This window comes from Paroedura picta, chromosome 1, assembly GCF_049243985.1.
Source record: "Paroedura picta isolate Pp20150507F chromosome 1, Ppicta_v3.0, whole genome shotgun sequence".
Taxonomy (NCBI): Eukaryota; Metazoa; Chordata; class Lepidosauria; order Squamata; family Gekkonidae; genus Paroedura; species Paroedura picta.
Genome location: NC_135369.1, coordinates 27,275,471 through 27,484,381, shown reverse-complemented (window position 1 = coordinate 27,484,381; position 208,911 = coordinate 27,275,471). Strand labels below are relative to the sequence as shown.

General features: G+C 46.1%; 2 protein-coding genes and 1 long non-coding RNA gene across 4 annotated transcripts; 2 read left to right on the top strand and 1 right to left on the bottom strand.

Annotated features, from left to right (window-relative positions):
* Positions 1-39,998: 39,998 nt before the first annotated feature.
* Positions 39,999-96,064, top strand: KIF3C (kinesin family member 3C). The gene is made up of 8 exons (XM_077330745.1): positions 39,999-42,046; positions 84,657-84,758; positions 85,047-85,169; positions 86,389-86,507; positions 88,966-89,085; positions 89,711-89,843; positions 90,689-90,864; positions 91,713-96,064. The coding sequence occupies exons 1-8, from the start codon at positions 40,634-40,636 to the stop codon at positions 91,804-91,806; spliced, it is 2,280 nt and encodes a 759-aa protein (XP_077186860.1). The 5' UTR covers positions 39,999-40,633; the 3' UTR covers positions 91,807-96,064.
* A 4,083-nt stretch (positions 96,065-100,147) lies between these two features.
* LOC143834128 (uncharacterized) lies at positions 100,148-109,627 on the bottom strand. The gene is made up of 2 exons (XR_013229732.1): positions 108,455-109,627; positions 100,148-103,048 (listed from the first exon to the last, which is right to left on the bottom strand). It is a non-coding gene; the product is annotated as an uncharacterized LOC143834128 (long non-coding RNA).
* A 3,791-nt stretch (positions 109,628-113,418) lies between these two features.
* ASXL2 (ASXL transcriptional regulator 2) lies at positions 113,419-195,226 on the top strand. Of its 2 annotated transcripts, XM_077330725.1 has the most exons (12): positions 113,419-113,703; positions 134,436-134,518; positions 143,775-143,883; positions 146,523-146,679; positions 174,184-174,299; positions 175,375-175,495; positions 177,842-177,982; positions 180,654-180,817; positions 181,598-181,694; positions 182,182-182,287; positions 184,122-184,761; positions 186,135-195,226. In XM_077330725.1, exons 1-12 carry the CDS (start codon positions 113,647-113,649, stop codon positions 188,457-188,459), a joined length of 4,116 nt encoding a protein of 1,371 aa, XP_077186840.1. In that variant the 5' UTR covers positions 113,419-113,646; the 3' UTR covers positions 188,460-195,226. The 2 variants fall into 2 exon arrangements, with proteins under 2 accessions (XP_077186840.1, XP_077186833.1); XM_077330718.1 differs by lacking the exons at positions 113,419-113,703; positions 134,436-134,518; positions 143,775-143,883; positions 146,523-146,679 and adding an exon at positions 163,521-163,662.
* Positions 195,227-208,911: the final 13,685 nt, after the last annotated feature.

Sequence of the window (208,911 nt, the reverse complement as noted above, 5' to 3'; positions counted from 1 at the left end):
TGTCCAGGCAGAAGCAATATTTTTCCCAGCTGTCCATCTTTTCGTTATCAGTCTGGACCTTTTTGGTTACAAAATTGGTATGAGTACATCAGCATTCCTGTTCATAGAGACTGAAAGAGCAAAACTATTTCTTTTCAACAGTCCACAATTCGACAAAGGGAGATCCTGTCTTCTAAAAAGCTTTACGTTGAATGTTCGTGGGCTTGACTTTTCTTCGTATGCAAACTCATGTTTTTAACATTCTTAATGAGAAAGGGAGGTTTGGGCTGTGTTGGTAAGAAGAAATACTGTGGCAGAGGTCGTGCTTTGCATGCTCTGGGTCTCGGTTTCAATCTCTGACCACTTTAAAAGGTCTCAGGCAGCAGCTGTTGGAAAAAGGTCTTTCTTGGACTGAGACCTGGGGTGGCTACTGCTAGTCAAAGCAGACAACAGTAGACTAGAGAGATAAGTAGTTTGCAAAGGCTACTTCATATGGCGATGGGTCATAATGGCTAGAGCAGTCATTCTCAGTCAGGGTTACTAGTAAACCCAGGGTTACTCTGTTTTGGGTGGGGATTTTGTGTGTGTGTATGCATATTTTATATATAAAAACTGGGAAGAGTCAGAAGGACAGAGCAGTTTTCTGTGGCTTTGTTGAATTCAAACATAATGGGAAGGAAGAGCTGAATCTGCTCCTCCCATTTCTCCCCTCTCAGAATTTCTTCTCAAAGCCCTGCCGGAAGAAAATGGCTGGAGGGAGGCTGCTGCAAGCAGAGTGATTCAGATATTCAAGCAGGAGAGCTGTGTCCAATGCTACAGAATCTATCCTCCAACGTAGCGATTTTCTCCAGTGAAACTAATCTCTGTAGCCTGGAGAGGAGCTGCAATTCCAGGGGATCCCTGGTTCCCACCTGAAGGCTAGCATCCCTAGCCAAGAGCTACTGCACAAGAAAATATATTCTCAGGTCTTGCTAGGGTTTCCAACTTCCTGGAGGTAGCTGGAGATCTCCCAAAGTTACAGGTGATCTCCAAATCCAGATCATTTCCCCTGAGAAGAATTGCTGCCTACCATGGTGGGCTTTATGACAGCTGAGAATGCTTCCTTTGCTCAGGCAAGACATTGCACACACAAAAACTAACTTTTTAATTAACAAGTATATATTTTACTAGCGCTGCTATGCACACTGTAAACGTTCCTTCTGAGGGCGTGGCAGGGAGGTGTGGCCATCTGGCATCACTTCTGGAATTACTTGAAGCCTGAATAATATTTCAGGGATTACTTCACAGTCAAAAGGTTGAGAAACTCTATGCTAGAGTGTCAGACTAGAATTTGGGAGATTCAGTTTGGAATTTCCATTGTGCCATGGAGGCTGGCTGGATGTCCTTAGGTCAGTCAAACATATTCAGTTACCTTGCCTCACATGGTTGTTGTAAGGATAAAATGGAGGAAAGAACAATGTGAACCACTTTGGGACCCCAGTGGAGAGAAAGGCAAGACATAACAAGTAAACAAAATTAAAATGTTATGTGCCACTTCAGACAGGTTCCAAAATTTGTATGATATGGGAGACCACACCTTGCCCTATGTCCTGCCCTGCAGGTTTGTTTTTTAAGCATAGAAAATAATACTCTATAAAGTAATAACTTTACTGCAGCATCTTTTGTTTTGCTTTGGGAAAAAAAATTAAGGTGTCTACAGCAAGCACAAACAAAGCTTGTTGCCATTATCCTTCTTTCTGTCTCTTATAGCTGGCACACAGCTAAAGGTTTTTGGGACAAGGGAGCCTTGAATCAAATTCCACTTTGTCCTAACATCCGAATGCAGGCACCTGGGTAATTGTTTCCTGCCCAGTTCAGAATTCCAGTTGGTAGAGAGGAAACAAACCCCAGTTTGGCCCGGCACTAGCATTCAGATGTCACAACCAACTGCAGTTTGAGTCAAACTCAGAAGCCTCAGGCCATCTAGTCCAACCCCCTGCTCAACACAGGATCAGCCCTAAGCATCCTAAAGCATCCAAGAAAAGTGTGCATCCAACCTTTGCTTGAAGACTGCCAGTGAGGGGGAGCTCACCACCTCCTTGAGCAGCCTATTCCACTGCTGAACTACTCTGTCTGTGAAAATGTTTTTCCTGATATCTAGCCTATATCGTTGTACTTGTAGTTGAAACCCATTACTGCGTGTCCTCTTCTCTGCATCCAATGGAAACAGCATCCTGCCCTCCTCCAAGTGACAACCTTTCAAATACTTAAAGAGGGCTATCATGTCCCCTCTCAACCTCCTTTTCTCCAGGCTGAACATTCCTAAGTCCCTCAACCTATCTTCTTAGGGCTTGGTCCCTTTGTATCTGCATACAAAGGGAGGGGAAAGGAGTTGAGGGTAGCTCAAGAATGCAGCAACAAGCAATATTCGTACTTCTGACATCAAGCAGGGACTTGGCTCTGTGAAGAACCAACTGTTCATTGCCTTCTACCAGAAACAAATGGGCTACCTCCATTGCTAAGAGGGTGTGTTTTTACTGATTGTTGTTGTTGGGCTCTTTCTTGAGCACCCTCTAGAACTAGGTGCTATACATAAAAAACCAATTATAGTACTCCTACCTCTTTTTTAATTCATGTATTTTCCCCCCAAGGCCCTTTAAAGTCAGCTTTCCCTTCACATGAGGTGGCCTCATTTTCTTTAAAAAGTGACATCAGCCATCTGTGAATGGAAAGAATGCTGAGCTGGAAACAAAAGAACAAGGAAATTAATTGCACATGCTAGGAAAGGGTCCTGCTGTCTCTGTGCCAGTGACAGCTTGAGAGATGATATCTTCACAGATGAGATTGGATTGAGTTAGACTGTTTCTGGCTATAATTGGTCAGTTCTGTTATTGTGGGAATCAGCAGTTTTATAGTCATGATACAAATTGAAAACCTTTCCCCTCCTGCCCTCACAACCCGGGTTTCTCAAGGAGGCAACTGCAACAGAATTGCATGTGAAGGATCTTTCTCAGCCATCAGTACTATGGCCACTGCTTGACCCCACTTCAAAATGGGGTTGATTTGGGCAACCAGTACCCTGGCCATGAATTCCCAGCTCTTGGTCCTCCACAGTCTTTCTCCGCCTAACCTGCTTCCCAGGGTTCTCGCTTGTCTCCAGCACCTGGAACACTGCCTCGGATCCTGGAAGCTCCATCTGAATTTGTCCCTCTTTAAAATGTCCATCTAAGCCGGGGTGGCCGAGCTGGCAGGGGCTCATGGTAATTGTAGTCCATCGATGCCTGGAGAGCCACAATTTGGTCACCTCTGATCTAATTTAACCATCGGCACATTTTGGGATAAGGTGTTGACTTTATCTGTATTAGTCTGATGAAATAGTAATTGGGAAAGTAATTAAGATGGCCCACAGAGCCTTTCCCTTCGTGTTCCCTACCAGAACCCACCTAATAGGGGGAAAGAGAAATAAGTTTTTAAAGGCAGTGGACTACTTGAACAAGTGGCCAGATATAACAAGAAGAAGAAGAGTTGGTTCTTATATGCTGCTTTTCCCTACCCGAAGGAGGCTCAAAGCGGCTTACAGTCGCCTTCCCATTCCTCTCCCCACAACAGACACCCTGTGGGGTGGGTGAGGCTGAGAGAGCCCTGATATCACTGCCCGGTCAGAACAGTTTTATCAGTGCCGTGGCGAGCCCAAGGTCACCCAGCTGGCTGCATGTGGGGGAGCGCAGAATCGAACCCGGCTCGCCAGATTAGAAGTCCGCACTCCTAACCACTACACCAAACTGGCTCTCAAAAGGCACAGAGCAAGCTGCAATGAAAGACACACAGAGTTTGAAGGAGAGAGGGGCACAGTGAAGTGTCATAGCTGAAGTATTCAGTAATCACAAGTTATCACAGGTAAAGAGAGAGGGGGGGGGTCTTGCAATAAACTAGAGTCCAGGAGCACCTTAGAGACAAATAAGATTATCATGGGATGGGTTTTGTGAGTCAAAGATCCCCTTGTCAGATTGATGTTGGATCTGTGGGTCAAGAAACATGGAGGCATGGAATCTTTCAGCTCTTTATTATGAGTTCAATTCATAGAACAAACTCCTGCAATATGCACAGAACAGAACAATAGAAACTTCCCACGGTTACATGCAGTTGGCTGCTTGTTAGTTTAAACCGAGTGGAATCCTCATGGATCCTGCTGTGAGCCGTCTAATCCAGGATGTGGCCACTCTTTTGAATCAACTGGCTCCTGCGGGGAAGTCAGCCAGGCATGAACCAATCAGTGACTAGGGGTTTCAATTCCGCCTCGGACCCCAAGTTTGGTCCTCAGCAGATCCACATACCCAACATGAAGAAAGCTTTGAGACTCAAAAGTTCATACCCTAAGGTCTCTAAGGTGCTTCTAGACCTGAATTGAGCTGTTCTATTGCAGACCAACATGGGTATCCTCTGAAATCATTGCCATAAAATGTGGCGGTGACATGAGTATCAATAATACAAAGACTATTTTTCTTCCCCACCCTTCCCACAAGGCTCAGGGCGGGTAACATCAATCATAAAATATTTAAATTTAAGGCCTGTAATTTACATTTAAAAAATTCCAGCTAACCCTCTCACTGCTCAAGAAATATAACCTATCAAGTGTTGTTGTTGTTGTTGTTGTTATGTGCGAAGTCGTGTCCGACCCATCGCGACCCCATGGACAATGATCCTCCAGGCCTTCCTGTCCTCTACCATTCCCCGGAGTCCATTTAAGTTTGCACCTACTGCTTCAATGACTCCATCCAGCCACCTCATTCTCTGTCGTCCCCTTCTTCTTTTGCCCTCAATCGCTCCCAGCATTAGGCTCTTCTCCAGGGAGTCCTTCCTTCTCATGAGGTGGCCAAAGTATTTGAGTTTCATCTTCAGGATCTGGCCTTCTAAAGAGCAGTCAGGGTTGATCTCCTCTAGGACTGACCGGTTTGTTCGCCTTGCAGTCCAAGGGACTCGCAAGAGTCTTCTCCAGCACCAGAGTTCAAAAGCCTCAATTCTTTGACGCTCGGCCTTCCTTATGGTCCAACTTTCGCAGCCATACATTGCAACTGGGAATACCATAGCCTTGACTAAACACATTTTTGTTGGCAGGGTGATGTCTCTGCTTTTTAGGATGCTGTCTAGATTTGCCATAGCTTTCCTCCCCAGGAGCAAGCGTCTTTTAATTTCTTTGCTGCAGTCCCCATCTGCAGTGATCTTGGAGCCCAGGAAAATAAAATCTGTCACTATCTCCATTTCTTCCCCATCTATTTGCCAGGAATTGAGAGGGCCGGATGCCATGATCTTAGTTTTCTTGATGTTGAGTTTCAAGCCAACTTTTGCACTCTCCTCCTTCACCCGCATCAACAGACTCTTTAGTTCCTCTTCACTTTCTGCCATTAGAGTGGTATCATCTGCATATCTGAGGTTGTTGATATTTCTCCCTGCAATCTTGATCCCAATTTGTGACTCCTCTAATCTCGCATTTCTCATGATGTGCTCTGCATACAAGTTAAATAGGCAAGGCGACAGTATACAGCCTTGCCGAACTCCTTTCTCAATTTTGAACCAGTCAGTGATTCCATGTTCAGTTCTCACTGTTGCTTCTTGACCTGCATATAAATTTCTCAAGAGACAAATAAGATGCTCTGGTATTCCCATCTCTTTAAGAACTTGCCACAATTTGTTGTGCTCCACACAATCAAAGGCTTTAGCATAGTCAATGAAGCAGAAGTAGACGTTCTTCTGGTACTCCCTAGCTTTCTCCATGATCCAGCGTATGTTGGCAATTTGATCTCTAGTTCCTCTGCCTCTTCGAAATCCTGCCTGTACTTCTGGAAGTTCTCGGTCCACATATTGCTGGAGCCTAGCTTGTAGGATTTTGAGCATAACTTTGCTAGCATGAGAAATTAGTGCAATGGTGCGGTAGTTTGAACATTCTTTGGCATTGCCCTTCTTTGGGATTGGAATGTAAACTGACCTTTTCCAATCCTGTGGCCATTGTTGAGTTTTCCAAATTTGCTGGCATATTGAGTGTAGCACTTTTACTGCATCGTCCTTTAAGATTTTGAATAGTTCAACTGGAATGCTGTCACCACCACTAGCTTTATTGTTGCTCAGACTTCCTAAGGCCCATTTGACTTCACATTCCAGGATGTCTGGCTCCAGGTCAGTAACTACCCCACTGTGGTCATCAGGGATGTTAAGCTCGCTCTTGTATAGTTCTTCTGTATAATTTTGCCACCTTTGTTTAATCTCTTCTGCTTCTGTGACGTCCCTACCATTTTGGTCCCTTATCATACCCAACTTTGCATGAAACGTTCTCTTCATATCTCCAATTTTCTTGAAAAGATCTCTGGTCCTCCCCATTCTATTGTTTTCTTCTATTTGTTTGCACTGTTCATTTAAGAAGACCTGGATCACTGTGATGTTGAATGGTTTGCCTTGGATTCGAACTGAGATCATTCTGTCATTTTGGGGATTGTATCCCAAGACTGCTTTTCCTACTCTCTTATTGATTATGAAGGCTACTCCATTTCTTCTGCGAGATTCTTGTCCACAGTAGTATACCTGATGGTCATCTGAATTAAATTCACCCATTCCTGTCCATTTTAGTTCACTGATTCCTAAAATGTCGATGTTCAGTCTTGTCATTTCTTGTTTAACCACGTCCAGCTTGCCTTGATTAACCTATCAAGTAGCAACATTATTGTCACTATTATTACTGGAGAGTATCCTTATTTGGGATATGCCTCTTCCCATGACGTTCTGATGGACTGTCGTTCCTCTAAGTTCTTCTGGGGAGGCCAGTTCTTGAGGGTGTTATCTTCCTGGCGTCTACCATAGGCCTGGTGGAATACCTCTGTCTTACAAGCCCTGCAGAACTGATCAAGGTCCTGCAAGGCCTTCCTCTCAGTTGGCAGAGCATTCCACCAGGCTGAGGTCAAAAACCCCTGGCCCTGCTTGAGGCCAGCCTCATCTTTCTGGGGCCAGGAACTCTTAGCAGATTTTGGTCCACAGACCGCAGCGTTGTGTTTTTTCTTTAGTTCAAAGATCCACCATAGAGCATATAAAGTAAAGACTTCTGAAGCCTACAGTATGGTCCAGCTTGCACTTCATTGTTGTTGTTGTTGGGTTTTTTTTCTTGAGCACCTTCTAGAACTAGGTGCTGTACATAAAACGACGATACACAGCGTCTTGTCTGGGAAGAAGGGTACTGCCTTCCCATGATGTCCTGCAGCCAGGACAACCGGAGAGCAGCAAAGAAGAACCCACACATACCAGCATAATGCTCCACAAAACATTCTGCTGCATGGCAGCTCAAGTTTTTAAAAAGAAAAAAAAGCATGGGACACGTAGTTCCTTCTCTCAGAAGGAGGGGCTGAAGTCCATGCCTAATGACATGACTGCCACCTGTCAGAGATACCTTTGAGGATGAGCAAGGCTTGTTTGGGTGCGGAGTGTGGGAAGAAGCATAAAGGCAGCTATTAGAATAACACACAGCTCTTGGGGTTCATTTAGCACTGGGAAGTCCATCAAGCTCTGTTTGATGTGACTGCTGGGTGGGGCCAGCCCTGATCCCAGCAAAACAAAAAAGGCACAATATGGTAGGTGGGGCAATTTGTTCCTATTGGAATGCACTGTAAACGTAGGTGTGCAAGTCTCTTGCACTGCTGGCACTATCTCTGCATTCACACACACCACAAGTGCTTTTGACAGGGCCAAGAGAAGCTCTTGGGGAGAATGAACATCTAAGAGCTACAAGGCTCTATCTCCCCTTTCCAGGGGACATGGGGGCTGTTTCCCCTGCATTACCACAGGCCTACAGGAGAAAGAAACACTTGCAGCAAAAAACTCAGCCTAAGCAGTATGGCACTCATTGTTGTCCATTGAAATCAACGGGTATGAAAGGCTATGAGTCCATCGGCTTGCACTGCTAGAAGACAGAGGAGAAGGGCTGAATCGTCACACATGTCTCGAGTTTTCCTGTGGCTACTGCGATGGAGAATCAGTAGCCTTGTCTCACGCTGCTGTCAAAGAGAATTCACCATACAGAGATTGTATAGAAACAGGGAGGGGTGCTGTAGTGATGCTTATACTTAAGCACCAGCAACTTTCACATCGGAGGGGACAACGCAGGAAACGGGCATCTCAGAGAAATGATCACTTAGGAAACAGCTCCTAAGTTCATAATTTGTCACGGCTGAATGTACTCCCTGCATATGAAACTGCCTCATATTTTATTAGACTATTGGTCTATCAAGGTGAGTGTTTCCTCTGAATGACAGCATCTCTCCAGCAACTCAAGTTGAGGCCTTCCAAGTTACCTCCCACTGAATCCTTTTAGTTGGAAATGTCAGGAACTGAGCCTGAGACCTTCTATTAGTAGTAGAAGAAGAAGAGTTGGTTCTTATATGCCGCTTTTCCCTACCCAAAGGAGGCTCAAAGTGGCTTACAGTCGCCTTCCCATTCCTCTCCCCACAACAGACACCCTGTGGGGTGGGTGAGGCTGAGAGAGCCCTGATATCACTGCTTGGTCAGAACAGTTTTATCAGTGCCATGGCGAGCCCAAGGTCACCCAGCTGATTGCATGTGGGGAAGCACAGAAACGAACCCAGCATGCCAGATTAGAAGTCCGCACTCCTAACCACTACACCAAACTGGCTCTCTACTACTATTACTACTACTACTAGTAGTAGTATTTTTTTATTTTTATTTTTATTTAATTTATTAACCGCCGCTCCCAAGTGGGTCATGGTGGTTTACAAAAGTCCGATTAAAAACCCATTAAAACCCCCGTTAAAATGGACTATCACAACATCCACCACAACAATCACAGCAGCAAGATGGCGGAACCCTCAACCCCCCCCCTTACCCTTCTACAAGAAGGAGGAGAAAGGAGAGACAAGTCAGAAATAGCATTCGTTGTTGACACCAGGGGGACCCCAATTGCTCCTCCTGCACTAACCCGGCCTCAACAATAGACCTGGCGGAAGAGCTCCGTTTTGCAGGCCCTGCGGAAGACGGAAAGGTCTGCATGCAAGGTAAGTGTTCTTTCATCTATACAGCCCCAACCATTTGTTTAGGAAGCTCATTGCTTCTCTGGGAAGGCTGGCATACAGCCCTCCTGTGCATTTCTGGCCCTGACCGTCATGTTCTGCTGACCTGCCTCCTGCCTCTGTACTTGAGTTCAGCCCATTGGACGTGTTTGTTCCAAGGCAAATGCATCTCTGCAGAGTTGCTGTGGAATGGCCCCCACCCATCAGGGAGAGGGGGGAACAGAACCAAATACTCTCATTTCACAATTGCATTGTTGTTGTTGGGTTGGTGTTTTTTTGTTTTTGCAGAACTGAAATTTCCTTTCCCTTGGCAGCCTGTTTGAAGGACTAACTCCACCCCTGCTTACCACTGAGCTTGGGAGCGTCCATCCTCCCTAGAGTGAGCCTGGACTCGCCAGAGGTTGAGCAAAGCTGCAATGTATTTTCCCTGGCATGCCTATAATTTCCCTGGCATGCCAGTAAACTTGCCAGTTTGTAGAAGCCACATTTGCCATTTTTACTGATAAAACCAACTGGAAATACTTACAACTTTGTCTCCTGTGTGCTGTGATTTTTTAAAAATGTAGCTTAAAAAAAGACATATATTTGCTTGATATACCTTAGAACAGGGATAGTCAAACTGCGGCCCTCCAGATGTCCATGGACTACAATTCCCAGGAGCACCCCTGCCAGCATTCGCTGGCAGGGGGCTCCTGGGAATTGTAGTCCATGGACATCTGGAGGGCCGCAGTTTGACTACCCCTGCCTTAGAACTCCATAGGTTTCAAATGAGGTTTTGACAGATAAGAATCACTAATGGAAACCGTTGTGTACGTGGATCTGCCAAGGACTGAGCTTGAGGTCCAAGGCAGAATCCAAGCAGACATGTAACTGACCAATAGTTTAACTCAATCGGTGCTAATCTAGCCAATCATTTTAAACCAATCAGTGCTAAACTGGCCAATGGCATGTGGCCACATCTGAGTCTATTGTGTTGTGTAAGTAAGAGGGGTTGTTCTGGGTGGGTTTTTAGTGTGGTCTTAGTACAACTTGTGTCATGTTCTGGCACCAATGAAGATCTGCAACGATTCCAGTGTCTGTGAGTCACTGACCCACAAGATCCACCACAGATCTAACAGAAACCTAGGGCTTGAACTTGGTTTCAGGCTCATAATCTGGAGTCAGTGGAGTTGATCATTGCTGAAGTAAACCTATTTGAGACTTGATGAAGAGGTTGAGACTTTTGCGGGACTTTGTCCTTCCTGTCGCATGACTTACTTGCTTGAGCCATCTTCAGTAGTGTGCAGCATCCTGTAGCCATTGGGAGTTGGCAGGCTTTCTGTGGAGGAATGAAAAGGGGAAAAAAATCAAGTGGGTGAGGCTTGGGTGGCGCCCAACAAACCACTGAAGGAACAGGCTCTCTCCAGGTTGGCTGCATGGTCCAAGGCGTGCCTGGGCATAAAATCCTCAAGTCCATTCAAAAAGCCAAACAGGGGATCAGATCAGATGTCTCACTGGATCAATTATTCAGCAGCTGTTTTGTTTCACTGCCGCTAATTTCTGCATTCCTAAAGAGAAGGGGAGGCTGCTGTGGCCAGCATTTTTAGCTGCTGCATCTCATAGCTGACCTTGGAATAACCTTCCTGCCACTGATATTCTTGACCCCCAGGTAAGGGTGGGGGCTTTTTGGCATAATGCATTTCAGTGGGTCACTTTCCAGTCTGTGCCCCTAAGCTTGGAAACAGAGAAAATGCACCAATTAAGCCCTTTCTGAAACGCTTCATCTCGTCTCTTTCCAACTTGCCCTTGATTTTCGGATCAATTTTCCAAAGGCCTATTATTACATTTCTGTTAATTCCCACTCCCCTGAGCTTCCTTTCCTACTCACAGATTTTTTAAATTTAAAAGCTGGTTACCACTGGTTCAATGCTACTGTTTATTGTATTTGTTATCTGCTTCATTTATACCCTGCCTGTTTCTCCAACTGGGACTTACAGTGGATTACATTGTTTTCCCCTGTGCTCACAACAACATCAACAACAACCCTGTGAGGTAGATTGTGCTGAGCATGCAGACCAAGGTCACCTACTAAGCCACCATGGCAGAGCAAGGATTTCCTAGATCCTAGTCTGACAGAGTCTAACCACTATGGCTGCAAGACTGAAGACGGAAGGAGGCTCTGCTAACAGGTGTCTATTAGCAGAATTATTACCCATGCAATGCCATGAAGTTGTCTTGTCATGAGAGAAACTGAAAAGGCAAATGATCTGAGGGAGCCCTCTGAAAGAAGACCGATTTTGCAGTCCCTGAAAAAATCCTTCTGCACATCCAGTGACAGCCCATTACAAAGAATTGGGGCTACTACCTCTCAGAGGGTGCAAGTCCACAGCTGCCATGGCTATGGGTGAAAATTAAAACAACATACCTTGCAAATGCATGGTAATTGACATAGTCACAATCTACCTGAATGTTTCCCTTGTGCCACCTTCTTTGAAATGCATGAACTTCCTCCCGTGCCATGAAAGAGAGGAAGGAATTAAATGCAGCAGATAAAAGGGAGTTGTGCTCTAGAACAGCTTATGTTCATTACAGCGTGGCTCACATAGCAGAATTTCTCAGTGGACTGTGCTATGACAATGAGATCTGTTTCCCAATCTGTCGCCCTTAATGGGGCCCAGAATCCACTGATGTCTCATGGCAGGGCTGCCCCTGGCTTGCTTCTTAGTCCCCCCCCCCCCGAAACAAAGACAGAAAACAGCTCTAGCAGACAAGTTACCAATGTTTCCATGGTTTAGTGCATTCCTTGTTAATACAGTCTGCATCTCAAAGACACAAATCCCTCTCTCTTGCACAGAGCAATCTGACCAATGGAGGTTTTGAGTTCAACTCTGTAAGACACTCTAATCTTCCCCAACCACCCCCCAGTACTATGCACCTGCACACTTCCTTCCCATGGTCCCTCATGCCCTTTGCTGCGTAACTGCAGCTATTTTAGTTTGTTCTCTTCTCCTCGGGAGCAGAATGGCAGCTTGAAAGGGGCCTTTGTGTTCAAGACAGCAAAGATGTCCTATTGTTTCTTCCCTCCACCACCAGTCCCATGCACAGGATCATACGTCAGCTGCCGAATGAAACATCAGCGCCGTTGATTTATGGCCTCTAGATCTGCGGGCAACCACAGAGATAGGGATTCAAGGCAAGAATGGGCCATTGGAGGATTCAGGAGAGAAGGAAAGAGGAGGCAGTGCCATGCTAGGCCAGGGAGTGATTCTTGTTGACAAAACTATTCTTATAGTCAAGGCTGAATTTCTCAGTTCACATCTCAGTGTAGTCAACATCTGCAGTTAGCATCATGGGAGGTGGGATCTCATGGACCTTGTTCCACTAATGGTGGTACTTCCTCCCAGCTCATGGTGCCTTTCCCTGATGGAAAAGGGAAAACTTCATGTGTTATGGGAAGGCAACATTGCTAGCACCAATAAATCTGTTTTGGCCATCAGGATTTAATCTGTACCCTCTATTTCTGCTTGTCAATGACTTCCATTCAGGGAACAAGCACTGAAGGATGACTGTCATGAAAACTTGTACATCTCATTTGGCCACCACAGGATTTTTGATTAGAAGTGTGCTTGGAGGTCATGCTCATTTTTTAGGCATATCGCGACCCAGTTGTCTCTTCCCAAACTGGTTTTCTACCCTGCAATGGCCCCAGTAGTTGCCCTGCTGGAGAAACTTATATGTAGCCATCAGTGTATGTGAGTTGACCCAATTTCAGATCAGGAAAAGAGTAAAGGGGATGCCTTCAGACCTCTCTCCTCTTTACTGGGCTACCAATCCAAAGTGGGCCTCCACACTCCTAAGAATTACATTCCAAGCATGAACTTCCCAGACCACATCTGTTCATAGTCTCCTGTGTGTCGGGAAGGAACTACATGGACAGGGTTCCTTGCAGCAGTGTTGATGGCAGATGTCAGTTTAGACTCAGTCCAAATCTCATGTCCTCCTCCAATTACATGAGACCTACCATCATGGAGCAAAACTATCTGTTAGTATAAACTGAATCTGTTGCTGATCTCAGGCATGCAGTATGATCACTGTGTACCAAACACAAGGGTGAGTGATCAAAATGTAAGGTGACCAGGCATCCGGAATCTGGCGGGATGGTCACGCCTTTAATCCAAATGTCCTGCATCCCACCACAGTCTTCAGAAGTCCCGCTCCCCCGACGGCACCCAGCTTCAATATGATGTTTTAGCGTGGCTCTGCAGCTGGAGCTGGAACTTTGTGCTGAGTTGGAGGCGGGGTGGAGGTGCGTGTGCCCCCTGGCGGCCGGGAGGGAGATGCTGGCCAGCCGGCTGGCCTTGGAGTCCTAGGACGGTGAACCCACCGCCCCTGGTGTCCTGCTTTACCTCCGGCAAAATCTGGTCACCTTATAAATGGCAAGAGACACCTAAGGACACGAGGATATAAGGGAGTGGTCTCACAAAGCCATGGACAGGTAGACTGATGGACACATTGGTTCCAGGGGCCTGTAGCTGTACTCAAGGAATGTGTCAGCTCCCACTTCGAAAAAAGCTCTGCCCATCAGGACCCATCCAGACCTCAAGGACTTACAGCCATCACCAAGTCCCTGTTACTGCAATGTTGGGTGTGCCCAGAATTGTTATGACTCACATCCTCAGCTCTGCCTTTGACTCTCATATTAGAAAGGAACACCAGAGTCAGCAGCCCTGGATCATTTCCTCATCAAGAAGCTGGTTTTAGCGATTGTTCAAGGGAAGCCCCAGCCCAGCTGAATTGGCCTACACTCTGGAGCAAGTAAGAAGCCTGTTCGGTGTTCAGCATCCCCACGCAGCTGTAAGTCTTTGCCTGTTCCCACTAAGGCTTGACAGGATAACTTTGCTGTGATAACTACAGAGCAGTTGAAGATCTGCATGGGTTGACAGGAAAAGGGCTTGTGCAGATTGTTAATGTTATTGATTGACTGTGTGACACAGAAAGAAAATGCAAAACAGGTAAGGTTGCATTTTCAGTGGTCTACCTTAGACTGGTAGGTGAGTATGCAAACGTTCGTATCCCAAAGGATTCTTCGTCTAGCGCTGATAAAGCTGCTCTGACCGAGCAGTAATATCAGGGCTCCCTCAGCCCCACCTACCTCACAGGGCAGGGGTAGTCAACCTGTGGTCCTCCAGATGTGCATGGACTACAATTCCCATGAGCCCCCTGCCAGCAAATGCTGGCAGGGGCTCATGGGAATTGTAGTCCATGGACATCTGGAGGACCACAGGCTGACTACCCCCGTCACAGGGTATCTGTTGTGGGGAGAGGAAAGGGAAGGCGACTGTAAGTCGCTTTGAGCCTCCTTCGGGTAGAGAAAAGCGGCATATAAGAATCAACTCTTCAATTTCTTCTTCTTCCGATAGAGTGATGGGCAGAGTAGGGATTGGAACCAGGGTCTCCCTCCGTGTGAAATTACTTCCATGTAGCAAAAGAGCAGAGCATCTTGTGGTGCAGGGTGGTAAGGCAGCAGAAATGCTGTCTGAAGCTGTCTGCCCATGAGGCTGGGAGTTCAATCCTAGCAGCCAGCTCAAGGTTGACTCAGCCTTCCATCCTCCCAAGGTCGGTGAAATGAGTACCCAGCTTGCTGGGGGGTAAATGGTAATGACTAGGGAAGGCACTGGCAAACCACCCCGTACTGAGTCTGCCATGAAAACGCTAGAGGGCGTCACCCCAAGGGTCAGACATAACCCGGTGCTTGCACAGGGGATACCTTTACCTTTACCTTTACCTTTAGCAAAAGAGCATACCAGGGAGAAAAGCCAGGACCTTGTGCCTGGTGTACTTGCTTTCTACATGCACCATGCCTCCCTTCTCATGGGGAAATGTTCACCCCCCCCCCCCCAGCAGCAGCTCCAAATGGTATAATCCAGGGAAAGCTTGACCGCTCCATCGATGCCTCAACTGGCCATACCGCTTGATGCTCTGCTCCATTCACTTGGGTGGGCAGCCCTTGTACCCGCTCCTGCGCTGCCTCCACCCGCGTTGCTCTCACTGCTTCCTCTGGAACACAAGGACCCATTGTCCTTCACAGCTGCCCATTCATACCCATCCTCCCTCTTTCATCAATGGGGCATTGCAGCAATTTGTCCTCCAGGAAGTGGCTTAACCCTTCATGCCCCAGCATGTCTTTCCCCATTCATGCTGATAAAGCCTGTCTCAACATAGGGAGGGAACCTACACGGATTCCTTACAAATGAGCTGACGGGCAGACTGCCAGCAATGGGCACTGGGGGAGAATGTGGAAGAACAGCCCCTAAGGAAGAAGAGGGTTTTTTTTTTGTACCCCACTTTTTACTACCCAAAGGAGTCTCAAAGTGGCATACAATCACCTGCCCTTTCATTCCCCACAACAGACACTCTGTGAGGTATCTTATGAACTTAGGCAGATTGTGAGTGGGTGGGCAGGAAGGGATGTGCCAGTGTTTGTCTCTTGTGGCCCTTCATTGCATACTCAGGGAATTGCTAATTGCCACTGTGGGATGGCAGGTGAATTTCCTCCAGGCCAGGCTGGATTCTAGATATTTTTGGTGGAGGGATCACTTGGGCATGAAATTGGGGTCACCGTGGATGGGCAGGTAGTTGTGAGTTCCTGCACTGTGCAGGGGGTTGGACTAGATGACCCTGGAGACCCCTTCCAACTCTATGATTCTAGGTAGGTGAGGCTGAGAGAGCTCTGACAGAACTGTGACTGAACCAAGGTCACCCAGCTAGCTGTATGTTGAGGAGTGGGAAGTCAAACCCTGCTTCTCCAGAGAGGCTGCTACTCTTAATCATCACATCAAGTTGACTCTCAAAGGGAGAAATGGGTAGAGAGACTCTGTACAGAGAGGACCCTTTTGGCTCCAATCTGCATGACACATGTTCCTGAGAGTGAGGACAGAAGAAAGCAAAGTCACCTTTGAGGAAAAGGGAGAAAAGCTGCACTTAGCTGACACACCTCTGACCTGCCACTCTAGCACTATCAGGCCCAGCTCTCAGGATGAATCAGCTGGCCCTGGAAGCTACACCCCACTTCTGTGTTGTTTTAACTCAGGGGCCACTCACCAATCTGACACTGGTGAACCCCAGGAAACTTGCTGCTAAGATCACAGGATTCCTCAATCAGCCTGTGTCTCCAGGAACAATCCCAGCTGTCTATCGGTTTGCCTTTATATTTAACTAAAACCTGAGTCAAATATCTAAGCCTTGTCACTCTTCTTGACATAGCCTAGCCGATCTTTGACTGGACAAGAAGAGCTGGTTTTTTATTCCTTCAAAGAAGTCTCAGAGGAACCAGCTTGGTGTAGTGGTTAGGAGTGCAGACTTCTAATCTGGTGAGCTGGGTTTGATTCCCCGCTCCTCCTCCACATACAGCCAGCTGGGTGACCTTGGGCTCACCACAGCACTGATAATGCTGTTCTGACCCAGCAGTAATATCAGGGCTCCCTCAGCCTAACCTCCCTAACATGGTGTCTGTTGTGGGAAGAAGAAAAGGAAGGCGATTGTAAGCCACCAAGACTCCTTTGGGTAGAGAAAAGTGGCTTTTAAGAACCAACTTTTCTTCTTCTAAGTGACTTACACTTGCCTTACTTTCTTCTCCCCACAACAGACATCCTGACTTTTTCCGCACTGGCAATTTGCTGCACCTTACCGCTCAAACGGTGGCGTGACAAATTCCCATTTCCACTTGACGTCAGCGGTGAGTCAAGGTCGTCTCATGCCCTCTGTTGCCCCACAGCAAAGGAATGCAAATTTATCCAGGTAGACAGCATACCTCTTGAGACAAGAATCTGGTCGACATACTCTGGCCTCCACCCCTCTCAGTAGGGAATCCCCCGTTACCAGCACCCACCTCTTCCCACATTGGGGAGCAGAAGAGCTAGTCCTTCCATCTGCAGGGCCCTGTGAAAAATCTTTTGAGCTTTAGGGTGGACTGGGGAAATAGTCTTTGCTCCTGTGTACCTGAATCAATATTTACCGGCAGATCCTGGAATCTACAACAGAACATAAAGAAGCAGCAGTCACCACTTCAGCAGCTCACCACCTGGCTCCTTCTCCTATCCTGGCCTAGCTGTTCAGTGGCTCTTTGGAAACTAAGCCAGTCCATTCTAAAATAACATACTGTGAGCTAATTTCAGCAGAAGCATGAAGTGCATGTCCATCAAGCCCAGTAATTCAAATTGAAGGCTGCAAATAACAGAAATAAAGATGGGAGCATTGCCTTCCTCCAGGTGGGGCCTTGGAGAGCTCCCAGAATATCAACTGATCTCCAGACTACAGAGATCAATTCCCTTGGAAAACATGGCATCCTTGGAAAGTGCGCTCTGTGACAGGGGTGGCCAAACTGTGGCACTCCAGATGTCCATGGACTACAATTGCCATGAACCCCTGCTTATCTTAGGCTGGGGTAGCCAAACTGTGGCACTCCTGGTGTCCATGGACTATGATTACCATGAACCCCTGCCAGCAGGGGCTCATGGATATTGTAGTCCATCGATGTCTGGAGTGTCACAGTTTGGCCACCCCTGCTCTATGACATTATACTCTGCTGAGGTCTCTGAACCCCACCCTCTCCAGCTTCCACCCCTGTATGTCCAGAACTTCCTGAGCAAGAGAAGCCAGTTAAAAATAAGAGCTAGGCAAAAAAGTCATCTCTTGATTTCATTCTATTTGTTCCAGCTCATTGCAGATTTTTTGAGTTCACATAGCCTATTGACATGTTTTGTTATAATCCTGCACTTCACTCCCAGCACTTCTTTCTGGAGAACATGAGTCATAAATCCATAAATAAAAAGCAATTTACTGACTGTGCATTTTTTTCTGCTGCTGTCATTCTTATCCAGAATGGCCTTGCTATTATTTAAAAAAAATGGCCAGACTGTGCTAAATGTGTGGTTGCCAGCTCTGGATTGGGAAATACCTGGAGACTTTGGGGATGGAACCAGGAGGGGGCTCAGTAGAATATATTACTATGGAGTCCACCTTCCAAAGAAGCCATTTCCTCCAGGTGAACCAATCTCTGTCACCTCAATATCAGTTGTAACAGCAGATATCCATCCACCACCTGGAAGTTGGCAACCCTATATGGATTGCTCTGCACAATATAGAGAAGAAAAAGCACATGCGTTTGTTGAAAACCGTAATTGTGGCAGCAAGATGGCTTTTAGCACAGTTCCCCACTCCCACCCCAAATTTTTTCCCACCAATTTTTTTTGAAGAAACATTTATATTATACAATAAATCACACAAAATATTTTTACGCTGGGCAGCTGGGAAAATCTTCGTTTTTAAATTGCAAAACATAAAAATACCCAGTGTTAACATTATTCTGAAGACTGCCTCTTCAAGTTTTTTTTTTAATAGCAATAAAGCAGTATTCCAATACTCCAGATTTGCCTGTGGCATTCACTGAAGGGGGCGAGGGACACACACTGATTTCTTCCCATTTGCTGCTATAGCCATTTCTGCAATAGGAAGTGAAACTAGCCCCACCCATGAAGAGTCAACATAACCTTTCCAACATTCTGATAAGACTATTTTGGCTCACGTGCATATTATTACATAACATTTCATTCACAAAGTAAATAGTAGATTTCCAAAAGAATTCAAGTTTAGGACAGAACCCATAATACATAAAACTTCTGCAGCACGTCCAGCATTTCTTCTGTATGAACCTATATATAACAGCCCAGTTCTGGAAGCAAAGGTCTGATGGTGACTTGTAGATTCATAAAGACCATTTATGCACTGGAGGTTTCGTGCCAGGCTGCAGGCTGGAGTTTTAGTCGTGGCAAGTTGCCCCACCTCTTCCTGCACCCACATGGGGGAGCATTTGGCCTGGTGCACCTCATCCGCCCCCAATCTGTGCTCCTGCACGGGAGCTGGGGCAATGAAGTTCCCAGTGCATAAACGGTCAAAGTGTGGCATCACATCAGCTCTGTTAATCTAAGTAAGGTCTTTGGAGGCTGCCAGCCTGCAAACAGATCAGATCGGCAGCTGCCAGCAACTGTACATTCTCTGTTGTGGCTCCCGTTTGGTTGCAGGGCCTGTCTGAAGACACCCGCCCAACAGTTATTCCATAGAATGCGCAAAAGGGAACTGTTTAGGAATATCCAGATTAGGAGCATGTGTAAGGAATATCATTTATAAGTTTGTATTCATTTGGTTTAAGATTGGAGGAAGGAATAGGAATATAAATAATCTTCGGTATGCTGATGACACTACCCTCCAGTCAGGGACTAAGGAAGGCCTAGAACAGCTGATTACGAAGGTTAATGAAGTTCTTAAAAACTTTGTTGTTGTTGTTAGGTGCGAAGTCGTGTCTGACCCATCGCGACCCCATGGACAATGATCCTCCAGGCCTTCCTGTCCTCTACCATTCCCCGGAGTCCATTTAAGCTCACACCGACTGCTTCAGTGACTCCATCCAGTCACCTCATTCTCTGTCGTCCCCTTCTTCTTTTGCCCTCGATCGCTCCCAGCATTAGGCTCTTCTTCAGGGAGTCCTTCCTTCTCATGAGGTGGCCAAAGTATTTGAGTTTCATCTTCAGGATCTGGCCTTCTAAGGAGCAGTCAGGGCTGATCTCCTCTAGGACTGACCGGTTTGTTCGCCTTGCAGTCCAAGGGACTCGCAAGAGTCTTCTCCAGCACCAGAGTTCAAAAGCCTCAATTCTTTGACGCTCGGCCTTCCTTATGGTTTAACTTTCACAGCCATACATTGCAACTGGGAAGACCATAGCCTTGATTAGACATGCTTTTGTTAGCAGGGTGATGTCTCTGCTTTTTAGGATGCTGTCTAGATTTGCCATAGCTTTCCTCCCCAGGGGCAAGCGTCTTTTAATTTCTTTGCTGCAGTCCCCATCTCCAGTGATCTTGGAGCTCAAGAAAATAAATCTGTCACTACCTCAATTTCTTCCCCATCTATTTGCCAGGAATTGAAAGGGCCAGATGCCATGATTTTAGTTTTCTTGATGTTGAGTTTCAAGCCAACTTTTGTATTCTCCTCCTTCAAGAGGCTCTTTAGTTTCTCTTTGCTTTCTGCCATTAGAGTGGTATCATCTGCATATCTGAGGTTGTTGATATTTCTCCCTGCAATCTTGATCCCAATTTGTGACTCCTCTAATCCCGCCTTTCTCATGATGTGCTCTGCATACAAGTTAAATAGGCAACGCGACAGTATACAGCCTTGCCGAACTCCTTTCTCAATTTTGAACCAATCAGTGATTCCATGCCCGGTTCCCACTTAAACACTAAAAAGGCAAAAATAACAATCACTGCAAAAAACAGACGTGTCACAATAACAATTAATGGTGAAGAGATCGAATGCATTCAAGAATTCATTTTTCTTGAATCACAAATTGATGGGAGTGGCGATTGCATTATGGAAATAAAGCATCAAATTGCTCTGGGTCGCTCAGCAATGAGGAGCTTGAACCAAACATGGCAAAGCAAGGACATAAGCCTGACTACCAAACGTAGCTTAGTTCAGTCTCTCACATTTCCAATAGGCACTTATGGCTGTGGAGGTTGGATGGTGAAAAAAATCGGACAAGAGAATAATCTATTCCTTTGAACTCTGGTGTTGGAGAAGGCTTCTGTGGGTTCCCTGGACAGCAAACTCACAAACAAGGAAATGCTACAACCCATTAAGTCTGATATATCATTGGTAGGCAAAATCACAAAACTTCGGCTCACTTACTTTGGTCGTGTCACGCGATCCAACTCAATGAAGAAAGCAATTATGCTAGGATTGGTCAGTGGAAAAAGGAAACCAGGCCGACAAAGGGCGTGGTGGTTGGATGCAGTCGAGATGGACACCGGTGAGAACACTGCACGGTTGAGGGAGACGGTGCAGGAATGGGGATCGTGGCAACAGCTGTGCCCTGGGATCATGAAGAGTCGGACACAACCGAATGGCTGGCAACAATAGCAACAACATTCATTTGGTTGAAAAACTGAAACTCATTTCGACCTGCATAATAGAATCACGAATGAAACTGGATTTCCTGTTAGTTTTTCAAAACAAACATTAAAAAAAAAAATTGAATTATCAGCAATTACAGATGTACATATTGCTCTCAAATCTTTTTTTAGTGCTCTTTCTAAAGGGGAATGCGAGAGCAGTTTGCATTGGGACACCATCAGCCGGGCCCAGCGGACTCAGGCTCTGGTTTGATATCTCTGGCTAAACCTTTATTTTGTATCTTCTAAGACAGGCAATTAATGCTCATCCCAACTTTACTTGAGCACAATGGTGTATTAGATGCATTTGTGTACTGAAAGGAGAAAGGCAGGTGCCTTGTGAGAATTATGACTGAACTTGGCCCAGGAATGGAGGAAAATTGGAATTACAGAAATTATTTAATACTAGCTGCAAAGCCCGTTCATATGAACAGGCTTTGAAAGCCCCCCCCCCAGGCGCCATGGCCACTTCCCTGAGGCCCGCCAAGCGCTCTCGCCGCCTCTGTGAGGCGGTGGGACCACTTGCTGGGCCCTAGGGAAGGGAACCTTCCCCCCTCCTTGCATCTTTCCTCGGGCCCCAGAGCGCTTGCTGGGTCCTAGGGAAGGGAACCCTCCCCCCCCTCCGCCGCTTCCCTGGGACCCGGAGTGCTTGCCAGGCCCTAGGGAAGGGAACCTTCCTCCCCTTCCCACCGCTTCCCTGGGGCCCAGAGTGTTTGTTGGGCCCTAGGGAAGGGAACCTTCCCCCTGCACCGTCGCCACGGTGGCTTCCTTGGTGCCCAGCAAGCACTCTCACCACTTCTGCGAGCGCTTTGCGGGTCACAGGGAAGGGAATTCCCCCCCTGCAAATGGACAAGGAGGGAGGATGGGAGGTGGAAAGGGAGGGCCAAACAAGGTACGGCCAGCTGATTGGCCCTAGAATCATAGAATCAAAGAGTTGGAAGGGTCCATACAGGCCATCTAGTCCAACCCCCTGCTCAACGCAGGATCAGCCCTAAGCATCCTAAAGCCCTATTCCATCTCGGATAGGACAGTCTCCACCCCCAGGTCTGTTTCACAAATATATAAGAGAACCGTGGAAATGGAAGCTGTGTAACTTCCCCGTTTTCCATTCAGGCGCTGCATCATCTCATGCGGTTGTACAATGAGGTCATTTTAAACTCTGGGTTTAATAGATTAATGGGCATGCCTCTTTGGACAATAATGTATAACTTCAAAGTGGGAAGCACAAAATGCAACCACCTTGTCATATCCCATGGTGTCTTGCTTGGCTCTGCCTGCTCTAGAGTGTCTCACCAGGGTATGTCTTGTGCAGCCTTTCTCAACTGTTTTACCTTTCGAAACCTGTGAAACATTTTTCAGGCTTCAAGAAACCCCAGAAGTGGCATGATCATGGCTGGGAAGCATAGTTGTGTACACGCCCACCAGGGAACCCTCCTCTTCCCACCCCCTCCAACCCATTGGCCATTTTGGGAAGGGGTTGGAGGTCAGCATGACCGTAGATGATCATATCACCCAATAAATGCTTAACAATTTTTTTAAAAATATAAAGAATTCACTCCCACCCAATCAGGAAACCTTTCCAGAGCCATCAGGAAACCCCAGAGAAGAACTCTGAGCTAGTGGTTGGCAAATAAGGTGACATTTGAACCTGGAACTTCGTCCTCACACATTTCTGACCACTGGACTCCTCCCAGCCCTGCTCAGAGCCTTACGTCTTTGACTGGATCCAGCAAATAGGATCCTGTATTTATCCTACAGTTACCAACCTCCAGATGGGGACCGGAGTTCTTCTGGAATTACAACTGACCGATAGAGATCAATTCCCCTGGAGGAAATGGCAGCTTCAGAGGGTGGATTCCCTGGCCTCACATCCCTGTTGGATTTCTTCCCTTCCCAAAATCCCCCCCCCCCCCCGAAGCTCTGCTGCCAAATCTGTCCTAACTGGCAAACCTAATTCTTCCACTCATAGGTCCCTCCACTCACTGCTCTGGGACAATCTCACCTCATTTTGTGGGCTGCAGTGCCATCTGCTGCTGGACATGGTTCATTGTGGCCAAGTGTCTGGGACAGGTTTGAAGTAGCCATTGCAGAGAGCAAATGCTCTCCTCCCCACAACCCACAAGATTATTTGGAACGAGCCTCAGCTCAGCAAGGTACCCAGGGAGCATAGCTTTGTCACAGAATTGCAGAAGCACCTGTGGCAATAATTTATCTCAAGAAACAGTGTTCCCTGTTCATTGCAGAGCGGTAGCCTAGGAATGCCAGCCTCTACCATTACAGTTCATTGCTAATCTACGGATATCAGTTCCCCTAGAGATAATAGATTGTTCGAAGGGTGGGCTCTAGGGCATTCTACCCCACGGACATCTCTGTCCTCCTCAGGCTCCATCCCCACATCTCCAGGAGCTTCCCAACCTGTTAGGCATGTTAGTCGGCCTGCCTGTCACGTTTGACCCCAGTCTTCCTCCAGGGGCATACTTCATTCTTCCCTCCTACATGTTCTGCACAATACCCCTGTGAGCCAGCTGAGGCTGAGAGCCAGCAAGAGAGTGATTGGCCCAAGGATATCCAGAGAGTACCATGGCAGAGTGAGGATCTGAGCCCAGGTCTCTCTGGTTGTAGTCTGGCTTTCTAACCCCAACACCACCCTAGTTGTCATCCTGTTGCTATTACTTCTCTGGCCTAGGCTGGCCTTCCTCTGTACTGGGGATTGTGCACCTCCTCATGCTTCTTGTACATATGGGGGATGGCCGAGGCCAAAGTGTCCTTCTCTCTCACTTCTGCTGTCCCTGGGCAACTGGCACATTCAGCAGCAGGTCTGGCCGGTCCATTAGGTGCACCTAGACAATTGTCTAGGGTGCCAGAGGTGGAGGAGCACCTTGTCTGCCTGCTGTTGCCACCTTGTCTGCCTGCTCCCAGCACTGGGGTCTGCTGGGACGAGCAGCAGCTCTGACAATGCCCCCAGTCTCAGTCAGTGGTTTGTGGTAGGCCTGTTCCTTCCCTCCTCCCTTCGATTGGCATGGGTGGGGCTCTTTCTTTTCTGCCTCCCTGTCTGTCCCTGTTAGAAGGTGTGACACTGCAACAAAATCACAGCCAGCACCCAGTAAGCTCAGTGTGGCAGAAATGGCTTCCCCGGAGTGGAGAAGTCATTAACCCAGGGTAAGGCTTCAAGTCCTCCACCAACAAATAGAGCCTCTTGTGGTGCAGGGTGGTAAGGCAGCAGACATACTGTCTGAAGCTCTGACCATGAGGCCGGGAGCTCGATCCCAGCAGCTGGCTCAAGGTTGACTCAGCCTTCCATCCTTCCGAGGTCGGTAAAAGGAGGAGCCAGCTTGCTGGGGAGTAAATGGTAATGACTGGGGAAGGCACTGGCAAACCACCCTGTATTGAGTCTGCCAAGAAAATGCTAGAGGGCGTCACCCCAAGGTTTAAACATGACTTGGTGTTTGCACAGGGGATACCTTTACATTTAAGGCTGCCAGCCCTCCACCAGCAAATGCCAGGGGGACAGTATTTAGGGAAGGTAGAATTTCAGAGGACGTGTCGTCACATGCTTCATGGTGCTTTAGGAATTTCCCAATTACCCTATGGTACACACCATAGTGACTGTAGGGATGCAGAGGTGACTTCACATTCTTCAGCTATCCACCTAGAAACAATGGCCCTTCCAGGTGACACTCTAGGAATCTATAGAATCAACAATCTCTATGTTTTTTAGCACAGCGATTGGGGGAAATTCTTAGGGTGCCCCCATCAGTGATATTCCGCACTCCATTTTTTCCTCCCGCTTGTCAAATCACTGAGGGTGTGGACTGGGGCTGAAGGTACAAATAGTAAGCCTTGGCTATGGCAGAAAAAATCCTTAGTTGTTCCTGTTAACCTTTAAAATTCAGTTGTCCACTTTGTCTTCATTACTGCAGTCGTTTTTGCAGCCTTGCTCTAAACACAGGTCTTTTAGTCCGTCCCATTTATTTACTTCTAAGTGAGTCCAGGCTGGACTACAATTTAACAAAGACACTATTAGTCCAACCCAAATAACATGTAATTGGATCTCTTGACACCATTACTTTCTACTGGGGAGCAGTTTGGTCAGAGTAGGCTAACTGAGGGAAGGGCTTCTGGTTGCCAACTGCCTGGAGAAGAAATGCCCTTAATGGGATAGTATTTCCCAAGCAATGTTATTTGCCTCCATGCCATCAAAATCTCCAGCTGCCCCTTTCTACATATTAAGCTTCTATTCAAGGGACAATTTTCTCCAGTCCTGCAGGCAGCCTTAGAAAGGGGGTGCTTAACCCTTTAATCTTTTACACCTTTAAAACAATTAATGGCCCCTCTTGTGATCTGAACAGCAATTATGGGGGTGGGATTTAGATCAGGAAAACAATGCAGGGGCTAGGGGTTAAAGCAATGTCTCCCCCAGGCTTCTACTCCTATGAAGCTGGCAGCTCCCCTCTCCCTCCCCACAGCTGCTGTGGTGCAAAAAAAAAAAAGGGAGTGCTGAGAAGCCTCAAGGAGTGTAGCTGCATAATGAGCATTTTGGGCATTTTGTCTCAATGGCTGACCTTAAGCTCTAGGGTTGAGAGCATCCTCCTCCTTCCCTAATCGTTTGATAAAACTCTTGTCTCTCCCCAGAGCCACAAGAGCTTCTGTGGGATTAGTCTGGTCCTCCTTCCTAAACCATTGTGGATTGTCTTTTTTCTTTTTCTTTCCCTCAGTAATCTGTGCCTCCTTTCTTCTCCTGGGCATCCTCTTGGATTCCACCCCCTTTCTTCCCCAAACGCTCATTTCCTTCCGCATAATCCTAGAATGCTAGAGCATTTGTCCTTTTTCTTTCCACTGACTCAGCAAGAACTTTGTAGCAGGTTCTTCCTTCGTACATCGAGGACTTGCAGGGTTTTATTATCTAGGCTTCCCGCCTCTATTTTAGGTCTGTGCTCGTGGCCTCCCTGCTCTCTTTCCCACAGCAGCATGGATGCGATTCCTCTGTTTATCTATCAGCTCTACAGCAGCCTCTTGGTGTAAAGAGCCAGAGTGGTGTTGTGTTTAAGAGCAGGGGGAGAGCCAGGTTTTACTCCCCTCTCCTCCACATGCAGCCAGCTGGGTGACCTTGGGCTATTCACAGTTCTCTCAGAGCTCTCTCAGTCTCACCTACCTCACAGGATGTCTATTGTGAGGAGAGGAAGGGTGGGCAATTTTAAGCCATTCTGAGACTCCTTCGGGTAGAGGAAAGCAGGGTACAAAAAAACAGCTCTTTGCTTCATCTTTGTCTCAGAGAGGCTCTATTGCTCCCCCAGCACACCCCACCCCGAAAACCAAGTTTTCCCACAGCTATCTTTTCCTGACAATCTCTTTAATTGCTTGTACTCTTGGTTCTTCCAGGGCCAGCCTTGCAGTCAACCTTTCTGCCCTACAGATTGTTGCTGTCAAAACAGCTCAGGGGCCACTTGGTTTAGAGACCTCCAGCTGCAGCGAGCACAAAGGTAGGCCTGTCCGTTGCCTTCTCTTCTACTGCCACCAGTTACAGCCACTGACCTGGATGACTGAGAGGGCTAATTGTCTCTGGAACTCTGTTCGAGTTACTCTTCAGCCCTCCCCGGACAATAGAACATGTCTCAAAAAGTGAAAGGGAGAATAAGGGTTATCCGAAGCAGTCTGGCCACCCTAAGCTAGGGTGCCAAAGCTGACTCCTCTGCAGGAAGGCACCGCCAACCCTCGTTGCCCCCCACCCCATGCTGGGCTGCAAGGAGGTGGGAAGACTGCTCCTAACCTTGGTGCTTTTCGCCAGCCACAGGGGGACACAGAGTTGCAGCTAGCTCTCCTTATCCTTGCTGCAGGTGGGCAGCTGGGGGGGGAGGGGGAGGAGAGACCAGCAAGGGCCAAGAGGAAGTCATGCTGGCTGGCTCTGATCCACCACTGGCACCTGAGGCTAATCTATCATAGAATCATAGAACCATAGAGTTGGAAGGGGCCAACAGGCCATCTAGTCCAACCCCCTGCTCAACGCAGGATCAGCCCTAAGTATCCTAAAGCATCCCATTTCTTCCCTCTTTCATTGCCTGTGTCCTTTCTGCTATGCTGTCTTTCCGGCCTGGCATTTGTTCTTCTATAAAAATCTCCCAGATCCCTCCTATGTTTCCTTTTTCCCCTTATTCTTCTGTGTCTCCCCTTTTTTACAATCTCAGGCTTGGTTGAGATTGCAAAATTTATTTATTTTAAAAATTCCATCAGGCCTGAAAAAAAAAAGGTTTTCTGCCAGGCCTGCAGACTTCTTTCAATTCACCCTTTCAAATTCATCTTTTCCACAGCCTCCATCCCCTGCCAACAAGGAGCTGAGATCCTGCAAATGGAACGAATGCAGGTTCTAGTCTACTCTGTTTATCCCCAGCACCCTTCCTTCCTTTTGTTGTCTTCCCAATGCCAAATGTAGGCTCCTCTGAGCAGGCACCAAGGCTCTGGTACTTTAATGAGCTGCTGCTGCTGCAAAAGAAGAGGAACAGCAGTCGCAGCAGCGATGGTAGCAGAATTTAGGCTTCTTGGCAGCAGAATTTGTGTTTTGAGCGGCACAAGAGTACAGGATTTATTCATGTGCATACTTCATTCAATTAATTAATTATATGCATATCTACTTCCAGTTAACAGAGCGCTTTGGCAGTTGGTTTCATGTATATACTAATCCAGTACTTTCACCATTATTCCTAATTTACAGGTGGGAAAATGAGGTTGAGAATGCATGGCTTCTCCAAGGTAACTTAAGAAGTTCATAGTGAGAGGATGTTGCCCCATGTTGTTAATACCTACTGGTTCAGCTCATCTACTGTTTACCAGCTGTGAACAGGGCGCCAATTTTTCAATGCACTGTTAATCTTGTCAACTTTTTTGTGTCTGTTCAGCAGGCTGCTCCAGCTATTTCTTCCACAGAGTACAGAGCACGACTGACCTATCTCCCATGAGTTTCACCCCACCCCACCCCAACTTTACTGTACCGCTGCCTTATTTGCTAGACAGTTGTTTATATAAACCATTAAATCTGTCACAAGTCATATAAATCAGTCATTAATCAATGTTCCTTTAAAAACAACATTGTTCAGAGTTTGGCTAAGTGGTTTTTAGCAGTGTTAATGTCTGCTAATGAGTTTGAATTAGCAGTGATCTTATGCATCTTTGGTTTTGCAAAACCTGACACCAACCTATTAGCCATGCATTCAAGTTGTTTGGCGTCAAACAGAATGAACCTTGTGACTGGCTCACATCAGATCAACACAGACAAACACAGTAAATTCAGACAATGAACATGTTTGCTGTGAAATATGCAACATGCATAACTCCAGGTTCCCCTCCCTTAGGGTTGCCAACTCTGTGTAGGGAAATACCTGGAGATTTTGGGGATGGAGCCTGAGAACTGGGGAGAGGAATGACTTTAATGGGGTAAAATGGCCTTCCACAGTGGCCTTTTTCTCCTGCTGAACTGACCTCCATCACATGGAGATCAGCTGTTATCACATGAGATCTCCAGCCATTACCCAGATGTTGGCAACCCTCCCCCATCCTACTTTGTATCCAAATTCAGAAGTCCCTAGGCAATCAGCCGCCACGCCACAATCTCCAGTGCCCTGTTAATCTGTGTAAAACTCCTTTCTCTTGCAAACCCACCAAGCCTTCCCTTTGCTGAAGCCACCCTCTATCTCAGTGGTTCTCAACCTGGGGGTCAGGACCCCTTTGGGGGTCAAACAACCCTTTTGCAGGGCTTGCAACAAGGCAAGCAGCTTGGCCAGGGTGGGGCACCACCAACACAACAGCCTTGTGGGGTAGATCAAGATAGAGCATTCATCTTTCTGGAGCAGCAGGAAAGAGCAAGATCGGCATGGTGGGACAAGAGCCAGAATTGAACTGAGAATCCCCCCAAAAACCCAATTTATATACAATCATGAACAATGGATCTTCACACCATTGGTCAGTTTTGGTTTAGTTTCTATGACGGAACACTTGCATCATTTTATGGTTGGGGGTCACCACAACATGAGGAACTGTATTAAAGGGTTGCGGCATTAGGAAGGTTGAGAACCACTGCTCTATCTAAACCAAACACAAGCACAACACAAGTGAGTTCTGAAGCTCTGCTGCACACCATGGTTAATTCGGCCAGGGCTCTCCTTGTGAGGTGGGAGGCTGAGCCGAGCATGTGGGTGCTCAGGAAATGTTTTGCTAAAATTAGGCTATGTAGAACTAGCCAGTCAGCCTGCAAAGTGCATCTGCTAAAAGTGTTTTTGGAAGGGATCCTGATGCTGGCTTGAAGCCACCCAAGTGAGAAGGCCACTGAAAGTGGAGCCAGGGATGGCAGAGATGGTTCCAAGGAATCGGGGGGGTGGGGTGAGCTGCCTTCAAGAAATGTGGATCTCCTAAAACTGTGAGAAGCTGGAAACTGGCCGGTCTGGTGTGGCTCCGTTGTAGCTTCTGACTTGACCAAAGCCTTTATTCCAGCATCAGCTTCTCTGGTGATAACCTACAATTTGGTTCAACTAGACATAGATCTCCTTCTGGAAGAGCCTGATTTCCATCATGGAGGACTCTGCCGATACGTTTGGGTAAGGTACTTTCAAAGAAACTTAGAACCAACCTGAACCTCGCCCATCTCCCAGCTATAGGGGGAGACAGGGATAAATAAGGTGTACCCTTTGCTTTCTGTCACATAATATAGCCATATTGATACTTTGGCTTGATGTGTCTTTAGAATATCTTTAAATATACCTTTTTTACAATCATCCGGCCTCAGTGAGTTTATTGGCTCTCTGAAGTAGGTAGGACCCACTGAGATTTGGAGGGGACCCCCCAAAAAACCTACCTTACATGGATAGATATAGATCAGGTATCCCATTTCAAGGAGGGGGCAACGAAGGGGCACTAGCTCCCTCAAGGCCATGGAGCTGAGAGAGATTCTGAATGCATCCCTAAAGTAGTGAGTACATGGGACCTGCTGTGATCCTGTAGCCCTTTTTTGAATGGGGATGGAGAACAAGGAGGGCTATGATATTATGCTATAGCTCCTTTCTTACAAGCAGTTGCACATGTGTACTCTAGGATTTATGTGACATGGAAACATGATGACTGACTCTCAACAAATAGTGTGGAGGTCCAGATACCAACAGGTATCCCACAGATAACACCAAGCTCTCCAAAACAAGTAACCTTCCAAATCTCTTCCCCTCCCATTGGCTTTTGCACTTTGCTTTACTGCTCAGAGTCTGCATTCCACTCTGATTATTATATTTCCTAACCATGTGGTGAGGAAATCATCATGAAGCCTGGCAGCTGGGACTGGGGCATCAGCGACTAATGGGAGAAGGGACCGGTCCTCAGGCCAGTGGTGTGACTTACTGGCATCCCTCACAGTGACCATGCAGGAAAAGTCATTTGCAAGGAGACAGGAGGATGAGCCCATTAATGTATCCTAAGGGTTGATGAGCAATATAAAATGCTGGCCTGTGTATTTCTCAAGCTGGCTTTGCCTGAAGACAGATGTCACATTTTGGCAGCAGAGGGGCCAATTTGGAAGCAAAATCACTGCCTTGAATCTAAATGTACAGTTATTTCCAGGGCCAAGCTCTGGGGGGAAGAATCAGGCTGGCAAATTTGTAGCAGAAGCTGTCTGGCACAGTACTGATTGGCCGATACTTGTGGCATCATCAGGAAATTTCCCTCCCTCATCTTTTCCTCCCCATTCCTATAGCTCTTTTAGAAAGGATAGGCAGTTTTTTTATGTCAACAAAGAAATGGATAATAAACGAATTAAAAAGTGAGATTCAAATGTGTAGCCATGATTGTCTGAAGCCCAGAGCAAAGTCTGAGTCCAGGAGCACCTTTAAGACCAACCAAGTTTTATTCAAGGTATGAGCTTACCTGTGCATGCACACTTTGTTCGATACAGTGAAACTAACCATCCTCAGCCATTACATTAAGGATGTTCTGTTTCACGTATCTGATAAAGAGTGCATGCACACGAAAGCTTATGCCTTAATTCAGGGGTAGTCAACCTGTGGTCCTCCAGATGTCCATGGACTACAATTCCCATGAGCCCCTGCCAGCAAATGCTGGCAGGGGCTCATGGGAATTGTAGTCCATGGACATCTGGAGGACCACAGGTTGAAAGTGAACACCAATTGTTGTGGGTTTTCCAGGCTGTGTGGAGGGTAGTTTTAGTCCAGGACATTTCATCAGTAACTGGCTGGCATCTTCAGAGGCAGGACATGTCAAGAAGTAGCACAGAGAGATTCCCATCTCACCATGTCCTACCTCTGAAGATGCCAGCCTCAGTTACCGGTGAAATGTCAGGAACTAAAACCACCAGACCACAGCTGCACAGACTGCAAAACCCACAAAAACCAGCTGACTTCAGCCATGAAAGCTTTTGACAAAATGTGAATAGTTTAGTGAAGGAAGTAAGCCTTGAGGACTCCGTAGTGGAGAACAGAGTCATTCAGGGCAGAGGAGGAAGAAAAGGTGAGCCAAACCCTCTTCCCCTTATCCTGAGGCTTGTGGAGCACCCAGGGTCAGGACTGGGCAGGACAAAGGTGGTATACTCCCCTGGGGCACATCAAAGCCATGACAGCTTACCTAATAGATGGGAGGAGGGAGGGACTGGGGTTATTTCAGTGTCTCCAGTCCCCACTGGACTGATTTCTTGGTGAGGTGTTATACCGCTGTGAATGAGAATAGGATCTTTCTGTAAGCAAGAAAAAGCCTGCTGCCCTGTCAATAAAAGACTTTATCATTTAGTGGCGTCCCCTTACATTTAACTAAATTAAAGAATTGAGAGATTTGTCCTAAGTTCACTCGGCTTGCGTCAAGATGGACAAAATGTCTTGGTAGCTATGCATAGTAATTCTGTTGGGGGCCATTTTCCATTCTTCTTCGTCTTTATCTGTGTTCCCAGAAATATTACTCACTCAGCACCACCGCCCAGGGCCTTAAATAGGATTTAGAAGTGCTTTGCTTTGGTTGGATCATGACCAATAACCAAGCTTGTTGACATATATGTTTCAGCAAACTATTACATAACTAATCGCCAAATGCCATGCTTTGGGCTTTGCTTTTGTTAGCCAAAAAAAAAAATCCATACATTTGGAATGTGGCAAAGAATAAAATAAAATTATTTATGTTTTGACTTTTATTCCGCCCCTTCTCAAAAAGACATCATGGATTACATTAAAATACATCAATACTAAAAATATACAAAAATACAATTTAAAATGAGTTTAAATGTAAAAGAACATGCATTCACGCTTTATATAGCCAAATCGAAGATATTGAAGAAGAAATAAAAGAGAAAATAGAGAAAACACAAATTCAATGTTGTGCCAGTGAAGACAAGTTACAGTAATTTCCTTGTGATTTTTCTCAGTAATATTAATTTTAGTGTATGGGGCATGCCTAGGGAAGCAAATCCAGTCAGCTCTCTGTCAATATAACCATTCAGTCAGATAGCATTGTTGCTGGTCCTAAAGCATCAGCCATTCCATCAAGGGATCATTCAGTCTGCTCCATCATACAAAATTATCTATGCTGTCACCTATCAATAATACCCTTCTGCCATCTACATAGGTAAAGAAAGGTTTCCCCTGTGCAAGCACCAAGTCACTTTTGACCCTTGGGGTGATGCCCTCTAGCATTTTCATGGCAGACTCAATTCGGGGTGGTTTGCCAGTGCCTTCCCCAGTCATTACCGTTTACATTTGATGTGGGAAAAAATTAAATCTTGAAGGGCAGGGGCTATCAGATGGCCCAACAGCATTGCCAAAGCAGATGAAAGGAAGCATCTGACATCCTGGTTTGCTACAGGCTGTTTTTCTGTCTGTCTGCAGTGTTTGTCCTCTTTGTGCCTTCTTATCATGAAAAGAAACAGGCTCACAGAACATCAGAGCAAACGTCCTTCGATTTAGGCCTCCTTCACATGTCACATGTTCTAAGTGTACAACTAGGTCTTTCCAAGTGCACCCGTAAAAATGCAGAGTGAGAACAGGACAGATATGTTCATCAACTAGGGAGCGCTCCCGTACCAAGCTCTCCCAATCCCTTTGCTGTTTGCTGAATTGCCGGGAGCAAAATTGTGGAGGGAGGCTGGCATCACACCAGCATAGAGCGATCTCCCCTTATGCATGGCTGAACTGCCAAAATTGAACTGGGCCTTCAGAATGAGCCATTATCTAGACTGGCTGTTGTGTTGAAAGGTAACAGTCAGTTCTGTAGCCAAGAGGGTGCCCAGCAGACAGCTTGGGAGGTGGAATTAACCTTCTTGTGATTAATCAACTCTCACCACCCAGCCTGCTTCCACAGAAGATGATATTATCTTGCTGCCAATTAATTGATTAATTAATTAATGAGGGAAGGTATTTACTTATTTGTTTCGGCTGTGGACTGAACTGGAAAGTTAAAAGGCAGTACAGCAGACGTGGTAACGACGATGTCCAGTTGCTGATGGGTAAAAACCACCCCTGTCTGGAGGAGAAAATGTATCCTGGAATGACCTTTCCTTCTGGGATCAGAGCCAAATGAGGGAATTAGAATAACAAGGCTATTAGGAAACCCAGCGGGCTAGGGCAGGGGTGTGGTCTACCTGAGTGTCAGTCAAATCCATGGATTTGTGGAGAGGGCTGGCATACCACTCAGGGTTGCCAAATCCAGCTTGGGAGATTTTGGGGCTGAGCTTGGGGAGGGTGGAGTTCGAGGAGAAGGTAGAGCTCAGCAAGGATTTTATTTATTTGTTTATTATATTTCTAGCCCACCCTTCCACAAAGGCTCAGGGTGGGTTACAACAATTAAAAACATACAAAATTAAATAGAAAAAAATCTTAAGTGTAAAAACTTTCATGCCCTGTATGCAAGCCTCCTGGGGCATCTGACTGGCCATTGCGGGAAACAGAATGCTGGACTAGATGGACCACTGAAGTCCGTTCACTCCCCAAACCCTACGTTTTGCGAGCTCTACCTTCAAGCTCTCCAGGTTTTCCCCAACCCGGAGATGGCAACCCTTGCAGGATTAGTCTTATGATCTTGTCAGGAGAAGGCTCTGGAGACGCTGGAGTTTTTGTAATACTATTTATTTCCAAGTTGAGCAGAGGGTAGCAGTTAAACATACAGACCAGCACTGCCAGCCTCTACTAACATCAGCTTCTCTTTATATTTATTCAGACTCCATTCGGAAATGGCTCCATTCCGAAATCCCTCTTGCTTCCTTCAGCCCACCTGAGCAGCAGCCAGCAGGCAGCAGCTATCAAAAGCCATTAGGAGACAACCTGAGAGAGGGCCTTCTCAGTCGTGGCATCCAAATGATGGAACCCCCGCCCAAGGGATATCAATTTGGCTCCTCCTGTCACTGTCTTCTGCCAGCCAGCAAGGACTATTTTGCTCCCTCTGGCATTGTGGATACGTTTTCACTGCTGTGAGCCACCCCGAGCCCATACAGGATGGGACGGTATAGAAGTTTAAATAATAGTAACAATCTTACTGATTCTTCATACCTGTCTTGTATTTTTAATTTGTTTTATATCTCTCGTTCTGCGTGTTTGTGTTTTAGCTCTGTTTTCTCATTGGTTTAATGACATAGCGATTAACATCGGTGGCTTGGAGAAGCAGTTAAGAGGGGCAGCATCTAATCTGGTGAGCCGGGTTTGATTCCCCTCTCCTCCACGTGCAGCCAGCTGGGTGACCTTGGGCTAGTCCTGTTAGAGCTGTTCTCACAGAGTCAGTCCTCTTAGAGCTCGCTCAACCTCACCTCAAATCCTCAGTGAAAGTAGAAAGTAAAAGAAGGAGCCTGACTTAAAAGGCTAAGGAGTGCTCAGGTGAAGTTCAGCATCACCAGCTCCTGCATGCATTTGCACTTACATTCCGCATATGCACACGCACACATGCAAATCCATCATGGTTTTATTTCTTTTTACTCCTCTTTCCTCCCCCATGGGGACCCAAAGCAGGTCATAATATTGTTCTGCCATATTTTATCCTCACAATAACCCTGTGATGTAGGTTAGGCAGAGAGAGCGACTGGTCAAAAGTTACCCAGAAAGCTTCCATGGCAGAATGGAAACTTGAACCTGGGTCTGCCAGACTGTAGTCTGAGCCTAACCACTTCAATCTGCTAGCTACTCCCCCCCCCCCCCAGCACTAAACATGTTAGAGTTTTTATGTAACTGGGATAGATATAAGTAGAGATACACAGATCTTGTATGTAACCTGGACCTGCATTGAAGTGTCAGCAGTCCTGTCTCTGCTCTGACTCAAAAGAAGCAAAAGGCTTCTGAGACCTTTTCCTTCCAACATAGTCTTCCTTCTCAGCTGCCTGTTCCCATTTGGTCTTGGCTTGTGTGCAGGAGGAAACGCCTGTTGTGCATGCTGGGTGATTGGGGGGGGAGCTTCTCCATTTATTGCTGTTCACACCTGGGAAGGGTGTATGTTAAAAGGTCTTTTGAGTAAGCTTGGAATAGTGCTTATGGGGAGGGGTAAGGGTGCCACATCCAGACATTCTTCCATTGCTGTCTCTTTAAGACCTCTGGATAGGCAGAAATGACAATGAAACCGCAGGCCATACTGGGATCTACAAGCTGACTGCCAGATGTTTTATTTAAGTTGCAAAAAAGCAACCCAGGAGGCAATATGGATCAGGACTTTGGTGCCAGAGAAGGGAGCTCCTCCCCAGCTTTCTTAAAAGTCCCAGGTGTGCAACCAACAGATACTTGAATCATACCACCTTCTGCAGGGTTGTGCACTCCGTCTATCAACCCCCATGGATACATTTCACAGTTCAGTTACATGTCTGGGCCACTGTTAGGCAGATTAGGCAGTTACTGACCTTGATAGACCTAGGCAGCTTCATGTGTTCAAAAGTTTTATCTGACCATGAATCTCCTTTAGAAACAGCCCATGTGGGTTTTCCCCCGCCAACCCTAAAGGGGGGAAGGGGAGGGCCCTTAACATCAAGGGCTGTGGTGGGGCTCAGATAGTAAGTCTGTGTGTGTGTGTGTGGGGGGGGGGGCAGGATTTGCTCTCTAGTCCATCAATCACCTCTCTTTCCTTAAACAGTAGGCAGCATTAAAGGAGGCTTACACAAATGCTCCGAGAACAAGGTGACCAAATTTTAACATTGATAAAGCGGGACACCACTGAGCGGGGGTGGGTTTTTTTCTCTTAATTAAAATTTGGTCTATATGGAGCAACAAAAATGTTCATAGAATGCATAGAACTCAAAAATAGTATTGTAATATATATTTTTTAATTTCAACATAAGTATAATTGCCAGGTGCCCCCAGAGGTCCCTCCGAAAGTGGGACAATCTGGTCACCTTTTCCTAGAACCTGTGTGCCACTTTCCTGTGTGAATGTTGGCCAGACAGAATCATAGAATCATAGAATCATAGAGTTGGAAGGGGCCATACAGGCCATCTAGTCCAACCCCCTGCTCAACGCAGGATCAGCCCAAAGCATCCTAAAGCATCCAAGAAAAGTGTGTATCCAACCTTTGCTTGAAGACTGACAGTGAGGGGGAGCTCACCACCTCCTTAGGCAGCCTATTCCACTGCTGAACTACTCTGACTGTGAACATTTTTTTCCTGATATCTAGCCTATATCGTTGTACTTGTAGTTTAAACCCATTACTGCGTGTCCTCTCCTCTGCAGCCAACGGGAACAGCATCCTGCCCTCCTCCAAGTGACAACCTTTCAAATACTTAAAGAGGGCTATCATGTCCCCTCTCAGAGGAGGGTTAGAAGCAGCAGGGAGTGGGAGCAAGTCATCCAACCCAGGGAGTGGGTGCCCAGCCAAGGCATGCATCATTCAGGACTCCCTAGTCTCTAGAAATAGCTGTTGTCTCATACCCATGGGAAGCTGACCGGCACTAGAGGCTTTGTACAACCCTCTGTCTTTTGTTCCGCTTAGCAAGGAGGTGGGGGCCACCACACCCTTGCTCCATTTCCCAAAGCGCTGACTCGGCTGGGAAAAATACTGCATCTCACTGGCTTAACTGAGCATGCCAAAGCTGCCAGGGCATTGTGGAAGGAGGAGGAGAGGGCGTCCTCCCACCATTCACGTCACCATCAGTAGCTCTGATTGGAATGCCTTTTTAGCACTATTTTGTAGTTTAATGTTATTGTCTGATTGCCCGTAAATAGGACTGCCTGCTCTCACAGTGGCGGCTAGCTTAGTGTAGTGGTTAAGATCAGCAGCCTCTAATCTGGAAAACTGGGTTTGATTCCCCACTCCTCCTGCTCTTCCACATGCAACCAGCTAGGTGACTTAGGGCCAGTTACAGTTCTCTCAGAACTCTCTCAGCCCCACCTACATCACAGGGTAGGTTGTGGAGAGGAAAGTGATTGTAAATTGTTTTGAGACTCCTTTGGGTAGAAACAAAACAGATTAAAAATCTTCTTCTTATGGACATGGAAACAGAGGAAATTTAATGTGCACAAATGCAAAAAGGTAGGGCTTTTTTCCTTTGACAATCAAATAGATGAGCTCCTGAAATTAGAGTCCATAAATCTTTCTATCATGGTTTTATTCTCTCTCTGTCTTCCAAAGAGCACAGGGTCACATACACAGTTCTTCATCATCACACCAGCCCTGCAAGGTAGGTCAGACTCAAAGAAACAAGCTGCCCAGGGTCACCCACTTGGCTTCATGGCCAAGGATTTGAATCCATGCCTCTGTAGTTCTATACTAACGCCTACACCACAGTGGTGCTACACTTCAGGAAGCAGGCAGGATTGAGTGGCTAAGGCTGAATGCCCTTGTCATTTGGGGGTTTTAGGAAAGACTTTTCTCTCAGCCACCTAAGCCCAATATCACAGAATCACAGTAGCCCAGTTACATATGCATCTTGACTCTAACTAACCCTTCCTGGCAACTTGCCCTCTCTTTACCTGCATGTAATGCTTGAAGAAGTTTTGTTTCACAGTAACTGAAGAAGTGTCCATGCACATGATAGCTTATAGCTTAAATAACACTCTGTTGGTCTTAAAGGTGCCACTGGACTCAAACGGTGTTCTGCTGCTTCAGACCAACATGGTTACCCCCGTGAATCTAAGCTCTCATGAGATTAGACTTGTGTGGCCTATTAGGGCTGCTAATCCATCCTCTGTTGGCAGATATAGATAAATAGACAGCCAAAGAATTTATTTTATTTATTTATTAGATTTTTATACAGCTCTATGATCAATCGAAGTGGTGGATGCATCCATGAAATCAAACGGCGAATAGCACTGGATCGGAATGCAATGTTAGGCATGAACTGAATATGAAAAATGATATCAGCCTTAATACAAAGTGCCGGCTAGTCACCGTCGTTGTCTTCCCCATAACAACCTATGGATGTGAAAGCTGGACCCTGAAGAAGGAAGACAGGAGGAGAATAGGTGCTTTTGAACTATGGTGTTGGAGACGAATGCTGCGAATACCATGGACAGCCAAAGTTACCAACAAGATAGTTTTAGAGAAGAGCAAACCAACTATGTCATTAGAAGGGAAGAGATTACAGCTAAAGCTCACTTACTTTTGACACATCATGCGATCCAACTCGCTAGAAAAATCATTAATGCTCGGCATGGTCAGTGGCAAAAGGAAACGTGGTCGCCAAAGGATCCGCTGGCTCAACACGATCAAAGCCGATACAGGGATGACCATGAACCAACTAAAAGAAGCAGTCAGAGACAGGGGCGCATGGCAAAGACTTCCCTATAGAATCGCCAAGGGTCGGACACTACTGAATGGATAACTTCATCATCTATACGGCTCAGTAAGCAAACTATGACAAAGAAATACTGTCTGTGACATTTTCCCTTTTAGCTCAAATGTACTCTGCATCCCTCCATACCTTTGCAACCACATGGTAATTCCAGGGATGGTGCAAAAACGGAAAATCCAAATGGCACCACCTTCCTTTATTTGTCTGTTGGGGGGCATGCCCAGGACGCTTCCCATCTGGACACCGACCAGACTTAGATCTATTTAGCTTCAGCCAGGTGCCTTCCCAACCTATCCTGCTTATCAATCCTTTCATCAACATGGGGCACAGTCCCTTGGAAAGTTGCTCTGCAGAAGCCCCACTGAAATGAGTCAGCCCCTGTCTTAGGCTCCAACTGCAAGACCAAAATCTTGGCTCAGTGCTCACCAGTGTGTCTGTACAATCCCCAGTGACAAGAGCAAAGACTTCCACACAGTGCTTGCCCTTTAAAATGGTGCACCAGGAAGAAATGAAGTGTCAGGGGTAGTCAAACTGCGGCCCTCCAGATGTCCATGGACTACAATTCCCATGAGCCCCTGCCAGAATTTGCTGGCAGGGGCTCATAGGAATTGTGGTCCATGGACATCTGGAGGGCCGCAGTTTGACTACCCCTGGTCCAAATTATGCTAAGAGTCCCTAATGTGACAGCCTGGAGTCACTCACATGCCTGTCACAAGGGCATAACAGAGAACCGCCCTGAGCCATGGGAGGGCGGTATAAAAATCTAATAGAAAGAAAGAAAGAAAGAAAGAAAGAAAGAAAGAAAGAAAGAAAGAAAGAAAGAAAGAAAGAAAGAAAGAAAGAAAGAAAGAAAGAAAGAAAGAAAGAAAACTGGGATGAGTGACGGGCTACTGGACACTGCCCCAGCAAGCCATTAAAGACAACCCAAAGGTCTGGACGTGCTTTGGCCTGTAGCAAAGGAGTTTAGGGTTGGGGTATTTTGCAGAAGACCCAATCCTAGCTTGGCTGCGGTGCCTCGTTATAGAAATCAAGTGACGGCTCCGTGTTCCTGAGCAGCTCTGGGTACCAGCTCCCTGTCCCTTTAAGAAGCACCGCCTCGGCTATCCCTCCTGCCATCCGGGAAACCCGGCAGCATCCTTTGGGTGTACGAAGGCTTCAACAAAGGCAGGACTACATCCCCCAGCATGCCTTGCATCCCATGGGCGTGGCGGCCGAGAGGGGTTTGATGTTCGCAGTCCGGTGGGCAGGGTCTGAGGACGAGAAGAGGCTTGCTTCGGCGCTTGGCTTCCCATTCCATGCCAGCAAACCAGGCACTCTGCAGCCCGCCCCTCCCGCCGCCGCCGCCGCATCAGATCAGCAGCAGCAGCAGCAGCATCCCCCAGGCGCTCGTTCCCTCCCTCCCTCTCCCCCTCCCGCTCCCTCTCCACTCCCCTTCTGTTTTCCTCCCTCATTCTCTCACATACACCGAGGGCAGCAGCTGCTGCTGAGCTGCAATGAATGAGCATCCAGCGCAGGAGCATGCTAGCCCTTCCCGGCACTATCGCCCGGAGCTGCCCATGGATCCACTAGGAAGACTCAAGAATTAGAGGGGACGGAAGGAAGGAAAGCTCCGCTGTTCGTCGCCAAGAAACCAGCCAGAAATCCGGGAAAGGGCATTGAAATCCAACAGCCTCCCCGTCCTCTCCCTCCGGGATGAGGCAGGATGGGTGGTCTGCGGTCCAGGGTGGGATGCCCCGAATGGCTCATGCCTAACTGCACCCATTGTGCAAAAGAGAAGATACAAATCACCGCAGCCTCCACTCTGTGAGCGCCGCTGCAGCAGCAAGGTTATCCTGGGAAGGAAGAAGCCCTCATGCCTGTCAAACCCACCACTCATACCTGATAGTCGAAGCTGGGCAGGAGCAACTGGTCCAAGATGGCGAATAGGCCCAAAATCAGCGAGGCGCTGAAGGTGGTGGTCCGCTGCCGCCCGATGAACAGGAAGGAGGAAGCTGCCGGCTACGAGAGAATTTTGGACATGGATGTGAAGCTGGGCCAAGTGACTATGCGGAACCCCAAAGCCACGCTGGGGGAGCTGGCAAAAACATTCACCTTCGATGCTGTTTATGACGCCAACTCCAAGCAGGCAGACCTCTATGACGAGACTGTCCGGCCCTTGATCGATTCAGTCCTACAAGGGTTCAACGGCACTATGTTTGCCTACGGTCAGACGGGCACTGGGAAGACCTACACTATGCAAGGGGTCTGGGCCGACCCTGAGAAGAGAGGGGTCATCCCCAACTCTTTCGAGCACATTTTCACCCATATCTCTCGCTCACAGAACCAGCAGTACTTGGTCAGAGCTTCCTACTTGGAGATCTATCAAGAGGAGATCAGAGATCTCTTGGCCAAGGACCAGAGTAAGAAGATGGAGCTCAAAGAAAACCCAGAGACTGGTGTTTACATCAAGGACCTTTCGTCATTTGTGACAAAAAACGTGAAAGAAATCGAACACGTCATGAACTTGGGAAACCAGAACCGGTCAGTGGGAAGCACCAACATGAATGAATACAGTTCTCGCTCCCATGCCATCTTTGTCATCACGGTGGAGTGCAGCGAGACTGGCCCAGATGGGGAAGACCATATTCGGGTAGGAAAGCTCAATCTGGTGGACTTGGCTGGGAGTGAACGGCAGAGCAAGATGGGGATACAGGGGGAAAGGCCGAAGGAAGCTTCCAAGATCAACCTCTCCCTCTCTGCTTTGGGCAATGTCATCTCAGCCCTGGTGGATGGCAAGAGCACCCATATCCCCTACAGGGACTCCAAGCTCACCCGCCTTCTTCAGGATTCTCTTGGTGGCAACGCCAAGACGATCATGGTGGCCACGCTCGGACCAGCCTCCCATAGTTATGACGAGAGCTTGTCTACCCTCCGATTTGCCAACAGAGCCAAAAATATCAAGAACAAGCCCCGTGTCAACGAGGACCCCAAAGATACCCTGCTGCGGGAGTTCCAGGAGGAAATCACACGCCTGAAGGCCCAGCTGGAGAAACGGGGAATGCTGAGCAAGAAGAGGAGGAGGAACAGCCGGAGGAAGAAGTCTTCAGAGGGGGAGGGGACCCCTGAGACTGAAGAAATGGAGGACAATGAGGATGGGGGTCTAGAGAAAAACATGAAAAATTACTTGAAGGAGCAAAAAGAGAGGTTGGAGGAGGAGAAAGCGGCGATCCAGGATGACCACAGCCTGGTGAACGAAGACAAACAAAAGCTATTGGAAGAGAAGGAGAAGATGATCGAGGAACTGAGGAAGGAGCAAGAGGCCACTGAACTACTAGCCACAAAGTACAAGGTAAGCTTAATTTGCAAGGCTGTTTCTTGATTGTTTTTTTGATGGTGTTTGACAAGCTCTTGTACGTTCCCACAACAGCCCTGTGAGGTGGGGCATTATAATCACACTGTACAGATGGGAAATTGAGGGAACATTATGCATAGCATTTCGTAGGCATATGTTCATTCTTTAGCCAAGTAGTCTAAAGAGTGGACTGCCCACTCACTCTGACCATGGTAAGAGAGGTTCTCATTCACACTATGGACTAAGAATCTCCAGATAGGAGATTGTGCATTTGTGCCAGGGGTCATGTTCTGTCTGCTGAACCATCCTACATCTTTGTGGCAGTCACAGGCCTTCTCTAGCCTTAGCCATTGGGCCTCCTGTCTGTGTTTATGCGCTGTCATGTGTTACATGGATTCCTTTGCACAGGCTGTCAGGCACTGTTCCCTTGGCCGTAGAGTGGGAGTGGCCAAACTCTAGGCCAACAGAGCTGGTGTGTGTGTGTGTGTGTGTGTATGCATCTGGTGTTCAATGGCAGCCACATAACAAAAGCAGCAAAGAAAATGTCATCTCCATCACTGCGTGGAGGTGACCTCCCACATACGCATTGGCCAGCAGAGCTGGGAGGCTGGCCAATCCAGTTTTGCTGTCACAATGGGGTTTCCTTTTGTCTCCGCAAGTGGGTGTTGCCAAGAGAGGCTGCCTGCCAGGCCAAAGTGCCTGCAGCATCCTGGGGGCTTTCAAGTTCCAGCCGAGGACTCCCCCCCCCCTGCACCGCCCCTTTAACATTTTATGTCTGTCCTCCTTGTGCCTAGAAGAGCCGGGAAGCTGCAGAGAGCATCGTCCAACTGCATCCCCTTGAATGAGGCTAAGTGGCCTCTCAGTTTGCCCACAACTATGGGAAAACAGTGCTGTGGGTGGTCCCACAGTGGGAGCAGGGAACATGGCAAGGTTGTGCCACCACCCCACAGAGCTGGGTGTGGTTGATTACTCGAAGTATGAGCCACTGTCTTTACCCCAGCCCCTTCTGAGGACTGCCATGCAGTTTTGTGAGGAACAGCCAGTGTGTTAGCCTAATGTTGCTCACAGGCCTGGAGAAAAAGGCCTTGCCTCTTTAACAGAAGCTTAATGTGTGGGAATGGGCAGCTGGCACTTTTCATGGCATGGGGCTTTCATGGTATGGAGCAGCTGGAACCTTTCATGGCATTTACCAACATCTCTTGGTAAATAACATGCCGTTAAGCCTCTATTAAAGGGACAGGACACATTGTTTTCTCCAGGGAGTTGGCAACTGTAGTCTCCCCACAAGCCCAAGGTCATGGAAGTTCCAGGGAGAACTCTGGAGTTCTACTACCCACTACTCCAGTCCCACAGGTCCTTGCTTTTTTCCGTCGGACCCCACCTGTCTCTGATCTCCTGTGAATTCAACTCAGATGGCCACCGTCTTTTTCATGCCAATGCCAGGGAATGCCGCTCCCAGCGCACTGCATACCCTTTTCTATGTCAGTTCACCAAGGAGAGTGGGGGTTCCAGTGCACACTTAACTTTGAAACACTTTGGCTGACCTTGGGGCAGATGCTTTCTCTCAGCCTAACCTGCCTCAGGAGGTTTGTTGGGACGATAAAATGAGGACAGAAAGGAGGCATGTATGAACTCCTTGGAGGGCATGCCGGATAACAAAGTAAGTCATTAAAATGGATCACACGCCTTCCCCAAAATCCTGCTTCCCCTTCCCCAGTCTGTTTCCCTCATACATTTAGCAAAGAACCAGGCCATCATTTGAGTATGTGTATTTGAGTATTTTTGAGCATGTTCACAGGACAGATGTGAAGGGCCAGAAAATAATGGAAAATGAAGGCAAAAACATCATCATCAGGGGGTGTGTGGTTTTCCTGTTCTCCCACCTCCACCCCCTCTTGTTTTGTTCAGAGTGCTTTCCTTCATCTCTGGAAATCCCACACACATCTGGGACTGGGAGAAGGGCAGAGAATGTGAGGCCTAGGCAGGCCTCAACACTTATTGTTGAAAAGTTAATCACTGAACAGAATTCCAGCTTCAGCTTTAGACTCAGTGGGGTAATTCTAGGGCCAAGGGCCATCCTGGCTGCTCCCAAGCAGGCTGGCCCATTTCATTTTGCTGTTTCAAGGGGTTCTGTGATGTTGCAAGGGTTTGTTGGGGGTGGAACTTCTCACAAGGCACCCACCTGTCCCATTGGGCCTTACACATTAATTTGTTGGGACAGGACGGGAATGGGGCCCTATTCTAAGGCTTAAACTGAACCAGAAATCATGAGGACTCAGTAACAGAACTCAAGCGTATTTGTAATCATGAGAAATGTGAGGCGGAAATATGCATCCAAGCATGTGAAGTGCACCTTTCTCTTTTTCCTCAGAAACCACAATGCACTTTTAATTATAAGCAATGGTTTCATGCCTCATAGAGTCAGAAACCATGTAAGTCAGCACATGGAGGGAAAGTAGTTTACATTGTTTTCCCCTCCTCTATTTTGTCCTCACAACCACCACCTTGTGAGGTAGATTAGGCTGAGAAAGAGTGAGTAGCCAATTCTATGGCAGAATACCCCCTGCAGGGCCTTACGCTCTGTGGGGGCTAACCTATTGGTCATTCCCGATCCCAAGGAAGTTCACCTAGCCTCGACTAGGGCCAGGGCCTTTTCGGTCCAGGCCCCAACCTGGTGGAATGAGCTCCCGGAAGAGCTGAGGGCCCTGCGGGAACTTCCAACATTCCGCAGGGCCTGCAAGACGGAGCTCTTCCGCCAGGGTTTGGGTTGAGGCTGGGCAGCGAGGAAGATCTGCCCCCCCTCACAAAATGGCGGTTGCATGTGTCACCAGCTCCCCTCCACCTCCCTTTTAGTTGGTTGCGGAGACTGGATTAGTCTAAGATTAATCTTTTCGCCAGTCTTGTTATAATTAATTCTGCTTTAAGGTGTTACTGTGGGTTACCATGTTTTTACTGTATTGGTTTTAGGGGATAGGTTTTATGTGACCCGCCTCGAGCCTCCAGGGGGAGGCGGGATATAAATAAAATGATGATGATGATGATGATGATGATAAAGAATCAGGATTCAAACCTGGCTGTCCCAAATCTTAGTCCTACAAGTCTAACCACTACATCGCCCTGGCTTTTTCCTTTTCCCTATCTCTACACAGTCATCACATCTGGGATTGCTAACCTCCAGATGGCTCCTGGAGTTCTCCCAGAATGGTGGCTGATTTCTAGATTAGGAGATCAGTTCAGGAGCAAATGGTGAATTTGGAGGGAGGATTCTAAAGCATAAGATCCGCAGTGAGTTCCATCCCCTCCCTAAATCCTGTTCGTCCAGGCTCTACCCTGAAAATCTCCTTTCTCAGAGCTGGCAACCATAGTACTCATTATTGTATGATAGTACATTACAGTTACATTCATGTGTTTGGTCACACATACTTTCTTGGGAAAAACCCATGTTGCTACGATAGAGCAGCTCTTCTGCATGCAGAAGACCCCACTTTCAATCCCTGGAAACATCCCCAGTGAAAAAGATCCCTGTGGCAGTGGGGTTGGGAAGGCCTCGCTCTGGAGATGCTTGGAGAGATGTCCTTGAGAAATGCACCATCTCATTCGTCTTCACTAGGGGAAAATATTGAGATTCAGTGATGAGAAGATGGCTCTGATTGAGGTGATAGACATGAGAGAAGAGGAAGATCATGTACAGGAAACCTTTGGGCAGGGGTTAGTCAGAGGTGATTTGGCTATCTAGGCATCTTGGTAGGTAACAGGCGTGTTTCCGTGATTTGAGGAGGGGGGAGTATTGGGGTATTGAAAAGGAAGCAGGTCTGTGTAGAACAAGAGGATGATGTTCCATGTTCTTGTGGGATCTGTCTTCTTCCCAACCAAAATGTTACCAAAATTACTGCACAGTCTCTAGACATCTTTTGCATCACGGAGGGTCAATTTGGAATGCATTTTGTCTAATCCTAGAAGTGGTTATTCAGTAGGGAGGAAAAGATGCTCGGCCTGTGCACAGAGGCATTCCTATCTTTGCCACTGTGGCACACTTTCTGGGAGTGAACCCCATAGGGAGTTGGCTGTGCACTTTGGTAACTTCATGCTTTATCCAGGCACTATCGGGAGCAGTTCCTCAGCTCCAAGAGGGTTGATTCAGCTCCTAGCAGTCCTCAGAGTAGTGGAAGGAGGCAGAGCAGAGCTGGGGCAGCAAGGGGACAGGGGGTGGTTGCATGAATGGAGCCCTCTGTCTGGCATAGCCGCCTTCTTATTGAATAAGCATAATGCTATTAGCAAAGTATCCCACCCCGTGCAGCCTGGGCCAGTGGAGGCCTTGAGAATAAAGGGTGCTGTTGTGCTCTGGAGAGAGGCAGCTCCACAGATGGATGGCTAGGAAAGAGGGGCACACAGGGGATTCCCCCACCCACCCCACACAAGCAGTAGGTCTGTCTTTTTAAAATATGGCCTTAAGGAGTGTGGCATTAGAAGCAAATTAAATGAGCAACAGAACTTAAGTCCTGGAAGCCTTTTCTCCCACACATGTGGGTCAGGGCAGTAGACTTTCTCTTCCCCTCCACACTTCTGCCTCAGTCACACAGTTGTTAAAATCCAAGGGCAAACAACAATCCACATAATACCTTTTATTAGGACTAGTAACCATGACACAAAACAGTACACAAGCTTTCCAGTTCACCAGAACTCTTCCTAAGGTTGAAGGTTACAAAATAAAAGGTTTTAATAAGAGGTGGGGGGGGGGAAGATGTTCCAGGTGTTCACTAGCAGCAGGTCATTCCCAAAACTACCCAAAAATGGCAGCTTTCAATCCAGACGGTGATGGTCTCCCTCACCTGAGGGTAGGCACACTCTTATTGAAATCCAAGCACAAGTAATACTTGCAAGTTATGCACTAGCATTTCATCATATTTTATACGTGGAGCAAAGTTCCTGGTTAATTTTGCTGTTGGACAAATGTTCCAGTTATCCTATCATAGCCCTTACTCCAGGCCCCAAAACAGTGGTTTACTCATACCCCCTCCAAATATACAACCTCCTTCCTCAGAGCTCTAAAGGATATCACCAGATTATTTGTGTCTCCCTCACTGGCTATTTTCTTTTACTCCTTCCTGTTTTCATGCTATTGTTCTTAAAGGATGTTCCTGGTGGGGGGAAGGTTTGAGTTTCCCTTCTTGCCTCTCTTCTTAACGATTTCCTTTCTTCTTGCCACCCCCCAATCCTAGAGAGTGCTAGTTTGCCTCCCGGAGCCAAACATTACTAAATGCATAACAGGAAGGAGAAACAGAGTAAGGGGGACAAGACCTGTTTTTGTACCATCATTTAATAACTACAGAAGATGTAGCTGCCCACTTCCATTTCCCCCACTTGAGGGAAATATGTAACTCTTAAGTGATTAAGAGCAGCTACGTTTAATCTGGAGAAGCAGGTTTGATTCCCCATCCTTCCACATACAGCTTGCTGGGTAAGTCACCATGAGCCAGTGACCATTCTCTCAGAGCTCTTTCAGTTTTACCTACTGAGCCAGCTTGGTGTAGTGGTTAGGAGCAAGGACTTCTAATCTGGTGAGCCAGGTTTGATTCCCTGCTCCTTCCCCACATGCAGCCAGCTGGGAGACCTTGGGCTCGCCACGGCACTGATAAAGCTGTTGTGACTGAGCAGTAATATCAGGGCTCTCTCCTAGTAGACTCCTAGTAGAGAAAAGCAGCATATAAGGACCAACTCTTCCTCTTCTTCTTCTTCTTCTACCTCACAGGGTGTTTGTTGTTTGATGAGGAAAGGGAAGGTCATTGTGAGGTGCTTTGAGACTCCTTTGGGGAGAGAAAAGCAGCATATAAGGACCAACTCTTCCTCTTCTTCTTCTACCTCACAGGGTGTTTGTTGTTGGGTGAGGAAAAAAAAGGTCATTGTGAGGTGCTTTGAGACTCCTTTGGGGAGAGAAAAGCGGCATATAAGGACCAACTCTTCCTCTTCTTCTACCTCACAGGGTTTTTTTGTGGGGTGAGGAAAGGGAAGGCGATTGTAAGTCGCTTTGAGACTCCTTGGTGTAATATAAAATGGGGTACAGAAAACAGCTCTTCTTCTACTACTTGGGAAATTCATTTGCAGCAGCTGCCATCTGACTGAGGGGAATGATGGAAGGGTTCCTCCAACTCGGCTCATTAAAGATGTAACATTTAGTTTGGCTCTGCGTGACAGCAGGGAAAGTCTGCAGACTTCAGTACTTGATGCTAAGCAGCCTCCCCAAGGGGAAACTGCTGCTCATCTTAAACATCTAGAGGGCATCTGAAGAACTGACTCAAATAGAAGGGACAAGAGAGAGGAAATTCTAGGGAAGATTGACAAACTAAAAATTAAGTGGGTCCATTTGTCAGTAGCACTTGTATTACCAGTAGCACCAGGGCTATTTCAAAATAACCAGTGTAGCAGGCTTTTGAGAAGGGAATGGATTAGCAGCCAGGAAATCCCATGCCTAAACTCTGTTTTGTGTAAAAAACTGATTAAAAGTGGTGGTGAGAGTAGAATTATTATTAAACACAGAACAACAAGCCTTGCTGAGGAAGAATCAGCATGGCTTCTGCAAGGGGAAGTCCTGTCTCACTGGCCTTTATTATTGTCATTTTAGTTATTAAAACATTTATATCCCCACCTTCCCCCAAATATAGATAAGGAGGATAAGGGTTTGTGGTTTAGGGATAGAGCATCAGCTTGGCATGCAATCAGGAAAAAAATACTACACCAATGTTCTGGTGTAGTATAAGGCAGTTTCATATGGGGAAGAGTCAGAGTTTTTCATGCTGTGTTTGTGAGGCCTTCCTGGGAACGAATGGGTGATCAGTGTTGGAATCGGGATGACTTGGGCAAACATTTGGTTGATCCTGCTGAGCCCTTTTTATGTTCTAACAAGGAGGTGAGTGACAGCTTGAAAGGCTAGGTTGTGTCCTGACAAATAGGGCAATATAATAAGGAAGCCTGCATCCCAGTAAGTCTGTTTGTGCAGCTTAATTTTGTGGGCAGTAACATGTTTTTGAAGCTATATGCATGGAACTCCCTGCATGTTGTCTGGTTTCGCCCTGAACATGCTCTTCTACTGATCCACTGCCTTTTAATTCAGAAGGCAGTTAGACCAAGCAAGGGCTTGAGAAATGGCAATGTGTCCTCTAAGCCTTTAGAATTACCGTGTTTTGGAAAGCAAAGAAGAGGACATATTTCCCAACTGACCACTTCAAACAAGTGATCACTATGACAAATCTCATTATTTTTAAATAAGTTATTTTTCACTAAAGATAGAAGAAAAAAAAAGAAATACAAGTTAACACGTTAGTATAAGTTGTACAGTTTACACCCTAGACATATTCTGTTAGAAACCCCCTCATGTCTTAATATATTTATCTTAGATAGTTCAAAGACTCCATTGTTCTTGGAAAACTTCTTCGTTTTTTCCGTTCACTCTTAGTGTCAAATTAGCCACCTTGGCAAGATCTGCCAGTTTAGTTAGCCATTCTTCTATTGAAGGTAGCTCTTGTGTTTTCCATTTTCTGGCCAGAACTAGTCTTGCTGGACAAATCTCATTTTAAATACTCCTACGATTTAAGCTGTGGTAATTGCTACAAAGTAGGAATATTCCTGTATGTTGAACCCCAAAAGAGGACAATTTCATCAGTTTTTTAGAAAAAAAGAGACCAAAAGAGAATGGACACAAAAACAAACACAACAGGACATGTCCTCTAAAAAGAGGACATCTGGTAACCCTGTGTTCAAAGAGTGGTATATTTTGTACCTTTGCATGATAATTCGTAAGATTTTTAGTATTGGTGTCTTCAGAAGGAAAACAAACCAAAGCACCTGCTGGTGCTGGAGGGCAGACAATGAATCTGCTTTTATTACTGTGTGTGAAAGCCTTGATTTTGAGCAGCAGTCTGTCTTAACACAATTGCAAGGGAAGACTGACCTAATTTTGATAGCAAATGAACAGCAAGTCATAGGGCTAAGAGGAATAAATGCAGCACAAGGCTGGGCTTCCTCTGGGAGTGTGTGTGTGTGTGAGTTTGAGGCTTCACAGATGTGATTCTTACTGGCAGAATGGTCTGTTAGAAAAGGCAGCAGCAGTCTGCTAATAATGGGATAGTGCTGGGTTAGCAAAAACGGGCTCCTCGTTTGTCACATTTATTACTGGAGAGCTTTCAAAGTGACCTCATAAATGGGACATCCCCATTGCACAACACCCTGTGCTGTGTGTGTGCTAGGATTCTGCAGAATGAAAGTCCCTCATGGGAGTGAAGGAGATACATGAAAAGTTAAGGCAGGGTTCATCAATGTTTTGAGCCTTCAAAAATGTTTGGAATTTTCACTGGGGGTGGAAGTCATTGGGTTAAGAAAGGAGGAACTCGGTTAAGGATTGCATTCTTGGTCACCTGGTCCAAAGCCTGAAAAAAGAAAGCTGGAGGCTTTCACTTTGGCATTCAAACTGGAACAGGTGTTCTTTCTGTATCATCCATCCAACCTCTTCCCTTTCTCAACTTTTTTAACCATTCAGAAACCCCTGAAACAATCTTTGGGATTTGAGAAACCCCAGAAGTGGTGCGATCATGTGGAATATAGTTGGGAAGCAGAGCTGTGGACACGCCCACCCAGGGCCCCTCCCCTTCCCACTCCCTGCAGGCCCATCATTGGCTTCCTTGGGTGGGTGGGAGGGAGGGAGGCAAGTTGATTGCCACATATGGTCATATCACCTGTTAAGTGTTTAACAAATTTTAAAAATATGAGATTAATTAACTCCGACCCATTCAGAAAACCCTTCCAGGGTGGTCAAGAAATCTCAGAGTTTCACAAAACCCTGGTTGAGAAATCCTGCCTTAACCTTTCACTTTCCAAACGTTCTCCCACTTTGCTATGATAGAGAGCCAGCTTGGTGTAGTGGTTAAGAGAGGTGGCTTCTAATGTGGGGAACCAGGTTTGATCCCCCACTCCTCCACATGCAGCCAGATCTTAGAGCTGTTCTTATAGAGCACCACTCTCAGTGCCACCTACCTCACAGGGTATCTGTAATGGGGAGGGGAAGGGAAGGCAATTGTAAGCCACTTTGAGACACCATTGGGTAGTAAAAAGCATTGTACAAAAACCCAGCTGTTCTTCTTGACCTTCCTGGCTTTGTAAGATCTTTCTTGATCTTCCCTAAACCTGACTTTGTAAGATCTTTCTGGAAAATACAGTCAAAATGCTGTTTCAATGGTGGTGGACTGGAGGGTGCATATTTTTGTAGGCCGCATCCAGATCACCACCATTTTTTCTTCCTGAATCCCCCAGAAACACCATTTCTCACCCTGCCCCAGACGGCATTTTCAGGGTTTAAAAAAAATCAGTGGGCATATCAGTGTAGCATAATATTATAATCCTCTATCTGCTGGTTCCTCTGAATCCCCATGTTTCATTTTCTGTTTTAAAAAGTCTCAGGCCTTTGTTGTTGTAGGAATGTACCTTTCTTGGGAAGGCATCCAAGAGAAAACTTAAAACAATAGAAAACAAACAGAGGACTGGAGTCAATATGTACATTGAGCAAGAAAAGTTAAGCATAGAGAGGACTTTCTCCTGACTGAGGCTTATCGTAGGCATATCTCCAGTGAGTCTCACATCAATTTCAGGGGAAATAATGGAGCAGATTTTAAAGGGGGTGATCTGCAAACATCTGAAGGATGTTTTGTTGATCTGGGGAAGTCAACACGGATTTGTCTTCAACAGGTCCTGACAGACTAACCTGGAAACTCAGCTGATGTGGTTTACCTGGATTTCAATAAGGCTTTTGACAAGGTTCCCCATGTTGTTTTAATAGGTAAACTGGAGGACTGCAGACTGGAATTTTGGATGGTTAGGTGGGTAGGGAACTGATTAGAAAACCACATCCAAAGGTTGTCAGTGGTATTTTATCAGAATGGATGGAGGTGCCACAGGGCTTGATACTTTTCAACCTTTTATCATGAGGGGGTGGAGGGACTTCTCATTAAATTTGCATGTGACACCAAATTGAGAGGAGTAGTGAAAACCCCGGAAAATAAAGATAATTTCAGTGAGATCTGAACATGCTGAAAAAGTGGACAATTGAGAACAAAATTCAATAAGGAGAAGTGCAGAGTGCATCTGGGCCACAAAAATGAGAAGCATGTATAGTGGATGGGAGAGACACTTCTGGGTAGCAGTGTGTGTGAACAAGATCTGGGGTACTTGTGGACTGTAAGTTAAATATGAGCAGACCTCACTTCAAAAAGGATATGAACAAAATTGAGAGGGTGCAAAGGGGAATGGTACTGGCTAGATATCAGGAAAAAGATTTTCACAGTCAGAATAGTTAAGCAGTGCAATCAGCTGCCCAAAGAGGTGGTAAGCTCCCACTCACTGGCAGTCTTTAAGCAGTGGCAGGACAGATACTTATCATGGATGCTTCAGGCTGATCTTGCACTGAGCAGCGTGTTGGACTAGATGACCTTTCTGGCCTCTTCCAGCTCTATGATTCTATCTGGAAACATGGGGTCTTTTGGAGGGCAGATGACTTCTGCTCAGAACTGGTTCCAGGTTTTGGTGGGCCGGGGCAGAGAATGCCCAGCCCCCCCCCCCATGCCCATTACTAGGTCCCTTTTCTTGCCCACCCACATGCCCCCACCTGCCTTTGTATCCTTCCTCTGCCCAAACTCTTCCACCACCCTCATTCCCAATTCCCCACACTGCCTACATGCCCTTTCCCTCGTGGTGCTGGGGAGTGGCAGCTAGAGATGCCACTGTCATGGCCACTAGAAAGGCTGATACTTTTAGCACCACCCACATACCCTTCAGTGCTAGGCAGCATATGCAGGTAGGGGCACAGGTGACCAAGCCCTCCCAAGCAGGCAGTGGAGATGCACACATAGGGAGTCAGCAGCAGTGGAATCAGGGAGCTGGCCCTGCCACCGCTGGTCACGTGGACCTGATTTGCATGGCTCTGGGATGAGTCTCTCATAGTCCGCCAATGTTGGTGAAGCAGAGGGGGCAGGAAGTTCCACTGCAGCCCTCTGGAGCTCCTTGTGACCTGTAGGCTTCCAACAGGCATTTGGTAAGGTGGACCAAACTACCGCTTCCAGTTGGCCTTCAAGGCCCCCCCCCCATGACTAACATTAATCAGTTGCCCACAGGGTCCAGTAAGAGTCGTATTGTTATTATCATGTTAAATTATTATTGTTATAATATTACTGCTGTTATTGTTATCTGTTACCATGTGTTAATTGCATCCTCCCTGTTTTATGCAAACCGCCCTGAGCCCTCGGGGAGGGCGGTATAAAAATATAATAAATAAATAAATAAATAAATAAATAAATAAATAAATAAATAAATAAATAAATAAATAAATAAATAAATAAATAAATAAATAAATAACAGCCCCACTCTGGGAAACAGTGTTAGCCCAAGGCAACAGCACTCCGGGATGAAGGTATTAAAATCAAGGAAGGAGAATCTTGAGGCTCGAAAACAAGGAAGGAAAACACAACACAGAAATAAGTGACTTTCCTATGGGAAAGGGTGGGAGGACCTGTTGCTGGGCAACCTACTCCGCTTAGCATCACAGGGAATTCTCCTCTCACAGCAAAGTGAGCAGAACATTCAGAAGCCGTCCTTCCACCCCCTTTCCATGGTGCTCTACCACCCGCATAGATTTCCCCCAGAAGTGTTTTCCCTCCAGAAATCTCCACTTGCTGGTTCAGAGGCCAGGTGATTTGGGTCCATCTAGGTTGCCAGCTACCTGGACACAAGAATTCCAGTCCCTTTAGCGGAGGCTTAATAGGATGTTATTTACCAGGGGGTATTATTTAGCTCCACCCCACAAAAAGCTTCATCTGCCCATACGTTAGTCCTCTTTTAAAGTGATGAAATATTTTTCTCCAGGCCTGTTGGCAAAGCTGGTTCCCCCCCTTTCCCTCCCTCCTCACCATTCCAAAACCTTTCTGACCACTTTTCTGGTTTTCCGTGCACTATTAGGGGGATTTTTGAAAAATCATTTTCTGTGATCACTCTGTTCTAGAATTATTTATTGCCTGTTATGATATATTTTATGCAAAGCATCCTGATGCCATTTGGTCTTAGGATCTATCTACGTTTAGAAATGCCAGTTCCCAGAAGCCCTAGCATATTTTACCAGTTATGTAGCTCTGGGCAAAGATCCTGAACTCTGTAATGTGGGGTAATTATTATCAGCATCATAATGTTGTTGTTATTATTCCATTACATTATGATGTGATCAAAGAGCAGAACACAGAAGACAGTTATATGGGCCACAGCAGACTTGGGGAGGGGGCCTGGCTCAGTGGTAGAGCATCTGCTTGGCATCCAGAAAGGCTCAGCTCTAATTCCTGGCATCTCCAGCTAAAAGGATCAGGTGATGTGAAAGATCTTACATCTTGGAGAGCTGCTGGCACTCAGAGTAGACAATACTCATTTTGAAGGAACAAAGGTGTGATTCCATAGCAGGCAAGATTGCATGACCATCTGTATGTGACCCTGTATTAGCATGGAATGGATTTAGCCCCACTGCAGGGAAGAATAAAGTTCCATTTTATAGGCCCCATCTGTGATTAGAGCCCCTACATCTTTGACACATGGCCGCTGAGACCCCATTGACAGAGATGCCCCAGAAGGTGGTAATGGGTCACTGGATCCAACGGCCCTCATGGGGACTTTGCAGCATAAAAATCTTTCCATTTGTAGGTAGATTAGTAGTGGGGGGAAAACACTTATTTTCACTGTATCTTTGGGGCTCAGGACAAAAACAAAAATGAGTCTCCTTCACTCTGGAGAATTATGTTCGAGAAAAAAATCAGAGTTTGGAGGGATACCAAGGGTCTTCTGGGGGGTGTGCTCACCAACAAACTTTGTCCAGAGACTTTTGAACTGCATATATACGTGTGTGTGTTTTTTTAATTGGAAGGAGGTATAACTGAAAACAGCCATGTTTCCACAAATGTACTTAGGTGCCTAGCTGCATATGTTCACAAGGAGAAAGCCTTTGGAAAATGAGTGGGGATGACCAGCCATGGCGCTCATACCGGTAGCACAAAATGCTTGTCCCTGTTTAATGAATTCGCACAAAGTGGAGTTCAGATGGGGACAGTGCCTGGGGTGTGGGGCTAGTGATATGCATTGCTTGCACAAAGCCCTGTGGCAAATCCTGCAAAAGAAAAAAAAACACCCAAAACTGCTGGGGCAAGCATACTGTCCCTAATCTGTAAACACCGAAGGCCATCCCTGGCAGAAGTCCCAGCTTGTGCTTTTTAGAATGAGCATCAAGCCTGGGTCAGGGCTATGGATGTCCTTCCCTAGTACTGCAACAAATATTAACCCAGTGTCAGAGTTGTATAGGATAAGCAAGCAGGGGTAGCTCAGATCTTAGAATACGGTTTAAATGCCTGTGATGCAGCAATCACAGTCCTTGACAACTGGTGTAGGTTTCAGAAAGAGGGGATTAAAAAATAGGAATTAAATTTATTTAAAATAGTAAGTCTGGCTCTGGTCAGTGTCTGGCTTGCAGAGCTCTTGGTGAGCAAAGTCAGAAATCAGACGGTGATGAAGAAGAAGAAGAAGAAGAAGAAGAGTTGGTTCTCATATGCCGCTTTTCGCTACCTGAAGGAGGCTCAAAGCGGCTTACAGTCGCCTTCTCATTCCTCTCCCCACAACAGACACCCTGTGAGGTGGGTGAGGCTGAGAGAGCCCTGATATCATTGCTCGGTCAGAACAGTTTTATCAGTGCCGTGGTGAGCCCAAGGTCACCCAGCTGGTTGCATGTGGGGGAGTGCAGAATCGAACCCGGCATGCCAGATTGGAAGTCCGCACTTCTAACCACTACACCAAACTGGCTCTCCAGGCTGAATCAGTTCAAAGATGAGTGTAGCAGCAGTTGGGTGGTACTTGGAAATGGGATAAGGAGGAGAGTTGGGGAAAATGGGGTGAGAAGGCCAGAAATTGCAGGCCGCAAAACAGGCTGAGTACCTGAAGACATAGACAAGGAGACTGACTGTGTTGCCCAGACAAGACTCCTGATAGCTAGACCTGGCCTGGCCAATCTGAAGAACTGATGAAAAAATCTCTGCTGCCTGGCATACCTAAGCTAGATTTCATCTTGACCCTTCAGCCCCTGCTTCTTCATCATTGCTGAAGTCCCTACTTTGATCCTTGGCAATGAATTGACTGGTCCAGTTAATTTTGACAGGTTGAGCTGATCTCCCAAAGCTCTGTCAGAGAAGGCTACGAACTCCAGCTCGAGAAATTCAAGGGGATTTGGGGGCAGGTGCCACAGAGTCTGTCCACCTTCCAAGCTGCCATTTTCTCCAGAGGAACTCATTTCTGGGGTCGGAGTGAGGTTGTAATTTTAAGGGGAACTCTGGGCCCTGAAGAGCCTCTTGTGGCGCAGAGTGGTAAGGCAGCCGCCTGAAAGCTTTGCCCATGAGATTGGGAGTTCAATCCCAGCAGCCGGCTCAAGGTTGACTCAGCCTTCCATCCTTCCGAGGTCGGTAAAATGAGTACCCAGCTTGCTGGGGGGTAAACGGTAATGACTGGGGAAGGCACTGGCAAACCACCCCGTATTGAGTCTGCCATGAAAACGCTAGAGGGCGTCACCCCAAGGGTCAGACATGACTCGGTGCTTGCACAGGGGATACCTTTACCTTTACCTTTACCTTTACCTGGGCCCTGACTTGATGCTGGTGATCCTACTCAGCTTGCCACATCTTGGTTAAAGCCCCTTTTCTGTCTTTGAAATCTATAGCACACCAGAAGCCTATCCCACTCTCCTGACTCCACCATGACAGCAGGGTTTGCCACGCCCACCACAGTAGCCGTGGTTTCCCTCTACTTTCTGTTTCCTAAATTCCTTCCTTCTGCCCACCCAACATATGATGTTTTCCACACTCTTTTCTCTGAATGCCCACTGGTTTGTTTGTGAATTTCTTCACACATTCTGGTGGGATCCCCTACTCTTACACCACCACCGCCATCATTGGGATCGTGGCCTCTAAGAGGGACCCACATTTTCACCCAGTCATCAGGTTTGTCCAGCATAGCTGCCTGGCACAAACTGGGATTGTTGGTGGGAGAGACACATGGAGGTAAATTCCAGACAGGCTGTTCAGGCCTAGGGGCCTCAACCACACCATTTTGGTGTAGTGGTTAGGAGTGCGGACTTCTAATCTGGCAAGCCGGGTTCGATTCTGCACTTCCCCACATGCAACCAGCTGGGTGACCTTGGGCTCCCCACGGCACTGATAGAGCTGTTCTAACCATGCAGGAATATCAGGGCTTTCTCAGCCTCACCTCCTTCACAGGGTGTCTGTTGTGGGGAGAGGAAAGGGATGGCAACTGTGAGCCGCTTTGAGCCTCCTTTGGGTAGAGAAAAGCAGCATGTAAAGAACCAACTCTTCTTCATACCTCATGCGGCCAATGTCCCTTCTCTCATGGCAGCTTTAAATGGCTTTACCTTCTTGAAGTTCATGACTCACCCTGAGCACTGAACTAGGCTTAGATATCTGTCGCACCCATGCCTCCAACCTTCTTCCAGGGCCCTTTCTTACCCTCAGCTTTGTGGGTTAAGCCCCCCCCCCCCCAAACTCCATTGCCTTAGTTGCCTGCCCACAGATCTACGGGGATTATGCTAGTGAAATGAGAGTTCAAGGAGCCTAAGCTGCAAAGAAATGTCATGAGCTGTTTGGTTTCTTGTCCTGGCAGCATAGCCATTGATTCATTTAAATCCGTGTGTGTGTGTGTTCATTTATGGCTGAATGCAGAGTGCCCCTTTAAAGAACGAAAGTAATTTTCCATAAGGTTATCAGCATGAAATGCATAAGGAATTGGCATAGTAGACTGTGGGCATACAGCTGTGGAGTGCTCCAATGGGCATCATGAGAGACCCATGAGTCGGGTAATATCTGGGAAATTGAATTTGTGCAGCGTATGGTGAAGAAATACTGACGTGGATGTGAGTGCGTGTGTTCCTGCTTCCTTTCAACAAAGGCATCCTAGCAATTGCCCTAACTATATGACAAGTGCATTCATGGAAGAAAGGTCAAATGAGTATACAGTTCCCTGATTTGGTGCAGGAGAAACAAACAGTTATGGGGAGGGGGGGGGCAATCTGGTGTGATGATGAGGAAGGATGGGATTAACTCTTCCCCTTCTCTGACCCATTTCTCCAATTGGAAAATGGTGTATTATAATTGACTCTTCCTCGGTCTTAAAACAGCTGGTGGGGGTAGAGTTGCCTGCCTCTAGGTGGAGGCTGGAGATTCCCTGGAATTACAATTGAGCTCTAGACCAGTGGTCCCCAACCCCCGGTCTGGGGACCAGTACCGGGCCGTGGATCAGTCGGTACCGGGTCGCGGCTCCTCGTCCTCCTTCCCGGCTGCTGCCTCGGATGCTGCCCTGACACTGCCACCGGCTCACCTTTGGTGCTCTCCAGAGGCTGCCATGGCTGGGGCTCCCCCTTGGTATGGCACTGTGCAGCTGCTGCTGGCAGCACCCCCCAGCAGGCAACAGGAAGTCAGGGGTGCTGGCGGGAAAGCAAGCGGAGCAGGGGCTCAGGCGGCGGCAACATCCCTCAGCAAAAGACTACCCCCCCCCCGGGCCTCAGTAAAATTGTCAAGCGTTGACCGGTCCTCGGTGATAAAAAGGTTGGGTACCACTGCTCTAAACGACCAAGATCAGTTCCCCTGGAGAAAATGGTTGCTTTGAAGGGTGGATTGTATTCCCTGTGATGCCTTCTTGTCTCAACCCTTCCCCTTAAGCTTCAGCCCCCAAATCGCAGGGACTTCCCAACCTGGAGTTGGAAACCTGAGGTGGGGAGCATTTCCAAGTGGAGAGTGTTGGACAAGCTAGCCCATCCCCTCCCCAGATCAGTTTCTCCCTTCTTCCTGCTGTTTCTGGGGGCTCCATTATGTGCCGGGAATTCCAGTTGGGGAACTTTAGCATCACAGGGTGGTTTGGTTCTCTCTTGTGCAGACTCCTTCCCTGTTGATTTTGGAAAACAATTGACTGGGGGAAAATATCTTAAAGATCAGTCTGTTTTTAGGTGCTCTTTCCTTCACAGTTCTATGATTCATTGTTTTTGTACGTGCCCTTTCCCCTTGCATGCAAACGGGTGGCTAGACGAAACGAGCATTCCAAGTTCAGCCTTTGGGAAAAGCAGCCTCTATGCCAGGCTGTCCTGGAGCCCTTTCTGTGGTGGACCTCTCTAGTTATGTGTTCTAAAACCCCGGCCAGGAAAATGCTTTGGGCCAGGAATCAGGGTTTTTGCTAAGTCTTTGCTAAGTGGGAACAAGGGAAGGTCCTATGGAGCCCTGACTGCTCACAGGCTTTACCTCCTAACAATGGGGGGGGGGGAGAAGAAATAACAGGCTCCTGCCACTTCTTCTTGCCTGTCCAGAGCTCAGCCTGTCCAAGCACAGAGACAGTCGCTCATGCTTGCTGCATTTGGTGCTCAGACAGCTGCCTTCCAACAGTGGCTCCTGCCTGACTCACACAGGATGAGGCCTGCCTCTTGCTTGGCCCTGCCAGGGGTGTCCTGCAGAGTGCCCAGCCCAGACCTTTGCCCAGCTGAAATTCAAGACATCATTGCCAGCAGAATCATTATGACCGTATCTGCTGGCAATGATGCCTTGAATTTCAGCTGAAATTGCCCGTGGGGTGGTATGCTTTTCCACTTAACAAGCCTAATACTTGACTGCTGTATTGTTGCAGCCTCGTCAAGCCAAAGGTCACTTTTGGGGATTCTGAGGATGGGTGGTAGGCACTACCGCAAAGTAGCTGCCATGGGAGGGTAGGGCTGAGGGTTGAGGACATGTAAATTGGTGATAGTACTTCTGGTGAAAATCTGGAAGTGGCCATTTCACTGAAGTCACATTCTAGGACTTCCCCCCAACTTTATAGTTTTACCATACAGTTTCAGTACACTCCTGGTATGTGACCTCATTTGAGATGATCTCCCTTCCGGGTTCATGTGAGAAGTGACTTCAGAATAATGGCAACCCCCCCCCCCATTTCCCCCCTGCTGCCCTATCAAACAGCGGCATGGAACAGGGGCGGGTGGAAGGTTTTCCATTGGAACAGGAGATTTGGCAGGCCTGTGCTGGGGCCAATCACAGACTGTTCCATGGTGGCAAGCGAAGCATTCTCCTAACATGGAGGTGAGCATTTTTGTATGGATGCTGCCTGCGGAAAGAAAAGCGACACTTTCTTCTAAAGCCAGGATTGGGACTTGGCTTTGGGGACGAGATGCTTTGTGGATGAAACAAGAGGGTGTCATTTGATAAAGCAAGTGGGAGGGTGTCTGGTGCCCACGGATGCCACGTTGCAGGGAAATCGCTGGTCTAAATAACAGCAGTGCAGATCATCCGGGAGAAGCTCTCCAAAACTGATCTTGTGGATGGATGGCTGCAATTTATCAAAAGGACTATCAAAAGGAAAGCCCTTCTCCACACAGCCTACGGAATTCGTCATGACAGGATGTTGTGATAGCCACTGGTATAAAGTGATTTTGAAAAAGAACCAGATGAATATATGGAGGAGGATCAGCCTGTCGGGGGTGACATGCCATGAAAGGCAAACATGCAGCTGCCGGAGTCAGAGACAGGATATGCCTCGGACTTCAGGATGCTGGAGAGAAGCCGGGCATGGCTGTCTTCCAACACTGCTTTGTTTGCAAACTTCCCAAGGGCATCAGGCTGATTTAATGACAGATTGCTGAGCTGGAATGGAGTATCTCAGTGTTCTTGTGATAAGGATGCTTTCAGCATATTCCGGGGGGGGGGGGGAGAGGGAGAGGGAGAGCGAGAGGACCAATATAAAGAACAAAAGATCACAGTTTATTGGCCCGAAAGCCTTTTTCAGTAATGGAAGACATCGTCACATCCCCAAAGGGAGACACTCCATCATCTCGGCATAGTTATCCACATGTTCACAGGGTGTGTTGCCTTTCATCAAAGGTGTATGAAATGCATTGTTTACACCCTCTGCCACACAAGCCTATCCCTGCATACTTGGAAATACATCTCCTGTGTTCAGCGATGCTCACTGCCACGTAAGCAGGCATAGGATTACAAGTCCAAACCTATGAAAGCAATATTGATCTATAAGCAACATTCAGATTGCTGCCAAAGTGTGTTTTAAAAAGATCAATTTCTCCACATTGTGCATATTTTTATAAACCTCTGTTCCAGCCTTTCTCAAATTTTTTACCACTGAGAAACCCCTGAAATATTCTCCAGGCTTCGAGGAACCCCAGAAGTGGTGCAATTGTGCAGAATATGGTTGGGAAGCAGAGCTGTGTACCCACCCACCCATGGCCCCTCCCTTTCCCACCCCCTCAAGGCCATTGTTGGCCATTGGTGGGGGGTGTCAACATGACCATATGAGGTCATTTCACCTGATAAATATGTAACAAATTTTAAAGTTCTGTAAACAATTAATTAGCTCCCAGCCACTTGGGAAACCCTTCCAGGGCTGTCAAGAAACCCCAGGGTTCCACGAACCCCTAGGTGAGAAAGACCTGTTCTATTCACTGCTGTCCGTTCGTCGTGATTAAAACCAGATTTTTCAGAGCTAAATTTGGATCCAGTATAATCTTAAAGACTGATAAGATTTCCAGGGCATAAGCTTTCAAAACTCCCTTTGTCGGATTTTTCCAGGGACTCCTTTTTGGCTTGCAAAAGTCTTTTCTCAGTTACGCCTTAGCTACATTTACAAGCTATAAAAGATACTGCCTTAGAGATTAAAAGGTGTCCTCGGATAATTCAGAAGTACATAATGGTAATTCCTTAGTCTCTTAATTGTCTTATTGTCCAGTTAGTGGGAGGGGAGAGTGGATATTTCTCTTCTAGTGCATGCTGATGGCTGACTAAAATAGCTGTGTGTATTGATTCTTGTGGATGAATTCGTATATAGACACCAGGATGGGGCCAGTGTACTGGACAAGAAGTGGCCCATACCTTTCATGCTTTATTACTCTGTGCAGAGGAGGAATGTGTGGAGGAAGGGAGACCAGGGGGATCTAAGAGGTGCTCAGTGACCCCTTAAGAGAAGGAGTGGTCTTGGCTGTTGCCATAGCACTACTAAACAAGCAGCTGCCCCTGGACTCAAAGGTTGTGTTAACTATTAGCGGGTTACAGAGCCCCCCTTGTCCATCAAGATGCATGAGTGGGTGTGGAGGATGAAGAAGAGTTGTTTATGGCATTCTGCTTTACTTTACCTGAAGGAGTTTCAAAACTGTTTCCCTTCCTCTCCCCACAACAAAATTTGGGTCCAGTGGCACCTTTAAGACCAACAAAGATTTATTCAAGGTGTGAGCTTTCATGTGCATGAATAAATCTCTGTTGGTCTTAAAGGTGCCACTGGACCCAAATTTTGTTCTGCTACTTCAGACCAACATGGCTGCCCACCTGAATCTCCCCACAACAGACACCCTGTGAGGCAGGTGGGGCTGAGAGAGCTCTGAGGGAACTGGGACTGGCCCAAGGTCACTCAGCAGGCTTCAGGTGGAAAAGTGGGGAATCAGATATGGTTCTGCTGCTCTTACCTCTGATAACAATGCTGCTGGTGCTTTAGATGCATTTCAGGGTGGTTTTTGTCTCAGCAGCACTGGAACTGCTTTTGCCATTCTGAAGTAGTAAAAATTCTGCATGGGAGAGGTTACAGATTCAAATACAGTCCAAGCAATGTACAGGTACTATAGACTGATGGGTCTTCTAATCAGGGAGATGATATTCAACCTGTTCTTGATGTGTTTGTATTTACCTTAAGAACATAAGAAGCACCTGGTTAGATCAGACCAAGGTCGTCCAGCATCCTGTCTCACCCAGGGGCCAAGCACTTCCTCTGGAGGGCCAGCAACAAGGCTGAGGTTTTCCCCTGATGTTGCCTCCTGGCTCTGGAATTCAGAGATGGACTGCCTCTGAATGTGGAGGTTCCCTTCCATCACCATGGCTAGTAGCCACTCAAAGACTTATCCTCTATTAATCTATCTAATCCTCTTTTTAAAGTTTATTCCTGTGACCATCACTACATCCTCTGGCAGTGGCAGCGAATTCCACATTTTGTGTAAATAAGTATTTCTTTTTGTCCATTCTGAACCTACTGCCCATCAGCTTCTTTGGTGTCCATTGAGTTCTAGTATTTTGGGAATGGGAGAAAAAATCTTTCTCAAGTCTCTCCAACCCCATGCATAATTTTATAAACCTGTATTTTGTCACTCCTTAGTGGTCTCTTTCCTAAACTGACTCTTCAGGCCTTTCCTCATAGGGAAGGTGCTCCAACCCCCTAATCATCTTGGTTGTCCTCCTCTGAACTTTCCCAGCCTTGCGACATCCTATTTGAGATGGGGCAACTAAAAATGTATACAGCATTCCCAATGAGGCAGCACCATAGATCTATGCAGGAGTATTATCATATTAGACCTTTTATGTTCAGTCTCTTTCTAATAGTCCCTAGCATTGAGTTTGCCTTTTTCACTGCTGGGTTGACACTTTAATTGAGCTATCCGCTATAATTCCAAGACCTTTTGGCCTCTCAGTCTCAGCAAATTCATTACCAACCTTAACTTCATTTGCCATAACATTGCCCGTACGCTCAATTTAACCAATAAACAGGGAAAGGAGAAAAATGGGAAGTTGGAACATTGGAACCAGCTCTCCTCTTTTTTGAGATAAGGTAGCTTAGGCTTCCCAACTTTCTCTTAGCATGCAGTTTGCAGTCCATAGCAAACCATGCAGGCGGACCAAGCATCAGCCCAGTATTTTCCATCTCATGTCTTAGCTTGTATGAGGAATGAGCAGTTGGGTTGTGTGTGTTGTTTGTATATTTCACATCGCAAGCCACTTTGAGCCTGCTGCAGGGGAAGCCCATTTAAATAAATAAATATTGATGTATCTTGCAGTTTTTCACCCAGCTTTGTAAGCCCTCTCAGGGTGGCAAAATCATTTGAAAGGTGCCAGGTGATTTAAATAAATAAAACAAACAAACACAAGGAGCGTTACTGTCTGGCACATAGACGATTGGCACTTGCGTGGAGCTGTGTATGGTGTGTGTCCCACAGAGAGTGTGATGGTATCCAAGATGTGCATGCATAATTTGCAGAGGTGTATTTATGGCCGGAGCGTGTGTATCTGTTTCCAATTTTGCTCTTTAATCCATTTAGTGGCTGTCGGATGAAAGGGCCTCCCTAGAGCCATATGTCGCAAAAGCTGAATGCGGGGTCGGGAAAAGAATCAAGCATTGAGGCTTTAAAGTCACCCTTTCCTCCCCCCAACATCACCCAGCAGCATTCGCCCTCCACCCACTAAGAAAGCCTGAAGCTAGAAAGGGAAGGCAGAGAGAGAGGTTACAATGTGCAGTGCGTGTGTGCGCACTCCCATGCACATAGTTACTGCCGTGCTAAGTGAAGCCCATCGGCTTCTTGCGGTGACCTATATAATATAATGTATGCAAGATATGTGGAGCAGTGGGCCCCCTACACCGAGCCATTAGGCAGGCAAAGATGGACAGAATGTCTCGGTGCTGGGGAGGAAGCCACAGTCCGTTCCTGCCTCCCCCTCTCCCTGCCACACAGAAATGAACGGTGGCTCACGGCCATCAGTCAGACCTTCCTGCCTGCTCCGTTGTCTTGCTTTCCACAGCCCTGCACACACAGGCCTTGTCACCTGTCATCTGCACCTGCTGAGCAGCCACGAAGCTGCCTGCCTTAGGAAATGGGATTTCACCATTTAGCCTGCACATACTGAATTTTGAAATGTGGAAGTGTATTTTGGGCTGCAAAAAATCGCACCTGTTAACCAAAATGGACGCATCTATGACACCAAACTGTGAAATGCCCACTTTCCAGGGGGTCCAGAAATGTTCTATTTGGCTGTGCTCGAAAAATTATTCGGTAAGGCAGGCAGTTTCCCCTGCTAGGAATCCCTTGCTTTTTCCATTCATAAAACAAGAAAGCATAATTGAGTGGATCCTACCAGCTTTTCTGCCAATGAAATAGGAGGAAGGGTCTTCTTTGAACACACACAATAAAGGTTATGGTGCAGATTATGGGTTTCGCATGGACAAGAGCCATGGGCTGCAGTAAAGAACAATAAAATTATTGTATGTCGTCTTCTTTATGTATTTAGAATGTTTTTGTGCTGCCTCTACAGAGTCCTGCTCAAGGTGCTTTACAATTAAAAACTGCAGTATAACACACGAGCCCAGCCCTTTTCAAACTTTTGACCATCGGGGAGCCCCTAAAATAATGTTTCATGCTTTGAGGAGACGCAGAAGTGATGTCAGCTGGCCACACCTCCCTGCTTTGCCCCCCAGAAGTTAGATGTCACCAGAAGTGACATCACCACCCATGTTAACAGGCAGGCTCAAAGAGGACTTGGGGAGGGAGGAGAGACAGGGGGTGGTTTAAGGTAGGAATAAGTGCACATGCTCTGCTCCCTTCCAGGCACAAAACCCAAAAGAGAACTCACTCTCAGGAGGGGAGGCGATAGGGAGCAATGGAAGCAGCTGGCTCCCTAATTTGTGGCTGTGTTCAGTAAGGTGCGCGGAAGGCCACAGATCTCTTCTGGAGCACCCACAGACTCCCAGAGGTCTCTGGACCACTGGTTGGAATCCCTGCACTTGCCGTTAAGCTGGGTAAGTAGAAAAGCTGGTTGGATCCACTCTCAATGTCTCCTCCCAAATATTGAAAGGAATGGAATAAGGAAGTTAAAATGACCCAGGAAAAAGCCTAGCTAGCATAGTGGCCATTTAATCCACACCCAAGATGAGCAGGCTCTGTAATGCTGCCAACTCAGCTCAAGTGGATCTTGGTTTATCCTCCAGGGCAGTGGCACAACAGGATCTTTCCTTGAAATTTAAAGGGCCAGCCTGCCAATGGCGGACCCCAAGTGGAAAACAGGGCTAGCCTTAAATACTTTCACACTGCAGTGAAGCAAAACCATTATAATTGACACTCACTCTGCACCCGCCGTCCTGCACAGAGGTCTAAATAACTCTTTTCACGGAGCAGGCAATGAAGATTCCCCTGGAATTTGCCTGTTGGTAAAGCTGGTCTCTCCTTCCGGTTTTCCTAGTCCAGCCTTGATCTGCCCTTGCCTTGCCGGATGACTACCAGATAGCTTCAGCACTCCCAACAAGGGCCATTACTCCAAATTAGGCAGTTTTCATAACCGTTTATTCTGCTGAGGAACTGCTCTTGCAGGAGTAGGATTTAAACAGGTATAATCCTATAGATTACTTCCAAGTACTTGGTTTAAGTGGATTGTGCAGCTGGACAACAGGAGGTTTCTCTGAATGAATAACCAGAGGAATAGATGAATCCCACCCACCCACCGCCGGCATCCTTCTGTTTGAAATCTCTCAATATGCCTCCATCATGTTCTTTGATCAAAGGGAAATGTGTTCCTTGTCTCCAAACACCAGAATTTAGGAACACCCAGAGAAACTGATGAGGTAGGTTTCAAAGAGGTGACCAAAGAAGGCAATTTCGCGCAATGCAAAGTTAGTGAATGGAATGTGTTCCCTTCTGGTGATGATCATGGAATCATAGAGTTGGAAGGGACCTCATGGGTCATGATCATTTCTGTTAAATTCATGGAAAGGAGGAGAAGCTGTGGCCTGGTGCAACATCTGCTTTACATGCAGAGTGTCCCAAGTTCCAGATCCTGCACTTCCAGTTAAAAGAATCAGATAGTGGTGGTGGAAAATGCTGCTAGGTCACCTCTGTAGGGTTTCCAAGGCTGGAATCTAACTGAAGTGGTTTGCCACTGTCTGCCTCTGCGTTGCAGCAGTATTGATGGTCACCCATTGGAGTACTAACTAGGTATGGCCCAGCTTCAGAGATCTGATCTTGCCTGGGCCATCCAGGTGGCATAAAAGACCTCTCCCTGAGACCCTGGAGAACTACTGCTGGTACACAGCGGTTTCGTGTCTATGTGAGTGGCCTAGTAGGTACAGTAGATAAATAAACGTAAATCCAGGTTCAGCAGCACTTATCCCTGAACAACAATTTATTATTTGTTGTATTTATTTTATTCAAGCATGCCCAACACATCTTACATCATTCTCTTCTCCTCTCCTCTGTTTTATCCACACAACAACCCTGTGAGGTAGGTTAGGCTGAGAGTGTGTGACTGAGCCCAAGGCTTCCTTGACACGAGTGGGGATTAGAACCTGGGTGCCCAAAGTATTCGTCCAACATTCTTCATCATGACACCAAGCCACAAGCACATGCAAGAATGGGGTTTTTTTTTCTGCATGCTTTGTTTGGAGACTTTCTGGCTGCTCATTGCCAGATAAAGCTGGGATGTTCTTATAACCTGTCCCTGCAGCCTAGAGATGACTGTCATGTTGTGTAGTCAGTACTGGGTTGGGAAATACCTGGAGCCTGGGGAAAGTGGGGTATGAGGAAGAGAAGAGTCCACCCTCCAAAGCAGCCATTTTCCCCGGGGGAACTGATCTTGGTTGCCTAGAGAGTAACTGTAATAGTGTGGGATCTCTAGGTGCCACCTGGAGGTTGGCAACTGTACTGCCTTGAGACAACAGGCCACTTCAGGATACTTGGCTTTTATTCCGGATTAAAGAGATTTGCCTTCTTGTTCTCTACCATCCATAGTGTAGCCAGCTTTGAGTTGAGGAATACCTGGAGATTCAGGAGGTAGAACATGGGGGAAGTCGGGTTTGGGGAGGGAAGAGACCTCAACAGGAAATCATGCCGTAGAATCCTTCCTCCAAAGCAGCTATTTCCTCTAGGGCGGGGGTGGCCAAACTGTGACTCTCCAGATGTCCATGGACTACAATTCCCATGGACTACAATTGTAGGTCTTGGATATCTGGAGAGCTGCAGCTTGGCCACCCCTGCTCTAGGAGAGCTAATCTTGGTTATCTGGAGTTCAGTTATAATAGTGGGAGATTTCCAAGTACAAACTGAAGGGTGGCAACCTCAGCCATCCTTGAGGTCTACCCTACATTCTTCCCCATTCTATGGTGGACAGAATCGGACAGAAGTAGCCACTCCTTTAAAAAGGCTCTTTCACTTTCCGAGCACGTTAGAAAAGATGCTCTGTTCGTTGTTACTTGAAAGGGCCTTTTATGTACAGATGTTGTATTCCACAAACCTAATGGCAGCTCATGTAAATAATACATACATGGTTGGCCTTTTGTGGAGAGGGGTGGCAAGAAGTAAAAGGTCAGGCTGCTTTCAAAATTTCAAAATGCTCTCCCTAGAGTGAAGAGGGCCTGACTACATATTCAGTCTTCCTCATGGCCTGTCCTGATATGCCCTGGTCCTGATGGTCAGAAATGGGCTGAGTGTTTCATGTTCAGAACTCAGTTTTCTGGTGTGGGGGAGCCTGATTCAGACTGGGACTATAGCAAGAAGGGAGACAGGGCTTAAGCCCCCAGCATGTTTTTCTGGATCTCACACGGAGGGCCCCCAGCAGTTGGAGTGGGCAGTATGGACTAATGGTCTGAGATACACTTCACACATGCAGGCCAGAGAAAGGCGGCAGAAGGAGGGACTGTACCACTTCAAACAGCAGGAGGAGAGTTCTCATTTTGAACATTTTTCACATGAAGAATTTCAATTAAAAAGAAAATGACCACAGCAGGGAGGAAAAGGTCTCATCTGCTTTCATTGCTGTGTGCTGGTTTTCTGTCTGCATGGAAATGTTGTCATAGGGGAATGTTTCAAAATATGAGCTCACCTGTCTTCTGAAGTGGTACGCTACCTTCTCCCACTTTATTACCACCCTCTTTCTCTTGCATTTATGAACTAGTCCTAAAGGCACCTATTATTGGCAGCTGGGGAAAGAAAAGCTGCTCATGGTGGTTCCCCTGCGGAATCAACCCAGCTGCCTCTTGCCTTCAAAATGCTTTTCTGCTTACTCTGCACTTCTCATGCCCTTCCTTTCTCAAAAGCTGTCTGCCTTTTTTTCTTTAAGTGCTGCTTGCAAAATTATCTAATTTAGAATCTGTTTGGCATCTGGAAACACCCCCCCCCACACACACACACACAGTTTTTGTTTAAAGTTGAAAAACTGCTCCCTGGGGGTGCTGAATAAAGTCCTCAGCCGGTCAGCACAGAGTATTATCAGCTAGGGTTGCCATGCTCCAGGTGATGCAAATGAAGAAATATCAAGCTGGTGATGGCGATAGAATAATAAAGTTTATTCTAAAAATATATAAGTACCTAGGTGTAAGAACAAGGTACAATCTGGTTTTAGTTTTTGATGTGGAACACATCTTCTAGTGCGCTCGGTGAAATGGAAGTTGAGCGTGCTAGAAGACCGTTGGAGGAGGCTGCAATGGAGGCAGCCAGCGGAGTTGGTGATGGCCAAGGAGGCTGGCCCAGACACAAGGAACCTACTACGGAGTCTTGGCTAGCGGCAAAAGCAGCCTGGCCCAACCTGGCCACATCAACGCCGCCGCAAGTCCCAGGGAGCGGTAGAGGCAACGAGTCCAGGCCATGCCCTGACAACGCTGCCTGGTGAGTCCTGGCCAGTGGTGGAGGCAGTGTGGCCCAACCCATCCCCGTGAATGCTGCCCGCGGGTCCCAGGGAGCAGAGGAGGCATCATGGGATCCCCACAGATAAGGAGGAGAAAGGCAGAGGGGGGAAGCTGCATGTGTCTGTGTGTGTGTGTGTGTAGGCATGTCAGATAGAGGGAGAGGGGGGAGGGACCCAGGAAAGGTAAGGGGTGAGAGGGCAGGGGGGAAAGGACCAGGAATGATTTGGGGGAAGCAAGATGTAAGGGAGTGGATCCAGGAAGGAGTGGGCAGGAAGGAATCTCCTTATCCATGTGTGTGTAGACTCATGTCTGCTCAGCACTCTCCGCCAGCCCCCTCCCCCCCTTAGGTGGATGTGGATAAAGGCGAGAATCCTTGTTGGGAGATTTATTGTTCTTCAATGACACTGTTTCGATGTTGTTATATCCTTCTAATTATTTCTCACCAACAGATTCTCATATAAGAATACCCTGAGAAAAGGAACCTGACTGTAAATGACAATCTTGTATTTTTCAATTCTCTCTCTATTCCTTTCTAAACCGGGTCTACAAATATCCATTACCATCATGGCATATTATTTCAAATATTTTTCTCAGTGACCTGGTTTATAATTTGAAGGATATAACAACATTGAAACAGTGTCATTGAAGAAGAAAAATTCTACGAGATTGTAGCTAGGAGCTCGTTCTGGCACTTAGGTACTTATATTTTAACAATAAACATTATTGTGTCGCCATCACCAGCTTGGTATTTCTTCATTTGCAGTTTACAGCTGACGGGTCTTCATATGCTCCAGGTGATGGCTGGAGATCTGCCACTGATACAGCGGATCTCCAGGCAACAGAGATTAGTTTACCTGGAGAAAATGGCTGCTGGGAAAGTGGACTCTATGGCAGTGGTCCCCAGCCTTTTTATCACCGAGGACCGGTCAACGCTTGACAATTTTACTGAGGCCCTGGGGGGGGGGTAGTCTTTTGCCGTGGGATGTCGCTGTCGCCGCCTAAGCCACTGCTCCACTTGCCTTCCCTCCGGTGCCCCTGACTTCTTGCCACCAGCTGGGGGTGCTACCAGCAGCAGCTGCAGCTGCCGAGGGGGAGCCCTAGATAGCTGGAGAGCACCAAAGGTGAGCCAGCGGCAGAGTGGCAGGGCAGCCCCCGAGGCAGAAGCCGGGGAGGAAGACGAGGAGGAGCTGCAGCCCGGTACCGACTGATCGACGGACCGGTCCCAGTTCGCGGACCGGGGGTTGGGGACCACCGCTCTATGGCATTTTATGTCACCAAAGTCCCTCCCTGGCCCAAAGCCCACCCTCCTTAGGCTCCACCCCGCAATTATCCAGGTATTTCCCAACCTGGAGCTGAGAATCCTACCATCAACCCCTCCCGCAAGCATGCAGAACCTCTCTTCCCCAAGCCTGATGCTGAGGAGAATTGCGAACCAAAAGGTGTCTGTGTTCTTCTACAGCAGCTCTGCTGCTTGAAAGTATTTTTATTTATTACTTTATCTATAGAGTTAGAGAAAGTCCAGACAGAAGAAAATATAATTATCAATACATGTAAACTTTGATTAAAGTTCATATGGTGAGGCGAAATGTAAGCACAAGCAGTCAGGGGCTAGAATGTGAAGTCTGACCAAATCATATAAATCGGACTTCAAGGAAAGCGTATCAGCATAACCACCATTCAAGTTTAGGCCCCGACGGCAGATGCAGGTGAGGAAGGAACTGAAAGCTTTTGTGCAAGCATCCGGGAAGAAATTGATCACACACCTAAATGAGACATGCTGGTAGGATGCTTAGGGCTGATCCTGCGTTGAGCAGGGGGTTGGACTAGATGGCCTGTATGGCCCCTTCCAACTCTATGGTTCTGTGATTCTATGATAATCACGGGCGACTGGAACACAAAAGTGGGAAACAAAGCAGAATCAAATCCTGTCAGAAATGTTGGGCTGGGAGCACGAAACAAAGCAGGAGAGCAACTCATAGAATTCTGTGAAGACAACGAGTCGGAAAAGAGGAAGACCCAGACTGTCTAAGGCCTGGAAGGTTGAACTAACACCTTCAACTGAGCCCAGAAGCAGATAGACGACCAATGCCGGTGTTCTAAGAGGGTGATAATACGCGGGAAGTGACAGGCAAAAGGCAGGCTGCTACATTCTGAATGAACTTAATTGTCTTCGGTAGGCCCACACAGAGCGTGCTGTGGTAGTCTAGTTTTGAGGTTACAGTGATATCCGCATGACTATGTCGACTGCCTCCACGTAGGGAATCAATTTACGTACCAGATGTAAATGAAAGAAGACGCTCTTCAAAAGAATATGAATCTGTCTCTCCACCAACAAAGACTTTTTTACATGATCTGCCACTGTCAGGGCTACCCTACCAATTGTTGGCAGAACTCCTCCTAGCCTGTCATTCTTCCCAGCTAGTGTCACCTCTGTCTCGCCTGGATTCAGTTTTAGCTTGTGTGCCCCCCCCCCACACACAGACACCTTAGTCACTTGATCCCATCACCCAGACAACGGCCTAGTCAGAGACAGTGGCTTAAAGAAATCCAGGGCTAGTTGTTATCGATGCATTCATGACGCCCTATCCCAAAGTTACAGGCAATCTCCTTGAAAGGCCTACCATCAATACTGAGTGGCACTGGTGTGAGGATTAGGCTGTGAGTTCCCAAGGGACCAATTTTAAGTGGCACAAAAGGACCAAAAGATCCATCATATCAAAAGTTACTGGAAAGCTGAATGGAAGCTTTGCTTTCCGTCCTCCTGATGGAGAAGATTGCCCGCCAGTGGCATGAATGATGTTGCTGTCCCAAAGAAGTCAGGCTGGACGCCAGATCAAAAGTCAAGTGCAGATCCAGGAAACCTCGTCATGCCACCACTCATTCAGTTACTTGCTTTAACTTAACGAGTAATTACATTGTTGAATTCACTGCCAGTGGATATAAAGATTGTCATGAGCATAAGTTGCTTTAAAGGAGGATTAGGCAAATTGATGGAAGAAGAAGGAAGAGGAAGACGAAGATGAGAAGACACAACAGACACCCTGTGAGGTGGGTGAGGCTGAGAGGGCCCTGATATCACTGCTTGGTCAGAACAATTTTATCAGCACCCTTGCGAACCCAAGGTCACCCATCTGGCTGCCTGTGGGGGAGAAGTGGGGAATCAAACCCGGCTTGCCATCAGCAACTACTGGCTATGTTGTATACAGAGGCCGCAAACCTGTGAAAATGAATGCTAGACAGCAGCATCAGGGAAGGCCTTGATCTCCATACTCCATTGATGGCATTCTATGGTCTCTTGCTATGAGACCACTGGCCTAATCTAGTGGCCTTCTAATGTTCTTATTCTAAACAGAAGACATTTGGCAAAGAGGACTTCTATGCCAAAGGGACAATTACTGCCTTTCTTCTTCAAGAAATGTATCCTCGTTCAGATTTACTATTTTAATCAACACCATCTCGGAACTATATACGTGTGGTGTCCTTTCCCAGAAGCAGCTTCATATGTCCTTAAAAAGCTGTGTGGAGTCAACAAGGTAATATATTTCCTTGGTACAGTTAGTTCCTATAGAAGAGGATTTTTTTTTTCATAGGCAAACCGGGATGACCACTGAGATGACACTGCCAACAAGGGGCCTCCACTCAATTAAGGATCAGCAATCTCTGATCCTTGACTGTGTCAAGGCCCCTTGTGGTCGGCAGTGTACCTTTTGGGTACAGGGGACATGGCTTGGCTCTGTTTTCTTCCACGTTGTTGCCAGCACTGCATTCTGAAACGTTAATGAGCGGATGGAGCAGGCAACGTCTGTGTGTATGGCGTGAGGCGCATGAGACCACGGAGAAGGGCAGCATAGAAATGGGAAAGATAAATGTTCCTCATGAGAAAATATTCAACTCTGATGAGTTTGCATATAGGGATTTCCTTGACCACTCTCCAAAGGGTATGTAAGGCGAGGCAAGACGATCATCGTATTGCTTTCTCTCTACGCAAATAGGCAGCGGAAAGGGGGAGGGGAGGTTTTCAAGCCCTTTAGGATCCCATCTGAAGGTCTCAGCCTATGAGTTAATCCAGAGACTGCCCATGGGCACTGTGGTGCCGGCCAAAACTTTCCTGATGTCCGCCAAGTGTTTTCAGAAAGTGGGAGGAACCAGGTGATGCTTTTGCCTAGCAGCACTTCTCATTGGCTGCTGGAGATCTGAATATCAGAATAAATAGCAGAGAGCCAGTTTGGTGTAGTGGTTAGGAGTGCGGACTTCTAATCTGGCATGCCGGGTTCGATTCTGTGCTCCCCCACATGCAGCCAGCTGGGTGACCTTGGGCTCCCCACAGCACTGATAAAGCTGTTCTGACTGAGCAGTGATATCAGGGCTCTCTCAGCCTCAGCTCCCTCACAGGGTGTCTGTTGTGGGGAGAGGAAAGGGAAAGCAAATGTGGAGAAAAGCGGCATAGAAGAACCAACTCTTCTTCTTCTAAAAAAAATGTGCCGTTTTGCCCCTTCAGCAGGCATTTTGCGCTTAACTTCTATGTGCCCACAAGCTGATAAAAGCTGGAGACCCCTGAGTTAGTCCACTATGAGCTAAGTTTTATGCCTGGTTCCTTTTTCTTATACCTTGGTCCCACCCTTTGAGTTCTACAACATAGTTGGAAAGAAAGGAGTTCCCTTGTTCCTGTGCAGAGTGCTTTTTTATCTTCACAGGGAAATCCTGTTATTTCTGAGATTATGTGCAAGGGTTTCCAGAATAGAAGGTGGGCATTTCAAGCAATGAATCTTAAATGCTGCCTCCCTTCTCTCCAAGTAGGGTAACCTGCAGGGCTTGAGAAACTGTTCCTGCTCTGTTTGGGAGTTGACCTTTCTCTGCAGAGTATTTTTCTTCTCTGGCCTTCCACGGCCTCTTGCGCTCAGGCAGTTAACGGCTGCCATTTGGACCTGCCTGTTGCTGCTGCTGCTGCCTTTGGAAGATTAATTTTAAAGCAGTGATTGCCGGAGTCTCCCGGAAGGGTCCTTTCCATGCTCAGCATTTATAATCCACCAAGGTTTGCTAGTGAGTTTAATTAGCCTCCAGCCTAGTCAGTTTTCTGGGCCCCCGTTATGTTTTAAGGCCAAGCAGACTGCTTTTTTAGAGGCTATGGCTCAGCCGTAGAGAATCTGTTTTGCATGCAGAAAATCCCTTGCTGTGTTTAGCATGCCTATTTCAAGCTGATTCACATGTTATGGAGTACTCAGGTTGGATCTGAGCTCCCCGCCCTGTGGAACAGCCAGGCATGGATCATGTGTTCTCAGTTCCCCTGTAAGCAGTGCTCAAGTTGATATGGGGGAACTTGAAGAAGGGGCTTCAGCCTTAACCAGCCCACACACTGTTTTACAGTCCAGGGCAGGGGTAGTCAAACTGCAGCCCTCCAGTTGTCCATGGACATGCTGGCAGGGGCTCATGGGAATTGTAGTCCATGGACATCTGGAGGGCCGCAGTTTGACTGCCCCTGGTCCGGGGCGAAGGTTTTTGGCTCAGTGTGGAAACCTGCTTGTTCTCTGGTGCCTTCTAATAGATTCTTGCTAGACAACATGTTTTGACCTCAGTAGAAGGCTTCTTCATGACCGTTTATGCACTGGGAACTTCACTGCCCCAGTTTCCATGCAGGAACACAAATCGGGGGTGGATGAGGTGCACCGGGCCAAATGCTCCCCCATGTGAGTGCAGGAAGAGGTGGGGCAACCTGCCACGACTAAAACTCCAGCCTGCAGCCCGGCATGAAACCTCCAGTGCATAAACGGTCCATATGATTCACTTCTGTTAGGGAGGGCCCCGTTTAAGTCCCAGCTAACTGCATTAAGGGCTGGGTTGCTCAGCAAGAGGAACCAGCCTGTTGCTGCTTTCTCCACTCTGCCTGGTGGAAATGGGAAATTCCCAAATGTGTAGGGTTGCTACCTCCAGGTTTGGGAAATTCCTGGTGATTTGAGGGTGGAGCTTGGGGAGGCTGGTTTAAGGAGAGGAGGAATATCCACAGAGCATCAATTCATGAAGCCCACCCTCCAAAGCAGCCTTTTCTCCAGGGGACCTGATTTTTGTAGGCTGGAGATCAGTTGTAATTCTGGAAGATCTCCAGGCCCCACCTAGAGGTTGGTGACCCTACAGATGTGTATTCCGAGAGACGGCTGATCTGGACACCAGGCCCCAGTCCTCTCATGTTCAGCCACATCTACTGATTCAGACCACAGGCCCATCCAGGTCAGTATTGTCTACTCAGAATGCCAGTGGCTTTCCAAGGTCTCTCACAGAGGGCTTTCACATCACTAACTGCTTGACCCTTTTTTCACTGGAGATGTCAGGGATTGAACCGGGGACCTTCCGTATGCCAAGCTGATGTCCTGCCATTGAGCCACAGCCCCTCTCCAGCTTGTCCTTCCTGGAATAGTGGTGAAGAGCAGCAGGCTCTAATCTGGAGACTTGGGTTTGACTCTCGACTCACCCACACGAAGCCTGATGGGTGACCTTGTGCTGGTTTCAGTACTCTCAGAACTCTCTCAGCCTCACCTACGTCTCAAGGAGTCTGCTGTGGCAAGAAGAATTGAAGGGAAGGTGATTGTAAGCCCCTTTGAGACTCCTTAGGGTAGAAAACAGCGGGTATCAAACCCAACTCTTCTTCTTCCCCTTCCTATTCTTTGTGTTGCTGCCTGTGCGGCTTTCCTTGGCCTTAATTGTTTTCTTTAAGTGCCAGAGCATTGTTCTGATCACTTTGCTGTGGGAGGGGGAATTGGGAGGAGGGAATTGGTTCATTAAGGGGAAATTTCATGCACGTGCAAAGAAATTGGATGAAGAGCACCAAACAAGCAATAGAGAATTGTGGCCTGTCCTCTCCAAGGAGGCCCTGGGGATAGTGGCAGAGGCAGATGCCTTGCTGTAACCCGGTTTCTCCCCCCTCCCCCTGTGTCTTTATGGCTTGTGTTCCCATCCACCCCAAGTTTTACACCTCTCTTGGGTACAGTCTCCAAGCTCCGCAGCAGGATGGGGAGAAGAAAGCCAGCTGGGCAAAGCAGCATCTTGCAGTCAGGCAGAGAGAAAAGGCAGATCCGCTCTCCTGCCCCATTCCTTGTTCATTTATTGCAGGGTGCAGAGCAAGAGGGGCTGCAGCTGAACCCTTTGGTGCAGGTGGAAAGTCTGGGGCACCTTCTCTCATTCTCCCTCCTCTACATGATCTCATGAGTGATGAAAGAACTATTTTGATTTTTAGGCTGTTAAGAAGAGCCCCCAATTGCATGATTGTGTTTCATTGGACCCAGAGTGGGGGCGCCAGGTGCAACACTATATAAGAAGAGCTCTTGCTGAATGCCTCGTCTCATCAAGACAATCCACCTCCCCTCTCAGGATCCAGGGTGGTGAATGAAACAGTGAAAATCAACACAGAAAGTCTTGTAAAAGTCTGGTAGCAAAGGAGTATGTATGTGATTCTTAGGAAGGAAAACATAGAACATTAAAAAACAAAGAAAACGTGGCTCCTGGATACCTCAGATTCGCAAGGATTCTCTCCTGGCTAAATCTCTGAGTTCGTGGGCTGAAGTCCGGAGGTTTCATAGAGGGCAAAGGTGCTGATAATTATCAGACGCTGAAAATTAGCTCCCTTCATGCTACCCTCCCATATAGTCAAGGTTTTCTCTGGGAATGAGGGGTTCACCTTTGAGCAATTAGAAAGTGGGGATTTATGCAAATCGTACCTCCAAAAAGGAATAGAGTGATTATTTCCCCAGTGTCACATGGGTTTCGCACAAAGCTTTTTCGGAGTGGCGTGGTATTATTATAAATAATAAATTATTATTATTATTTCAGAGTGGTGTGGTATTAATTTAAAGGTATTATTATTATTATTATTATTATTATTATTATTATTATTATTATTATTATTATTATTATTAGACTTTTAGACTGCCTCTCTCCCAAATAGGGCTCTAGGCAATTTACAACATAATAATTAAAATACATAAAAATATATACTTTATTAAATTTAGAATGAATCCTACCCTCTAACTAGCAACCAATTTAACTGTCTAACTACCCCACTGATCTCCCTTTATTTATTTGGTTAGTTGGTTAGACCCTGTTTTTCTCCCCCAGTGGACACCTAAGGCAATTGGCGTCATTCTCCTCTCTTCCCTTTTGTCATCACAACAATCCTGTGAGGTAGGTTAAGCTAAGAGAAAGTGACTGCGTCAAGGTCACCCAGTGAGTTCCACGGCAGAGGGGAGATTTGAACCTGGGTTTCCCATACCCTTTCTAGCCCAATCACTATACCATTCTGGCTCTCTTGTACTAGCTGCAAAGGGCCCTGGAGGAAGCAGATCCTGTAGTGGGATTTTTTGGGGGTGGGGGTGGGGGTTAACCCTGCTGATTAAGTACAGATGTATTGTCAACTTGAAGTGTACTTATGACAACCCCACAGAGGGGTTTTCAAGAGGAGTGAGAAGCAGAGGTGATTTGCCATTATCTTCCTCTGTAGGGTCTTCCTTGATGGTCTTCTACCCAAGAACTACCCCTGCTTAGCTTCCAAGATTTGACAAGATCGAGCTTTATGATGCTGCCTTCCCTCCTAACCCGGATAGTTAGGTCAATACTATTCCTATAGTTTCTGAGAGATGGTTTATACCACCCCAAGATGTCACAGTGAAGGGTTGCATATAAACCGAATAAATAAATGCCAACCAGGGCTGACCCTGCTTAGCTTCCTAGGAGATCAGGCTAGCCTGGACCATGAAGGTCGGAGCTAATGACGGTCGGAGCTACAGAGATAGAGAGTGACAATTGGGGAGAACCAATCACATCACTGTGAACTCAACTGTGGAGTGCCACAGGGAGCAATTCTCACCCCAGTAAAACCAGTAAAACACAATAAAATGTACATTAAACCACTTTTAACAATTGAAAACGGAACATAACAATAATTTCATTTCAGTATAGGCAACGGTAACATGACTTAAAACATGAGCGACTGTAGCAATTGAAAAAACAAGGAAACCCAGTGCATAGGCAGTGAGGCTGCCTGAGAGGGGTAAATCTAGGCTGCAGGATGTTTTAAGTTACACACCATTCAGGTTTGGGATGTGTGCTTCTTGTTCTGACCTTCCCCACCTAGCTGAAGGGCCCCCCATCTTTGAGGGGTTAAGCTTCATGTGGCTATGCTGAAACCATTCCTCTGCTGCTTCCAGGCATCTAGCCAGGAGTTAGCGGGATTGTCATCCTGACCATCCATTAGGAGATAGAGCTGGGTGTCGTCAACATACTGGTGACAGCTTAACCCATGGTTTGGGACCAGCTGGGTGAGAAGGCGAATGAAAACGTTAAATAATGTTGGGGTGAGGATTGCTCCCTGTGGAACTCCACAGTTGAGTTTACAGTGATGTGATTGGTTCTCCCCAATTGTCACTCTCTGTCTTCGACCTTGGAGGAAGCTGTTTTAGGTCTGCCCCCTGGATCCTCGCGTTAACAAGGCAGTGAGCAAGGAGCTTGTGGTCAATAATATCGAATGCTGCTGTTAGGTCTAGTAATATTAGAAATGCTGATCCGCCTTGGCTCCGCTGCCGTCGGAGGTCCATCAGGGTGATCAGCGCTGTCTCCACACTGTGGCCAGGTTGGAAGCTGGATTGGAACCGATCAGGGACTAAAACTTCATCTAGATATGCTAGTAATTGATTTGCAACTGCTCCACTACTTTCCCCAGAATTGCCATGTATGAGATAGGACGGTAGCTGGCTAAGTCCTATGGGTCTAGAGATGGTTTCTTCAGTAGGGGATGTACCAAGGAATTGCAGGGTTCCAGTGCAGAGGTAGGCAAACCACTTCTGAACATCTCCTGCCTTGAAAACCCTAAAAGGTTGCCATAAGTGGGCTGTGACTTGACAGCAAAAGAAAAAGAGAGACCATAGCACTAGAGGCACTGTAGCCAAGAACATCTCACTGTCCCTGGTGTGCATCAGTGTGCGAAGCAGATCTCTGAGACAAAGGTCAGAGAGAGAGATGAAGTCCCGGTCTGCCACCGTCAGCCCCTGGAGAGGTGCGTGATGTATTATGAGACAACCTGACAACCGTCTCCTGGGAGAGAAGACAGAGGGAGGAGAATGTTTCAAAAGAGAACTGGAAGGCAAAAGGCCCTGAGGGCACATCAGGCTGTCTTACAATGAGCCCTGTACTGTCCATTTTTTATCACAGGTCCATCCCTAGTTCAGGTGGAGGTGCGTTTCTTGCTCCAATGCCACCATTAAAGAGAGACCCCGGAGTTGAATCAGGTCCTCAGGAACCCAGTCAGCATTTGCATTTGAGGCTTCTGGAATGTTGATACGTTTTGTACAGAGGAAATGCTGATGCCTAAGATGGAAAAATTCTGCATACACACTCATTCAAATTGAGCACAACTGGGAAATTTTCTTGCCCAAGCTTTAGAGGCCTCAGGCTTTTGACCATCACTTCTTCTGCCTGACATATATGGGCTCAGTAGTGAGAGATGTGTACTAAAGGCACACCAAAGCTTTGTGGCAATCTAATGTCAGGGTAGGAGTGCTATTGTTATGCCACCTATGCTGGAAGAGGAGTGTGGTCCAGTGCAGGGGTGGCCAAATTGTGTCTCTCCAGATGTCCATGGACTACAATCCCCATGAGCCTATGTACATTCTTGCAGGGGCTCATGGGAATTGTAGTCCATGGGCATCTGGAGAGCCACAATTTGGCCGTCCCTGGTCTAGTGGTTATGGCGAGGATCTTTTTGCAAAAAAATATTTTTGTGCTTCTGTGCTCTTTCTGATCATTCTTGCACTAGTTATTAATTTATTTGTACATTATTTATATTCCATATTTCTCACTGCGATTCACAGTGCATTACATAGTATAAGTCAAATACAGTAAACAGGCTGGGACATCCAATGAACAGTGCTATAGAATTCAGACAGCAGAAAGCTGAAAACAAGCACACATCTAAAACAGAGCTGAAAACAAACTTAGAACAGAGCATAAGCATAGATCACGATGGTTAGCCATGTTAGTCTGCCTGTAGCAGCAGAAAGGTGTACAGAAGCACCTCAGAGACTACCAAAAGTTGTATTGGGGTATGGACTTTTGTGAGTCACTACTCACTTCTGCAGATGCAGCTAGGGTGTGAGTCCATCTGCCCCATATATTGAAAAATGGAGTGATTTCAGATGCCAAATGACTTTAGCAGGCAAATGACAACAGCAGGTGTGATTGAATCAGGTATGATATGCAGAGAGGGTAAAATATTCTCCCCATCGTTTTTTGAATGTTGTGGTTTCTGATGTCAGAGTTATGTCCAACAAAGTTTGAGTCTGATGACACCTTTATCTGGCCTGTTTATCCAAAGCAGAGGTGGAAGGGCATTGCTGAAACATGATCGCATGAATCCCATTAGAGGATGAGCAGGAGTATGAACCTGAGATGGTATGGCTGATGTTTCTGGGTCCAGTGTCAGTCCCAGGATCCTCTGTATTGGGCGTATTGTAACGTATCAGTGGAGATGTAGGACACAGGCGGCTACATGGCTTTTAACATAGGGGATCAGATGTCCTGTGCCACACACAGGAGCCGTTAGGTTCAGCCTAACATGGTTACCCATTGTGATCTATGCTTATGCTCTGTTTTAAATTTGTTTTCAGCTGTTTTAGATGTGTGATAACCACTGGACCAGAGGAGGCCAAATTGTGGCTCTCCAGATGTCCATGGGCTACAATTCCCACAAGTCCCTGCCAGAATATGCATGGGCTCATGAGGATCCCCCCCAAATACTCAAGCATGAGATCTGAGGCTTGTACCTCTGTTCTGCTGCAGAAAGGTGACAAACGCATGAATACGTGAAGCTGCTTTATACTCATTCTGACCCGTGGTCCATCAAAGTCTGTATTGTCTGCTCAGGCAGGCAGCTGCTCTCCAGGGTCCCAAACTTCCACATCACCTACTGCCATATCTTTGAACTGGAGATGCCGGTCGAATTTGAGGCCTTCTGTGTGCCAAGCAGATGTTCTGCCACTGGGCCATGGCTCCCTGTCCCCCTGTCCCTCATGCATGGAAAGACAATTCAAAAGCCAACAAGCAGCAAGCATGGGACAGAGTTCCTGTGCCTTTATAGCTCCCATCTGTGCCAACCCTGCTTTCATGCTTGAAAAATTAACTGCCCCCCCATCAGCTCATATAATGTCACATTTGCTTGAATAAATATTATAATGCTGTTGTTGTTTTTTAAAATGTAGAGCGCACAATATCAGGCAATAGTGAAATCTTACAGGTCTCTTTGCAGGTAGAAGAGACAAGTGGAAGTATTCCCTCCACCCACCAATTTCTTTCTCCCTAACAATGCAATCATAAGAATGCTTTCTTGGGAGTAAGCCCCACTGAATCAAGCTGAGTAGGATTCTGAGTAGGATTCTGCTTGGGGTCTCCAACCTCCACGGATTACCCACGTCCTTTCCAGGAAGGTGTTAGCAGGGAGGTGCTGTCTGTTTGCAAAGCTCGCAGGAAGGATGGTTTTGGAGCACGGAGTGCAGCTGTCCAGCATCCAGCAGCAGCTGTGGAGTCCAGCAGCTGTGCGGAAGGAAGTGGCCTTGGCGTTGCACCAGCGCGTCTGGGATGCATCAGCTGCGTGGCATGGGAGCATAGGCACAAGGGGACGTTGTCTGCCACACCTTCAGCATCAAAGGGTCCACAAACCAGCTGGGCATGCCCAAATCAGAGCATGGGGTTCTCCTGTTTTACGGATTCCTTTTTCACAGTACCGCTGCCAGGTGGAACCTGGCATTCACACAACAAACAGACACCATGAGACTAATCTATCTCCTGTCCTTAGGCAGGATATCCTAGCGGTTCTGACAGATGCCGGTCAAAGGCCTCCTTTGAAAAGCTCCAACCTCCCCTCCCTCTCCCTGTTCTGTGATTCCTATTTTCATGGGGTTTACCCAAAGGGCAGAAATGCATCGTAAGTGTCGTTTTTATTATTGTTTCCCCAGATGTTTCTTTTTTTAACAGATTGCAGCTGCAAGTGCTGTGGTTTAGCAGGAAGAGCGGGGAGGGGGCTTGTTTTTTCCTTATGCCTCTTTCCGGCAGAAAATTGGCTTTCATTCCCCCACCACCACCCCACTGAGAAGGACTCGTACGCTGTCCTGAGCAGCTGCAATCAGTATCACTCCCTCCCCCAAACATGATTACAGAATTACACATGATGTGCAGTCCCGCTTTGAGTGTGCTGTTTTTCCGTTCACAACTGTTGCTTCATCTGTTCCTGTAGCTCCTTGCCAGGGACTGTTGCATGGGTGGTTGAAATGGTGGAGTGACAATTCTGCCCCGGTTCCTTCCGATCACATTTTGCATGTCTGGCTCATTTTCTGAATCTTAGCTGCTTCCCCACCCCCCTTAAAACGCCCATGAGGCAGATTGCTTTCTTTTTCCAGATAGGATACTGAGGTGGAAAATAAGTCTATACAGGTTTCCTAGTCTAGTACCTGCACCACACTGGGTGTGTCCTTAATTATGTGAATGTTTCCAGATGAATTTATCCAACACCAAAGCATTTTGCAGATAAGAACCTTCAGAATATTTTCTTAAACACTGAAAAAGAGATTGGGGGTGGGGAAGTCTACTAGATGTTGATTTGCATATATTAACAAATGGCATGCATACCAGAAGTCACCTTACATACTCTGAGAAATTGGAGTTCAAATCAGACACATATTTTTAGCAGGAGCAAACCTACTTCCTACTGTTGTGCATATATAATGGGAGTGGGGGGGAGCACTGTAAAAATTGATTCCTTCCATAATATCATCTATGATTGGCTTAGAATGCTGATGAAGAAGAAGAAGAGTTGGTTCTTATATGCCGCTTTTCTCCACCAGAAGGAGTCTCAAAGCGGCTTACAATTGCCTTCCAGTTTGGTGTAGTGGTTAGGAGTGCGGACTTCGCATGCCAGGTTCAATTCTGCGCTCCCCCACATGCAACCAGCTGGGTGACCTTGGGCTCGCCACGGCACTGATAAAACTGTTCTGACTGAGCAGTGATATCAGTGCTCTCTCAGCCTCACCCACCCCACAGAGTGTCTGTTGTGGGGAAAGGAAAGGGAAGGCAACTGTAAGCCTCTTTGAGCCTACTTCGGGTAGGGAAAAGCGGCATATAAGAACCAACTCTTCTTCCTTCTTCCTTCTTCTTCTTCTTCCTCTTCTTCTTCTTCCCTTTCCTCTCCCCACAACAGACACCCTGTGAGGTAGAAGAAGAAGAGTTGGTTCTTATATGCTGCTTTTCTCTACCTGAAGGAGTCTCAAAGTGGCTTATATTTGGCTCGCCACGTTAGAAGTCCACACTCCTAATCACTGCACCAAGTGTAAGATCTCAGCTAATTGCTGTCAGCAGTTGATTATATATTTGCTCATGACTCTCCTATCTAGACTTATTTAGCCCAAGATGTTTCGCATGAACTTCAGACAAGTTTCCCCCAGTGTACTTTTCCAACCACTAACTATTGGGAACCAAGTTGACTCATGGGCTTTTTTTCTCAGCCCTTTTGGATAGGGCTGCTTCTGCATGTACTGACTCCATGGTGTCAAAATACTCAAGTGATAGTGTAAAGGCAGTTCTCACAGTGCGGACTGCGCACCACTACATGTTTTCAAGTATTTGCAAATGAGCATATAACCGCAACCTGCACTGAATTCTGCACACTGTGCTGGTATATGTTATGTTATGTTATTATATTCATTATTTATTATTTATTTATTATATTTATATCCATGCTACCTTCCTCAGTAGGGGGCAGTCAGGCCTGGAAACCAGCAAAAAGAACAGCTGCAGGGAGGGTTGTGGGAGGAGGTTCTTCACTGGTCAACACAGCCAGCGTTCATTATATGAGCTAGAGTTTCTGCAGCTCAGCCCTGAACAGGAGTTATGGCATGAATCACGCATTGGCCCTGTCATTTGACACTGGGGAAGAATCTTATTCATCCTTCGATTATTAAAAGTTGCCTAACTCTTAGGGGGAACATGGCCTTTGAAGACTGATAGGACTCTGAGCTATAACTGGCTACATTCTCTTTCCTTTCTGCAGGCAATGGAAAGCAAGTTGCTGATTGGCGGGAGGAACATCATGGACCACACAAACGAGCAACAGAAGATGCTGGAGCTGAAGAGGCAGGAGATTGCAGAACAGGTAAGGGCTGGACAGGAAGAGGGCCACCATCTTCTTCTTCTTGCTGCTCCGTACCCAGCCAGCTTGAAGGAGATACTCCCCTTGCTAATTCAACCCAGCTATAGCTGGTATCCCCTTGAAAATGCAGTTAACTATTCCCCCCCCTCCCCCAGTCTGCTTTTGGGACAGAGAAGCAGATTGTGAATGGCAAGCTAGCGTAGGCAACCTTAACTCTCTGGCTTGCCAGCAGTTGTTGGGTTGTACACGCTGCTGTCCACTGCTTAAGTGTGCTTTGCTCCTGTGGTGCAGAAGCGGCGAGAGCGGGAGATGCAGCAGGAAATGCTGCTGCGGGATGAGGAGACCATGGAGCTCCGGGAGACATTTACCTCCCTGCAGCAAGAAGTGGAGATCAAAACCAAGAAGCTGAAAAAGGTGAGGGAACTGCAGGAACACAGGGAGGGCAGAACGGGAAGACTCTGAGTGATCCCAACAAGAAGCCACAGCCCTCAGTTCGCAAGACTTGAGTGAGGCTGTTAATGATGGGATGTTTTGGAGAATGTTTGGCATTGGTGCATGAGTATCTTGGTGCCGAACATTTTGGTTCTCCCCCCCCCCCCGCATACTGCCCTCGCAGGGGCCTTCCTGTTTTAAGGAGGGCCAGGGGGGGGGGGGGTTGCCATCTGCCAAGATTTTTGTGTATTGTAGTAATTGGGCTTTTAATGGGGTTTTATTGTATGGTTTTTCCTTTTGTGTGATGAGTCGATTTTTGAGAGTGTGGGGCCATAAATCCAATGAATGAATGAATGAATGAATGAATGAATGAATGAATGAAATAACCGTAAGCTGGAAGCGCCTTGACTGCACTCAACATGCATCCAACATGAGAGAATTGCACCTGGTGTCCCCAGTCCTATCTGAAGTCGACACAGAGAGAGATCTATCCATCAAGACAATTTATAAGATTCAGATACTGGGAATGGAGAGTTATTACCAACCCAACAGGTACATATGCAGAGTTACATACTGCTAAGCCTTTGAGGGATTCAGCAGGGTGTCAGTCTGCGTAGGATTACTCTGAAAAGGAAATAAAGGATTTTCAGCAGATACTCCCTGCCTTCTCAGTGTCTCCATGCCACTGAATGATACTGAGTGACAGTTCAGGGCAAAGAGTTAGCAAACCTGTGGCAACATCTTAGGAGTCAACAAGCGTTGACCGCATGCCTTGTGCAATCGTTTGGGGTCAGGCCACAAGCTGGTCTGTTGAGCATCACTGTGCTCCCCAGACAAGGGTTCTCTTTGAGCCCCTCTCACGCCACTGAGATAAAACCCCAGTATCCTAGGAAAACAAATCACCTGTTTGGCTGTTTAGCATGCAGATGCTGAATTGCCATATGGGGGCACTATGATCTATGCACAAGAGTCCTTTTAAATCTGTCAAGTGCCTAGGAGAATCCAGCTCTCCCACCTGTTCGTGAGTGTGCAAGCACTTTGGAAAGATGGGAGAAAGAGAGAAGAGGGTGGAAGGGGGAAAGTAGTGGTAAGCTGCTAATGCATTTCTAAATGCCTTGTCTGACACACAGACACAGGCCCCCCATCTCCCCCTTTGTGTGGCTCTTTTTCTAATTCAAGCAATCTTTTCTTGCCATGGTAGCTCTACGCCAAGCTCCAGGCTGTGAAGGCAGAGATCCAGGACCAACATGATGAATACATCCGAGTGCGACAAGATCTTGAAGAGGCACAGAATGAGCAGACACGAGAGCTGAAGCTCAAGTAGGGACCTTGCGGTGATGGGGGGGTGACATGGTGGAATGGCTGCCCAATCAGAGGAAAGTCCACACAAAGGCTCAGCCTCCTGGCTTCTCTTGTTACTGGGTAGATGGGATGAGCGGTGCAAGAGCTATTCTTCCTGTATCTGGGTAAAAAACTGCCCAAAGTTAGAAACTTTATAGGAACAGGTGGAAACCTGTTGGTCTTTTGTGTCACCTGACCTCTTTTGAGCTAGTAATTGCAGTACCACATTCTGGCCATCTGTCGTGGTGCTAAAGTTCAGCAGAGAATAGACCAGCTATTCCCTTTGCCAAAAGCTACAGCCAGACAGAGAATACGGCTCCAGGATCCTGCTGTGAAAGTATCTGACCAAAGGCCTCCCCTCACAGGACTTTACAGGCACATGAGACTGATTCACAAGTTTGTTTTTTCTTAAGGCTACTGGGTTGGATTCTACCACCTTTCTACTGCCCCATGAGTCAGGAAGGTTGATCTTTCTCAGTTCCCCCCTTCTCTGCCACCCTATCCTATGGGTTTTTTTAAAAATCTGTGTGGGTTCCCAAATCCCTGGCATAGACTTTCTGGTAATGGTGGGTTGCTGAGTGAAAGGAAAGACATGGGGAAAAATCAACTTTTGCCAATGGAAAGCTAACAGGATCCAACCTGGTAAGCTGTTTTTAGTCCATGCAAACAAATAAAACCATATATTTTAAAATTATTTATATGCTGCACTCTCAGCCAGTGTTTGATCCTAAAGGCAGCTTGTTATGAAGTTATTTAAAATACAATTAAAAATAAACAATTATAACCACACTACTGAAAATTAATATGAAAATAAGATAACAAAACAATCCCATTTAAAACAGTTCAGAGACATTTATACTACACCTTTCTCCAGAGGGGACCCAAAGTGGTTTACATAGTTTTCGTCTCCATTTAATTCTCACAACAACCCTGTGAAGTAGGTTAGTCTTGGTGACTTAAGATCACACGGCAAGCTTCCATGGCAGAGTGGGGATTTGAACCTGGGTCTCGCAGATCCTAGTCCAACATTCTAGAAGAAGATGGTTTTTATACCTCACTTTTCATGGGCTGAAGGAGTCTCAAAGCAGCTTACAAAACAGCTTACTCCTTCCTCTCTAACCACCATATCACACAGATTTCCCAAAAAGAAGGATGTTATGCTTCCCCCTGATTTCTGATAGCTTTGGGCAACCATTCGGAGATCACTCCTTAGCACTGAGGTAATGACTGAAAGCCTAACTCTAACAGATGATAGGGGAATTTTGACCAGGGCATCCTTTGTTGCTCTGAGGGATAGTGACTATAAGGAATGATGTTCCCTCAGAGGTTATTTTTATCTCTTCAGTTTCACCATGGCAGTTGATTTGTACAAAGTCAAAGAGACTGTTGGTACTCAATTATTCTTCCTGATATCACAAGAAATATTTGTCACAAGAAACTGATGAGGTAAAACTGTCTCTGATGGCACCACCACGTCATTATGACAGTAGAACTATGGAAATCAAGCTATGGTTTATTTCCTTCTGCCTTAAGAAGTGAGCCCCCTCCTCCCACCCATCTGTAATTTATTCCCAAATTGTCTCTGTGCTGCCTACTTCGAACACTGCTGTTTTATCCCAGTGGTATTCTGCTCAAGGCACGTGCCAGGTTCTGTATAGAATCTGGAACTGGTAGATTTCCTGCCTTGAACTCATTAATGCACATCGAATAATTAAGGCAGAGATATAGGCATGACTGGACCGAGCTACTTTGGTACCTGAAGCAGAAAGTCCAAAGTGATGTTCTATAGCTCCTGCACAAGGGGGGTCTGTGCAGGTGAACTCCTAGTGAATTTTGACCCCTGGGCCACTCAGATCTTTGTTTCCTACATCTTTAACAAAAACCCAAATCCACTGCTCAAGGAGAATCTCCCCACTTTGCTTCATGGCAGGTTCTGGAGGGGGAAGGCTGATGTCAGAGTGTCACAGTGACAAGAGGTGAAGGGGAGAGAGAGGTGGCAATGAAGGGAGGAAATAAGGGCAGGAACGGGTGTCAGAGAAGTGGGTCCGTAAGAAGAACGGGGAAGAGGTGAGGGAGGCATCTTGATTAATAGAAAAGGAGAGGTTACTCCAGATAGTGGGGCAGGCACAGTGGACCCAACACTAGTCATGAGAGAGACAAGACACATAATCAACACATTTGAACTGAGCGCCACATTTACTTCACATTAAAACTGACCTGATAGCTTTGTATGGACCACTAAATGGCTTACACATTTCAGAATAAGAAAATAAACCAATGCCATTTCTTTGTCTTCATTCCCCCCCCCCAAGCTGTGCCTTCCATCCACCTTCCCTCCCCAGTCACGTGTGGGTCACACCTATTTAGGGTCCCAAATGGCATGCTTTGCCATGGTAGCCTTCCTCTACCTGACTCTTCCTTCCCCTTCCATGTTCAGGTACCTAATCATTGAAAACTTCATCCCCCCTGAGGAGAAGAACAAAATCATGAACCGCCTCTACTTTGACTGCGAGGAAGACCAGTGGAAGTTCCAACCCCTAGTGCTGACTGGAGGAGGGTGAGTCTTTGACTTAGGGCAGAACTACAGTTCCTCTGGTTCTTCACTTGGAAGACACAGAAACATACAGCTGGAAGGGACAACAAGGGCATCTAGTTCAACACCCTGCAGAGTGCAAGAAATTCACAGCTACCCCACCACACACACACGCATTCCCCCTGTGACCCCTGCTCTGTGCCCAGAGGAAAACACAAAAACCCTCCAGGATCCCAGGAGTCCTGGAGAAAAATTCTCTCATTATCCTGGACCTATAAGATAGGGTCACAAGAGCTAAACAGGTTTCAAACTGTTTTAAAATGACCACAATAGAAACCCTAAAAGTGGATGGGAAAACAAATTCTCAACACTCTTGGTTTGTGTGACTAAAAAAATGTGTGCCAATTACCTGCTGATGAGGTAATACAAAATCTTGGAGCAACAAAAGAAGAGGAGCAGAGTCCAAAGAAGGGCTAACTTCATAGGGACTGGGGTGCAAGCTAGAGGGAAATTACCTCCAGCTCAGAGACAGAATAGCAGGCAGAGATGTTTGACATGGAGCTATAGATCTTGCTTTTCCTGCTACTGATTTTACTAAATTACTAAACGTATTTCATTTTGGGGAAACCTAATCTGACCTCCACAACAGTGGCAGCGGCAGCAGCTGTGGCAACGGGAACACCCAGATGAAGAAGCGGCCAACCTCTGCAGTGGGTTACAAGAGGCCCATCAGCCAATACGCTCGCCTCGCCATGTCAGTGGGCTCCCATCCTCGGTACCGGGTGAGTCAAAGAGACTTGTGGGAGGAACTGGAGGAAAAGAATCTAATGGAGAGAAGGGGCTTCTAACAGAATCAACTTTGCACAGTGCAAGGCAAACCCTTTGCAAATACGCCTTCTCCCATTTTGAAGGACTCAAAGGCACAAGTCAGTACAGAAAGATCCGTCAGTATCAAATTTGCAGGTGGTTTTGTTTATTCGTATCCATGTTTAGGGTCACCCTATCCCAATGCACTAGGCAAATTAAATGTCTGTTCCACTTAATATTTCTGGTAAGGCCTAGGAGGAGGAGCGTGTCTCATGGCTTAAGTGCCACTCAGTGCTTAACATCCACTCAAAGTGGTTGTCCTGCCAGAGTCCTTCCTCCTCCAACTGGCTTGCCTGTCTGTCCAGCGGGCAGCCAATCGGCTTCTGTCCCCCACCCCTGACCACCCCCTCCTCCTTCCACTTCCTCAGAGGCTACAGATCCCTGCTGTGTGAGAGCTGCCCCTGCCAGTGAGTTCCCTTCCTGGGGACCTCCAGCCCGCAGCCTTTCCAGGTCCTGGGGGAGGGGGAGAGTTCTTCCACCCCCCAATCTAGCGCTCATCGTATTCCTGAATGCAACAGGCTTGGCCCCTAGCTTATAAATAATATACACAGAGATTTTTATGAATCCAGGGGGATCACAATCCAATTCATGGATAAGCTCAGTCTGCATCCCCCTAATTCTGAAGATATTTTTAGGAGCCAATTTCTTAATAGATGTTTGTGTACAATAACTGAATTATCTGCTCTAAGTCCAGGTCTAACTAACCTCTCATTCTTAACCGTGTCTTTCCGTCCTACCTTCTTCTTGCAACTTCACACAGGCCGAGAACATCATGTTCCTGGAACTAGATGTCTCCCCTCCTGCTGTATTTGAGTTTGAGATCACACAGGACCAAAGTGAACACGATCCACGAGCGCTGCACCTGGAGAGGCTCATGCGCCTGGATAGCCTCTTGGAGCGCCCTGCTGCATCCCGGGTGCGGAAGTCACGGTCTTGGTGAGTGGGCAAATGTATGTTTTGGGGGTGACGTGGAAGAACATGGGCTCTATTTGGTGCTCATCCAAATAGTCAGAAATTCAAGCAGATGGGGGGAGATTTTCTCATTCAGGTCCCAAGTCCTAGCACTGGTGTGATGTTTCCAAAATATGACAGGTATTGTAGGGCAGACCGCAGGGTGAAGGGTGAGATTGGGTGGTTGCAGTCACCAACAAAAGGACTTTGGACTTATCTAGTCGAGAAGGGTGGCACCATGTACTACATATATAAGTTGGTGCTCATGAGAAATCACAGGAGGGAATAACAATAATAATGCCCCCCCAAAAACCCATTTCTCCTCTTATAAACTGTCACAGAATTGGGAATGCTGATCTCCTCTCCCTCTGTTTTTCCTGTCTTAGTTCAGGCTCAGCACTATCCTGTCTGTGGGCAGCCTGGATAAACTGTTTTACCATGTAATGTACACAGAGTGGATTCAGTGGACTAAAAGGGGGGGGGCAAGCAGTGCTTAAGATTGTGAAGTTAGGATACAATGTGGGCCTTTGTCTGGGAGTAGGCCCCATTGAATAACATGGGACCTACTTCTGCGTAGAAAAGAACAAGAATTTTAATGCCATTAAAGGTAATCTGTATCTAACAAGAACGAATGGATGCTTCCCCCATATTCTGCCTCTGAAGCTCCCTGTGGCTTGTGGGGAGAAAGGCTAATGAGGCAATCCTGAATGGGATCGTTGGACTCTCCTGTAGCAATTCTAGTGTGGGGACAAAGTAGGCCTTTATTTGAGGGGGTGGAAGGGAAAGGGAAAACCGGAGGGCATCATTCTCATTCTCTCTCGTGCTCTTCCCAGGTGCCAGAGTCCTCGCTCTTTGCCATCCTCAGCCACCCACGTATCCCTTGCCTCCAGCTCACAGAAACCCTCCACAACACTGGCTCACAAGTAACACCCCTTCGCCCTTCCTTCGCACATGGAGGACTGCGCTCCTTCTCCCGCCACTGGCTGCCTCCAAGAACATGTGGCCCAGGGACGGGCTTCCCCTGCACTAACTCTTCTTTGTCTTTAGCTACTTCTTGTGTGTTTGCGTGTCTGTTAAGAGATGACGGCTTCCCTGGGGCCCACGTCCCCACCCTCTCTGGATCTGTCATTCTATTTATTTAACATATTTATTTATGGTGTGTCTTTTGTGACAAAGCGGGGTTTCCAGACCGAGCAGCATCTTCGGTTAGTGGGCGGCACAGCACCGATTGCTCCCCTGCCAGTGGAGTGGCTGCACAACGCACAATGTTCCTAGAAGAAGACTGTTACTTGCCCATCGCTCCATTGATGCTCCCTCAAGCCCCCCCCTGTGGCCAGTCGTTCATTAGTGAGGAGGAAGCCGAACAATCTGCACTTTGCTTCGGTGGCAGTGCAGAGCTCCCTCTGTGTTCTTCAGGATTCCAGGAGTCACGGTCGGCTTTGTTGTATCCACTGTGCAGTTGGGCATGAATTGGTGGCAGGAATATGATCACATCAACCATAGAAACTGCTTTTGTTCTTGCAAGAAGAGCATCAGTCGCATCTTTCTGTTCGCAGAGCTGGCTCCACTGTTGTGCAGAAACGGCATTATGCAAGCGGCGTTTTGAGGAAGGCAACCAAAACATCTTTATGACTCTACGACACCTTTCCATTTGCTCCAGCATCATACAGCAGCCTTTTTCATCCACCCAGTGACTTTAAAACCAACTCAGTCAAGGTCTTATGGATCTACTGTCTTGAAACAGAAATCCTCTATATTCTCATTGGGGAAGAGACAATCTGTAGATAAAAAATCCAACCAGGCATGTATGGAATTCCTGGTAGAATGGAAGGAAACATAAAACTCATGGATGGCCAGCAGCTGAGGATCAAACCAGATGAGATGCTGGGAATTCCATGAAGGGAACTCCTAGCATATCCCTCCCTTTTAAATAGCGGGCATGCAGGTTCCCAGCTTGTATGGGAGACCTCAGTACAGCAGGAAAATATTAAGCCTTTTCGCTTCCATCATTTTCCCTACCTGAAACAAGTTCACGGGATTGCAAACTGTCCCACTGGACAGCCATAACAGAATTTGATAAGCTCCCAGACTTGTTTTGGGAAGCAAAATGGTGAAGGGGATGCTTGAATAAATAAAGCTGCCTTATTCTGAACTCCATCAAGGTCATTATCGTCTGCTCAGGCTGGCAGCAGCTCTCCAGAATCTCAGGCAAGGACTTTCACATCACCTCTCTGGTCCTTTCAGCTGGAGATTTAGCCAGGGACTGAACCTGGGATCTTCTGCATGCCAAGCAAATGATCTGGCACTGTGCCACAGCACCTCCCAAGTCAAGGCTTAACACCTCATCCTGTCCTAATCTAAATTGGGGTCCCACATGCCAGCTATTTAAAAGGGGGGGGGAACCCACTGTAAACTTCTTACATGGAATCCCGAAAGCCCCATGTCATTTTCTTGAGATAAGCCAATTCCATTCAGTACTCTTGAGGACTTTTTGGGTCAAGCTGAGGTCAGCAAGGGAAAGTAGAGAAATTAGGGAGGTTGAGGTGGAATATTCTACTCTAAAACATCCTAAATTGCTCTGTGTAACCATGTGTGCATTCCCTTTGTACTTGAGCCTGTAAGCTGCTGTAGATTACTGCTGAGCCCGTAGGTTGCCATAGGTTACTGCTGAACATGGGCCATCTAGAGGAAATAATCGTAGTTATAGTCCATTTCCCATCTAACTCTCTCACTAGTTTAGGCTACATGTTAATTACAAGTCCATTTCTAGAGTCCAGCTGGGGGCAACAGCAGCACCTTCAATTCAGGCTGCAAGGTCCGGCTACATTATACGTTCAGTCCGTACAGCAGCTTGCATTGTTGAAGGGGCTTGTGTGCTCTCTGAGGCCATGAAGGAAAAGAGATATCTAGTGAAAACGGGACTTCTGACATTAAGTTGGACATACCCCAATGATAGCAGCTTGTCCGATCACAGACCCATGATGGGCAGGGTCCTCAAGTTTAGGTCTAGCTATCAGTCATTCTAAGCAAGCCTCAGTTTTCATTTTCCTGTGGCCTAGCCATTGCTGGTATATTCTTCCCCCCAGATTCTGTGGACATTTCATCTTGTGTTCACACTTAGTTTGTTGTACTCAAGACTGTTTAACATGGATTACTGCATTAGCTTTTCTTTAATTACCTTTCTGCCTAAGAGGGTGGCAGAACAATGCACCCTTGTCATTTTTACAGTGCATGCTTGTGGATGAATCAGGATTTGAATCCTTGTTTTGTGACAGTGGGAACCGAACTGAGAATGGTAGTTATTCCTGTTTTATTCATGTGGACTGGGGATGGGTGGGTGGGTGGGTTACCTATGTAGTATCTGCTTCTGAAAGCCATAAGCCACTGCAAGGTGGCTCAGAGAATGGGAAGGGAATGAGAGGTTGTCTTGTTTGGCAGCAAGGAAATGACAATAGCCTATTTCCTAGAGTGTTCTGGTCATGATGGAGACTGGGGAACCATGAATGCCCCCCACAATACAGTGTGATGTAGCTTCACTATACAATGTGGCAGTCTGTCCTTGAATGGCTCCCCAAGGGTTCTCATTCATCCTATGCACTTTGACGCTTTTTAGAGCTTAGTACTACACATGATGTAGAAATCATGGTGGCCAGGACTGGAATACCATCAGGCACCACAAGAAGCAGAGAATGTTGTGGGGACAATGATAGCGGAAGGGGAAGTAGAAGAGGCAGACAGTCTGAGTGGGTCCAACAGGTCCCTTACTGAAGAATAGCACAACTAATAGAGAAAAGTCTCTTTCCCATCCTCCACTTGACTGTCAGTAGCGTTTGAACTGACTCCCTCAATACTTCCTTGCCTTTGATTTCTAGAGTCTCTTAAACATGTGCATTGCCTTGGAACTGGGGTAAAGAATTTCCAGATGGATCTTCTGGGTTTACCATACAGCACAACTGCGACACACAGCAAGGGGGCTTGAGACTTTTCAGGTCTGACTGTCATATCTGCAAACCAATTGCTCATGGCCAACCCTACTGTCTTCTTGGACATGATATAACCGGGCAGCTTCTGCCCTTTGGATTTTGTTTCCCATGGGATATAAAAAAGATGTATCTGGAGACACGTAGCTGAGCAGACCAGCCAGGAGAAAAGACATTTATCCTTCCCAGTAGCAAAAGCTGGAGGCATCAGTTCCGTTTCATTCATTTGCTGTACCATTGCAGCACAGGCTGCTGCCATAAAAGATGCACTGGAAGATAATTCTTGACACGCAACCTGGATCTGAACTGGCTGTAAGTGGGTTGGGCCCAGATTGCATCTCCTGCCCTCTGGATTCCGACTTAAGGAATTTGCCACAGCTAGCTCTTCCCCAGTGGTGATGCCCTTGTGCACACAAGCGAGGGGCACTACTAGTTACTTCTGATGCCAAAGTGCCCCTTTGATACTCACACCACGTTTAGTGTCCGAAGATCTCTTGCATTTCGTTTCTCTGTCCACTGCTGTGCTGCCAATAACCTCAGATAACTTCCTAGCACAAAACTCAAGGACAACGATGAAGAAAGTCAAGAACAGCTCATTTAGCTGCAGCGTCCCTCCTGCCTCTGTCAAACAGGCCAGGGGGCTCCCAGGGCCTCACTGCATTGCTGTGACAACCTCAGATGTAAATTTCTGATGTTCTTTGTTCTTTGTATGTTGGCGAGTCTGTATTTACATATGAATGTGTGTGGTGGATGCGTATGTTGTGTGGGTGAGTGTGGGTGTCCACCTGGGAAAACTATGAAATTACTGTCTATGTGGGTGACTGGAGAGGGGACAAATTCCAGAGGGGGGGGGGTCACAAAGTGGGAGGGATTGGTTGATTGGGAAGATGAGGGCCTCAACTGGGACCAAAATCTTTGTGCCTGTTGCTGTGGTGGTTTATTTAGGAAGTCAAAAGTTGGTGTATAGTGGCCCACGCTTGTCGCTCTATACATATGAATATACAGGACATATTATGCATAGATATATTATACATAATTTACTGGCAGAGGTCGTTGTCCCACACCCCCTCTGGTTCTGGATGGTTAAGCTCTTCAGTGCTCTGTAATGTTGCTTCGGTTTAGTGCTGCCCCAAACAGTGCTCTGGCAGCACCATTCCAAAAATCTCAACCATGACAATAAAGGAATGAGCATTGTTGCGAGAAAAGTGTGCAGCGTCATTTATTTGCACCTCTCATCCTTTTGAAGAGAAGACCACTTGGCTCAATTGTAACCCTCAGTGATCTGATCTGGGAAGGCCAGATCTCAGACACTAAGCAGGGTTGGCCCTGGGTGGTCCACAGATGGGTAGACCACCAAGGAAATCCAGGCTACTACGCAGAGCCAGGCAATGGCAAGCCAACTCAGTTTGTCTTTTGCCTTAGAAACCCTGCAGGGACATGGCTGCAACATGATGGCACTTTTTATCACCGCACAGTGACGAAAATACACTTCTCCAATGGGTTCTTGCATGATGAGCTGTGGATTCCAGGCTGTAGGGTCACGGGTTCTGTCCTTAGTATCTCCTGTTAAAAGGTAGTCACTGATGCGATAAAACACTGGCAAACCACTGTTAAAGCAGACAGCACACTGACCTGGATAAACCAATGGTCTAACACAGTATAAGTCAACTTCTTGCATGCCATCACCAAGCACAGAAATAGCTCCATCCTGATATTATTTTCACATGCTGAAGCCATTGTGTGTTACTGGAGTTTTGGCATGGTGACGACCTGGTCTTGAGTCTGCTCGACAGACATCTGCTGCCACATCCTATTAACTGGTCCTTCATGCCTTCCCAATCTCTTTTTACAACAGTATCTTGGCAGGAGGGCCTTGATTAACGTCAGTTTAATATCTGCTGGAGGGGCGGCTTCAGCTGATGAATCTGTTTGAGGAATCTGATATGTCTAAATCTGCAGAACGAGTTATCATTTGTATACTGTGAGTAGTGGTGCAGTTCAGTAATTCTGTAGTTAATGCTTCCCCTCACTTTAGGTGGTAATACATATTTTACTGAGTACACAAGATGCTCTGGATTTCTGTTCTGAATTCTGGCCTTGAACATACCACTGACTGTGAGGAGTCTCATCTATTCTGAATGAAAATAGCAAGCCTCCATGTTGATGGTTCTGACTAAGAAGAGGCTGAATACTTGCAGGCAGCACTTTTAGAACACTCAAAGCATGTCTACCTAGAGCTTAATGTGGTGCCAATCTGTTGCTTTAGTGCTAGAAAAAATGAGAAGAAAACATTCTGATGTCTGTGGATTCATACACTGTACCTTCTTGTGGAGATCACTGAAGCAGCTCAGACCTTTATACTTGGAAGCCCTAACCTTAGCTCTGGCACAACTAAAACTGAGTCTAACCGCACCTTTAAGATGAACAAAGATTGATTCAAAACATGAGCTTTCCAGTGCACGCGCTCTTCCGCAGACTAAATGGAACAAGGATCGTAAGTGTACAGATCTAAGGCAAAAGTAAATTGTGGCAAATTAGTAAACTGTGTCATAGTAGCCAAATTAAGCCATATGATGCCATATGATAATTCTTTGCTAAAACAGCTAATCAAGTCCTTTAAGTTCAGCTGTAGTTCACAAAAACATTGGAGGAATAAAGCTGTCCATATTAGTAATTACTGGCAGATACTTTTCCAGTTGTGAAAAGAAATAATTAAAAGAGACGAGTTGCTTGTGCATGGAAGCATCCCTGCAAGTGACAAGTTGTGCTGGCAAGTCATCTTGTCCTGAGACCAGAGAGTTAAATCCAAAATTGCATTACATATTAATAACATCACATTACAGTCATGCACTCGAAAGCTCACACCTTGAATAAATCTTTGTTGGTCTTAAACAGAGGTAGTCAAACTGCGGCCCTCCAGATGTCCGTGGACTACAATTCCCAGGAGCCCCTGCCAGCATTCGCAATTGTAGTCCACGGACATCTGGAGGGCCGCAGTTTGACTACCCCTGGTCTTAAAGGTGCTGTTGGACTCAATTTTTGTTGTACTACTTCAGACCAACACGGCTACCCACTTGAATCTATCTTAGACCTGCAGTAACTCCGGTGCAAGGGAAAAGCATCCTGTACATGTTCAAGGGAACTTTTCTGTTATTACTTCACATTTCCTAATAGTGATTTTCCCTCCTGGCTTCAAAAACAACCACTACAATACATTACATTTGCTGCTGCTTTTCTCCTGCCACTCTTCAGAGGTGCTTTGTAATTATAGGGTCAGAGGCTCCTCTCCTTTTGTTGGTGCTATGGGGACATCTTGTGGTTGTCCTCTTGCACTGCAACAACTATCCTGCTCAGCCTCCACCTTGCTGGAATCTCTCAGAGAAAACAAAAAGAGTTCCAGACTACAGATACAAAAGGGTGGAGCATTCTTCAGCCCAACCTTCAATCTACTGGCCTTGGCTAGGAATGAATACAGTTGCTAAATGTTCAGACTGAAGTCAGGCCTGGTACTAATACTTGACTAGTGTTTAAAAAACAGCTTCTAGCCAATTCCTAGTTACCTCACTTTAAGCCGATTGCTATACTAGAGCGTATACTTGGGGGCTTTACGCACCGGGATCTTTGTTGCAAATTGGTCACTGAATGAAAAATCGCCATTTAAAATAGTGGAATTCGTCGTTATGCATACCTGCCTTTGTAGTGGTATCCAGTTGCGTTTTGTAGCGTTTCCCATAGGCTTCCGGTCTCGGCAGAAATCGCTAGAAAGGAAGCGCTATTGCCGAGCTCGTCCCGCCCCTGGCCGTCAAGCAGCCAATGGGCAGCCGTTAGCATGCTCCCAAACAGCCCCTTTCCCTTTAAGAAAGGTTTTTTTTTAAAAAAAAACACCCATTGTAACGAATCTGTGTAGATTCGTTGCAACGGAGAGACCCATCCAGCTGCCTAATGTGTTTGAGCTGTCGTTTGATCGTATGATCGTTGGCACGCTGCCTCGAGTGAAAAGAAAAAAATCCCCCCTCCCCCCCCTCTCACGGGCCCGATTTTCGGCTGAATGACTGTGTTAAATGTGTGTGCTTAGTGACTGAAGGGGAGGGATTGAAGCCAGGGAAGCCTCTGTTTGAGCTGTCATTTGATCGTGGCCACGCTGCCTCGGAGTGGAAAAAAAAAATCCCCCCCTCCCCCCTCTCACGGGCCAATTTTCGGCTGAATGACTGTGTTAAATGTGTGTGCTTAGTGACTGAAGGGGAGGGACTGAAGCCAGGGAAGCCTCTAAACTGAAAGAGGCTCGCTGGTGCGTTTATCCCCGCTCGCTCGGAGAAAAAAAAATGGCGATCGCTTCACCGGAAGTTTGGAGGACAGGCTCAGGAGGAGGGACTTTGAAGAAACCGCAACAATGTTAACGCACAGGTCTTTATCGCTAGTGTTACAGATTGTTTGCAAGAGTGTAGCGCTTTCCGGAGGGTGAATCCACTTTTTGGGATTCCCCTGAAAGCGCTACAACGAAGCGCTTTTTGCTGATCGGTTTCAGGAGTGTTGCAGATTGTCTACGACGTCGTGCGTTAAGGCAGATCAATAGCGTTTCCAATTAGCAACCATTGTGCGATTTTGAAGCCGTGCAAAAAGCCCCTTGGTTTAAAATTGTTCTTTTTCTGTATAGGAGGTGGCACAACTCAGATTAAACTGCATGATTTGAGAAAACATGCTTACAAGGCCAACTAATTAACCTATAGATCATTACTATGATCTGACTAGCTAAACCCGGGGTAGTCAAACTGCGGCCCTCCAGATGTCTATGGACTACAATTCCCATGAGCCCCTGCCAGCATTTGCCGGCAGGGGCTCATGGGAATTGTAGTCCACGGACATCTGGAGGGCCGCAGTTTGACTACCCCTGAGCTAAACCTTTATATATGCTTACTGGAAGCTAGATCCCTTCATGGGTTCACCCCCTCCCCTCAGGGACACCAATTCAGAAATCTGGAACATTTCCCAGTCTAGCCACCACATTCCTATACCCTAACAACCTTGGGAGCACAGAATATCTCCAAGCTCAGGAACTTAGACAAAACAGGCACTGAATCATTCTTGCCACCTGCTCCCTTCCTGGGAAAGGAGCACTACTTTAGGGTTAGTTTTCTAGCCAGAGCAAAGCACTCTGGGAGAGTGGACAAGACTTTGGCCAAGGTGAACCAGGCCACTCCACAGTCTGTATTTAATTCCAAGACCCACAGGAGCCCCTGTTGTGCCCTCTTTGTCTTCCCCAGTTCCCAATTAGGAAGAAAGGCAAGGTCTCAAAAGAAAAACAGCATAGTTTATTGGGCCAAGAACTATGTGGACGGGTTCCGTCTTTGCCAAGGGCTCAGATGGAATGCCGTACAGAGCATTTACCATGAGTTGTACTTATACAGAAAATCCATCCATTGTCCATCAGTCATAAACTTAACATAATCAACACATAGTCAAACGTGAGCCATGACATATACCAGGTCCCTTACCATCTTCTATTTTCCATTGACATTAGCATCTATCATCTACTGATACATATAACTATCTTATCTCATATACCCTTTTAACATACTATAGAGCATCATTAATTTTCCTATACCATGCAGTGGCATCAATCTACCTGCATTCCATTCTGGCATTTCGAGGGTCCTCTGTCTCTTATTTATAGTCTTTAATAAACTGGTGAGCTGTTAGCTTATCTATCTATTAGCTTCTATGTGAAGACTTCCAGGCCTGGTGTCTATATTGAACCCCTCACTAGGATAGTGACCCTTGGTTCACCTGCAGCCTCATATCTTAGAAAGAGAGAAAGAGGCCCTTTTGGGCTAGGAGCTGACCAGAACAAGAATGTGCTAACAGAGCATCTATTCCTATTAACAAAGCATTTCTAACTAGTGTTTGCAAAGGCTAGTATTTTAACATGTCTATAAGAGATTTATAAAAATAATATCTATTGGCAGTACATATTATAGTAATACAAAACGTTTCCCATCACTATCATGAATATGCAGGGTTCTCAAAAGCAGTTGTTTGATTCAATTCTTTTCCTTTTGGACCCTTCATTTCCTCCCTTTTTAACTTGTCACAGATTTCTTTCTGTGTGGGGTATAGTGGAATACAGTCAGCACATTCCTTAGGGATAACTTTTACTATCATTAACTTTGGGGCATTAATGGAGCTTGTTGAAGACCCCAGGTTTGATGGCGGTTTCATTGGATATGCGGTGAGTTGAGCTCCCTCTATCACACTAGTTATTAGACGCATAAAACAAGGAATACAACAGGGTAAAAACATGAGTCCCGCTAAGGCACAGGTCAAAAAGAATAACACCTTCTTCCACCAGGCTCCATTAAAAATACCTGTCCACCAACCATCATCCAAGAATCCTTTCCATCTCTGTATCGGAACATGAGCCAATTTTCTGATGTTCTTAGCTATTTCCATTACTGCTTCTCCATTATCATCTATTTTGAGACAACAATTGCTGAGATTAAATTTTTGACAAACCCCGCCCTCTTCGGCTAAAAGGTAGTCAAGGGCCATACGGTTTTGGTAAATTGCTGTGCGCATCTGGGTACTTTGAGCAGCAAGCAAGTCCAAAGCTGTAGCAGTCTGGTTTGTAATTAGTTCCAACACTGCCTGTAACCGAATTATACGGTTTAACATGTATATGGGTGTCCGGTACCCCCACATACCATCATCTCTCCAGGTTGCTGGACCATAGACATTAATGATTCTTTGAGGTGACCATTCTTCCCCGTCCCATTCCTGCGCACCCCCTATATCTGTTGTTATTGACCTCTTGCTTCTTGTGTCTGGAATGCTATTATCATCATATAGGGGAATACCTAACTGTTGTTCCATTTCTGAGCCTAATAAGAAGAAAAAGGGAGATATGACACCAGGATAGCACCTGCCAGTCCAGTTAGCGGGGAGAATTGTGTAGGCCTTGTCCCCACATATCCAATAGTGTCCTTTGAGAGCGGGATTCCTCTTACTGAGCCACAAGGGGTCGATTACATTCTCATGGTCAGCATAAGGAAAATATTTTGTAGTTAGTAATCCTAATGGTCCCGCTTCGCGTCTATCAGATATTTTACATCTCCACAATTGATTCAATGTTTTCCATTTACAAACAGCACCATATATTGTATCATTGGTTCGAGACCAATACGTTGAAAAACCAACAACTTGAGTCCCATTTGGATGATGCCACATCCATCGGTATACATAAGGAACTAACCCATCCTTTTTATAGTTATATTGCTGACAATAGAAAAGTGACCAATAATATCCAGAAGATAACTTTGCTCGAGGGACTTGAAGTTCACATGAATCATATGTAAACCCATTCTGGGGATGACTTGGAGTACAGCGTTTTGACCAACTCCCATTAGAGAATTGGAAATGGGTATTATTCCATTTACCAACCAATTTTGAACAATTTACAGGTGTGCAATCGTCTATTACACACTTTTGTGTCCATGTCAACGTCCAATTGCATCGGCTCCATCCCACCACAGGACCTTCCCCTTGGTTTTGTATACAGTAAGATGCCTCCTCGTTGTGTCTAAGTTCCCAGACCTCTTCTTGACCCCAATCCTCCCCGTTGTTATTGTTAACCACCACAAGGTCGCTTAGCAACCATTTGGGTGCCAGGGGAATCCCTCTCCATGGCCACTGGTCTCCTACTAAGGGCCCACCACATACCAAACAGTTTGTCAAATTCAATTCTCTTGCTATGGTTACCATAGTTTCTATATATCCATTCTTCCACGTGTCTTCTGTTATCTCCGTGATTAGTCGTCCCCATCCCCCAACACAAACACAAATTATCACCCACAATCCTCCTGAAATATTAAGAGTCATCATTTTTCTTTTTCCTTTCTGGTCGCTTTTACGGACAATCACTTTGTGCACAGTTTCTTCGAAATCTTTAGCTTCAAGGGCTCCAGTTGTTCAGCTTGCCACCACTCGTCTGGAGGAGGACACGCCTTTACACGGGAATAGTGTATCCACGCCTTAAGCCCTTCAACTTTTACAGCAGTAGGGGTAGACAGCAACACTTGCTTCGGTTCCGACCACTTAGGCTGTTCAGCTGTTGGGTCGAGCTCCTTCACAAGGACCCACGATCCCACTTCAGCAATGGGTTCCTTGGTAGGCTGAACCGGAAGGGCGTCACGTACCTGTTTGTGAATAACAGACAATACCTGCGCCAGTTTCTGTACGTACATTGTCACATTGACCTCCCCTGAATATTTGGACATGTGTCTATTTACGGTGAACGGGCGGCCATACACTATCTCAAAAGGAGACAGTCCTAACCTTGAGCTTGGGATGGCCCGGATGCGGGCCAAGGCAAGGGGCAAAACTTTTGGCCAAGGCAGCGATGTTTCCTGACACAGTTTCCCCAAATGAGTTTTTAGAGTTCGGTTCATTCTTTCGACCTTGGCAGAGGCCGTTGGTCGGTAATTTGAGTGTAAGGACCATTTTATGGCTAAGTAACTACTCACCCCTTGGGTGATCTGTGAAACAAAATGACTCCCATTGTCACTCTCAACCCCTTTTGGTACTGAAAATCGAGGAATAATATGCTCAATGAGGGCCTGCACCACTTCGCTTGCTTTCTGCGTTGCTGTTGGAAACGCTTCAGGCCAACCAGAGAACATGTCAACAAAGACTAAGAGGTGATGTTTTCGTCCTCGCTTAGGTAATTCAGTGAAGTCTACTTGCCATGCCTCTCCAGGGTAGGAAGCCCTTCGAAGGTGGCCTTTTGGGTGTTTCTGAGTAGATCCTTTAGGGTTGAATCGTAAACACTCAGGACAGGATTGGGCAACTTTTCTCACAATATTCTTTAGGCCTGGGTTACAATAAATGTCTCTTAGCCATCGGGTTAGGGCCTTAATTCCCATGTGAGTGGACTGGTGAGCCCGCTGAACGAGAGGAAAAACAATATTTCTCGGTAACTGTATTTTTCCCTTCACTGTCCACCATCCGTTTTCCCATTCTCCCCCTGGGATAAGCTCATCATTGGTTTCGTATAAGGCTGGCAGGTCAGCATCTGGTTCCACCATAACCAGGGGGCAAGTGATGCAGCTAGTGGGAGACTGTAGGGCAGCTTTCTTAGCCCAGTAATCTGCCGCTTGATTTCCCCGTGTAACCTGAGAATCATCGGATTGATGTCCCCGACAGTGTACTATGGCCAATTCTTTTGGGAGCCAGATAGCAGTCATAAGTTTTTCAAGAAGTTGCTTAGTTTTTAGGGGCTTCCCATCTGCACCTCGATATCCCCTTTCTTTCCATAAGGCCCCGTGCGTATGGGCTGCTAGAAAGGCAAACCGGCTGTCCAAATAAATTGTAGCTCTTAAGTCCTTAGTTAATTCACAGGCTTTAATGAGGGCTGTTAACTCTGCTATCTGAGCAGAGCAATGAGCTGGCAGGGCCTCTGTCCATACAGGCTGCAAATCTTCCCCTACCACAGCGTAACCTGTGTAACGATGCCCATAGTGGACGAAGGAAGACCCATCAGTCCAAAGCTGCAAATCATTTTCCTGCAATGGTGTAGATTTGATATCCTGTCTTCCCCCTGTGACCACTTCTAATACCTCTAAGCAGTTGTGGGGCTCTTCACTTCCTTCCAGGGGAACAGGGAACAAAGTAGCAGGATTTAGTTTTGTTGGGACTCCTAATTTCACATTTTCTTGTTCTAATAGTAAAGTGACAAACTCAGAGACTCTCTTGGAGGTAGCCCAGACTGGAATTTTTTGTTCCAACAATGTTTTGACAGCATGTGGGCAGAACACAGTCATTTCAGATCCCATAACAATCTTCTGTGATTCCTCGACTAAACTGGCTGTGGCTGCAACTGCACGGACGCATGGGGGCCATCCCTGGGCAACGGGATTGAGCCTTTTGGATAGGTATGCCACTGGCCGGGTTACAGGACCTAATGCCTGAGTGAGAACTCCCACTGCGCAACCAGTTCGTTCCATGACAAAAAGTTCAAACGGTCGAGTCTGGTCTGGAAGAGCGAGGGCCACCGCTTTAATCAGGCCATTTCGCAGTTCAGTCCAGGCCCGTCGATGTTCGCCTGTCCATTCCCAGATCTGTCCTTCCTGGGTAAGCACATATAAAGGTTTGGCAAGGATTGAATAATTGGGGATCCATAAACGCCCATAACCCGTGATTCCCAAGAAAGAACGTAACTGTTTCCTGTTTTGGGGTTCTGGTAAAGCCAAAACAGCTTGGACTCGGCTCTGGTGTAGCCTGCGAGTCCCTTCCTTGAGAACAAATCCCAGATACTGAACTTCCTTCTGTACCCATTGCACTTTCTCCTTGCTGACTTTGTAGCCGCAAAATGACAGGTGGTTAAGAGTCATTACGGATGCTGCATGGAGGGCTGCTTCACACTCAGATGCCAGTAATAAATCATCAACGTACTGCAGCAGGGTACATTGGGGTACCTCTAGGCCTCTCAGGTCTTTGCTTAAGGCAGCAGCAAAAACAGTGGGACTGTTTTTATATCCCTGAGGCAATCGGGTCCAAGTTAGCTGACCTTTCCATCCAGTTTGGGGGTCTGTCCATTCAAAAGCAAAGATGGCTCGGCTTTCCGGTGCTATTTCGACACAGAAAAACGCATCCTTAATATCAATAGCTGTGTAGTATTGTTGGGTGGATTTCAGGGTGCTAAGGAGAGTATAGGGGTTCGCCACCGTGGGGTGAAGACCTGTCACTCGGCGGTTTACTTCTCTTAAATCTTGCACAAACCGCCAGGTCCCATTTGGCTTGGGCACTGGAAAAATAGGGGTGGACCATGGAGACTGGGTTTCTTCGAGGAGTCCATTGTCTAGGAACAATTTAATAACTGGCTGGAGTCCCCATCTGGCCTCCGTCTTAATGGGATATTGCTTGATGGAGATAGGCTGTGCCTCAGAGAGTAAGTTGACTTGATGAGGGACTGCAAACTTAGCTTTTCCCGGGACTCCCTTATACCAAATTTCAGGATCGATTTCATTCCCATCTTTGCAGACCAGCTGTGGTGTGGGAATGTCATGGATGTAACACAGATAGGCTTTCCCTGGAGGGATTTTCAGTCGGACACCTTTAGGGGTGCACTGGACTGTAGCTTCCAGTTTTCCCAGCAGGTCCCGGCCCATTAAGTTGATGGGGCATTGAGGAACTAACAGGAATGAATGAATCAATCGTGGGCCTGAAGGAATTTGGACTTCTAGGGGAAGACTCTGATATACACTGTCCATTTTCCCCTCAACTCCAACAATTTGTTTAGTAAGCGTACCTAGTCTCGGGATAGACGGGGAATTCAGGACACTGTAGGTGGCGCCAGTGTCCACAAGAAATGTTTCTGTTCGTCCCCCTATTTTAAGTTCCACCAGAGGGTCAGGGGATGCTGATAATTCCCCTCCGCAACCCTGTCAATCCTCTCCTTGGAAAAATGTCCCATCCAAACCAGGCGTAGCCGGAAAAGCAGCTGGACGTTCTCCTGGTGGTGGAGTCATTCCCCGGCCCCGTGGTCCTCGGCCCCTTCCTCGAAAGCCTTGAGAGGGTAGGCCAAATTGGGGTGGCTTTGGGGGTTGCCAACTTTCAGAATTGCCAGGGCCTGCCCTTAGAGGGCATTCATTCTTCCAGTGACCCTCTTGCTTGCAGATAGCGCATTGATTCGGGCCCAACCGAGGGGTCCCACGTCCTCTTCCCATCCCATGGCCTCCCCTGCCCACAACATGGGTCTGAGCCTGTAAAGCAGCGGCAAGTAAGGTAGCCTGTCGCTTCATTTTCTTGTCCTCCTTTTTCTCCTCCTCCTGGTCTCGCTGAGCATAGACTTGGTAGGCCGTTTGAATAAGGACCTCCATGGATTGGGCAGAAGGGGCATCCAATTTTTGCAGTTTTCTTCTAATATCGGGTGCACTCTGGCCAATGAAGGCGGCTTTTAACATAGACTCATTACCTGGGGCCTCAGGATCTATATCTGTAAAGCGGCGATAGCCATCCTTAAGGCGAGCCAGAAAGTCTGTAGGTGATTCTTTGGATTCCTGTAATATCTGGCCCACTCGGTGGAAATTTACTGCCTTCGGGACACCCACTTTTAGACCATGGACCAGGCATTTACGAACCTCGACCAAAGCGTCTTCATCCCTATTGGGATCTATAGTGGTGTTGGGATCCGTGAAAACCCTCTCTGGCCAATTTCCATGTCCTCCCCGGACTCTCTGATATTCTGCCTCAGCAGCCAACAATACCTGGCGTTTATCTTCTCCTGACAGAAGAGCTGCCAGTAGTGCATGAAGATCAGCCACTGTGGGGCGATGGGTGGCAGCAATTCGCTGAACCAATTCAACATATGACTGGGGGGATTCTCGATAGGGTGGAAGGCTATTTCGCCAATTGAATAAGTCATTGGTTGTGAAGGGGGTGTGGATGTAAACCAACCCTTCATGTGATGGCACTTGGCGCAGGGGCATTGTTGTGGCTGCTCTAGTGTGGCTTGCAATGGGTGACATTGATGCAATGGTTTTCACAAGGCTTCCTATTGACTGGTCCAATTTTCGGGCCAACCCATGTAACTTTGTTTCCTCCCCCTCTTCTTCATCTGAACTTTCTTTACTTAAAGAGGGGCGGGTGCCTGAGGATACTCCTGAGCAGGGAGTTGATGCTGTTATTATAGAACTCTGAGGAGTGGATGATGCTGCAGCTTCCCCGGATCCCCCTGATCTGGGGGTTGAGGCAGCTGGGGAAGCCTGAGCTAGGGATTGCCGTTCACCTCGGAGTGAGGGATAGATCGGGTTGTAGGGTGGTGGGAAATCCTCTTCTTCCTCTGGGGGTGGAGGTGGTGGTGGGAAAGGTTCTTCGTCCTTTTTAGCAGCTAGCAATAACCAGGCAGCCTGGGGTTTTGGAGTGACTTCGAGACCACTTTGTTTGGCCAAATTAGGTTTTCCCCGTAGTTCCCAGAAGGGGAACAAATAAGGTTTTTCGCTATCCTTCCCTGCCTTAGCCATAAAAAGGTCCAGTTGATACAGGGCATTATAGTCAATAGACCCCTCTGGGGGCCATTCAGCTTTTCCTTCTAAGTCATATTGTGGCCATATGACCTGGCATAGAAATACCATTTTCTTTTTGGACAGGCCTCCCGTATCCAAAGATCCCCAGTTGTTCAAAATACATCCTAGTGGCCCTCCTGTGGTGCTTAGTGTTCCTCCCATCCTGGCGACTTGGGAGCGCTCGTCAGCGGGGCTGGTTGACTCTCTGTCCTAACCTAGCCTCTCTCCCTACCTGGCGCCGCCCCCCCTCCTACAGCAAGTTTTCCGTGGCTTTCAAACACTTCAACAAACAGACACAGAGGGAAACAGCCCTAGGGGACCAGGGTAAGGGGTCCCTGGGTCCCGACACAAGAAGGGTAAGACAAACAACTTTCGCTTCGTCCGTCTCTGGCCGGCAGCCTCGCGGCTGTTCGGAACCGCAAATCGGGACTCCGCACTCACTTCGCAGGCAATTCTGCGTCTCAGACACACACCATTCAATAGCCACGGACACACACTCCCCCAGCCCTCCCTTTTTAAAATGTCCCACAAAATGCTCACCCGTTGATGCTGAAGATCAGCCTCGTCCTCCCCTGTAGAGACCTTTTTGCGAGCGTTCAGTCCCGGCTTCCCGGAGTCTGCCGACGGAGCAGTGGCGAGGTCCCGCTGACGAAAAACAGGTCAGGTGCGCACTTCGGGAAACGTCGCTAGTCCCACGTCGATTTTCTCCGGAGCCGACCGCCGAAGGCTGGGCACCACTAAAAGCGTGCTGCCCCCCAAAGGGAATTGACTCCCCTTGACCTAACGACGGTCAAAGGGTCCCATCTGGGTCGCCAAAAATGTTGTGCCCTCTTTGTCTTCCCCAGTTCCCAATTAGGAAGAAAGGCAAGGTCTCAAAAGAAAAACAGCATAGTTTATTGGGCCAAGAACTATGTGGACGGGTTCCGTCTTTGCCAAGGGCTCAGATGGAATGCCGTACAGAGCATTTACCATGAGTTGTACTTATACAGAAAATCCATCCATTGTCCATCAGTCATAAACTTAACATAATCAACACATAGTCAAACGTGAGCCATGACATATACCAGGTCCCTTACCATCTTCTATTTTCCATTGACATTAGCATCTATCATCTACTGATACATATAACTATCTTATCTCATATACCCTTTTAACATACTATAGAGCATCATTAATTTTCCTATACCATGCAGTGGCATCAATCTACCTGCATTCCATTCTGGCATTTCGAGGGTCCTCTGTCTCTTATTTATAGTCTTTAATAAACTGGTGAGCTGTTAGCTTATCTATCTATTAGCTTCTATGTGAAGACTTCCAGGCCTGGTGTCTATATTGAACCCCTCACTAGGATAGTGACCCTTGGTTCACCTGCAGCCTCATATCTTAGAAAGAGAGAAAGAGGCCCTTTTGGGCTAGGAGCTGACCAGAACAAGAATGTGCTAACAGAGCATCTATTCCTATTAACAAAGCATTTCTAACTAGTGTTTGCAAAGGCTAGTATTTTAACATGTCTATAAGAGATTTATAAAAATAATATCTATTGGCAGTACATATTATAGTAATACAAAACGTTTCCCATCACTATCATGAATATGCAGGGTTCTCAAAAGCAGTTGTTTGATTCAATTCTTTTCCTTTTGGACCCTTCACCCCCAAGGCTACTGTAAAAATCAATCAAAATCCCAAACCAAAACAAGGCAAGATCAGAACTGATTCTGACAACCAGGTGTCTTGCTACCACCTGACCTACATGATTCATCCAGGATTGGTTGATTGCTACTATGGTTGTGTGCAGCAGCATCCGAATCAGCTGTTCCAGGCCGACGAAGCCAGCGGGGGGGAGGCGCACCGGTGCATCAGTTGGCGCACACACACAGGCACCTGCTTGTGTGTGCCACGTTGTGTGCCCATGCCTCCCTCCCTCCCTCCTCCCATGCGGTGTGGTGCTGGCTGCATCAGCCTGGAATAGCCAATTTGGATGCCGCTGCACACAACCCTAATTGCTACTGTTCAACAGCAGATACTCCATGAAAGTCAATATAGTGCAGTTGTTAGATATTTCATACCAGGATATGGAAGACCCAGGTTCATATCTCCCCTCTGCCAAGGAAATTAGCTGGGTGACATTGGGCCATCTACAAACTTGGAGCCTAACCTAGCTCACAAGGTTGTTGTGAGGATAAAATACAGGTCAGGGGAATGATGTAAGCTCCTCTAGGTCCCTATTGTGGAGAAATAAAGTAAATAATAAATATAGCGGGGAAATATTTATTTATTTAATTTATATTTATATACTGTTCCTTCCCGGAAGGCTCAGGGCGGTTTACAGGGAACAGGAAACAGGTACAGATAAAAGGTAGATTGGTTACTAGGTGGGAAGGCGGGAAAGTTGAGGATATGGGGGCTGCCAAGAGAAGGGAAAGAAAAAATCATGTGAAGAAAAGGATATACAGGGGAAAATATGGTGAGTGTCTCCCTCCCTCCCATAAGTCCTTGTAGGTTCCCCAATGTACGACATGGCCCAGCCCTGCTGGCATCACACAACTCAGTCAAAACTTTCCCACTGAACTGACTGGCAGGAGTAGAGAAGGAAGGAGAGTTGAAGAAGGGGGTAGATCAGTGTGAGCTGGCTCGTGGAGCCAAGGATGCAGAATAAGGGGAGAACACTTTTAGTAAAAGGAAAGAGGAAATGGTGGGGGCAGAGAAAATGAGATGTCACTCATAAATCCTTGCAAGTCCCTTACTCGGTAAAACTATTCTTCATTCTCCTCTCTTCCCAACCTAAATAACCCCCCAATGGCTATTTGTCACTTAACTCTCAGTTTTGTTTTTTACGGCCTTGGCCGAATTGCTTTCATGTTCCTGTTGCTACTAGGCTGATAATTTGCTAACGGGCCTTATAGTGTAAGGGTGGGAAAGCAGAGGCACTTAGCCTGCAACAACAGCAAAACAGGGGAAGCAGTAATTTGGCATCTTATCTACGCAGATCTTAAATTTTCTTGACTCACTGGAGTCATAAATTAAAGTTTCCCCACTGGGTCTGAATAACAAACTTGGCTTATCCTGTTATTTATAAGTTTTTACAGAAGCATTCTCGGCCTTACAGTGCTATAATTGCTTTCACCTTTAAGTTTTGTATCTCTCATTTACTGAGTAAAAGCCTTGTAAATGTAACAGGCTATGCTGCAGTTCGTATTTTGATGAATTTTCGGACTCCCATCTGATTTCTTTCTGGTAAGTTACCAATGTATATTTTGATAACAATAGTGTGAGTTTTGGTTGTATGTTAGTGCTTTAACTTGCATTTTGGTTACAGCCCATAGCTTATCAGCAGAAGACATTTTGCCAGATTGTTTACCACAGTGTCTCAAGCACAGAGTATCCCGAGTTGCACCAAGTTCACTCTGGAACTTCAAAGGAAAATATGTTTGTGTATATTGTATGCTTGGAGAAGTATAATTGAAACATGTGTTATTCAGAATTCATGTAGTATAAGTCCACATGCAGAGACATGAAAATTTTATCCACACATAGTAAGTTGTTGGGTACATAAATTTGTTCTAGCAAGGCAACCCAAAAATCCATTTTCCAAATTAGGGTCATACATAATCCAAGGCAGAGATAATTTATTTATTTTATTAATTGTATTTCTATACTGCACTCCCCAAAGGCTCAAGGCTGTTTACATAAAACAACGAAATAGTACAGGTAACATTATTCAAGGTGGTAACAACAACAATAACATTTACATAATAAATGTTTTCACCAGATTCTTTTAACTGAAGATGAAGGTGGTATATAGATATATTAGCCAATTCAGTTAGCCATCATTTTTCAATTTGAAAAGCAATTCTGTTTAGAACAGTATGGGAAGTTTTCTGGGAGAAATAAGATTATCTCTGAAAGGCCTCCAGTGTCTTTACTGGGCCAGAAATCAACCAATCCATAGTTTTTCCTGTCAGTGCAATACAGCCAGATAGATCTATCCACAGTACTGGATAGCACCAAGGTGGGCATCTCTGTTTTGTTTTACCATCATATTGCTTTTGGGTGGATTGTATTAGTTTGCCAGTCTTAGATATCTGCTCCCACAAACTCTGTTGTATAGGATTGCCAACCTCCCAGTGGCAACTGGAGATCTGCTATTACAACTGATCCCCAGGTGACAGAGATCAATTAACCTAGAGAAAATGACCACTTTGGAAGTCTGATTCCACTTATATACCATTAATTTTCTTTCCCGCCCAAGCCCCCTTTCTTAGGCTCCACCCCCCAAATCCCCAAGTATTTCCCAACCCAGATCTGACAACCTTACGGCTGTACCTTTATTTAGGCTGCTAAGTAGGATGTGGGTTGCAACTGAATGCATCAGTAAATATTTAGGGCAGTGTGTGGGGGAGGAATTAAAGCTCTGAAATGTTTCCCCTCCCTACAGGATATACTCTCTCTTAGAATTAACTCAAAACTATTTAAAATTCATGTTCCATTGCTTGATATGACAGCCATTGAAATTTGGGGAATATTTTCCTGTTTTTTAAGTCATTGATTCAACAATTCTGGGCTTTTTTAAACAGGTGACTTTTATACGTTTTATCATTGTTTCCAGAGGGTTTATTATTTCATTTATATATATTCTATTGCAAGCTGTCTTGAGTTTCACAAGGGAGAAAGGCAACTAACAAATGCTTCAGATTAATAAAAAAGGAGCAATTCATTTACCTCAAATATATACAATTTGCATGACTGAGATCTAAATTCTAGTACCAGCATGGTAAAGCCGTTAAGAGTGACAGACTTTAACCCATTCCACACACATAGGATAATGCACTTTCAATGTGCTTTGGCAGCTGAATTTTCCTATGCAGAACAGGAAAATCTACTTCTAAAGTTCATCATCTATTTTGTGCAAAAAAGGCCCTGGAAAACCAGTTTTAAGATGGTGACAACTCACAAGCGGGGTACCCAAAAACAGCTCTCCTAGTGAGATACTTAAACGTGGAGGCACTCCATGTTCAATAAAGCAGCGTATCATTTTTAACGTTCGAGTAGGTTGTTAAGTTTTGACTGATTCGACCGCCCTCAATTGGCCACTGAAATAAACCATGAAAACAGAGAATGTAACGGGGCGACGCTTTAAAGAACCCACTGAGGCGAATAATGGCGCATCCACTCCCGCGTCAGGAGAAGCTGCAAAATGACGTTGGGGCGGGCCCACCTGTAGCTCCCTAAGAAGCGCGCAGGTAGGCGCCGACAACGTGGAGTCGACGGGGGGGGGGGGAACTTGGGGCGCATGCGTAGCTAGCGATGGCTCGTCTAATAAACTTACAGCCAAGAATTGGTTGGGGAGGGTTACGCCTTCCGTAGCAAGGGCGCTTGCGCGTTGCACTCCTCTTCTCCCTTCGTCAAGGGCGGAGCCTCTTGACCGTTTGCCCCTTCCTTTTTCTGTTGGCCCCTCCCCCTCGCTTCCCTTCCCTTCCCAGTCGGTGGGCGGGGCCACACGGCCAGTTGGCAGGTAGGGCGAGGAAGAGTGAAGGAGGCGTCACGTGACCACTGTAGGATTCCCAACATGGCGGCAGGGGGAGCGGCGGGTGTCGTGAGCCTCAGGATTTAAAGCAGCGACTCTTCCCGCCGTCTTGAGCGACCCCGGGCCGGTTTCGGGCACGACTCTTTACCGTGTGGTCTCGTTCATTTTTTCCCCCTGCTTTGCTCTGCTCCCCCACTACCCGGCCGCCATGAGGGAAAAGGGCCGCAGGAAGAAGGGCAGGACCTGGGCAGAGGCCGCCAGGACGGTACGCCAAGGGCGGGGGGAGGGAGGGCGTGAGGGAAAGGGGTGGTGGCTGCTCGTCTGGATAAACTGGTATTCCCCCCCCTCTCACTTTGGACGTACGAAATCCTTCGCTTTCCTCGAAACTCAGTTCCTAGGGCAAGTTTCCGAAGCAGATTGCTCCCTCCTCCAAGGATCTGTCAAAGTCGCGGGGAAGCAAATAAGCTTCGTACAGAGCTCGCGGGAAGAAGGATGGGGTGCTTTCAAGTAAGGAATAGGCTAGGCGTCGATGGAGAAGTGAGTTTGATCTGCTAGCCGGGTTGCGCATTTGGCCACCTGCCTCTCCCATTCCCACTAGCTATGGTCTTGTGATAATTTGGAGTGGGTTATGATTCAGGCTTGCCCTGTAACTGAGGTGAAATGTAGACTTTTGGAGAAATTTATTTTCTCTATTCAAGGGAAATGATTGTTGACATTTTTGTTCTTATATGACCGATCCTTTTGGAATTGTCCCACTGAGTGGTACAAACCTGTGCAGGGGGAGGTGGGGAAGGCTAGCTTTTAAAGTGATGGTTTATCTTTCAAATATTAATGAGGAGATGCTGTGGAATTCCCCCACTTTCCTGGAGAGTCATGATTAGTACTCTTCGGGATAGTAGGCTTTTACATTGTTTCCCAGGCCACTAGGGTATTGAAGGTGTTCTGAGTTTTTCAGATGGAGGGTATAATAATTTGTAGTGTATGGGGTGTGTGTGTGTGGAAAGGGCTCCTGGTGGCCACAATATTCAAAGAAAACTGGCACATGAGATGACAGAATATTCTGAAAAAGTTTTCTCATTATATAACGGAACTTGGAAAAGAAGAATGTCCCTGGTGCTAAAAATGAACACACAAACAAGTCCAGTCAATTTTATTGGAATCTAATATGCCTTTCCTCTGAAGGAACTATCCTTACAATTTTGCCCTTGCATTGTTTTAATATGTAACTTCATATGAATCAGGCACTAAAATGGTTTTATTATCCCTTAACTGTTTGGCTATTGCTGTATAGGGCATATTATACATTTCTTTGTTCCCTCATTGGTAATGTGAGGATTTCACTAGGTGTATGAAATTGATCTTTGATAGGTGCTTTTGACAGCTTCCCCTAGGTCAGGGATGCCCAAACTGTGGCTCTCCAAATGTGCTGGCAGGGGTCATGGTAATTGTAGTCTATGGACATCTAGAGACCCACAGTTGGTCACCCTTGCTCTAGGCTCCGTCATTCTAGCAGTTGCTTCATCTGTCCCTTCCTATCCATTTCTTTAAGTGTTATGTGTGTCAGTGGAAGATGATGGTATTACCTATTCAAGCATAAGCTACTGCCCAAACTTCTGCATGAGGCAAATTTCTGTGACTTCAGTGCATTAATTTCTTAATAGCCTCATCCTGTTAAGCATGCTTAAACCCACTGAAGTCAAGTTTTCAGTGTGTCTGAGTCTGTGAGGGTTGTATCTTTAGTAAGGAGTACTTGAGTAAATGCAAGTTTAGACATACTAACATTTCTGATGTGAAGATAGTTATGTGTCTCTCTATTAATGAATGGGTACTTGAGAGAATTTCTGAACTTCAGCTGAGGATAGATAAGAAGAAAAAGGGGCCTCTGTGTTTCCTTTAACATGTGGCATAAAGAGATGGAGAGGGGGTGTGTGTTTCATCATGGTGCTCTGTTTCTTTATGTTAATATTGCTGAAAACTTGATCGTGGATTACGTCATCTGAACAGTTTTGTGATAAGGACTTTCTGCAGCTGTGTAACATATTGACTCTGTAAATAATTCTATGAGTCAAGCATTCTGTTTTGACATGCTACAAAGACAGTGGACATTTGGATTCTTGGCATGGGAGTTTTTTGAAAGCCCAAGTTATGATAACTTCTTTCATGTGCAAAAATGGTCTGTTTGTATCATGAGTCAGCCCTCATTAATCTCTCCTTGGGAACTCAGAAGGAATTCAGTTGGCTTTCCCTGTTATAAGAATTGTCTTTTAATCTACAAAATATAAATGTAACTTTTAACAGTATAGGGGCATGATTTCTAATCAAATATCATGAGAGCACTTTACTTGCATATTTGCCTGTGTGAAGTAGTAGCTGTTCTTGGTGAGCACCTGAGCGGCAATTGCTCCTCCCTCAAACAGGCAAGTCTGTAGAGTATTCATAGGTGCCATAGAATTTTTCTGTACTGCAGTAATGTGGCTGCACACAATAGTATTCAGCCACATTAGTGTCCTGACTGTCTTTTAAAGTATATTGCATCATGGTATCTTAAAAGCTCCTTGGGCACAGAACAAAGTGTCCGTTTACCCCAGGAGCCAAAGTGCGAGGAAGAGGTGAAGACAGTGACAGCATACAACCCAGCTAGAGGAGGCCAGGCTAACGAGGAATGGGAAAAGCAGCAGTGGTGGCCCTCAAATATGGACTGGTGGCAGCAACCTCCTGGACCTGAAAGTAGCCAGGGTTCCATCTCCAGCATGCTCCTGAAGAGGAAAGCCTTGGGCAGAGCAACAGACAGTCAGCAAGAGAGCCAGCCGTGCCATCCTATATAAGTCAGTGCAGGAGGCTGGGCTCATCCCAACCCTCTATCGCAGCTGGGCTGGGGACAGGTTTGCTGCAGACAGCCACGCCAGCCAGAAGCTTCTGAGTTTGAAAGGAATAGAATCCTACCCAAGGGAGGAGCAGGAGGATGGGGAGATCTGGAAACACAACTATTCTGCATGTGAGAAGACAAGTGCTAGCAGCAGAGGAGAAGGAATAGGGTAATTCAACCCCCTCCCCTCTTGTTCTGAGCCTTGAGGATCCTCAGCAAAGGTGCCAACTTGCTGAGAGGGCAGGCAAGGTGTGAAACCTGGATCAGTCAGAGTCTCGCCAGTGATAATGTACAGAGTTTTAAAAGGCCATTTTAAAAATTAATTTGTTTTCCCATTCTGTATTTGATGATATCTGATGGTTGAAGTGCAGTGTAGTGGTTAGAGAGTAGGACAAGGACCTGGGACAACTGGGTTCAAATTCCTCACTCAGCCATGGAAACCTGTATGGGACTCTCACAATCTTTCAGCCTAACATATTTTCACAAGGTTATGAAGAGTAAATGGAGGAGATGAGAATTATATGAAAAGCTGCTTTGGGTCCCTGTTCAGGAAGAGGAAAAAAGCATCATTGTAGAAGTGTATTTGTAGATGCTGTTTAGGAGCTTAAGAAGCACATTTTTCAGGTAACTGCCACTGTTTATCAAGAGTTTATTTCACTTTTAAACTCTGTGTGGGGTGCTATTCATGTTACAACAGAGGGCCAACTGCTAAGATGCATAGTACTTATTCTTTCAAGAAACATCACATAAGTTGTACTTCTTTTGTATTCTATGCAAGTAGGAATACCTGGAAGAGATGCAAAAACAGTGAGGCAGAAATAAGATCAGCCTTGTTGTTAGGTAGTACAATTGGTGGGAAACAATTGATCAATTAGAAATTTAACACAGGTCTTAGGCCCCATTCAGGCAAGATGGCTACTTGATCTTAATATTAGTGAGTTTGAATATCACTGTTTCATTTTCAGGGCAACAGATCATTTATTTATTATTTTGATTTCTAGGCTGGATATCCCCACAAGCTGGCTCGGGGCAGCTTATACAGCATATAATAGCACATTTTAAACAATGAAACCAGTTTAAAGAATCAAACATTGTATTGTTTCCACAACCCCTATTGTCTTGTTTAGGTCTTCTTCTCTGTTTGATGGACTCCACTGGTATGGGGGGGGGTTTCCATAGAGGTGGAGCAGAGTGAGAGGGTGCACAGTGTGGGTGAAAAAGGGGGAGGCCCATTGTTTTATTTCAGCTGTTCTGGCCTCAATTGTAAGGGCTGATTAGCTCAAATTGTTAAGTGTGTGTGATCCAAACATCAACATTTGAATCACCAATTTAGTATCCGTCATTGCCTTCTCTACTCAGAAAAAAGGAAGCTAAAGCAGCTTGTAAATGTGTGTTAGAAAATCAGGTCCAGGAAGCATGCAGATGATTCCTTCCTTCCTTCTGTAGTAGCCAGGGTGCCTCTCAGTGCAAATTAGTTCTTGGAACAGACAAGTGGACCTTCCTAGAAGGCTAATTATGGGAGCTTTAATAAATCTGGAAATCAGTGGCAGAAAACCCAAAGGAAATTGGTTCACTAGGCTGTCAAAACATACTTGTTGAACATTTTGTTCCTAATGAACCCACACCAAACCACACTTCCATTACAGGGTAAACCTTGGGTTTAGATCAGAAAAAACAGGGTTCAAATCTCCATTGGCTGTAAAGATCAGACTAAGTGACCAACTATAGGCCAGTGACTACTCCACAGCCTAAGCTATCTCATCCTAAATGGGATGGGAGTGGGAGAGCAAGCACCATATTGAGCTTCTTTGAAGATGGGTGGAAGGAGGGAGCATTATGCGTACTTAAAGCATTTTTGCTGCCTTTTCCCCTTGCGGAACTCAAGGCGGTTTATCCAAGCAGTTAATCCTGTGTTTTGATTGGTAAAACTCAGGGTTTTTTAGGTAAGTACTTACATTTAGACATCTACATATCTACAAAATCTACAGTGCATCACTTACTTATGATGTTGCTGTTTAGAGTGCTATCATCATAGGCTGAACTATGTTTTGTGGTATTGCATTGAATGGCAGCGCATCTAACAGCTTGACAAGCAGAGAGCTGAGTCATGATTTTGTAAGGTGCAGCATTCAGCATATCCATGAAATAGCATTGCCTGGCACATCTATGGAATTACTAGTATGTTTGTGACAAGGGATGCCAGTTGAAAATGTGGGTGCAGAATTGCCCTGAAGACAGCAATAAAGCAATAATACTTCGTATGTTTTGAGGGCTTATAAGTGATCCTGTTTATTTCAATTAGACAGGTCAGCAGTATCCCAGTTATTGTAAACTAGTAATTAATCCCGCTGTAGCTGCAATACAGCGGGCGCTAGCTGTTTGTCCGCCCCCCCCCGCGCCGCGGCTTACCCAGGTGATCGTTGTCCATGGTGGGGGCCGCGGTGGCGGGGTATCCTCCGTCTTCGTCCGGTGTGGCTCCGGTCGCTGTTTCCGCTGTTGTCGCTGTTGGGCGGCTGCTGTCGTGGCATCGTGCAGTGGCCTGATGCGGCGAGAGGCGCTTTGCGCCTCTTGCAGCATCAGGCCGCCGGGAAGGGAGGGGCTTCCTCGGCAGCAGGGATGAAAGCTGGACCAGAGTCAAGAGTCAGGAATGGAGTCAAGGCACAAACCAAGGTCAGGAGCTGGAGACAAAGTCAAGACAAGCCAAAGTTGGATCCAGGAAGCAGTCAAGCAGAGTGTGTCTAAGTAAATGGGCAGGGAATGCCCAAAAGATCCCCAAAGCTGGGTGGATTAGCCTCCAGCCAAAGAACTTGCAGCTGGACCTGGTCCTCATCTGAGGAAAGAGCCTCAGCTGGAAACCATCAGGATTGGCAGCATGCTGACAGCCAAGCTGATCTTCTGACAGCAGTCAGATTGGCAGGCGATCACCTTCGCTGCTGCTCTGGGCGAAGTCCTCTGGGCTAGACGGGCCCTTTCCTCTGAGTCTTGTGGGTGCTGGCAAGTAGGTCTGGGTAGGAGCCTGGGGTAGTCAACCTGTGGTCCTCCAGATGTCCATGGACTACAATTCCCATGAGCTCCTGTCAGCGTTTACTGGCAGGGGCTCATGGGAATTGTAGTCCATGGACATCTGGAGGACCACAGGTTGACTACCCCTTATCCAGAGGATCAGGCTGGCCCTACTCTTTGACACAATCTTCCATGGCAGGGTCTACAGGTGGCCCATGGGGTGTGCTTGGCTCAGGCTGAGCACCTGGGCCGGCTATAGCCTCTGTAGCACCCTCTGGTGGCTCATCAGAAGGTGCAGCAGGTGCAGGCATGACACAGAATGAGTGTTTGGAATGACAGAGCTCTAGCATGTGTCTATATTAAAAGTATTGACCTGCTGAGCAGCTAAAAATGTTTCCTGTTCTCCAGAGGCTGCCATTTTCTGTCCAAGTACAAAAGAGGGAACAGCTTTCAATGCCATGATTCTGTGTGCCACATTATGCTTATGCAGGATTCTGCACTCAGCATTCCGTGTGTTAAAATAGTAGTTTTTCTTTGAAGTACTATTTGAGAAAGCAGTGGTTTCCCTTGTTCACAACTTTTTAGCCTATTGTAATGCATCCAAGCAAGATATCACCACCCAGAGCCTTTGGAGAGCCTTGTATTGAGGTTTCTTTCCCTATTGTCTGTCCTCATGAGTTGTGATTTTCAGTTAAATTGTACAGCAGATTAACTTTGAAGAATCCAGCCTTGCAGTAGAATTCGAAATGTATCATAACTGAATAAGTGAGCAAAAAGTGGATGCAGGACTGGGTAATTTTCCCAGGGAGATCTGGTTTTTCTTCTCTATTTAATCTGAGCGTGATTTATGAGTGTTATATGCAATATGGTTATGGTCCTGCTTTTCCACTTGGAGCTGTCCAGCTGTGGGATGCTCTTGAAATCACTTGTAGGGCCGGTAGAACGTCTCCAGACAACAGCCTGCTAATGTAAGATTATAGTTGACTAGTAAATGTGTTCTTTTTAATTTTCAGACTTTTGAGGATTTAAAACTTATAGGAAGCCAGATATATATTGTTCTGTTCATTTGGCTTGTTTGTTCTGTCAGTGATGCCTAAACTGCACCTTCCTGTCACAGCAAATGTCCTCAGGATTAAACACGACAATTTTGGGGGGGGGGGTGTTGAAAAGAGCAGTAGGGAAATTTGGAAATCCCGCCCCTCAAAAGGGTCCCATAAACTCTCAAAGGTTTGAACAAACTAGTCCCCACCCCCATTTCTCTGTCTACAGATATTTCATAGTGGCATGTTCAGCCCTCATCTTGCCACCTTTCTCCTCCCAGTTAATTTGTGAAGTCATATTTGGAAGATTTCCCAATTATACAAAAACCTCTGTCTTGTCTGTGGGTGGCCTTACTTCTCTGCTGTTGAGATCATGGGGAAACCTGACATTTTTTATTATGAGGAGAGATTTCTCGTTGTACTGGTTAATTTATGAGGTGTGGATATAATGGTACAACCAAGTCAGCAGTGAGATCTGGGGTAGAAAAAAGGGATACATGAATATCCTCTTGTCTTTAAAAGTCATCCATTCTTCATGTAAGTAGGTTATTTTTTTCCATAGAGGCACTAAAAGCTACCATTCATGCAGTTTTACTATCTTTTTTTCAAGCAGCATTTATTCAAAAGTGGGGAAAGATCTTTCATAAACCTTTATGCTAGGCATCAGCCTTACTTTGGCTAGCTCTCCATATTTTTGCAGAATTAAAGAGTGAAAATGTGTGAGAACCAGTGCTCTTTATGAATAAAATGACATTTTCATAATGTCTTTAAGTATAGTGGCCTATACTTAAAACATTTTAGAAATGTGTGCTTTGACCTTCTCCACAAACCAAAATTACCAATCCATTTTATAGCAGAGCATGCAGGTGTGTACATGTAGCGTGCTGTTGTGTACAGAGATGCGGATTAGGCTACTAATCCAAGGCTGGTGTTAAAAGGAAATGGAACAAGACATCTCTGACCTCCCTGAAAGCGTGTGTTTAGAAATACCCTTTGGACAAAGCAATTTCCCCCAAATCTGCTTAAGGGGATAGGGCAAGTAGGGGAATAGTCATCTACCATTATAAACTAGCCTGCATCATTGCCTAGAGCAGGGGTAGTCAACCTGTGGTCCTCCAGATGCCCATGGACTACAGTTCCCATGAGCCCCTGCCAGCAAACGCTGGCAGGGGCTCATGGGAATTGTAGTCCATGAACATCTGGAGGACCACAGGTTGACTACACCTGGCCTAGAGGATATTCTGTCCACTCATCTGTTAGCCTGTGGGGGCAGAAAGGATCTTTAATCTTTCCTTGAGTTTTCTGTATTCTCTTCAATTTGTACTGCATCAGCACAGAGAACCACTGGCATAGAGATACTATTAGAAAACTGCTCGTGGAATTGTGTATATCTTAATAGTCACCAGATGCAATAATGTGTGTCCCCTCTCTGTGTGGCAATAAGCCTCCCAGTAAAATTGTGTTGTCGTCCCTTCACCCAATAACATTAAATGTCCCTGTGGAATTGTGATATGGCTTGAAGGCCATTGTCCCAGATGTTTCATATTATAACCCCTAGGCTTTTTCTTCCAAAGACCTATTCTGCTGAGTTTGGACTGTATTTCATTTCAGATTTTAATTTTCCCTTCCTCTTCCCTCCCTGTGGTTCTGGTGCTTGTTGACAAAATGTTTGGATGGTGAGAATGTTGCAGTAGATTACTGTGATAGCTTGATTGAATTGCAGGTCCCAAGTGGATCCATGCAGACAGAGGCTTGGCAGAGCTTAAATTTAACAACTGAAGGAGAGCCCAGTGGTTCATCTAATCCTGAATCCAACTTCGTGTAGCAGCCAACCAATTACTCTGGAGGGTCAGCAACAGAGCATAGAGGCAAAGTTGTTTATTTTAATGTATTCTAGCTTGTTGGACTTTATGCAGTCTTTAGTAAAGACAGCTATATTCCTCCCAACGCATCCCTCCTTGTCCTGTCAATAGAGTTTATATCAAGGAATAGCTGTGTACCATTGACATTCCCCATTCCATGAACCTACCCAACCACTATGTAATTGTTGGAGATTCCCCATCATCTATACAGGTAGTAACCTGGGAATGGGTCTTCTAATTTCTCCTTCTATAAGGGGAAGTCATCCAAGCTGATTAGACCACCCCTCTGCTCACTCATGGCTATGCAAATTTTGTGTCTTCCTATTTTTGACAGGCTGGTCTTCCAGTTTGGATAGGCCTGCTGCTCAGCAGGCTTGTGGCTAGACTCCAAGACAGAACTGATCTAAAACTATTTTAAAGGTTTCCAAACTCACTAAAACCTTAGACTAGATCAAAAATAAACAACAGCCCATGCAGAGCTACTAGAATCCAAAATAAAGTGGGGAGGAGTGGAGTCTCTAAATGGGAGTATTCAATCAGAATACAGACAGTTTTGGACTACAGGTGATTGGTGAGCTGACATCTCCATCTAACTTCATGGTGCACAGGCTGCCATCAAGGTTCTGCGAACCAAAAGCAGAATGGGAGGTGTAATGAAAGGCCTGCTGTATACCTATCCCCCAGTATCACTCATCAGCAGGCTACTTAGCAGGCTAAGGAGGGAGGCCATGGAGGTGATAATCATGGCCCACTTCTGGCCAAGATGTCCTTGGTCCTGATACAAATGTTGACCAGGACACCCTGGCACCTACCATCCATACCGGGCCTGCTACACCAGGGACCTATTATACATCCAAACCCAGACTGACTGCAGCTGACAGCCTGAAAATTGAAAGGGCAAACGTAGAGGCTCAAGATTTCTCAAAGGAGATAGTCAAGGTTGTGCTACAATCCTGGAGACCAGCCACCAAAATGAGTATACAGCCACATGTGATAGGCATTTAGAAGGTGAGCCATCAACAATGGTGTGAACCCACTACAACCCTCATACAAAGATATGGTAGATTTCCTCTTTAAAAGGTGGAGGTGGGGTCTCAGACCCACACAGAGGCAACTTGCAGCCATTAATGCCACTCTAGGGCTGCAAAGAACCTGAAGCCTGTCAGCCAAGGGCTGGCCAGATTGCTCCCCTGGTCAGACATTGGTTTTCTACATGGAACCTCCAAACAGTTCTGAGGGCACTCACCAGACCACCCTTTGAACCACTGAGCATCAGTGGAACTCAAGTACCTGTCATGTAAGGTGGCCTTCCTGGTTTTAATAACATCTGCTAGAAATAGCAGCATCCTGCATATCCTAAAAAGAATCAATAACAGACTCCTCTCTCATACCAAAAAGAACTCAGCCTTCCACCCTGACCAGCCTCTCATCTTGCCATCATCCTACCAAAATCTCCAAAAGAGAAAGACTGGCATAAGCTTGACGTGCACATCTACCTGGACAGAACAGCATTCAGGACTTCAGATATCCTCTTTGTGTCACAGTATCCAGAGCCTAGGGTGGAGAGTTTTCAAGGCAACAATTGCATACTGGATAAAGCAGTTTATACACAATGACATATGAGCTGCTAGGCTTCTCCCCACTGACTGTTGTTACTGCGTGCTCTGCAGGGGTGGCAGCAGCCTCAGCAGTATTTGTCATGGGATCATCACTGGAAGAGATCTGCAGAGCAGCAACATGAGTGTCACTTTCAACTTTTGTCAAGCATTAGAAGAAGAAGAGTTAGTTCTTATATATCGCTTTTCCCTACCCGAAGGAGGCTCTAAGCAGCTTACAGTTGCCTTCCCTTTCCTCTCCCCACAGCAGACACCCTGTGGGGTGGGTGAGGCTGAGAGAGTGCTGATATCACTGCTCAGTCAGAACAGTTTTATCAGTGCCGTGGCAAGCCCAAGGTCACCCAGCTGGCTGCATGTGGGGGAGCGCAGAATCGAACCTGGCATCCAGATTAGAAGTCCTCACTCCTAACCACTACACCAAACTGGTTCTCTGGGTTGATGACAGAATAGACCAAGCAACATCAGCAGAAGTGGCCTTTATCAGAAGGGTGCTGCCACAGGTGGTGGTAGACTAGATGCTGCATTCCATTCCGCCCGAAGGTGGAGCTTTTGGTGACTTCCTCCACTGAAGGAGAATTAAACATTGGAACCTACCTGAAGGTTTCTTCTCTTCAGTGGGTCAAAGTCATCCATTTCCCACCCACCCCAAAATATTAAAAAGAATACACAACGGGAGCAAAAAGAGTTATGGAACTAACAAAATTAGAAGACACACACAGAAGAGTGTGGACATGACCTGAAGGCTATCCTAAGGTTGCTCCAATAGGAAGCCACACAAAATTTGCATAGCCATACCAGAGGTATAACCTAACCAGTTTGGATGACTTTGCCCCATTGAAGAGAAGAAAACTTCAGGTAGATTCCAGTTTTTCACTCTGGCACTGAAATTATGGAATTGCCTCCCTAGGGCAATTTGTTTATTTCCCATTTCCCGTTGTGGTATAGCAGTTAAGAGCAGCAGCTTTTAATCTGGCAAGCTGGGTTTGATTCCCCACTCTTCCACATGCAGGCAGCTGGGTGACCTTGGGCTCATCAGAACCCTGACGGCACTGTTCTGACTGAGCAGTCCTGTCAGAAGCTCTTTCAGCCTCACCTACCTCTCAGGATGTCTGTTGTGGAGAGAGGAAGGGAAGGCAATTGTAAGCTGCTTTGAGACTCCCTTCAGGCAGTGAAAAATGGGGTATAAAAACCAACTCTTCTTCTATCTTCTGCCATGTTTTCCTTTTTGTTTCCTCGGGGACCCTCTGTCTTTTGTATGTGCCTGTGTTTGTGTCTTGCTGAACTGTGAATATGCTATTTGAAAATTTGTTTTAATATTTGGCTGTTACTACTTTGAGGGCCCTGAGCTGGGAAGAAAATGGAGGCCAAGATCCTTAATGAGGGGGGCAAATACAGCTGCCTAAGTGCTGATGCTAGAAGCCTCTGAGCTGAAATAGGGGAGCTAGAAAGCTTGGTACTAGGACAATAAAGCCTTTTTACTGCTGCTGTTCTCCTCCAGCCCTCCATTGCAATCTATTCTCATTTTGAAGTACTAGCTTATTATTGCCAAGGTTTTTCCAATAGTCTTATCACACAATCTCTTTCAAAAGAATTATCCCAAACCAAAGGCTCCTATTAGCTTTCCTGCAGGAGTTAGTTTAAATTAAAATCTGCTCATCCACCTTTTTGATGCTGATCCTTTTGATACTGAACCTTGCTAATACCGTACTAGTTTAGTCCTCTCAACCAGGGCAAACTCTTGGCTTTTCATTCTTCCATTGTGAACTGACCAAACATCTGACAGTAGTTTCTCAAGAGTGGCGAAGAAGCCAATGTGACTGCCTGCAACCTGAGGTTAAATTACTTGTGTAGTTTTGTTTGTGTGTTTTTTTTCTTATTGTTTACTTCTACTCCTGCTTGCTCTGCAGTGGGGACCCAAACTGGTCTACAACATTGTCCTTCCATTTACTGTTTAGAAGAAGAGTAGATTCTTATATGCCACTTTTCTCTACCCGAAGGAGGCTCTAAGCGGCTTACACTCGCCTTCCCTTTCCTCTCCCCACAACCGACACCCTGTGAGGTGGGTGAGGCTGAGAGAGCCCTGATATCACTGCTCGGTCAGAACAGTTTTATCAGTGCCCTGGCGAGCCCAAGGTCACCCAGCTGGCTGCATGTGGGGGAGCGCAGAATCGAACCCGGCATGCTAGATTAGAAGTCCGCACTCCTAACCACTACACCAAACTGGCTCTCTTTAACTCTTGCAACAACAAACTCATGAGGTTGGTTAAGCTGGGACCCAAGGTCACCCATGGTAGACTTCCATGGCAGAGTAGACATTTTAATGTGGACCTCATGGGTTATAGTCCAACTCTAAGAGGCCCTAAAACTGGATCTTCTTGACATTGACCTAGTGGCAGTTTTGTGCTGTGTCATAAGTGCCCTTTGGATGTCAAGAAACTTGCTCTGTATTCTAAATCATTGGGTTGAAGCTGGTGATTCTGTGTCTGTGAGGTGGTTGATGTAATGTTGAAGAGGTACTTGGTATCCTTTCAGACTTTCCTAGCTACTTGAAACTTTGGAGTGCTGATGCATAGAGATGGCATAATCCTCTTCTTTAAATATGGGGGCAAGAAGAAAACTTTTGCAGTCCAGAATGGAAGCATGTCATTTTTTAAAATTAAAATGTTTACAGCCTACCTTTCTCCATCCTCAAAGGTTCTGGCTTGAATAAGTATCTCTCCACTTACTTTCCCTAGCTGCTTTCCGGGTGAAGTGGGCACTAGAAACTGCCAAGCTAATTTTTCATCTCTGTTTAGTGAACATTCCCTTTTCCATATCCTTACATCCTTCTGTTGACACATTAGGTGGCTCCTAAAAATTAATATGGCTTGCTGCCTGTTTGGAATCAAAAATAATGAACTGGGAGGGGTGGGTCCCAGTGAAGAAACAAATATAGAAAAATATAGACGCACTGGGAAACCAATATGGCAATAAAATATCCAAATTGGACTTATATAGAGTCTTCTCTCTTTAGAAATTCTTTTATTCTTATTGTTTCACACAAGTCCCAATGCGTTTCGCCTTACAGCTTTTTCAAGGGACAATGGTTTTTATATTTAAGGACCAACTTCAACTTATTAAGGAATCTCTCGATAGAGTATAAGGTCTGAAGCGCCACAAGCTAAGTTTAGCTATCGTGAGCATGACCTTGTGTCAAACAATAAGAATAAAAAAGTTATTGAAGACTCTATATAAGTTGTTTGGATATTTTATTGCCATATTGGTTTCCCAGTGCGTCTATATTTTTTTATCTATGCCTGTTTGGGAATGGCATCTTTTGTGAATATCAGTGGATGGTTGAGCACTTCAGAGCTGCAGCTCTCTTTTTGCATTGCCCTCTGCAAGCGAGCTGGTTGAGGTAAAGGAGAATGCTCTGAAGTTATATGTAAACAATATTTATGAAAGAAATTAAGGGGCCAAGGGAGCTCAGACATGCACCTGCACAGACAGTCTCTAATTACCGGGCTGCTTCTCCTTTCCTCATGACCCTGATTCTAATTAAAACCTTGAAGAGCTTTTGGCTAATTGGATAAGTCAGAAGGGCACTAATCTGGGTCAAGCCTCCTAGAATCTGTCTCCCCTTCTTGTCTTGCTTTTGGCACCACCTTATTTCTCGGTGGGAATGATCTGCATTACCTGGCTCTTCTTTTACTTCTGTATTCTTCAAGGAAAGAGAAAGGTGTCATTATATCAGTCACAGAGCCAGTTATTAGACGCTCGTCAATATGAGATTTTTCACTCCCTGCCTCCTCAGTACTTCATGGGCAAGACAGTCTTGTGAAAAAGGCCCATTCAGTGTTCTGAAGAGAATTCCTGCCAACACTCGTGTTTTTGTTATTGTGCAGTGGGCAGGTCATTCATTCATTCAATGTGTAGTCCGCCTTCCTTCTTGGACTCAAGGCGGATTGCATGACAACGCCCCATAAAACCCCATTAAAACCCTAAAACTATAAAAAGCACAAACACAAGATAGTAGAAGGAAAAATCCTCCAGCCTCCCCACAGCCATCCATGAAAGGGGTCCTTGGATGGAATGGCGTAGCCTGAGGGGGCCCATTGATCTTAACAGATGTAAGGGTTAACAGATGTAAACTTTCTGATAAAGCTGAAACTATGGGCTGTGCAGATTCTGCAACTTATATTATCCTCCTTCAACCAGAGCACAGGACTGGGAGCCACCTAGTCAACTTTAGCATAGTATCAGGAAAAATATTTTTCACAGTCAGAGAAGTTCAGCAGTGGAATAGGCTAAGGAGGTGGTGAGCTCCCCCTCACTGGCAGTCTTCAAGAAAAGGTTGGATACACACTTTTCTTGGATGCTTTAGGATGCTTTGGGCTGATCCTGCGTTGAGCGGGGGGTAGGACTAGATGGCCTGTATGGCCCCTTCCAACTCTATGATTCTATGATTCTATCACACCAGTAGCAGAAGTGAGAAAGGTTTCCACCCAAGTAAGTTAAAGGGGCTAATTGCTGCTGCCTCCAGGACTTCAACAAATCATAGACCTGCCACATGAGCAACTGGAAAAGTTCTAGGAACCTGAGCGTGACCTGATAACATTTGTAACAGATGCTTGCATGGGGCTGGCAGCCTTGTTTCACTGGACTGGTGTGCCAGTACCATATCATGATGCCTGGCCAAGGGTGGCTAACTGCTTGCTTTTGCTTTCTAAAATGAAAAATGGATGTGGCCTTAAAGAAATTGGGGCTGAGTTGGAAAGGGAGAGAATGCACAGAATGTTCTGTGTTAAATCAATACATGTCGAAGAAGTCAGACAGGTTTGTGTTCTGAAAGAGTATAAATCCTCCTTGACCTTGATGTGAGAGGTGTGAATAACTCCACAAGAATTATATATAACCGTAGAGGAGAATGATGGAGCGCAGCAAGACCCGCAACATTCTGAATGCCCAGGCTGTGGCATCAACCAGGTGAGGCAGCAAGGCTGTTGAAAGGTATCAGTGGAAATGAATTGGCAGGTAATGTTCAGGCACATGCCTTTGCTCTTCAGGAATGCATCTGAATGCCAGTGCTCTATTGATTATGGAAGAGGGGGAAAAACAAACTTTGGGGAATGGAAGGCAGATAGTGAAGCTCTAATCCAAGAACAAGGTTTTCCATATGAGATTGTGCTGAGGGGAGGTAATAAGCAATGCTGCTGCTTTTGCTAGAATGAATTTGTGACTGAGAAGGCAAGAAAATGCAAGTGTGAGATTTCAGTTTCTTTTGGGAGATGCTTGCTAATCAGCTCCAATTGGATATTGGTGGCAAATGGTTATTTCTTGCTGTTGTAATACAGTCCATATAAAGTGTGTGTGTGTTGATACATAAATATGATATTAGTTTGCTACCTCTGTTGTCCAGAATTGTATAGAGCCATTCCAGTACCATAGAAGGTTTTAATTGGGGCAGTCAGCCTCCGTTTGGTGGCTGAAACTGTAAAGCTCCTTGTTTGCTTGTCAGATCACATGTGCTCCTGCTTTGATGGGCAGATGCCTGTAAAGCGTATCTTGTGGGTTGAGTTATTTGAAGGTGCATTCACAATGGGGTCTTTTTAGGATAAAAACAACTTTGCTATCAAATTGAGACTAATTTTATGTTGACATTTTATTTTTGCATTTGGATGCCACCCTTCCCCAAGAGGTTCGGACAGCTCACAACTATCATTACAATAAACAACAAAATTGTCATATAAAGTCCTAAAATCCAACATAATTTAAGTTAAAAAATTAACCATTCCAGTAAGGTCACCTCTAGTGAAAAAGGGGCACGTAAAGTGCGCTCTTGATAGAGTCGGTAGGTGGATATTACATGATTTAGGTAGGGAGGCCAGACTTTTGTATCTAGTCTGTTTCTTTCTCCTGGCCATATAGGTCATGTCTATCAGGGGTCTGTTGGAGTTTTCAGATGAGTATTCAGCTAGCAGAGCCCATTTAAAACCAGTACCCTTGTTTGGAATAAATGTCTGAAGTGAAGATGCTGCAAACATAGGAAGGTTTTGGTCTGAAACCTCAACGATTTATGTGTGGTATCTTGGACTTTCTTGGCAGCATTGCTGCATTTAGGGCATGTGTTTTGCCTGTTTATTCCTTCCTGGCAAAATCAGCATAAAAGTTAATGTTTCTGTAGTCTCTGTGTTAATGGAGTTAATTGCACGCACTGTTGTAGCCAATTCTGGTTTGGCACCAGAATTCTGGTCAGTGTTGGAATTTTATTGAGGAACCAGCTCTTGCGTGCTAAGAATGTGCTGCCTTAGCCATGCAGGCTTCTGCCTTCCTTGCTTTGGATTTTCGATAGGCAGAGGATTGCATGATGGAAGCCCAGTAGCACTGTACAAAGAAGCAGAGCTGTCAGTCTCTTTTAGTGCCTGTTCAAACAATACATTAAAAAACCTCTGGGCTCTTTCTGCTGCTGAAGGAAGCAAGGTTAACACGCACATCCTTTCCTCCTTGTCCAATATGTAAATCTGAGGAGCTTTTGCTGGAACCATTTAACACATTGAAGCCAATTGCTTGGCTCTGTTCTCATTCTCAAGTGCGTTGTGATTGTCTGCTGTGAGGCTCTGGTGTGCTGCAAGAAGACACCTGCAGTGCAGATTCAAAGGAAGAGTGCCAAGCCTTGTGTTGCAAGCAAAAGAAACCGAGAATTATGAAGCATTGCTGAAAAGACCATAGAAATAAAAGCATCAGACTTGCATTGGGTGCAGAAATTGGGATTTTCAGTAATAACTGCCTACATACCACCCCTCTCAAATTCTACAACTGAAATTCCACTTTCTTGCTGGCTAACATGAAGGAAAGAGAGGTTTAAGTTGAATAAAAGTCTCATTGGATATACAGAGATGGTCATATAATTCTATGGCAGTAGTATTATTTGCAAGGTTTATACCCTGCCTTTGTGCCTCATCAGGGCCACCAGGGTGGCAGACAGATTAAAAACCTACTTAATTTTTAAAATGTGATTTAATTAAAACCAACAAAAATACAATGATTTAAACAAAACTAGATCTGAAATACATGCACAAAAGCATAAATTTTACAATTAAATCATAGAAGGGAAGGAATCACTAAGGGAGTGCCAAATAAAATGAAGTCTTCATCTATTCATGGCTGATGGCAACAGACAAAACCAGGTGAATCTCCCTGGGTGTTCCAGAGGGTTGCTGCCATGACTGAGAAGGCTACTGTCCACCTAATCTCAAAAGGCAGGGCCTAGAGCAGGGCCTTAGAAAATGACTGAAGTGTTTGGTAGGTTTGTAAGGGGTTAGGTGGTCCTTCAGGTGTGCTTGTCCCAAGCCAGACAGGACTTTAAAGTTCAGTGCCAGGACCTTTAATTAAGCTGGGGCAGATGGGCCACGAATTGGAGTGATATAGTCCCTGTGTATGCAGGTGTTTATTCTTTTGCAGAAATGGTTAGAATAACAAAGTTGTTCAGATGAGGTAAGTGAAAAAGGCAGAAGTTTGGTGGGCTTGTTGTATGTGTTATGGGGTTAATGGAGGCTGACTAAATGAAAGACTCACTTCTGATCCAGAAAATTATGAGGAGCTCCTTCCTTGTGAAATGTATCATGGTTTCCATTCCCTTTTTGCTGTATTTTTTTAAAAAAACAACACAACCAATCATAGAATCATAGAATCAAAGAGTTGGAAGGGGCCATACAGGCCATCTAGTCCAACCCCCTGCTCAACGCAGGATCAGCCCTAAGCATCCTAAAGCAGCGGTCCGCAAGCTTTTGGCCGCTGCGGACCGCTGCTCCGTAGTGGGGGGAGAGGGCGGCCCGGGGGCCCGTGCACGCGCGGCAGCCCCAGCGCAAATGTGCATGTGCGGACTGCCGCCGCCATGGCGGTGGCCGCGGCTCCCCCTCCCGGCCCCTCCAGGCCACCAGCAAATCGGCCGCTAAAGCAGCCGATTAGTTTGTGGCTCGGCAAGCTTCTCTTCCCTCCCCTCCCGAAACAAGAAGCTTGCCGGGCCGCGAGCTTCTCGCTTCGGGGGGGAGGGAAGGAGGAGCCACAGCCCGGCGCCAAGGTCTTCACAGCGCGGCCCGCGGGTTGGGGACCACTGTCCTAAAGCATCCAAGAAAAGTGTGCATCCAACCTTTGCTTGAAGACTGCCAGTGATCTGCTGATAAAAATTGGTTGATGCATGTGCTAGTATGATAAAGAATTTCTGTTCAAGTATTGCCTAAGCAGGGAAGAAAAGAAAAGCTGAAAGTACACAATTGCAATCCCCTTTCCCCACACTCGGAATTTATCCTAAACTATTTGTTGAATTAGAACAGGAGAGCTTTATTTGAAGTTACAACAAAGTTCAGCATTACATTACAAAGTTCAACAACTCTCCACTTTGTCCCTTGCTGCATGGACAAGGTGGAGTCCTCAGGTGAGGACTTGTATGGCATATGGCTCCATGGTTAGAAGCTGTAGAATAGAAGTTCTTTATTATGCTTTGAGATTGTTGTTTTTTTTAAATCCCAATCTTTGTACTCTCCCCCACTTGAGGTGACCTTCCTGTCCCAAAACAATGTTTACAGTCTCTCAGCTTGTCTATTTCACTCTCTGTCCTTGGGTGTCTCATTCCAGCAGGGCATGGAATGGTAAATCATTGTCCTGCTTCAGCTTAGAGTTGTTAGCATAACCACTTGGTGGTTGATGGCTCCATCATGCTCCCCCTTTTTGCCAGCTTCTTGTTTTCCAGCTGGGCTGTTGTTCATGGGCTGATTGTTGTCCCAATGATTGTAATATCAAGGTGAATTCTGGGATAGTAGGCATTTCTCCACAGGTCTTGTGCTTTAAAAGAAAACATTTCTGCATCAATTTGGCCATCTTGAAATGTAACACAACAGGTATAAGAGCTAAATTTATTGAACTGAAAAACATGTTATTGATGTTCCAAGCATCTACTTTCTGATACTTAGAGGGAGCTGTTTGTAATCCCTCTCCTGCAAGAGGTTATTCAAATCTGTTATTTGTCTCATCCTGTGGACTTGGAGCACATTTCATTTTTTTAAAACATGCCATATGGCCCTACTCTTCTGTCAGTGGCCTGTGGGATACTTCTCCCCTCTTCTCAAATAAAAGCGACAAAAATTAATTTCAGCTGAAATGGAAAATACTGTAGAAACATAAGACCCTTGAGATGCTGTGAACTGCTATGTGTGGCACCATACATCCTGCTTTTTTTCCTTTCTTGCGATATGGGAACCACTTACGCCAGCATAGGTCAGTTCAATATTCATTTTGCTTAGAGAAAGAATAGCTTGTAATTCTTTCCTTGTTCTCGGGAGAAGAAAACTCTGCAGCTGCTTGCTTGCTTGCCAAGTTATGTACATTGTGCCAAACAGCACAGTCCAGCTGTATTTAGGAAGTCTGTATTTCATCTAGGAGGGAGTAGCTGTTCTAGATCCCAAATGGACCGGGACCAGCAGATCTGAAGAATCTCCTATTCCCCATGAACCAGTTCACAAAGATTTTCTGCCAAGGCTTTCCTCTTGTGAGTCCTTGTCTTTAGAAGACAGACGGATGGGTATTGAAGAAAAGGCCTTGCAACTCTGGCCTTGCCTGTTATATTTGCAGGCAGCAAGGAAACAAAGCATATGCACGTGCAATGGTGTGCAGTTGGCAAGGGTTTCTCCTAAAACAGCTTCCCTCTCAGCTAGGGTGGTCTTCTATGTATGGCATAAGGAAGGTACTTTGTCTACAGTGAAACGTGACCCTGAGTTATACTAACTTCTATTGATTCTGTACTTTATGCGTCATTTCAAATGACTGCCCATCTGGCTGTGTTTAAGGGCTGCTGTGTCTTTCTTTATCTCTACAAAGGGCTAGAGACAATGTTGAATAACTGCTGGGTCTTACATTTTCCTAGAGATAATTATTGCTTTTAGTATGCTTTGGGGCAATCTTCTACTGGAGACAAACTGACCTACTTAATTTACAAAGAACTTCCTGAATCATGGTTTTCAGACTATAATATATCCTAGGTTGGCCTTCTGTCATGTCCTGAAACCTTGGTGGAAAGAGCTGATGGCTGCAACTGGCTGCATTGATGTACCTCTGTACACTTCAGCATTGGGAAATTTAATTGGAACAAAAGCTAAGGTAGAATGTTGAAAGCCAGGCCTGCCAAGATAGCATTTTTAGAATTCTGTCAGTTCCATGTTCATGTCCAGTAGACACCTAAACAGGGAGGTGGAATGGTGATGACGGTTGTTCTGCACTATGGACAATTTTATAGGGCATGTTGATCATTTATACATGATGCAGGCTTCACTTGAGCTGAAAGGAAACCAGAATCGATGCTCAGTATCAACATGCCACAGAGTAGCTTTTGATTTACACTAATTTCTATAGAGAAAACTGAAGGCAGCTGTTTGAAGTGACTCATCCCTAAGGGATGGTGGAGTCTTAATGCTGAACAAGTAAATAGTGGCCACTTGAGGAGCCTGGTGGTATGGGGGAAAATATGGGAGATGGTGATCTTTGGATACGAAGGGGATGCTTAGCAGGCAGTTTTCCTCTGTGTGTCAAAGCAATTTGTTTTAAAATGTCTGTTTTCTATGTGCTTTTTTTCCTGCCAGGTCCTGGAGAAGAATCCCAACACACCTATGAGCCATAAAGAGATCCTTCAGGTTATCCAGAAAGAAGGATTGAAGGAGATTAGGTGAGCATTAATGGAAGAATAATTTTGAAATTTATGAACTTGTTCTAAAGTCCACTTGAATCTGCTGTGTATCTTGTAGTGCCAATTACTTGATATCTCTCTTTAGTGTCATAGGGCCATACTTTAATCAAGACATCCACTCACTAGCAGCACCTCTAACATTATCTAGGAAACAGTCTAATATGTATGGAATTCTCTCTTCAAACAGCAGTTGAATCCTTGACTTTGACACTATCTGCGTTACCTCGGAGGGTGGGCAAACAGATGTTCAACCTCTTTACTTTAGCACTGTGAGAAGGTAGGCTTGTAATTGTGGATGCCCCATGCTTTCCCCATCCAAATAAGATAATTTTATATGCTCTGTTGGGAGAGATGCTTGATAGCAGGAAGCATTTACTTTGCTGTAAGTCCAGATGCTTTAGGACAGTGGTCCCCAACCTTATTATTACCGGGGACCACTCAACGCTTGACAATTTTACTGAAGCCCAGAGGGGGGGGTAGTTTACTCCTCTGCTCTCAACCACTGCCCTAGCGCTCTCTGATCGTTATGTTTAAACATCCCTTCAAAATAAGATACAGACACGCCACAATAACGAACATAAGGAACATTTTATTTTCATGGAAATTTTAACTCATGACAATGACAAATTAATGGGAACCCTGAGCTTGTTTCTCTGCAACGAGATAGTCCCATGTGCGCCTGCCGGATCGTGGATGAAGTAAAGGGCCGGGGGGGGGGAGAAGGCGTCCTTCACGGCCCACCTCCAGTTAGTCGACGGACCACATGTGGTCCGCAGCCCACAGGTTGTGGATCACTACTTTAGGATGCTTAGGGCTGATCCTGCCTTGAGCAGGGGGTTGGACTAGATGGCCTGTATGGCCCCTTCCAATTCTATGGAAGTGTGATCATTCATTTAAACCACTCAGACTTAGTTGTGCGATGACATCACTAAACCTGCTCAAAGGCAGAGTGTTTCTTCATTTGGTCAGTGAGTCATTAGAATCGGGCACTTGGCTTTGTGAAGATGGTCTGCCATTCGATTTATATCGCTAACCTGGATGCAAATCTTTTACTAGTAAGAATTGTTAGTTTTGAGATAAACATAGAGTGCTGAAGCTGCAGCCCGTTGAGAATGATCAGCATTAATGAACCACCTTATAAAACAAAAATTGCAGAGGAAAAAGAAGAGCTGGGGGGTTTTATATCCCGGTTTCCCTACCCAAAGGCATCCCAAAGTGGTTTATAAACACCTTTCCCTTCCTCTTTGACAACAGACGGTTGTAAGGTAAGGCTGAGAGCTCTAAGAAAACCGCTATGTGAGAACAGATGGGATGTAGGATATGGGGATCCTGGGGGCAGTGACCATGTTCTCCTAGAATTCCTTTTGTAGTCAGATATGTATGTTAGACTTTTGTAGGGTGGACTTTAATAAACTCGGAGACATTATGAGAGTCATCCTGTGGACAAGAATGCTGAATGGGAAAGGAGCAAGTGATGGGGTGGACTCTCTTTAAACAAGACCTGTTGCATGTTCAAACCATCCTCAAACCGTTTCCAGCTAGACAGGAACATGGTAGAGGATCCAAGAAGCCTATTTGGATGAACAGAGAATGTCAAGAGGATTTAAGGAATAAAAAGGAAATGTTCAAGAAATGGGGAGGACAGACCTATAAATTTGCAGGTTACAAGACACTATAGGTCAGCAACCAGAGAGGCCAAATCTGGGAGTGAGCTGAGACTGGCCAGGGAAGCCCAATGTGAGAAGTAAACTGTCAGATTGAGGACCATACGTAAGGTGAATGAGACAATAGCCCCACTATTGGGTGAAGATGGAGAAAGACCGACAGAAAGCAGAAAGACCCAGTATCTATTTTACCTCTGATAGACACATCTAGAGATGGTAGTAGGCAAGGTATAGTGTCTGAGTGGCAGGTTGACATTGACAGAGAGGTGGTCAAGAGGCACCTGGCTACATTGGATGAGTTCAAATCCCCTGGGTCAGATGGTGTGCACCAAAGAGTGTTCCAAGAACTTTTTAGGAAGTTTGTAGAACCTTTATCTATCTTTGGGACCTCTTGGAGGAGAGCTCAGCCTTCCATCCTTCCGAGGTCGGTAAAATGAGTACCCAGCTTGCTGGGGGGTAAATGATAATGACTGGGGAAGGCACTGGCAAACCACCCCGTATTGAGTCTGCCAAGAAAACGCTGGAGGGCGTCACCCCAAGGGTCAGACATGACCCGGTGCTTGCACAGGGGATACCTTTACCTTTACCTTAATGTTATCCCAAACTTTAAAAAAGGGAGGAGAGATGACTCAGGAAACTACAGGCCAGTGAGTCTGACTTCAGGGAAGATAATGGAGCAGATTTTAAAGGGGCCAATTTGCAAAGATCTCAAGGGAAATTTGTTGATTTATTAAACTGGAGGACTGCAGACTAGATTTTTGAATGGTTACATGGATAGGGAACTGGTTAGGAAACCTCACTCAAAGAATAGTTGTCAGTGTTATTTCATCAGATTGGAGGGAGGTGAGCAGTGGGGTTCCATGGGGCTTGGTACTGAGTCTGGTACTTTTCAACCTATAATCAAGGATCTGGATGCAGGGGTGGAGGGACTCCTCATTAAATTTGCAGAGGACACCAAATTGCAAGGAGTAACAAATACTCCAGAATGGGGATCCCCAGCCGCCGGGCCATGAAGGCTCCCTCTCCCCGCCCCCCCCCCCCGCAGTGAGAAACTTTCCAGGCGCATGCGCGGCAGCCAGATCACCCTCCCTCCACACTAGTCCACAGCCTAATAAAGGTTGTGGACTACTGCCCCAGAAGATAGAGTTCAACGAGATCTGAACATGCTGGAAAAGTGGACAGCTGTGAAGAAGATGCTGTTCAATAAGGAGAAATGCAGCGTTCTACACCTGGGTCATAAAAATGAGAAGTATGCATACTGGATGGGAGTGTGAAATCTTAGGGTACTTGTGGACTGTAAGCTGAATATGAGCAGACAGGATGATATTGGCGGTAAAGAAGGCAAATGCAGTAATATTGTAATATGTCATAGTCCCGCAGTATACCACATTGGTCAGATTGTATCTGGAGTACTATGTGCAGCTCTGGAGTCCTCACTTCACAAAGGACGTGAACAAAATGGAGAGGGTTCAGAGGAGAGCAACAAGTATGATCTTGGGCCTGGGGACCAAGCCCTATGAAGAAAATTAGGAATGTTCAGCCTGGAGGGGGTTGAAAGGACATGATAGCTGTCGTCAAGCATCTGAAAAGTTGTCACTTAGAGGAGGACAAGGAAAGGTTCCTGTCGGCAACAGAGGATAGGACCCACAGTAATGGTTTTAAACTGTGTGTAGAACTACCAGATAGATATCAGAGCCCTGGACCATGAAGGGCTTTAAAGGTAATAGCCAGCAGCTGGAATAGTCCCTGGAAATAAATAAACAGCCAGTGCATCTGACAGAGCCCTGGAATTACATGTTCTGAGTGGCTGATCCCACAGTGAAGGATTGCTGCTGCATTTCATACAGCTGGTGATTCTCAGATATCACATAAAGCACATTACAGTAGTCCAGTCTGAAGGTCACAGTAGTATTGATCAGCATAGCTAGATAAGGGCCAGCTTGCAGACTAGAAGTAATTGAAGGAAGGTGCCCCTAATGATGGCAGCAGCCGATTTATTCATTAGCAGGATTGAGTCCCGGGACACCCCAAATGCATAACCTGATCTGCTTGGAAAAGCTTAGCTCTAAGACTGTTTGATCAGCACCAGCCAAGCATTTTGCCTTATGACCAGTGTCATCTCTGTCTTGGGTGGATTAAGCTTCAGCCTCAGACTTTAGCAAAGGCACTCCAGCCCCTTAATGTAATTGGTTGCCTTCTTCTGCACTAAAACCTTAAGGGTTCAGCAACCAGAACCGAGCAGAGTTTTTCAAATGAGGCTGCCCCATAAGTTTATACAAGGAAATTATGATTGTCAGACCTTTTCCTCATAATCCACAGCATGCCTCTGTCCATTTCCTGAACTACTGCTATTTCCTCTCTACTCCTCACCCTCCACCCACCCCGGATACTTGGGGCAGATTTCTGGTGGTGGAGTTCCTGTCGCAAACTGCTAGCATAGGTGTCAGTTATATTGCCTCAGACATTTTCAAACGTGGTCAAAATGAAATGAATATAGGAAAGACGTTAACTCAGTCTGAGTGAAGGTAACCGGTTGACTGTTGTATCTAAAGGATAGTTAACACCTCTTAATAACACCTTAGCCCTTACCTGGCTGGCCCAGGTGTGCCTGATCTCATCAAATCTCAGAAAGTGAGCGGAGTCAGCCCTGGCTAGTAAATGGATGGGAGACCTCCAAGGAATATCGGTGCTATGATGGGGAGGCTGAAACCGGTGAACGATCTCTGAATCTCTCTTGCCATGAAAACCCTACAGGATCACCATAAGTTAGTTATGATCTGACAGCACTTTTCTTCCAGCACCAGTGACTTCTTAAGTCCAATGCAGTCTCCCAAGGAGAAGTCTGAAGATTTAGGGGGCACTTGATTACTCCCTTGGTCCAGAGTATTTGTGTTTCAGCTGGATTGTAAAGGCAAATTGTCTCCCTGGCTAGCTAGTTTGTCTTCAGGTCACATAAAACTTTCATTTGCGGCAATGTTCCGCAGGCCTGCAAAACGGAGCTCTTCCACCAGGCGTTCGGTTGAGGTCCAGGCTAGGAAGAACTGCTCCCTCCCTGTGCAGGCCTGTAAAAGCCTTCCAGGACATACTGTGGAGCCACCCCCTGGAGGATTGGTGACTGCTGGATATGGTGGTTGGGATGGGGGGTGGGAGTGTAGTGGGCTATCCTGTGGCTGTGATTTTACTTCCATCTTGGAGTTCTCTATAGGTATTTTTACTGTTTTATGGGATTTTAGATTTTATGTAAACCACCACGATACAGTTGACTCTAGGAGTGGCGGTCTAAAAAATGAAAATAAAATAATATAAATAAGAGCTCATGATCTTTTAAACCCCCATAATCAACCCCTCAGTTGCCTCCCCCCCTTTTTAACTCAAAGGATCTGCCTGGTTTCAAGGCTGCTTTTTATGCCTTCTTTATTTTTTTTACGTGGGAAGCTGCCATTAGTGTAATTGTTTTGAAGCCTTCAAGAATTCAGCGTACTGATTCATGTTGGTTGGACAGGCTGTATCCATCAGGGCTGTGAAAATATACACCTGGTCCAGTTCCTTGACTGTAACAACTTTCTGGCAAATATTGCTGTTTCTGCAGCGAATAGTCTATGATAGGTCACCTGATTCAGTTGGGAACTCTGGTTCTAAAGCCCTCCTGAGATAGAACATCCAGTGCTTGTGAGTTTTTATATCATGTTGACCTTGAGAAGGCTTATGCCACCATTAGGAAGTATGGACTCATCCTATTGCTGCACAAATTCGGGCTGAGGACATTTCCGTATTGATGCGGCACTTCTGAAGAATTGTGTTCCAGGTCCTCATCAGCACTGCCCATTGTGTTTTATGGGGAGAAGGCTGTGTTTCAAGGTGACTGTTCTCTGTGAAGACTAATGGAATTGCTTCAGCACCGCAGCCCACAACCACCACTGAGGATGATTTCAAGATATGTTACCCACGTTCCATTGCGTGCCTTGCTGAAAGACAGCTGCAGCGAGTCCTTCAGTGCCTGTAATGATGAGCTCTATTGAACGATGATAAATGTTGTTGGGCTTTTGACTGTCTGCACTTTGCCGGAGTCATGTCTTACACTGCAGACTGGAAATTAAATAGGCAGATACCCCTAGTGTTTACAGAGATTAAATTCTTGGTCTTGGTCCTGGTCCTGCCATGTTATAACCCAGCTAAAGGTGAAATGATTACCGGCATCGCATATTCTTTCAATACTGGATTGCTCGTACCTGGATGTATCTCCGTGGTCTAATTCATAGTTGCACAAAGAAGCTCTGATGTGTGTAGCCTGTTGATGATCTTTGAAATCAGAATGCAGAAGAGAGTTCTGGCTGCTGCAGAGCAGAGGGAGGACTTCCTTATGCAATCCCTAGCCACCGACAGAGGCCTGGACTCCTCCTCCACCTCCTGTTCTTTTGGCACCAACCTCAGCACTGATGCTGCAGAGTTTGGGATCATTTCCCTGTTTTTAATAAAAGGTCCTTCACGTGAAGTCAGCCAGCTTCCTCACACCTGCCTCTACCTCACCCTTATATGACTAAGTTAGGATTTTTCCCTGTACAGTTTCACCTCCAGTGTTGTTCAAGCTCAGTAATCTAGAAATTTAGTACAAAAACTTAGTTTACCCCCAAGGGCAATATTTTGCATGACTGTCTTAAAGCAGAGAATGATGTCTCATTCTCCCCCCTCCCCCATTGCAGCTGCACTATTTTCTTATCTCAGTCTGAAATGTCTTGTTTCTCCTGTGTGCTGAGGCCAGAACACCAGAGGGATGAAGTGTCCTTTAAGTGTTAATTAAAGCAGAATGGTTTCATTGAAGTGCACTCTAAAGATGGCTGGTCTGGTAGCAAATGTTGCTGATTGCAAATTCAGGGAGGTGCCTTTTTTAATTCCCCCTGCTGGGTAATTCAGCCTTGCACATGGGTGAGGAAGCAGCGGAATAGGTCTCTGGCAATCACTGCCGCTCTCTAGCAAAGTGAGCTCCGGGGAGATGGCCATAATCCTTCCTAGTGTAGGAAATGGCTTGGATGTTGTTCCCATCCTTTCCTATAAACTGCAGGATCTTTCTTCCTGTTTTGAAAGTCAGCTTTAATGGACTTTATGGCTTCAGGGTCACTTGTGAAATTGACATGTATTTGCTTGTTTGCCTCTCCTCCAGTGTGGTGTAGGAGGGCCAGGGGGAAGGAAGTGGGGGGTTGACCTACATTGCCTGTGCTGTCTCCCCAACTATAGATAGCTTAATTCCCACTTGAGTCCCTCTGAAGCCCTCCCCTCACCCCATTTGGAAGTCACGGCAGTTGTGCTCTAACATTCATGAAAAATCCCAGGTATGGACCAATTTACAACAGTGTCTCAAGGGCTAGGTGCTGTGTGATGATTGAATTAGAAGAATGCTACCTGCAGTTTACAGCCTATAAAAACAAGAACGTAAAGAATGGACATAAAGTGGAAGGGAAAGGGGAGGCTGAGAGAGCAATCAATGGGATAATGTGCAAAGTACTGCATTACTGAGTATTCATAGAAAATTTTTTCTCTTCTCTCCCATTCTCCTGGTTTTTCTTTTCTGGACTGCAATCAACTCCAGAAGGTAAGAATTGTTGCTTATGTTATATAATTGAGTGAACATTACAATGGATTAAGTTTAAGAAACATGCCCGTTTTGCCCATCTCCCTTGAAGCTGAATAACAGCAATATGGTTAGATTAAAAGGTTATTTCTCTGTACGTTCTGCCTGTTTGAGCCTGAAATTTGAGTTGACCTGAGCCTGAAAGTTTGCAGCAGCAACAGCATCTAGCCTAACAACCTTAGAACAGTTGGTGTGTTCCAGATTAAGAAGTAGTTGCCTGAATTCCATTGAACCTAGGCAGTTAGTTGTCTTCTACTTTTGATGGTCATGGTTGTGACTTTGCTCAGTGAAAACAGCTTTGCATAGACTCTTCAGGTCAGATGATTTCACCTGATTAACATTCTCTGCTCTTTTGAGCTGCCCCCCCACCAGAAATATAAGTTGCATCCCTAGAAGACAGATGCTTGGTCATTGATGGTTCTGGTCCTGGAAGTGGGTAGTTAGCTGTGCAAGCTATTGAGCAGGGGGTTGGATTAGATGGCCTGTATGACCCCCTCCAACTTTATGATTCTAGTCCATGTGGGTTTAATGAGCATTCCTATCAACAGGGAAGATGGAGACAGGCAATTCAGGTCCAAGGGGTGGATGAGTTTCTTGAGTATATCTTGTCTCTCCTCCTTACATACACATACACCAAGATTTGCCCTAAATGTGATTATCAAGGTCCTTTATACTGATTCCTTGGGTTCCTCCAGTTCTAGATGCAAAGGCTTCTGCTTGTATAGATGCTAAGTAAGAAATGTGTGTTGACCAAAGCAAACCTTAATACTAGATTATCATAAGTAAGGCATGTGTGGGGAGAACCTAGCTTAAATATGAATCCTGGGTAGTATTTCCTTATCGATCTTTGGTACTTGGTCAGTATTTTCCACGTCTTAAGTCAAAACTTTCTGCATTTTTTCAGTTAAACTTTGCATGCTTCAAGTACCACCAAACCAAATAAAGGCTTTAAAGTAATGCACAGGAACAAAGCCTATTTTATTACTTTCAATAATCACTTTAGTTGCTTTTTGCTTCATTGAAGTCCTCAAAATAGTGTACAAAATACAGTCAGTGTTTAAATGTAATAAATCAGTACAAAGGCCATATCTAAACAATGGCAGAAAGAGGCAGGATACTCAAACAGTGATTTTTTTCCATATTGAGATCTAATGTTTCTTCCTTACCCAGATAGAATGTGACTTGCAGTAGTGTAAACTTTCACCTGGTATACAAGTATTCCTTTGCCTGGAGTCATTTTTCTTATTTGACTTCCAAATATGCAGCTGCCCTTAAGTGTCCACAACTGAGTTGCAGCAGCTCGGTTCTTTTAAAGTGCTATAATGGTGGTACACCTTGATTTCAAGCCAGTACATTTTGTAGCATGAAATGTTCAAGGAATGAATCTCAGCAATCCCCAGAACTTAAATGAGGCTTAAAAAAAACATTTGGGCTGACTTTTGATGACTGAGGAATAGGTGGTATGAGGGTAGAGTTCCAGTGTTTTAAGGATTTCTGACTTCAAACATTAGCTGTGGGGAAAGAACCAGACAACCAGTTAAACAAAATACAAAGGGAAAAACTTGCCCCAGAAGTCTACCTTTTTGTTCTGTTGTCTGAACACCAAGAGCAAAATTCCTTCTCCATGCAAAAACTGAGTGATAGGGAGAGAATTTATCAGACTTCTGTGCAGCACATTGCAATCTTTCACATTTTTGTTTAATTCAGCTGTTGGGTGCGCAGGTTTTCCTTCTATAGTTTACTGGCAGTGTCAGACTTCTGTAATAAATTTGACCATATTTCTTAATTTATTGGATTTCTTTTGGCACCCTGAATATGATGGCTTTTTCAAAGCCTGGCTCTTAGTAAAACAGGGTACTAGCCATTTCTCTTGCTACCATGTAATGCTGATCAGGTGTTCCTTCACTGTGTTTCAAGGGGGCTAATCTCGTGCTTCTGTTTTCAGTGGGACATCTCCTCTTGCATGTCTGAATGCTATGCTGCACACCAATTCCCGTGGGGATGAGGGCATTTTCTACAAGGTCCCCGGAAGGATGGGTGTCTACACACTGAAGGTAAGTGTTTCTGGTTCTGGGATCATTTCAGAACACTAGGTGCTTACAATAAGATCTTTTGCAGTGAGGCTTATGAGAGCCCTTCTAAGCATTAACAGTGCTGTGTTTCTGTTCCTGGCATGGGGAGGTGCTGAGGCTGAGTTCTAAGCATACAGGAAGTCTCAGATCTAATTCCTGACCTGTGTGGTATAGTAGCTAGAGTTCTGGACTAGGATTCAGGAGCTCTGAGTCCAAATACCCAGCCATGGAAGCTCACTAGGTAACCTTGAGCCTATCACATACTCTTAGCCTAACCTACCTAATTGAGTTAGTAGGATAAAACAGAGAAGGAGAGAATAGCATAGCCCTCTTGGTTCACATTGGGGAGAAAAATGGGAATAAATGAATTTTCCTACATCTGAGACCCTACAAAACAACTTCCAGTTGAGTAGACATACCTTGATGGACCAGTGGTCTGATTCCATATAAGGCAGGTTCATGTGTGGCCTTTGGACTCTGATGGAATGAAGAAAGGGATTTCCGACTCTAGAGGTTGGTCCTAATGCAACCCCACCTAGTCATGTGACTTAAACCGCATTATCCATGGAGCGACATTCACAACGAGATTAGCAGAGGTTGGATCAGGCAGCACTCCAAACTGTTGGTTAACAATATGCCCTTCATCTGATAACTCAAGGTAAAATTTTCTGAGATTAATCTGGCATGTACATGCTGAATACCTGTGAGCCATATCATTTAACGTTTTTACCTTTGACCAAGAAGACCGGGGTTTTCATACCCATTGACAAGTCTTGGCAAAGTCTCTGTCTTCTGTACTTTATGTATTTTTATAAAAAAAAAAATTGGACTTGTATACCGCCGTTCCCTGGAATATAAATGTTTGTGGGTTTTTAAAGAGCGGGGGGGGGGGAATAGATATGTGTGGTTTAGGTAATACTTGGCTGTTCCAAGAATTTGGGAAGCATACTCTTGTAGATTCTTAGAAAAGATGCAAGAACTCAAGTGCCTGTGGTCTCCTTGGTGATCTTGAATGCCTGTGAAACTACTGTGAAGAGTGAGCAAATGAGATTTGTGAGAAAGGCATCTACAGAGGAGTCAGCTGGATTTTTAGTAAAGTAGAAGTACGCAGAGCAGAAGGAGAGGGATAAAAGAAGATTGGTAGAAGATGAGCATGTAGCAAATGCCATTGGTATCTGTATCTTCTAACATTAGACACTTCCAGCATATCATTAGCAGCCCCCCAATCCTTAAGTGGTATCTGGAAGTTACTCCTTTAAACTTGGATCCATTCTCTAAAGAGGAGCACCTGGGATTGTCAATAGAGCCTCCAAATTAATCAGAATGGTACCTTCTCAGTCCAATTGGGTTTAAATTAATGACAAAGGGACAGCACATAGTCATAGTGCCATCCTGAAGCCAAGGAGAGAGTTTCTTGATTGGACCATGAGCTTGGTTCAAATCCATTGGGTTGGAGTTGTGCCAGTCATCCATCTGTGGGCAAGCTGCCTAACAGTCTAGCTTTGGCAGTTGTCTGACGTTTACCATTGATAATGGGGGGTTAGGAGTCTGAGTCTAGAATTTAGCCTCAGTTTATTGGAAGCTCAGTTTCCCAGGAGAGAGAGGAAGAGAACTTTTAAGCTTTTGCAGCAGAAAACGCTGGGGAGTCTGAGCTGGCAAAGTATCAAGTGGCTTGATGAGTTGCTTGAGACCACTGACGCTCGAGAAGTTATGGCACTACACTAGAATGGGTTCTGGCGGGAAGTTGTTGCTCAGCCATAGATAGCGTATTCTGCGTCTTGCAGGTCCCAGATGTAATCAGCAGCCTTTCCGGTTGAAGGGCTTTTGGGTAATGAGGCTGGGAAGACCTCTGCTTGAAATCCCAGAGCACTACTTCTAGTCAGGGTGGACAGGGCTGAGCTTAACGGACCAGTGATCTGACTCTGTAGAAAGCAGTTTTATACTATGTTGAAAAGGGCTGTGAGGCTGAGAGAAGAGAGCTACTCTGAAGACAGGTTGAAAGAATTGGGGTAAAGGAGTAGATGGAGCCCTGGCAACTTGCATAGTAGAAGATGCCATAATTGAGGAGGCAGTCTCTGAGCAGGTGAACTAATTACCCAGGGAGGTTGGGGGATTGTATTCCTGGAAGCCTGGAGAGAGTTCATGGTATCGGACAAGGAGTTCCATAATTTGGCTGCCATGGCTGAGAAATCCTCTTCGGTCCCTACCTGCTTATTTCAGGTAGATTTATGTAGGACTAGGCAGTCCTTTAGGTATATTATTGGTCCCAGGCCATACCTGGCTTTAAATGTCAATACCAGAAATTGAGCCCAGAATTTGGAGCTAGTTTATATAAGCCTAGGCTGATATAGTCCCTATGACCCGCTCCAGTCAACGTCCTGGCAGCCGTATGCTTTACCAGTTGAAGGTTCTGAGCTTCAGTTTGGGATAATTCACATACATAGGTTTATGAACTCTGGTAATAAGGAACTTTGGTGGAGTAAATTTAAAATATGAGACCTACTGCACTGAAGCCCCCTTGTCTTTTTTTTTGGGGGGGGGACGATTATACTGTCCATTAACATTTAGCTGAAATACAGAAGTGAATGCCAGCTTCTCCTGTCCATGCCTCTTATTCGTAGAAGGATGTTCCAGATGGACTAAAAGAACTGTCTGAAGGCTCGGAAGAGAGCAGTGATGTGCAGTCGGATTCTCCCACCTCAGAAAACAGCAGCAGCAGCAGCAGCAGTGACAGGAGCAGCAACAAGGAAGGGCGGAAGAGCAGGTGGCGAAGGAAAGGTAGCCAGTTCTTTAGAACTCTCAAAATACATTTGTGTGCTGTTTGCTTTCTGTTTGTACCGGTTACTTCGGCTGGGTGGCCAAGGTGGACTCTGCCAGTTTCCCCTGCACTTTGACTTCCGAGGTGTTCCTGGAGGTTCAGATACCCTCTGAGGGCAGAATATCAAGACTGAAAGAAGACTGTAGTGGGAAGCGATCACTGTTCATTGGCCCTGTTTAGGCAGCATCGTTACATCGTTACAGTAGCATTGCAGTAGATCCAGGCCCCAAGTGGGATCTTGTGTTGATTTTTGAGTTCTTGTTGATAAAATCATAGAAGGGTTGCTTATGGTCTTGTTCAAGGCCAGCTCTGAGCCTCCACAGCACTTCCCAACTCTTCCTCTCCCCCCCCCCTCTCCACACACACACACAAACGAGGATGATATTCAGTCTCTCTGTTTTGGAGAACAGCTTTTTGCGAATGGGGAAATGTAAAACTTTGACTTTTAGATAGATGTCCAAATGTCGCTTGGATGAGCTCAGGGAAACTGCTTGCTGCAGCTTTCACTGCCTATGAGGCCTCTGATTTGAGAAGTCCTGTAGATTAGTGGATGCAAATAAAGGCTTTTGACTAGATTTCAGTGCAGGCTGATGGAACAATAAGCTGTGTTGAATTTGTCCTGGTTGCTACTGCTAGAAATACTAATTACTGAGAAAGCAGGCCCCTAAAGTGGAAGTTTTTGGGAGCCAGCGTCTGTAAAGTATGACTTGGTGATTACTACATCTACTTTCTGTCCCCTTTGGGAAACCTGTAAGAGCTATTTAGTTGCCTGTTACTCAAAATCATATTCAAGTGGTAATTAAATGCATGAAGCTGACTTCTGTTGAGCCAGACAATGGGTCTGGCAAGATCAGTATTGTCTGCTCTGATTGGTATCAGCTCTTCAGGGTCTCAGGGAGGGGTCTTTAGAATCATGTACTGCCTAAACCTTTTAAAGTGGAGATTCCAGGGCCTTCCACATACCATGCAGGCACTCGGTCACTGAATCATAGCGCTAGTTCAGATCTCTGCTCAGCCTAGAAAGTGGCTGTGGGCAAGGTGCCATCTCTCATCCCCCTTTCCAGTCTGCATACTAGCAGTAGTGGTGGCCTGGCTCTGGTGGCTATATGAGGAGTATGTGGAAGCGTACTAGAAATGGATTCTGGTATATTATGACAAGCCACCTAAACTCAATATCTGTCTTTCCTTGGGTCGCATCCCTGGTGTCCAAAAACCTTTGGGCTCTTCTACTTCGCTATATTCCTTGGTTAGCTGTCCCAAGGCCTTGCTCCCAGCTTCTTCTTTTCCCTGTTTTGTATTTGCTGTGTGAAATTGCTGAAGTGGGCGAGAGGGAAACTGAACATGGTGCTAAGTGGCATGAGGGACCTAGACGATCACGGGTTCTAGAATCTAAGGGACTAGGGAGTATATCATATGCATGGACCTCCCCAGATGTTCGCTGGTTCTTATGCCAACACCACAGTTACTGGCATGACTCCACGTTAGCATCTCTGGGTTTGGCCAAAATGTGGGTGAGTTGCAGGAATGCCACACACATGACTAAGCAGATACCTTTGCGGATGACATGGGAACTGATCTGCAAGTATTCCTCAGGACTCAGTGTTGCTGGAAGTTCAGCACGAGTGTGAGGCCACTGCACGCGAGGGGAAAAAATCATCTATAAGTTTAGGACTGCCTATTGCTAATATGCTGGTGACACCTAGCTTAACTTTGCTCTAAGCCTCCCAGGTTGTTGTGAAGCCACCTTTGGAAACAAGTGAATGAGTAGATGAGGTTAAACAAGCTGAAGCTGAACTCAAACAAGTAATGCTTGTAGGTGGTGGGCTTGGAAGAGCCTTTTGTTTCAGCAGTGAGTCTGTGCAGGAGTGTGGAGTCTTGGGTCAGCAGGGGGGTTTGTTGTTCTGCTTCCATTCCTGTCTTAGAGCAGGGTGATCTTCCCGTGCTTCGCCATCATTTTCTAATCTTGTGGACTGACTGCTTCAGATCACTCAGGAACCTGCCACCAATGCAGAGTGTTGCATCTGACTGACAGATGGATTGAATTACTATAACACCCTCTCATGAGTCTCAGAGCGGTTTACATAAAACATCATGGGTATACATTGAAATATAACGATAGTAACATAACTGTGGTTCCAAAATTAAATTTAACAAAATATAACAAAACACTAAAAGATTCACAGTTCTCAGCTTATAACATGAACCTGTAGGAGGTCAGCATGGCTCAGATCATGGAGGAGGTGTTGGGGGGACCAATGGATGTTAAGTCAGCCAGGCCTCAACCAAATGCCTGGTGGAGGAGCTCCCTTTTACAGGCACTTAGGAATTGTGATAGTTGAGGAAGGGCCCTGATCTCATTGGGGAGCTCATTCCACCAGGTGGGGGCCAGGACCAAGAAGGCTCTGACCCTGGTGGAGGGGGGGGGGGTCCAGCATGCTTCTTTGGGGCCAGGGGTCACCAGCCAGTTGGTTAGTGGCAGAGCATAGGGCTCTTTGGGAGGTATAGGCCGAGAGACAATCTCTCAGGTACACTGGGCCCAGACTGCATATGGCCATGAAGGTGATTACCAAAACCTTTAGCCTGATACGGAATTCAGCTGGGAGCCAGCAGAGTTGTTGAAGTGCAGGCCAGATGTGGGATCCCCATGGTGCATTTGGGAGGATCCTGGCCACAGCAGTGAATATTGGAAGACAGAGACACATTCAGCCAGTTCTGCAGCCAAAGCCCTGGTTGCCTCTGCATTTCTGGACCTGATTATACCGTAGTCAAAATACCGTAGTCTAAATACTTTGGTTAAGGGAGAAGCAAGTATAATCTGCTCAAAGCAAAGCTCTGAAGCTTTGGAGCATCTTGCCTTGGAAGAAACAACTCTTCTCCTGTTCAGTTTTTTTTTCCTTGAAGGGTTTTAAGATCCACTTATTGGAAGTGTTAGATAGTTCTGTAGCATTTATGTATAAATCACTTTGAGCTCAGAAGAAGCTGTATGCGTAAGTACTTCAAGTAAACCTGTTGGGAGGGTCAGAGCATAGAATATCTTTCAGTTTCCCAGAAGCGGTGACTTCTACGTCTGGAACTCTGAGTGGGGAAGAAACTCAGGCAGGATTCTGCCACAGATGCTCATCGAGGTTGTTGCACACAGAAGGATCTAGTAGTACAGCTTCAGTGGGTATTTTCTGTGGCCTAACTATTCTTTTTCTGCCTCACTATTTCCCAAATATCCAGATTGTGGTGCCATCAAGTTTCAGCTGACTCATGGCAACCCTTGTAGGATTTTCAAAGCAAGAGACCTTCAGAGGTGGGTTGCCATTGCCTGCCTCTGCGTAGCAACCCTGTACTTTCTTGATGGTCTCCCATTCATGTATTAACCAGGGCCAACCTGAGATCTGACAAGATTGCAGTAGCCTAGGTCAGGGGTAATCAACCTGTGGTCCTCCAGATGTTCATGGACTACATTTCCCATGAGCCCCTGCCAACGTTTGCTGGCAGGGGCTCATGGGAATTATAGTCCATGGACATCTGGAGGACCACAGGTTGACTACCCCTGGCCTAGGCCACCCAGGTCAGGAAATATCCAGATACATATGCCTATTGTGCTGGCTTTTTCCTTAGGCGTACATCGTTGTGTGCTCTCACAACAGCCCCGAGATATATGAACCTGCGGTTTGTGTCTTTCTCTTATCTTTTGGAGTGCAGCCCTACAAGTCAACTGTGAGGGAGTGAATGACCCGTCCCTTCACCCTGTGCAGCTGATATCCTGTTTTGGAGTTGCTGCCTAAACTGCTGCTTTCCCATCATTTGTTTCCTATAGGTGAAGACCTTTAAAAGGTAATAAATTGTGAATCATGAGAAAGAAGCAGAAACTTACCTTGTCCGTCTAGCCTTTGCTGTCTTAAATAATGATGCAGCTGGAGCTCAAATAAGCATTGTTGTTTGGAGAGGAGACTCCAATACTTAGGCCAAGTGATGAAATAGGGTTGTTAAAACATGTCACGGAAAGGCTTGGACAACTTAACTTATCTGCATCAGTTGCAAACAGGGAGATTTATTTATTATGTGGCCTGTGTGTAATATAGCCAGGATATGCTAAGGTTGTTTGGCTGCCAGGCAAGAAATGTTTGGCAGTCATTAGCTATTATTGCCCACCCCCACATCACGACTCTAATCTTCCTTGGGGTCACCCTTCCAAGGCTGCCTAGCTTCCGAGATCTGAGGAGATCAGACTTGCCTGGGCTATCCAGGTCAGACGGAGAAATCCTGTTGTAGGAAGGTGGATCCTTTTTAAAATTATTATTATTAATTGGACTTATAGCCCGCCACTCCCACAAGGCTTGTGGCAGGTCACATTCGATAAACCCCCCATAAAACCCCTAATACAATACACTACATTTCACTACAACAATATGTTTTTTTCAGGCTTTTCTCAGTGGGTATCTCCCACTGTTTGTCTGTACCGTCTGTTATCTCCATGAATGAAAGAGCCCCGGCTGGTCCCATATTGGTTATGTCTCCCTTCTTCCTCTCAGTCTGGACACCACATTATGCCAGCACATTTATTCTGTTTGGAAGGTCACATTGTCCAGAACCTAGACATCTCTGCAGCTGTCCTCCACTTTTTTCTGCCTCCTTAATTGGCAGTAATTAGGCAATATCGGTAAGAGGGGCTGCCTTATTTCTTCCTGGCAGAAAGGCAGCAGCACGTACAATGAGCTGGAAAAGAGATGCATCCTGTGTCAAGAGCCAATGTTGTAACAGCTTGTGCGTGGTGCTCCAGCGTGCCTTTGTGTCCTGCAGACAAATGTTGCTGTTTGTGCAAGCTGTTCTAGCTGTTTTCAAGTGAATCTCTTTGCCTTACAGAAAGCATTCAGGGCCTGGGGTCACTGGTTTTGAGCACCGTTAGGCTTCAACTGCGTAATCAAAGCATATCAGTTAACATAAGGCTTGGAAATAGGTTTCTCCTTGTTTTGTATGAAAGGGGCTGCATGCAAGGTGAGTATTATCTGACTCTTTTCTTGAGCATTTGCTCTGCTCTGGAGAGATACACATGGACAAGCTAAATATTACTGCATGACTCTGAAGAATCCATTAGTCCAGTTGAACACACTTTAACACACATTTACAACTTTAACTTTTTTTACTAAACGAGAAAATAACCTGAGGCTCCCTAGAAGGTGAGTAGTTCTGTTTTGCCTGTGGGCTTTTACCACTGCTATTGAATGAGCAAGATTCACGTTTGCATCTGCAGTCTTCCTGCTTCTTACCTTTGTCCTGCACGTCCTCCTTTACTTGCCAAGCAAACTCTGAGTCGAAAAGTTGACGTTTTCCCAGAAGAAGTAGTATTGGTTCTTATATGCTACTTTTCTCTACCTGAAGGAGGCTCAAAGCGGCTTACAGTCGCCTTACCATTCCTCTCCCCACAACAGACACCCTGTGAGGTGGGTGAGGTTGAGAGAACCCTGATATCACTGCCCGGTCAGAACAGTTTTTTCAGTGCTGTGGTGAGCCCAAGGTCACCCAGCTGGCCGCATGTGGGGGAGTGCAGAATCGAACCCAGCTTGCCAGATTAGAAGTCCGCACTCCTAACCACTACACCATATTGGCTCTCGGGATCCAAGATTCCTGGAGCGAAGGGGGAAACAGCAGATCTCTTCTTTGTTATTTGTAGGTGTTGGATGTCTACAGTCAAGGCGAAGGGAAACAGGCTTCTGAGTTTGGGTCTTGGCAGGTAAGTAAAGGAGGAACTGGCTTGGCAGCCCAAAAAGGAGACTGTCTGCCAAATGCTTGTGGAAGTGCCATTGCTGGGACTCATTGAACTGCAGAGATTTAAAATGTTTAGAACTACCAGGAACTACTAGCAGCCTGCCTCTTTCCATGTGTGGAGAGTCTACAATGGATCACTTTTACTTAGTGTTGCGTGAACTGTGTTAAAGTCAATTGAACCTTTGTGTCTGTGCACATGTACATAAAAAACTTGTCTTTTCAGAATCTGACATCTAGCACTAAAATATTTTATGATGATTTTGTTCAGCAGCCTTTGTATGTAATGTTATTATGCCCAGAACATAATAAACAAGCGGAATCCCACACATATATATGCCATGAAAGGTTCTAACGCTGCTCATAGCGCTGTAGCTACTTTTGAGAATAACCGAGATGAGCAATTGCATTTCAGACCTTCTCTGCGGCTGTAGATATACCTGTGTTATTGTAATGAGCATAGTTATCGTTTTCTAACAGCTGCTTCTCTTCCATAGTATGCTGTAATTCAGAAGTTGGGGATGTGCAAAAGCATACTAAGACCAATTTAGCACTGTGAGTTCAGGCGACACAGTAGAGATACTGTTATTGTACATTGATATGAGTAGGTATAGTCTCTGACCTGTGTTGTTTGTCCATCTTTGCCAATTGTTGGACTAATGCAGGTGGCCTTAGCAAGCTGAATCTTGACCTGCTCTCCCTTCTCCCAGGAAGGAAAACGCACACATCAAGCAAGTTACCGCTGCAAATTCTTTACTCGGACTTCCTTGAGACAGCAGGGTCCTCCGGGCAGTTCACAGCACTCCCTTCCCCAGCTGCTCCACATTCCTCTCCTAACCCATGCCTACGTTCATTTGTAGTTCTCACACCCTGTGCTGTCTAGCTTCTCTCTCAGGCTTCCCTTAAATCCCCTCCTGGTTTAGGGGCCACAGCTGTGGAATTAGGACCAAGCCCACATCATGCTCCATGACCCCTCCAGCCTAGAGGCATGCCCTCTCCAGCCCCCAATAGCCATCCTCTCCCACTCCCTGTCCACTCTCAGAGATGCCCAGCCCCCTTTCAGCTTCTCACCACAGTAGGTTTTAGGTAGATCCCTTGTTGGCTTTTGGGAGAGTTGATGAGTGTGTGTTTTAGTGCTAGGAGACCAAGAATCTGCATTCAGCTCCACATTGAATCCCAGCTTTCAGGACTTTCAGAAAAGTGTTGCTGCCATCTTCCCCCAAATGCTAAGGCCTCTGGATGCTTCAGTGCTTTTGGGACATACGAGCATTATTAAGGCAATGAAGGAATAGCTAAACCAGTAGCTTCCATTGCTTTCTCACTGAGCTTGCATTGAAGTATTCATCGGCAAGATGCTTCACCACGCCTCCTGTTAGACTCTCCAGAAGTAATCATTCATTTAGAAAGCAGAGAGAGCTGTTGTGTACTCTGCATGTTAAGTGATCAACAATATCAGAATTTGAGGGCTCCTCTGAGCAGCTAAGGGAACCAGAGTAAATTCATGTAAAGGCTACTTAGGAAATGCCTGGAGAAGCCCTCTGACTGCTAACTAGAAGCCGAGAGAGCACAGTTTACTTTTGCCCTTCTCCTGCACCTTAATTAAATGTCTAATATTTCCCATACTGTAAGACTGACTTGAGAGAATAAAGACTTGCAATGGGGAAACTCCTCGGGATAGGTTTCATGTTTCTGTGTTTTGCCAAGTGGGTGGCTGAGTGGAGACTTCAGAGAATTACGTAGCAACCCAACCTTGAATGTTTACTTCCATTGTCCTGCAGTAGCCTGTGTTTGGTACACATTGTGTAACTTCAGACATTCAAAGGCATCAGTAAATATTTGTTTGTTGGTTTTTTCTCCCTGAATCCACCTTGAAAATAAATATCCACTCTGACATGGCCCAGGGTATTTGGGGAGGGAGACAAATCCAATACCATGTCAGGGTCCTTTCCTCCTTCTTCAGTGTGCCTCTTGTGGGGTGTGGGAAGAGAATGCTTCTGGGGTGAATAGAGGGAACTCTGTGGACCAGGGGTTGAGGGAAGTTATTGAAGGAAATTTTGTAGGTGGTAGCAAAATGGTAACCTGTTAAATTAACACCAAAGCTTTGTTCTGTGGTGCTGAGGTGAATCCTTAACACGTGATGATGCCCAAAAAAGCCTTGGAAATAATGTTATATTCATGGAAGTAAGATCATCTCCTGCAGACCCATCCAGCAGAACATTTATTAGGATCTAGGGAGCCAAATGTGCTCAAGGTACTGTGTTCCAAAGATATCCAACTGGCCTCAACCAGACCCAGGGCCTTTTCATCCTTAGCCCCGGCCTAGTCGAATACTCTCCCTGGTGAGATCTGGGTCCTGTAAGATGCGGCTGATCCTCCAGGCCTACAGTTGAGGTCTAAAATGGTGTCAAAACTTAGTCCTCTTTGTTCAAAACACCAGCCAAAGTTACCTCAGAATCTGAATAGACCTATATCAATGCTTCTGCCATAAGGATGAGACAGTTGTGGAACTGAGAGATTATGGGTTTTAATGTTATTTTTTATTGAATAATTGTATTGCTCTGAGCCCCAAGGGAACAGTGGGCTTTAAATAACATTTTATTAGTATATATATTATATATGATTTAACATTGTGTCAAGGCCTTTTAGTCATAACAGATCATCTTAGGTCCATCTGCACATTACAAAGTCCTTGTGTGTCCTGGGGGAACACATTAAGGTCTTTGTATCACACATGCAATGGGACTCTTGTGCCTCCCAAGTGCACACTGGATCTTTTCTGTTTGCAATCATATTAGTTAAGCCTCTATTACATTAATACTAAATGTATGTGCATTCCCATATCTCTTCAGAAACAAAGTGGCGTATAACTAATGTGGAGAGGTCTTGATGAGATCCTAGTTCCTGTTTGAAATGGACCAATGGTCCATCTAGCCTAGCATCCCATTTCACCAGCTGCTCTAGATGCTTATTGGCTTTGGACATGGAGGCTTCTTTTAGTCCTCATTTATCAATATGTCCTCTATAAGTTGAATGAGGGACCTGTTGATTTAAAAGCTTAGGATGCCTCTTATGTTTGTGCGTAGGAAATAATAGCCTATATCTCTCACGTTTCAAAAGAATGGGGGAGGAGGGGTAGAGCAAACAAGAAATTGATTGTGCAATTCACCTTCCAGCCTATCTCAGAATATAGCTATGAAATATGAATTGAACAAATGCTGCTCTGCCAGGGTGGAATTAGTGCTGTCTTGGATGAAACAGTATTATTGTAGAGGGAGGGAATGACTGAGCAGGATGCTGGCAAATAGATTAAAGGAAAAAGAAACCAGAAACTCTAAAAATTCCTGGAATTCTTGAACCTTAATTGATGAACAAACAGCGTTCTTTGGAAGAAAAGATTACTTTTTGTTATTCATTCTTTATCATGTGTTTGGTCCTAGAGATATTCCTAGCAGACTGAGATGTTAATGTCTAAGCTACATGCCCTCTATGTGCCTCTGAGCTTTCCAACTTTTTCTGTCAGCACTAGGCTCATGATTTACATCAGCAGACATACAAAATGTGTAGTGCTATTGGTTAATAATGTTCAGCTGGAACTTACAACATGCAGGTGCATTAGGGTTCATCACTAAAACAGGGCCTTTTTACTTGGGGGCCTGCTAGAGCTGAGCTGAGACATCAAATCCCCAAATAATTGTTTCATAATTTCATTAGATGCAGAAAAAGACATAGTATAGTGTTTCTTGGAAATTCTATCCGGCTTATCTATAACTCCTTAATTTTCTCTGTCAAATGGATTTTCACAGTGTATAAAAATCCAAAGTGGAAAGTAATTTTCAGCGGCATGAACTACACAACTTATTAGACCCCAAGGGAGCTTGAGGCAGGAAAGTTCGTTCTCACCTTCCACTTTATCTAGTCATAGAACCATTAATATATGCCATCTTTTTAGAGTAATACATAAATGATCTAATGGCAAGAGAAGAGGAATGTAAAATTTCATTATATACAATGAGCACATTACCTTTTATTGATGACAGGCTATCAGGCTGTCAGTAGAAACAGTTATTGGCTGAAGGGAGTTGCTTTTTTATTGAATAATGCATTATTATTATTAGTACCTCAAATATACTATGGACTTTGTTATTTAATATTAAATTCTATAGGTGTTAACCACTGAGGAATTGATTCCTGTTACCTTTTTTCTTGTTACTTAAGTAATTTTTGACTTACAACTAATTTCAGATTGTACAGCAGCTAAGCAAGGAACAGAAATGAGAAGAAAAACACAACCCTTATTCTAAATTATAATAACTATCGTAAAGTTACCTATGGTTTAAATTTCCAAGTCTGTCACAAACAAATCCATTGATAAGACAAGTTAACTTTCATTGGCCAATGAAAAGGAACTGTAAATTTCTTTCCTCAACTATTGTTTAGTTATCTTAGGCCTTCCAGCCAATCCTTCTCCTATAGTCCTATAGGGCAGTGGTCCCCAACCTGCGGGCCGGGCCGCGGCTCCCGCTCCCTGCCCCCCCCCGCAGTAAAAAACTTCCCAGGCTGCAAGCTTGCGGCCCGGGAAGCTTCTTACTGCGGGAGGGCGGGGAGAGGGAATCAGGGCCGGGCCGCGCATCGCACATGCACGGCCCGTGCGGGCGCGGCCCGATGCCCTGCCGGTCCCCAGCCTCAGAAAGGTTGGGGACCACTGATATAGGGACTCTTGTGGCGCAGAATGGTAAGCGGCAGAGATGCTGTCTGAAGCTGTCTGCCCATGAGGTTGGGAGTTCGATCCCAGCAGCTGGATCAAGGTTGACTCAGCCTTCCATCCTTCCGAGGTCGGTAAAATGAGTACCCAGCTTGCTGGGGGGAAAACGGTAATGACTGGGGAAGGCACTGGCAAACCACCCCGTATTGCCATGAAAACGCTGGAGGGCGTCACCCCAAGGGTCTGACATGACTTGGTGCTTGCGCAGGGGATACCTTTACCTTTTAATAATATAGAATAATGCCATCCTAAGCAGAGTTACAGCTTTCTAAACCCATTAACTAATATCAGTCTAGAAGGGTGTAATTACTGTTTAGTATTTGCTCTGTAAATATGGAATACCAGCATAGAGACTGGAACAAACTACCAAAAAATATAGAACTAATAAAGTAGAAACTAATATTTTGAGACGTTGGTCTCCATCTAGATCTTTCAGGAAAGAGCATAAAACCCATTTTAGAGTGTTGAAGATCCAATCAGGACTGCAGTTCATTAATCCAGTTGACATGGATTATCATTTTGAGTTGGGGCAGAGTCTGAGAAGTTCCATTAGGTTACCTTCTGGTGCTATGGAATTTGAAATGAAGACCAAAACCTAGCTTGTGGCAAAGAGATTGATACTGTAATTTTGAAAATGTAAACACTTCCATACACCAGTGAACAGGTTTCTAAACCACAAGTTCTTCAAGCCTATTAGAGGCAGAAGGGCATGAAAACATTTTGTAAAGTTTGTTCTGGGAACAGTAAGCTCCCATTACCAATGTTATGTGTTTGCGTGGAACTTCAAAATAGATGCAGTCCTGGAATTGAGAGGGAGGTTTTAGGCATTCAGAAATGCCCTGCATTCCATTGCAGGCATGTAGCTTTTCATTTGCTACAAGACTTTTGACAGCTCTAACAATTACATGAACTTTCTACAACAAAAAGGAGAAAAATCTTAACCCAGACAAGAGACCAGGAACCAAAAAAGGTTAACAAAAAGGGAATTTGTAGGCCTAATGGGAGTGTACCCCAAAGTTTCTAAAATATAATGCAGATATATAATACACCAGTAATTATTAATAATACAATTTAAATTTTAAAAAATCCAAAGGCTCTGTGCATAGCCTCACAGATAAAATCCAATGCTGTAGCCATACTAATGTCTCAGTGTCATTGACCATATGTGTTTTAACATTGCTGCCCTTATCAGTGGTCTAGCATACATATAAGTGCAGCATTCAAGAACTAATTTTGTAATGTATTAGCTCCTTTACCTAGAACCTTAACAGACATAGACAGTGGAAACTGTGTGGACTGTTAGTCACATATGTGGACCAGGGGGCCGTATAAAATAAAAGGAGGCCTCTAAAATCTCAAAAACACGCCCTGGTCAAGGCAGCATTAATCATGTCCCAGCTTGCACTATTAGCATGCATATTAGTGTCCTCCAATCAAGTAGGCAGCCAAATACATGAAAAGTATGCTGAGGCTCATGAACTCACCAATGAATACAATTTCTCTGTGGCCTGGTAACACGACGAGGGTCAGATTTTTTCTAGGTACTTTTCCAGTACACCATTGTTTTATGGTGCCTGACTTAAGACGCTTGTAAAATAACAATAGCATTGATACTTTTACATTTGCAAGAGCCCTAGAGCTTTTTCTGCAGCTTCTGATTTTACTGGTAGAGGCTCTTAATTTTTTTAATTAATCTAAAACCATCTGCTTTGTGTTGAAGGGTTTTTAAAAAAGCGTATAGGGTTGTTGAAACTGCTCTTGTACTATATGCTTTCAGTGATTTAAGGGAATCATGCCTTCTATCTGTGTACCTGTACTGGGGAGCATACAAATCCCCAGCAGTATTATTTATATGCGCTGAAGTATTAGCAGCAGTTTGTTCATCAAGTCACAAAACTGCCTTCTATTCACCATTGGCCTATCTAGCTCAGTTCGGTCTGTTGATGGATTGCGCCTGGGCCTGGGGCAAAGGCCTTTTGCAGTCTTCTTACAATTTTATTTGGAGAAGCCAAGCATTAAATCTGGGACCTTAAACAATCATATGCGTTATCAGGTCAGGCCTTTTCTCTGCTCTCAGCATGTACAGTCAGAGTTGCAGCATACATTCTTTCTGGGCAAGTACATATGTGTCTAAAGAAGAAGCTGTTCATTGTGTAGGCCCTTCGCTCAATCAAAGGGCGGTTACCAATTACTCCAAGATAATTTGAAAAAATGCACATGGTGGCTTTAGCACTTGACAATTGTCCTCTGGGCATATGAAGCTCTAGGAGAAACAGGAATATTATTTAATTGCTTCCTGAAATTCTCAAACATTTGTTTCTCAGTAGTGGGTAAGCACTGAGGCCTTTATTGTGCATGCAGGAGATGGAGACAACAGAGCCCTAAGGCACTGAAAAGAATGCTAAGTTTGGGCAAAGGGTAACATCTGTGCTCTTGTGACATGGACAAATCAATGGATTGTATTCACCATATATATATCTGTGTGGTGTTTTCATTTCCCACTGTAGTTCAAAATGTACCCTAGAAAGCTGTTCCTGGGGGTCCCTTATCCCAGTGGTCCCCAACCTTTTTATCACCGGGGACCACTCAATACCTTTTACTGGGGCCCAGTGGGGGGGGGAGTGGTTTGCTCCTCTACTCTCAACCACTGCCCTAGCGCTCTCTGATCACTATGGTAATGTTTAAACATCCCTTCAATATAAGATACAGATACGCCACAACAATGAAGTGTGTTGTAAAGGGCTGGGGGGGATGAAGTAAAGGGCCGGGGGGGGGGAGAAGGCGTCCTTCGGGGCCCACCTCCAATTAGTCGAAGGCCCACAGGTTGGGGATCGCTACCTTATCCTACAGGAGCAACATTTTGTGCTACAGCAGGAAGGGGGACCACAGAGACCTAGAGTAGGTGGGCTCACCAGAAAGAGCAAAGCAGGCCAGGGGTTGCACCAGGCCCCCAAGGTGGTAGGAAAGGCCGGGGGCCACACCAACAAGAAAGAGAAACTGCAATTATGGGCCTTATGGGTTAAATTTTTAATTGCTAGGGTTAAGACTTGGGAATTCCCTTGGAGTATATCAGCAAGCATACGCGAGATAGGCTAGCCATTTGCTATGCCAGGTAGAATGGGTCAAGTGAGCTAGGTTTATCTGTCAAGAAGATGTCACCTATCACAAGGTAGAATGCAATAATACCAGTGCTGGGGTCCTGCAGGATTTGTCTGGCTCTTACCAAAGGATGAGAGAAAAAATTATGTAGTGGCTGCAACATCAACCCTGACCATCAACCCATTGCTGGGCCAAAATGGCCCATTAAGCCTTCTCCAGAGGCTCAACAAAGGGTGGTGAGCTATGAAAGGGTAAAGAGGAAAGCCAGGCAGTTTGGCAGCAGGGAGCCCTGGCAGGGCTGGATATTGAAATGAGAGTTTAAGAGACTGAAGATGACTGATTCCAACCTTTACTGGGATGAGGTACCAACAAAAGAGACTGCTGCCAGTGGTGTGTATGAGGATTGGGAACTAATGATGATGAAGGATAAAGTGATGAAGGATTTTCGCTTCTGATGCTGGAAGGAATACAAGTGAAGGTAGAAGTGGGGAATGTGGGTGGGAGTTAACTCTGTCTTCTGCTTCCATCATGGTGGCAATGTACCTTTGTGCAGAATGGTAAGGGAAGGACCACCCATCCATCCTCCTGCTCCACAGAGAGTAACAGAATGACACATGCATTCGTAGAGTTGTTATAGCACTTTACCTTGGTAGACTCTAGCAGACAGGAAGTAGACAGGAAATGGTGGTTTTGCGCAAGTGAAATTTACACTGGAGGGCAATTTGAGACAATAGAACAGAAATCAAAGTTAAATGGGATTGTGTAGAATGCAGCCCATCAGTTTGCATATGAAGCATGAAGACAATATGCAATCTAAACAAAACTGGAGATCAGTTATTGAAAGTTTGAGTGCTAAGCAGCTGCAGCTTTCCCAAATGGGGATTGCTGCTTCCTGCTTTGAGCGACCCCTGAGAGTTAATACCATGGGAGAAGAGAAACTGCAATTATTGAACTTTTAATTGTTTTGTTTTGCATCATTCTAACTCAGGGGTCCCAACATGGTGCTCACAAACCCTTTCCTGGCATTGGACAATTATTTAGAAGGTGGGCTTCTTGCCAAAGAGGTCATCTAATTGGCCATTGGAGATCTGATTGGCTGTGCAGATTAAAATGACCTTGTTTTAGCGGCAGCTACCGTCACAATGTTGGTTTTATTCACTTTCTCTCACTCCTTCCCCTAATATATATTTTAAATTATCACTTTCTCTCCTGCATTTGAGCTTTCTCTATGTGCATGTGTGATTCTGTCTTCCACATCAGTGATTTTGTAGCTGGCTCTACCTCCTGCAGCAGCCATTTTGTGATTGCACCCACCACCCCATATCAGAATTCTAGAAGTGCCCACAGAGTCCAGAAGGTTGGAGACCCCTATAATCCTAGTGGACCTCAAGTGCTAGTGGGAGTGGACTGGTGGATGGGGATGGATTATACTGTCCAGGGATTATAACTTTTATTGCTATTGTACTGCATTTTTATTGTAAACCGCCATGACCTGAATTGGCCTGGGAGTGGTGGTCAATAAATCTGTACCATAAATAAGGCCGGACATAAATGGGAGGAGGAGTTGGGAATCATGTACATGATTGGGCCCCTGGGTAGTCACCCACCCTGGAGCACCAATCAGGCAGGAGAAGGCCGCCCCTAACTGCCTCTATTTACCTGATTGGCCCTCAGGGAGGACACTTGCCTCCCTGGAGAACCAATCAAGTAGAGGACATGCTCCCTTGATTGCCTCCCTGTCCGCCTTCCAGCCGCACAAAGAGGTGGCAGTCAGGTAAGGTGGCCCCAGCCTGAGCAGCCCTGCAAGGATTTGGTACAGCTGCCTGGGTAGGTGGTTGGAAAGGGAGGCAAGGAGTGCATACCCGAGCTCGCCCCCACCCAGCCTCACCGCAGCCTGGCAAAGCCTTGGCAGGGCTGCCAGGGGGGTAGGGGTGGGGGAGTGGACGCTATTTCTTATACAACAGGCCTTTCTGCTGGTTTAAAAACAAAGAAAACAAAAAGAAAATGGCCGTCAGTTCTGCATGCTCATTTTGCCTTCAAGCTTTATTGTTCTGCTGGCTCTTCTGTATTCCCTTTTTACACATATATGCTCAGAAATTAGTCTCATTGAATCTACTGGGGCTTGTCCCCTACTAGGCATGCTTGGGATTGCAGCTGTAGTGTCTGATTACTGCGTGCCCTTTCTATGTGGATGCTGTCGTGTTTGGCTTGTATGAAAAGTTGGCTGGCTGCATTTGTAGAGAGCAGGCTTTGGCAGAGGAGCGCCCCACTCTTTTAGAATGTTTCCCATTGTAGTGGCTGCTGGCTGGGTGCCCTTTGCCAGCTCTAACAAAAAGTTATGCCGAGCATCCTGGAAGCTTAAAGCAGGGGTAGTCAACCTGTGGTTCTCCAGATGTCCATGGACTACAATTCCTATGAGCCCCTGCCAGCGTTTGCTGGCAGGGGCTCATGGGAATTGTAGTCCATGGACATCTAGAGGGACCACAGGTTGACTACCCCTGGCTTAAAGGATACTTCTCTCATGAATCATTTCCAGAGTCTTTTCTTTGTGGCAACTGATGAGAGTGAGAACCTACAGTCCTTTCTCATATTAATATTCACCTTAAAAAGCTGCAGAAGCTTATTTATTGAAATCCTTTTTTAATACTGCCGATCTCTGCTGTGCCATATCTTTTCTGTAGAAGCATTCCCCCCCCCAAAAAAAAGAGTTGCTTAAATGGTTTTGAAAGAGAAGCCTAAAATAGTAGAATGACTTCTGATAATTTCCCTCCCTTCCTCTTCTGTGCAGCTCTGAAAACATCTGGCTTTTTGCACCAGCTGAATTCTTGCGTCATTGTGAGTTTGTGTTGTGGAGCAACTAGAAGCAATGCCCTGGTGTGCCTAGACTTCCCTTGGGAGAATGTCCCATTTCCTCCACGTAGAAGGGGGAGATGCTAACATCTACATTTTATTTCTTACATGATGACAGGGCACTCATTTGATCTCAGCTGAGCTTTGCAGCTTAGCCCAGTGCGGCATCCTTGCTTTTCATATGCATGCAAAACAGGAAGCACTTTCAGATCATATCAACAACCTACTTCCTTATATGTACAAAAATAAAGCTTTTCTGACAGCAGCAAAACCGATGTGTTCTTAAAACAAAGTCGAGCCTCATTGCCTTTAGGCGCGTGTGGACATTGCTTCCAGCCAATCAGGAGCGCATGGAAATCATTTAAAAAGCCATCTTGTCCACTCCAGTTAAGTCTCCATCTATTTCTGCTTGAGCAGGTAGAAGTTTCTCTGTGTGAAATCATGTCTGGAGAGCAGCTTTCTGAAATGCAGTTGAGAGGTAAGGGGATATAGTTCCCAGCCCCAAATGGAACCCGGACAATCGCTTCTTCGCATTAGACCCTGATTACTTTGGCTGTGGCTCACTGCTGGGGGGTAGGGGTGGTGTCCTGTTTGTTCCTTGGCACAAAATAGCCCCAAAGCATATAGCTGAGGTAGAGAGGGAGATCCCCATGGATCCCAGCTCCCACCAACTGCTAGTATGCCCAGTGGGTGGAGTTGGTGTCCTATGCTGTGTCATTATCGTCTCCTCCACCAAACTGGGGGTGGGGGAGAGAACTATCTGGAGTGACTTCTTTGTACCCTTGCTGGCATGCTTCCCAGTGTTTTCATGATCGGCCAAGGCAGGTGGCTTTATCAGATAATATTTATGTCTCAAATGTGGCCTTCCTTATTGTGGAACTTGTGGATTTGAGGTTGACTAGACTTTTGTAAAATTTTTGTAGCGTGTTTTCTGTTTTCTGTGGTCTGCTTGACCATGATAAAGATATATTTGTAATCTTGCAGTGGCTCTACCTATCAAAACTGCAAAGCCCAGGCCTGTGCTTGCAAAAGTGCCTCAGCAGCCAGGAGATGTTCGTTAACTGTTCCACTGATGTTCTGAACTCAGGCTTTTGGGTCACAGTGAGTCATAGGTGGATCAGGTCTTCATTGGGATTGTTGAGCATGTAGCATGCTGTACTTGGAAGAGTTTGACAAACATTCATGAAATTAGAAGAGCTAAAATGTGGTCAAATGCTGAATGCTGGCCAAAGGGTGACTGGGGCCTAGGTCAGTGTGCAGTCAAGGAAGAAACTTGGATATGAAGACTGGCCTTCTGGGAAGACTGCCAGGCTCTTGCCGCATTGGCCTGTTGAGCATGCCAACTAATCAGTGCAGCTGACTTCTTCTGAAAGCCAAGAGAAGTAGTCAGTTTCTGAGCCTGGTTTAATGTGGAAGTTGGCACCTTTTGTCCAAAGTGCAAGGGAAGGTCCAGAGGCAGTTCATTGCTAAAGTGGTATAAATCCACCTTCATCTTTCGTTGGGTTTGTAATGAACTCGACCATTGATGCCTGCAAGTCAAAGGAACAAGACAGGACAATACCATGCTCTTCTCTTTAAATATGTGTTTCTGAAGGACATCAGGCCAAATACAGAAGAACCAGGAGTTGTCAGGAGTTGAAGGGATGGTTTAGTCTAGTCTTGATGCTACAGGGTGGTTGTTTTCTCCTTTCAGTTGAACATAATATGTATTTTTACAGTTGGCAGCAAGTGGCTCTCATTACATTAGTGAACAAGTTTGGGATATGAACAGGTGCCCTTTAAAAAAGAAAACACAGGCAAACAAGATTCTTGTGTATATCAGACAGACTCAAGGTGACAGTTTAATTCCTAAATGTTATACACAAATGACTATAAAGTGTACCTATTCCTGCCTTACATTTGTTTTCATAATTTCTTTCTATTCTAGCTAATGAGAGCCAGTTTTCCCCAAATTAGCTGAATATATTTTTACAGCCCCATAACATGTTTAAAAATGTTTCCTTGGCTCACTATGGTCTGAAGAGGTTAACTTCTAGAAAAGGTGACTCTTAAGGTTTTGAGCAGAGTTTACCGCAACAAATATAAAACCAGTTCTTCTTCATGTGCATTGGCTTCCAGGATGTATGTTTCCAGGATGCATGTTATGTGTTCTCAAGTTGCAGTGCTGGTTTTTACTACGAAAGCCCCCAAATGGCTTGATTCTGCAGTACCTGAAGTATTTAGGGCTCAGGGGTACAACATTAGAAATAATAGATCAGTATACAACGTTAGAAATAATAACAAATGTATAATTAATTAACACTAATAAAAACATTAACATTAAAACCATCTCAAAGCAATACAATAAAATATTTAACACAACCTAGTGCAGTCAATGCTGTCTCGTTTTCGGTGTAGCCTCTACCTATATCAACCTGCCTTGTGTTCAGTGTGCAACATGGGACTCTTGTTATCCAAGATTAGGCTGATGAAGACTCACTGGAGGGATCTTTCAACTGCTATTCCTAAGCTGTGAAACTCCTTCCCACATGAAATACAATTGGTGTTTATAGGCTTTCCAGTACGAATTGACAGTGTGTTTATTTCCAAAATCCTTTGAATGGCATTTAATGAAGTTTGTCTTAGCAAAGTTTTCAGTGGTGTGTATTACTCTTACTGTACTTGCATATGTTTATCATTCTTAGATGTCTCAAGTCTCTCTTGAGGGGCAGAAGAGTAGTTTTCAATAAATTATCGCCTCTTAAGCTGTTCATCTGAATTTGGGAGTAAATTATTGATGCTTTTTATAGTTTTGTATCTTCACTTACAACGTATATATAATTGCTTAGAAAGTAGGCCATATGCATGGTCTAAATCAGGGGTAGTCAAACTGCGGCCCTCCAGATGTCCATGAACTACAATTCCCAGGAGCCCCTGCCAGCGAATGCTGGCAGGGGGCTCCTGGGAATTGTAGTCCATGGACATCTGGAGGGCCACCGTTTGACTACCCCTGGTCTAAATGTACATGTCACCATTTCGCCCCCTCACCTAGCTGCTAACTTATTCCAGCTGCTAGTTTAGTATATTTAATGTACATCTTTGACATGGAAAAGCTCTATGTCATTGCCTTGATTGTCTGTTTCTGAATTAAAAACTGAACTCAAAGACTGCTGTGAGAGCAGAATCACATTTCCTGGAAACAAGAGGTGTCTTGGGGATCTCGCACATCAGTATGCTTCCCCCAAAGGCTGACTAATCAAATGTTTCACACACAACAGTTAAATAGCATTGCCCCTATATCTGACATAGTCATATTCTGTCTTCTTATGCAGTCCCACATTGGGAACTGCACTTGTGCAAGGCTGTCCACAGACCATTTTTACTAGCTAAAAAGCTCTAAAGGAGGGCAGTTTCCATTCCATCATGGATTTGGGAAAGTTGAATAAATGTTTGAAAGTTTCATATCTCTAGTCATCACTCATATAGATGTTACTGTTGTTTTTGGCAATTTGACCTGATGACCCTGCCACAGTTCTGAGAGTGGTTTTATATATTCTTCCCAACTGTATTCTGCATGATCGTGCCAATTCTGGGGTTTCTCAAAACCTGAAGAATGTTTCAGGGTTTTCTCAATGGTAAAAAAGTTGAGAAAGGCTGCCTTAGTGGTTGTGTTACTTAGAAAAACTTTTCCCTACCTTGACAGTTGGTTACTGGTGGGCTGAGGCTTTGCATACTCAGATCCAGAGGGTCCTGACTTTGTTCACTAGTTTGGGGCTGTTGATTATACTACCTAAGTCCCATTTAACTTATTCACAAATGGTAGATTTTATAGGGGTAGTCTTGGACTGGAATGGACCTTTTTTTGTCTTCGGGCAGAGTCAGGTCACCTTCCTTTGGAACTGATGGCAATCAGTTTAGACCACCCAGCACCTACTAGGGCTCATTGCTTCCACCACAGCAGTGGCTCCCTGTGTTAGGCTACATATGCGGGAAATTCAACTATGGTTTCTTAGGAAATATAGTCAATCTAGGCATACCCCCTTCTATCACTTTTCTATTTCTAAGATCGTCATGCAGTCCATCTAGACCTTGAATTATTCCTCAGTGGTCTTTGCCTGTAGTCCTGGTAGCTCTTCTAAAGTCCTCATTTGAGTCTTTGACTTCTTGCAGCTTAGCCTTCCTTGCCATGAAGGTGACTTTCATGGTAGCTATTGAATCAGACAGTCTTTTTCTGGGAAGGTCATACTATAGCCTAGATTGGAGTTCCTCCCTAAGGTTGTTTCCAGTTTTAATTTGGTCTAACAGGTTGTCCTACTGTTTTCCCTTAACCCTTTTTTACCAGCAGAGATAAAGTTACACTTGTTTGATGTAAAAAGGATTATCTTTATCAGATACATAGAATGGGACTATTTAGGAAGTCTAGATGCCTGTTTGTGTGTTATTGGGTGCCGAGGAAAGGTTGAGCAGCCTTTGCCAGTCATTTGTTCATTGAGTAGTTTAATCCATCCAAGCTACCTACTGTGTGCCTCATCTGCCTTGTCCATTGGGTGTCAATGCACATTCCATGAGGTCGCAATGTGCTTTGGCTGCCTTCCACCGGAGAATCTCTCTATGGGAGATTTGTATAGCAACAACCTAGGCTTCAGAAGACACGTTCATCAGGCATTATGCCACTGATCTTCATGCATGGAAGGAGTCAGTTTGGAAAGGCTGTTTTGCACTCTTCATTCCAATAGGCATTCATTGTAACTCCTGGTATGCTGCTTGTTAATGTCCCAATGTGGGACTGCACAAGAAGACAGTCGAAGAGAACAGGGTTGCACTTAGCTGTAACTTTTGTTTCTCTATGTCTTCTGTGCAGACATGCATTCCCTCCCTCTCACCTCACTATGAGCTCTTCTGATCTGGTTGTTTTGAGTGGTTCCTGGGCTCATGTTTGTATACTGATCCATGGGAACTTGTGGCAGCTGGTTGAAACTAGGGGAAAGGGGTATCCCACCCAAGGAAGATGTTTGGCTAATGGGAAAACTGTTGCATGTAAAGTTCCTTTGGGTTAGGACGTCCCCTTTAGAGCTAGCAAAAATTGCTCTGCAGCGAGCCTGTGGAAGTGCAGTTCCCAATGAGTGCCTACACAGAAGATGCCAATGAACAATTGCAGGTAAGTACAACCTACCATATTTGCCGGCGTATAAGACGACTGGGCATATAAGACGACCCCCCAACATTTCCGCTCAAAATATAGAGTTTGTCACTATTGTACAGCCGCAGCACAACTGCAGCGCCTCCGGCCTGCCCCTACATCTCCCTGTGACTGACACTAGTGTGCAAGTGCGCATGTGCGAGCTCTGCGTAGACAAAGGGCGGGCCGGAGCGCCGCTGCTTCCCGCCAAACAGAATGGGACGGTCATGTCGAAATGGCTGGCACCCCTGTCTTGCTGCTGATGCTTGCCGCAGCAACGCTGATGACCCGCCGTGCTGGATACCACGCAATGCTGGATGGAATGTAGAATGAGGTGGGCGGGCATCAGGAGGCCGCTATGGACAATGGGTGGGCATTGGGAGGCCACTATGGGCACCGGGCGAGCATCAGGAGGCCACTATGGACAGCTATGTCTATCCCAACTGAAGTGCACCCGGCGTATAGGACGACCCCCCCACTTGGAGGCATGTTTTTCAGGGGGGGAAAGTAGTCTTATACACCAGCAAATACTGTAGTTTCCTTTTTTGGTCTTTTCTGCTTTTACTCTTTTAACATCCGCGTTTTGACATCCCACTTCCAAGCCCAGCTGTCCATTGACTTGTCCAAGAAGAGATGCTAAGCTCAGATTCTTACGCATCTCCCAGGGGTATCACATGAATACATAGCACTTATTGGTCTGTCAAGGTCAGGATTGCCAGACTGGCAGTAGTTATCCAGAATCTAGCACAGAGGCCTTTCAGATCACATACTGCCTGATCCTTTAAAAAAAAAAAAAAACTGGAAATTCTGGAGATTGAACCTGTGACTTTCTGCATGCAAAGCAGATGGTGGTGTCACTGAGTGAATACTTTCATGACTGCCCTGACATAAAGAAAAGGGTGTAAATCAACTGAGCGATGGGGAGGATTCCTGCTTTTCCCCACTAGTGAACCAGCTGTCAGCCTTGGATATATACTTTTGGGAGGAGTTTGGATTGCACAGAGTTCTTAGGACTGTGTCATGCCCCAACCAAAGCTGCTACGGCCCGAAGACGTGCTGATGTCCAAGTCAGAGCCAGTTGCCTCACTTTCTGGACCAGCATGTCAGGATGTGAACTCCAAGGTCAAACAGTTTGTATAGGATCAGGCCCCACTGGAACCAGAGGATCCGGTGCTGCCAGGTCCTAGCTGTGAGCCTCACCTGCCCAGTATACTAACAGTAACAGAACCCACCTTGCTGTCTACTTCCAATCCTGAGGGATCCCCAGAGCAGCAGCGGTCCAGGTAATCTGGCCTGACAGCATGCCTGTGGAGTGCACAACTAGCAGCCCACAGTCAGGCTAGATGGAACACAGCTGAAGATCCTCCCTCTGACAAGGCTGAACCCAGCTGATGGCCCTTGGGGCTCAATGAGAAAGAGTGGTAAAGCTGCATTTAAAGGGCAATGGGTCTCTAGGCTCCTTGTAGGTGCAACATGTGCATTCCCTGCCTGTCCACCTGGATTCCGGATTCCCATCTTGCTATGGTGAAGCTCTGCCAGCTTGAAGTCCTGGGCTGCAACCTCAACTTGCCTTTCAGATCTGCGACTCTCTCCCCCTCCAGTAACCTGAGTCCTGTGTCCTTATCCTGCAACCCAAACTTAACCTGCTTCAGGGTCCCACCCTTCAGCTGCCTAGCTGGGAGAACAGACTCCTGATAATGACTCCTGGCTTGTGTGAACCTTGACTCTGGCTTCTGAACCTATTTGTTTGCTACCGGCTTAACTACAGGCTATACACAGTCTTGCTCTCTGGGGTTCTCCAGTCACGGTTGTGGGCAGCAGGGTGGCATAGACTCCTTCGGTGGGCTGTTCAGGTGAAAAAGGTGCAGCACAGCTTTTAAAACCTTTCAGTACTTTTGCCTGAGACAGAGGTCTGTGCAATTTTAGAACTTTGCTGCCTGATGAGCACAGGTAATCAGTAGAATCTAGTGCAGCTTGGTCATTGGGGGAGGGAAGGGCAACAAGGAAGCCCCTTCTGTTGTGTCATTACTCTGGCTGTACATGTTTCTCATACTCTTTGTATCACCAGCATTTCCTTCTGTGAGGCACATGTCTGAGTTGGGCTGCACCACCACAGTCAACAGAAGGAAGGATGAACTTGCTTTGACCTTGGAGCTCCCAGATGGCTGTTTCCTCGATGGTATAGAAAGGCACAGAGATCAGGGGAAACGGCTGCTGCCCAAGGATTGAAGCGGTGTATGGGGGTGGACTTGCTGGAAGCCGCAAGCCAGAAAGCTCATTCTTACATTGGCAACTTCAGCTGTTTCCTACTGTGTCTGAGGCTCAGTACTGATATTGCTGGGAAACCAACAAAACGCTTGAGATGAGCCCGCTTGGTGTAGTGGTTAGGAGCGCCGACTTTTAATCTGGTGAGCCAGGTTCGATTCCATTCTTCCCCACACCCAGCTGGGTGACCTTGGGCTCACCACAGTTCTGATAAAGCCGTTCTGACCCAGCAGTGATATCAGGGCTCTCTCAGCCTCACCCACCTCACAGGTTTTCTGTTATGGGGAAAGGGAAGGGAAGGGGGATTGTAAGCCGTTTTGAGGCTCCTCCTGGTAGAGAAAAGCGGCATATAAGAACCTTCTTCTACCATTATCTACTTGATGCAATGCTACGGTCCTTGAACCCTCCGTTGGTGAGCCAGAAAAGTTGTGTTTTGTATGGATAGGATTTTGAACACTGCAGATAAATTGAAACTAAATTTGTTAGGTGCGAAGTCGTGTCCGACCCATCGCGACCCCATGGACAATGATCCTCCAGGCCTTCCTGTCCTCTACCATTCTCCGGAGTCGATTTAAGTTTGCACCTACTGCTTCAGGGACTCCATCCAGCCACCTCATTCTCTGCCGTCCCCTTCTTCTTTTGCCCTCAATCGCTCCCAGCATTAGGCTCCTTCTCCAGGGAGTCCTTCCTTCTCATGAGGTGGCCAAAGTATTTGAGTTTCATCTTCAGGATCTGGCCTTCTAAGGAGCAGGCAGGGCTGATCTTCTCTAAATAGTGCATTGAATTATGAATCCCAGTATGTGTGTATTAGTTCATGGCTAGTTATGCACTTATTTTATGTTGTAATTTTGGCTTATATGTAGCATGCAGCTTCATTTCCATGTAAGTTTTACACTGAAAGCCAGGTGTAGATTCTCTGTGGTGGAAAAGATGCATCCAATCTCTGTCATCTGAATTCAGTCAGTTCAAAGATGCAGACTACATACTTAATCTGCCAAAGGCTTTTTGAACGATGTCCAAATTGCCTGCAGTAGAATAGAGTCCAGTACTGCTCAGAGACCAACAAGATGTTGGGGATATAAGATTTTGAGAGTCAAGGCTCCCTACATCTGATGAAAGGAGCTTTGACTCTCGAAAGCTTAAATCTTGTTGGTCTGTGGTGGATTGTGTCCCATATTAGCGTGGGTATCATTTAGCTTCTTTGCCTAAGGTATGAAAGTATCCTGGAGTACGTCTGGCTCAGTGGCTATCAAGAGGCAGGTAACTGTTGTTCAATTCCTAAGAACACATCCCTTCCCTGCCTTCCATGTTGGCAATGAGTAATCAGTTTGCAAAGTCCCTTAAGAAAAATGTGTGATGGCTAGCAGCAGCTATGAGATTTAGAATCATAGAATCATAGAGTTGGAAGGGGCCATACAGGCCATCAACCCCCTGCTCAACGCATTTACTAATATGACTATGCTAGACTTGGAGAAAGAGCTACTTGGAATTCCATAGCAAGTCAGCCTTTGCATTAATGCTGTTTGTAAGTCTTATTCATCGCCATCCAAAATATCATGATACAGCAAGCAGCAAGCTTTTGGGTTCTCCAGAGCTCTTTATCAAGATGGCTGTTTAGTACAAAACTGGAGGTGGCAAGGAAGCTGGGGGGGGTATTTCATGGTATGGTGGAAAGGCTTGACATTCACAGCTTGTAGAGTCTTACATTATTTAATTATTTATATACCGCCCTCCCTTGTGGCTCAGGGAAATTTCATGAAAAACAGTACATTGCAAATAAACAATAAGAACTTGCATCAAATATAAAAGTTTACAAAAAATCAACATTCACCGACAGGCCAGTTTACTCTTTTTATGCACTGTGGCTTCTGTTCTTTCCTGAGTGCTGATTGATCATGCGGTTCCATGGCAAATCAAAGACTAGCAATAGTTTATCCTAACATAAGCATTAGTGTATCAGATCTTGATTCAGGGTGCATGATACATCTTTACCCAGTAGGGCTATGCGGTATTGATTGGATTGGGCGAGGAAGAGCTTTAGGTGCTAATGTATAACATTAAGGACAACACTTAGCCTAATGTGGTTCATGGATTCTTCTATAATTGCCCTAGTGTAAATGATCTGGAGCTTATAATCAATCTCAAGTCAGATTGTTAGTGGGAGGGTAGAAGGGATTGTTTCCCTTTTTTGCGAGCCCAGGGAAATGTTGATTACCACGTTAGGGTAAGGAGGTAAATTTCTTCCAGGCCAGGGATTCTGTTTGTTTGTTTGTTTTGGGGGGTCACTGTGGGTGGGCAGGTAGTTGTGAGTTTCCTGCATTCTGAAAGGGGTTGGGCTAGATGGCCCTCAAGATGCCTTCCAACTCTATGAATCTATTAATATTGCTTTGGTCCTCTATGGTGAGCAGGGGTGGGAATATCTAGTAGGGGAGGATGGTGAGAATTTATGTTTTAGCAGGAGGAAACTAGATGGCAGGTGGCAAGAACGTCAAGAAAGACAAGGTTGTTTGTTCTTATGGGGAGAGGTGTTGCAGTGGTCAGACAAAGTTGTTGGATGAAGCAGCAGCAAGAGATTTCCATGCAGCTGTAAGACTCCATTAGGCGCTAAGTCTCTGCTAGAACTTCAGTGTTGAGATTTGACTGCCACACAATCAAGGGAGATGTGGGAAGATTGGAGATAATGCTGTGGGCAATGTCTGATGATGCCAGGGGACTGGGAGGAAGATCTGTTGAACAGCAGCTGAAATGCAGAAGTAGAGCTTGTCTCCCTTTTCTCTTAAGTGGAGAGAGAGCCCTAATATGGTATACGTTGTCCACAGTGTATAAGAAACTCACTGTCTAATTCTGGTATTAACAGTTTGATTTGTTCCCCAAACTCTCTTCTTTTCCTCTAATCTATCTGAGGTGGTGGTGGATGCTTTGAACAGGTTGTGAAGGTATGAGTGGTGGATGAAGCTAGTAAATAGACGCTGAGTCGAGTTTCTTTTAGCACTCTTATTTTGTGTCCATAGCACTCTAATTTATGTTGTTCCATCAAACATAAAGGTTTTGTGAGAGAGACTGCTTGGCAAATGGGACATCAAGACAGAGGGATAACAAACCCATGATGAAGTGTGATCTGATCCTCCATATCCAAGTCCAGCTCTGTCCCATGGAACATCCAGTCAGTGCTCAAAATGACTTTCAACAAAAAAAAGTGGATTGTGTGGGATGAACTATAATGCCTTTGAAGACAGATAAATGTTGCCAGCTTTTGTTGGCAATAAACTCCAGACCGCACTGCTTTTGTTTTAGCGTGTTCTTGTGATCAAGGGGCAAAGTTTGCTTGATGCTTTTTAGGGTCCTATCCTTCAGCCTCTAGGTAGATTCTCCCAGAACTTCATAATGAATGGAGACATGTTTTCCTGAGCCAGTGTGAACGGAGAAGAGAGAGGTGAGAAGGGGACAGCTAGAAATAATTTCAGTTCCTAGATCAAAGCAACACCATTTTAGGTTCCTGTTTTTTCAGCCATGTGAAACTTTATCCCTGATGGGTCTGCTGATTTTTCCTGTCTTGTGTTTGTTTCTGTTTTGCAGTATCAACCAGACTCTCCCAAGTGTCATCTCCCCAGCCAGGCTGTCCATCTCCTTCTATTCCACCAGGTAAAGTCATCTCATCATCTCAGAAGCACAGCAAAAAAGCCCTCAAGCAGGTAAGTGGAACCTCATATTGCCAGAAGAGAGGGCCTGGGTTGATTGCATCATCTCTGAGCTGAATAGCTCCTGCCTCTCTTAGGCCTTCTCCATTTGCTTTCCGATCCTATTTATGTTATTGCTTTATGATTAAGGTAACTGTATCTAGAGGAAAGACTTCTCAGTTGTGTGGCCTAGTCCTAACCTAATGCTTTTTTTAGAATCACTTGACCTGGGTTTTCACTCTTGGAAAACAAAACAGTAGCTCTCATCCAGATTGCTTGCTTGCTGTGTTTCCTATACATGATTTGTGTGATCTGGTCTCTCTTCTCCTTTTTCCTGCTCTAAATGGTTACCCAAGTCATCTTTGTAATACGAGTCACAGCTGTTCCTGGGTCCAGTGGAAACAGCTGAGAAACCCTTTCCTTGTATCAGTTCTGTTGGAATATGGCAGAAGGAGGAAAGAGTAAACTATTTTTAATACAATATTGAACAACATCAGATAATCCAGCTATGTACTATTTATTAATCAATGAAATAATAATACAGACTAATCGGAACTTGTGTTGTTTAAAGAAAAAAGATAAGCATCTCACCAAATACTTTGTTTCCTTCAAAAGAATTGGGTGTGTGGAATTTCATGTTTGGATTCATTATAGAAGTGCTAGATCACATAGTTCATGTGGGGTAGCAGAGAGAGAGAGAAAGAGAGAGATTGTACCATGTCCACAGACATCTTGAGAAATTCCTTGGTAATCCCCTGCCTAATCTGCTGGCCGTTCTTCTCTGATTAAACATTAATAGTGAGTGAATGAAACTTGACCTTATCTTCAGCTTGACCATCAACCAAATCTGAAACCCCATCTGGCTTGAAGCAGTGCTGTGATGCATAATCACATAAAAATTATTTTGCACGTTGCAGAGACACAGTTTCATCATACACTTTTAACAGCTTATTAAGCACAAGAAAAGAGAGGTCGGCACAGGCATTTCAAAGGTTACCCTGCTGTGGTTGCTGCCACCTCTTTGCCTGGTGTGGGGGGAGCTGTTGGCTCACATTTGTGTCCATCTCTTGATCCTCCTCCTCCTCCCTAGGCTCTGAAGCAGAAGCAGCGGAAGCAGCAGCAGTGCCGAGCCAGCTTGCCGGTCTCCTCCAGCCACCTCCTCCTGCAGCAGCACACAAAGGCTGTCAGCCACTCTGTTCCTGTGAAACCTGGTATGAAACAACACAATGATCCTGCAGGACAGCAGGCTCCTTGCTTGCTTAATCTGAACAGTACTTAAACAATACTTAATGATGCTTGGGGGTAACAGTGTGAGAGCTTTTGAAGTTCTGGCCCCACTGGTGGACCTCCTTATGGCACTTGGGTTTTGGCCATGGACCCCTGGAGCTCCTCAGGAGCGCTAAAGGGGGTCCACGGGAGCTCTGAAGTAGTGTTGTATGGAGGGATCGAGGTTGTTTTCTCAGCTCCTACTCTTCTTTCTGGCTTACATGAGGCAGAGCCACCATAGTAGTAGTAAAGGTAGGGGGAAGGAACAAAAGGTGGGCTAAGGGTGCAAGTAGTGATGTCATTTCTGGGGGTGTAGTGGGGGTGTGGCCAGCTGACATCACTTCCAGGGCTCCTCGAGGTCTGAAAAATTATTTCAGGGGCTCTTCCATGGTCAAAAGCTTGAAAAAGGCTGAGACAGGCCATTGGCCTGATCCAACATGGCTTCTCTTATGTTCTTATGACTGGCCCCTTGCCTTTATCAGGGAGGAGTAGTCCTGCGAAAGCCATCTTTAAATGGAAAATGTGGAGGAGAATATTGAGGGAGAGTAGTGAGGGATGTACCTAGTGAGGGATGTATTAGTTGCCTAGTGAGGGATGTATTAGTTGCATCTGCAGCTGTGATTCTGAAGTGCATCTTGATTAAGTGGTTCACTGAAGACATTTTTCCTCCTCACAGACACATAGCAAATGGTTCCCATTGAAGCATATACTCCAGGAAACCCTGAAGCTGGATTTTTCCATTATGTGGGGGGGGGGGGGTTCTATCCATAAGGAGAAACTATCCCACTCATGATCTCTTCCAAGAATAATTGCACAAACAGCCATTGCTGATATAACATTAACCACAATTGTGCACGTGTGGGGAACAAGAGACATTCCTGTGGAAATGTGTTGTTCCCCTCTTAAATTAAATGTGTTCTAAGTATATGCTTTGTTTGGGTGTTTATACCCCAATTTTTCTCCTCACTATTGACTCAAAGCAGCTTATAAAAATGGAAACATGTAATTTAAACAAAGAAGGAAAAACAAATAAATGCTGCACATTTGACTGGTCCTGCGCTTACTGAGCCAGCTCACCTGGGGCCAAGAATCTTCCCCTTTCAGACATGCCAGGGCTGCAACAGGGATTGCAAAAATGTGAGTGAATAGTGATGAGCAGAGGTGGGGACGTAATTGACATTTTCATCTCTGTAGGAAACAGGTAATGCCAGTCAGAAGGACTGTTGCTTGGGAAGGTCTGGATCCATTGGTGGTGGGTGGACTAGAGTTGGCATTTGCACAGCAAATGGACACTCGTGGACCCAGCTGGTGAGAGGTCCAGGAAGATGAGGATATGCAAAAAGGCACTGCTGTGGTGCTGCAACAGCACTTCTGGGTGCAAACCCAGAAGTGATGTCATTGTACCAGTGCAGCACGCTAGGATTCCCCTGGATCCCCATGGTTTTAGCACAGAGTTTGTGGAAAATCAATCCTAGAGCGTTGCAGAGACAGCACTTTCAGGTTCACATCGAAAATGCCACTGCGTCATCCTTTCTCCCCCTCCCTCCCCCTTTTCCCATGCCATTCTCCCAAGTGACAGTGGACACTTAGGGCTGCTGAACATCTTCCACCATAGTGGGAGGCTTGGCAACACCCAGCTTTGCTTCCTGGCAGTGATTACAAGTGGCTTCTGCCAGCTACATCTGGTTCACTGGTGCTTTACTCTGCTGAAGAGAAGCGGTATGGGGCCTTTATGGCTTGATATTTTGATTACATATTATAAGCTCCCTTGAGCCATGGGGAAAGCAGGGACATAAACATTCATTCCATAGGACAGCAGCACTTTGCTGAGTGAGCAACGTTGGGCATCCAGAGATGCCTCTGCAAGAAAATAGTTCATAGCTATCTATTATTCCTCGATGTTGGCTGTGACTCTACGTTCCCATTCTATCACTAGTACTCCCAATGGCTATCATATTGAAACGTAACCTTTTCGAGAAACAGTGAAGATTGGGCACTGAATTGCTAAAGCCAGGCAGGTTTTTCTGTGTGTTTTCATCACTACACTCAAATTTTAGATTAACTCGCATACTGAACTGGTGATGGTAGTGTCTAGAATCTTGATGAAATCAGAGTCCAGTAGTACCATTAAGACCAACAAAGATTTATTCAAGGCGTGAGCTTTTGAGTGCAGGCACCCTTCGTCATACTAAGAACTGACCATCTTAAGAGTAGGAATATTGATGGTCAGTTTTGTTGATCTTTGGTTACAGGTGCTGGCCAAGTCAGTTTCTATTTCTCTTGCTTTTCAGCCTGGGAAGGGAAGCAATCCGATGGACACTCGAGTAGTCCCCAGAATTCGACTTCTAGTTCATCGCCCTCCATTAAAGTCGAACCCTCCCTCCCAGTCCTGGGGAAGAAGCCATTCCAGAGATCTGAGCGGCTCCATGCAAGTAAGACAACAGTTTCCCTTACAGCATTGTCCTGCTGAAGACCAGTGATAAGACGGGGAGTAGGGATGGAGTAAGGAAGGTATAGGAATGAAGTCCTTTCAGACTGGTCTGACACACAGTAGCATAAAACAGAGAAGGCAAAATGGCTGGATTCTTCCCCCCTGAGGTTGCTGCTGCCTTCTTCTTGGCAGTACTTGGCCTTACGTGGTACTTGTAAGATGCTTCTTGGAGTTCTTTGGATCCCTTATGAGTCTCTGCTTCTCTATATATTTTCTGCATTAGCTTCATTGGACGTTCTTACATTTATAGCTACGAGAGCATACTTTTACACATGTTTGTAGGATTGTAAATACTGTAACACAATGTCAGCTTTGCGTTCTTGAAATCCTCCCCCTCCAGTTGCCTTCCATGAAGAGCTGAAATATACTCAAAAGCTCCAGACATAAACTTATTTCTTGGTGCGCTTCAGTAAATAGCTTTTGAAGACCTTTTTGAAATTTTGAAATCCAAATAGGATTGTTGATTTAGGAAACTGGTACTTCCTCTTCTCTTTAGAAGTGTTCCCTTTTCCTCTAAGCACAATTGAATTGTTGTTGGTGCCGCAGATAGAACTGTTCACTTTTCCATTGAAGAAAGTCCTTGGAGCAGTAACAGGAATGCATTTGGGAGTCAGACAAGTATAGAAGAATCATGGCTTACATATAAAGAATTATTGGTAGAATTGGCGGAAGATGGAAAGATAGAATTTAAACTAAAATCTTTAACTAAAGGAAGAAGGCAAATTAAAAGATTGGTGGTTGTATGCTCAATTAAGGGACAGATTTGTTAAAGGCAAAGTAAACATGTTATTGTTAACCCAACTACTGAAAAAAAGAACATTTGATAAGTAGAGTATATGAAGAATGCTTAAATTTCAACACTGAGAAGGAGATTATTAAGGAGTTTATGTTAACTTGGGAATGTGGGACATGAAATTCAGTTTGAAGAATGGCAATTTGTTTGGAAGAAAGGTTCTATATTTTCTAATAGTTACTATGTAAAAGAAAAAATATATAAAATTCGCTACAGATGGTATTGAGTACCATTTAAGATCTAAAAAATGGCCAGGAAAAACACAAATAGATATTGGAAATGCCAGAAACAACTAGGCACATTCTGTCACCAGTGGTGGAGCTGTCAAAAAGCAAAACATTTTTGGAGGGATATCCACAAGGAAATTTAAAAAATGGGTTAAAAGATTAAGTTTAGACCAGAATTAATTGAATTTTAGAGAATTCATTGAAGAAAGATATTGGGAAAATGTTCAGATATTTTTCTACCACGAGAATTATACGGACTTAAACAGAAATTTACGAGTGGCAATATAAATCTATGGAGTTGGCTAGTTCGCTAAATTAACCAGTCATCTTGAAGAAAATTGGATCACAGATTTTGACATGGAGTGGAGATCATAGAAGATATATGTTGAATAAAGGTTCAAAACAAAAATATAATTATGAATGTTTGATAAGGTTGGTTCTATGGCCTGTAGAATAAGGTATTATTCAATATTTATATGATGCAATAGAAGATAGTTTATAAGATAAAGGTTAAGAATTACTTCTCTGTAAGGAAAACTGGAAGAAGTCACTTGTGAATTATATTACCTACTTTTTCCTTTCATTATTTCTTTTCTTGGTGTAGTGGTTAGGAGTGTGGACTTATAATCTGGTGAGCCGAGTTTCATTCCCCACTCCTCTTCCACATGCAGCCAGCTGGCTTACCTTGGGCTTACCACAGCCCTGATAAAGCTGTTCTGAGCACTAATAACAGGGCTTTCTCAGCCTTACCTACCTCACAGGGTGTCTGTTGTGGGGAGAGGAAAAGGAAGTCAATTGTAAGCCGCTTTGAGACTCCTTCTGGTAGAGAAAAGCAGCGCATAAGAACCAACTCTTCTTTTTCATATTTGTATTTTTCATTAATCTGTAATTCTAATGCAACTCTTGGATAAATAAAATTATTTAATTTTTCAAAAAATAATGCATTAGGGGGGAAAAGTAGCTTCCCTAAGCAGCTGTTTTCCAGTGCAATATATTGCCTAAGGAAGGGTCTTAAGAGTCAATGTCATGTAGAGTTGTAGAGTATCAGACCAGGATCTAGGAAGCCCAGGTTCAAGTACCCATTTGGCCACTGTATCTCACTGGTTGACCTTGGGCCAGTCATTCCCCCTCAGCCTGGCCTCCTTCACTGGGTTGTTGTGCAGATAAAGAGGAGGAGAGAATTAAATGCACTCCTCTGAGCTTTTTGAAAAATGGATGTGCTCAAAGAAGGCAGAGGAAAGGGTGAAAGGACCTTGAATGTGAAGCCCAGGCTAAAGACAGTGAAGCCCGGAGCATGCTGCAGGCAGCCACTGAGTACAAGACATCAGGAGAGTAGGGGGGTAGATTTTGCCTCCTGCCTCGCTAGCAGCTTGGCAGAGGATGAAGCTGCCTAGAGCGGTTGTAGCAGATGTGCCTGGGCACAAAGCTAGTTTCCAGACGGTGCCCAAAAGTCACTCCCAAGCTGAAGCCTTAGAGGAGGCAGTTGGATCCTGCTCTCCTGATTTTACCAGGGAGCCTTCCTGCAAGAGCAGCCTATCCAAAGTTGTGTCTTTGCCAATGTTGACAGATGGCCCTTCTGCCTCTCCCCTCAGGGCAGCTGAAGAGGACAAAATGTGCTGAAATTGATGTGGAGACCCCAGATTCCATCCTGGTGAATACCAACCTGCGGGCCCTGATCACCAAGCTCACATTCTCTCTTCTGCCAGCTGACTGTCAGCAGCGGCTGCTCCTTCTGCTCCCTGAAGTGGACAGGCAGGTACGTCTCCTGGGCAGGGGGGGGGGGGACACAGAAGGCTAAGGAGCAATGATGGCACACAAAGATCGGGGACTCTTAGAGGCTCATGTGGCCAGACACCACAAAATGCACTTGGAGAAGATCGGCTTCTCCATCTAACAGACAAGTTGATTGAGGGAAGCTACATTTAGATCTCTTTTCCCTATTCCTCCCCTACCCACCCTTCTTCCTGTTGCCGGACAGCCCTGTGGCCTCTGAACTAATTCAGAATCATGTCACCAGAGTGAAACCTGGTGTCTCCTGTGGCTCTATTGACTTTGTAATAAGGATAATAATGAGAGATTCAGGCCACATGCATACAGGTCGAGCTTTTCTTTCACTCTGTGTATTAGCAAAGGCTTTTTTGCAGGAAAAATGCAAGAATTTGAAGGAGACACTTGGGGGAGATTTTTTTAAGGGCCCTTTAAACATAAGGCGAGAACAGCCACAGCCCTCAGACACTTTTTCCGTAATTCTGGGCTTCATTCCTTCTTTGTGCTCTGTATGAAGTTACGACTACCATATGCAGTTCTTCCCAAAAGCTCTGTACAAACACACCTGTCTGGCAGAAAGGTCTAGTGTGAGAGTGAGAACAGCTTCCTGCCAAAGCCAAGGAAACAGGCACTTGAGTCCTTCAGGTCAATCACCTTGAGACCCATTTCCCCCCAGATCAAAACACTTGCCCTCCTTGCTCCCTCTTCTGTTGTAAGAACAATGTGAGGAAAGAATTGTTGCATTGTTTTTGTTTCCCGGCTCTTTCAGATTGGCATAGATGGGCTGTTGAAGCTCAGCAGTTCTGCCCTCAACAATGAGTTCTTCACTTCTGCTGCACAAGGGTGGAAGGAACGACTGTCAGAAGGTGAGGCCTCCATGAACACAGTGGGACTTTTGACTTGGGAAAGAGGCGCTTCCAAAGTATTGACAAATCTACATGAGAATGTTTTTTGTTTGTATGGAGAAATGCCGGGGTGGGGGGTGAAGGAGAACAACAGCAGGGCTAAAACACTATTTCTACTGGGGTGATGTTGGGGCAGAACATCCCATGGAGAAGTCAAAGAGTCTTGGAGCAGTTATGATTGTGTATTTGGCTGAGCAGAAGATCCTAGAGCAGGGGTAGTCAAACTGTGGCCCTCCAGATGTCCATGGACTACAATTCGCTGGCAGGGGCTCATGGGAATTGTAGTCCATGGACATCTGGAGGGCTGCAGTTTGACTACCCTTTCCTAGAGTGTCAGCAAATTCCAGAGTAGTAGTGGGGGAATTCTCAAGAAGCTGGGGGTTCCAGATTTTGATAAGAACCATCTTTCCTATTTAAACTTCACTCCCCCCCCCTTTGTGCATGACAGGGGAGTTCACTCCTGAAATGCAGCTGAGACTTCGGCAGGAATTAGAGAAAGAGAAGAAAGTGGAACTGTGGAAGGAACGCTTCTTTGAGAGCTACTATGGACAGAGGTGAGGGCTTTGGCTGCCTCGCTTTATCTTCTCTCTCTCTGTCTCCAAAGATACCTTTTTCTTCCCTTGTAATGTCCATTTCTCAGGAGGCTCACAAGCAGAAGTAGGATTGGCTCTATGCTTCTAACTGCAGAAACCCTTAAAACAGGGGTAGTCAACCTGTGGTCCTCCAGATGTTCATGGACTACAATTCCCATGAGCCCCTGCCAGCAAACATTGGCAGGGGCTCATGGAAATTGTAGTCCATGGACACCTGGAGGGCCACAGGTTGACTACCCCTGCCTTAAAAGGCTCCTTGCTGTTCTCTTGGGCTATAATGGTGTGATAGTGGGAATGCCTTCAAGTCACAACTGACATATGGTGACCCAGTAGGGATTTCAAGGCAAGAGACATTCACAGGTGTTCTGCCATTGATGCCTCCACATCACAATGCTGGTACTCCCGTCCAAATACTAGCTGTGGCCAACCCTGCTTAGCTTCTGTACCCAGCACTAAATAGTGAATTAATAATTGTTAATGTATTAATTATTAATAGTGAAGCATCTTTTTAAATGTCCCTCTGTACCTGAAGGGAGAGATGGCTGAGAAGGCAGTGAAATTGCTGAGAAGGCAGTCTCTCATCCTGGATTTTGTCTCCGATGTGAAAAGAGACTACCATCCTCAAATCAACACTGCTGAAGCTCCCTGCTATCCAGGAAGCCAACTATGACAAGCACAAAGCAAGGGATGAGCAAGGCCACTTCCTGCATACTTCCAGGAAGGGAGGGCCTTTGCCTGTCTTTTGCACCTGGTGAAGCTTCTGTCCCAGCTGCCTTGTTGCTTTATGTAGAATCATAGAGTTGGAAGGGGCCATACAGGCCATCTAGTACAACCCCTCACTTAATGTAGGATCAGCCTAAAGCATCCAGGATAAGTCTCAGTCCAGCCACTGCTTAAAGAACACCAGTGAGGGGGAGCTGTCCACCTTCTTAAACAGCCCATTCCACTGCTGAACTAATCCCCCCCCCCCCAATATGTAGCCAGTAGTTTAAAGCCATTACTGCTGGTCCTATCTTCTGTGGCCAACACTGCAGTATTAGACTGTAGTGTCTGTATGCAGTGCCGTTGGTAACCACTCAGAACACTTTGGGTCAGGCTGTTTTTTATTAATCCTTACAATAAGATCTGAAAGGGAGACCCATGTCACAGGTAGGGGGGCTGAAGTTGGCTTGTCTAAGGCCACCTGTTAACTTCATGGCTGAGAGAAGGTGGGAGTTTCCGAGTTCAATCAGTACAACGTGACACTGGCTCTCATAAAGAGAAATGATGGCTGGGACTAGAGTTTCAGCAGCAGCTACAAGCTATTTGGGGGATGGGGGGATAGGTGGAGAACCGTCTGAGAAACCTTTGCTCCCTGAATAAGCCAACGTCCACTTTCCCTCCTTTGCCCCTTGGTATATACGGGCTGTGCCAGTCTCTCATACAATGTCCTTGGAATATGCCAAGAGGCCCCTTCGATTAGTACTTCCGTAGGACTTCCTGTTGGGTTATCAAGGAGAAGGCATTTCTCAGCATTTCTCCCTGCTGAACACTGATAAGCCCACTAAGGCTCTGTAAAGCTGGAGTAGCTGGGAGGATTTTTTCTGGACCAGGCAGCAGGCCTCTCTGCCTCTGAATGGTCTCTCAAAAGATGGTGCGGATTCTTATTTCTCTCAGTCTGGCTTTGAGGTAGAATTTAAAAAAAAACACACAATTATGTTCTGGTTATGTGTTTCTGAGGGTCAAGCATTGTGAATGGCCACATCTGAATTTGGTGCCCCGAGTTCTAACCAGCGTGTTTCTGTTCTTCATCTAGTTCTGGGCTGAGTCTGGAAGAATCCAAGCAGCTGACATCCTTCATCCCCACCACTCAGGCACAGGCGAGGTGTTCCACAGTTCAAGTGCAGCCATGCCTGCCCGTCTCTGTAGCGGTGTCAAGCAAAGAGGCAGCCCCTCCAGTGGACCCAAAGGCCCGGGATCTTTTGGTATCGCCGCCACCAGCACCAGAAGCAAGCAAAGGAGACAAAGAGCCCCAGCTCCAGGCCCCTAAGTCAGCAGAGTTTGCGAGCTCCTCAGACAGCAGTCTCCCCTCCAGATTCAGTGACCACATTCCCTTCGGGCCACCCAGAGGGACCAAAGAGCTACATGTGGGCAGCTTGGAGTCCCCAGCGAAAGAGAAGGCAAGCGAGCCAAAGAGCCCAGCGGCAGCAGGCAACGAAGCCACTTCAGGAGAAGATTCTCAGGAGACACCTGCCAAGGAAGCCTCTGTCGTGGGCACCGAACAGATGGACACCGGAGTCCAAGGTCTCAAGAGGAAATCGGAGAGCCCCGAACAGGCATCAACTACACCAGAAAAACGGCCCCACGTCGTGGAGAACAGCCGCTCCCCCCCACCTTTTCAAAGCCCGCCGCAGCCCTTTCCAGCAGCGCCTGTGCCAAAGGTCCCTCCGCTCAGGGTAAGAAATCCCTTTGGATTAAGGCCGAGTACAAGTACCTGTGTTGCTTGCTGGTTGACAGGTGCCCCACTACTGTCCCAGCATCTGCTGCTTCCCTTCATTAGTGGGGAAAGAAAGATGCTTGTGCCTCACAGACAGGCTGGGTGAGGCTGGGAGAATGTCAGGCTGGGCAAGTTCTCACCTCTGGGTAGTCCAGTGGCAGAGGACGGGTGGCGTTTTGCTTGATACAGTCCTGCCCAGGTACTGATGTCACAAGGAGGGGCCCTCATGGCTGCCCCATCATCCAGAGGAATTTGGCTGGTGGTTACCTCTTTAGGCCTGTGGGACAACCTCTCCTGGCCGCCTCACTGTCAACCTTTGGGAGGCACCTGAAAATCAATGGCCTTTTTAAAGTTCTTCTGCCATATTTTTCATTAATGGCTTGATTTGTCTTATTACCATTTATACTGTAAGTTTGCCTTGAGTTCCTATAGGTAGAAAGGTGGCTAATAAAAGAGAGGCCGAAGAAAAGCCTTCTTTCTGAGACCATGACAAACAGTGGATGATACTCATTTGCCAATGCTGGGCTTGAAAAGACCACTGGTCTGAGCTTATAGAAAGCAGCTTGTTTGGTTTCCAGCAGCAGGAGAGAGCTGTTAGTCCTTATAGGGGACTCGTGCAGTCAGAAAGAAGCAGCTTCTCTCAGAACATGGAGGGGTTAATTGTGCGCAGCCTGAGCACAGAAGATTGGGAAGCTGCTGGGGAGTGCCTTTGTTGCATGCAGCAGTCTGGCTTAACCTTTCAGCTAGGAAGTCCATAGGCCAGTGGTTGAGCACGTGCTCCTCATAGGCTTGCTCCCAAATTCAGGCTCCAGTTTTTAAAATCCCAACTATGGGAAACAGGGAAGCAGCCTTTGTCTCCAGGGCTGCTGGAGGTATGACTGCCACCTGTGTTTTAAAGCCACAGACAAGGAAGGGAGAAAAGACATCCAACATGGGCCTTGGCTTTCAGCTCTGTGCCTAGCTGACATATGGCTCTGTCTCCTGCAGATCCTCATGTAGGAAGGGGGCAAGAAAGATACAACAAAGCTGTGCCTGTCAGGCAACTTTTTCCTCTTTCTTGCGTGTAGTTTTAAGACACCAGGAAGCGAAAGTCTGGAAGCAATCCTGAAGGAGCCTAAAGATCTGTGGTCTCCTCTGGTGCAAGATAGCTTGTGCTACTTAGAGATCCTAGTCTAGACACTGGCTTGACTTCTGAGGGGAGGGTAGCTTCCTGCAAGTCCCAGCTGCAGAGGCAGCCTCTGTGTCCTTGAGCACAGCAGAGGGCAGAAACAGGAGTAGGGATGGCTGCTTTCCTCTCCTAATCACTGATGTGCATCTCCGTTTTTCTTCCAGATCCCTGTCTCCAGGCTCCATGGATCCCCGCTGCCATTTCCTGCCTGCCAGGTCTCTCCCGGGCCCAGCTTCCCTTGCACCATCACCAGTCCCAGGAGAACTGGGGCCAGGACCCTGGCGGACATCAAGGCGAGAGCCCAGATGGCCAGGGCCCGGCGGGCAGCCGCTCTTGCCGAAGCAGCAGCCTCCATGGCTGCTACTGCTGCCTCCATTGTGGGAACCATCCCAGGCCCGGGCCCAGGCGGAGGGGGCAAGGGAGAGGAGAGGGGCAGCACAGCTTCAGGGGAGCCCCATGGAGCTGCGACCCAGGCAAACGCACCAGACCTGGCAGGCACTGGAAGTGGGGCAGGTCCAAGAAGACCTTTCCCCTCTGGCCCGGGTTCCTGGGCCCCAGCGATGCCTCCGCCAACGGAGCAGGCGGCTCCCTGCGGTGTTGCTAGAACACAGCTACAGCCGGTTCCCTCCCTGCAGCCCAGAACTCCAGGAAGCTGCCCTGGCACAGAGACCCCATCAGTCACCCAGCCAGCAGTAGCAAGCCGTGGCCCGATGACAGCCTTGGCAAGTCAGGGGGCCCGGGTTTCTCTGAGCACAAGTTGTGGCCTCAGGCCAGGGATGGATCAGCCTGGAAAACCCCCTTCTACTCTCAGCCAGCCTGCAAGAGCAACCTGTGACCCCGAGCACAGGCCGGCCGGCAAACATCTCCCTGAGGCAGCACTTGCTGCCAGCACAGGTGTGTTACGAGACACAGCACACTCGCCTTCTCTGGCTCCATTGTCTGGTGCGCCCTTCAAGGCTCCTGCTCCCCCTGCCCCTCCAGCTGGCATCGTGGCGACACCCCCTTTGGCTGCTCCATCCCGCAGCACCCATGGCCTTAAAGTGCCCCCAGCCCCATCGGGAGCAGCTGAAATTGCGCCTCCCCCAAAGACTAGTTCCAGCATTCCTGCAAATAACCCCTTGGTTGCTCAGTTGCTTCAAGGCAAGGAGGTGCCAATGGAGCAGATCTTGCCCAAGCCCTTCACTAGAGTTGAGATGAAGACCATCCCGTTTCCTGTGAAGGAGCAGAAAGAGCCAGTGGCCACAGCCAGGCCTGGCGAGAGGCAGCATTATCAGGTCCCATTGCAGTCTTGTGGGAAACCAGGCTTCAGTCCTAGTAGGCAGCAGATACCCCATAGTCTGCAGCCCTTTCCTCCCTTCGCAGGCCACGAGCCGTGGAATACCACTGCTGACTTGCACCCCAGCCACGAAGCCTTGGGCCAGGGAGCCCGTGAGCACATCCTCCAGGCCCTGATGCAGAGGTTGTCAAGGCAGAAGCTGTCCTCTCCCACCACACCACCTTCCCAGCTTGCTCTGCTGCCCCCAGAGCTTCTGGGGGAAAGCAGTTCCACCAGCCAGAGCTTCATGCTGGGATTCACGGGGAGAAGGACTTCCAAGCCTGCAATGTCTGGCCATTACCTTCTAAACGTTTCCACCTATGGCCGCGGCTCTGAGCACCTCCGAAGGAAACTCGCCATGCACCCAGAGGACTGTGCGTCCACAGACGGACCCAAAATGGAATTTGAAGATCAGGAGCAAAGGGCAGGAAGCGGCAGCAGCGAGGAAGACGGTGGAGACACGGATGGGGAAGGCACTGCTGATGAAGAGGAGTGTGTGGTGGTTAAGGAGGAAATTACGACCCATGAGGGAAGAGGAGAGCAGAATAATCCCCAAGCAACTGCTGTGAAGGCAGAGCAGGTAGCTGCAGTCTCAAAAGTGAAAGGTGCCCACCAGTTCTTGGCATGCCAGAAATCTGCTGGAAGTGCTGTGGGAAAGGGCTTTATTCAAGCCTCCCAGGAAAAGGCAGCACAGACCACAAAGGGGGAAATGCGATCTTGGAGCACGGAGCTGCACATCGACACCTCGGCAGACTCCACCCTGCCCCAACCGCTGCTCCTCTATCCCTCGCCGCCTTCTCGGCTCTTTGGGAACCCGGCTGCTGCACAGCTCGTGGGCCCGGGCTACAGCGGCACCATCAATGTCTCCACCTCGCCAGACCTGCACCAGGAGGCGCTTCTGACAGGGCTGTCTGACCCCAGCAGCATCGGGGACGTCGTGTCCTTCTCTGTGACCGTGACGACCATCCCCGCTGGCCAGTCGGCCAGCATCGGGAGCCGTGGGCAGCCCCTCTCTGCCCAGGCCTTTTCTGACACTGGCAGCTTGGAGGACCTACCCTCCAAGTGTTACTGCCGTTTGAAAGCCATGATCATGTGCAAGGGCTGCGGGGCCTTTTGCCACGATGACTGCATTGGCCCCTCCAAACTCTGTGTTTCTTGCCTGGTGGTACGGTAGCAGGGGGCCCGACCGGCATCTCCCTGGCAGGACCGGCTGCTCCCTTGGGCATTCCTGCCCAGCGTCTGCTTGCTTTCCGTTGAGAGCAAAGGCATCTTGCACAGCCAGCTGAAATCTTGGGACAAGTGTTTGCACTTAAGGAATCATGTAAATAGGTTGCATCATTTTTTTGGGGGGGGGGGCCTTAAAGTATATATTTTTTCCTCTTCTTTCAGTCCTCTTCAGGTAAATCTATTGATTCATTGATTTCATTTCGTCCCCATACCAGCTCTGGCTGGCAGATCCAGGGCCCGGTCAGTCCCTCATCTCACGATCTGTTCCTGGATGAGTTACATCCAGCTCACAGAGCCCCTCGGACAGGCTGACCAGGCCCCCACCCTCCCTTTCCTCTCCCACCAACAGGGTCCCTAGTGCCATTTGTGGCGACCGATGGCGTTCTGTTCCCGGCTACCTGGGCTCTTTTGCTAACTAACTACGCAGCAGCCAAGACGTGTAGACCAGCAGGCGAAACCACTTTCTATATTGCACAAATGGCTGCCCTGCCCTACAGCAGATATTGGCTGTTTTCTCCCTGTTGGGATTGGAGTCGAGTCAGCGTGAGGAGAGGGACAGGAAAGTCCATGTTGGGTCAGCCAACTGCAGCTGCCTGCTGAGCACACCTGGCATCAGCTCAGATGTGTTAGTTTTCCAAAGAACAGCCAGCTAGTAATAGCCCATCATCCCATTTCTGCCATCACTTCGTCCCACCCCCCACAAAAAGTGTGGAAGGGCAGCCCCCTCTTAATTAGGCCAGAGATGCTGTTTAGTTCCTTTTAACCCCACTCGTGACATTTCCTAGTTTTTGGCATTGGAGTTGGATGCAGCAGGACTGCTGTTTCTCTCCCACTCAGTACTGTATGGCAGGGTGGAACCAACACTTGAGCTTCCTGCAGGCCAAATCCTGGTTCGCTGCTTAGCAAGGAAGCATCTGGGAATCCCCCAGCTCTTATTTGACGGAAGGATTTGCCACTAGGCGTATTCAGGGACTGAGTTAATCCTGCAGTTTTGTGCCCCATTTGGATTCTTGGGTGTGTTTGAAGAAAAGCACCTGCCTGGCCCTTAAGACTCCATAGATCACCACAAGCCATGTCTAGTTCACTCTCAGAGGCACAAAAGAAAGAATCTCTGTGCTTTGAGATCTCCTTTCCTGGAGCAGCAAAATATATTACAGGAGTTTGCTGCAACCTGTGTACCCAGGTTCTCAAATTTCACTTTTCTTGAGGCTTAATTTGGTAGCGGGGGTGTGGGAGAGATGCAAGGAAGAAGCACAAACATGACTGTGCTGCTGTGTGGCTACTGAGTTGGGTGCACACAGTTGTACACAGCAATTTGAGGTATGTGCCTCCTTCAGGAAGCTCAGTTTCAGTGGCAGGAGAGTAGATGGAGGTTTGTTTGCAAGGGCTCGAGAGTGGGGGGTGGGGGAGGATGTCAGCTGCTAGAGCTGGGTCAGAGGCAGGTCCCCCGCCCTCTGAGACATGCTAATACTCTTCATAACACTCTCAAGTGGTACAGCAAGCAAGCAGGCCCTGTCTTTGGAGCGAGCCGTTCACTTAGTGGGGAGGGCCAGGAGATCAAGCCTGTGTTCTCCTTCGGAAGGCTACATGTTCAGTCCCTTGCATGTAAGATGGGCCTTGCAGGCACTCTTCTCACCCTGGGATCTTGAGGTGCTGCTCCTGCTCAGGCTAGACAAAGCGCTCTCTTCATACAAGTCTTCATTTGTGAATTTCCTTCACAATGTACATTGGTTGCATCCTCCATCTGATGCCTGATAGTCAACATGGATGCATACGTGTGCACAAACTAAGAGAAGTATTTAGAAGAGGGCCCAGCACTGCAAGATGTCACGTTCCATGACCAGCGCCACGAGATGGATGAGATCCAGAAATCCAAATCTTAAGCATTTAATGTAAATTCATTTATTTGATCCTTGAGCCCTGTTGCTGCTTTCAGGGCTCAGGATCAAATAACCAACGAGGGGAAGAAGAGTAGATCAAACCTCAAGGTCAGAGCTCCCGGGTAAAACGAGAGACGGCATGTTACAGGATCACTTGCAATGAGACAGAGAAAGTTTTCCACAGAGTATTTCAGCAGGGGTAGTCTGAGATTCTCATGCATCTCTCTGTTCACACTGTCACCAGTGTAGGTTACCAGGAATGGTATATTTAGAGAGATGCTTTCCTACATCAGTTATAAGTCCCGGATGACTCCCAAACATGAAATTGTACACCAAGGGAGGATTTCAATTATCCAGGAACATAGTATTTGGAAAGTGATCCTTAGTAGCAGTGTCCTCAGTGCTGACATACCAGATAAGAAGCAATGGACCCTTGGTTAGAACTCCGTGTAGTCTCTTCAAAGGCTAGCATATGACAGGTTGGCTTTTCATTTAGCATCCGTAGCAAGAGCTGTTCATTACGGACATCAGAAAAGCCCTGCTGGAGAAAGCCCAAAGGTTCATCTCGGCCAGCATCCTAATTCCAGCCAGGGGATGGCCAAATGCTTCCCAGAAGCTCACAGAGCATGGAAGCAATAGCCCTTCTCTACCATCTTCTTGTAACTGGTAGCTAGAGGAACACTGCTCCTAGACCATCAACATTTTCAACACAAGATTTTCCAGGGCATATACTTGTAGAATTGAAGTGGCTTGAGACAACCATATCTGACAGAGTGAGCTTTGACTCATGAAAGCTCTTGCCCTGGAGAATATGGCAGCCTTTAAGGTGCTACAGTCCATAGAGTTACTAGGCTTGCATTCTGTTATACTACTGCAGACTGTCCTGGCTACCCACCAGCAAGTATTCCTAGGCATGGGAGTTTTTAATTAAGCTACCTTCTGTGCATTTCTCTGATCCCCTCTAAAGTTGTTGGCCACCACAATGTTTCTCAGTAGCAAATTCCGCATCTTAATTATGCATAGTGTGAAGGAGGTTATTGTCTGTCTTGAAATTCACTGCCCTTTCAGTTTGGGTAGGTGATCCCTGATGCCTTAGTGTTCTGGCAGGGAGACATCCCACTACTTCCATGTCAGATTATAAATCTTTATCATCATGTCTCCCCCTCCCTTTATTCAACTCTTTTATTCTGAACTGGAGAGCCCCAAATTGTTTAGCCATTCCCCACTCGGTAGCATCAATGTACCAGATTTTGGCAGGGAAGCGGGGGGCGGGGGGAGATATGCCTAATACAAAATTACTTTGGGGGCATAGTCCTTGCCTTCCAGCCACCAGGAAAACATGATCCCTTATGTCTGATTTCAGTGTAGTGCTATGAGTAAAATTCTAGACCACTCTTGGCTCTTTTTCTAAGGATCATTCACTCCCTCTGCATGAGAAATGTCACATCAGTATCAGCCATTGTATAACATCTGATGGGGATCTTTTTCTTCCCTGCCCCGCAGACTGATCAGCAGAAGTCTTCTTTTCTGTTAGTGTCTCTTACCAGCTCCCCAGGTTCTCTCACAGGGGTCACACCAAAGAGTGGAACCCAGGGGTGTTGATGCAGATCAGAGGTTAATGTCGCTTCTTAAGTTTTGTGGGCCACAATTGAGATGGGAGCAAAACTGGCTTTTGCCAGTGGCAGCTTTGCTTCCAGTGCCAATAAATGGTCTCTGGGTGCTCCATTTTAGTGGTGGGTACTTGCCATTTGGCGGATCAGCATTGCAGTAAGGGAAAGGTTCTCCTTACCAAGCAGGGAGTGAGTGAGTCACAAACAAAAATGCACCCTGTCCCTAAGCAAAGTACGCCTGCCTACCCCACCAGGTTTGCCCTCGATAATGGTGGGTCTTTAATTGGTAATAATACGAAACAGATTGCAGCCAGAAAAACACACACCCTGTTTCCCTGGGCTTCTCAGAATGTTCTAGCTGCCCTCTTATTTGGATAGAGCTGCCATGTAGCTGAGTTTTTTAAGCGGCTTATGGCCACCAGTTGTCGGTTCGCAACCTAGACAAATGGCATAAGAAAGCACACAAGTGGCTTGCTCCTCAGTCAGTTTGGCGTCCTCTTATCGGTGGCATCAGCATAGGAGAGTTATTCACACAGCAATTTCTTCTAATCCTGCAGAGTCATGGTCTTTCCTGCCTTTGCTCTGGCAGGTCTCCTGCAGGCATGAGGAAACCCATTTTGAGCCTCTTGTGGCATGAAAATGTGGCTGAAGCTGCTGCTGTTGCCCTCCCTTCTACCCCTGCATTTGCTGCTGCAAGTGATTCCTGTGGGTTACCCACTCTGCCCTGCTGGCTGTTGCTGTGATGACTAGTGGAGGAGTTGGACAGCTTGGCCAAAGAACCTTTAGCGTATCTCTTGTACCGCTCACCTTGATAGAGCCCGAGAAAATTTTGTAGCCCTAGGCAGTAAATCTAAATGGCCCCCAACCACCTCTTCCCTTGAAAGAGCTTGGGGTGCGGTCTTCTGGGAAGTTCACTTGTGCAGACCTCATGGATCGGAATGGAACCTGCACAAGAGCTCTTGTAGGACCGTTGATGCTCCATGGTTTGTATTGTTCCCTTGCTCTGCTGCGTGGAATAACACAGCAAATTCTCTGTGTGAGAGAGCTGCCTCGCATTGCCATAAATCTCCTTTCTCATAGATACCCTTGCACCAAGCAGGAGCATCAGAGAGTTTTCAAGGACTCTTAGTGAAATGCATATTTAACAATTTCTGAATTTCCAAAGAGGCTGTGGCTAGGAATTCTGGCGGGACACTGCTGAGTGGCCTTCCTGCCAAACTGAATGCCAAGTAGGGCAGTATGGGAGCATCTGTGAGAATGTTTATTTTTCCCCCACCAGGAAGAATGGCATTCTTAGGATCAGAGGTAACAAGCTTCATGTTGGGACACTCAGTGTCTCTCCAGTATTTGCTGCTCAAGGAATTCTGGGCATTATCCTACCAAGCCTAGCAGGCAGTTAACCCTTTGTGGTGGCTGTTTAAATTGCACTACAGGAGGCTGGCTCACCATAGCAAGCGTTGCCTTCAGTTTCACCCTGTGGGCCATGTAATTTAGCCTATGGGACAGGGATGAATTACTGCGTTGGCAGGCCAGAATTCAAAATGGTGAATGCTTCCTCATCTGTGTTCATGGACTCCTCATGCATTTCAGTGCTGGAAACGCATGGGCATGTGCAGAGGATAGTGTGTGGATCTTTCCACTGATGCTTAGAGGTCCACATGTGCCCTGAAACTCTGACCCACATGAGATTATATTGGACCAGAAAAAATCACAGTACCCAAGAACACAGCAGAGCTCCACACTGGAACCCTGATGCCCACAAACATTTCCCATTTTTCACATTCTAATCTGGTTGCCTTGAGTCTGGGTGCATCCAACCCCATGGCCTTCAGAAGCCCTGGGATATTCTTAAGAGCAACATCCTGGCGTTGTGTTTTGAGTGCAACTGCAGAACTGCTTTCTAGACTGTTGGTTGCCCATTTATCTTGACATAATACTGCGTCTACCAAATTTGACCACTCATGCTTGGCAATAGGTTTAATTTGGAACAGGCATTGCTTGTAAATGGTAAACCAGCGCAAGAATGGGAAAATGTGCCCACATGGGCATTTTCCTAACTCTGCTTTCTTGGATTTTGTGCAAAAGCAGAAGAGATCAGCTGGGTTTCTCCCAAAAGCAGGCCGGTCTTTGGACAAAAGCACGGCAAGCAGTACTTGGTCTCCGTAATCCATGCCGGCCCTGTGTCTGAGATTTGAGGGGCTAGCATGAGATGTTGCTGCTGCTTGTGAACCTCAGGAGATATTAGGTGTGCTCTAAAATCTTGGTCTCTCTAAAGGACTGGCCTCAGAGGCCCGTTTTGAATATTGGGGTGGGTGGGAAGGCTGAAAATGTGTCCTCTGTTTGCTGTTAGGCAAGATGCGGGGGCCGTTGTGACTACCTATTGGGGTGGGAGAATAGAGCCCTTCCTGATTCTTTGTATTGTTGAACAGTGCATATTGTAGGGCTGAAATTATGCATAGCCATTTGGGGAAAACTGGGAAGATGCACCAGAGAGGGTTCCCCCTCCCCCTTGTCCTCCCCAATGCAATACAATTGATACAACTGAAATCAATTTAAGAGCTTATAAGTAATATATTTTAAGTAATATATATTTTAGTACCTCTGTTACAAAAAAAAAAGACAAGAAAATTTGTGAAACATACACATGCTGTTGTGAGTGGTGTATGTGTGCGCGTGCACAGTTTTGAATGTGGTATTTCCTAGCAAGGGAACTGAAAGCACCTGTATTTGCAATAAATGTTGATGATTTTGAAGAAAAACGAAACAAAACTGATTTTTGTTGACTGGGATCTCTTGATTTTTTTTTTGTAGGCCGAGAGGCATTTAAAAAAAAGCAACAGTGGCCAAACTAAGGCTCTCCAGCTGTCCATGGACTATAATTCCCATGAGCCCTTAACATGCTGACAGGGGCTCATGGGAATTATAATCCATGGACATCTGGAGAGCTTCAGTTTGGCCACTGCTGCCCTAGAAAGTGCTTAACTTTCATCTGTTGCCTTTTTAAAAGGGACAAATTGGAATTCAGAATATAGAGAGAGGTTGGGTTGACACCATTTTAAAAAGTCATATTTTTTCACAAATAATATAGAGAAGAATATTTTACTTAAGAGTTTTAAGTATTTGAAATAAATATATAGGTATGTAAATATACTATATGTACTTCATATATTCTTTTATTTTACATTTTATTGTAAACAAATGGATATTAAAAAAAGATCTTTGAACTGGCTCGAGCGAAGCTCTCTTCTGAAGCAAATGCTACCGTCGTATCTCCTGAGTGAGGCAGGAATCGTTTTAGCCTCCCAACAGCCCCATGAGAGGAGTTAGGCTGAAGAGAGAGTTGTGTGGGCAGAGATGCATCTGGTGGACCTTCTAGGTGAGCAGGCCTTGGACTTCCCACGTCAGAGTTGGGCATCCTGAGCAACGGACAGGTAGCTGTCACATTCTTCCTTTACCATGTTGCACCAGAGCCCTGCGTCTTGTTATACAGCTACCTTGGAATACGATCCCACTCCAGGGAGTGCAGCTAAGAGTGTGGGAACTGTATTTAGAAAACCCAGTTTCAATTCCTTGCTCCACCATAGAAACCCATTAGGTGATCTCGGGCCAGGGTTGTTGTCTGGATAAAATAGAGGAGAGGAGGAAAGCACCTTTGGGTCCCAATGGGGAGAAAGGAGGGGTATAAATTAATTAAATATAATACATGTATTACAAACAGGGACACTGCAAAGACTTGGGTGGGGGCATCTAATTTTCCTGTCCCCTCAGCCATTTCTTCTTTCCCTTCCCTCTAGCCTCTCTCCCCATTTTCCTGCTTCCTCTCTTCTTCCCATGCATCTGCCCACTCAACTCAATCTGCTCCTCTCCCCCCCCTCCATCTTCAATTTCCTTTCCCCAGGAGGTCTGACTTAGTTATAGCTGGGGGGTAGAGGTAGTGTGCTCCAGCCAGGCTGGGCCTGGTTACATGGGTGGGAGGGGATATATCTCATTTTCCTCTATTTATTTATTTATTTATTTGTTTATTTATATTTATATTTTTATACCGCCCTTCCCTATGGCTCTATATCCTCCTTCCCCCAGTGTTTCCTCCTCCTCCTATCACCCCACATATTCTCAGCTTTCTGTTTCCCTTTTCCCAAGCACCAGCCAACCTACTATTTATCTGGTTCCCCATATTGAAAGGTTACAGAGGTGAGCGACAAGGATGATCTGGGGCCAAGGGACCAAGCCCTATGAAGATAGGTTGAGGGACTGGGGAATTTTCAGACTGGAGAAAAGGAGGTTGAGAGGGGACATGATAGCCCTCATTAAGTATTTGAAAGATTGTCACTTGGAGGAGGGCAGGATGCTGTTTCCATTGGCTGCAGAGGAAAGGACGCACAGTAATGAGTTTAAACTTCAAGTACAACGATATAGGCTAGATATCAGGGGGGGGGGGAAATTCACAGAGTAGTTCAGCAGTGGAATAGGCTGCCTAAGGAGGTGGTGAGCTCCCCCTCACTGGCAGTCTTCAAGCAAAGGCTGGATACATACTTTTCTTGGGTGCTTTAGTATGCTTAGGGCTGATCCTGCACTGAGCAGGGGGTTGGACTAGATGGCCTGTATGGCCCCTTCCAACTCTATGATTCTACGATTCTAAGAAAATAAAGGGCTGGGGGGTTGGAACAGAGGAGGAAGTTTTTGGTTCAGCAAAGGATGGAGAAGCTACCATCCGACATGCAGAAGTCCAATTGGGTCCATGTAGATAAGCAGCAAGAACAAGCCAGTGTGCAATGAGCCAAGCAGGGTGTTTTTATACAGAAAAAATGTATCCTGGGGCCCAGTTTTGGTGATTAGTTTCTAAACAATGTGTTTCGGTTTGAGACAGAGAAATGGAGACCATGTTAATGGATGAGCCAGTCTTTGACAAAGAATTGGCTCATTGGGAAACCTGTGTTGACATAAGGAAATGGGAGTTCCTCGCGTTAACTATATTTGTATTTGGGCTGGAATGCGTGCCTTGGGCATGACGGACCAAACCCAGTGGTCCAGCTATTGAGGAGGGGGAAAAGGCCAAAAGGATGATTTCACTGGGAAAAGTCACTAAAGGACACTTTCAGGTGTGGAGGGTGGTCGAGGGAATTAGTCTGCTGTGGATTCCTTTGTCCTCATTGTTCCAGGATAGGGGGAAGGATCTGATGACCCAGTCATAGAATAATATAGTTGGAAGGGGCCTCATGGGTCATCTAGTCCAACCCCCTGCACTATGCAGGACACTCACAACCCTATTGCTCCTACTCTAACCTGCCAACCCCTTGAGCCTTCACAGAATCAGCCTCTCGGTCAGATCACTATCCAGCCTCTGTTTAAAAATTTCCAAAAATAGAGAACCAACCACTTCCTGCGGAAGCCTGTTCCACTGAGAAACCGCTCTAACTGTCAGGAACTTCTTCCGGATGTTTAGATGGAATTTCTTTTGAATTAATTTCATCCCATTGGTTCTGGTCCATCCCTCCGAGCCAGAGAGAACAACTCTGCTCCATCCTCCATATGGTACCCTTTTATAAATACTTGAAGATGGTTATCAGATCCCCTCTCAGTCGTCTCCTCTCCAGGCTAAACAGAGCAATCTCCCCCAATCTTTTCTCATACGTCTTGGTCTCCAAACCCCTCAGTCAGTCCAATGTCATTAATAAATTTAGAGTTCAGTGGCACATTTAAGACCAACAATTGTTTATTCAAGGTATGATCTTTCGTATGCAATTTATTTGGAGAAAACATTGCTATCCACCAGAGCAATCTGATGTTCAAAACATGCCTGAACATGCTCCCTGGCCCAGCCATAATTTGCTAAGGTGAACCAGAAACAGGAATACGAGGAGGTTTACTGACAAAGTGCTCCTTGCACACAGAGAGGGGGGGCCAGGACCCTAACACTGCCTGCTCCATACACTCTCAGAAGGTTTATAAAACGTGCAGCTAAAACTGGTTTGAATCTGATTGTACATGGAGCCACTGTGAGATTTAAATTGTAAAGCTCTGAGGCAGCAAAAATGCTCTCATTGTATAGTATGGAGGGCAGCTTTATTAAAATCCCTCAGAAATGAATGCCTCTCTTTGTTGCCTACTGGAATTGCACTGTTGGCGTGGGCATGGGTGGAATACCAGCACGAGGTCTTTGCCAATGTATTCTTTGGTAAGGGCTTGCCTTACAGCATGTCCTAGTGCCGGATTATACAGCACAGTAGGGGTCTTGATGGCAAACCACATTACAGCTATTTCTCTGGCCTACGTGTGAGATATTTCCATGACACCCCCCCCCCCTTCCAGGCAAGATATGGCCCCACAGAAGCATAGTAAGGCTTTGTTTCACTTTGCTACCCCCATATAGGAAAGGCCTTGCCCTGGAACTGACATTTACCTGCACTTCGTAAATTATGTTACGCTTTGCCCAAAGCTTTTGCCATGGGAATTAGATCTAATTTTAAAAAGGTGGCCTGGGTAGCAGAGAGTATCCTTGCAATACACAGCTCAATGACTCATTGGCAATGTTTATGCATGGTGTGCTGGCTCTTGACTTGTGGCACCCATTGTGGTATGGATTGTGCTAGCTGATCTGAGTGAGTAGGGTTGGTGAGTGAAGGACTCTTGCCTCTGGTGAGAACAGCGGCCATGATAGCCTTCCGGACCTTCTTCACTCTCTCAGCGTTATTACTTGAGTCACTCACTCCTTTGGGCCACAAAGACCCCATGATTACTCCTCCCTGGCATGTTGCACAGGCTTGGCCGTCAAAATCCAGATGGGTGTTAGATATGAATGCAGCTCGACAAATGGAGGTGCCTTAGACTGATTCAGACTGGCAGTGGCTCTCCAGAGTCCCAGGCAGAGGTCTAATGTTATCTGTGACCTCATCTTATAAACTGGAGATGCCAGGGCTCAAACTGGCAACCTGCAGGCAAAGCAGATGCTCTGCCACTGCGCCACTGCCCCTCCAGAACTGACAGAGGGATGCAGGGTTGCCTCCATTTTACACAACAAGAAGCGTCGCTGTTGGGCAGGCCGCTGAACTGTACTGTCCTTTGCATCACAGTGAAAAAGAGCGAGAGCTCTGTAGCATCTAGAAGACTAACAAAATTTATGGCAGGGTATGAGCTTTTGTAAAGAAGCGAGCAGTAACTCAGGAAAGTTCATGCCCTGCCATGAGGTCCCTTCCAACTCTATTATTCTATTAAGCCTATTAAGCCACAAATTCTGTTAATCTTTAAGTTGCTACTGAACTCTGTTCTACAGCTACAAACTCCATTCCGCATCTCAATTTATCTCTCCTCAGCATCACAGTCAGTCTGTCCCTGGCCCTGCAAGAAACAAAGTGGCTTCTGTGCTTTATCAGCCACGGAATCCTGACTCTCGGTTCTTCCCAAGAGGAGAACTGCCAGTGGTCTATGTGTTCAGGTCTGCAACAGCAGATCAGCTTCCCTATGCCTGGATAAACAAAGCAAGCAACAGAGGTTCTGTTCTTAAAAGCTTGCCAGTTGGTGCTGGCAGCAGCTTCTGCCTTTCTAGGCATTGCTTCCCCTATAACCTTTGGAAGGAAAAACTAAGAATCAAATTGCAAGCGCGTCTTTATGGGAAGCAGCCCCCGACCTCCATCCTCTCTCTTATCCTGGCATCCAGTTGGAATAAACAGCTGCTATTTTCAGGAATGTGCTACTGTTCTGTTCTCATGTCCATAGTCAGCTTAGAGCCCACAGTGCTGTCAAGAACTCGTGAGTATCTTAGCCTGCTAAGATCTGGGTGGCTCTGGCATAATCAGCTACCAAAGGATACCATCATTAAAGTGGGAAGAGAACACAGTAAACAATGAGATGGTGAGGGGTTATGAGATTCCAGATAACAACCCATGGATACTGTTTGAACAGAAGTGGGGTGACCTGAGACAGAAAGTAGAGAAGACACTTAGGGGAGGCACTGTGAGAAGCTGGTGCATGATGAGAACAGGTGCCATCCTGGAAAGTCACTGCACTTTATAACACAAGAACAGGAAAAGGTCAGGAAATTAGGAACAGGTTGAACAGGAGCAGCATGTCCAGCTCAAACTCCAATGTCTGCAGGATGTCGTTCTGCGCCAGGGGGGCACTGAGAAAAGGCTCTGAGCACTGCAGGAATGCATGTTGCACCACAACACATCTGTAAACAAGAGGATTCAAGATCACATCATGCCCCAGCCCAGTTTTCTGGCTCTCTAAACTGTAGCCATCATTCCCACAGAGGCAGAAAACCCTAGATAGGGTGGCTGTAGCATTGCCACCTCTGGGTTGGGAAATACCCGGGGACTTTGAGGGTTGAGCTAGGAGTGGGTGGGATTTGGGGCAGCGAGGGACACTACTGTTGTATAATGCTACAGAGTCCACCCTCCAAAGGAGAACCGATCTCTTTAGTCTTGGTATGACCTGTAATCCCAGTGGATCCCCAGGTCCCACCTGGATACTGACTTCTCTAGAGGCTGTGATGCAAGCATCCTCCCTGTGCCATTCTATTTTGCAATCTAGGAGGAAAAAGAACTAGCATCTTATTATTATTAATAATAATAATACTCCCTCCACTAGCAACATAACCAGAGGCTTCAGAAATGCTCTTTCCTCTTTGTTTGCAGACATCTACATTTTAATGCTCACTGGCATTCTTCTTTTGTCCCCTTTTTCCCAAAGAAAGTGCAAAGATAAAATGATGTCTCAAATTACATGCATACGCCTCTTGCTGAATAAAAGCTGCCTGTCTTATCTGGGCTGTGGCACAGGTGCTTAAAAGAGAACAATGCAAACATTATTTTTTCCCTTAAAAGGAAGTCATGCTAGTAGTTGGAAGGCAGTGAGAATGTAAACCACCCAGCCTTTGTGGCACCATCCCTCTTTCTATCCTGCAAAGATGAAAGGGATGTATCCACACTGGATTAATGTTACCCATTTCTAGATATAGACAAGAGTACAAATCTCCCTGCAGCCAGATCCAAGGCCAGGTACAGGGTTCAGGCTGCTCATCACTAGTCCTACTTCCCTCAAAACACTCTAGAGCAGGGGTAGTCAACCTGTGGTCCTTCAGATGTTCATAGACTACAATTCCTATGAGCCCCTGCCAGCAAACACTGGAGGACCACAGGTTGACTACCCCTGCTCTAGATCAGTGTTTCCCAACCATGGTACCAAGGTACCATGCAGTACCACAAAAGCCCCTCAATGGTATCACGGTGTAGATTTCTTTTTAAGAAAGGCCGGCTTGGGAGCACCATCTCAGCCTCTGAAAGAAAAAATGTTTTAAATTTTTAGAAAATGCACCCCTTATTTTGGCAGGGTGACCCCCCCCTCTCCCAAAGTGGCCAATGATGAACCTGGAGAGGGTGGAAAGGGAGGTGCTCCAGCCATTTAAACCTTTGCTACCCAAGGCTCCTCTCACTTCCGGTGGGGAAGTGTGAGCTGACATCGCTTCCTGGAAACCCAAAGCCAGAAAAAATATTTCAGCAGTACCACCATGGCTAAAAGGCTGGAAAAGACTGCTCTAGAACCTGGTGCCTGGGCAGGATTGGGGGCTTCTGGGCTTCTCTATCCCCTACAGTGTGCAATAGCTGTTCTGTTTCTCAGGCTTTTCCTTTTCTCTATTTATCTCCTCCTCCCACCCGTTATTCATTTCATCTTTGTTTTGTTATATCATGTTTATGCTGATGATCTTAAGTAGCCATTTCCACTCCTTATCTGACCTTCCTTCTTTCCCTAATACGACTTCCTGTTTAACTGGTATTTCATCCTGTACATCTTCTCACTCTCTCCGAGACAGAACTTCTTGGTCAGTCCTCTGCAGTCTTTGTGGGTTGCTTCCTCTTTCTTATCCTTAAATAGATGCCCTGTAGTTATTTTCTGCCTCTCATCCAGCCTGCATCCTCAGCGTTATTTGTTGTCCTTCCTTCCGTTCATGCCACTGTCTAATTTCCAAACTTTGTTCTGTTTTCTCCAAAACATTGGCTGCTGGTCATACTTTGTCCCACCTCAGTTATTATAATGTTATTCTTTTAGACTTGTCTCATTCTCATCTCCATCTTCTTTCTTCAGTTCTCATATCTGCTATCTTGTTTTTCCTGCCTCCTGGTCTGATCGTATTTCTTTACTTTTCCTCTTCAAGGTTGCCGCTGTACACATAGCACACCTGCTCCTTGCTTTCAAGCGCTTAGAATAACTTGTTTACCCCTCTTTTCATGGCTCTCTGTTCTGTGGAAGCCAGTCCTAAAATTGATTCTTCTGTTCCCCATTTCAATCTGTTTATTTGATATTCTGCTAGCAAAGTCAGCCAATCTTTGGATACTTAAATCTAGCCACTTGAGCTGTGAACAGACGACAGATGTTTCTCTAAATCTGAAAAGGACCCTAGGATTGCAGGAAAATGTGAAATCTAAAATCTTTTTTGATTGGGCAAGATATGTGGGTTTGAGTTTATTTTTTAATGGATGCAAAATACTTGGTCTTGCAAATGGTGTCGTCCTTTAGTGAGTCAATCCATCTCATGTTGGGTCTTCCTTTTACTGCTGCCTTGAACTTTTCCTAGCCTGATATAAATAGTAATAGTAATGATGTTAATGAGCCTACGGGTGGGGGCAGCAGAAATTGAGGGACAATGAATCATCTGGTTGAGACAAAGAAGCAAATTACAGACATCGTTTGGAGGACAATGAAGAAAGAGAGGAAGAGGAAGACTTTGTTACTATATGCAGCTTTTCTCCACCAGGAGCCTCAAAGCGCTTTCCCTTTCCTCTCCCCACAACAGACCCTCTGGGAGGTAGGTGAGGCTGAGAGAGCCCAGATATTTTTGCTTGGTCAGAACAGCTTTATCAGGACTGTGATTAGACCAAGGTCACTCAGCTAGCTGCACATGGAGGAGTGAGGAATGAAACCTCTCTTGCCAGATTAGAAGTGACTGCTCTTAACCACTACCCCTTTCTGGGGGTTTTTTAACAAGTGATTGTAATGAGGCCTATCACCAGCCCGAACCCTGACTTAAGGAAAAGCAGGCTACATGGGCTAATGACTTAAACAAAATCCCAACATGCCAACAATCAAGCCAGGCCTGTTGCTGCTTTTAGTAAATCCCCTGCAGTTGCCCCATTAAGGCTTGATTTACGCTGGCAGGCAAGATTTTACAGACCTGTACAAAGTTGCAGACAGCTAGTGTGCTGTTCAAACTTGACCATTATACGTGCAATGTTTGTGTGCCAAGGCAACACCTCCTCCAGGCCACGCTAAAGATTCCTGGAATGTAAAACACTCATACATTGTGCCCAAGGTCCTTGTTTAACAAGATACTAGATTTGCACTTTGTTGTGAAGATAAGCGCTTGTCCACCAGGGCCACATAACAAGGGGGGGGAGATAGTCACTTGTGTACCACTCTTTGAAGGTTCCGTGCTGATCCTTGCCCAGATCTGATGAATTGTCCAAACTGCAGCCTCCACTTGAGAGATTTCTGTAGATTGCTGTGCTGTCTAACCACCTTGCTGACCAGACTTTTTGATGGTGCTTAGAACTCCCAAGCTGAGCCTGTTTCCTAGCCACGCAGTTCATTAAGCTCCTGTAATAGATAAAAATCCTTGCTCCTTCTGTCCTTAGTGGCACTTGCTTTACTCTCTTCTTAAGTCTCTTGTGGTTAGTCTAATTTCCTTTCTGCCTGCCCCCAACAACTCCTCTATCTCTGGTATGTCGTTTGTGCCTGCAAAGGCAAGGTATGAAACATTTCTTCACCAATTAGGCAAGCCTAAAGCCACAGTGATATCTACTTGTCCTCTAAAACATCCTGTACTCATATGCAATTTACGGAAAGTCCCTTCCCCCCACATCTGAGGCCATTTGACCTATTAATTTTGCCTCCCATCCATCTCAGGGGAAAACACACAAATGCACAAAATTAGCAGTGTCTGTTGCTATTTTATTGTAAAAAAATATTACAACTATCTAGTTAATATGAATAATTTCAGAGCTTCATATGAACTTTTGATATTATAAGAATTGCATAACTCCAGAATGACACCATAACATTACAATATTACAAAGCAAAATTGCTAAATGATAGCGGATCAGGCTAATGTCTCCATATTATTCCTGGTTCACATTACAATATAGCAACAGGATTTTACAGTATTTATTCAGTACATTTTTATCCCACCTTTCCCCAAGGAGTTCTGAGTTCTTCCCCCATTTTATTTAGATAAAACCCATTGAGGAAAATTCATCTAAGGGTGAGTGACTGGCCCAAAGTTCATTACCTCAACCACAATCAGCACCTGGATACCGTACAGACTCACATATAAGCCGACCCGCATATAAGCCAAGGCACCTAATTTTACCACAAAATCTGGGCAAACGTACTGACTCGCATATAAACCGAGGGTGGGAAATGCTCCATCATTACAGGCTCTCTCATCCAGCCTCCTCCCCAACAAATACAGAAAAGTCAAGAGGATGAACAGCTGCTGGTTTTTGTAACCCACTTGTCTCCCACAGAAACCAAAATAATTGTTTGGAAGAAGTGATTAAGAAGAGGAAGAAGTGAAGGAAAAAGGAAGAAAAAAAAAGATCAGAGTCCCTCAGTCAAACTGCTGATGTCCTACAAGCTGCCAGAGCAATGATTGGCAGAGCAACCATCGTCAACTGCACAAGATATTTGGCTCCTGTGTAGTCCATTTGGTGATGTCCAACTATATAGGCAATATTTATGCTGTTTGAGCCAAGTGTTCATGATGCAAAACCAATTTTCAAGACAGAATGCCAAATGATCACCTGCATCATTCCTTTCTCCAAGTTCAAAGTTGACAGTAATGTTTCTCTCTCTGCTTGTGTGCCAACTTCTGCATTACAGTCACCTAGAAAGCAAATAAAATCAGAGTCCAGTAGCATCCTTAAGACCGTCAAAGATTTATTCAAGGCATGAAGTTTCGAGTGCAAGCACTCTTTCTCAGACATCCTTACTTGTTTAGTTTTAAAGTCTCTTGAATGGTGGTATAAAAGTCTTAAATGTAGGGTATGCCAAAGAAAGCTAGGTGAGAACAGCAGAAGTTCTCCTTTATATTATTTCATCCAGTTCTTCTTTTAGCCTATCCAAACTAGAGAGGTTTTCTGCTGACTAGTACTATGCCACACCAGACCCTCTATAGAAAAGGGAGTACTTGGTTTCTCTAGTTCATCAGGCAAAGCCTATACTCAATTTCCTGCTTTCTGGGAACCTGAATATTGGCTAGGTACTCCTTACATCTGAGGAAACTCCAGACACTGAAATAAAGGGACCATGAAGGACTCCTAGAATCACAGAATAGAATCATAGAGTTGGAAGGAACCTCATGGGTCATCTAGTCCACCCCCCTGCACTATGCAGGACACTCACATCCCTATCGCTCACCCACTGTAGCCTGCCACCCCTTGAGCCTTCACAGAATCAGCCTCTCTGTCAGATGGCTGTCCAGCCTCTGTTTAAAAATTTCCAAAGATGGAGAACCAACCACCTCCCGAGGAAGCCTATTCCACTGAGAAGCTGCTTGAACTGTCAGGAACTTCTTCCGGATGTTTAAATGGAATTTATTTTGAATTAATTTCATCCCATTGGTTCTGGTCTGTCCCTCTGGGACAAGAGAGAACTCTGCTCCATCCTCTATATGGCACCCTTTTAAATACTTGAAGATGATTATCAAATCCCCTCTCAGTCTAAGGTGACCAGATTTTAACATTGGTAAAGCGGGACACCATTGACCCGGGGGGGGGGGGTTCTTGATTAAAAATTTGGTCTATATGGAGCAACAAAAAGTTTCATAGAATGCATAGAACACAAAAATAGTATTGTAATCTGGTCACCTTATCTCAGTCGTCTTCTCTCTAGGCTGAATTCTTGGGGGTGCTCAAGGTAAGTGCCCTTCATGGCATGGTAAATGCAGATGTGCAATATTTCAAGATCAAGAATACAGCCACTTTAAAATGATATATTTAAAAGCTGATAAAACAGCTTTTGGTGCAAGGCAATGCCTTCAACAGCTTAATGATGCTACTGTGAGTCATCTGAGGAGGATAGGATGCCACCTGGGGTTTTTGTCTCACAGATTTCTACTGACTGTATTTAATCTCTTTATCTGTCTAAGTAAACACAAAGCCAGAGTTAGCCTGCCTGCCCACCCATGCAACCATCTCCAAGTGGCCAAAAGCTTTGCCTGGCTGGCCACTGGTGGTGGTGACTATTAGTGGACTCTGGGCTTTTCAGCCTGATGCTCTCAGTACGAATTGAGTTTGTTTTTAACTACCAACAATGTGACAAGTGCTCTACACATCTATGGTGCAACCTCATCAGTAACTCTGGATACAATCCCATCATCTGTATCTCGGAAAAGGATATTTGAGAGATGGAAAAAGTACAGAAGAGGGCAACCAAAATGATTAAGGGGTTGGAGCAGCTTCCTTATGAGAAAATGTTAAAGCAGGTGGGATTTTTCAATTTAATAAAAAGCAACTATATAGAGGTTTATAAAACGAGTTCCTATCCCATTCCCCACCTTTGCTTTCTCTTCTCCCCCCTGACTTTTCTGTCTCTCACTCTCTCTCTCTTTACCTGTTCTCTTATTCTCTCTCTTTCCCCCATTACTCTCTTAACCTTTCACCTGCTCCCCTCCCCAGTGGTGGCAGAAGCTCTCCAGGAATCACAATGGATCTCCTAACTCCAGAGAACATCTTTCTTAGGGTTGCACCTCCAGGTTAGGAAATTCCTGGAGATTTGGGGGTAAAGCCTTGAGAGGGTAATATTGGGAAGGAAAGGAACCTCAGCTGGGCTAAACCCTCTAAAGCAGTGGTCCCCAATCTTTTTATCACCGGGGACCGGTAAATGCTTGACAATTTTACTGAGGCCCGAGGCGGGGTAGTCTTTTGCCAAGGGACGTCGCCACCGCCTGAGCCCCTGCTCCACTTGCTTTCCTGTCGGTGCCCCTAACTTCCCGCCGCCCACTGGGGGGTGCTGCCAGCAGCAGCTGCACAGTGCCACGCCAAGGGGGAGCCCCAGCCATGACAGCCGCTGGAGAGCACCAAAGGTGAGCCAGTGGCAGAGTAGCAGGGCAGCCCCCAAGGCAGCATCCGGGGAGGAGGACAAGGAGGAGCCCCGGCCCAGTACCGACTGATCCACGAACCGGTACCGGTCCCCGGACCGGGGGTTGGGGACCACTGGTCTAAAGCAGGCATTTTCTCTAGGGCAGCGGTCCGCAACCTTCCGGCTGCCACGGACCGCTGCGCCGGAGTGGGGAGAGAGGGCGGCCCGGGGCCCCGCGCACGCGCACAGCCCCAGCACAAACACGCATGCGCAGACTTGCCGCACGAATGGGTTTGCGCCCGGTGGGGGCTCAAACGCGCGTGCGAGGTACTCCGCGCCCACGCCCAGTTTGCACTGCCGCCATGCTGGTGGTCATGGCTCCCTCTCTCCGCCCCTCCGGGCCGCCAGCAAATCAGCGGCCCATTAGCTTGTGGCCCGGCAAGCTTCTCCCCCCCCCCCCCCCGAAACAAGAAGCTTGCCAGGCCACAAGCTAATCGGCTGCTTCGGCGGCCGATTTGCTCGCGGCCTGGCGAGCTTCTCAATTCGGGGGGGGGGGGCAGGAAGAGGGAGCCGCGGCCCGGCCCGCGGGTTGGGGACCACTGCTCTAGGAAACTGATGTGATCTGGGGATCAGTTGTAATTCTGGTTGAACTCCAGCCCTCAACTGGGAGTTGGCTATGCTAGTTCTCTGGAATAAATGACTGCTTTGTAGAGTGTGAGTCTATGATATTATACTCGTCTGGTCCCCCCACTCCTCAAACTCCCCCTTTTCTGAGCTCCAGTCTGGAGTTGGTAACTTTAATTCCTTCTCACCCAACAGCCAATCTGCCTTTATCTGCCATTCTGTCTTGCAGCTCTCCTTGCAGCCTCTGCCTAGGAAAAGTATGGACTTTCTCCACACTGGAGACCAAAGCAGCTTACATTATTCTCTCCTCCTTTTTCATCTTGTGTAGTGAGTTAGGCTAAAAGTATGTGACTGATCCAAAATCACCCAGTCAGTTTTCACAACACGGTGGGATATGCACCTGGGTCTTGCAGGCACCACTGTGGAACTCTAACCACTATTCCTCACTGGCTTTCATAGGGTGGCTGTTGTTGAACAGCAGCCAGACCTAGCTAAGTCATGCAAGTTGGGTAGTGTCACTCAGCTGCTGCCGTCAGGCCAAGGATTGCCAGCCTCTAGGTGGGACCCAGAGATACCCCAGAATTACAACTGAACTGACTGAACCCAAATTAGAATGGTGACCCCTGGATGTAGTAACGCAGGCCTGGGACTGGAATCACAGAACCTGTCCCAGAGTTTCAGGTGGGTAGCCACACTGGCAGAACAAAGTTCAATGCAAAGTACATTAACAGTGCATAGAATCATGGAGTTGGAAGGGACCTCCAGGTTCATCTAGTCCAACCCCCTGCAGAATGCAGGAAACGGCCACAAGAGCTAAGCACCTATACCAGCCTTTCTCAACCTTTTTACTAATAAGAACCCCCTGAAAGAGGCTTCGAGAACCCCCTTTATTGGTGTGATCATGCAGAATAGAGTTGGGAAACAGCTGTGCACATGCCTACCTGCGGCCCTTCCCACCCTCTCCTCCAGGTCCATTTGGGGGAGGGATGGTCAACATGGACCATATACGGTCAGCTCCCCTGACTATTTAAAAATTAATTAGCTCCCACCCATTGAGGAAACCCCAGGGTCCTATGAAACCCTAGTTAGCAAAGCCCGACCTACACAACCACCTCCTGTTCACCATCTCTTCCGATTTAATGTGTGTGAAAGTGCGCCTTGTTGTAATGCATTGTTCGAATTTGCAAAACCCACCTTGAGTGTGACTAAATAC

Coding starts and splice junctions, on each gene's coding strand:
- KIF3C (XM_077330745.1), top strand. CDS start 40,634: ATGGCGAATAGGCCCAAAATCAGCGAGGCGCTGAAGGTGGTGGTCCGC. Junction 84,759..85,046: donor GGCAGGAGATTGCAGAACAG/GTAAGGGCTGGA, acceptor CCTGTGGTGCAG/AAGCGGCGAGAGCGGGAGAT. Junction 89,086..89,710: donor CTAGTGCTGACTGGAGGAGG/GTGAGTCTTTGA, acceptor CCTCCACAACAG/TGGCAGCGGCAGCAGCTGTG.
- ASXL2 (XM_077330725.1), top strand. CDS start 113,647: ATGAGGGAAAAGGGCCGCAGGAAGAAGGGCAGGACCTGGGCAGAGGCC. Junction 177,983..180,653: donor ATCTGAGCGGCTCCATGCAA/GTAAGACAACAG, acceptor CTCTCCCCTCAG/GGCAGCTGAAGAGGACAAAA. Junction 181,695..182,181: donor GAAGGAACGACTGTCAGAAG/GTGAGGCCTCCA, acceptor TGTGCATGACAG/GGGAGTTCACTCCTGAAATG.